The 288358-nt window shown below is 41.4% G+C and overlaps 2 long non-coding RNA genes across 2 annotated transcripts; one reads left to right on the top strand and one right to left on the bottom strand.

Annotated features, from left to right (window-relative positions):
* Nucleotides 1-14584: 14584 nt before the first annotated feature.
* LOC122465744 lies at nucleotides 14585-55979 on the top strand. Its single transcript, XR_006290774.1, has 4 exons — nucleotides 14585-14636; nucleotides 29819-29916; nucleotides 42179-42270; nucleotides 55261-55979. It is a non-coding gene; the product is annotated as an uncharacterized LOC122465744 (long non-coding RNA).
* A 36456-nt stretch (nucleotides 55980-92435) lies between these two features.
* On the bottom strand, nucleotides 92436-268879 carry LOC119565999. The gene is made up of 4 exons (XR_005225002.2): nucleotides 267759-268879; nucleotides 160048-160133; nucleotides 140606-140757; nucleotides 92436-93864 (listed from the first exon to the last, which is right to left on the bottom strand). It is a non-coding gene; the product is annotated as an uncharacterized LOC119565999 (long non-coding RNA).
* Between the last annotated feature and the right edge of the window lie 19479 nt (nucleotides 268880-288358).

Here is a 288358-nt window from a genome sequence, read left to right as displayed (position 1 = left end):
ATCTTATTGACTTCTTTGGGAGTCTTTCCATGACTTCAGTAGGCTTTGTGTCAAGTCCTAAAGAAACATAGGCAAAATTTTCAGAAGTGCTTCAATGACTTAGGAGGCTCTGTCCCATTTTCAAAAGTGACATAGGAACCTAAATCCAGTGACATCCTATCAAACTTAGGTTCCTAAGGGCATGAGTCACTTTTAAAAATGGGACTCCGGCTTTTACATCATTTAGATGCTTTTGGAAATTTTTCTCTTAAATTTCAGTTAAGCCAAGCACATAAGCACATACTTAACTCTAAGAATGACAGTTGTCACATTTCTATGCAGCAAGGTCCCCCTTCAACAAGGCAGTTAATCTCATGCCTTATTTTAACTACAAGAGTATTCCCCCTGGATTATTCACATGCTTAAAGATGGGCACCTGCTTAAATAACTGCTGAACTGAGGCCTTAATCTGTTCAATGGATACTTGAAAATAATAAATACATTTGTAGAAACTAGGATCAACTTGCAAGTAGAGAAAATGGATATAATTCAAATTGTTGTAATAACAAACAGCTTTTCCAGGCGATTTATTAAATCTGGGTCATAACCTATGGGTATAGGCATTTTCTTGGTAAGTCTTAGACATAGGCATAAGTTAAGGTAGTAGAACAGTGAGCCTACAGACTTCAGGCATGTAAAACAGTAGCTTAGCTAAACAAGGCAGATGGCCATACAGCCTTAGCATACACATTTAACCAGGAGTAACCCCACACCCTAAGAGAATGCAGTAATGACTAAACTGCTAACAGGTTGCCACAGGATTCTAGTTTATATCGGCTTGGGATATTTTAAGTTAGGAACATCCGCAGATGTCTGGCCATAAGAGTGCCATGGTAACTAGCTGACATTTATTCTAATAAGCTTGAGGTAAAGGGCCTAGTAACTTATGAGAGAAGGGCACCCTAACATTAGTACAGTGAGGGAATACAAATAAGGAAAAGAGGAGAAACCCCTACTGAATATGGCATTAGACATAGTGGCATCAGCCTAACACATTATAAAAGTTGTATCCCGGCCTGTGCGCTTTGGGAGTGAGAGCTGTAGCCAGGATGATGACCACTGGCAATAGTGATGAGGAAGGAGATGGTGATGAGGAACTTAATGACTAATATTTCAGGTTGTTCTGCAAGGAATGAGATGTAGATGTTCAGATGTGCATTCTATATCATCTCTGACTACCATGCTGGGGCAGAGTGGTGGTGACTCTGAGAACTGCATTAATACAACTATTAGAAAAATAGAAGGGTTTTCCCAAATGTGAATGTTGCAACCGTGCACATTGGGGTTCCCAACTGAACAGTAATTTTACAAGGCCTGATATTGGGACAAGAACCATCAAACCTCAGGGTATTAACTGGGAATTCTTAAGTAATCAATATAATTGATCACAATCCATAGATCACGTAAAAGGATGATCACAACTCTCCTGACTAGAATAACTAGTAACTAATCCCCCAGAATTATTATTCTGAGTGGTAAAATATTACTTTTAAAATTATTAAATCAAATTAAAATCTTCAGAAATTATCAAATCAAACAATTTTTGCTATCATGAGTGATTATTTCGTTTAAGGAAAAAATATATTTTTTCCAGCAAAAATAAGAGTTTACAATATATATCCCAGTGAACAACTCTTACTGCTTTACAATATTTTAGTACTCAGTTCACTGCATACATATGGAATTATTTTATAAACAAAACTAATGTCAAGGGCCCTTATTCCATTAAAGAAATGGAAATTATTTACCACTTGTGTTTTTCACAGGATTTACACAATAGGAGTACAGTATCACAAATTAGTCATGGGTTTTGCACAGTTTACAGTCCTTAAATTGTCTCCCCATCAGTGGATTTTATGTAACCATATTGTTTCAGAATCTCTATGTTAACACTAACAAGTTACAGACAAATTTTTATTTAAAGCAACTTAAATATTTTGTGTTTTCCCCTAAAACCCATGATAAGCAGTGGGGGTGCTTGTAGGTGGATACAAATCACCCTCACATCTCCCATTTGAGATTCATGACTTCATAAATGTATTTGAGAACAAAATTTGTAGGAAATATAGGAAAATATAGGGAAGCCTTTTAATATGTTTGCCTCACTGACAATAAAGTATAGTATTTATACAAGCCTCTTACTAAGCAATGCAGCTACTTAGAGCTGTGCTTTGAATAAAAGCTGTGGAATTTGTACAATAATTTAGCTCCTTAGATAAATCTTTGTCATTGATTAAACAATGGCATTTTATGACTTATTTCTGGAATAATTTATTTATACTTGTTTTATGTGTACCTGCCCAAAGTTGCTGATTCTATAAAACTGAAAGCTGACTGGATTGTCTTGTCAAATTTGTGCAGTCTTGCATTTTCTTAATTGGATTTGTTCATTTATTGCTAGCGATGATAAAACTTCCTGCGCCAGACACAGTTACTGGTCATTGCAATAGCTTCAAAGTGGCATGTAAGTAACTTTATGCAAGTTTCAAAAGCTGTCTTCCCATACACTGGCCTTTCTATCATTTAGCTATAAAGGTGGCTCTCGTAACAATTAGCAAGGAAATTAGTAAGGAAATTGGTAGCACATTTTCTATTCTTTAAAAAAAAAAACATAATGACTTCTCATAGAGCACAAAAATGGCACAATTTCACTCACACAAATGGATTTCAGCAACATCTACTATCTATAAAATTACATCAAATTAATTACTGCCAGGCTGACATATTCCTGATTCTTAATATTCCTAATAGAAAAGAGTAAAAGCAGAAAGGTGACTTCATATTTAATTAATAATTAAAATATCAAGAAGGCATTCAAAAATGTTTCCGTTTTACAATTGCAATAGAAGGGGGCCAGACAGGGAGAAAGGGAAGGCAAGTTTATAGCATTAGAAAGGTAAGACTACTGATATTAAAATGTGAGTTGTGTGTTTTTATTTGTAGAACAAAAAACCGTTAATTATTATTAAGGTTTTTTTATATAGTGCTTTTATCCAAAGCGCTTTACAATAGTTAGCTAATGGTACAAACAACGTTTGGAAAGATCATTCCGTGGTCCGCCGAGACCCTCAGCAATTTGCAAGTGGCCCAGGGAAAAAAAAGTTTGGGAACCATTGCACTAGGACAACCTCTTAGCCCCCACCACCAATGTCAATTGCAGGACATAGTTAACAGAAGAACTGCTCAAATAATATTAATTGAATAATTTATTAAACAAACTCCATAATATTTTCAGAATACATTATTCAACAAATGCATTTTCTCACTATTTATCCAGATCTAGTTAATGAGGGCTCTCTGCCAACCTCAATGTGTGGATATAATTTAATTTTAACAACACTTAAGTGAGAGAAAAATAGCAGTTAAGGATGCAAAGCCTGATGGCTGCATTTTAAGCCAGATCTGACAGACTGTCTTTACCTGTTTTTTCAGCTGGTAGTACTGGCAACAAGTGGACGCTGGTGATATCCAAAAGGGTACAGGCAAAATTATAAGCAAAGTCATGCTTGATATCTCTTAATGATATCTAGAAAAGTCACACTCTCTTTGCTTCAAAATCAAAGTAGTGAAAGCCTGATCTGTTGATCTTGGGGCTGCTCCTTAACAACCCCAGAAACAAGGATTTGGCAGTGGTGAAGCAGATCATATTCACATTCAAATAAATATTCTCTAAAATAAATTAGAAAAAAGGGAGATCTATTAAGTTTCAGAACACCACTATGAACTCTTTGGCCTGATATTGCAATGAGCTCCATATGGAAGAGCCTTGCATTCCTGCTAAGGTCACTGAAGAGTCCAGTGCCTAGAATGATCACACTTCCGAATATTTCTGGAAATAATTGATGCCACCAAGGTATTCTTCACATTCCTTAGATATATTCTATAACAACATTTTTTAAAATGTGGTACAGTTATCTGCTCGCAATGGCAAAATTGTAAACCTTTTAATGGCAAGTACCATAACACACCAGTGATGTTGGAAGAACTTTGTGTGATGTTTTGGGCCATGTCAGCTGATGTAGCCATAAGACATTTGGCCAGATTCTTTCCTAATGTAACTATATTGCATTCAGTAGCCAAATAGATTCCAGTTCTGATCTCCATAACACCGATGTAAATCTAAAGTAACATCATGGAAATCAGTGTTGTTAGGATATAGATATTCAGGCCTGTCTGTAAAGGCCTATACTCTAAGAATTTAGGTGTATTCTCATCACTTAGCTAGTTATAGAAGTATAACAGAAAGAATCAAAACCACTGTCTGCCAGTGTAAGGGCCTTCTCTTACTGTGACAGTCTGAGGCCCTGTTCTTAGGCTAAGGCCTTTGGCTAAGCAACAGAGGCAGCCATAAGCTGGGAAGCGAACGGTCACATCCTCACATTCCAAACTAGTCACATTGAAATAAGGTGCTTTTGGGCTGTTAGGAATACAATCCTGTCCTGATAATGCCTATCACCTCCAGAGAAAGGGAAGTGCCTAGAAGATGTAAAAGGAAACTTAGTTTGATAGCATCCTGTCTGGCAAGAACTCACTTATCAATAGCTGGGATGTGAAATCCTCACTTGTTTTGTCATTATAGTTCCCACTTTGCTATTGTTTCTATGTATAATCTCTGTGTGGTTCTGTGATTGTTCCTGTCTGCTGCAAAATAATTAATTTTGCTGGTGTAAACTAATTAAGGTGGTGGGATATAATTGGTTAAATAATCATGTTACAATATGTTAGGATTGGTTAGTTAAATTTCAGGAAAATGATTGGTTAAGGTATAGCTAAGCAGAACTCAAGTTTTACTATATAATCTGCAGTCAATCAGGAAGTGAGTGGGTGTGTGTGTGGGGGAAATGGGAACAGGGAATGAGGGTGGGGAAATTGGAATCATGTTTAGCTAAAGGGGGAAATGGGAAGCCTCTGTTGTGTCAGAGCTGGGAAGGGGGACACTAAGGAAGGAAACTGGAATCATGCTTGCTGGAAGTTCACCCCAATAAACATTGAATTGTTTGCACCTTTGGACTTCGGGTATTGTTGCTCTCTGTTCACGCGAGAAGGACCAGGGAAGTAAGTGGGTCGAAGGAATAAGCCCCCTAACAAGTGTTGTTCCTTAAGATTCATAATAATGAAACTGAGATCAGAATCTGACACTTTGCATCCATTTGTTTGGTTTATTTACAGTGACAGATGGGATATTTTAGATAATTAATGAGATATGAAATAGCCAACTCAATTGGGCTTTTATAATCAAAGATTGGACATTTAGGATTAATCAGCACAAATACAGCCTGGCATCCAGACTGCAGCCTGCACGGGTCTGAATTGGTTTACAATTCTATAGGTTTTATAGATCATTTCTTTACATTTTTCTATACTTTATGGTTAGTTGCATAATTAAAGATGTCCAACAATGGCAAATGTCAACCTTATGGTCAATAGTCTCGACAGCATAGGCTCCATTATGCCCTGAATACACTCCAAGTTTCCAACTTAGAAAAAGTCTGGTTATCAGTTAGTTTCTGTGGTAATTTATCACCACCTGCTATTACAACGCTTTGAGCAGGAGATCTCTTCCAAGCCTAATCATCTATGATTCTAGGATTACTTCTTTTGTGTTTTTATCATATAACATGTCTTTACCAATCATTTCATTTTGCCCTCTATGGTAGGGACATTTCATTACTTATTATTCAAATAGCATGTTCAGTAATATTTACCCAACAAGCGTGTATCCTCTTAAAAACAACCCTTGCAGCTGTAAAAATAGGTAATGACCCTGACATTATTTCCATTTCTTTTAGGCTTCCTACATAAGCTTAATATACTCAAAACCAAATATACCTTTTGATTTCCTTGACATAATCATAAGGGATGCTGGGAACCCTAAGCCCATATGATAACAACTTAGCCTGCTGACATTCAGACACTAGAGTGACAAGCACAGTATAAATATTTAGATAGGATGGTTAGATGAACTGATACATAGATAGGTGGATTACTACACATTGATACCAATTGTTGTCCTCTGAATTGTAATATTTTTGACATTACATACTGTTTTGGTTGGTCTCTGTGAGTGACAGAAGCAGTTCTGAGCTACGTATGAATCCTTCCAGAGACTTAAACATTTGAAGAAACCTTTTCTGAAGTTTGCACATCTTCTAAAAAGAATTGCATCTTAGGTAACAACATAGCATTTTTTCCCATTTTCTCTCTAACCGCCTATACATTCCGTTGAAAAGAACTTCTAAAACTAACTATAATACCACCATCTGATGACTCCCAATGATATTACATAAATAACTGGCACAAATGTTCATTAAAGAGTAGAATAGTGTCTTTCTACCACACCCTTTCATATTTATCTTCATACCAGACCTCATGGATTTTTAACTAAACCAACAGCTGCTGAAACTCTGTAAGAGTTTGAGAATATTTCAAGGTGAAATTCATGTTCGCATGAATACCTCATTGAAGTAAAGATTTTCACAGTGATGATTAATGTAACACTACTGTACTCTATGACCAAAGGGTAATATATGGTCATTTCTCGTCTCTGAGGTAACTGTTATTGAATAACAGTGTTTTGAGAAGTCAGTTCTTAAATCAAATTGTTTATGCTTTAAATCAGTAAAATAATTCTAACGTTCTAATTTGCCTTTAGGAATCATGCAGTAAATGAAAGGAAGTATGGTATGTTTTCTGAAAAGCGATTGGCTTTTCTTCTGCTTTGGAACAGGCATGATAGAAAGATTCTAGCTAAGATGAAAACATTCAGCAACAGATATTGCTGACATAAAAAGGAAAGTTATCTATTCATTGTTACTAGCAGAAAGTGCTTTAACCCCCCAATAGACTTACCTGAAGTATATAAGGGAAAAGGAACAAAGTCTAAACTCCATGATCTAGTAGAATGAAATTAAAAGATGGGGGTGGGGAGAATCACAAAAATGTAAACAGCTTAAACAGACAAGTCAATCAGTATCCTAAATACTTTCTTGCCTTTATCAGCTACATCCCATCACTATGAACCTTACTCTGCTTTTTGTTTCTAACATAGTGATTAATATTACATTGTTTCTGAATGGATTGCTGCAGTTTGGTACAGGTGCTGTTTCTCTTATTTTGCTGGATGACTATCTAGTGATAGAAAGCAGGTACTGGTTGCTAGTTTCTATATCTGCCTCGCTCTGGGTATTTATATAAACTTTTGTTTATAGGTTAGAATAAAAAAAAAAATGTAAGAGTTACCAAGAGCTGTTAGGGAAGGCTATATATGCAGGTTGGCCTATTTTCTAGTTGTAAAATGAATGCCTCTGTTTTTCTTGTCATGCCTTGAGTGCTGAACTCCTACAGTTAGTTTTATTTTTAAAACTACAGAATGTTTAATTTAATGGAGTCAGAAGTTTCTTACATTAGAACCTGAAGACACAGCATACATAAACAGCATGACTAAATACTGAGAAAAGTAAGATGAAAGGCAATAGCTACTAAGAGAGCTGTACAAGAAGTTTTGCAAGTCAGGCAAAAATCTGAAGCAGTACAGTTCCAACCTTACTCCTAAAACAGCAGACACTGGAAATGGTCCAAATTTCCTCTGAGCCTAGGTTTTGCTTTTAATGCAAACTTAATAGCAATGTGTGTCATGGCCCTTGGGCCTCAAACCAAGCTTTACAGGAACAGCTACACTTCAACCTCCCAGTTGGCAACCTGCTGACAACTGCTGACCCATCATCCATGACCCCAAGCCATAGTTTGAGGCTCCACCACGGCATCCTATTGATGGAGTCCCAGAGCTGCCTATTTGCCCACTGACCCTACTTACGCCAGCAACAGGAAGCTGTCTGAACAACTGGGATCCACCCTACTCTGGACAGCATACCATGTGCCTCCTACTCCCATTGCCCTGGCTTGGCAAACGACCTCTGACTTGGGTTCTGGTCTCCAGTTTGTGTCCTACCACAGACCCCCTGGTATCCTGACCTGGCTTGACTGGTTACTGATCCCAAGTTTGTTTCCTGCCTCTGATCTCCCAGTATCCTGACTCAGCTGACTGTCAACTCCTGACTATGGACTCTGACCACCAGGTCTTTCTGCCCATATCCCAGCCTTGACAACATAAAAACAAAGTTTTCTCCCAAGCTTGGCTGTTCCTAAAGGGTTTTTTGCAGGATCTCTGTATCTCTAGTATACTTTGCCTATAATGTATGTAGCTGGGAGAAAAGATGCCTGGCTGGACTATCACCACTGCCCTGCAGCTATTCGAAGTTCCCAGAACAATCCCATGGGATGGTTGCAGCTAAATGTACATTGTATAAGCCTATTAGGCCATCATAAACCACTCAGCCTAATGATGGGGCTGCTCCCAGAATGCAGGGAGGCATAAAGAAGGTGTAAAGCTATATGTGTCCCCCACATCCACCTGTCTGAGTCATCATCAACCCATGTAATGCTCTTGGCTTGCAAAGCTAAAATGGGCACAAATGGGTGAATTAAATTTTGAAAGCAATCCCCAAAATACAGAGTTGTGTCAGCAACATTGGTGCATCAGCAGAAATAAGCAACTGATAAAAATATTTTACTGGCAGTATAAATCAGCACTGATGCAGTGATGGACGTCATTTTAAGAAAATGCTCCATAGATTAAGACAAACTAGTTGAAGCATAGGCCAATATGGGGCATTACCTATTTGTAAGTTAGGATGAGGTCTTTTTTTTTTTTAACATTAAGTTATTTAATTGCAAATTGATTCAGTAAGACCGCAAGTGCAGTCGAGCTGTATTTCTCTGACTTTTAGCTCTGCTGCAGGCAAGTAAACCCATTCTGGATTTGTCCTCATGTAAAAAGTCAAAACATCTTTGAAATACATTTTTTGTGGTGGGGACCTCTTCTTCCAATTGTGGGTAAATTACCTCGCACCCAGATTGTGCTCTATAAATAGTATTAAACCGTCTCTCATTTAAATAGGTTGCTTCCTGAATGTTACTTTATTTTGGAATTTTGATTAAAATCATCATTTATCAACATTACAACCTGTAGGCAAAATATGTTCTTCAATTTAAAATGTTATTCTTTGCCTGACTTAAACATTGTCAATATTAATATTTTCCTGTAGGGTCTCTGCTAGGGAGGTATGCTGAATGTTGATGAGGGTTTGTTAAGAGAATATCAGTGTGTGCATGTGTGGGGATGGGGCACTGAACTGTGTTTCTGGACATTGGTCCAACTTGTATTGATTTCTATTAATGTTTTGTATATGTATGAATACCCATTGCTCAATGAGTATTATGCTACAATCTTTGTGCCCAGCCTACCGAGAATGTGAGCCTATTTCAGCCCCCAGGGACCTCGAGTGGCTGTTTAGCTCAAGCTGTGGGGACATCTGGTGAAATCCTCTCCCTGTTAACATCGATGGTCCTTTCCCTATTAACATCAAGAGGAGCGTTGACATTGACTTCAGTGGGCCAAAATTTTACTCTCAGACATTTAATTCTGGAGGTCTCCAGTTCAGATCCCAGATGGGTACATTTTTAATATAACTAAATAAAATATTCCTAAGGAGTTTAAATCTGCCTCTTTCTACTGAAAATTTGGCAAAAGGACCCACAGGAAAAAAGGCAAACATTTCGAACAGGCCAATCTCTGGCTGAGCCAAACTTTTGTTCCTATTATTCACTGACAACGGGGGTTTTTTTTCCCCGCACTTACTTTTAGATCTCAGGATCCTTGATGGTTTTCCTTTTAGCCTCTTAGTTTTATTTTATTTCTGTGGTCTTTGCTCTAAATGAATTTGTTCTCCATCATAAGCACAAATGAGGCTTTTATATCATTGCCACTACTGTTTTTCTATCCATTTTATATAAAAATTCAAATTTTTATTTAAACAAGCCTTTCAACTTAAAGTTGTTGGGTTTTTTTAAAGCTTTGAATATTCTTTTAAACCAGCTATTTTAAGCAAACTAAAATTCTCCCCAACTGTTCCTCAGCCAGATCTTGATTATTTTAACGGTCATCAGTGCTAAGTCATTTTTAATTAGCACAAGATGCTCAATGCCAAAAGTAAACACATGTCAACTTTTTACAAAAAGGCTGAATAAATTGCTGCACATGGGGCATTCAGAGATTACACTTATTATACATGTATTATCATGATAGAATCTATAACAAATGTCTACATAGCAAATGCAAGGGGCTGTTGGCTTATGACATTCACTTAGAAAATGAGAAGGATTAGTTGGACAGATTTTCTCATCACTAATTTAGCAAAGATTGCTCACCCTTAAAAGCATACTACAGGGTTTTTACTTTTAATTAAGTTTTAACTGCTGTTTATGGAAATTCTCCTCTAAATCAGTATCAAACATATCCTAAAGCCATTCCTACATACAGCTAATTCATGCTGTGCTTGACAATACTGCTGCTAAAGCAATGTCAGCAAAATAGCTGATTATAGTTTGCACATTTGCAGATTTGGTTGAGGCTCATTTGCAAGTTCTGATTAAACTGCATTTATTGTAATGGATTGTAATGCTAATCAGAATTAGCTAGGTGCTAAAACATGAACAAAAGTGATCATAGAATGAGTTTTAAGAAGATCAGTATAAAAGTATAAATGGGACTAACCTGCAGTCTATTAAGATTAGCAGTAGAGCAAAACAAACTACTGTTCAAAGAATTTTTAAGTTTGAGATTTCATTTTCTATGACTCTGAGGAAGAACTCAATAGAGGTTTCAAAGGCAGGACTTTGTGTTTTAATTAAAACTATACATGGCTCCAAGGTAAACATTTGTACATCTGTACCCTTTATGCTTAAATCATAGGACTTTATGCTGTATTCCAACATAAATCAGAAGCTGTGTCCTTCATAGAACTCATTCTTCTCATCACTATGCCAAAGCAATTGCATGCAAGGTTCTCAACATTAGCAACAACCACCACCATTTAGTTCAAAAAGTAAATAGCATTAAACAAACAAATCAGATTGCTGTGGTACACTTGATTTGGTTAGGAAAAGTACTATAGGTCTATTAGTTATTTTACAAATCAGTACATTCAAGACTAGTGTTGTTTAGGCAGTGATTAATCTGATCTCCTTTCATTATTGAGCCACGTTGGTTTGAAAAAATGTCAGGCATTGTATCTCAGAGTGTATTGCTGTCTGGAAGCCCGCAAGTAGAATAAAACAGAATTTACTTTTATTTTGCACCGCTTAAGTAACAGTATCTCAACGTGCTTTAAGTGAGTTAAATACTGGGAGTGAAATCTTGGACCAATTAAAATCAATAGCAAAACTCTTACTGACCACAATGGGAGCAGGATTTCACCCTGGATATCTAATCACTACATTGGAAAATGGCAGTGATTAATGTACTGAGTGATAGCTTACACACAGGGCTGCAGGGACTAGGGGTGCTGGGAGTGCAGCTAGAAGTGGTTTCCATCATATACACGGTTTACAGTTTTGTTCAATGGCCTTCAGCACCCTCACTGTACAAACTGTTCCAACGCCACCACTTACACGTGACTTTGACATTAGAACTTGACATTGCCTTCACATTCACTCATTATGTGACCTTGCAGGCCACGTATTGGTGGGATATCACAACAGGCACGATCCCCAGAATAATGACTCAGACACAAATTCAGTAAGCACATGAACCACATCCATTTACAGCAGGGAGAGGGTAAAGACTAGATGCAGTGCCCCTTCCAGCTGCTAGAGTTAGTTTTCCTGAGTCTCTTTCCACACTCCCAGAGGCAGGAAGTACAGATACTGCTCTGAACCTCCTGAGTCAGGGGTCCTTTCCCTCTGGGAGGTTTCAAACCCTTTGGGGCTGTCTGTGGGTGTGAACACAGGAACCCTCACTCATCCAGCCAACACAGTGACATTGTTACAATACCTTGCAAGATACACACACTCACTGTTGCCCGCTAGGTTTCCATACCTGCCAACTAGTCTGTCAGGGCAAGGATTGTCCATGGTATTTAAAAACAGCCCCAAGTGTTTGCAACTCCAGCCAGAGTGCCAGGCAGCTGAGACAACCCAATAACAAAATATAAAAATTGGCCTCTGGACATTAGAAGCTTCCGTGTAGCACAAAAGGGGGGATTACAGCTGCCTCAGCTGCTGTGAATGGGAGAATCTGAGGAGTAATCCAAAGACTGGGAGAGATACAAAACAGCTAATCTTGCCTGTCCTGAAGCATGGTAAAGCAGCTAAGCAGGGAGCAGTGGCTCAGCAGTGTGAGGAAGGGAAAGTGCTCAGTGGGAGATTGGTTGATGTTGAGACCAGAAGGGCTGCTGTGTGAAGACAGGAAAAGGAAGGGAGGGAGGACATTTTCCTTCACCTAAACCAGGTGCAGGCTTGTTCCCTTCCTCCCCACTGCTGCCCTTCTGGCTTCAGTTCACCCACCGGCTCTCCCATTCCTTCTAAGCTACCAAAGGACTGGAGGATAGCTAATGTGACACCAATTTTTAAAAAGAGCTCCAGAGGAGATCCCAGCAATTACAGGCCGGTAAGCCTGACTTCAGTACTGGGCAAACTGGTTGAAATTATAGTAAAGAACAAAATTGTCAGACACATAGATGAACATAATTTGGTGGGGAAAAGTCAACATGGTTTTTGTAAAGGGAAAGCATGCCTCACCAATCTACTAAAATTCTTTGAGGGGGTCAACAAATATGTGGACAAGGGTCATCCAGTGGATATAGTATACTTGGATTTTCAGAAAGCCTTTGACAAGGTCCCTCAACAAAGGTTCTTAAGCAAATAAGCTGCCATGGGATAAGAGAGAAAGTCTTCTTATGGATTGGTAAATGGTTAAAATATAGGAAACAAAGGGTAGGGATAAATGGTCAGTTTTCAAAATGGAGAGAGTGGTAAATAGTGGTGTCCCCAGAGGTCTGTACGGGGACCAGTCCTATTCAACATATTCATAAATGATCTGGAAAACAGTGAGGTGGCAAAATTTGCAGATTACACAAAATTACTCAAGATAGCTAAGTCTCAAGTAAACTGCGAAGAACTACAAAAGGATCTCACAAAACTGGGTGACTGGGCAACAAAATTGCTGATGAAATTCAATGCTGATAAATGCAAGTATTGCACATTGGAAAACATAATCCCAACTATACAGATAAAATGATGGGATCTAAATTAGCTGTTACCACTCAGGAAAGAGATCTTGGAATCATTGTGGATAGTTCTCTAAAAACATCCATTCAATATGCAGCTGCAGTAAAAAAAAGCAAACAGAATGTTGGGAATCATTGAGAAAGGGATAGATAATAAGAGATAAAATATCATATTGCCTCTACCTAAATCCATGGTACACCCACACCTTGAATACTGCACGCAGATGTGGTTGCCATGTGAGAAAAGGGCAACAAAAATGATTAGGGATATGGAACAGCTTCCATATGAGGAGAGATTAGTAAGACTGGGACTTTTTAGCTTGGAAAAGAGATGACTAAGGTGGGATATGATAGAGGTCTATAAAGTCATGACTGGTGTGGAGAAAGTAAATAAGGAAGTGTCATTAACTTCTTCTCATAACACAAGAACCGGAGGTCACTAAATGAAATTAATGGCCAGCAGGTTTAAAACAAAGAAAGGAAGTATTTTTTCACAAAACGCACAGTCAACCTGTGGAACTCTTTGCCAGAGGATGTTGTGAAGGCCAAGACTATAACAGGGTTCAAAAAAGAACTAGATAAGTTCATGGAGCACAGGTCCAACAATGGCTATTAGTCTGGTCTTGTTAGCTTCCACTGATTGTTCAACTGGTCTTCTCCTCCCCAGCTTCCCCTTGTTTTTAGGAACCTCTTCCATAGTCCTCCTGTTCACCTCTCCCCATATAGCGAAGGGGTTACCAACTATAGTCATATCCCTCCTTCTTCCCCCCTTCATTAGCTTCCCACTCTCACCATTATCTGGATTCCAGCAGAAGGTTCCCTCCAACTTCTGGTTATCACCTTCCTACCTATCCTGGTGAAAAGAATCCAGCCATTACATTGCTGACCTGTTGCTAAGTGTGAGCAATGAGGTGTGACTAAGGGAGAGATAGGTGGGGTGACCTGTTAGGCTCATGCACCATAGGGTACCAGTCTCTGCACTAAGGCAGAATGATGGAGGCACTGGTGACCCAAGATCATGTGAGAAAGGGAGCACAAAAGACACAGACATTGGGGGACAGAAAATACAGAAGGACACAGCAGCAAAAGGGACAAGGACAAATAAAGATGTAATTAAGAGTGACTTATGGAGATAGTCATAAGAAGGGCAAAGGGGGACATAAGTGGAGATATTCTGAATCAAGGAGACAAAGAGGGGTCAAATGCTACAAACTATCCCTAGAAAAATGAGAGGGCGTGTCATAAATATAAAGGGAAGGGTAAACCCCTTTAAAATCCCTCCTGGCCAGAGAAAAAACCCTTTCACCTGTAAAGAGTTAAGAAGCTAGGATAACCTCCCTGGCACCTGACCAAAATGACCAATGAGGAGACAAGATACTTTCAAAAGCTAGGGGGAGGGAGAAACAAAGCCTCTCTCTCTGTCTGTGTGATGCTTTTGTCGGGGACAGAACAGGAATGGAGTCTTAGAATTTAGTAAGTAATCTATCTAGATATGCGTTAGATTCTGATTCCTTTGAATGGCTGAGAAAATAAGCTGTGCTGAATGGAATGGATATTCCTGCTTTTTGTGTCTTTTTGTAACTTAAGGTTTTGCCTAGAGGGATTCTCTCTGTTTTGAATCTAATTACCAAACCTTCCCAGAAAGGGGGGGAGTAATGTTTGGGAGGGGGAGAGACCTTTCTAAATGGACTCTTTCCTAATAATAATACCGGTTAGATGTTTGGTGGTGGCAGCGAAAGTCCAAGGGCAAAAGGTAAAATAGTTTGTACCTTGGGGAAGTTTTAACCTAAGCTGGTAAAAGTAAGCTTAGGAGGTTTTCATACAGGTCCCTACATCTGTACTGTAGAGTTCAGAGTGGGGAAGGAACCTTGACATGGTGGCAGAGCGGTGGGATTAACTTGAAATCATTTTGAGATCAATTTGAGATTTTTTGAACCAGAAGCACAGATTTAAAAAGGATTTTTTTTTCCTTTGGCCAAAAGCAGTTAGAGTTCTTTTTTCTCTGCTTTGGGGCCAGAGCAAAGACAAAAGTGAATTGTCTTTTGTGAGCTGGAGTTTTCTGTACCTAAAGGCAGGGTACTTAACCTCCTGGAGGGAAATTCACAAGTCTTCACAGACCTGAAGTTGTTTTTTACCTAAGAGCAACTAGAGAGGTTTTCTGCCTATTTGCGTGGAGACAAAGGTGTTGGGGGGGAGGGTTGGGTTTGTTTTTGTTTGTTTGTTTTTTTGGGGGGAGGGTTAGGATTTTTCTGTAGGCTGACAATCACTATCAGAGAATATAGGTATCATATTACAGCACAGCAAAATTTTACAAGCCAAGTTTTTTTTTGTTTGTTTGTTATTTCTAACTCTCGGTGTAAACTTAGTTAAAAAGAGAGATGCAAAGATGACAGAAACCAAGACACAATACAAATTGGAGTTAGCCAGACTGGAGGCAGAGAAAGAGGCAGAAAAAGCCCTAGAAGCTGCCCACAGGAGAGAAATGGAGGCAGCGAAAGAGGCAGAACAAAACCAAGAGGCTGCCCACAGGACAGCTATGGAGGCAAGGGCCAAAGAACTGGAGGAGAAGGAAAAAGAGAGGAAGCATGTGGAGGAGGAGAAGGAAAAAGAGAGGAAGCATGCACTGGAGATGGAGAAGGCAAGGGCTCAGCAGAATATACCAACAAACCCTAGCAATCCTTCTCCAGGTACCACTTCCCATCCCAGAAAGTTCCCCACCTATAAGGCAGGCGATGATACCAAGGCCTTCCTAGAAAACTTCGAAAGGGCCTGCCTTGTGTACAGCATCTCTACAGACCAATACATGGTAGAGGTGAGACCGCAGCTCAGTGGACCCTTAGCTGAGGTGGCAGCTGAAATGCCAAGGTGAGAGTCAGAATGGGGCTAACACCCGAGCATTCCCATCAGCGGTTCAGAGCCCTAACTTGGAAACCAGACGCGTCATTTGCCCGACATGCCTACCACATTGTAAAACATTGGGATGCCTGGATATCAGGAGCAAGTGTTAAATCTCCAGAAGATTTGCCCTTCCTAATGCAAATGGAGCAGTACTTAGAGGGTGTTCCTGAGGAAACAGAAAGATACATTCTAGATGAGAAGCCCAAAGCTGTAATCGAGGCGGGGGAGATTGAAGCCAAATGGGTGGAGGTGGCAGAAAAGAAAAAAACTGGTCACAGTTAGAGCGGATACCAGAAGGGACAACCTTAGACCACACCCTACTACCGGGGGCAGCCCAAGGCCCCACCTACCCCCCCAAGGAACCCTCCAGCCACCTTATCGTTCCGCCACACCGTTCTCCAGCAACCACCACCACCGAAGTGACCCGTCAGCTGGATGATGTTTTAAATGTAACGAGCCGGGGCATGTAAAGGCCAACTGCCCCAAGAACCACAACTGATTACAGTTCATTGCACTGGAATCACACCAGAGGTCCTCAGGCCCAGATACCTCCCAGATACCCTCGGATCGGAGAGAAACTGTGAGTGTGGGCGGGAACAAGGTCACCGCATGGAGGGACACCGGAGCACAAGTGTCAGCTATCCATGCTTCCTTAGTGGACCCCAATTTAATCGACCCAGAGATCCAAGTGACGATTCAACCCTTCAAGTCCAACTCTTTCAATTTGCCTACAGCCAAGTTGCCTGTCCAGTACAAGGGCTGGTCAGGAACGTGGACTTTTGCAGTCTATGATGATTATCCCATCCCCATGCTGTTGGGGGAAGACTTGGCCAATCGTGTGAAGCCAGCCAAGAGGGTGGGAATGGTCACCCGTAGCCAGGCTAAACAAGCCGTCACGCCTAGCTCTGTTCCAGAAACTTCTACCAGGACCCGGTCAGAGGTGATGGACCCGGACACTAGGACAATGTCTGCAACAGCAGTAGTGGATCCAGTCCCAGAGACCCAGACAGAGCCAGAGCCGGAACCGGCAGAACAACTAGCACCAGACCCATTGCCAGCACTGAATTCAGTACTTGCAACCCCAACACCAGAGGGCCCCACCAAACCTGAACTGGCAGCAACCAATAACCCTACACAAGAGGCTCAGCTGGAGCCTGAACCCTAACATAGTGCCCCAGCGGAGAGCGGTTCACAGTCAACGGAAACACCCCCATCCTCTACATCGTTTCCAGAGGGACCAAGCCTAGGTCCACAATCCAATGAGGAACTGATGTCTCCAGCATCAAGGGAACAGTTCCAGACCGAACAGGAAGCAGATGAAAGCCTCCAGAGAGCTTGGACAGCGGCCCGGAGCAACCCACCGCCTCTCAGCTCTTCTAATCGATCCAGGTTTGTTGTAGAAAGAGGACTTTTATAGAAGGAAACTCTTTCTGGTGGACACCAGGAAGACTGGCATCCTCAGAGACAGTTAGCAGTTCCAACTAAGTATGGGGTCAAGCTCTTGAGCTTAGCCCATGATCATCCTAGTGGCCATGCTGGGGTGAACAGGACCAAAGACCGTTTGGGGAGGTTGTTCCACTGAGAGGGAATGGGCAAGGACGTCTCTACCTATGTCCGGTCTTGTGAGGTATGCCAAAAAGTGGAAAAACCCAAGACCAGGTAAAACCCTTCTCCAGCCACTCCCCATCATTGAAGTTCAATTTCAGCGAGTAGCTGTGGATATTCTGGGTCCCCTTTTCCAGAGGAAAGCAGTACATACTGACTTTCATGGATTTTGCCACCCGATGGCCGGAAGGAGTAGCTCTAAGCAACACCAGGGCTAAAAGTGCGTGCCAGGCACTAGCAGACATTTTTACCAGGCTAGGTTGGCCCTCCGACATCCTCACAGATGCAGGAACTAATTTCCTGGCAGGAACAATGGAAAGCCTTTGGGAAACTCATGGGGTAAATCACTTGATTGCCACTCCTTACCACCATCAAACAAATGGCATGGTGGAGAAGTTTAATGGAACTTTGGGGGCCATGATACATAAATTCGTAAATGAGCACCCCCATGATTGGGACCTACTGTTGCAGCAGTTGCTCTTTGCCTACAGAGCTGAACCACATCCCAGTTTAGGGTTTTCCCCATTTGAACTTGTATATGGCCGTGAGGTTAAGGGGCTGTTACAGTTGGTGAAGCAGCAATGGGAGGGATTTACACCTTCTCCAGGAACTAACATTCTGGACTCTATAACCAACCTACAAAACACCCTCCGAACCTCTCTAGTCTTTGCTAAAGAAAACCTACGGGATGCTCAAAAAGAGCAAAAAGCCTGGTATGATAAACATGCCAGAGAGCGTTCCTTCAAAGTAGGGGACCAGGTCATGGACTTAAAGGCGCTCCAGGCCCATAGAATGGAAGCATCATGGGAAGGGCCATTCGCGGTCCAGGAGCACCTGGGAACTGTTAATTATCTCATAGCATTCCCCACCTCTGACGAAAGCCTAAGGTATACCATATTAATTCTCTAAAGCCATTTTATTCCAGAGAATTAAAGGTTTGTCAGTTTACAGCCCAGGGAGGAGATGACGCTGAGTGGCCTGAAGGTGTCTACTACGAAGGGAAAAGTGCTGGTGGCGTGGAAGAGGTGAACCTCTCCATGACCCTTGGGCATATGCAGTGACAGCAGACACAGGAGCTGTGCACTAGCTACGCGCCGACGTTCTCAGCCACCCCAGGACTGACTGAACAGGCATACCACTCCATTGACACAGATAATGCTCACCCAATTAAAGTCCAACCTTACCGTGTGTCTCCTCAAGCTAAAACTGCTATAAAATGGGAGATCCAGAATATGTTACAGATGGGTGTAATCCGCCCCTCTGGCAGTGCATGGGCATCTCCAGTGGTTCTAGTTCCCAAACCAGATGGAGAGATACGTTTTTGCATGGACTACAGCAAGCTAAATACTGTAACTCGCCCCGACAACTATCCAACACCATGCACGGATGAACTATTGGAGAAACTGGGATGGGCCCAGTTCATCTCTACCTTGGACTTAACCAAGGAGTACTGGCAGGTACCGCTAGATGAATCCGCCAAGGAAAGGTCAGCCTTCACCACCCATCTCGGGCTGTATGAATTTAATGTACTCCCTTTCGGTCTGCGGAATGCACCTGTCACCTTCCAAAGACTTGTAGATGGTCTCCTAGTGGGATTAGGAGAATATGCAGTCCCCTACCTTGACAATGTGGCCATATTTTCAGTTCCTGGGCGGAACATCTGCAAAAAGTCTTCGAGCGCATAAGGGAAGCAGGACTAACTGTTAAGGCTAAGAAGTGTCAAATAGGCCTAAACAGAGTGACTTACCTTGGACACCAGGTGGGTCAAGGAACTATCAACCCGCTACAGGCCAAAGTGGATGCTATCCAAAAGTGGCCAGTCCCAAAGTCAAAGAAACAGGTTCAATCCTTCTTAGGCTTGGCCAGTTACTACAGACGATTTGTACCCCAATACAGCCAAATCGCCGCCCCACTGATAGACCTAACCAAAAAGAAACAGCCAAATGCCATTCAGTGGACCGAAGAGTGTCAGAAGGCCTTTAACCAGCTTAAAGCGACACTCATGTCTGACCCTGCGTCCAAGCGTGGTGTGGGAGCAGTTTTAATGCAGGAAGGACCGGATCAAGAATTCCACCCTGTAGTGTTTCTCAGCAAGAAGCTGTCTGAGAGGGAAAGCAACTGGTCAGTCAGTGAAAAAGAATGTTACGCCATTGTCTACGCTCTGGAAAAGCTACGCCCATATGTTTGGGGACGGCGTTTCCACCTGCAAACCGACCATGCTGCGCTACAGCAGCTTCATACCGCCACAGGAAATAACAAAGAACTTATTCGGTGGAGTTTAGCTCTCTAAGATTTTTATTTCAACATCCAACACATCTCAGGAGCTTCTAACAAAGTGGCTGATGCACTCTCCCATGAAAGTTTCACAGAATCAACTGGTTAAAATCATCCTTGAGATGTGGAAAATATTGTTAGTCTTTATATACTTGGTAGTATATTTAGAGGTGCATGTGTCTTATTAACTCTGTTTTCCCCTAAAGCGTTTCACTCTATCTGGCCTGCTTTTTGTGTCTTTTTGTAACTTAAGGTTTTGCCTAGAGAGATCCTCTATGTTTTGAATCTAATTACCCTGTAAGGTATTTACCATCCTGATTTTACAGAGGTGATCCTTTTTACTTTTTCTTCTATTAAAATTCTTCTTTTAAAAAGCAATGTTTTTTCTTTGTTCTTAAGATCCAAGGGTTTGGGTCTGTGGTCACCTATGCAAATTGGTGAGGATTTTTACCAAACCTTCCCAGAAAGGGGGGTGTAACATTTGGGAGGATTTGGGCGGTAAAGACGTTTCCAAACGGACTCTTTCCTAGTAATATACCGGTTAGACATTTGGGGGTGGCAGCAATAAAGTCCAAGGGCAAAAGGTAAAATAGTTTGTACCTTGGGGAAGTTTTAACCTAAGCTGCTAAAAGTAAGCTTAGGAGGTTTTCATGCAGGTCCCCACATCTGTACCCTAGAGTTCAGAGTGGGGAAGGAACCTTGACAGGGTGGTAGACATATCCTGAAGAAACCATATGTCACAGAAATCCTGTGACACCACCTTGAGGGCAGGTAAATCAGGCTGTTAGGTCTTCTCCAAGAAAACAACTGCAGGAAGGGGAGCCAGATGGAAGAGGAGACTGGTTAGCGAGAGCATTGTGGGCGTAGGGTTATTTGTGTAATAAGATCTGACAGTGTATTGAGAAATGTTTATTTGTAGAAACCACTGCAAAGATGCTTTTTTAAATTTTGTATACAAAAAAACCCAAGAACCTAAATGGTTCATCTGACACAACAAGGCATTAGAACTCATTTATAAGTCAACAGGAGCTCTATGTGCATAAGAAATGAAGAACGGGGCCCAAAAAGACAGTTTGGTAGGAAATCCATTATCCACCCTGGGAGAGAGATCTAATCTAGAGATGACTATATGAGTCTAAAGCAAAGCGCACCCAAAAAAACCCACCCCCTGCACTTTCTCAATCCCAATCTTTTTTTCCCACTTTGTGACTCAGACCTCTAGCCCTTTTCATGTTTTCATCACAAGTTGAAAATTCCCTGAAATTTCACTATCTTCTTGTAATTTTTCAGTGTTCCTACTCATACTCATAAAACATTAAGATAAGGGAAGAAGAATACAACATCTGTGACTTGGCAAAAAGAAGTACACAATAAAAACTGTAAAGTCTTTGCTTAAACCTTTAGGCAAATTAGACTGACTAATTAGAGGTAATCTTGCTGTGAACAAGAAGGAAAGTATCAAATCCCTGAATTAAAATAGTTCATTGATTACATAGTAAAAAATAATGTAAAATTCTATACACCATATTCACATAGCTCTGAAATGGAAAATAAATATATTTTCCAAAACCTATTGGTATTGCAATTTCACTTGTCATAATAATTTCATGGCACGCCATAGCATTCTTTTCTATATATAAATTCCTGAATAACACTGAAACAAGGGATTACAGTTCATAGAAAAACAATCCATTTCTTCACCCCCACCCAAATCAGTTTGGGGTTCACGCTGAGAGAAAATAGCTTTTCTTCTTTAGTCCAAGAAAACATATAATATTGTAGGTTAAACAAAATGACCTTTGTGATACAGCATGGCCAGAAGGCAGCAGGAGAGTGATATAGGAGAGATATGTAAGTCCCAGGATGAGGAGAAGCCTTATTCCCTATAGAGGGAAGAAAGGTTTCTATAGATTAATTAAAAGCACCTGAAGCCAATTAGAGCACCTGAAACTAGTCACCTGATAAAAACCCCCTGCTTCAATCAGCCAGGAAAAGGAGTTGGAGCAGAGTGCAGTTTGGAGGAGTTGAAGTAGAGGAGAGTTTGGAGAAGTGCTGTGGCTGGTTAGAAGACCAAGACCCTAGGTAAATAGACACCCGGCTTGTGCGGTTCGCACCAGTTCGCTAGAACTGGTTTTTAAATTTAGAAGCCCTTTTAGAACCGGTTGTTCCACGAGGGACAACCGGTTCTAAAAGGGCTTCTAAATTTAACCGGCCAAAAGTGGTGCCTTAGGCGCCGACTCCACGGGTGCTCCAGCCCTGGAGCACCTAAGGGGAAAATTTGGTGGGTGCAGAGCCCCCACCGGCAGCTCCCCAACCCACCCCCGGCCCCAGCTCGCCTCCGTCTCGTCCCCTGAATGCGCCGCCCTGCTCTGCTTCTCCACCCCATCCCAGGCTTCCCATGAATCAGCTTTTCACTCGGGAAGCCGGGGCAGGCTGAGAAGCAAGCGGTGGCTTCCCGCTCAGGCCCAGGGAGGCGGAGGTGAGCTGGGGCGGGGGGGGCGCAAGGAGGGCCACCCGCGCCGCAGCAGGTAACCCGGGGGGGGGGCGTGCAGGGGAACCGCTCCCCACCCCAGCTCACCTCCACCACCCTCGGCCTGAGAGGGAAGCCGCGGCCTGCTTCTCTGCCCTCCCCAGCTTCCCACTGGACAGCTGATTCGCGGGAAGCTGCGGGGGGGGCGCGGAGAAGCAGAGCGGGGCAGTGGGTTCAGGGGAGGAGGCGGAGCAGAGGTGAGCTGGGGCAGGGCGTGGGGAGCTGCCTATGGATGCTCTGCACCCACCAATTTTCCCTGTGGGTGCTCCAGCCCCGGAGCACCCAGGGAGTCGGCACCTAAGGCGCCACTTTTGATGTGATCAGTGGGGGAGCAGCTGCTCCCCTGAGCCTAGGAGCCAGAGGGACCTGCCGGATGCTTCCTGGGAGCTGCCCCAGGTAAGCACTGCCGGGACTCCCCACCTCGCCCCCCGGCATGTGCCTCTGGCTCTTAGGGGAGGGGTGGGGTGGGGTGGGCACCCACTACGGTGGCCCACGAGATCCTCCTGCCCTGTTCTGGGGGCAGTCAGGGGACAGGGGAGGGGGGTGGATGGGGCAGGGGTCCTGGGAGGGGGCGTCAAGGAATGCAGGGGGGTTGGATGGGGCAGAAGTCCCGGGGGGCAGGGTGGGCAACGACCCCCTCGTGGGGTGAGGAGGGAACCCGTTAAGATTTTGGCAGCTCATCACTGGTTGAAACTATTAAAGAACAAAATTGTCAGACACATAGATTAACATAATTTGTTGGGGAAGAGTCAACATGGTTTTTGTAAAGGGAAAGTATGCCTCGCCAATCTACTAGAATTCTTTGAGGGGGTCAACAAGCATGTGGGGACCCAGTGGACATAGTGTACTTAGATTTTCAGAAAGCCTTTGACAAGGTCCCTCACCAAAGGCTCTTAAGCACAGTAAACTGTCATGGGATAAGAGAATGTCCTCTCATGGATTGGTAAATGGTTAAAATATAGGAAACAAAGGGTAGGGATAAATGGGCAGTTTTCAGAATGGAGAGATGTAAATAGCGGTTTCCACCATGGGTCTCTACTGGGACCAGTCCTATTCAACATATTCATAAATGATCTGGAAAAGGGATTGACATAAATATAAAGGGAAGGGTAAACAACTTTAAAATCCCTCCTGGCCAGAGGAAAAATCCTCTCACCTGTAAAGCGTTAAGAAGCTAAAGGTAACCTCGCTGGCACCTGTCCAAAATGACCAATGAGGAGACAAGATACTTTCAAAAGCTGGGAAGAGGGAGAGAAACAAAGGGCCTGTGTCTGTCTGTATGCTGCTTTTGCCGGGGATAGAACAGGAATGGAGTCTTAGAACTTTTAGTAAGTAATCTAGCTAGGTATGTGTTAGATTATGATTTCTTTAAATGGCTGAGAAAAGAACTGTGCTGAATAGAATGACTATTCCTGTCTGTGTACCTTTTTTGTAACTTAAGGTTTTGCCTAGAGGGATTCTCTATGTTTTGAATCTAAATACCTTGTAAGGTATTTACCATCCTGATTTTACAGAGGTGATCCTTTTTACTTTTTCTTCTATTAAAATGCTTCTTTTAAGAAACTTTTTTTTTCCATTGTTCTTAAGATCCAAGGGTTTGGGTCTGGTCACCTCTGCAAATTGGTGAGGATTTTTATCAAACCTTCCCCAGGAAAGGGGGTGCAAGGGTTGGGAGGATTTGGGGGGGGAAGACGTTTCCAGATGGACTCTTTCCTAGTAATATACTGGTTAGATGTTTGGTGGTGGCAGCAATAAAGTCCAAGGGCAAAAGGTAAAATAGTTTGTACCTTGGGGAAGTTTTAACCTAAGCTGCTAAAAGTAAGCTTAGGAGGTTTTCATGCAGGTCCCCACATCTGTACCCTAAAGTTCAGAGTGGGGAAGGAACCTTGACAGGGATAAACTGTGGTAAAATTTGCAGATGATACAAAACTGCTCATGATAGTTAAGTTCTAAACAGACTGTGAAGCGCTATAAAAGGATCTCACAAAACTGGGTCACTGGGCAACAAAATGGCTGATGAAATACAATGTTGACAAATGCAAAGTAATGCACATTGGAAAATATAATCCCAACTATACAATAAAATGATGGGGTTTAAATTAGCTGTTACTAGTCAAGAAAGGGATCTTGGAGTCATCATAGACAGTTCTCTGAAAACATCCACTCAATGTGCAGCGGCAGTCAAAAAAGCGAACAGAATGTTGGGAATCATTAAGAAAGGGATAGCTAAGAAGAGAGAAAATAGCATATTGCTGCTATATAAATCCATGGTATGCCCACACCCATGGTATGCATGCAGATGTAGTCGCCCCATCTCAAAAAATATATATTGGAATTGGAAAAGGTTCAGAAAAGGGCAACAAAAATTATTAGGGGTAAGGAACAGCTTCAATATGAGGAGTAATTAATAGGAGGGGGACTTTTCAGCTTCGAAAAGAGACAACTAAGGGGGGGATATAACAGAGGTCCATAAAATCAGACTGGTGTGGAGAAAGTAAATAAGGAAGTGCTATTTACTCCTTCTCATAACACAAGAACTAGAGGTCACCAAATGAAACTAATAGGCAGCAGGTTTAAAACAAACAAAAGGAAGTATTTTTTTTACAAAACGTACAGTCAACCTGTGGAATTCCTTGCCAGAGGATGTTGTGAAGGCCAGACTATAACAGGGTTCAAAAAAGAACTACATAAGTTCATGGAGGATAGGTCCATCAATGGCTATTAATCAGGATGGGCAGGGATGGTATGCCTAGCCTCTGTTTGCAAGAAGCTGGGAACAGGCGACAGGGGATAGATCACTTGATGATTACCTGTTCTGTTCATTCCCTCTTGGGCACCTGGCATTGGCCACTGTCAGAAGACAGGATACTGGGCTAGATGGACCTTTGGTCTAACCCAGTATGGCTGTTCTTATGAGAATCCCTCTTCTGTACACCCCAAACTTCCTGTGGTTGACTGGCTAGCAAACCATTATGTATGTCAGTGCCAGAGGGTAAGGCTGGAAACTAGGAGAGTAAGAGACAGAAAACAGTGCATAGTGACAAGTGATTTCAAATCTGACCCAAAGCCCAGTGAAGTCAGTAGAAACATTGACTCTATATGTATAAGGCACTTTATTAGGAATATAAGAGGATCAAGCGATTGTCATGGTATAAATGAATATCCTTAAACAAAATGTTTAAATAACTTAGTATGTGCTTGTCATAAATATAAAGGGAAGGGTAAACCTCTTTAAAATCCCTCCTGGCCAGAGGAAAAATCCTCTTATCTTAAAGGATTAAGAAGCTAAAGGTAACCTCGCTGGCACCTGACCAAAATGACCAATGAGGAGACAAGATACTTTCAAAAGCTGGGAGGAGGGAGAGAAACAAAGGGTCTGTGTCTGTCTGTATGCTGCTTTTGCCGGGGATAGAACAGGAATGGAGTCTTAGAACTTTTAGTAAGTAATCTAGCTAGGTATGTGTTAGATTATGATTTCTTTAAATGGCTGAGAAAAGAACTGTGCTGAATAGAATGACTATTCCTCTGTGTGTCTTTTTTGTAACTTAAGGTTTTGCCTAGAAGGATTCTCTATGTTTTGAATCTAATTACCCTGTAAGGTATCTACCATCCTAATTTTACAGAGATGATTCCTTTACTTCTATTAAAAGTCTTCTTGTAAGAAAACTGAATGCTTTTTCATTGTTCTCAGATCCAAGGGTTTGGGTCTGTGGTCACCTATGCAAATTGGTGAGGATTTTTTACCAAACCTTCCCCAGGAAGTGGGGTGCAAGGGTTGGGAGGATTTTGGGGGGGAAAGATGTGTCCAAACTATGTTTCCCAGTAAACCCAGTTAAAGTTTGGGGGTGGCAGTGGATCCAGGGGCAAAGGATAAAATTAATTTGTACCTTGGGGAAGTTTTAACCTAAGCTGGTGAAAGTAAGCTTAGGAGGTTTTCATGCAGGTCCCCACATTTGTACCCTAGAGTTCAGAGTGGGGAAGGAACCTTGACAGTGCTCAATAAATATAGACTAAAGCATGTGCTTAAAGTTAAGTATCTGCTTAAGTGCTTTACTGATTAGGAGAATTTATTTTTCAGACCTGCTCCCATTGAAGTCAATAGGATTTTTGCTATTAATGTAAGTGAAACATATTTGGGATTTATGGTTTTAAGGAGTGTTGTCTTCCAAGAAGCTGGGAAACTACAGGATACTTAAAATAGGACCACAGACCCAAGATCCCTTGGCCTCCTAATGGTTTTTTTCTCCCTGCCTGCCCCTGGGACCAGGACTCAGATTTCTAATTAGGGGGAAACTGGCTATTTCAATTCACAGACTGCAATGGTTCACCAACAATTACATTTTGCTATTGCAAAATGATTCATACAGAATTAGAACTGGATAAAGGCCAAGAGTTTGCTTGAGTATGAAATATTCACAGATCTCTAGTCACAACTTCCAACTCTTGATTTACATACTATAGCTTTAAAAATCTGTGATATCTTCTGTCAGGCTCAGGTCACAGAGACTTTTTTCATAGTTACAGTAGATCAGTTCCATAAACTGATTTTGAAGAGGAATCTCATGTGCCATCTCTCTGCTCATCTAGTTTTAGGTTTGCCAAAATGCCACCTCTTAATCTGGACCCTCCTATCTGCATCACCCATGTTTTCTCCCTCATGCATGATTTGTTTTTCTATGTATAGTCATTGGCTGACTTCTTGGAGACATTGGTGTAATTTCTGTAATCACTTGGGCTGGATCCTGTGCCCACTGAAGTAAATGTTAAAAATCCCATTGATATCAATGGTTCAAGATTAGACCCTTAATCTATTAGGGGCTTGATCCTACATACTGCAGATTTGGAATGTTGGATGCATGCGAGAGTGCTAGGTCAAAGGATGAGCAGGAATGGGATGGCCAAATGTTTGCTATTGTTGAAAGAATGTGCCATATATGTCCATGGTATAACCCTGTTCACTTCAGTGAAATTACACCAGAGATTAGTTTGGCCCTTAATTTTTGAATTTCCTGACATTGTCTGGTTTAAACTGTGCAATTTTAATGTTGCATGTATTTGTTTAATATTAGATCTGAGGGTTGATACTATTTTGGCAGAGAACATACATCTATTGTCATAGCTTGACAAAATCCATAAGAGGTTAGCACAACTTCCTTTATCTAACGATTTTAGCAGTCACGGCTGTAACCTATGAAGGACCTTGCCTTGACTTAGTCTGTCATGCTTGTCATGTCAAGGACGTCATGAGAAACATTGGCTTTCCAATGAGTTATCAGTGCATGGCTGGTTTCACTGTGTCTTCTCTGACAAGTTTGTTAAACATGTCTAACTGTACTTATGTTTTCCATTCTATATACAACTAAAATGTGTCATTTTCTCAGAATAAATCAAATTATGTATAGTATTTGCATATATCTAATTCGACATGGAATTCTTCTAGGCATGGCAAGTGCACTGGATGAGAATATACAGTGTAAAATAATTACCTACAATTCTGTGGAGTTGTCTTTTATATTTCATATACAAGGTTATTATTCATGAACATTATCATGGCACCTAGGAGCTCCAATCATCGGCATGTTTAATTTCCCAGGATTCTATTAATTATAACATAAATATATCAAAAAAATTAATTTGCCAACAAATTAATGAAATCTTCTTGTAAACTATTAGTTACTTATTTTAAATTCCGTTTTTTAGCTCTTAAATGACATTTTGATTAAAAATGTGACCTGGGACTGTGGACTGTTTGTTTTTGTTTTTGTTTTTAAATGCTAAGATCACCACTTTTACTTTTTTCCTCTGACCAAATTGACTTTCTATACAATTTACCATGACAAAAAATTAGCCCTTATGTGTCTTGCCATAACATCTCAATTAAAATAGATTTCTTTTCAGAGTTGGAAGAAAAGAAATACAAAGATTTAGGTTGAGCATGTACATCCAGGAAGATGCAATGACTTTCTGAAGCATCTTGGATACAATACACGTTGAGAGTTTTGCAACCTCTTAAAAATCCATTTACACTTCTAAATGGATTATAAAGTACTACAAGCAGCACTTTTTAAAGTGCATTTGATTCTATATATATATATATATATATATATATATATAAGCATATTAGCAAATTGGCATATTGGCTTTGATCAGTTATTCAAACTCTGTTACACCTGAGTTTGAAATTGATCTTGGCATAACAAATTAAATTGGTAACGCATTAAATAGAATTGTCCTAGTTTAGTTCTACTGTTTATCTAGCTCTGAATACTACATTCTGTAAATGCATGGTCATCTTTGTTGCTCATTGCTGCTAAGACTTATTACCAAACAACAGAAACTGAAGTGGTTTTAGATAGATACTGCTGATTGAACCAAAATCAGGTAAATCTGTGAGCCTTAAGGAGCTGAATTATTGCTAGCATTCTGGTTGTGCACTGCTGTGTTATGCAACAGCTCCAGGCAAATTCCCTTGTGATTTCTAATATGCTTTCACATCAAGATGGTTTTCCATTACTTCATTTCTGTAATAACACATGTTCATAGCTGCAGGCTAATATTAAAGAAAGAAATTGACCTGAGGAGCTTCAAGTTAAGTATGTTGCCCAGTGGGCTTGTAGGAGGTGAGAATGAAGTATGGTTTCGGGTTCTGAAGAAGGTCATTTCTTTTTAATGGATTTTTATACTGAATGATTTTCTTATTACATGTAAAAGTTTCTGTAGCCACTATACACTTTGTGTCCCAAAGCTGAAAGATTAAGAAAAAGTATAACTAATAAATATGATTCATAGTTCACACCACAGTAACCAACATCATGTTGGTTGGTCCTCCTCATCTTGTGAGCCCACCTCTGTTCCCACCATAGGTCACAATACCTAGTATTGCTTGCAAATAAGCAGCAGCCAGGGTCTATGGGAGGACTGGAGAGAGAGGGGAAGAGCAGTCATGCCCTGTTGTGCCCACTTCTACTGACAACAGCAGTGTGACAATCAGCAGCAGGAGCCACAACAGTGGTGGATGAAAAGAGAGACACAGGTACACATCTAAGTTCAGCCTTTTGTCCTCAAGTACAGCACCCTACATTGCTCAAAACAAGAAGCGTACTTCACTCCAAGACAGACTGTGAACTCTATAGTCAAACTGGTGAGCAGTTATTCACAATCCACTGGCAGGTTGTTGTGACTAAGTGGAAGGTGATCACAATATGGCAATTAATATTCAAATACAAATTCAAAACTTCAAACAATAATACAATTTCACTATTATAGCCAAGCTATAATGAGCATCTATTCTACAGTTATGTACCTTCATTAATATTTGACTTACTGTCTCTTCCTGTCTTCTTGAAAGTGTGCTGAAGAAGAAAGTCCAAGTGATCATCTCTGAAATAATCCCACTAGCAAAGGAAGACAGAAGGCAAAAGATTCTGGAAGTGAACCACTGGCTAGGTAAGTGATGTTGGGTGGAGGTGTCAAGGTTCCTCCCCCACTCTGAACGCTAGGGTACAGATGTGGGGACCTGCATGAAAACCTCCTAAGCTTATCTTTACCAGCTTAGGTCAAAAACTTCCCCAAGGTACAAAATATTCCACCCTTTGTCCTTGGATTGGCTGCTACTACCACCAAACAAATACTGGTTACTGGGGAATAGCTGTTTGGAAACGTCTTTCCCCCCAAAATACTTCCCAAAACCTTGCACCCCACCTCCTGGACAAGGTTTGGTAAAAAGCCTCACCAATTTGCCTAGGTGACTACAGACCCAGACCCTTGGATCTTAAGAACAATGAACAATCCTCCCAACACTTGCACCCCCCCCCCCTTTCCTGGGAAATGTTGGATAAAGAGCCTCACCAATTTGCATAGGTGACCACAGACCCAAACCCGTGGATCAGAGAACAATGAAAAAGCATTCAGTTTTCTTACTAGAAGACTTCTAATAGAAATAGAAGTAAATAGAAGTAAAGAAATCCCCTCTGTAAAATCAGGATGGTAGATACCTTACAGGGTAATTAGATTCAAAACATAGAGAATCCCTCTAGGCAAAACCTTAAGTTACAAAAAAGATACACAGACAGAAATAGTTATTCTATTCAGCACAGTTCTTTTCTCAGCCATTTAAAGAAATCATAATCTAACACATGCCTAGCTAGATTACTTACTAAAAGTTCTAAGACTCCATTCCTGGTCTATCCCAGGCAAAAACAGCATATAGACAGACAGAGCCCCTTTGTTTCTCTCCCTCCTCCCAGCTTTTGCAAGTATCTTGTCTCCTCATTGGTCATTTTGGTCAGGTGCCAGCGAGGTTACCTTTAGCTTCTTAACCCTTTACAGGTGAGAGGAGTTTTCCTCTGGCCAGGAGGGATTTTAAAGGGGTTTACCCTTCCCTTTATATTTATGACACGCCCCCCAAATCTCAGCTAGGGTGAAGCACTGGCTGGGATTTCTTCCTGGAGCTCTAGGAAAAACAGAGTTAATAAGACACATGCATCTCTAAATATACTACCAAGTACATAAAGACTAACAATATTTTCCACATCTCAAGGACGATTTTAACCAGTTGATTCTGGGAAACTTTCATGGGAGAGTGCATCAGCCACTTTGTTAGAAGCTCCTGAGATGTGTTGGATGTCGAAATAAAAATCTTGGAGAGCTAAACGCCACCGAAGAAGTTTTTTGTTATTTTCTTTGACGGTGTGAAGCCACTTCAGTGCAGCATGGTCGGTTTGCAGGTGGAAACGCCGTCCCCAAACATAGGGGCGTAGCTTTTCCAGAGCGTAGACAATGGCGTAACATTCTTTTTCACTGACTGACCAGTTGCTTTCCCTCTCAGACAATTTTTTGCTGAGAAACACTACAGGGTGGAATTCTTCATCAGGTCCTTTCTGCATTAAAACTGCTCACACACCATGCTCGGACGCATCTGTGGTTACTAGGAACGGTTTGTCAAAGTCTGGGGCCCTTAGTACGGGGTCAGACATGAGTGTCGCTTTAAGCTTGTTAAAGGCCTTCTGACACTTTTCGGTCCACTGAACAGCATTTGGCTGTTTCTTTTTGGTTAGGTCTGTCAGTGGGGCGGCAATTTGGCTGTATTGCAGTACAAATCGTCTGTAATAACCGGCCAAGCCTAAGAAGGATTGAACATGTTTCTTTGACTTTGGGACAGGCCACTTTTGGATAGCATCCACTTTGGCCTGTAGGGGGCTGATAGTTCCTTGACCACCTGGTGTCCAAGGTAAGTCACTCTGTTTAAGCCTATTTGACACTTCTTAGCCTTAACAGTTAGTCCTGCCTCCCTTATGCGCTCAAGGACTTTTTGTAGATGTTCCAGGTGGTCTGCCCAGGAATCCGAAAATATGGCCACATCGTCAAGGTAGGCGACTGCATATTCTCCTAATCCCGCTAGGAGACCATCTACAAGTCTTTGGAAGGTGGCGGGTGCATTTCGCAGCCCGAAAGGGAGTACATTAAATTCATACAGCCTGAGATGTGTGGTGAAGGCTGACCTTTCCTTGGCAGATTCATCTAGCGGTACCTGCCAGTACCCCTTGCTTAAGACCAAGGTAGAGATGAACTGGGCCCGTCCCAGTTTCTCTAATAGTTCATCTGTGCGTGGCATTGGATAGTTGTCTGGGCGAGTTACAGCATTTAGCTTACAGTAGTCCACGCAAAACCGTATTTCCCCATCTGGTTTGAGAACTAAAATCACTGGAGATGCCCATGCACTTCCAGAGGGGTGGATTACACCCATCTGTAACATATCCTGGATCTCCCGTTCTATAGCAGTTTTAGCTTGAGGAGACACCTGGTAAGGTTGGACTTTAATTGGGTGAGCACTACCTGTGTCAATGGAGTGGTATGCCCGTTCAGTCAGTCCTGGGGTGGCTGAGAACGTTGGCGCGTAGCTAGGGCACAGCTCCTGGATCTGCTGTCACTGCATATGCCCAAGGGTCATGGAGAGGTTCACCTCTTCCACACCACCAGCACATTTCCCTTCGTAGTAGACACCTTCAGGCCACTCAGTGTCATCTCCTCCCTGGGGTGTAAACTGACAAACCTTTAATTCTCTGGAATAAAAGGGCTTTAGAGAATTAATATGGTACACCTTAGGCTTTCAGTTGGAGGTGGGGAATGCTATGAGATAATTAACAGCTCCCAGGCGCTCCTGGACCGTGAATGGCCCTTCCCACGATGCTTCCATTTTATGGGCCTGGAGCGCCTTTAAGACCATGACCTGGTCCCCTACTTTGAAGGAACGCTCTCTGGCATGTTTATCATACCAGGTTTTTTGCTCTTTTTGAGCATCCTGTAAGTTTTCTTTAGCAAAGGCTAAAGAGGTTCGGAGGGTGTTTTGTAGGTTGGTTACAAAGTCCAGAATGTTAGTTCCTGAAGAAGGTGTAAACCCTTCCCATTGCTGTTTTACCAACTGTGATGGCCCCTTAACCTCACGGCCATATACAAGTTCAAATGGGGAAAACCCTAAACTGGGGTGTGGTACAGCTCTGTAGGCAAAGAGCAACTGCTGCAACACTAGGTCCCAATCATTGGAGTGCTCATTTACGAATTTACGTATCATGGCCCCCAAAGTTCCATTAAACTTCTCCACAATGCCATTTGTTTGATGGTGGTAAGGAGTGGCAACCAAGTGATTAACCCCATGAGCTTCCCAAAGGTTTTCCATAGTTCCTGCCAGGAAATTAGTCCCTTCATCTGTGAGGATGTCTGAGGGCCAACCTACCCTGGCAAAAATGTCTGCTAGTGCCTGGCACGCACTTTTAGCCCTGGTGTTGCTTAGAACTACTGCTTCCAGCCATCGGGTGGCAAAATCCATGGAAATCAGTATGTACTGCTTCCCTCTGGGTGTCTTTTTTGGAAAAGAACCCAGAATATCCACAGCTACTCGCTGAAATGGAACCTCAATGATGGGGAGTGGCTGGAGAGGGGCTTTGACCTGGTCTTGGGGTTTCCCCACTCTTTAGCATACCTCACAAGACCGGACATAGGTAGAAACATCCTTGCCCATTCCCTCCCAGTGGAATGACCCCCCCAAACAGTCTTTGGTCCTGTTCACCCCAGCATGGCAACTAGGATGATCGTGGGCTAAGCTCAAGAGCTTGGCCCGGTATTTAGTTGGAACTACCAACTGTCTCTGAGGATGCCAGTCTTCCTGGTGTCCACCAGAAAGAGTTTCCTTCTATAAAAGTCCTCTTTCTACAACAAACCTGGATCGATTAGAAGAGCTGAGAGGCGGTGGGTTGCTCCGTGCCGCCGTCCAAGCTCTCTGGAGGCTTTCATCTGCTTCCTGTTCGGTCTGGAACTGTTCCCTTGATGCTGGAGACATCAGTTCCTCATTGGATTGTGGACCTATGCTTGGTCCCTCTGGAAGCAATGTAGGGGATGGGGCTGTTTCCGTTGACTGTGAACTGCTCTCCGCTGGGACACTATGTTGGGATTCAGGCTCCGGCTGAGCCTCTTGTGTAGGGTTATGGGCTGCTGCCAGTTCAGGTTCGGTGGGGCCCTCTAGTGCTGAGGTTGCAAGTACTGGATTCAGTGCTGGCAATGGGTCTGGTGTTGGTTGTTTGGCTGGTTCCGGTTCTGGGACTGGTTCCGTCTGGGTCTCTGGGACTGGATCCACTACTGCTGTTGCAGACATTGGCCTGGGGTCCGGGTCCATCACCTCTGACCGGGTCCTGATAGAAGTTTCCGGAACAGAGCTAGGCCTTACGGCTTGTTTAGCCTGGCTACGGGTGACTATTCCCACCCTCTTGGCCCGCTTCACATGATTGGCCAAGTCTTCCCCCAACAGCATGGGGATGGGATAATCATCATAGACTGCAAAAGTCCACATTCCTGACCAGCCCTGGTACTGGACAGGCAACTCGGCTGTAGGCAAATTGAAAGAGTTGGACTTGAAGGGTTGAATTGTCACTTGGATCTCTGGGTCGATTAAATTGGGGTCCACTAAGGAAGCATGGATAGCTGACACTTGTGCTCCGGCGTCCCTCCACACGGTGACCTTCTTCCCGCCCACACTCAGTTTCCCTCCGCTCCAAGGGTATCTGGGAGGTATCTGGGCCTGCGGACCTCTGGTGTGATTCCAGTGCAATGAACTGTAATCTGTTGGGGTTCTTGGGGCAGTTGGCCTTTACATGCCCCAGCTCGTTACATTTAAAACATCATCCAGCTGACGGGTCACTGGGGCGAGGTAGGTTGCTGGAGAATGGGGTGGTGGGACGACAAGGTGTCTGGAGGGTTCTTTGGGAGGTAGGTGGGGCCTTGGGCAGCCCCCGGGCATAGGGTGTGGTCTGGGGTTGTCCCTTCTGGTCTCCGCTCCAACTGCGACCAGTTTTCTTCTTCTCTGCCACCTCCACCCATCTGGCTCCAATCTCTCCTGCCTCGATTACAGCTTTGGGCTTCCCATCTAGGATGTATATTTCTATTTCCTCAGGAACCCCCTCTAAGAATTGTTCCATTTGCATTAGGAAGGGCAAATTTACTGGAGATTCAACACTTGCTCCTGATATCCAGGCATCCCAATGTTTCACAATGTGGTAGGCATGTCGGGTAAATGACACATCTGGTTTCCACCTTAGGGCTATGAACCTCCGACGAGACTGCTCAGATGTTATCCCCATTCTGACTCTCGCCTTGGATTTAAACAGTTCATACTTGTTCATGTGTTCTTTAGGCATTTCAGCTGCCACCTCAGCTAAGGGTCCACCGAGCTGCGGCCTCAGCTCTACCATGTATTGGTCAGTAGAGATGTTGTACCCAAGGCAGGCCCTTTCGAAGTTTTCTCAGAAGGCCTCAGTATCATCACCTGCCTTGTAGGTGGGGAACTTTCTGGGATGGGAAGTGGTACCTGGAGAAGGATTGCTAGGGTTTGTTGGTATATTCTGCTGAGCCTTTATCTTCTCCATCTCCTCCACATGCTTCCTCTCTTTTTCCTTCTCCTCCAGTTCTTTGGCCCTTGCCTCCATAGCTCTCCTGTGAGCAGCCGCTTGGTGTTGTTCTGCCTCTTTCGCTGCCTCCCTTTCTTTTTCCTTCTCCTCCTTCTTCAGCCGCATGAGTTCTATCTGTCTTTCATGTTCCCTTTGTTTTTCCTCAGCCTGAAATCTGGCTAATTCCAGCTTTTGTCGAGCCGTGGATTTTGTCATTCTAACCTCTCTGTTTTTAACTAACTTTACACCCGAGGTTTAGAAATAAACAAACAAAACTTGGCTGTAAAATTTTGCTGTGCTGGAATAGAATACCTATTCTCTGATAGTGATTGTCAGCCTACAGAAAAAGAAAATTCCCTTGTCTCTGCTCTGGGCCCAAATCAAAGCAGAAAACCTCCAACTACTTGGAAACATGCTTACCAGCAGCCTAAAAGAAAAAAAATTCCTTTTCAAACCGGTGCTCCTTGTAAAAAAATCAAAATCCTAAAAAAAAAAAAACCCTGCCACTTTTGTCTCCAGTTAAATGGGTAGAACACCCCCACGCCCCCCCGTTTACTTTTAGGGGAAAAAAAAACTCTGGGTTTGAAGACTGTGAATTTCCCTGCAGGAGTTAAGTACCCTGCCTCCAGGCAAAGAAAACCTGCAATTCACAAAGATAATCCCCTTTTGTCTCAGCTCTGGCCTTAAAGCAGAGAAAAAACAAGCTGCTTTCCAGCAGTCCCAAAGGAAAAAAAAATGTCCTTTTTAAAATCTGTATTTCTAGTTCAAAAGATCTCAAATTGATCTCAAAATGATTTCCGGTTAATCCCACCACTCTGCCACCATGTCAAGGTTCCTCCCCCACTCTGAACGCTAGGGTACAGATGTGGGGACCTGCATGAAAACCTCCTAAGCTTATCTTTACCAGCTTAGGTCAAAAACTTCCCCAAGGTACAAAATATTCCACCCTTTGTCCTTGGATTGGCCGCTACCACCACCAAACAAATACTGGTTACTGGGGAAGAGCTGTTTGGAAACGTCTTTCCCCCCCAAAATACTTCCCAAAACCTTGCACCCCACCTCCTGGACAAGGTTTGGTAAAAAGCCTCACCAATTTGCCTAGGTGACTACAGACCCAGACCTTTGGATCTTAAGAACAATGAACAATCCTCCCAACACTTGCACCCCCCCTTTCCTGGGAAATGTTGGATAAAGAGCCTCACCAATTTGCATAGGTGACCACAGACCCAAACCCGTGGATCAGAGAACAATGAAAAAGCATTCAGTTTTCTTACTAGAAGACTTCTAATAGAAATAGAAGTAAATAGAAGTAAAGAAATCCCCTCTGTAAAATCAGGATGGTAGATACCTTACAGGGTAATTAGATTCAAAACATAGAGAATCCCTCTAGGCAAAACCTTAAGTTACAAAAAAGATACACGGACAGAAATAGTTATTCTATTCAGCACAATTCTTTTCTCAGCCATTTAAAGAAATCATAATCTAACACATACCTAGCTAGATTACTTACTAAAAGTTCTAAGACTCCATTCCTGGTCTATCCCTGGCAAAAGCAGCATACAGACAGACAGAGCCCCTTTGTTTCTCTCCCTCCTCCCAGCTTTTGCAAGTACCTTGTCTCCTCATTGGTCATTTTGGTCAGGTGCCAGCGAGGTTACCTTTAGCTTCTTAACCCTTTACAGGTGAGAGGAGTTTTCCTCTGGCCAGGAGGGATTTTAAAGGGGTTTACCCTTCCCTTTATATTTATGACAGGAGGTTTTGTGTAACTTTAGTCCATCTTCTGTGGGAAGGGGGGCTATATAGTTTGGGTGGCCTCACCTTAGTAGAAGGGGAACCAATATCCTCAGGGACAGGCTGTCTAGAGTAGTCAGAAGTGTGCTCAACGAAAAGGGAGGGTAAAAAAAGTGAAGATATGTGCACTGACCACAATCAAGATATTTAGTACAAAACTAACCAAGAAACCTAAGGCCTTGAAGAAAATAAACTCTTTAATTGCTCATACCCAGGTTCCTAGCATTGTTGTAACAAACAAGCGGAACTGGAATTGCTCATTTATGACCATGAATTCAATCTAGTTGGTATTACTGAAACCTGGTGGGATGATTCCAATGACAGGAAAGTTAAAATCAATGGCTATAACCTATTTAGGAAGGTCAAGTGAGCAGAAGGCAAGTGGGAGTGGTACTCTAGTCAAAAATGGCATTCTGTGTTTCTAAGTCACCGATTAACTCAGAAGAAAATAATCTTGAATGCTTATGAGTGTATGTCTTAACAGATAAATCCCAAAATGCAGTATTAGTAGGTGTCTGCTACAGATCACCAAATCACCGTAGGGAACAGAACAACCAGCTCTATATACACCAGTTTATAATGTGTAGGAAGAAAAGCTGCGTGATCATGGGGTGACATATGCTGGAAATATGCAGTGTTGTTTTAACTGCGTTGGTCCCCGGACATTAGAGAGACAAGGTGGGTGAGAGAATATATTTTATTGGACCAACTTCTGTGTGTAAGAGAGCTTGTCTCTCTAACATGCTGGAAACCTCATTCTGCCAGTAATAAAACATCCTTGGAATTTCTAAATATTATACATGACCATTTCCTAACTCAAAAGTGTTGCATCCAATGTGGTAGAATTCTATATTAGAACTCATCTTGACAGATAAACAGGAACTGATCACAGAACTAAAAATTCGTGGTAATTTAGCTTGAAGTGATCGTGGCTTGATCCAATTTATAATGTGCAAACAAAATAAAGACCAGGCCAGTGATATTTATACATGGTGCTTTTAAAGTGCTAATTTCTCAAAGCTAAAAACAATTATGAGCCAAATCAGCTAGAAGGAAATACTGAATCAGAAAATGTGAACAACAATTGGAAATTGTTTAAAAACACTTTACTAGATGCCAAAAATCCATAATCCCATGACTGAGGGAGAAGGCTGTATTGGTTAAAAAATTGACCTGGTTTAGATGGGAAGTGATAGCAACTATAAACAAATTTCAAAAATAATATGTAAAAATGGAGAAAAGAGGAGTTGAAAGTAATTAATATAAATCAGAAGCTGAGAATTCAGCTAAGAGGGGCTCAGCTGCGCCTCACTACAAACAACAAGAGAGTTTAAGCATATTAGGAACAAAAAGATTCCTAACAATGGTATTGGTCCATTAATGGTGGCATAATCAATAATAATGAAGAAAAGGCAGAAGTGTTCAATAAATATTTCCATTCTGTATTTGGGGGGGACAACTATGTTGTAGTCTAGAATCTAGAAAATTGATAAGGGAAGGAAAGGGACACACCGGGCTATCTATAGCCAATGTGACAGGGTGCAGGGTAAGGAGTGCTTAACCAGCCCCCGCCACACTAGCCCCAATTAAGGGGAGTAGATTGGAGCTAGCTGAATAGGCCTGTGCCTGCCTGCAGCTAGCAACAGCTGCCAGCCTAATTAGCCAGGAGCTATAAAAGGGCTGGGAGGGAGGGAGGAAGGAAGGAAGCTGAGGCTGGAGAAAGGGAAAGGCCAGAGGCAGAGAAGGGCGGGTAGCTCTGGTCTGCTACTTGTAAAGCCTGGTTGTGAAACAAACCTGTATATAGAGAGTAAGGTGGTGGGGGGAAATAGCTACAAATAAAGTGCACTGGTGATTGCATCAGCTTGAGGCATCCCTGACTGGTTTGTGAAGGCAGCAGAGGCAGAGTAAGAGGGGCCCAGCTGCACCTCACTACAAACAGTGAGGTTTTTTAAGCATATTAGGAACAAAAAGTTTCCTAACAATGGTATTGGTCCATTAATGGTGGCGTTATCAATAATAATGCAGAAAAGGCAGAAGTGTTCAATAAATATTTTGTTCTGTATTTGGGGGGGAAAAAACGATGTAGTCTAGAATCATAGGACTAGAAGGGACATTGAGAAGTCACCTATCCAGTCCCCTGCACTCATGGCAGGACTAAGTATTCTCTAGACCATTCCTGACAGGTTTTTATCTAACCCGCTCTTTTCAATCTCCAATGATGGAGATTCCGCAACCTCCCTAGGCAACTTATTCCAGTGCTTAACCACCCTGACAGTTAGGAAGTTTTTCCTAATGTCCAGCCTAAACTTCTCTTGCTGCAATTTAAGCCCATTGCTTCTTATCCTATCCTCAGAGGTTAAGAACAACATTTTTTCTCCCTCCTACTTGTAATAACCTTTTATGTACTTGAAAACTGTTATGTCTCCTCTCAGTCTTCTCTTTTCCAGACAAAACAAACCACGTTTTTCAATCTTCCCTTATAACTCATGTTTTCTAGACCTTTAATCATTTTTTGTTGCTCTTCTCTGGACTTTCTCCAATTTGTTCACATCTTTTCTGAAATGTGGTGCCCAGAACTGTACACAATACTCCAGCTGACATCTAATCAGCGTGGAGTAGAGCGGAAGAATTACTTTTCATGTGTTGCTTACAACACTCCTGCTAATACATCCCAGAATGATGTTTGCTTTTCCTGCAACAGTGTTACACTGTTGACTCATATTTAGCTTGTGGGATGGGATGATCAGGGTAGTGACAGGCCTGTCAGTCTGGCATTGATCCCAGATAAGATAATGGAGCAACCTATAAGGGACTTTATTAATCAAGAATTAAAGAAGAGTAAAATAATTAATGCAAATCAATACTGTTTTATGGCAAATAGATCCTGTCAAACTAACTTAACTTCTTTAGATAAGATTACAAATTTGATTGGTAAAGGCAATAGTGTTGATGTCATATACTTAGACTACTATAAGATATTTGACATGGTGCCACATGACGTTTTGATTAAAAAACTAAAAGATATAATGTTAACATGGTGCACATTAAATGGATTAAAAGCTGGCTAACTCAAAGGTCTCAAAATGTAATTGTAAATGGAGAATAATCATGGAGCAGTGTGTTTCTAGTGGGGTCCGGCAGGGATAGGTTCTTGGCACTACACCAGGGATCGGTAACCTTTGGCATGCGGCCCCCCAGGGTAAGCCCCCGGCAGTCCGGGCTGGTTTGTTTACCTGCCGCGTCCACAGGTTCGGCTGATTGCGGCTCCCACTGGCTACAGTTCACCGCTCCAGGCCAATAGGGGCTGCGGGAACTGGAGCGGGCCAAGGGATGTGGTGGCCGAGGGATTGTGGTGATAAATTACCTAAAATCATCACTGATAATGTTTGCAGATGACACAAACACTGGAAGAGTAGTAAATAATGAAGAGGACAGATCACTGATTCAGAGTAATCTGGATTTCTTGGTAAACTGGGTGCAAGTTTTTAATTTTAATACGGCTAGCTGTAAACCTGTACATCTAGGAACAAAGAACATACGCCATACTTACAGGATGGGACTTGGAAGCAGTGACTCTGAAAAAGATTAGCGGATTGTAGTAGATAATCTGCTGGACATAAATTCCCAAAAATACAAATACAATACTCGGATGTATAAACAGAGTCAAGTAGAAGTGGAAAGGTTATTTTACCCCTGTATTTGGCACTGATATAACTGCTTCTGGGATATTATGTCCCATTGCTGGTGTCCACACTTCAAGAAGTATGTTGGTCAATTGGAGAGCATTCAGAGAAGAGCCATAAGCATGCATTGTAACAATAGGCTCAAGGGGCTCAATATATTTAATTTAACAAAGAGAAGGTTAACTATAGTCTATAAGCATCTATGTGGGGAACAGATACTTAATAATAAGCTCTTCAGTTTAGCAGAAAAAGGTATAACTCAGTCCAATTACTGGAAGTTGAAGCTACACAAATTCAGGCTGAATAAGTCATACTTTTTTAACAGAATAATTAACCATTGGAACAATTTACCAATGTTAATGGTGGATTCTCTATCACTGACAATTTTTAAATCAAAAGTAAATGGTTTTTCTACAAGATCTGTTCTAGGAATTTATTTGGAGGAAGTTCTATGACCTGTGTTATACAGGAGGTCAGACCAGATGATCAAAATGGTCCCTCCTGGCCTTGGAATCTATGAATCTGTTAATCAATTCCCAGGTACTGACATCTAGTGTCTGCATTTATAGGACTTATTTTATTACTGGTTTCAGAGTAGCAGCCGTGTTAGTCTGTATTCGCAAAAAGAAACGGAGTACTAGTGCCACTAGTACTCCTTTTATTTTATTACTGTGCTTCACTTGTAAGACATTCGCATCAAAATATTTTTCCTTCCAACATTAGGAAGTAAAAGTCAATTTTAAAATCAGAAAATGAGAGTGACTGCATCTTTCTATAGTTAATCATTACCCAAGCCAGCTGTTTGTAAGTGCACATTACCATGGCAAATAAGCAGCTCTCAATTTAATGTATTAAATTCTATTTCATGCTGAAATTAGGGATTCAGAAAACCTTAACAAGGCTTTGAATTTCACAAAATCTTTAGATTTTTGGGGGGGGGTGGGAAGGGTTGAGGAATTTTTTTAGCACTTCCAAAACTGATTTATCAATGTTAGTTTATTGCCCCTTTTAAACAGGAACAATTCAGTTGTGTTTCAGAGTAGGAGCCATGTTAGTCTGTATCCACAAAAAGAAAAGGAGTACTTGTGGCACCTTAGAGACTAACCAATTTATTTGAGCATAAGCTTTCGTGAGCTACAGCTCACTTTATGAAGTGTGCTGTAGCTCACGAAAGCTTATGCTCAAATAATTCAGTTGTGGTGACTGGTCACTAATTACTATTTTGAATTAATGGTCAATGTCTACGGATGCTGTTTTGCGTTATTTTGAATGTTCATTTGTTCTTCTTTTCACTTACAGTCTCTCATTGCCATTTTAGCCACTGATTTTTATATCCCTGGAATGCCAGTAGCTTCCTCTCCCTGCCTGCAGTTTCTGCTCTTGGATAGTAGGTAAGTGTTTTGTTTTTTTTGTTAATTCCTTCCTTCATTCCTCCCTCCTATTTCATTTTCCCCTCTTTTTCTCACCCCCAAACTCTCCTCACCTACATGTACTCTGGATGGTTATATTTAAACATCAACAGACTGATTTTACTATAGGTCTTTGGAATGTACGTGCTGTCTAAAATTAGTAGACACAAAATAGTTGTAAATTTCACTTCAGATTAGATCCCAGGGAGAACATATAGGAGTGCTCTGACATAGCACTGAATCAGCAGAGCATATCAACTCCGCATTAATGCAGACCAACCTAGTGGAAACACTGCAGCATTGAAAGGCTGCCTTTTGCAAACCTTAATTAATACTTTACTCTTTATGTTTGGTCTTGTGTTGAGATTTTCTTTAGGCAGATTAAATGAAATTGTTACAGAAAGCATTTTTAAAGGAATCCCTTATTCAGTAAACATAGCAACACAGAGGAACTCAGGCCAAATTCTGATATGTATATGTGTTTAAATTCACAGTCTGAGTGACTAAAAGGGTTGGTTTGTAGGGTGGCCTGTCTGGGCATTAAAGGCATTTTCAATACTGTGGGGGGTTGTCCATATGCCAAGTTAGTCCATGGAAAGCCAGGGTGTGAATCTACTGCACACCAGCTTGCTCTGTTGTAACATCTCACATGGACACTGCTATGGTACAGTGAAAGTCCTGATGTGCAACTTGGCTTACTGTGCCTTCAAGTAATAGTACAATAAACCATACTCTGGCACTTGCACTGTGCTGTAGCAGTATCATTACTTTGCAGCAAGCTGATGTGCCGTAGATTCACTCACTGGCTTGCAGCGCAGCAACTTGTGATGTAGACAAGCCCTTCATCTTGCTCAAGTCCCCTGAGTGCTGTATACTACTCAAAAAAGGGCTAGGTTTTGATTAGGAGCTGGGTGTCTTCCAGGACTTTTTAAAAAGCGTTCAGGGTGATTTCAGAGGGACATCACAACAAGGTTACTCTGAAATAGGTGTGCTTCATGAATGACTAAATCAGAAGGCACAAATAGAAAGCACCTCTCTGGCCACCACACTACACACCTGCTCATGGTTGACCCAACAGCACACAAAGGAGGACATATGTGGTCCCAACTCAGACAGATAGGTTGATATTCACACAGTAACAGTTTAGAAACCAAAGATAGGGTAAACACAAGGGAGGGAGAAGAGTTCTTTAAATTAAGGGCCAATGCTGGCACAAGAACGAATGGATGTAAATCGTCCATCAACAAATTTTGGCTTGAAATTAGATGAAGGTTTTTAACCAGCAGAGGAATAAAGTTCTGGAACAGTCTTCCAAGCAGAACAGTGGAAGCAAAAAACTTAACTTGTTTCAAGACTGATCTTGATAAATTTATGGAGGGGATGGTATGACGAGCTTATCTACAATGGCATATAACCCATCCACTGCTGCTATTTGCAAATATCTCTAGCAGCCAGAGATGGGACACTAGATGGGGAGGGCTCAGAGTTACTACAGAGAATTTTTTTTCACAGATGTCTGGCTGGTAGTCTCACCCACATGCTAAGTGTCTAACTGATCACCATATTCAGGACCAGGAAGGAATTTCTGCCCAGGTCAGATTGGCAGAGGTTCGGGGGTGGCTTTGCCTTCCTCAGCAGCATGGGGCATCTGCTGATTTGAATGAGACTAAAAGGTAGATTCTCAGTAACTTGAAGTCTTTAAATCAAGATTTGAAAACTACAGTAACTCAGCCAGAGATTATGGATCTCTACAGGAGTGGGTGAGGGAGGTTTTATGGCCTAAGAGGTCAGACCAGATGATCATGATGGTTCCTTCTGGCCTTAAAGTCTGAGAGAGAGATTTTCACTTCGTTTCAAAATAAATTAGAAGCAAAGTGAAGCTCTCTTTCTACAAAGGGTGATGCACTCATTTTATGTTGGAGTGAGGAAATCTATACAAAAGTGAGTGCACAAAGTTTATAGAAAACCTTTGAAAAACCAATATAAATTAGTATAGTTTAGACAAGTAAAGTTGAAAAGAAACAAAAATATTAGAATTAAAACTATACAGAAATAGTGCAAAAAGATGATAAAGGGATTGGTAGGGACATAAGGGGGAAAAAACTAATTAGATACAGTGCACAGATTATCACTAAAAACTGTTTCACACATACTTGAATATGTAATATGGGAAAACTGCTCACCAGTGCATTTCAATAATCCCAGATATTAAAAGTCCCAGGTATCTGGAAAACATAAGGAGAAAATCTATGAGAAATAAGATAAGAAATTATCAAGTATATGAACAATGCAAAGGTGAATAATAAGCAGTACAATAATGCATTAATGAAAAGTATAGATAACATAAAGGAAAAAGCATTAACATTTTAAAGATGATTGTACAGTTGCTTTTGATAAAAGCTGCTTTTGATAGCAATCTTGTCTTGTGGTGTCTTTATATGAAACTCTAGACTAAAATATGAAGATCTGATTAATACCAGTGACTGCTACATTATAATGAATTTCATATCTCTAGTTATTTGCTTCCGCAAACTAATATGCTTGCAACCTTTTAAATCTAATCAATATATCAGACATATATTAGACAAAAATCCAGATACTACAAACAATTCAAAGTAGCTCAGAGCTAAAAATAAAATGCTAAACTTCCATAGTAAACATAAACAGGAAGTTGATGTAGCCATCATGCCTTATAATACACAATGAGAAAGCATTTGATTTAAACAATACTGTAAAATGTATTTTCAGTTGTAAAGAATTCTCTGAAATGTATACACCTTTCAGGCTGAAATTTTCCATGGTTAGTCTCTGCCCAAAGGTAATTATTTCTGAGGGTTTATTTGTTTTTGTTTTTTTAAAAAAAAAAACCTCAAAGTTTAATCAAAACAGGTTCCATCATTTTTTAACATGAGGAACATGAATTTTAAATAAAACCATTTTCTCTGTATAAAAACAACTGAGCAGCTTCTTTTGACCAGCTTAATGCCAAAATGGTTGTGGGTAAAAAACTGAAATGTGGTCTTGCTGAGGAGGACTCTGGTGAAAATTTATTTTTGATTTGAAAACTGCATCCTAACACATTTTTGTGCAAAGTTCTTGTGCTAACCATGTCAAGTGTACAGCTAAGGAAAACCATGCTCTGTCTATATGTTTGCAAAACCGATAGTCTACTCCCTTTTACTCTCTATTTCCTGCACCTTATAAGATAGCTACTCTCCTCTCTCTTTGCAGAAGAGAACCCTTTCCCTGCAAACTTTAGGAGTTGGACAATTTTGACTTTGTACCTTAACATAGTGTTTTGACAGAATAAGCTGAAAGTGAGAAAAGTGTTTCCATGAAATTTCACAATACATTTTTACCACTAAATACAATTTCATGTCTCCCCCCCCCAACTTAATTTTTCTGCAAATTCAATTAAATTTTTATTTTTCACATAAAAAGTTTAGTTTTCAAATGGTCAATTTTCAAACCCGTCACGTTCCCATTTTTGTTCAGAGGAGCTCAATTTCAAGTTGATAGTGTGTGAAAACTCCCATTTCAAGTATTCTCACACCACTATTATGAGTCAGTGCTGTTATAAACTATTTATTTTTCCCCCCAAACCTGGCTCACATGTATATGGATAATGAGAAATAGTGGATCTTCCTATGGGCCACTCCTAACAATCTATTTCACAGAAAACCTCTACATGGAAGGGGAAGAATAGGTAATGTACAGTCAGCTACACTGGCTTTTACATTACCCATGGCTTCCCCTATGTCACAGTAATTCCTGGCTGCCTCATACAGCAGCTTTCTAATTGCTTTGTGCTGGACCTGGCACAATAAGCTTGCACAGAGAGAACAAAGTTTTAGTAGTTACATTGCTGTGAGTAGCATCCATCTCCTGAAGTCAAGCCATTAAGAGTGGAATTCTCAAATGTATATATGGTTGCAAACCGTATGGTTGGGTTGTGCACCCCAAAGAGAGCTTAGTGTATGGTTACTTAAAATAACATAATTCAAGATAGTGGAAAGCACTTGTTTGGAGGCAGTTTAGGCAGTCAGACTACCTGTGTAAGCTGGCAACCTTCCTCACCAGCCTGAGGAATTATCAGCCACACCTAAAGAGTTATAGCCCTTCCCTCTAGGTTCCATTTATTGTCCAAATGATCACAAACTCACAAAAAGAAAACAAAACTTCCATCTGGGGCTTTCTATCCAGCTACAACTGCCATGGCTTCTCACTAGGAATCTCACTATTCCAGGGACTGCTGCAGGAGACGGTCCTCCTCCCTTTTCCTGCAGCTCTTTATAGGGAACATCTCAGCTGCAACTGATTAGAGAACATGGCTGGCTGTCTTTAGGCCTCTGGGGCAGCCCCCCCGTTACTATCTGAAATATGTTTGTACCACCAAACAGATCCAGGTGCCTTTGAACATAAAGTTCTAAATTTCTGTTAAGCTCCATTGTTTGGAAAAAATCTGTCTATCTGACCTCATGTGAATGTGTTGATCAATGTCTTTAGTATCTCCTACTTTGATGATAGTACTGCTAGCAGCAGGATGCCAGGCTAAAGTACAATAATTCATTGTCACAATAAATTAATTTTATATATAAATGGTACAAATGTTTCTCTTTAGTTGATTAGATAAAAAGGAAATGGGCACTTTACCAGTCTTTGTAAGATATGATTAAAAAAGAGGATCAAAGATCTTCAGAGAACAGCTGTGTTATCACACAAGCTCCATAACCTCTACATAAGGAACTCTCCTTGTCAGGGACCACAGATCTTGAAAACTGGTCTACAGGGCTTTTAAGAACTAGATAGTCCCAACCTGCCACCCACTGACCTACTAACCTCTGATATGGCGATCAGCTAAACCCTGAGCATATGGGCAAGATTCATCAGCCAGATACTACAGAAAATTCTTTCCTGGGTAACTCAGATCCCACCCCATCTAATATACCATCACAGGCCATTGGGCCTATTTACCATGAATATTTAATTACCAAAACCATGTTATACCATCTCCTCCATAAACTTATCGAGTTTAATCTTAAAGCCAGATAGATCTTTTGAACATGAAAGCAGTATGAAAAAATAGACACTGCCCCTTTAAATTTCTCTTCTCCGCTAGCTGCAGTTACAAATAACAGGAGGCTCTAGGCCTCCAGAGTTTCCCTGGGAGCAGCAACAGCAGGTCACAGTAGCAGGAATCATGAGGCACTTGGATAAGTTAGATTTGTGTTTCTCTATGGTTCTTTTATGCTCAATGCCCGTTTGTTTTGTACCCGAACCCCTCTGGGGAACATTTGGAAAGCTTAATAAAAGCAAAGATGAGATTTATTCACTTTTTCACAGAGCTCAGATTCTTCCTTTTCTTCTCTCTCCCCACCCTCTGAGCATCCCGGAGCCAAGACTACAGAAACCACCTAAAAACAAACTTACAAATGCAAACTGGCGTAGCTATCATCACCTAGCTAGATTCCACAGTAGGTTTAATAATTTGCATCCCTTTGCCCATTAAACATGGTGTGTGTAGGGATGCAGTTCTTCAGCGAAATAAATGATTTTGTGTAGGGTGCAAACCAATACCTTATTTGTCTACTATTTGTTTGAGGTCCCAACTGTGCACCGCTGCAAGTTGGTGCAGAGTTGGGACATCATCCAAAAGAGCCAGTCAAGAGTTCAGCTTTGGACAATCAATATCCCCAACTATATTTCAATTTGCAATTAATTATGTAATGGGCTTCCCCAACCCCAATAGCTGGGTTCCAGGTGGATTGGGTTAGAGAGAGGTTGAGGGAAAAGAAATGGAAATCTGTTGGGGTGTTCTTTTGGAAAACGGGGGTGCCTGCTGCCAACTTTAGGGGAGGCAGCTGTTGCAATAAGAAGGTTGCTCTTCATAGTAATCATGTGCTGTTCTTACACGTCCTACTTGTGAAGGATGAACTCACATATTTATTTGAGTCAATTTCTTCTGTGCCAGAGTGCTAGCAAGGCATTTGGGATCTCTGCCTCCCTGCTCTGTCAAGCTGTGTCCCTACTCCCATCCCACATCTAGGGAGAATAATCATGTGTATAAGACATACATTAGTAACAGTGATGGTAATTAATCATTGGTACAACTTATTGAGGCTCCTGCTGGATTTTCCATCACTGGCAATTTTTAAATCAAGATTGGATTTTTTTTTAAATATATGCTCTAGTTCAAAAGGAATTATTAGGGGAAGTTATGTGGTCTGTATTACACAGGAGGTCAAACTAGATGATCACGATGTTCTCTTCTGGCCTTGAATCTGTTTAAAGTTTGCTAAAATACACAACCTTAAAATTTGCTTTCCACAAGCTCCTTGTCAAGCTGAATCATTTAGTTCTTGGAAATCAAACACAAAATTGATGCAAACATGGCTGAGGTGCATTAATTTTTAATTTGATTGATAACTTACCAGCTGTAACAAGTATTACAATTCTTGCATTTTTTCCAGTGCAATTGCTATATTTTGGAGAAAGAGCACGATGATACAAGAAAGAAAAAGATATGATGAATTTTAATCATTCAGAAGTTCTATCTGTTTAAGGTAGCCTTTCTATAACTATGTGTTCTGTTGGATTAATACTTTGCTGTAACTGGACAATTGAGTTGTATCTGGTGAGTAGAGCCAATGGAAGTTGCATCATTGTGATGATTATGAGGGGAAAAATTATTACTCATTATGCCAATTTAATTAAGTGTAAGCAACGATCCTCCTATGTAGTGCGATTCACAAACTTTTCCCAAGTGAAAGCAAAACCTTAAAGATGGCTTTGTGCCCCCTCCCCCGGGTTTGTTTGTTTTTTTTTTCCTATTTGGGATGCTGCAAAAATCTTTGCAATTTGTCCCACTAGGGATAAATTCATTGTGGATTCAGAGTCACTACTTTGCTCTCCTTGGCCCTGATTCTGAAGGTACTCGACATATAGGTGAAGCAGCTATTCAAATTCATAGATTCCAAGGCCAGCAGGGTCCATTATGATAATCTAGTCCGACCTCCTGCATAACACAGGCCATAGAACGTCCCCAAAATAATTCCTAGAGCAGATCTTTTAGAAAAACATCCAATCTTGATTTAAAAATTGGGCCCTTCCATTTAACATAGTGCATCAAAAATGAGGAATGTGAACAAAGTTCATGTGAAATGAAAATCTGCCCTTAAAAAGTAATATTGTACACAAACTTTTTGTGTAGTTTCAACAAGCTTTTTCCCTTGACCTTCCTGGCTTCATCAAAAAGAGGAACTCTACTTTATCTGCCAGAGGCATTTCTTGCAGTATATCCTGTCCACATTCTGGAGGTTTCACCATAAATCCTGATATGAAATTAATAGCCTGCTGAGGTTTGAAGGTGTATCTTAACTTTTGAATGCTTGCCAAAATGACCCTATAAAATTTTGAGGTTTACCCTCAAAATTCAACACGCTTCTCAACTCCATCAGCACTATTATGAAGCTATTTGCTGTAATTCATGTTTCATCTTCTACTACCTCATAGCACCTATCTTAGAACAATAGTGATCAAACAAAGTGACCATTTGTTTTCCTATTCCAGAGGTCTAGGTTAAATTGTATAATCCTCTCAGAAGCTGTAAGGATTGACTATTTTCTCAAATGTAATTCTGGTTAATTATTACACATAACCCAAGTATTTCACTGGCTTGCAGATTACTGTTCCATGAGATGTTCTCTGTTGTGGTACTACTTGAAGTTGTGCATTTGTATTGTCTATTAACTATCTTTAATTTTCTAGCAATTGTAAGTTGGAGGAAATATGCAAGCATATAGACTATATCTGTGTCAATTTTTGCAAGGGAAAGTTGAGATCCATCAGTTTGGGAGAGAAAATATGGACAAGATATTGAAGAAAGGGTTTGATTAAGATAATGAAGTAACAGGTATGGATCTGGAAGAGAACTAAAGGAGTTAGAGGAAAATACATGCTCTGATTCAGGATGTGTTTGTACTATTTAAAAAAGCAATAAAATATGTACGACTACTTAGATATAGGAACTACTGCAATCCTATTGAGACTCAGAATATGCTTATAGTACAAAAAAGAAACTATGACAGAAATGATAGTACAAAACATTAAAGAGACAAAGAAGATGATGAAGCCAATCACAAATGCTCTAAAATCTCATTGGGAAAGTTATACTGAAAATAAGTAGAGGATTCTTCTGGAAGTGAATAGAGGCAATTAAAGGATTATTTTAATACTCAAAGTGGAAGAGATCACTGAGGGACCATGAAGAGATGGTGAAATTACAGTTTTTCTTGTGTCTTGTTTCTAATTTAGTGCTTGTCCTCAGTATTCACCAGGAAAATTACAAGTGAAATGTAAGAATGGAACACAGTTTTCAAAGACTGAAAAACAGAGAGCACCAGTCACCAGCAGTAGGAACCTTTCTGTTGCTATTACCACAACAGGCTGACACGGTCTCAGGGTAGATTAAATCGTTCAGGTGTCAGAGAATTTAATAGCTCTAATAAAAAAGATTTAACAAGTCCTTGGTGGGAGAGAGCAGATATAGAGAAATTAGTTACAGGTCATAATCTCACTATCTGGGACAGCGTATAGTTAAGAGCCAAAGAATTACTCAGGCCAGGTCCTTATATAACTTAACTATGGTTCTTAAATCGGAAAGCCTAATGTCCAATAATAGTACTACAGAGCCAAGTGTTTCAAGGTAAACAGAGTTCTGAGTGTGGCAGTTGTTTCACAATTTATTTGTTGAAAATTTTATATAGATTACTGAGGGATGAGGTTTTCAGAACCAGTCACAATCACTTTAATGTTGTTAGACAAACTATCCAGGAAAGGAGCGCACATTCTTTGCTGCCATTCCAGGGCTAGATGGATCATTCTTTTTGCCCTACCAGCTCTGTAGAAATCCTCAGGCTTCACCTTGTCCCAGCCCATAGCTGGAATAAGGATTTGGCTCTAAAAGCATATGCTTGGAGTAACTCACATATACCGTAACTGCTCAAGCTACACTCTAAAAATCTAAAGCAAAATAGGAAACTTTTCTAAATTAAGTGAATATATGGAAGAACCTTGCTAGAAAAGGAAAATATTGACTTGTGTGACCTGTATGAGGGGAAAAAAAGAAATTTTCTGATGCTTCAATGTGAAGATGGATAGGCATCCTTTTATTTTATTTCCTGATTATTTAGAATTATATACATGCTAATAAACAGTGCCTACCCATATTGTTTAAGCACCCTTGCTATAACTTTTTAAAACATCACAAATAATAATCTAAGCATGGCAATACACTTAATTTTAACCTACCACCAAATAAGCCAGGCAATTTAAGAACTTTTCCTCCTCTAACAATTCCCCATCCTTACACTAGTCCCCTGCCTCTCTCTCTCCATTTTCAAATTCCTTGGTGAAAAAACAAGCTTTGTAGTGTGACCTGAAGACCATCAGAAATGGAGTATTTGAAACCATATGGAGAAAAAATTCTAAAGCCATGTGACCCTCAAAGAGAACATCCCACCTTCATCTTGAATGACTTCATAGTGTAGCATGAGGCAAGAAGCACTCTCTTATCCGGTAAATTATAAGCCATTTAGAGCTTTTTAGGTCAAAACCAATCCCTAAAACCTCACTCAGAAACCCATAGGCAGATTTGTTATGCTGTAGGACAGCTTCTTCCTCTTCTGGATTATTTCAGTGGGTTTTGCAGCTGTAATGCTCAGGTAACAGTCCACACTCAATATGCAGGTAGCTTTTTCACAGAGCATATCATGATCCCTAGTCATAAGTTGGCAGGTTTGTTCTATAGTTTCCCGCCCCCACAACGCTTTATTTAATCATTATGCTGCATGGTCTAGCCACTCGTTAAAATTTTTCAAAACTGTTTTCCTTTTCTTCCCGACAGAAATATTAGTGTCCAAGAGAAGAACACATGGTCCATTGTGTTTTACAAATACCCAAATTCTTCTTATTTTAACTATTGACTACAAAACAACATTGGTCAAACTGCTCATCAAGGAAAGTGAAACTATCCATATTCATACTGTGCCTCAGTGTAGACAATAAATGAAACATAACTCATTCATCTGATTATATCTTCTACCACATTATCCCTAAAAAGCAGCAATTCTTCAGCCATAACTCCTATAAGAACCCAGGAGAAAATATAAAAGATGAAATATATTAACTTTAAAGGAAAGTAAAGGTGAGAGAGACAACTTTCTCATTAGCATACAAAACAGACCACAGTATTGAAAAGGCTGAATGATGCTGTAAGATACAGTATGTTTAGGCTGGCTCTAGGACTAAGAAAAATTTACAGAGGCCTATTCCATTTTAAAAGGTGTGGGAGGAGAAGGTATTTGAATTATCATGTGATCAGGCTTGAATAGTACATTGAATAGTAAATAGAATAGTAAATTTAAAAAGCTGTAGATGATCCAATGTATTTTGGTGAGCTTTCCAAATAAAAACTAGATAAGCAATAACTGTTCATCATCTGCATTTGTGAGTGGTTCATAAACAGCAGTTATATCTACTCTAATGAATGTTCATTGTTCTTTTGTTAGCAAAAACACATTGGTGGTATACTACATCATCAAAGTGATGGGGCTTTGATGATACATTACAGCAATCTGTCACCAGGGAGACAGTACTTTGATAATGTGTTACATTAACTACATCATCCAAAGTACCATCATTGTGAAGATAAAGTGCAGTGCCAGCTGGCAGAAAGCATGATGCAGTTAGGTTTACTTTTAGATAAACTTCAGAAATGCATTCTTTCTTTAAGAAAAGAGGGTACATGAGTGAGTATGTTAACCAACTGTCTTCTATATCACTGTATTTTGAAAGATCTGCTTTTTAATTAGAAATAATGATTCCAGAAAGGTTTAATGCAGTGAGGAAAAAGTAAAGTACAGAAAGCCAGATCCCCAGTTATGGTTAAGCTGTGTTAAACTGTGCGGAAGAGGGTAGGAGGAAGGGGAAAAGCTCTAAGAGTATGTCTACACAATACACTAAGCCCAGCTCTGTGTGACAAGTGTTTGCAGACTAGGTGTTTGCAGGCCTGCAGTTGAGCATCCACACTGCATGAGAATCCAGGCCTCATAACTGTGTGGGCACAGCAATACTGCACTGTGCAGAGCTGAGACAGCACATCAACCTCTGTGGGCATGCACCATTGTATCCCAGGATTCCTAGCACCCTCACCAGCTGAAACCACCGTAGGGTTTGGCTCATGGTGGGTTGTGGGCGAACTTGTCCGTCCATGCTGCAGGAGTTGATCAGAAAGGCTTTGGGTGGTTTTAGTCCAACAACACATCCAGCTGAGTCATTTTGTGTCTGCACACTCCCAACACTTGGCACCATCAACATGGATCCCAACAAGTGGAATAATTTCTTCACCTTATGCTCTCAGTCCTATTTTGGGACATAAGCAGAGCATCTGCAAGATGCTCGTGGATATTTCTGAAGCAGTTTTTGAGCTGCAAAAGGAACCTCTAAGAGGGGGATACTGATGTGCCAGCTGTGACCAAGTTGATGTTGCTCTTGCCTGATGGCTTAGCCTCAGGCTCCTCCCCCTCCCTATGTAGGCTAGCACTTCTGGAGCAGGGCCGCAAGCACAGACTGCTGGGACCACATCATCATGTGGACCTGGGATGACCAACAGAGAATCTAGATGTTTCTCATGAAGCAGCAGACATTCCTGGAGGTTTGTGATCAGCTTGCTCCTACCCTCCTGCCTCAGGCCAATTACATGAGGGAGGCTATGCTAGTCCAGAAATGGGTCGCTACAGACATCTGGAACCTGGCTACCCCAGATTGCTACAGGTCTGTAGCTAGACAATTTGGAGTTGGTAAATCAACTGTTGAGGTTGTTGTGGTGGAGGATTGTGAGGCAATTAGGACTGTGAGGTACCCAAAGGTGACGGGCACTAGAAATGTTCCTGAAACAATTGCTGGCTTTGAGGGAATGGGCTTTGCAAACTGCATTGATGGATTGTTGCCTGCTGCAAGGATCACATGAGTATGTGAACCACAAAGGGTACTACTCCATTGTTATGCAGTCCCTGGTTGACCACAGGGGCAGATTCATAGACACAAACATGGAATGCACTGACAGGATGAATGATGCTAGGGTGTTCCAGAGATTGTAACTTTACCTTCAAGGACAAGCTGGACATTATTCCCACTGAATTATACTGCTATAAATGGAGCCATTGATCCCACTGTTGTTCTAGGGAACCCAAGCCAGTGCTGTGTTTGAATTGAAGTGATTGTTAACTCCAGTTACAGTAATAAGCTGTGCTTTAGTATCTTTAAAGGAGCAATGACCTTATTACTCCCCCAAATGGTCCAGGAGAGGGCTAGACATTTCAGGGCAGACAGTTTGTGGGAATTTGGAGTCACTTGGCTAGTAATAACCATGACTAGAGACCAGAGTGTGGTTGTTATGTAACAAGCAGACTTCTGGAGTTGCTGAACCAGAGCTGCTCAACACAGAGACACTCAGGGCATGCTTGTCTGCAGGCTGAGAGCATCCAGAGAGAGCTACAGCATCAAAGCATTTTAAGACAGTCAGGGTTACAGGACAAGTGGTGACACAATCTCTCACTGGTCAGGGTTGAACCCACACACAGATGGCAGTCCTCTGCTGGTCTGGAACAGAAGTTCTTGCTTCTTACTCGGGATCTCTAGAATATTAATGTTCTCCGGAACTTGCACTGCCTGACAGTATTGAAAAACCACAAGTAGTGACTAGACCACTGATAAGGCAGAAATCATTTCAATTGAATTTTGTATGTTTATCTTACAACGATGGGTGATGGCTTTCAGCACTGCTCCAAAGGACGTCTGAAGTGGCCAGTGTTTTTTCTGATTTTGAATTAAAGAAGCCCTCTGATAAAGCAGAATTTTTTTTTTTTTTTACAAAGGTCAGATCATAATGTGCTCTTTCTTTCTCCTTTCAAGGCACTTGCACATCTTCAGGGGAAATGCATGTAATCAGAAGCAAGGGGGGTAGGAAGACCCACCTCCAGCAGGCAAGGATAATGAGAGTCTGAGAAGAGCTAATGGGAGAGCTTTTAGATAAAACAAATCAGCAGATGGAGTTTCAGAAAGACCAAATTGATTACCAAAAGGATAAGTATTTCTGCAGTGTGGAAAGAGACAGAGGTTGCACAGCATGACGAAAGATTGGAGGACAGATTAATAGAGCATATCCACAGGTTGAGGGACGAAGACAGCGCAGCACAAGTTGATGTTCGAGCTATTACTTGCACTCATGGCTACCAGACTGCAGCCTCCAGCTCCTGCTCCTACCCCGACTCCCCTCCATGCTGTCATGCCCTGCAGACTATACATCCTTTGCACATTTCAGAGGTTGACTGGACCATGTCCCAGGCAATGAACAGTAGCACATGGAACTGACAAATGTACCCTGTGCATTCATCCACTCCAATCCAATCAAGGCCTACACATGCAAAATGCACCAGAAAGGCCAAGGAGAACAGAAGGACAGGGAAACCCAAGAATAGCTGGGCATGTAATTTAGGAACATTCATCTTTCACTGTTTTGTCACTGAGTTTGTTTACTGTGCTGTATGTTTTGATGATAGTTGGTCTGCCTTTCTGCTTCTTACACTGGCATGTAAATACTGTGTAAAATAAAGTGTTGAATCTGGACATAATGCTACAGTAGGAAGTTTTATTATCTGTAATGTTAAAAGTGGCACAAACAGTTATGAATGTTATATGCCCATTCTGAATAACTGTCATAATAAACATTTACAAACTGTCATCAGAGCAATCTATAAACTGAGAGTTGAAATACATTGGCAGTATTGATAAAATGCATAACATCGCCAGACATTTAATGCTGTGGGGCTGTAGGTCTTTAGCACTAAGGCCAGTGGTCAGTAGTGATGGCTCAGTGCATTACAGTGGTGTGAAAGCTAGGAATACTGTCTAGGGACTCACCAAGCCTGGGTTCAGTACTGTGGTCCTGACATCACCCAGCACTCCGGGGATACCCAGGAACCAGGCTTATCTGGATGGGCTCTGTGAAAGGCCCTGATCTTTTGGGGAATGTGCATGTAATGGACTGGTTCCCAGGACCACTTCTCTGCCCAATATCTTCCCACTTCATGTCTGGGAGTCTAGGTTTTCATGGACAAGGTACTCTCTTCTTGGACTTGGACTGGCAGAGGGGGAAGTTGTTTTCACTTGGAAAAGGGATTGTCAGAGAAAGGTTTAAGGAGGGAGACATGGAATACAGGGTGCACATTAAGGCATATGACATGGAGTATATTCACCCAAACAGAATCTCAGCTCCAGGTTTTAAATCGATTGGGCAGTCATATTCCTGGTGGTGAAGGGAGTGGGGGAGGGGACATGTGAATACATTTTGTTCTCTGAATACCTCTGAAAATTCTTGATACTTTTCAGGGACAGCGATGTCAAACCTAGCATCAGAAAAGCCCACTTATTGCTTGAGCACCTCTCCCTGTTTCTGGACCCCAGGCAAGGCGTCCAACCTGAGTTTCCAGGGATTTGAGTTTGGAAGTCTGGAGGCAGATGTCCCGGCAGAACTCAGAGTTAAAATGTCACAGTGTCCTGCCACCCCCAAATATGCAGGTCATGTTTTGCTGGCCTACAGCCATTGGGCCATAGCAGGAAATAAAGCCTGCACTGGTTCATGAAACCTTGAAGCTTGCTACGGGTCCCTTCATAGTGCTCTAGTAGAAGTACCATGGGTTTGGGCTCATAAGGTGATGTGGGACACAGGACCTGGGAAGGCATGTCCATTTGAAGTTCTGTGATCTGTTCCCAAAGGGCAGAGTTTTCCACCCAAAGCTCATCCATTGAGTCTGGTAAGGCTTGGTTTTCCACCTGTACACAGAAGATCCTCTCCTGGGGGCTCAGTGTCACCTGGGGCACCCGGGATGTGAACAAATTTACAAATAATGGTTGTACATATCTGTTAATTCCATATAATCCCATTTGCACTCTCCATCCCACTAACATCTCAGTTGTACCCAGATTGAACCTCAGCCAGCTACCTCTCATCCAAGCCACAGTCTTTAGCAGACACTGGCTTTTTGTATCAACTGCACCAAGGGGATCAGCCAAAGGAGAGATACACAACTCAGTAGCTGTCTAGGTTCCCATATGTCCCCTATCACCATGACACCTGTGAATTCAAATTGTCTTCATACTTCAGACACTATCACCTATGCCTCCTTATTAACCCTCCAAGCAAAAAAGAGGGGGAACAGAGTAGAACCTTGCAGTGCCTTACTTCAAAGGACACTCTGCAGGTGGATGAACACACACTTAAAATCATGCTCTAATTCCTGTGACATGAAAAGGAGCAAATACACTGCAAAGTGGTTTATCCACTCCTGTTAGGTACCACAACCTCATCACTGACACTTTATGGTCAACCAGATCAAATGCTCCTGACAGATGGAACAAAATCAGCATAAAAGTTTTCATCTTCCAGAGCCAGAAGTAGATCATCCAGCACCACTGTTCCAATTTCTGTTCCATACCGAGGTCTAAACCCAAACTAACCACGTTACGGAAATCTGAAAATGGCAAATATTTCCACACTCTTCTCTGTAAACTTCCCCAAAGTACACTGTATATTTTATCTCAGTATACTTATCTCAGAAGCATATTGATCTTTTTGAGGGTGCCAAAGTCAAAAAACTGTTACTTGAGTAGGGGTCTTTTAGAGAATAGTTGGCATTATATGCCTGACACAGAAAGACACTGACTATCTCCACCAACTGTATGCACATTACCTCCTTGCTGACTTTTACCAGTGTCACTGTGCCTCAGTGGGTCACAGCTGACAATACCAAATTCAGAATAGACTGTTGAGAAATAGGGCAGACTCACCCCAAACTGGTGGTTATTCTATCATTAGATTATACCAAGTCAGTAATAAAAGTGAACTTCTGTATCATCACACTGGTTAACAAGTCATCAAAATGCAGTCTCCCTAGGCATTCCAGCCCTTTGCTTACCACCCAGTCACTGGAATTTATGATGAGTGGTACTGAAAACCAGTTTCATCAGAATTAGGGTCTTTCTAATCCCAAGGGATCAGCCACTTAGGTCAATATGTAACTCAGATCTTACCCAATAATCACGCTGATGCCAATCCTTGAGTAACTAAAAACTAAATATTTAATAATAGAAGAAAAGAAGGAGTTATATATGGTTAATAGATCATATACATACAAATTATTACAAAGTCATTTATCAGATTTGTAGCAGTGATGGAATAAACTGTGAGTTTGCAATTATCTCACTGCAATCACCCAAACAGATTGGCAGTCATCAGTCTTTGTTTAGAACTTCCTTGTTAGAAATCCAGTCCAGAGAAATGAAGCAGGAAATGAAGACTAAATGGAGATTATCTCAATTGCCTTTTTATATCCTCTGCCATGTGCACTGAAATTTACTGTCCCAAACAAAGCTCACAGCCTCTGTCTGTGGAAAGTTACTGGCGCAAGATGGAATCCAGTGTCACATGAGCATATCACATGTCCTCACATGGCTTGCTGACTCACAGTGGGTAGCCATTGGCCCCCTGGTACTGGGGCATCTGAAGGAAGACCTAACTGGGCAGGATGAGTTTCTTCTATGGCCCATTGATAGAGTGAAATGTCCTTAATTGGCCATCAACACATAGCTTGATGTAAATCCTATCTGGTGGGTGTCACTCAGGAATACAACACATGTGTAAGATACAAGTGCATAGCCAATATTCATAACTTTAGATCTATGTATCATCTTTGTATTTAACTGGGATAATCATATTTGATAGATCACAACTTTTCTATTGAAACCTTACATAATACACTTTGTACAAGCTTTGTTGCAATTGTATAAGGGTGGTCATACCAATGATATGAATGGTCATATTCAATCATACAGCATAACAACCAGCCAACAGGGACACGAGTTCAATGGACAGGTAGTTAATTGAAATGCCCCCAACATCTCTGGAACCCAAATGAGCATCACTGGTCTCGTCCATGACAAAGAAGGAAACACTAAATACAAAAATAGACAACCCCCGCCCCCTCCCAGTACTTTTCTTATCCCCTTCTCAAAACATCTTCCCTTTCTGCCACTAAAACCAGATGACTCTTCAGTGGAACATGGGGAGGAAACCCCATGAAGCTCAGGCTCTAAAGAACACTCTCACCTTACTCCTTAAAATCGCTCCCAGAAATCACAGATTCAGAAATTCCAAGGCCAAAAGAGACCATTTCATCATCTAGTCTGCCCTCCTGTATAACACAGGTCATAGAACGTCCGCAAAATAATTCCTAGGGTATATCTTTTAGAAAAACATCATTTTTATTTAAAAATGGTCAGTAATGGAGAATCTATCATGACCTTTAGTAAATTGTTCCAATAACTAATTATCCTCCCTGCCAAACAATGTCTGACTTATTCCAATCTCAATTTGTCTAGCTTTAATTTCCAGTCGTTGGATTGTGTTATACCTTTCTCTGCTAGACTGAAGAGCACCCTGTTAAATATTTGTTTCCCATGTAGGTACTGTGACAGACCCAGACCAGTGGGGTACAGGAGTCTGGTCCTATTGGGATCCAGGAAGTGGGCGGGCAAAGCTCGCCCACCGCTAAAGGATCCCCCCCCAGCCTAAGGGGGAGATCCACAGGACCTGGAGGCCAAAAAATTATGGGGGACAACTAATGAAAAACAGGGACGGGAGTGCGGTCAAAGGGTCAAAAGAAGGGAACCGGACGGGGACACCGAGCAGAGAACCCCAGACAGCGCCCACCGCTCCTCAAAGGCGTCAAGGGAGTCGGTGGACGCCGCCCAGAGGAACTCTGCCTGGAGGCGTGAACGGACGGAGGATCGGAAATAGGCCCCGCAGTCGCAGGAGACTCCATCGGCCAACCTCCTCAACCTGGTTTTATAGATGGCCACTTTAGCCAGGGCCAGGAGGAGGTTGACCAGGAGGTCCCGCGACTTAGTGGGGCCACGGACAGGGAGTGCGTAGATAAGAAGGTGAGGAGAAAAGTGCAACCAAAACTTTAATAAAATATAGGTGAGGAGCCGGAATAGGGGCTGCAACCTGGCGCACTCCAGATAGACGTGCGCCAGGGTTTCCCTCACGCCGCAAAAGGGGCAGGTGTCCGGGATTGGGGTAAACCGCGCCAAGTACACACCCGTGCTCACGGCCCTGTGGAGGAGCCGCCAACTGATATCCCCGGCGGGCCGCGGGACTAAGGTGGAATAGAGGCTGGCCCACCGGGGCTCCTCATCCTCTAGAGGTGGCAGGAGGTCCCGCCACTTTGTGTCAGGGCGGGACGCGAGGGTGAGGACATGAAGGGTGTGGAGCACGAGCGTGTAGAGATGTTGTTTTGGCGCGGTCTGGAACCGGACCGGCTGCAGCTCGTGCAGCCGGCTCACGGTGAAGGGGCGGGGGGGTCGGTCGGGTCCACGGGGCAGGGGCCCGATGAAAAGGTCCGGAGGGCCTGGGGTGGAGGGTGGGCGGGGCGCGCCCTCTCGCAGGACCCGGTCGAGGTAAACCCGAGCAGCGGGCGGCAAAGCGGCCCTCACCTCCTGAAGTACGCGCAGGGCAGTACGAGGTCTGGAGAGCCCCATGCGCTGAGCGAGCGTCAGGGGATCCAGCCAGTCTCCCCGGTCATAGTCCAGGAGGTCTCCGACTTTGGTGACTTCTGCCAGGACCAACCTCTGGCGCACCGAGGGGGACTCCGCCGCCTGCACACGGAGGTAGGGGTTATGTAGCAGGGGCTCCGCGAGGAGATCTTCCCCCACGGAGGCCGCCACGGACCTGGTCGCTGCAAACAGTTTCCAGGTCCGGAGGAGGTCCTGGTAGAAGACCGGCAGCCCGGAGAGGTCTCGCGGAAGACCCCTCGGATGGAGATAAAGGAGCTGCCGGTCACATCGGAGCCCTCGGAGGCGGCGCAGGAAGGCGTACAGGAGTCTGGTAGAAGGCAAATATACGGGCCACTGGATGAATAGTTTTCTGTTCCCTGCGTTACCAGAGCAGGGGCTTCACTAGAGCAATCAGGAACCTGCTAGAACTAATTAGGACAGGCAAGCTAATTAAGACACCTGGAGCCAATTAAGAACATACCAGAATCAATTATGGCAGGCAGACTAATCAGGACACTTGGTTTTAAAAGGACCCCTCCTGACAGTTAGTGGAGGGTGTGTAAGGAGCAGGGAATGAGAAGGCATGCTGCTGGAGGACTGAGGTGTACAAGTGTGATCAGGCTTCAGGAGGAAGATCCTGTAGTGACGATAAAGAAGGTGCTGAGGGGAGGCCATGGGGAAGTAGCCCAGGGAGTTGTAGCTGTAGCTGTCACGCAGCTGATATAGGAGATGTAAACAGCTGCTATCCACAGGGCCCTGGGCTGAAACCCAGTGTAGAGGGTGGGCCTGGGTTCCCCGCAACTTCTGATTCAACACAGGAGGAGTTGACCTGGTCTTTGAGCAACACGAGAAGGGAAGGTCTAATTTGGTAAGGGATCTGGCCTGTCCCTGACCCACTAGGAGGGACAACAGAGACTGTTCTCCATTTTCCCCATGCTGATCAGTGATGAGGTTAGCTGAGTGAATGGTAGGTTTGAGCCTCTAGCAGAAGTGGCCAAACTGAGGGCTGCCATGAACCTCTGAGGTGAGCAAATCCACCAAAAAGTGCAGGACCCACCAAGGCAGTGGAGGAACTTTGTCACAGTACTTATAAACTGTAATCCAGTCATCTCTTAACCTTCTCTGTTAAGATAAATAGATTGATCTCACTGAATCTATTACTAATGGGCATGTTTTCTAATCCTTTAATCATTACCATGGCTCTTCTCTGAACCCTCTCCAATTGGTCAATACCCTTCTTGAAATGTGGACACAAGAACTGGATACAGTATCCCAGCAGCAGTTACATCAGTGCCAAATACAGAGATAAATAACCTCTCCACTCCTATTTGAGATTCTTCTCTTCATGCATCCAAGTATAGCATTGCACTGGGAGCTCATATTCAGCTGATTCTCCACCACAATCCCCAAATCTTTTTCAGAGTCACTGCTTCCCAGAATAGAGTCCCCCATCCTGTAACTATGGCCTAAATTCTTTGTTCTTACATGTACATATTTACGTTTAGCTGTATTAAAACATGTTTGCTTGCACCCAGATTACCAAGTGATCCAGATCACTCTGTATCAGTGACCTGTCCTCTTCGTTATTTACCACTCCATCAAATTTTGTATTATCTGCAAACTTTATCAGTGATTATTTTATGTTTTCTTCCAGGTCATTGATAAAAATGTTAAATAGCATAGAGCCAAAACCCGACCCCTGTGGGACCCCACTAGAAACACATCCACGCAATGATTGCCTGTTTATAATTGCATGTTGAGACCTATCAGTTAGCCAGCCTTTAATCCATTGAATGTGTGCCATAGTAATTTTATGTATGCAGTGTTTTTGTAGCCATATTGGTCCCAAGATATAAGGGAGACAAGGTGGGAGAGGCAAGTGTATGAGGTAATATTGTTTATTGGACAAACTTCTATTGGCGAGAGAGACAAGCTTTTGAGCTCATACAGAATTGTTCTTCAGACCTAAAGAAGACCTCTGTGTAAATTTGAAAGCTTGACTCTCTCACCAACAGAATTTGGTCTAATAAACAATATTACTTCATACACTTTGCCTCTATAGTAACTTTTGTCTAGTTCTCTAATCAAAATATCATGTAGCAAAGAGTCAAACGTCTTATAGATTTCTAAGTATATTACCTCAGCCCTATTACCTTTCCCACCAAATTGTAATACCATAAAAAAAGATATCAAGTTAATTTCTGTAAACCCACTTAGATTGGCATTACTCTCCTTTAGTTCTTTACTAATAATCAAGTCCCATATCAGCCATTCCCTTATCTTGCCTGGGGTCAACGTTAGACTGCAAGTCCTATAATTATCTAAGTCATCCAATTTATTCTTTTTAAATATTGGTACAACATTAGATTTCTTCCAGTCTTCTGGAACTTTCCCAGCATTCCAAGACTTATTGAAAATCAGCATTAATGGTTCAGTGAGCTCTTCAGACAGCTCTTCTAAAACTCTTGGATGCTAAAACTCTTCTAAAACTCTTGGATCCGGACCTGCTGATTTTAAAATATCTATCTTAGTAGCTGCTGTTTAACATCCTCCCAAGATGCTAGTGAAATGGAAATCATCATTATATGTGACATGACTGAATCATCTGTTTTTCCCCAAACACAATACAAAAGTATTTACTGAACAATTGTACCTTTGTGGATTATGGATAATTCTACCATTTTCATCTAGTAATGGACCAATACCGTTAGGATTCTTTTTGTTCCTAATATACCTTTAAAACCTATTTTCTAACTCTGCTAGGCATAGATTTTTTTTTCTTTTTACCTCTCTGTTTCCTATCAATTTTCTATGACTTTTCTAGCTTCTGATTTATATTCATTCTTATTGACTTCCCCTTTCTTCCATTTGTTTTTATATATATATTTAATTTTTATAGCTGCCTTCTCTTCTCCTCTAAACCAGCTCAGATTTTTTAAGCAGTATGGCCTTCTTCCTCAGTCCTGGGACTGTGGCTTTTTGAGGCATCTAGTAAAGTTTTCTTAAACAATTCCCAATTATAATCAACTCATGATCACTTGTACCTAAGTAATTGTTAATTTTTATATCTGTGATCAGTTTCTCTCTTTGTCAAGATAAGATCTAATATAGAATCCGACAGTATTGGATGCAACACTTTTTGAGTTAGGAAACTGTCATCTATAATATTTAGAAATTCCAAGGATGCTTTGGTACTGGCAGCATAAGACCTCCAGTATGTGTTACTCAAATTGAAGTCCTCCCATGATTATAAAGCTTTTTTTCCTACACATTAGAGAAAGCTGCTTAAGGAGGTGGTCACCCTGTCTGTTAATGTGATTTGGCGGCCTGTAGCAGACACTAAGACATCATCTCCTGCTTTATCTGTTAGAACATTGACCCATAAGAATGCAAGATCATTTTCTTCTAAGCTGTCAGTGACTAAAACCGATAATGCCATTTCTGACAGAGTGCTACTCCCCCTGCCACCTTTTGCCCACTCAGTCCTTCCTAAATAGGTTATAACCATTGATTTTAACATTTCAGTCATTGGAATCATCCTATCAGGTTTCAGTAATACCAACTAGATCAAGTTTTTGCTAATAAATGAACAATTCCTCTTGTTTGTTACTTGGGCTTCTATTATTAGAGTATAGGCAATTAAAGAACGTATTAGCTTCATGTTCTTTGGTTCCTTGAATAATGTTGTTCTCAGTATCTTGATTTTGTGCTAACTGTGTGCTTCTCCCTCTTTATTAGTTTAACACCTTCCTGACTTCTCTAGCCAACCTGTCTCCAAGGAGATAGCTTCCCCTTCTACTGAAGTGTAGGCCATCCAAACTATGTAGTCCTGTCTCCCCATAAAAGGTGGACCATGTTCCACAAAACCAAAGCCCTGCACCCTATTCAGCTTAACTAGCTAGTGGTTCACTTCCAGAATCTTCTGCCTTCTGTCTTCTTCTGCTCCTGGGACAGGAAGGATCTCTGAGAAGATTCTTTGAACATTATTCTTTAACATGCTTTCAACTTCTCTGAATTAGCTTTCAACTTCTCTGAATTAATCTATTATCTTTGAGATATCCCTCGATCAGCATCATTAGTGCCAATATGAACTATCACCATATGATCCTTGCCTATTGAATTCAGAAGCAAACCCAATCTTACAATGATCTCTCTGGCTCTGGGAAGAGAGGACACTGTCCTGTTGTCAGTTGGTCCCTTGCAGAATTCTGAGTATTGCGTGCTCAACAAGGATTGCCCATCTCCTCTTTGTGGGCAAGCTTAAATTTCTTACAGGTTTGGCCAAGCTGCCATCTCTCTGTTCCCTTAGACCAGCTGGATCTTGAAAGTTGTCTTCCACAGTGAGGACCTGGCATTGATTGGAAACTACTAGATATGTGGAATTCCTCCTGGTCCTCTTCTCTCTGGTGGCCACAACCTACCCATCCTTATTTATCTGTAGCTTTGTAGAAAGCAACTGTGAACTCTTGCCTCCAGTGGTTATGAACTTCCTCTCTCCAACTCCTTAGTGGGCAGTTCCTTTCTTCCTTGGACAAGGGGCACCTATGTTTTCCAAACCTTGCTGACCAGGATCTCCTCACCCTCTCTGATTATCCTAGCATCTCTACTTTCTTACACTTATTTACTTTCTTGACACTAGTCATGATTTTATGGACCTCTATCATATTCCCTCCTTAATCATCTCTTTTCAAAGTTGGAACCTCCCAGTCTTATTAATCTCTCCTCATATGAACTTGTTCCAGACCCCTTATGTTTCTTGGTTGTTTTTTTTCCCTGTGCCTTTTCCAAATTCCAATACCTCTTTTTCAAGATGCGGGCATACCATGGATGTATATGAAGATAGATAATAAAACAGGAAATATTATACTATCCCTTTCCTAAAAATTCCCAATATTCTGTTAGTTTTTTGACGGCTGCTGTATATTGGATGGATGTTTTCAGAAAACTATCCACAATGATTCTAAGATTTCTTTCTTAGATGGTAGCAGTTGATTTGAACCCTATTATTTTGTATAATTGGGATTATATTTTCCAATATGCATTATTTTGCATTTATCAACATTGATTTTCATCTGCCATTTTCTTGCTCAGTCACCCGGTTTTGTAAATTCCCTTTGTAACTCTTTGCAGTCTGCTTTGAATTTTACTATAAGTAGTTTTGTATCATCTGTAAATTTTGCCATCTCATTGTTTACTGTTTTTTCCAGATCATTTATAAATGTGGTTAACAGTACTGAAACCAGTACAGATCCCTGGACACCACTATTTACCTCTCTATTCTAAACACTGACCATTTATTTATTACAAAACCTCCTTTAATAACTCTCTCAATCTGGGACAGTTCCTCAGATTAACTGTGATCACCCAGTGGAATCATTGATTGTCTAGCAGGCTTCCTGCTTCTAATGTACTTTTTAAAAAAGCGTAAACTGATAGTTATTGAACCAGGTGTGTAGAACATAAAACAAGCCTACCAATGAAAGTACTCAATTGTCCTGTTTAAGCCCTTAACAGACCAAAGTAATAGCAAAAAAAAAATCCCAAAACCTAAAAGTAGCCTCTGAGGGAGAGGAAGTTCCAAAAAAGCTTTGGAAAGTCTAAATTCCAGTATTGGGGTACAGATTTAATCAAAGTCCCAGCCAAAGTAAACCTTACTGTGGGCAACAACTTGGAACAATCCCTACAGAAATGCTGTACAAAAGTACAATTGGCACATACTGGAGGGCAAGAGGAAAGAATGGATCAAGAAATGGGATACTCTGAATTGAAACTAAGTGAACTACTAGAGAAAAGCATTTTGGAAATTGTTAAACAAATAAAAGATATCCGTTCAGTATTGTCCTGAGGAGAAGTGTGTACATAGAAGCCTGGGGAATATTGGGAAAACAATAGGGAGATATCTTGGAACAAAGTTGAAACGGTAATTGGCCAGAAACACTTAATTGGGTATTGAGTTTTACTCCTATATTAACTAATCATTCCAAGATACTTGGGAGGTGCAAGTGCATTCATGTATATATGCCAGTTCACCCTTGTCCTTTCCGGTATAGCTAATGGAGAGGTACAAGAAGCGTATCCGGTAATATATGCAAGCACCTGGGGAAATGAAATAGGGCACTATAAAATAGTGCCAAAAGAAAATGAATTGTGGTGGATACCTGGAGAGGAATGGAAACAAATAAATAGGAGCCCAGTGGGAATGGGGCACCTTAATTAGAAAAGGAAATTAAAGTTTACAATGAAAAATAAAAGGGTAATGTGACATAGAACAAACAAGCAGACTTGTAGTAACTGTAAAAGCTGCACTTGCTCAAAAATAGAAAATTATTTTAAAAGCTGCAGAAAACATAAGATCTAAAATGTGTGTTTGGTATAATGTTGTATGTCAAATAACAGAATGGAATGAAATTGAATGGGCATGAAATTGAATGGGCAATGTTGTTTTGGATTTGTGGAACCGCACTATTAGTACTTTTGTGCTTCTGTATTGGATATCAAATATGTAAGTAGTATTAAAAAAAAGACAAGCTTTGCAGAAAACTTTTAAGATTAAATTGTCAGATTATGCTTGATATCTTATGTGAAACGTACCTACAGCTCCCTCCCCAGACATCCTAGCTATTGCAATATCTAAATACAGAAAATCTAAACATCAATCATCCTCCACGCTGCTTTTCCCAAATCCAACCAAGAGTAACCTTCAAAAGGTGTCAGGCCATGGTGGAAAGGTGGCCATAGCAATCACAGAAGCAGGTTCTGAGTGTGGAAGTTGGGTCCTACTCAGTGTTCTCATACACATGGAGAGAGATGGTGTCTCGCCTCTAGAGGTACCAGGCTGTGGTAGAAAAGCTATGGAAAGTGAGATTTCATATATAGCCTGTAAGTTCTTTTTCCCCCAGGAAGTGCTAGGCCATGGTAGAAATGAGGCAGTTGCAGTTGCGGGATCTAAGCAGGGGTGTGATGTCATATTGTAATACCAACAGACCCCGATCATCGATGGGAGGGATAGAACCTGGGATCTCTGGAACTAAATGCATGAGCCTCTACTGCATGAGCTAAAAGCCATATGGCCATTAGCTAAGGTTGTAGAGCAAACTCATTAATCTCTAAGTGGTCTCAGTGCCACTAGAAGGTACAGAGCACTACACCCAGGAGGTTTGTGGGTTACTATATCACATACTTTAAAACATTCAAGAGATAACAAAATCCATGGAGAATGTTATTTGAACATATGCGTTAAACGAATTATGATGGCAAATCAACAATGATATAAAAGATGGGCACTAAAAATAATTCAATTCAGTTGGCTGATATCCTCAATCTTAAACTGTGATCAGATGAATAAAAAATCATGATAGAATAGGATGAAAAATTAGAAAACCTGTCTGGAAAAAAAAAGTCCCTTTAGGTTTTTCTCCCAGGTGGTGGGAGTCCCTGGCCATGCGCAGTTCTCTACATTGTGTGGCTTATGTTCAGGCCCCAGTTTTAGTCCTTGCAAGGGGACCCCACCCTCTGGAGGCCTTATTATGTCTCTTCCAATGGGGGATCAAAAGGAAAACAAATGTTCCAGTGCAGCCAAGAATAATTTCTTCCAAGAGCCAACTAAAAAGGGAAAAGGCAAAACAGTACCTTCTTTCTTTGGGGCTGTCTGCACAGTGATTTTCTAGGAGTCCTTCTGGTAGGGTAGCTGAATCGTCTTCATACTGTCAGGCTTACCCTGGCAGTTTGCTGCATTCCCTGTAGAATTGAGGGTGGAGAACTCCTTGATGGGAGCACCTCCTGTGGTTTCATGAGTCACTCTAGCCATTTCCTGCTCAGGCTGATCTCTCCCCCCTAGCTGACTGCAGTTTCCTCCTTTTTAAAGTCCTCCTCCCTACCATACGTGATGGACAGGGCCGGAGAGGTGGGCTGATCCCACTCATAGAGCACCTCTGGCGCCTTCCTCATCAGTGCCCTATGCACACTGCCATACTGTCAATGCAGCAAAGCAGGGAAATCTGTCTGGAATGTTCATTCACAACACTGAGCAAATCATGAGTTGGTTAATGCATCAATAAATAACTTCAAAGACCAACAGTTATCTCTTTAATACTGTGGAAGGATCGTTATATTATTGTCTCTTTATAACTTAAGAGTGCCCAATGCATTCCAAATGACAAACACAGCAGCCTGCTCATATCAGGTTTTGTTCTGGATGTCACAGCTTAGCACCTGGTTTAAATTTATATGTAAAAATGTTGTGATCTATAGACTTTTTACTGTTCTGCTTGAGAATTCAATTTGAATAATAGTCACTTACAAATTCATAGGTCCTTCTGCATCACTAAAAGTTAAACATCATTCAGCTTCTTCAATTAACTGAAGTGACACTAAGATCTTTGCAAACAAAATGGCAGTGATAGAAATACTTTAGAAAGGAAATGTATAGACATACTGTAACATGTGGTTTCAGATGCACTGTGATTATAGTCATCTGCTACAATTTCAGCACTAACTATGCAAAACAAAAACCTCCAGCATAATAAATACACGACAGGAAGGAATGAAGATAAATTACATTCTCAAACTGCATTTATTGCAAATGTATTTTGCAGCAGGTAAGAGCTTTGGTTCATGTCAGGAGCAAAAAGTATCAAGCCCTGATTTGAGGATGCTTTTTCCTGAGCCTATAACTGCATAATCCTTATTTACTAAAATAGAAACTGATTCTGCAACCCTTAGTTCCACTGATTTCAATGAGATTGCTCACAACAATAAGGACTTCTCAGGCAAGTAAGGATTGAAAAATTGGGCCCATGTTTTGTATAGATTTGCATGATCATGTTGGGACAACTCCTGGAATCTTGACTTGGGAGTTTTGATTGAGTCCTGGAATTAGTTGTTTGTTTTGAAACTAATATCAAGGCGAAATGATGCTATATTGTATCCATTGTTGACCAGCCAGTTTGTGCAGGTCCAAATAACAAATTTCATTGTGCAGAGGGAGATGTGCAATCTTTCTTTCTCCCCTCAGCTCATAGGAGGATTCCAAGTTTATTCCAAATTATGCAACTTCTGTTGAAACCCTTCAACCATGATTACAATGTACTATATAACTGTTACTGGACAAATGCTGCACAGTCTAGTTTTGAAACTTTTAATGGGCTGTCAGGGTTCCCTCTCCACTCTGAACTCTGGGGTACAGATGTGGGGACCTGCATGAAAGGCCCCCTAAATTTATATTCTACCAGCATAGATTAAAAACTTCCCCAAGCCACAAATTCCTTTCCTTGTCCTTGGACGGTATTGCTGCCACCACCAAGTGATTTAAACAAAAAATCAGGGATGGGTCTACTCTGCCCCTCCCTTTGGGGAAGTGGTGGGGTAGATCCTGGGTTGCCCTTAAATTCAAAAAGTAATCTTGGGCGTAAAAAGTTTGGAGACCGCTGCTGTAAAAGAAGCCTATGGCTAAGTTCGTGCAACTGAAAACAGCGCAGTTACCTTTGGGGATGTAATCAACTTTATGGGTCTGATAACTGAACATTTCAATATTATTTTTAAAGAGGCATGGTAAACCAAAATACACATTGCACAACAGTTGGCCATCTTGCTGTCGTTTACATATGATACGGAGTACAACCAGGATGTAAAAAACATTGCCACAGATTGCTTCTCTGACTTATCCTTTTCCAGTAACTGCTTACAGCAGGATGATGGTATGATTGTATTGGAAAGAGAAGCCTTAGAGCTGTGGCAGCAGATCAATTCAAAGTATCTTTTAAGATATATCCTGTGATAGAAAAAATATAAAATTACCTAAGAAGAAAACAGATAAACAATTATCCAGATGTTTTTCAATTTCTTTCACACATGTGACTTCAATGGAGTTATAGCAATTTACACCAGCAAAGGATATGGCCCAGTATATGACATGCAGTATTCATAGTTTAATTATACCTCTGACGAAACCACTCAAGTAACTTCAATTTTCTTTAAAAATGTCTTAACAAAACAAAGACTCAATTTTTACTAGAGATATGAAGGATTCAGAAGTTTAGTGTACTATAAAATTCTGTTACTTGTCAGATGCACAATAAACATGTGGTGCCATTATAGCCAATTCCTTTACCTGATTCTGCATAGGCACAGGTTTCCTACAGTATCAACAGCACTTTTGAAATAACACAAGTGCCGATATACTATTACTGTAATCAATTATATCAATCCAGTGGCTCGAGATGCCCCCTATTTTCCCCAAGGTTACCGCCAGAAGGGTAATCATATTCTTGTTAATAATTGTCAGGAAGGAAGTCTGAGGGAAAAAGTCTCCAACAATGGACTTCAGTTTATAACTGTGGGATCTGAAGAATTTTTGAAGAAGAGAACTATTAAGCACAGACATTCTTCCTATTATTTTCACCAGGCCAATTGGGAGAGACATCATTTTAATTGAGTTTTGAATGACTGTTTGCAAACTGCTGACCAAGGAGAGCCCTGGAAATCATTTGCCAGAGATTTCTTAAAGAGCTACTGCATAAATCAAGAAAACAAAAACAGAATAAAAACAATAATTATCACATGGGAGGAATATGCAGACAAGGTTAAATGTTGATGTTTTCCAGAAGGCTACATCGGATAAAAAGACATAAAACAGTTCAGCAAAGCAGCATGACAAAATCAAGATGAAAACAAGCGGGAACATGGGAGGGTACCATAATGTCAAATATCCAGAACTGCAGCATGGCTCTTTGTCAGAAGAATATGAAAACACAGACCATTCAGGAATAATCTCAGCACAGTCAAATTGTATTAACCCTCTTTTGGTGGGAGGCGGAGGGGCCAGGTACCAGATGGGAAAATATGGAATGTTGCACATCTTGTTCTTTCTTCTCAGTAAGGGTGAAATTCACCCTTGTGCAGACTCCCAATCAAAACTGCTTATGCTGGTCCTGTTCTGTGGCTAGGTCTTCAGTCTTTAAGGCTGTGAATCAGGCATTTTTCACAAACATAAATTTACTTTTTGAGGAGGAGGAAAGAGGGGGATAAGAAACCACCATGTCTTCCATCTGCAGACTGAGGAGCAGACATTTAAGTACACTTTTCAAAAGTGCCTAAGGGAGTTAGGCACCCAACTTCCATTGGTTCTTCTGAAAAGCCTACCCTTTGTAAATACATAATTATTTTGTTAGAATATGAAACCTTATTTTCTTTGATATTGCAATTAAACTAGACCTTTTACAAAGAGGATGACAGCATTATATTTTTAAAAGCCTGCTTAGTTCACACAACCTTAATCTGAAGCAATTTTCCAGTTAAAGGAGCCCTTGCATATCTTTCATTTAGATCAAAGAAATTGTCTAATTGTCCTTCTGGGTCATATTAGGCAATGCTTAAATAACCTATTCAGCATGAATTCCTACTGCATAAGCAAACTACTGATGCAATGATTGATTTCTGCATTCAGATGCTGATACAGCTCAGTTATTTGAGTACTGTTGCTTAAAATGCTCATTAAGGAAGATGGTTTAATAATGTTAAAGTTAATTCTTGAATGATTTATTCAAAAATAATGAAAATGTATAACAATAGAACTGCTTCAATAAAGAAAACATGTTCACAAATGAATTTTTCAAAGTGACAATATTGTTTGGCTAAATTGCAATGAATAGTTCCGCAAGTTCTACTGTTCATAAGGTAGAAAGCGGCATTTTAAGAAAGCAGTTAAGAAATGAAAAGGGATGTTAATGAATATAATATTGATCTAAAGAATACCATTTTAGCAATGACATGAAAGCAAGAGAATGAAATGGCTGTAACTAAACTCAGTGTAGGGACAAATTATGGTTGGCCTGTTACCCAGGGTTTTCAGAACCCACAGCAGGGGCAACTATTTCACTACAGATGGTGTCAGGTTTATATCAGCAAGAATACAGCAATTCTGTCTGATCAAGGATTAAATGCAAGTGAGCATGCTCTTGTGTAACACTGCAGTTTATTAGATTTAAGCACACCCAGGCATAAGCAATAGGTTTAGAACATCCCAGATATTTACCTACCATCTGGAACCGTATTGAGTAATTAACAGCAGATTCACAGTGGCCAGTTGCTCACTCATTGGGGAGAAAAGGGTGTCAGGAAAAACGTCTCTCAAGATGGCTTCAGAGGACGGCTCCAAAGTACATCCTATTAGTTAATCTTTTGTAGCTGACTTCTACAAAACGCATAGGTCATAATGACCCCTACTGGATCATCACTTTTCATAACGTTCAATAAACTTCTAACATCAGAGGCATCCAGACTCAAGGTTTTCCAACCACCAAGGTTTTCAGTCTCATGTGTTTACTTGTCTGCAGCTAGATTTTTGACCTTGCTTCTGAAAGCCTGTCTCCAAATTAACCCTTAACTATGTGGTGTTCTATTTCATTAATTCATAGTGTCTGAGTGCACATAATATGGTTGCAATTAGCTTAAATTAGGACAAATCCAGGACAACAGGTCCTGTGAAAATGTGCTGGTGGGATGTGAGGATCCTTACCCATGTGCTTGTGCACCAATGCAAGAAGCAGCCCTAATGCAGCTACTAACGCTCCCTGAGAACAAGAGGATTCTGTTAGCACAGCCAAAAGTGCTGCGTATCCCAAAAGAGGTGCATGTCTGCAGTTTGGATCATTGGCAGGGAGCTGGTGTAACGCTGACAAATGCCGGTCATTGTCGGGCAGGATCAAACCTGGGACTCCTGAAGCTTAGTGCATGAGTCTCTACTGCATGAGCTAAAACCCAACTGCCTGTTAGCTAAGGCTGTAGAGCAAATTCATTCCTCTCTTTTTCTCTTTAAGTGGTCTCAGTGCCACTAGATGGGACAGAAGACAACACTCAGGAGGTGTGTGGGTTACATACTTCTCCCTAGCTGAGGAAGCACCCCTGAGCTTCAGAGACTTCCCAGTTGATATCCCAGATGAGCCCCCAACTTGTAATACCGACAGACCCCGGTCATTGGCAGGTGGGATCGAACCTGGTCTTTCTGAAGCTAAATGCATGAGCCTCTCCTGCATAAGCTAAAAGCCAACTGGCTGTTAGCTAAGGCTGTATAGCTGACTCAATCTCTCTCTCTCTCTCTCTGTCTAAGTGGTCTCGGTGCCACTAGATGGGACAGAACATCACACCCAGAAGATGTGTAGGTTACATTGGCACCTTCTCCACTCGCTAGCATGGGAAATGCAATACAGGGTGGAACTGATGCTACATCTTTTATTCAGCTGTAAAAAGTGCAGCTACCAAGCACTCGCTTCTAGAGCTCCCAGAGGCTGTAACCTTAGATAAGCATACTGCCTCATTACGTCACCTCTCAGGCTCTCCTCACCATCACCCAAGTACCCATAACTTATCCCCTAGTAAATGACAGTAACCTAAATAATTTCAGATATAAAAAATTGCAGTCATTTAGGAAACAAAGGCCTGATTCAAAGTCCACTGAAGCTAGTGGGAAGACTTCCAGTGATTCCAGTGGACTTTGGATCAGGGTCCAACAGCATATTTTAACAGGTGTCAAACACATTTTGCTCGATTTTATTCTGCCTATTCAGAAAAGCTTAGTGCTCATCTGATGTATGCTTCAGTTGTATCTTTTGTTGTTCACAGACATACTGCAGCTATATTTTATTGTAATATGTTGCTTTCAAGGTTACGGTAACTTTAAATACTGCTGAGAAAATCAAATGGCTATATCACCCTTGGAAATAGTTTTTTTAAGTCAGTGAGAAGCAGATAAAGAATGTTACAGCTTGGTAAAATGGAGACTATTATTTACAGACAAAATCTTTGTTAAGATAGAATTTAGCATGAGGATATATTGTTCTTTATAAAGTGTCATTGCTGATGTTTTAGTTAAAAGGAAAACACACACAAACAAATGCTAGTAAATCAGGGGATTTAACTGAGATTCCAGCACCAACCTTAACTCAGATATTCACCAGCTTTCTGGCTTCAAAGAAAGTCTGAAGACCTCACCAGCTAACATATGCAACTAGAGTTATATTTTTGAAATTATATGCCCATAAAGGCTATGATGAACACTTTTGCAAAGTCTTATAATTCAAAACCAGTTTCTACAATTAACCTCAAATTTAACATACATGCAAATTCTTCTCAGGGGTGAGACAACATACAAGGAATATTCTGTAGAAAAGAGGTTCAACCTGAACTTAATTTTGGCAACTATATTAAAACCTTAACTGTGAACGAAATAATGTGACTCTATAATAAGTTAATTGATTTGTCTTGGTTACTTAGCTGAGCATATCTGATTTGGGGAATATTGTTTTATGGATCTATATGGATCCAACCATGAGAGGTGCTGAGTTATCCAAATTCCCAGCATTCAGTATCTTGCAGGATCAGGCCTATAGTGAACAAGCAGATGCAATGTCCAAATTGATTTAGTAGCGATTGGACGTTTAACATAGTGAATGCCAGTGAAAATAAGGTAGGATCTGAGGCTAAAACAGAGAAAGAACAAGTTAAAAATCAGGCATTGGCACCCTGACAGCAGGATTGTCTGGCTATGTAGACTCCCTCCTCAGGCCCTACGCTATCAGCACTTCCAGCTATCTTCGAGACACCACTGACTTCCCGAGGAAACTACAATCCATCAGTGATCTTCCTGAAAACACCATCCTGGCCACTATGGATGTAGAAGCCCTCTACACCAACATTCCACACAAAGATGGACTACAAGCCATCAAGAACACTATCCCCGATAATGTCACGGCTAACCTGGTGGCTGAACTTTGTGACTTTGTCCTCACCCATAACTATTTCACATTTGGGGACAATGTATACCTTCACATCAGGGGCATTGCTATGGGTACCTGCATGGCCCCACAGTATGCCAACATTTTTATGGCTGACTTAGAACAACGCTTCCTCAGCTCTCATCCCCTAATGCCCCTACTCTACTTGCGCTACATTGATGACATCTTCATCATCTGGACCCATGGAAAAGAAGCCCTTGAGGAATTCCACCATGATTTCAACAATTTCCATCCCACCACCAACCTCAGCCTGGACCAGTCCACACAAGAGATCCACTTCCTGGACACTACGGTGCTAATAAGCGATGGTCACATAAACACTACCCTATACCGGAAACCAAATGACCTCTATGCCTACCTACATGCCTCCAGCTTTCATCCAGACCACACCACACGATCCATTGTCTACAGCCAAGCTCTACAATACAACCGCATTTGTTCCAACCCCTCAGACAGAGACATACACCTACAAGATCTCTATCAAGCATTCTTACAACTACAATACCCACCTGCTGAAGTGAAGAAACAGATTGTCAGAGCCAGAAGAGTACCCAGAAATCACCTACTACAGGGCAGGCCCAACAAAGAAAATAACAGAACGCCACTAGCCATCACCTTCAGCCCCCAACTAAAACCTCTCCAACGCATCATCAGGGATCTACAACCTATCCTGAAGGACAACCCATCACTCACAGATCTTGGGAGACAGGCCAGTCCTTGCTTACAGACAGCCCCCCAACCTGAAGCAAATACTCACCAGCAACCACATACCACACAACAAAACCACTGACCCAGGAACCTATCCTTGCAACAAAGCCGATTGCCAGTTGTGTCCACGTGTTTATTCAGGGGACACCATCATAGGGCCTAATGACATCAGCCACGCTATCAGAAGCTCATTCACCTGCACATCTACCAATGTGATATATGCCATCATGTGCCAGCAATGCCCCTCTGCCATGTACATTGGCCAAACCGGACAGTCTCTGCGTAAAAGAATGAATGGACATAAATCAGACATCAAGAATTATAACATTCAAAAACCAGTCAGAGAACACTTCAATCTCTTTGGTCACTCAATTACAGACCTAAAAGTGGCAATTCTTCAACAAAAAAACTTCAAAAACAGACTCCAACGAGAGACTGCTGAATTGGAATTAATTTGCAAACTGGATACAATTAACTTCGGCTTGAATAAAGACTGGGAGTGGATGTGTCACTACACAAAGTAAAACTATTTCCCCATGTTTATTCCCCCCCACCCCACACTGTTCCTCAGACATTCTTGTCAACTGCTGGAAATGGCTCACCTTGATTATCACTACAAAAGGTTCCCCCCCACACACTCTCCTGCTGGTAATAGCTCACCTTACCTGATCACTCTTGTTACAGTGTGTATGGTAACACCCATTGTTTCATGTTCTCTGTGTATATAAATCTCCCCAGTTTCAGCCAGCTGCAGAACGATCTAAGTCTCAGGCTGCACGTCAGAGTCTAAACTATATTCAAGAATCCACTGTATTTTCCACTGCATGCATCCGATGAAGTGAGCTGTAGCTCACGAAAGCTTATGCTCAAATAAATTTGTTAGTCTCTAAGGTGCCACAAGTACTCCTTTTCTTTTTGTGGATACAGACTAACATGGCTGCTATTCTGAAACCTATCAGTTACAGGGCACTGGAACACTTTTTGCAGTGGGGGTGCTGAAATCCTGTGGTCCCCAAACTTTTTGCTTCACACCCCCCTTACCCCTGTCCATGCCCCTCTCCACAGAGCTGGGGCCAGGACTGGGCCATGGCTCCAGGAGGGTGGTGGGACATGAACAGGGGTAAGGGGGCTGAGGCTGGAACCAGGAGCGTGGGTCCTGCAGCCAGGACCCTGGGCACAGAGCTGGGAGCAGAGCCCCGGTGTGGGTCCTGCAGCCGGAACCCCACATGTGAGGCCGGGAGCAGAGCCTGGAGTGCAGGTCCTGCAACCAGGAGCGGGGCTGGCGGCAGCCAGGACCCCAGTGCTCGGCCGGGAGCACTGGTACCCTGGGCGTTGGTTTGGCAGCCAGGACCAAGCACAAAACCGGGGGGTGCCTGTAGTTCCTGCACCTGTGCTCTGTTAGATATCTTCAAGTCACCAGAGCCTGATGAAACACATTCTAGAATACTCAAGAAGCTAAGGAAATAATTGAGCCATTAGCGATTATCTTCAAAAAATCATGGAACACAGGAGAGATCCTAGTGGACTGGAAAAGGGCAAATATAGTGCCAATCATTAAAAAGGGCAGTGAGGACAACCTGGGGAATTACAGACCAGTTAGTTTAACTTCAGTATCCTGAAAAATAATGGAGCAAATAATTAAGCAATCAATTTACAAACACCTATAAGATAATAAGGTGATAAGTAACAATCAGCATGGATTAGTCAAGAACAAATCATATCAAACCAATCTAATAGCTTTCTTTCTAACAAGCCTGGTGGATGGGGGGGGGTAAGCAGTAGATGTGGTATATCTTGACTTTAGCAGGCTTTTGATACTGTCTCACATGACCTTCTCATAAACAAAACTAGGGAAATACAACCTAAATGGAGCTACTATAAGGTGGGAGCATAACTGGTTGGAAAACCATTCCCAGAGAGTAGTTATCAGTAGTTCTCAGTCAAGCTAGAAGGGCATAACGAGTGGCTCCTGCAGGGATTGGTCCTGGATCCAGTTCTGTTCAATATCTTCATCAGTGATTTAGATAATGGCATAGAGAGGACGCTTACAAAGTTTGTGGACAATACCAAGCTGGGAAGGGTTGCACGTGCTTTGGAGGATAGGATTAAAATTCAAAATGAACAAACTGAACAAACTGGAGAAATGGTCTGAAGTACATAGAAGGTTGTTACAAGTAGAAGGGAGAAAAAATGTTCTTGTTAACCTCTGAAGATAGGATAAGAAGCAATGGGCTTAAATTGCAGCAAGTCAGGTTTAGGTTGGATTTTAGAAAAAACTTCCTAACTGTCAGGGTAGTTAAGCACCTTGATTTCCAGTGCCCTCTCACCTGCGCCTGCCGCAGGCCAAAACCCTCTGCAGCTGCTGATGTCAACGCCATGATCCTGAAAGAATGAGTACCAAATTTACCCAGCCAAGACCACAGTAGTGCAAGCTTTTCCCAGTACCATGCTGAATTGATATCTTGTCAGGAAGCTGCCATCACCACAACCAGCCCAGCTGCTGGCCCCAGATTTTTAGTGAGGTTCTTATTGCCTTTACAGGGCACAAGCATTCATCTGCCCATTTCTTCAATAGCATATAAGCCCCTCTTCTCTTCTGGTCTGTTTTTGAGTACCTTAAGCACAGAGAAACTACTCCTGCAGATAGTTGCACTTCTGTTTTGTTTAACACACACTGGGATCTGTCTGCAGCTGCCATAGGCACCAGCTCATTTACTCTCAAACTGCCAGAGAAGTCAACAACAAATGCTGCCTTAAATAAAGTGGCTTCCTACCCATGGCTGGAGCCCCAGGCAGAGCCTTTGATAACTCTGACAGGGTTTCCAGTGTTATGGGTAACCCGTCATCCCTCCAGTGCCCACCCCTCCTGGGCTACCCTTCTAAGAGTTTCCTTACTATGAAATGCCCACATGGGTCTGGGAATCCCACCAACCTACTCCAGGAGGACAGACCTCCTAGCTGCAGTGGGTAGGCGGACTCTGCGGACTCTGCGGTAGGCGGACTCTGCGGTGGGTCAAAGGCACCACATGTTGTGCAACCTGGAGTGTGGGTATGAGCCACCCAAAATGAAGCCCTTCCTGGGCCCTAAATTCTGCAAACTCTGAATGGCTGGCCTTATAGGCCCTCAAAGTCTACAGGTCAACCAAGTCCCTGACTAGTCCCTCTACTGTCATGAGCCAAGGTCCCACCATTGTTGGGGCATTGCCCACGGATCTCTGCTGGCCAACAGGGTGAGTTGCCAAAATCTGTTGTCCTGATATCAGGAGAGCATCAGTAACACCATTATCTGCTGCTGGGACATGTGCTGCATAAAAAATGATAAGTTTCAGGCAATGTAAAACCAAGGCCCTCACCAGCCTCATTACACAACTTACTGGGTTTTTACAATATGGATCATGGGTTGGTTGCCATACCACAAATTGATTTTCTTGTTCTCAAAGTTTTCTCCCCAACTAATGACTGCCACCAGTATAGGAAAAACTCGATGAAGGTTGATATCCCCTGTAATAAACACCCCGAGCCACACATCTTTCTGGCCACCTCTTTGCACACCACTCACCTTGAAAGTAAACCCCAAAACCTACACCTCCTAAGGCATCAGCTTTTACCTGCCACTCAGTGTTGAGCTACCAGTCTGAACACCGTATCGAAACTCATCTAACTCTTCCAAGAATCTTTCCCACACTTCTAAGTCTTCCTTCAATCTAATAAAGTGATGCCGTTTCCACATTCCAGAAGAGGCAGACACCAGATAAGCATAAAATGCCTGAATAGGAGCCACTATCCAGCTAGCAACCAAATTTAAATGCTCCATGACCACCTGTAGTTTCCTCAGAGTAATTTTCTTTGCCCCTTTGAGAGCGCCTATCAGTTTCCTGACCAATTCCAACTTCTCCGTAGGTAACCGAGAACTGGACTCAGTTTGGGGTTTCAATGCCCTGATATGTTAAACTGTCGGCAAGGCCTTCTGTTTTTCTGTGGCAAGGGGGACCCCAAGACACTTGGCTGGCTTCTGAAATGCCTGAAGCATATGCTCACAGTTGCCTGACCCTAATTTTCCTGCACATAAGATGACATCAAGATTGTGCATAAGACTGTCCTGTATCATGCAGTGCACTAACACCCACTCCTATATGGAGCTGCATCTTCTGAAAGAGGCACATAATACCAAGTACCCCATTGGCATGGCTTTATCAAAATAGTGATGGCCTTCAAACTGAAATCCAATCAAGTTACTGTCCCCAGGATGCACTGGAAGCAATCGGAAAGACTTGATGTAGCATTTTGCCAACATTGCCCCAGGGCCACACTCCCTAGCCATGGCTACCTCAGCATAAAATGATGAGTATCTCACTGAACACAGCTGGGCATCATATAATCAGTTTCCAAAGAGCTCTGGGGGTAGGACAGGTGATGGATAAGCCTATATTCTCCCTTTGCCTTCTTCAGTACCACACTAAGGGGATATAAGACGAAATCTGGCATTGCAATATATGCAATGTCCCTGCTGCCACCTCCACGGTGATCTCTACCCTTTCAATATGCTCAAAGCATTTAACAGACTTCAAGTTCTCTGCCCAAGATAGCATCTCACACCCTTGTACAGGATTTGAAAACAGGCCAAAAATCTGTTCCATAAATAAACTATGTTTTCTTTGTTGAGGGTAGTCCAATAACAAATTCCATAACCCTGTATCTTAATTGGAGATACTTCAAAGGAAGGAGATTCCACCACCTCCCTGGGTAACGCATTCCAGTGCTTCACCACCCTCCTAGTGAAAAAGTTTTTCCTAATATCCAACCTAAACCTTCCCCACTGCAACTTGAGACCATTACTCCTTGTTCTGTCATCTGCTACCACTGAGAACAGTGTAGATCCAGCCTCTTTGGAACCCCCTTTCAGGTAGTTGAAAGCAGCTATCAAATCCCCCCCTCATACTTCTCTTCCAGAGACTAAACAATCCCAGTTCCCTCAGCCTCTCCTCATAACTTATGTGTTCCAGTCCCCTAATCATTTTTGTTGCCCTCCGCTGGACGTTTTCCAATTTTTTCATATCCTTCTTGTAGTGTGGGGCCCAAAACTGGACACAGTTCTCCAGGTGAGGCCTCACCAATGTCGAATAGAGGGGAATGATCACGTCTCTCGATCTGCTGGCAATGCCCCTACTTATACATCCCAAAGTGCCATTGGCCTTCTTGGCAACAAGGGCACACTGCTGACTCATATCCAGCTTCTGGTCCACTGTAACCCCTAGGTCTTTTTCTGCAGAACTGCTGCCTAGCCATTCGGTCCCTAGTCTGTAACGGTGCACTGGATTCTTCCGTCCTAAGTGCAGGACTCTGCACTTGTCCTTGTTGAACCTCATCAGATTTCTTTTGGCCCAATCCTCTAATTTGACTAGGTCCCTCTGTATCCTATCCCTACCCTCCTGCGTATCTACCTCTCCTCCCAGTTTAGTGTCATCTGCAAACTTGCTGAGGGTGCAATCCACGCCATCCTCCAGATCATTAATGAAGATATTGAACAAAAGTGGCCCCAGGACCGACCCTTGGGCCACTCCGCTTGATACTGGATGCCAACTAGCCATGGAGTCATTGATCACTACCCGTTGAGCCCGACAATCTGGCCAGCTTTCTATCCACCTTACAGTCCATTCATCTAGCCCATATTTCTTTAACTTGCTGGCAAGAATACTGTGGGAGACCGTGTCAAAAGCTTTGCTAAAGTCAAGGAATAACACGTCCACTGCTTTCCTCTCATCCATAGAGCCAGTTATCTCATCATAGAAGGCAATTAGATTAGTCAGGCATGACTTGCCCTTGGTGAATCCATGCTGACTGTTCCTGATCACTTTCCTCTCCTCTAAGTCTTCAGCACTGATTCCTTGAGGACCTGCTCCATGATTTTTCCAGGGACTGAGGTGAGGCTGACTGGCCTGTAGTTCCCCGGATCCTCCTTCTTCCCTTTTTTAAAGATGGGCACTACATTAACCTTTTTCCAGTCATCTGGGACCTCCTTTTCAAAGATAATGGCCAATGTCTCTGCAATTACATCCGCCAACTCCTTTAGCACTCTCGGATGCAGCACATCCAGCCCCATGGACTTGTGCTCATCCAGCTTTTCTAAATAGTCCTGAACCACTTCTTTCTCCAAGAGGGCTGGTCACCTCCTCCCCATGCTGTGCTGCCCAGTGCAGTACTCTGAGAGCTGACCTTGTTCGTGAAGACAGAGGCAAAAAAAGCAGTGAGTGCATTAGCTTTTTCCACATCCTCTGTCACCAGGTTGCCTCCCTCATTCAGTAAGGGGCCCGCACTTTCCTTGACTTTCTTCTTGTTGCTAACATACCTGAAGAAACCCTTCTTGTTACTCTTAACATCTCTTGCTAGCTGCAACCCCAAGTGTGATTTGGCCTTCCTGATTTCACTCCCGCATGCCAGAACAATATTTTTATACTTTTCGCTGCTCATTTGTCCAATCTTCCACTTCTTGTAAGCTTCTTTTTTGTGTTTAAGCTCAGCAAGGATTTCACTGTTAAGCCAAGCTGGTTGCCTGCCATATTTACTATTCTTTCTATGCATCGGGATGGTTTGTCCCTGTAACCTCAATAAGGATTCTTTAAAATACAGCCAGCACTCCTGGACTCCTTTCCCCCTCATGTTATTCTCCCGGGGGATCCTGCCATCAGTTCTCTGAGGGAGTCCAAGTCTGCTTTTCTGAAGTCCAAGGTTCATATTCTGCTGGTCTCCTTTCTTCCTTGTGTCAGAATCCTGAACTTGACCATCTCATGGTCACTGCCTCCCAGGTTCCCATCCACTTTAGCTTCCCCTAGTAATACTTCCCGGTTTGTGAGCAGCAGGTCAAGAAGAGCTCTGCCCCTAGTTGGTTCCTCCAGCAGTTGCACCAGGAAATTGTCCCTACGCTTTCCAAAAACTTCCTGGATTGTCTGTGCACCGCTGTATTGCTCTCTCAGCAGATATCAGGGTGATTGAAGTCTCCTATGAGAACCAGGGCCTGCGATCTCGTAACTTCCGTTAGTTCCGGAAGAAAGCCTCATCCACGTCATCCCCCTGGTCTGGTGGCCTATAGCAGACTCCCACCATGACATCACCCTTGTTGCTCACACTTCTAAACTTAATCCAGAGACTCAGGTTTTTCTGCAGTTTCATACCGGAGCTCTGAGCAGTCATACTGCTCTCTTACATACAATGCAACTGCCTCACCTTTTTTGCCCTGCTTGTCCTTCCTGAACAGTTTATATCCATCCATGACAGTACTCCAGTCATGTGAGTTATCCCACCAAGTCTCTGTTATTCCAGTCACATCATAATTCCTTGACTGTGCCAGGACTTCCAGTTCTCCCTGCTTGTTTCCCAGGCTTCTTGCATTTGTGTATAGGCACTTGAGATAACTCGCTGATCATCCTTCTTTCTCAGTATGAGGCAGGAGCCCTCCCCTCTCACGCTGTCCTGCTCATGCTTCCTCCCGGTATCCCACGTCCCCACTTACCTCAGGGCTTTGGTCTCCTTCCCCTGCTGAACCTAGTTTAAAGCCCTCCTCACTAGGTTAGCCAGCCTGCTTGTGAAGATGCTCTTCCCTCTCTTCGTTAGGTGGAGCCCATCTCTGCCTAGTATTCCTCCTTCTTGGAACACCATCCCATGGTCAAAGAATCCAAAGCCTTCTCTCCGACACCACCTGCGTAGCCATTTGTTGACTTCCACGATTCCGCGATCTCTACCCAGGCCTTTTCCTTCCACGGGGAGGAGGATGGACGAGACCACTACTTGTGCCTCAAACTCCTTTATCATTCTTCCCAGAGCCACGTAGTCTGCAGTGATCCGCTCAAGGTCATTCTTGGCAGTATCATTGGTGCCCACGTGGAGAAGCAGGAAGGGGTAGCAACCCGAGGGCTTGATGAGTCTCGGCAGTCTCTCCGTCACATCATGAATCCTAGCTCCTGGCAAGCAGCAGACTTCTTAGTTTTCCCAGTCAGGGCGGCAGATAGATGACTCAGTCCCCCTGAGGAGAGAGTCCCCGACCACCACCACCCGCTTCCTTCTCTTGGGAGCAGTGGTCGTGGAACCCCCATCCCTAGGACAGTGCATCTCATGCCTTCCAATCGGCGGAGTCTCCTTCTGTTCCCTTCCCTCAGATGTATCATCTAGTCCGCTCTCCGCATTAGTACCTGTGGAGAGAACATGAAAACGGTTGCTTACTGTATCTGCGTTGCTGGTACATGGACTCTCCCCTTTCTTCTTCTGGGGGTCACATGCTGCCAAATTTCTTCACCGTCCTTCTGTCCCCTTATCAGCTTTCCTCTAAGTCTTGAGGACTGCTGTTGGTGCTGCTGGAAGGGAGCCAAAAAGATGCTCTGCATGGCCCCTGTGCTGGGCTAAATCCTGGGACCTTGGAAATGCTGGCCAGTCAGCACCCCTTTTCCCCAGCTGGCTGATGGGTGCCAGAGACTCCTGGGGGAGGAGCTACCTAGTATCCCTTGGCGAGTGTCTCTTTCCCTTGCTACTGGCACTGTCCCCCTTTCACCACTAGCCCCATCAAGTTTCTCCACAAGTTTTGAGGCATTTCACTGACTTGTGTCTGTGCAAAGAAGGTGTAAACCTCTACTAGTTTGATTAGATAGCATTTTGCACCCACTTTGTACTGGTTTAAATGATTCCACAAGGTGCAAGGTAGCGAAGAATTGAGACCCATAGGTATTGACCTTCCTTTCTTTTTATCTCCTAAAGGAAGTCCCATGGAAAATCCAGCAGCAGCAAATGTGTTAAAATTAAGGAGTAAATAGTGACTTTCAACTAGCTGATTGCATAAATACAAATTATTCTACACATTATGTCCAATGCACTGCATCAAGCATTGGGCCCTGGTGACTGAGTTTCTGAGATCCTAAAGGAACTTTGCCTAAGAAAGAACTGAATAAGGATTTTGGAAGTGGACTGAATGGGCTAAATTCAGCTCTGGCCCATGAGCTTACACCAGGGCCCATTATGTTTGAGTATTGAGTTTAAAAAAAAATCAGCCCAACAAATACAACTAAGTAGCATGTTCTTTTGGAAGGTGAAAAATGTATAAAGGCAGGTTACATATAGATCTTAAACTGAAAGATGTATTACAACCATGTGTCTAACTTTCCCTTTTCTGCATTCTAGCAGCCAGCATTCAACCCTCTTTCTGAAAGAAACAATGAGTAAAGATAATCTTACAAAAAGAAAAAAAATATTACTTTGTCCATCATGCTTGTCCCATTTCTTTCTCTTATCTTAGCACTCCTGCCTTCTCCTTGTAGCCATTTATTATTTCTTTGTTTGAAACTCATCTAGTCCTCGATTAAACTTTTTTTTGCATTCAATAGACCATTTAGGTATTTTGTAACAAATGTTTTTTGCTCATTGCATAACATAGGATAGATTAAGCTCTCTATTTCCTCCTAGAATCATCTGTTTTGAATTCCAACTTATTATGACCTGGTCTTTATGAAGAATATGCCTAGATCAGTTCTGTTTTCGCACTGAATCACAATACTACCATGCTCAAGTTTTAGAGAAAGAAGACACCCTACTAGCATTCCTTATACAGAATTAAAAATGACAGGAAACATCTTTGCAATCACAGTAGCAAGTACTTGACCATTATCCACGTCTGGATTTTTCACATACACCTATTCAGTAGACTGGACGGACTGTTTCAGTGTGACAGTTCTGGGCAAAATGTCATACCCATTCTGGATAAGTTTTGACCTCAGTGCATTTCTGGAGTGACCGACAAAGCTTCAGGCTACTACCCTTGATTGGTACAACCAATCAGAATTGGAACCCACATCAGAGCTATCTCTTTTGGGCAACAAATCTGTCCCACGCTGATGTGTCAACAGAAGAGGTTTTAGAAGAAACTAATAAATTAAACAATAATAAGTCACCAAGACCAGATAGTATTCACTCCAGAGTTCTGAAGAAACTCACATATGAAATTGCAGAATTCCTAATTGTAATTTGTAGCCTATTGCTGAAACAAGCCTCTGTACCAGATGGCTGGAAGGTAATTAATTTAACACTGATCTTGAAAAAGGGCTCCACAGGCGATCCTGCCAATTGCATGCTGGACAAGGTCCCTCACCAAAGGCTCTTAAGGAAATTAAGTAGTCATGGGATAACAGGGAAGGTCCTATCAATCAATAACTGGTTAAAAGATAGGAAACAAAGGGTAGGAATACATGGTCAGTTTTCACAACAGAGAAAGGTAAACAGTGGGGGTCCCCCAAGAATCTGTATCGAAAACTACGCCTTTCAACATATTCATTAATGATCTGAAAAAGAGAGTGAACAGTGAAGTGGCAAAGTTTGCAGATGATACAAATTTATTCATGACAGTTAAGTCCAAAGCTGACTGTGAGAAGTTACAGGAGAATTTCACAAAACTGGGTGACAAAATAACACATGAAATTCAACACTGATAAGTGTAAAGTGATGCATATTGAAAAAAAGTAATCCCAACTATACATACAAAATGATGGATTCTAACTTAGCTGTTACCACTCAAGAAAGAGATCTTGGAGTCACTCTAGATAGTTCTCTGTAAACATCAGCTCAATAAATAGCAGCAGTCAAAAAGGCTAACAGAATATTTGGAACTATAAGGAAAGGGAGAGAAAATAAGACATGAAATATCACAATGCCATTATATAAATCCATAGTGAATTCTGTGTCCAGTTCTGGTCTCTCCATCTCAAAAGGGATATACTGGAACAGGAAAAGGTTCAGAGAAGGTCAACAAAGATAATCAAGTGTATAGAACTGCTTCCATAAAAGAAAAGACTAAAAAGATTAGGTCTTGTCAGCTTAGAAAAGAGACAGCTAAGGGGGCATATGATAGAAGTTTAAAAAATTATGCATGGTGTAGAAGAAAAGCATTATTTACTCTTTTCCATAATACAAAAACCAGGGGTCACCCTAATAAATTAATAGGGATCAGGTTTAATACAAAGAAGAAGTATTTTTTTTAATATAACACACAATTAACCTGTGGAACTCATTGCAATGGGGTGCTATAATGACCCAAAGTATAACTGGGTTCAAACAAAAATTAGATAAATTCATGGAGGATAATTCCATGAATAGCTAATTGCCAAAATGGTCAAGGATGCAACCCCATGCCTGGGTTGACTCTAAACCTCAGACTGCCAGAAGAGGAAGAGGAAGGAGAGGAAGACGGGTGGATCACGCCAACTGCCCTGTGCTGTAGACTCCTCCTGAAGCTCTGATACTGGGCAACGTTGGGCTCAACGGATCATTGGTCTGACCCAGCATGGCTGTTTTTATATTCTCAACTATGGTTGGTGGAAATTGTTATTACTTGTGTACAGGATAGCAGGGTACCTGCTTCTCTCAAAGATAGACCATTGCTCACAAAACTCTCTCAATATTGATGATCTTACAAACTATTGCCCATTTGTAAGTAAGGGTTTTGAAAAGGAGATGGTGAGGCAACTGTGATGTCCTCAGATTTTCTTAATCCCTTTCAAACTGATTTTAGACCTATGCATTGGCTCAAAGGAAGTATCCAACTGTCCTCACAGCCAGTGTGATCCTTGGCTACTGTTGCAACTGGGCACAATTTAGAGCAGGGCTGAGGCTATCCTAATTTGTGGCAGGGGCTGAATTTCAACAAGGATCGGGAAAGCACAAAGGCAACATACATCTGTTTTTGCTTATCTCATTTAATACTGCACTTGGTGCCACTGGGTCAGACACAATTCAGGCCAATGGATTTATACCAATCTAAAACCAGTATGTGTGAGAACAGAATCAATCCCATGGTTCATGTCCTCAGACACTTGCAATCAAAGGCCTCAATCCTAAAGAAAGTACTGAAGTCAACAGGCTGTTCAGTGAGTTAAATCCTGACCCCCTGGAGTGAAATCCGTGCCAGGATTTCATTCAGAGTGCATAAAGTTAAGGCTTTGAACGATCAAGACCCAAAACCACACATTTTAAAGTTTACTTTTAACATTCATGAAATATTATTTATGGAGCACATTTGCTTATAATTACTCCATTTTTAGCCTGAACAGATAAATTCTTTGCTTTCCAAAAGGATGCATGTTAAAATGCTATTATGGAGATTTTTTTAGAATTAAACATTCTGCACATTACAAGTATTTTCTTCTTTGCCTGCTATGAATAATTGTATTCTTACCACTTAATTATCCTCCACATTGCTGAACCTAACGAAAACATTTCAAGAAATTGTTGAAGCAAATTAAATATTACTTTCATGAAACTTTGCCTGTATAGAGAACTTGGTATGAATTTAGACATAATGTAGACTTTGTTTGAACTCTATGGTGCCTATATACAATATCAGTGGAATCGTGGAGGACTTTCTTGGTTAGTATTATTTTGCTATAGAGAGAGCAGAATCATGTCAGGAAAATCCCAAATATCTCTCATAATATGTGTTAGAAATGAGACAGCAACATTTTATTGACAAACTCACCAAATGGACACAATTTTTTTTAATAATTCCTGGGTGATATACTTTTTCTGCAAAGAAACAAAATGTGTAAGTCAAACCTACAAAAATAAGGAAATCAAAGAGTAAGGTTGACTCTCCCTTTTGCATTATTCTTGTTCTGTCTAAGCTTGTTGCAGAATTTGCCATTTATAATATTGCACATGTGTTAAAAACTCTGCAGTACTGAGATAAAATGTGGTAAGTCAACATCTGAATAAAGGGGCCTATTCTAGTGGCCTCAGTGTAGGTGAAAGAGATTGATTCTCAAGTTCTGTTTTGTTTCTAAACTTGAACTAAATGGTAGTGAGTAGAACTGGGTGAAATTTTTCAAATACGTTGGGAAGTGCATTCTCTACTCTGTCACAAGCTGCTGCAGCTGTGTTCCCCCTGTGCTTCAGGAGGGGCCATGTTACTGGTGGGAAGCATCTTCACACCATCACTACCATTGCTCACAATTTAGCCCATATATACCAGCTGAGAATTTGGCCCAGAAAGAGTTAAATATTGTCATCTTTAATTGTTTTTTCTCTTGCTGATTTTTGTGTTACTCTTATGTAACACTTCAAATTTTGAATGTTTTAATGTCCTGTGCTTTTGCTTTATTTTTGTTTCTCAGAAAGGAAAATCGTGTACACCTCTTCGGGGCAAATTATCAAAGCTAAATGGTGGCTTAGATGCTTCGTTCAAGTTCGTGTCACTGGGAGTCTTTTGCATGAATCCCATAATGCTACTTTGAAAATAATCCTCTATGAGAGTCAGATACAGTGTACAATATACTAGGGCGGTTGATTAATCACAGTTAACTCACGCAAATAACTAAAAAAAAATAATTGCCATTAAAAACATTAATCACAATTAATTGCACTGTTAAGCAATAGAATACCAATTGAAATTTATTAAATATTTTGGATGTTTTTTTACATTTTCAAATAGATCGATTTCAATTACAACACAGAATACAAAATGTATAGTGCTTACTTTATATTATTTTTATTACAAATATTTGCACTGTAAAAATGATAAAAGAAATAGTATTTTTCAATTCACGTCATACAAGTACTGTAGTGCAATCTCTTTATCATAAAAGTGCAACTTACAAATGTTGGGTTTTTTTGTTACATAACTGCACTCAAAAACAAAACCATGGAAAATTTTAGATCCTACAAGTCCACTCAGTCCTACTTCTTGTTCAGCCAATCACTAAGAGAAACAAGTTTGTTTACATTTATGGACGATAATGCTGCCCACTTCTTAATTACAATGTTACCTGAAAAAGTAAGAACAGGCATTCGCATGGCACTGTTGTAACTGGCATCACAAGATATTTATGTGCTAGATGTGCTAAAGATTCATATGGACAAGATGTGGAGCATGCTTTCAGAAGTCTTAAAAGAGCAACACTCTGATGTGGAAACTACAGAACCTGAACCACCAAAAAAGAAAATCAGTCTTCTGCAGGTGGCATCTGACTCAGATGATGAAAATGAACATGTTTTGGTCCACACTACTGTGGGTCGTTATCAAGCAGAACCCGTCATCAGCACTGATGCATGTCCTCTGGAATGGTGGTTGAGGCATGAAGGGACATATGACTCGTTAGCACAGCTGGCATGTAAATATCTTGTGATAGCGGCTACAACAGTGCCATGCAAACACCTATTCTCATTTTCAGGTGACACTGTAAACAAGAAGCAGGCAGCATTATCTTCTGCAAATGTAAACAAACTTGTTTGTCTGAGCGATTGGCTGAATAAGAAGTAGGACTGAGTGGACTTGTAGGCTCTAAAGTTTTACATTGTTTTGTTTTTGAGTGCAGTTATGTAACAAAAAAACTACATTTGTAAGTTGCACTTTTATGATAAAGTGTATGTAAGGGGTTTTTGTACATAATTTTACATTTGTAAGTTCAACTTTCATGATAAAGTGATTGCACTACAGTACTTGTATTAGGTGAATTGAAAAATACTATTTCTTTTGTTTTTTACAGTGCAAATATTTGTAATAAAAAATAAATTTAAAGTGAGAACTATACACTTTGTATTCTTAGAATTGAAATCAATATATTTGAAAATGTAGAAAACATCCAAAAAATTGAAATAAATGGTATTCTATTATTAACAGTGTAATTAATCGAGATTAATTTTTTAATTGCATGACTAATCACAATTATTTTTTAATTGCTTGATAGCCCTAGTATATACTAAACAAGGCCACAATCCTACAAATACTTACAAGAGTAATATTATGCATGTGAGTAGTGCCATTGAATTCAATGGGTTTACTTGCATGAATAAATGTTACTCATATGCCTACCTGTTTGCAGGACTGGGGCCTAAGTATTTCTATGCTTTTAAATACACAGTTGTTTATTTTCTTTTAAAATTCAAATGAACTTAAATGTTCCTTTGGAGACATTACAGTTTACATTTCTGTGACTGGTAGTAACCAAAACCCACATTTCAAGCAGGCTGCAGTTCTGACTTAAAAAGCACGGAACAACGAGACTGGATTTGTTGCAGTTTTTCCAGAAAACTGTACACCTGGCATTTGGGAGCTTACAAGAGCTTTCAACACACATTTGGATGATGAATGATATATTTAAGATAGTGTATGGAATTTAGAGCCTTGTTAATCTTTTATAAAGCTTATCTTTCTGCAATAAAGGATGTCTTTTTAAAACTAAAATAATTTTTGTTCTGAGTGGTAACAAGCCCACACTGAGCACTGATTGAAAGCAGGCAAGTCATGAATTATTTATTTACCTCCAATTTATTCCATTTTTAAATACCTCTTAAATTATCATCTTGGTTTCCTTCCAAGAATACCTTGGGATGAGAGGTTGGCTTAAAATTGAATAAAATAAAAAAAAAGCTAGCAGGACTTCATAAATGAACTCAAGCAAGCACTTCTGGGGATAGATATTCCCTTTGTGAGCAGCCAGTCTCCTCCTCTTCCCTCCCCCCCCCCGCAGCACTGGAGACTAGGAGAGCAAGTATTCTTTTAACAGCCAGAAAGCTGATGGCAAGTAGTGTCCATCAGACAGGAACCATTTCCCCCACTCATAACAATCAAGATAGAAGCCTACTAGTCAGAGATGGGAAAGACTTATTAGATCCATTGAGTGCATCCCTGTGCAAATCCCAATAGAGGACATAACAGATATAAACAGATATTACACTTGATAATAGCTAAAAGGCCAAGAATCCCAATTTTTATCTAACAGGTAAAAAGTTAAGACGATGGCTTTTAGATGAAGTTTATATCACAGTGCGATCTGAAGGTAAAGTCTTTTATTTGTCAGATGCACTAAATTATTCATTCCTGTTGAGCTAGCAAAGGAAATTCAGTGCTATGGACTCTCTCTTGCTCCTGCAATATAACACAGCAGCAACATCTACAGGTCTGAAATTTCTAAGACAATAGAATTTTTTTCCAGATATGCATTATTTTGTTTTATGAAAAATTTTCTCCATGATTTCAATAATTAACAACAGTATTGTGCATTTTAGTGACATTTAACTGTCTAGTATATACATCTTTATAACTATTTTTTAAATCACAAACTGACCTAAAATGCTTCAGTATTATTCAATACTTTGGCATATTCTATTTGGGTCAAAAGCATAAATGTGAAGGTAATTCCCGCATGTAATATCCTCTCCATTTAATTCACAGACACTAAAGTAACTGAAAAATTCTCTCATTTTTATTAAATATAGATTGTCAGACACTCAGCTGGTGTGAATCAGCATAACTTGATTGATTGATTTCAATGCAGCTATGCCCATTTACACCAACTGCACACACCAAATGCTTTCATTACAATATAACGAACTGTAGGCCTGGCTTGACATAAGTAACTTGCCTCATTTCTTAGTGGGTATAATTGGGAAGGCGAATGGAAGTTTAAATTGTAAATAGGGCCATGAAAAACAGTATGCTGGAGTCAGGATATCTGTGCTAACTAAAATAAGCAGCAACACCCTGATGTTAAGGACTATGGACAAGACAAACCTGGAAGGTAAAGATCAGGTTCCATATGAACGGCACATGGACAGAGCACGCTGTACAGGGACTGGCAGCTACAAAGAAACCAAACCAATCCAAAAATGCGTGATCTAATGTATAGCAAATGCTATGTAATGTGTATAAGTATATAAAGGAAGAGGTTGTCTCTGTAACTTTGGATATATGATACACCCTATACCCTCCTCCTCTGCTTGAGTTGGATCAACTCAGTTTAGCTTTGCTGTATGCCAAATAAAGGAACCTGAATGATGAAATCCAGAGTCAAACTGCATGTTTTGGATCCCAGAGAACTGGATGAAGTGTTGTCCCAGAACTGGAAAAGGTGTCCTGGATAAGTCGAGTGGAAAAGGTCTCAGAAGGAATCCCAACACTAATCTTCTAGCCCCCCAATTGAGCAAACAAGCAAAAAGGACAGCTTATATAAGTAAATCTATACAGGACTAGGACCTAGATGGGAAGACTACAGTGTGGATTTAAAACTAGAATTTTTAACTCGATGCGCCAAATTATTTGCAGGACTAGGGCCTAGATGAGAAGACTACAGTGTGGATTTAAGACTAGAATTTTTAACTCAATGGGCCAAATTATTCCAGCAATATTTATTATTATTATTACCAATTATTCTCACAGGTGCAACCCTTTTACTGTACTTTGGTTGTGTACCTTAACTGAAAGCACAATTTGGCTCCAAGTCTTTAAATCTTTGTTTGATGTTCTGTTGACAAACTTCGCCGTGCTCCTCTTTATCATTTCTGAGTGGGCAAACAGTACTGGGCCTTTTTTCCTCAGATTTCTCATGTGCTGCTTCAGTTCTTCATTCTGTTTTATTCACCTCAATAGGCATACCAGCTACCCCTTAAATAAAGCACAGATATGTATAGTTGAGCTAAGTCAAAACTTTCAAACTTCCCTTCAGAAATAAGGACCTCCAGCTAGCCTGCTTACCTGCTAACCTAATCCCCACCCCACCCACAGGCAGGCTAATGAGTGCAGGTGGGCTCCATTTGAGTCTCCTGATTGGCCCAATCACCCCATTGCCTGAGGGGATCAACAGACCTGCTCTTAAGACCAGCAGCAGCATGCTGGCTGTTCAAAGCATTTGTTTGTGACTGTGCTAGCTCCTGCCTTATTCCAGCCCTGCTCTTACCTTCCCTGACTCCTGCTCTGGCTACTACACCTGATTGACCACATCCTGGTCCCTAATACTTTCATACCTAAAACTAGATGCCTAAATATATATTTGGGCACCAAATAAAAAGTGTCCTGAAATTCAAAATTGTTAAGATATGGATATGAAGTTAGGTCAGCCAAACAACCTTAGGTCTGCTCAGTAGTGACACGATGAAAAAAATCAGTTATCTTGTATAGAACCAAAAAACATTAAAATGACTTAACCATAATCATATGATTTATTGCTTAGTGTCACTATGACCTGAGTTAAGGTTGTTTGGGTTCATTAACACATTTGACTCCTTTTAAGTTTATCCTTAACTCTGAATTTCCTGCATTGATATTGTTTGTTTTTGGGATACTTACAACATCCCTGTAACAAATTTTACCCTAAATTACTGATACATTCACCATTAACATATTTTTGTCTGGAAATATATGCAATGTGTGTGTGTCTGTACATACATAATCTTTCCCCACATTTGTATAATGTGCACATTTTTGAATGCAAATATCTTATCAAGGCATTTATCTACTATAACAATATATACATATATTACATGCTATAATGACTGTATATTTCAAGTTAGTAATTTGAAAGTATGAGCATGGCAACAGGAAGAAATTCTCACTGGAGCAACTCAGAAAAACTGATTTTTTTATATTTATTTTCAATCCTCCTTTTTATTATACGGGTATTAAGTACAGTAAGTGTTAAATTTTCAAATTCTATCTATGTTCTTATCTTGGTGCCCATCACCTGTAGATAAAAGAAAATACTAGATTAGAGTTAATCCTTCTGTTTATTTGTTTTTAACTAAGCAAAAGTTAGGTCAAGGAGATAAAATTTTCAGTTAGCATGGAATGTGCTGAGATAAGTAACTTCTCTTGTGTACCACAGAATTCCATCTCCTGTGAACCTTTTCTCCTGCATTCGTAAGCCGCCCTTTGTTGGTCATTTACCAGTGGACTGCAGTTGTCAGTGGAAGTCACAGATGCAGAGGCTATGTTTCAGGTAGCTAGGGCCACTTCCATGGAGGGCTCTGATATCAGGATCTGAACTATTTAGTTGGTGGAGAGCCCAGTGCAGACAGTGCAACACTTAGGTGAATGGTTCATGATACCTGTGCTGTCAAGGAGACAGGTTACTGCATTTTGAATGAGTTGGAGCTTTTACAATGTATGTGGCTTCATTCTCGATATGAGTTGCAGTGATTAAGGTTGGAGGTCACAAATGTGTGGATCATCCTAGCTAGGGCTAATGTCTGATAAAGCACAAATCTTCTGGTCAGCCCTGCATGCTACATTCAATTACAGTCTGTTATTTAAAATAACATCCCTGTCAGAGTCAGTTTAATCTCTGCTCAAATGTATCAATGCTATCCTGAGGAGTTGATCCTTCTTTGGGAGTTAAGGGAGTTCAGCACCAGGCAGGATTAGGCTTCTATGAAACCACTTAATTCCATGGGGGGAGGGAAGGGGAAATCAAGATTAAGGAACAAGGAAACATCCAAGAAGTCAGTCAGTTACTCAAAAAATCTGTTTTAGCGAGGCTGATATATAAAACATTGATGCTGTGCAGCTAAACGAAGGAGGAACTGTAAAGGAAAAACAACAAAATCCATCCTTAACTATTCCTTTTAACTTCTCATGTAACAGAGTGAAACTGTGTAACTTTCAAATGGCATTCAGTGGAAAAGAACACAAAGTATAAATTACTAGGAACAGATACAGGCACTCAGAAAGACAAAGATCAGAATTGACTGGCTGTTGACCAGGAGTTGAGCATCTGCTGCGACTATTATCTGTGTTCATTTGCAGCCTGAATTTTTAATGTTTATCCATTTTTTAACTTATCTGCTTTTCTTCCTGCTGTTGGAAGCTTCATAAAAGATGGAAGATCTTGAGAGGATTAATTTTCTTTGAATTACATTCAGCTGAGAAGTCACAGCAGTGTCAGTTTCTCACATCTTGCAAGATATTTACCTTCCTGACACTCAGCTCACTCACTCACTCTCTTCCCCGCTGCCTTCTTCTTCAGGAAGTGTTGCACCCAGCCACTGTGCTGAATATTTAAAGCAGAAAACTTTTTTGATAATTCAAGCATCATTACACTCCTGTGAGCTGTTCTCTACAAGACATTTGATTGTTCTGGGTTTTTTAAATTTACACCCTCCCCCCCAGGATTTTCAAGTCTTCTTGAAGGGAAACCTTTCTTACTAGCCTGGATTATTACATCAACTAACTGCTATGGTCTATTTCCAAACAAAAAAGACTCAAGCTTCAGTTTGATAGAGTTGTTTTCTAATAGACTAAAGGAGGAAGCAGTATATAAGCCAAAATACTTTGTTCAGAAAGTCTTTGCCTAAATCCCAGTAACAATTCTTGAACTAATCCCAAATAAAATACAAGACCATGATCATGAATTTCAGAAGTGACCAGTGATTTTGGGGACCTCCATTTTTCAGTGCCTGATCTGAGACAGTTTATGATTTTCAGAGAGTACTGAGCACCCACCTTTGGATAACAAGGCCCCTTTAAAATGTCTCATATTGGGTACCCAAAAAACTGAGTTTCCCCAAATCACCTATTGCTTTTGAAAGGCTTGCCCCCCAAAATCTATTGCTTTAAGGATTCTTATATTTAATTTTCTTAATATTAATGGTGTCACAGTACTAAATACACTCTGAATATCTGTGTCCTTTATTTTCAGCTTTTTATTTGCTTAACAAAATATTTCTCTAGCATACTATCACTGATGCTTTATTTAATGTTAAATTTAAAAACCCAGGATGGCAAAAATGCATCTCCAAAAACATGGTGAAGAAAAATATTTTCTGCCACGGCAAGTTTCATCGTGTCTTCATTGCACATGACTGCAAAAGCGCATCTGATCAAAAAAATCTTTATTCCCATCCATACTATATATGCTAAGTACTTCTGCACATCGGCAATGAAGTAAGGCAAGAAAATATTATGTATTCCTCATGTGCCATCAATTTCACTCTCAGCAGGGAATATTTCTGTTGATGTTCAGAAAGAATTAAACTACACAGCAACAGCAAGCAAAAATAAGAAATTAACCAGATTTAAATGCATTCCAATAGTTTTCTAGCAATTAAAAAATATCCATCCCAGAATGTAATAATGAGTACAAAATATTGTTGCCACTCACTAAACATGAAACGTAATAAGATATTCATTTTATTATATTATTTGCATTAAAATTACTCCATGTATTCTTATGGCAGGGGGTCCTTTTACACGGTTATAAATTTGGATTTGTTGGATAGAAAGATGTTTTCACACCCATTTATTATTCATATTACAATAGCCAGCCAAAGGCTCCAATCAGGATTGAGGTCCCATTGCATTAGGCACAGTAGCCATAAAAAGAAAGTCCCTGTTTGGAAGATCTGGCAAATTGATTTAAGACAAAATGCAATAAGGAGGTGTAAAACTGATGGAAGGAACGGAGGAGGGAGGGCAAGAGTAAAAGTGGCAGGGCCATGCTGGTTATATAGACTAGATATGTATAGGGGGAGACAGGTCTGAATCAAATGTTGGGGATTTTTTAGTTTAAGATATGTATAAACAAAATGTTAGTTATTGCTATAAGGCTCTCACTCTATAGGACACCGTCTCCCCATAAGCCCAGCTAACTCAGGCAAGAGTTCACCTCACTAAGCGCTGCCCCGGTCTCGAACAGAGAGAATCCCGGTTTGGAGCAGTTAGCTGATACATACAAGTTCCACAGGCTCTGTAGCCTCTCAGATAACAAATGCTTCTTCCCAGCTCTCCCTCTAGGTCCATAAAACACACCAGGGTGACAAAACATTATCCTAATGGAGGGCTTCCCTAGTACATAAAGCTGGAATATCTCTGACCTGTATCTAAAGTGGTACAGAGATTGTGACCCAACCCTCACAGCAGACACATCTCTTGGTCCATGTTACTGAGTCCACAAGGCTATCTTCACCTCCTATATTTATAACCTTTCTCCCCTTGCACCCTGATTGTCCCAGCTCTTAGAGGGTGACTAGGTGTCACCTGCCAGGTTGGTTGCCAACAATGAAAACTTCCTGTACAGCCTCAGAAAGCTACTTAGCATGTCTGATAATGGCCACACCCCTGTCCTGGATGTTTCTGGGTCCTTCTAGCTGAGTTGCTGAGCCCTGCTCTCTGCATGTGTGTAGAAACACAAAGTATACAACTAAGATCCATGTCTTCTCCCCAGGAGAAACTAAGACAAATGCTGGAGTATAAAGCAGGTGGGCTCCATAAACTGAAGTGTTAAATACCTCAGAGAGGTGTTAGTGTATAACCTTGCAGAGAGGTTAAGGTTACCTGTTAGGGTTGTCAACCCCCAGGATTGGCCTGGAGTCTCCAGGAATTAAAGATTAATCTTTAATTAAAGATCATGTCATGTGATAAAATCTCCAGGAATACATCCAACCAAAATTGGCAACCCTATGTTAGTCTTATTTAAAGACCATGGATGTCAATGGAAGATCTCCTATGGTTGTCAGTGAGTTTTGGATCAAGCCCAATCTTAGTTAAAGAGCGGGAATAAAATTCAGAAGTCCTGACTCCAAAGTCCATGAGATAACTCCTAGAGCTCCCTGACTAAGTTAAATAACTGACAATTTTACATTTCTATTTTTTTTTACTGCCACATAGGAATGTTACTCTTCTGACCTTGCAAAAAATCTTGTCTCCCACCCCATCCCCTGTTAATTTTTTGGTTTAATGGTTCAGGACATTGAGTTTGTTCTATCAAGAGTCTATTCCTTGAATAATTCTTATTGAGTTTCACTGTGGCTACATCTACACTGCCTACCATTTGCAGCGATATGTAGGATATGTGTAACGACATGCCGCAGTGGAAAACAGCCTGCATTCACACTGCAGTGTGTAGCTGCACATCAGTGAATGGCTCTGGCACAAGGGAAGCAGCAGTGAAGGAAGGGAGGGAGCTATGGAATACTATACCACTAAAACAGCAGCATAGATGGGGAAGGTACTGCTTGGACAAGTAGAGAACAGAGTAGAGTGCATATCCAGGGTTCAGGTCTGTCTTTACTTGCCTAAGCAGAGCATCACCGTCTACACTGTTCATTATACACATGCTTGGGAAGCATGTAGAGAATGTATTCCACACACAACCAAAAGGAGTGTGCAGTGTAGATATACCTTATATACTGTCATTGTTACTGCTCTGGTTGAATTCACCTTTGTGGATGGTCATCCAACTGCAGTGGGATCCCCCTCACAAAAGACTGGTGTCCATTCAAATAGTGTGATAAGAGCAGGTTGTGACAGTCATAGCACAGTCAGTAAAAAAATCTATCAATCTTAGCAGTTCTTGTATACATTTAAATGTAATTGAACTACAAACTAACTCAGTTAAGTTATTCCTGCTTAATGAAACCAGGGAACATTTACCAGACTAAGTTCTGAGAACTAACAGATATCACTGCTTTTCTGTAGGATTAAATTTAAATAAAATGAATAGTTAAATCTATTTTTAAGAAGTAATAAAATGTAACTAGAACTGGTATAGACAAAATTGCTCATTTACTTTTAATAGTTTCAGCAAAAGCAGATTATCCATAGTTAACGATATTTGTAGCATTCTAATTGATTTGATGTTTTAAAATAGAAAGAATAAATAGTAAAATTAAGAAGTAATGCGTTTCCATGTTAATATACACATTCTATTTCCAGTCTCAATTCACTCGTACAGAAGGCCCACCCATGTGAGCTCCATGAGTTTGATTCCCCTTGTCTCTGCTCCCTCCCTGCTTGCCTGAAACTGCAGAGACTCATTCTTCTAAACTTCTTCCCCCATGAAAAACCACTGGGATTTTCCCCATAAGGACCTTGCCACCTCACTGCGAAGAGAGTCCTTACATAGAAATTGCCCTCCTAGTCCTGAGGAAACAAAATCAGGGCAGAAAGCAGCAACCACTCCACCTTCCTTGGCAGAGTTTAGCCCAGTAACACAATCAGCAGTTCTAAAAGCACAGGTGGATAGCTGTGTCACCCCCATTAAACAGAACCTTGACACAGTTGGTTAGTAAAAGAACAGCAGCACTTGGCCACAGACTTAGTAGTGACTACGATCATGAACGCAATCTGCAAGCTACCCTATAGTATGTAATCGTTCAATAAATTGTCAAAAAAGAGCATCTTAAAGTCAATGATTGTGCCATCCCGTCCTCAACTTTCCCGTCCCTGCCCACATTGTTGTAAAAGTGTGTGATGTTTAGATGTTGCTTGTAATTATTAGACTTGGGAGCACTGGCTGTTGGGAGTCTGAAAGGACAGGAAACAGGAAGGAGGGGGAAGGAGTTGAGAGGCTGGGAGAAAGTTACAGAGGGTGCAGCAGCAGCTTGGTAAAGAGGTTTCCACTTTGAAAATATAGTCCTGTTGAAGCTTGTTAGTACCTTGCCTGGTTGATACAACAAAGTGGTGGCTAGCAAATTCCAGCAACATCTGTTTTCACTCCATTTTGTATACCTTCCATAATCAGTTTCACACAGAGAATTATGTGATGAAGACAACTCTAGTGGCACTAGTAGACGTTTGCATGGCCAGGAATGGAAGACAAATATCTATGCTTGTAAAGTACTTTTTTTTCCTGTAACCATGCTTATAATTCTGGTTCTGTCAACAGTCTTCAACACTGTCAACGACAAGGGGATATTTACAGTACAGCAATAAGCTTGCTTTCCCCAATCCTTTCAAACATATGATGGAAGATTATGCTAGGCTACTGCTCTTCCTTTCAGAGAACACTTAAATAGCCATAAGGATATTTCCATACAGCATAACTTGGCATAAATTTGGCACCTTTGGCATAAATTTTATCAATTTCACTCCATAGCAGTTCACATGAACATTTTGTTGGCATGTGAGAGTTTGCACGTCTCATTTAAACTATGTGTTGAACTGTGATTTGGGGGGTTTAAAGAAACCCAAAATCTCAACGAGAAACACAGTAGAAACCATCAAGTTTCACCTGTTCATGTCAAAACTATGTCAAAATGTGAAATTACTGAAACCATAAACTCAGTCCAGATCATTCAGTTCTGTGTCAAGTTTCATTTGAAAGGTATTGTGACAGGGTCGGGCCAGATGGCTATAGGAAAGTAATTTTTTTTTTAAGTAAAAGATGCTTTTATTTGCATAACACACTTACAAAGTAAAAACAGCAGCATATGCAATGTGTAACACAGCAACCAATCACAATTGTTTTCTCATTAGCTTCGGGGAGGGAAGTGTTCAAGCTTGCCTGGGCCCAGAGCGGGGGACTTCCTTGACTCTCGTGGTCTTCCACCCTTCCGAGTTACCTGGTGGCCCAGAGCGGGGGGCTTCATCGACTCTCGTGGTCTTCCACCCTCTCGAGTTACCTGGCGCCAAGCCCGAGTGTCACCAACAATTCCCTCCTCTGAAAGCACCCAACAAGAGGGACAGGCTGTGGGGTGGACAATCCGGGGGGGGGGGGCACGTGCACCCACGTGTGAAAGGACCCCTTTAAGGTGGTGGTGTCCGCAGCAGCAATGGCTGGGGCTGGGGTCCCTTACTCTCTCCCCCAGTCAAAGGGTCAGACAAAGGGACCTGGACGGGGACACCGAGCAGAGAACCTCGGACAGCGCCCACCGCTCCTCAAAAGCATCAAGGGACATCGGTGGACCAGAGGAACTCCGCCCGGATACGTGAACGGACCGAGGATCGGAAAACGGCCCCACAGTCACAGGAAACTCCATCGGCCAACCTCCTCTCTCTGGTTTTATAGATGGCCGTGTCAGCCAGGGCTAGGAGGAGGTTAACTAGGAGATCCCACGACTTTGTGAGGCCACAGATGGGGAGTGCATAAATAAAAAGGTGAGGGGAAAAATGCAACCAAAAACGTAATAGGAGATTTGTGAGGAGATGGAACAGGGGCTGCAGCCTGGCACACTCCAAATATACGTGCGCAAGGGTCTCCCTCACTCCACAAAAGGGACAAGTATCTGGGACGGGGGTGAACCGTGCCAAGTTAAGTGCCCGTGCTCACAGTTCCATGAAGGAGCCGCCAACTGATGTCCCCGACGGGCCTCGGAACCAAGGTGGAATATAGGCTGGTCCACCGGCGCTGCTCACCCTCCAAAGGTGGCAGAAGGTCTCGCCACTTTGTGTTGGGGCAGGACAGTAGGGTGAGGGCGTGAAGGATGTGGAGCGCGAGCATGTATAGATGTTTCCTTGGCGCGGTTTGGAAGTGTACCGGCTGCAGTTCATGCAGCCAGCTCGCAGTGAAGGGGTGAGGGGGTCTGCGGGGCAGGGGTCCAATTAAAAGGTCCAGCAGGCCTGGGGTAGAGGGTGGGCGGGGCGTGCCCTCAAGCAGGACCCAGTCAAGGAAAGCTCGAGCACGGGCGGCAAAGCGGCCTTCACCTCCTGAAGTACGCGCTGGGGGGTGCGAGGTCTGGAGAGCCCCATGTGCCGGGCGAGCATCAGGGGATCCAGCCAGTCTCCCCGGTCATAGTCCAGGAGGTCTCCGACTCTCGTGACTTCTGCCAGGATCAAGCTCTGGCGCACCGAGTGGGACTCCGCCACCTGCACACGGAGCTGGGGGTTGTGTAGCAGGGGCTCCGCGAGGAGATCTACCCCCTCGGTGGCCGCCATGGACCTGGTCGTTAAAAACAGTTTCCAAGTCTGGAGGAGGTCCTGGTAGAAGACCTGCAGCCCCGAGAGGTCTCGCAGAAGACGTCCCGGACGGAGATAAAAGAGCTGCTGGTCATATCGGAGCCCTCGGATGTGGCGCAGGATGGCGTGCGCCAGTGTGCTCCACGCCGAACTGCCTGCACCATAGAGGAGCCTCTGTAGGGCCTGGAGGCGGAAGACAAGGACCTGAGTGTGTAGACACTTCAGGCCCTGTCCTCCTTCCTTCAGGGGTAGATGAAGAACCCCTACAGGGGCCCAGTGCGTTCCTGACCAAAAGAACCCCAGAATCGATGTCCGGAGGTTGGTCAGGAAACTCGGGGCCGGGACCAGGGTGTTGAGCTGGTACCAGAGCGTGGACAGGACTAGTTGATTAAGCACCAGCACTCTCCCTCGGAGGGAGAGATATTGGAATAGTCCCGTCCATTTCCGGAGCCGCTCTATCACCCTGCCCTCTAAATTTTCCCAGTTTTCCAGCGGAGAGGAATGCATGGCAGAAAGGTAAACGCCGAGGTAAAGCAGAGGACCCGCACTCCACCGGATGGTCTGAAGCGCGGGTGGGAGGGACCTCGCCTGCCGGCAGTCTCCTACCGCCAAGCCAGAGCCTTTGACCCAGTTGACCCGGGCGGAGGAGGCTGCCGAATAGATGGCCTGGCAAGCCTCCACCCGCACCAAGTTGCCAGGGTTCTGGATCACGAGGAGCACGTCATCAGTGTACGCCGACAGGACCAGCTGCAGCTCCGGCTCCCACAGCACCAACCCTGTCAACCTCCTACGGAGGAGACAGAGGAAGGGCTCGATCGCCAGAGCGTACAGCTGGCCTGAGAGGGGGCACCCCTGCTGTACTCCTTGCCCGAAGCTGACTGGTTCGGTCAGGGTCCAGTTGAGCTTAACCAGACACTCTGCGGAAGTGTACAGCACCCAGAGAAAACGCACAAACTGGGGTCCAAAGCCAAACGCCTGCAGAGTGCTCAGGAGGTACCCGTGGTCCACCCTATCGAACGCCTTCTCCTGATCTAGGGACAGGAGGGCGAACGACAGACCGTCTCTACGCCCGAGTTCCAAAAGGTCCCAAACCAGAAATAGGTTATCAAAGATACTGCGGTCTGGGACAGTGTAGGTCTGGTCTGGGTGGATCACTTCCACCAGCACAGACCCTAGCCGCAGCGAGATTGCTTTCGCTATGATTTTGTAGTCCGTGCTGAGGAGCGAGACTGGACGCCAATTTCGTAAATCACGGAGGTCCCCCTTCTTCGGCAATAAGGTGAGCACAGCTCGCCTGCACGAAAGAGGGAGGACCCCGCTCTGCAGAGACTCAGCCCAAACGGTGACTAGGTCTGGGCCGAGGATGTCCCAAAACATGCGGTAGAACTCCACGGTCAGCCCGTCCATGCCTGGAGACTTATTAGTGGCCATACGATGGAGGGCTTCCGAGAACTCGGCCAGAGTGAGAGGCAACTCTAGCCGGTCTCGGTCGCTCGCGCTGACCGTAGGGAGCTCCTCCCAAAGCACTCTGCAAGCGCTAGGGTCGGTCGGATCCAGGGACAAAAGACTTGCATGGAAGGTGTGGGCCCTCCCGCACATCTCCTCCGGTTCCGTGAGGGGGGTGCCGTCTTCTGCCAGGAGGCAGGTGATGTGTTTCTTGGCCCCCAGGGCATAGAAGAAGCAGGAGCCGCAATCCATCTCCTGAAGGAGGTGGATGCGGGATTGAACAAAGGCACCCCGGGCCCAATGGTCCTCAAGGGCCCGGAGCTCCTCCCACTTCTCCTGGCACGCTCCGCAGAGGAGCGGGTCTTCGGGGCTAGCGGCCAGACGCCTCTCCAGCTCTAAGACCTCCCATTCCAACTGCTCTATCGCCGCATTTCTCCATCGGCTGGTGCCCCGGGTGTAGTCGCAGCAGAAAAGCCTGGTGCGCACCTTCCCCAGGTCCCACCATTGCCGCGCCGAGGGAAAGGCATGCCACTGCCCTTGCCAGGCCAGCCAGAATTCCCGGAAGGACATCACGAAGCCCTCATCCTCCAACAGGCTGTTGTTAAAATGCCAGTAGGTAGGCCCCGGCCACTCCGCACAGAGGGAGGCTGTCACGGTGGCTAGGTGATGGTCAGAAAATGGGGCCAGCTGAATGCTGGAGGAGTGGGCTTGTGAGAGATGGAAGCGTGATAAATAAATGCAGTCCAACTGGGAGTGGCTCGACCGATGGGCTTCCACCCGGACAAAGATGAACGTGGAACTGTCATCCGGGTGGTGGTCACGCCAGATGTCCACTAGGGAGAGATGTTCAACTATCTCCCGGAGGGTGTCCGCGGTGGCCGGGCTCTGCTCGGTCCCCAAGCGGTCTCGCTCCTCGAGGGTGGTATTAAAATCCCCTCCCAGGACCAGGCACTCGTGAGAATCTAAGGTGCCAAGAAAAGCGGACGCCTGCTGATAGAATTGCAGCCGCTCCGGGCCCGATGTCGGGGCATAGACGTTAATGAGGTTAACCACGAGCCCCTCTATACGGATCCAGAGATGCAGCAGGCGTCCCAGTACGGCCTCAGTGACCCCTAGCACCTCGGGTCGTAGGTCGGGGGAGAACAGGGTCGCCACTCCAGCCTTCCGAATCGTGGAATGGCTAAAGTAGACCCTGTCCCTCCACTCCAGCCGCCAGCTGTCTTCGGCGGTCGAATCCGTATGGGTCTCCTGCAGGAAAATCACAGAGTACCCTCCCTCCCGAAGGAAGGAGAGCACCTGGGACCTGCGGAGAGCCATCCTACAACCCCGGGTGTTCAACGTTGCGATGGTGAGAGGTGTCATGTCACTCAGAACAAAATACCAGAATTAGAAATATATATATCAGCTTTCATCCACTGACTGGAATTCCCTATCTACTGATGCTTCAAAAGCAGTCAAAACTAACTTCGTCCTCCCACCATTCTTGGGTTTATGTATCCTGGGCTGGTGGAAGATATCCTAATTACATAAACAAAATTACAGGTTTTTATTTTGGAAACACTATTCTTTTCCTAAATGTCTTGCTTCTTCTCATAAATGATTCAGGTTGTGCTTTTGATCAGATACAGTATCACTTTTAGTTTTATTTAGAAAATTGATTTAGAGGTGAGAATTCATTCATCCATATCACCACAATTGAACAAACCATGTCAATAATAGCACATTTACTGAAAAGCTAACCTCAACTGGATTTGAATCCGCATTCTTTTAAAGTCAGACACTTTATTGATTAGACTACAATGAATCTTTAATTACCAAGTAACAAGAACTTTCAGGTATTTAGTTAGCCACCAGATGGAGCCCAGGTAGTCCCTGAATACAGTAGAAGCATATGAAAATTAAGAGTGAAAAATGAGTACAAATTTTATGGAAAGGCTACAGAATAGATTTTTGTAGATCATGGCAGGCTCCATATGCAAATATAATATGTGCAAATATAATTTCATGGAAATAGACTACATTTACCATACGTTATTCAGCTTCAGAAAACAAAAGTCTTTTTCCACTTGTGTGTGTGTGTGTATTCCTGCATACATAGAACGCCCATTACAAATATTTTTGTTTGCAATGTGAGATTCTGTATAAAACCACAATACATATTTGTAACATCCCAATCATATATACACAGAAGATTTCCCCACATATAGATAGATTTCTTCTTCAGTTAAATGCCCATTTTTTTGTACAAGACATTAGGACAAACACTTCACCTTTACACAGGTCTTTAAATGTATGGTCAAGTACTTTCACCCTGTAATCGTCACACCTCAGTTGTAAGGTTTGTATTCCAATTGTTACTTTACAAAAAGCAAAACTGACGCAGACAGCTTTGAAGCAACTTGCTTACAGCACACGCCACAAATCCACTGCAGAGCTACGAGTTGAATTCAGGAGATCCTGACCCCAGTACTGTGCTCATTCCTCTAGGCAACTCTGTCACAGTTCAGGACAACTGCACATGTATTGCCCCTCTGTGGTCCAACAAGAGCACCCACTTTTAGGCTTCCGGCTCCCATATGTCACCTTTCTGTGGCAGAGACCTGAATCTCTCTCCCTCCTAACCAGGGTTTTTCCAGGCTGCATAGGTCCCTGACCACACAGTTCCCCAGCAAGCCAGACTGCCTAACTGGGCCTGTGTCTGCATTTTGCTTTCTCCTCAGAGACTATAAACAGCATACTTGCCCCCAGTTATGAGTTACCACACAGATGTTTCTAAGCATGATTTATATTGTACCTTGGAGAAAGAACATCTTTTCCCCTTTGATAAAAGAAGAGGCAAATGAGATGTCAAAACTGTCCAATGGGTTGGTTTGAGTCAGAGAATCCCAGAAATGAACAAATCCAAACTTCAGGGCATTTCAGATCAATTTGCTATTGAACTTTCTTTCTATAATAAGAACAACCAAAACCCTGGCTCTGACTATCCTTGGTTTGGCCCATCTCTTTTGTCAGTGCTCTGTCCCCTCCAGAGGGTTCCTAAACCCTTTTGGTCTAAGAATTTCAGTGTGGAGTTTAAGATCCTGATGACACTGGAAGGCAAGGCAGTAAGAAAAAGATTTAATAAAACCTTCAGAGTTTCTTGAAGAGAACCTTTCTAAACGTATTTGATTCAATGGGCTTATGGTCAGGTCCTAAATGAGAACATTCCTGCTGCATGCACTGTGTAAAGAGCACTTACAAGTGGAAGAGTCAAAAGCATCCGTGAAAGACAATCATGGAGAAACAAAGCAGCCCAGTACAAGGCAGCCACAGGCTGCAGCTACACAGAGAAGTAGGAATTTTGTTACCTCATTTGCATACATAGTTCCTGTTCACAATAAAGTGTTTATCTTAATACTGGCCTGCTCATCACAAAGATACTGGTCTACAATTAAAACTTAGGCTGACATAGCTATGGCTTTCAGGGTTGTGAAAAATTAGGGTGACCATGTCATAAATATAAAGGGAAGGGTAAACACCTTTAAATCCCTCCTGGCCAGAGGAAAAACCGTTTCACCTGTAAAGGGTTAAGAAGCTAGGATAACCTCGCAGGCACCTGACCAAAATGACCAATGAGAAGACAAGATACTTTCAGAGCTGGAGGGGGGGAGAAACAAATGTTCTCTCTGTCTGTGTGATGCTTTTGCCAGGAACAGAAAAGGAACGGAATCTTAGAGATTAGTAAGTAATCTAGCTAGATATGCGTTAGATTCTGTTTTGTTTAAATGGCTGAGAAAAGAACTGTGCTGAATAGAGTGACTATTCCTGTCTGTGTACCTTTTTTGTAACTTAAGGTTTTGCCTAGAGGGATTCTGTATGTTTTGAATCTGATTACCCTGTAAGGTATTTACTATCCTGATTTTACAGATGTGATTCTTTCACTTTTTTTCTTCAATTAAAATTCTTCTTTTAAGAACCTGATTGCTTTTTCATTGTTCTTAAGATCAAAGGGTTTGGGTCTGTGTTCACCTATGCAAATTGGTGAGGATTTTTATCAAGCCTTCCCCAGGAAAGGGGGTGTAGGGTTTGGGAGGATTTTTTTTGTGGGGGGGGGTGTGAGACGTTTCCAAGCGGGCTCTTTCCCGGTTATATATTTGTTAGACGCTTGATGGTGGCAGCAATAAAGTCCAAGGGCAAAAGGTAAAATAGTTTGTACCTTGGGGAAGTTTTAACCTAAGCTGGTAAAAATAAGCTTAGGGGGTTTTCATGCAGGTCCCCACATCTGTACCCTAGAGTTCAGAGTGGGGAAGGAACCTTGACCTGGTGGCAGTGGTGGGATTAACTTGAAATAATTTTGAGATCAATTTGAGATTTTTTTGAACCAGAAGCACAGATTTTAAAAGGATTTTTTTTCCTTTGGGCTGCTAAAAAGCAGGTTTTCAGCTGAAAGCAGTTAGAGGGGTTTTTTTTCCTCTGCTTTGGGGCCAGAGCAGAGACAAAAGGGAATTGTCTTTTGTGAGCTGGAGTTTTCTCTACCTAAAGGCAGGATAGTTAACCTCCTGCAGGGAAATTCACAGACCTGAAGAAGTTTTTTTTTACCTAAGAGCAACTAGAGGGGTTTTCTGTCTATTTGCCTGGAGACAAAGGTGTTAGGTTTTGGGGGTTTTTTAAGGATTTTTCTGTAGGCTGACAATCACTATCCGAGAATATAGGTATCATATTACAGCACAGCAAAATTTTACAAGCCAAGTTTTTTGTTTTGTTTTGTTTTATTTCTAACTCTCAGGTGTAAAGTTAGTTAAAAACAAAAAGGCAAACATAACAGAGTCCCAGGCAAAAACAGCCAAAGAGGCTGCCCACAGAAAAAAACTGAAGGCAGCAAGAAAGACAAAAAAAAAACCAAGAGGCTGCCCACAGGAAAGCTAATGAGGCAGAGAAAGGGACAAAAAACTGGAGGAGAAGGAAAAAGAGAAAAAGCATGCCATCATGGAGCCGTCATGGATGTACCACCTGCTGATTGAGCTGATTGATGGTCATCTCAATTGTAAATTCAGCATGATGAAGCAACTTCCATAAACTTGTACTGAACCAGAGACCTATAAAAATTGGGTCCAGGGACTGTGTTCTTTGAGTCTGGTTCTACGACCAACCTCCAGGAGCATCGGATGTGCATCTGACAACGACTTGGCTCCACTCTCGTGTCCAGGCCACCTGGCCAATGACTTGGCACGAGCAACATCTAGTCTGGTAACTATAACAACCTTTATGTAGAACCTCTGTGTGAATGTCTGTGTGTGTGAATGGATCTATATAGAAATTGCATATAGGAATATTTTGTTGTATTTACAGTAAACGTGGCAATTTGCCTTGTCCCTCTTACAAGAGCCTGAGCCCCAACATAGTGCACCACCGGAGAGTGGTTCACAGTCAACGGAAACAGACCTATCCCCTACTTCGCTTCCAGAGGGACCAAGCCTAGGTCCACAATCCAATGAGGAACTGATGTCTCCAGCATCAAGGGAACACTTCCAGATCAAACAGGAAGCAGATGAAAGCCTCCAGAGAGCTTGGACAGCAGCACGGAGCAACCCACCGCCTCTCAGCTCTTCTAATCGATCCAGGTTTGTTGTAGAAAGAGGACTTTTATACAAGGAAACTCTTTCTGGTGGACACCAGGAAGACTGGCATCCTCAGAGACAGTTAGTAGTTCCAACTAAGTACCGGGTCAAGCTCTTGAGCTTAGCCCACGATCATCCTAGTGGCCATGCTGGGGTGAACAGGACCAAAGACCGGTTGGAGGGGTCACTCCACTGGGAGGGAATGAGCAAGGATGTCTCTACCTATGTCCAGTCTTCTGAGGTATGCCAAAGAGTGGGAAAACCCCAAGACCAGGTCAAAACCCCTCTCCAGCCACTCCCCATCATTGAGGTTCCATTTCAGCGAGTAGCTGTGGATATTCTGGGTCCTTTTCTGAAAAAGACACCCAGAGGGAAGCAGTACATACTGACTTTCATGGATTTTGCCACCCGATGGCCGGAAGCAGTAGCTCTAAGCAACACCAGGGCTAAAAGTGCGTGCGAGGCACTAGCAGACATTTTTTCCAGGGTAGGCTGGCCCTCTGACATCCTCACAGATGCAGGAACTAATTTCCTGGCAGGAACTATGGAAAGCCTTTGGGAAGCTCCTGGGGTAAATCACTTGGTTTCCACCCATTACCATCATCAAAGAAATGACATGGTGGAGAACTTTAATGGAATTTTGGGGGCCATGATACATAAATTTGTAAATGGGACCTAGTGTTGCAGCAGTTGCTCTTTGTCTACACAGCTGTACCACATCCCAGTTTAGGGTTTTCATCATTTGAACTTGTATATGGCCGCGAGGTTAAGGGGCCATCACAGTTGGTAAAACAGCAATGGGAGGGGTTTACACCTTCTCCAGGAACTAACATTCTGGACTTTGTAACCAACCTACAAAACACCCTCCGAACCTCTCTAGTCCTTGCTAAAGAAAACCTACAGGATGCTCAAAAAGAGCAAAAAGCCTGGTATGATAAACATGCCAGAAAGTGTTCCTTCAAAGTCGGGGACCAGGTCATGGTCTTAAAGGCGCTCCAGGCCCATAAAATGGAAGCGTCGTGGGAAGGGCCATTCATGATCCAGGAGCGCCTGGGAGCTGTTAATTATCTCGTAGCATTCCCCACGTCAAACCAAAAGCCTAAAGTGTACCATATTAATTCTCTAAAGCCCTTTTATTCCAGAGAATTAAATGTTTGTCAGTTTACAGCCCAGGGAGGAGATGACACTGACCGGCCTGAAGGTGTCCACTATGAAGGGAAAAGTGCTGGTGGCGTGGAAGAGGTGAACTTCTCTATGACCCTTGGGCGTATGCAGTGACAGCAGATCAAGAAGCTGTGCATTAGCTACGCGCCGACGTTCTCAGCCACCCCAGGACTGACTGAACAGGCATACCACTCCATTGACACAGGTAATGCTCACCCAATTGAAGTCCAACCTTACCGGGTGTCTCCTGAAGCAAAAACTGCTATAGAACGGGAGATCCAAGATATGTTACAGATGGGTGTAATCCGCCCCTCTGGCAGTGCATGGGCATCTCCAGTGGTTCTAGTTCCCAAACCAGATGGGGAGATATGTTTTTGCGTGGACTACGGTAAGCTAAATGCTCTAACTCACCCAGACAACTATCCAATGCCACACACAGATGAACTATTAGAGAAACTGGGATGGGCCCAGTTCATCTCTACCTTGGACTTAACCAAGGGGTACTGGCAGGTACCGCTAGATGAATCTGCCAAGGAAAGGTCAGCCTTCACTACACGTCAGGCTGTATGAATTTAATGTACTCCCTTTCAGACTGCGGAATGCACCCGCCACCTTCCAAAGACTTGTAGATGGTCTCCTAGTGGGATTAGGAGAATATGCAGTCGCCTACCTTGACAATGTGGCCATATTTTCGGATTCCTGGGCAGAACACCTGGAACGTCTGCAAAAAGTCTTCGAGAGCATAAGGGAGGCTGGACTAACTGTTAAGGCTAAGAAGTGTCAAATAGGCCTAAACAGAGTGACTTACCTTGGACACCAGGTGGGTCAAGGAACTATCAACCCCCTACAGGCCAAAGTGGATGCTATCCAAAAGTGGCCTGTCCCAAAGTCAAAGAAACAGGTCCAATCCTTCTTAGGCTTGGCCGGTTATTACACGTGATTTGTACTGCAATACAGCCAAATTGCCGCCCCACTGACAGACCTAACCAAAAAGAAACAGCCAAATGCCTTTCAGTGGACCGAAGAGTGTCAGAAGGTCTTTAACCAGCTTAAAGCGACACTCATGTCTGACCCTGTACTAAGGGCCCCAGACTTTGACAAACCATTCCTAGTAACCACAGATGCGTCCGTGCGTGGTGTGGGAACAGTTTTAATGCAGGAAGGACCGGATCAAGAATTCCACCCTGTAGTGTTTCTCAGCAAGAAGCTGTCTGAGAGGGAAAGCAACTGGTCAGTCAGTGAAAAAGAATGTTACGCCATTGTCTACGCTCTGGAAAAGCTATGCCCATGTGTTTGGGGATGGTGTTTCCTCCTGCAAACAGACCATGCTGCACTACAGTGGCTTCATACCACCACAGGAAATAACAAAGAACTTATTCGGTGGAGTTTAGCTCTATAAGACTTTGATTTCGACATCCAACATATCTCAGGAGCTTCTAACAAAGTGGCTGATGCACTCTCCCATGAAAGTTTCGCAGAATCAACTGGTTAAAATCATCCTTCAGATGTGGAAAATATTGTTAGTCTTTATATACTTGGTAGTGTATTTAGAGGTGCATGTGTCTTATTAACTCTGTTTCCCCTAGAGCATTTCACCCTATCTGTGATTTGGGGGGCGTGTCATAAATATAAAGGGAAGGGTAAACACCTTTAAATCTCTCCTGACCAGAGGAAAAACCCTTTCACCTGTAAAGGGTTAAGAAGCTAGGATAACCTCGCTGGCACCTGACCAAAATGACCAATGAGGAGACAAGATACTTTCAAAGCTGGAGGGGGCAGGGGGAGAAACAAAGGTTCTCCCTCTGTCTGTGTGATGCTTTTGCCAGGAACAGAAAAGGAATGGAGACTTAGAACTTAGTCAGTAATCTAGCTAGATATGTGTTAGATTCTGTTTTGTTTAAATGGCTGATAAAATAGCTGTGCTAAATGGAATGGATATTCCTGTTTTTGTGTCTTTTTGTAACTTAAGGTTTTGCCTAGAGGGATTCTCTATGTTTTGAATTTGATTACCCTGTAAGGTATTTACCATCCTGATTTTACAGAGGTGATTCTTTTACTTTTTTTCTTCAATTAAAATTCTTCTTCTAAGAACCTGATTGTTTTTTCATTGTTCTTAAGATCAAAGGGTTTGGGTCTGTGTTCACCTATGCAAATTGGTGAGGATTTTTATCAAGCCTTCCCCAGGAAAGGGGATGTAGGGTTTGGGAGGATTTGGTGTGTGGGGGGAGGGGAGGGAGATGTTTCCAAGCGGGCTCTTTCCCGGTTATATATTTATTAGACGCTTGGTGGTGGCAGCAATAAAGTCCAAGGGCAAAAGGTAAAATAGTCTGTACCTTGGGGAGGTTTTAACCTAAGCTGGTAAAAATAAGCTTAGGGGGTTTTCATGCAGGTCCTCACATCTGTACCCTAGAGTTCAGAGTGGGGAAGGAATCTTGACAGGCCAGATGTCCCAATTTTATAGATATAGTCCCAATATTTAGGGCTTTGTCTTATATAGGCGCCCATTTTCTTCCCACCCCGTCCTGATTTTTTACACTTGCTTTCTGGTTACCCTATGAAAAATCCACTTCTCTGAATGCAGTAGCTATTCCAGCCTAACCCCCAGTATTGACTCAGCTAGGTTGACAGAAGAATTCTGCCATCAACCTAGATACTATTGGAGAGATGGCATAACCATGGCAATGGAAAAAACTGTTCATTTGCTTTTGGCTCCAGTGGTGGGCAACCTGCAGGCCGTGGGCCACATGCAGCCCATCAGGGTAATCTGCTGGTGGGCCACGAGATAGTTTGTTTACACTGACAGTCCACAGGCACAGCTGCCCGCAGCTCCCAGTGGTCTACACTATGGGGTTATTCTGGTGTACCTATGTGCCATATCTATGCCACCATAGTGTAGACAAGGCCTTAGCAAACAGAAGGTAATATGGGGAAGCAATCTGAATATCTTTCACTTTTCTCCTTTTAATCATATTCATCTCTATAGATTCTGTTAACAAGATTGTGACTATAAACAGATTTTACAGCCAATTATTATTAAAGTGTTGCAATTAGTGTCTTTTAATGCACACAGTTTCATTTGTGAAATAGGATTTTAAGTAATATGCCATCTGTTCTCCTTTATAATTGTTGCATTGATTATGTATTTTTAATGGTGATCCTAATTTAGATCACACTTTATCATGAGAAAACAGATATGGGGATAATTTGTTTTTATCATAATTTTACTTAGTAAGTATGCAATATTTTCTAGCTATTGCAATTTTGGTTCAGTAAATAGTATATTGTTCCAGTGTGTGTTCTTGTACTTATAAGGGCTCTGTACTGGTGTAATTCTATATAAACAGGCTAGAGGCAAAGCTAAATCATTTTAACAGCTTTATTTTGAAAATGAGGAAAAATCTTTGGACCTCCAGTTCTAATGTCCACACATACTCATACACTAAAAATATGTGTCCATGTCTGAAAAGGACACTAGAGATGGTATATCAGCTGTTCATGACATTTGGCCAGATTATCTTTTTTTACAGGTGATAGGTCACTACAGTGGCATACAGGACCTGTAATCCGGCCTCAAATGCCCAGCAAAGAATTCCCCTGATGCAAGAAAAATCCCTGCCTACAGACATATGCACCTATGTCTGCACTTACACATTGAAAAAGGAATGATGCAGCTATGCTATGCTACGCTACACCTGTTCTCCACTGGCATGGGGTTGCTTAAGGAAAAGAGCTGATCAAAGAATGGGAACGCTGATCAGGAAAAATATGTACATGTTTTCATCAGAAATTTTTAAAATTTGAAAATTTTCAGTCAGTCCTATTAAGGGCCTTATGTCAGTGGCACAGCTTAGAGCTACTGTCATGCCTCGAGTCAGTCCTCAGAATCAGAGAGTAATAACCATGTCTTCTGTGGCCAAAATATACCCTTCTCCTGAACTGAGCAGAGCTCTGTTACAGGAGAGATTTTGGTCCATTATGCTCTATATTTTGGGCAAGATTTAAGACAGGTGCAAGACTCAGTGCCTGAAAGACCACTCAGATATCAGTGAAACACATACCATTTTCCCCATATAAACTAGGACATACTGAAAATAACAGCTCAAATATAAACTAAGGTTCACAAGATATTTACAGCAGGTAATAAAGGGAAGTCACCTTCTAGCATATGGCTAGAATCAAACAGACATAGGTGCTAGGACTATATTATTTTTTCCAGTTGGATGAGACAACACAAATAAAATATATCTGATATCTCTGCAAAACCACCTGAAAATTACTTCTATTGAGCATGGTTGTCTTTCTTGATCACATGAATTGGCTGAGCCAGTCAGAAAGAGGAAAAATACCAAGTGACTGCCATATGAGTTACCTTTACAGGTGAACTCTAGTGTCACCATTACAAGTTTTAATCTACTTGCACTCAAGAGCTTTCTGAGGTAAGCATAGGGAAACTCATAGGTTTCTCAGCTATCACTGTATGGTAAGTGTGGGTAAATGTTAAGTTTTAATGTCAGCTCGGGAAGCTCAAACTTAAAATTCACTATGAACAGCAGCATGCCAAAGTTAATTGATATCCAGACAACTGGAAACAATTTGCATAAAACTCCATAGTGAGTTTATTGGCACAAATGTAATACAATCATAATTCAACCTCAAATCAAGGTTGATTCTGAGTACATTTGTCATTCTAGTTGAACATTTGTAACCCAGCTAAAACTATTTTTTTTTACAAAATAAAAGTGTGAGACAGAGAGAGATTGATTGATTAAAGGAGATAAATATATGGGGGGGGGGGTATGTCTATGATTGTGGTTTTTCAAATCTGTTTTATAATAACCTAATAATTTTTTGTATTCCTTAATGTGTTGAATCCTTTTTTCTATGGACTTTATCCAAGCAAAAAAACTAGAGGAATGTTTACAATAAATATGAAATGGAACACTTGGCTTTCCAGATGCTACTGTAATTTGACTCCTTTAGCATTACAGTTTCAGGGTAACTGCACCTGCAGTCCACCCTAGAGTCCTGGCTCCTCAAGCATTACATCTCACCAGGCATGTCTCTCTCCTGCCTGACCAAGGGTTTTCCAGGCTGCACAGTTCCTTGCCTACACTGTGATATTCCCAGCAAGTCAGACTGCCTAACAGGCCAGTGTGTACTTTGCTTTCTCTCTGGAGGCTATGCCCCGTGTATTGCCAGAAGCTTTAAGTTGCCACACAGCTCCTTATTAGCAAGCACATTTATTTTTAAGGTGAAAGCATTACAGAGAAAACATTTCAGAACAACAAAAGAACCTACACACATGCAAAAAATATTACCAGAGGGCACCCCAGCTCCAACCTTGGCCTCGGGTAGAGGTCAGGCCTCAACTAGATTTTCCCCTGCTGTTACAAGTTCATAACTGCCTCAGATTCAAAACCAGAACCCAGACTTGGTAGATCAGCCTGTTTCTTTATAGAGCTCGGACCTTTGATCTTGTCTCCAGGAACAGGTAATCAGCAGACAGTGATCCACTCAGGGTGTGGCTTCAAAAGGATGGGTTTTTGCATAACCAGAGGTGGGGGAATTTGTATTAACCACTCCCTAGTTATCCCCCAGGAATTCCACTTAACATTTATTCTCCCAAAAGTCCATTATTGTCTGGCACATTTTCAATGGAGTTTCAGGCCTCACCTCACATCTCCCCTCCTAGAGAGGTTTCATGAAGTTCGAGCCCATAATAATGTACAAACATTGCATTTAATACAAAGACACCAAAGATACTTTAAAATAATTCAGTATGGTCTCTTCAGGATATGCAGGAAATTGCCTGTCACATATAGTACCTGTACTTTTCTTCAAGCTTCTAATTTTCTTTCCTATTCTAAATTACTGTTATTAATTATTTGTATTACAGTTAAGCCTTGAAGCCCTGACCAAGACTGAGGCTCCATTATGCTTAGCATGGTAAAAACACATATTCCAGTCCCATCATATCCCAGAGATTCATCTGAAAAAAAATTCACATGAAAATATTAAGCGGGGATGTTGCGGTTCAGATACAAGACAGCACAAAGCTTTAAGCAAGCAAGCAGGCTGGTCTGCCAATGGACTGCTCCTGTCAGCTTTCCACCCTCTCCTTTATTCTTTCTCTCCCCCGCGCATTACATTCTCCAACAGATAAAAGGAATACACTGGCTTTGTTTAACATTCTTATTTACCAATTTCTATCTACCGCATTCCTTGCTCTCAGGCCTTGAGCCCAGTCCTGGGAGGCTTCCCACAGTTCATGTCATCTGGGCGAGATTCCAAGGTTCATGCCCTTGAGAGGAGCCGTGCGTGCACAGCTCCTACACAACACTCCGGGTGTGCCCTGAATGTTGCCAAGTGCATGAACCTTGTATGAATCCTACAGGGGGAGGTTCCTGAGTACAGAACACAGAACTTTCACAAGCACTGGGTCTAGACTATGGAATTCACTGCTTGTGGGAGAAGAATGATTATTAACCTCACCATCAGATGCAACACTCCCCATTTTAACATCCCTTTTCCACAGTATCATCTTCATACAGACACCTCAGCCTCCCCAAAACTACAAACCAATCAAGGTACTTTCTCTATAACTTGGTTAGGTTGTGGAAGAGAAAGAGAGCTTATTGTTACCACTAAGGCTGCTTAAAGAGTTGCATGGGTATAGACTGAAATCTCGTTTATAACATATTGGCTCTGCTGCAGGTATTGTCTGGCAAGGCAAATCAATTTAAGCTGACTTAGTAGTATTTTTATGTACAGATACTTGGGAGGCACTAGGGAAGCCATGTAAGTCCTTAGTTAGAAAGATCTAATTTACAACGCAATCTTGGAACTGTTTGAAAAAAAATCATTGTGGTATCCCATTCTGGTTCCTTCATAGCCTAACTCTTCTTTAAGGGCCAAATAATTCTTACCTTACCCAGGAATCAAGTGGCATAGGTAAGCAAGAAGGTTTTATTTATTACAAATCACTATAGGCACAGTTGTGACTCTGGCTATGGGAAGTAAGAGGGTATTAGTCCCCTGTGCAGGCTACCCACAATGCCACTAGATATAAAGAGATGGAAACAGCATCCACTCTGCCTCACATGCAGGGAGTGGGCAAGCCAGAGGTGAAAAATAGGAAAGGCTTTGGCTTCCTCCCTCCACCCAAAGCAACAGTCAACAGAACTGGCTTGGAGGGAAAAGTAATCTGAGCCCCGTATAGAGTGGGTGTGTATTACTTCTCCTCACAACACAGTTTCGTTTATGGTCTGCCACTGGGACACTGCAATTATACACTTCTTCAGGATTTGTGGTGAAGTTTGAGCCCTAAGGAACCCTGAGATTACTGAGAACAGTGGGACTATTCACCCAAGAAGGTGAGCAAGATTAGGCCCTAAGAGGGTTCCCTGTTATTTCATTAACTACTTATCCATCTCTTATTCCTATAGCTGCATTTTATTTCCTTTTTCCTCAGGTATGTTGTCTTGACAAACTCTTACCCATACGCTTGTGTGTGTTTCCCAACATAGCTAAAAAAAAGGTTGGTTATATCTACAAATTAATAACAGTGTGTGAGTTGCTATTAATTGTATATTTAGGTAGTCAGTCATCCTTGAATTTTCTTAGATTGATCTCAATTTCATATGGTGTCACTTTGAACATGCACAGACCACACGCTTTTATCTCTGTGACAAAATTTACATTATTTGCTTTTTGCAAAACAAAATGTCATAGAATCATAGAATATCAGGGTTGGAAGGGACCTCAGGAGGTCATCTAGTCCAACCCCCTGCTCAAAGCAGGACCGATCCCCGACTAAATCATCCCAGCCAAGGCTTTGTCAAGCCTGACCTTAAAAACTTCTAGGAAGGAGATTCCACCACCTCCCTAGGTAACGCATTCCAGTGTGCTTCACCACCCTCCTAGTGAAAAAGTTTTTCCTAATATCCAACCTAAATCTCCCCCACTGCAACTTGAGACCATTACTCCTTGTTCTGTCATCTGCTACCACTGAGAACAGTCTAGAGCCATCCTCTTTGGAACTCCCTTTCAGGTAGTTGAAAGCAGCTATCAAATCCCCCCTCATTCTTCTCTTCCATAGACTAAACATCCCCAGTTCCCTCAGCCTCTCCTCATAACTCATGTGTTCCAGTCCCCTAATCATTTTTGTTGCCCTCCGCTGGACTCGTTCCAATTTTTCCACATCCTTCTTGGAGTGTGGGGCCCAAAACTGGACACAATACTCCAGATGAGGCCTCGCCAATATCGAATAGAGGGGAATGATCACGTCCCTCGATCTGCTGGCAATGCCCCTACTTATACATCCCAAAATGCCATTGGCCTTCTTGGCAACAAGGGCACACTGTTGACTCATATCCAACTTCTTGTCCACTGTAACCCCTAGGTCCTTTTCTGCAGAACTGCTGCCGAGCCATTCGGTCCCTAGTCTGTAACGGTGCACTGGATTCTTCCGTCCTAAGTGCAGGACTCTGCACTTGTCCTTGTTGAACCTCATCAGATTTCTTTTGGCCCAATCCTCCAATTTGTCTAGGTCCCTCTATATCCTACCCCTACCCTCCAGCGTATCTACCACTCCTCCCAGTTTAGTGTCATCTGCAAACTTGCTGAGGGTGCAATCCACACCATCCTCCAGATCATTTATGAAGATATTGAACAAAACCGGCCCCAGGACCGACCCCTGGGGCACTCCACTTGATACGGGCTGCCAACTAGACATGGAGCCATTGATCACTACCCGTTGAGCCCAACAATCTAGCCAGATTTCTATCCACCTTATAGTCCATTCATCCAGCCCATACTTCTTTAACTTGCTGGCAAGAATACTGTGGGAGACAGTGTCAAAAGCTTTGCTAAAGTCAAGGAACAACACGTCCACTGCTTTCCCTTCATCCACAGAGCCAGTTATCTTGTCACAGAAGGCAATTAGATTAGTCAGGCATGACTTGCCCTTGGTGAATCCATGCTGACTGTTCCTGATCACTTTCCTCTCCTCTAAGTGCTTCAGAATTGATTCCTTGAGGACCTGCTCCATGATTTTTCCAGGGACTGAGGTGAGGCTGACTGGCCGGTAGTTCCCAGGATCCTTCTTCTTCCCTTTTTTAAAGATGGGCACTACATTAGCCTTTTTCCAGTCATCTGGGACCTCCCCCGGTCACCATGAGTTTTCAAAGATAATGGCCAACGGCTCTGCAATCACATCCGCCAACTCCTTTAGCACTCTCGGATGCAAGGCATCCGGCCCCATGGACTTGTGCTCGTCCAGCTTTTCTAAATTGTCCTGAACCACTTCTTTCTCCACAGAGGGCTGGTCACCTTCTCCCCGTGCTGTGCTGCCCAGTGCAGTAGTCTGGGAGCTGACCTTGTTCGTGAAGACAGGAAAAAAAAGCAGTGAGTACATTAGCATTTTCCATATCCTCTGTCACTAGGTTGCCTCCCTCATTCAGTAAGGGGCCCACACTTTCCTTGACTTTCTTCTTGTTGCTAACATACATGAAGAAACCCTTCTTGTTACTCTTAACATCTCTTGCTAGCTGCAACTCCAGGTGTGATTTGGCCTTCCTGATTTCACTCCTGCAAGCCCGAGCAATATTTTTATACTCATCCCTGGTCATTTGTCCAATCTTCCACTTCTTGTAAGCTTCTTTTTTGTATTTAAGATCAGCAAGGATTTCACTGTTAAGCCAAGCTGGTCGCCTGCCATATTTACTATTCTTTCTACACATCGGGATGGTTTGTCCCTGTAACCTCAATAAGGATTCTTTAAAATACAGCCAGCTCTCCTGGACTCCTTTCCCCCTCATGTTATTCTCCCAGGGGATCTTGCCCATCAGTTCCCTGAGGGAGTCAAAGTCTGCTTTTCTGAAGACACCTTTTTTGTCAAGACACCTGAAGTATATACTCACAGAACTAACTGGCATTTTAGTCATTGTTTGCCTGTTTCATGTAGTTCTTAAAGAAAGACCTTTTCCTACACATTCACAAAAAAAGAATTAAATGTACAGTCATATTGAGGGAGTTACATGATATAAAAGGGAAACCAACTTGGAGACTTATAGGGATGTCCCTGTTGAAATTTTAGGAGTCTCTTTTATCCAGTCAGAATGAAATATCATTTAAATGTGTCGAACCTTACAATTAAGCTATAAGGTAGCATTTTCAAAAACACCTAAGTGATGTAGGAGCCCATGCCTCATTTTCAAATGTGATTTAGGAACTTAACAGCTTAAGATTTATTGAAAGTCAATGAGACTTAACAGCCTAAGTCCCTTATGAAAATGGGACTCAGGCCTTGCAATGCTGAGTGGAACATGTTTAAATAACTTTAAAAATCTGGGCCTAAGTTACTTTTCAAAATAGGTTTTCAGTTCCTAACTTTCTTAGGTGCTTTTGAAAACGTCACCCATATTGTTTATATATGCAGTGCAGGAAAAGAAGAATCAGGAGAGCTGTGTGTTGATTTGTGAAGGGAGCCAGGATGTGAAGTGATGTTTATGATTATGACAATGATTATTATTATTACTCTGAAATATTTCAGAGATGTTCAGATGGTATGCTGCTGAACATCATATAAAGATAGATGAAGAAATAGAGAGAGATCTACATGGGGGAATAGAAAGAGGAAAAGCTCAATCTTCTACAAGTTGATACTAATTATATAGACATAGCCCCTACTATCTACATTGAGGACATATGGATCAGTTTCCATTGAAAAGTTATCATTTGCCTACAGTTATCACCAGTGATATCTTTAATATTACGATTGCCCTCTGTATGTAAAATATGAAACAATAGTGTTAATACCAATACTAATGTGAAAGGAATAGCTTATATGGAAATACAACCCCTGTACAAAATTTAAGATTTTCGTTTAGGTTTCACCTTGATAGGCTTTAAAATAGGAACCCTACTAGTTAGACGTGATGTGCAGGCAGAACATCACCATCTGCCTGCTTTACTGCAGTCCCAGCTCACAGAAGACACTGAGAATGGAAGAGCTTGAGAACCCTGTTGTAATAATTTACCCTAACTGTGAGTTCAACTGTAAAACATATGTTAAGTTCATCAGATACTGAAATAACCTATAACTACAATTGTTGACAGAAAAAGGTACAAAAGGGAGATTGAATTAGTCCAAACAAAAAGTTACTGCTATAACTGAAGGACTGTGGTAAAATCATTCTTGGTAAACAAGAAAAGCGTGGAACAAGAAATCCGTGAACCAAAATTGGCATATCAGAAACAAGGCCTAATTGGTAGACAAAATAAAGAGGGAAAAGAGACTTTGGTGAGAAAAATTGGCTACTGGAGCCATCTTTGCCATCATGACTGACACCCCAATTGTCTTCTGGAACCCCAAGCCTTTGTCATCCTGACCCTGAGAAATGTCCTGACCAGACCGGACCTTAGAGGGGGACCCAGATGACATCCTACCTCCACTGATCCCAGCTGAAGCCCACCCACCATCTGGAAAATGGGACTGTATTTTAACAGCAGCAGCAGCAGCAGCATCTCAACTCAATTAACATCTTCTCTTTTCCTCAGAAAGGACAATTATCATCTTAGATACCATCAAGAGGCTGTCAAACAAGGATGTTTTTCTCTAAAAACTCTCTCCAGCTAAAGGGAACAAGGGATGCTGTTAAAATGAAAGCCTTATTTAATGTTATATTTCAAATACTTTCTCCTTCTTTGTCTTTAATAAAAGGTTATAAGAATTTTTAATGGTGTTCTAGCCATAGTACTAAGCAGGCTGAGATCTCTGTATACCAAACTCTGAACCTTGTTTAACACTATTTAATATTGGGTCATGACTGGTTTATATTAACATCTTTGGCATCTAAGTTCCAGCTATATTAATACAACAATGCCGTTATCTTAAGTATCTGATTGTTCTTGTCTTTCTTTTTTGTCTTTTGCTATGCATTCATAAGGGGGGGTTCTAACCTCTGTTATTTTTAGCATGTGGAAGTGAAAGTGAAAGTGTGTGCATGAGTGTGAGTACTTACACAGTCCACATGGGGAAGGCAATTGATAGAAAAGTACTCCACATTTAAACAGTCCTAAATATTATCTCAAAGGTATTAATTAAAATTTGTTCTATGTCTAAAAGTCACGAGTGACTTCAGATTGTCATCTGTAATTACTGGTCAATAAGACTTGTTGAATTTCTGCTGATCAAGAGTGTTCTATTAAGGTATGTATTATAGTATCTCTGTTGGAGAGAGGGGAAAGGGTTAGCCACCACATAAGAAATGGATTCTAAAAAGGAAGCTTTATAATTGGTCCAAGGTTATGGTTCAGACATATAGTAATTTGACTTTAGTATTAAGATATTTAACCATTCAGATTATAGATTTGACTTCGATCAAATTCTTCAGTTGGTATTTATAACCAAAGAGCTAGCCACTTTCCTAGAATTTGTATAAGGATTGATTACCGTATATACTTGATCAGAAGCTGGTTCATTTATGAGCCGACCCCCCAAAGATGGATAAGTAAAAATGGAAAAATTGTATGACCCAAAAAGAAAAGGGAGTACTTGTGGCACCTTAGAGACTAACCAATTTATTTGAGCATAAGCTTTCATGAGCTACAGCTCACTTCATCGGATGCATACTGTGGAAAGTGTAGAAGATCTTTTTATACACACAAAGCATGAAAAAATACCTCCCCCCACCCCACTCTCCTGCTGGTAATAGCTTATCTAAAGTGATCACTCTCCTTACAATGTGTATGATAATCAAATTGAGCCATTTCCAGCACAAATCCAGGTTTTCTCACCCCCCCCCCCCGCCCCACACACACACACACAAACCCACTCTCCTGCTGGTAATAGCTTATCTAAAGTGACCACGCTCCTTACAATGTGTATGATAATCAAGGTGGTCCATTTCCAGTACAAATCCAGGGTTTAACAAGAACGTCTGAGGAAGGGGGGGGTAGGAAAAAACAAGGGGAAATAGGTTACCTTGCATAATGACTTAGCCACTCCCAGTCTCTATTCAAGCCTAAGTTAATTGTATCCAACTTGCAAATGAATTCCAATTCAACAGTTTCTCGCTGGAGTCTGGATTTGAAGTTTTTTAGTTGTAATATCGCAACTTTCATGTCTGTAATCACATGACCAGAGAGATTGAAGTGTTCTCCGACTGGTTTATGAATGTTATAATTCTTGACATCTGATTTGTGTCCATTTATTCTTTTACGTAGAGACTGTCCAGTTTGACCAATGTACATGGCAGAGGGCATTGCTGGCACATGATGGCATATATCACATTGCTGGATGTGCAGGTGCTCGTTTTCGTTGAGAAAGCCTGGATTTGTGCTGGAAATGGCACAACTTGATTATCATACACATTGTAAGGAGAGTGATCACTTTAGATAAGCTATTACCAGCAGGAGAGTGGGGTGGGGGGAGGTATTTTTTCATGCTTTGTGTGTATAAAAAGATCTTCTACACTTTCCACAGTATGCATCCAATAAAGTGAGCTGTAGCTCATGAAAGCTTGTGCTCAAATAAATTGGTTAGTCTCTAAGGTGCCACAAGTCCTCCTTTTCTTTTTGCGAATACAGACTAACACGGCTGTTACTCTGAAACCTGTCTTTATGACCCATTCAGAAGCCGGCCCTATAATTCAGGGGTCGGCAAACTTTGGCTCCCAGGCCATTAGGATAAGCCGCTGGCGGGCCGAAATGGTTTGTTTACCTCGACCATCCACAGACACAGAGGTAAACCTAAGTAAACAAAGTGTCCCAGCATGCCAGCTGCTTCCCCTGACGGGCTGGGACAGCAACTGGTGGGGAAATTTGGGGGCGGGGGGAAGCTGGGGGTCAGGGAAGTAACCCCAGTGACCACCCCCACATGACCCCACACCTAGCCCGGGGTCCCCCACACTCTCCCCATCCCATCCCTTCCCACCTTATCTGGGGAGGGCCAGGGGAGGATGTCTCTGGCCTGGCTGGAGCTGCTCTGGCAGGCTGGGCAGCGCGGCCGCAGCCTGCTCCGGCGGGCTAGACCGGGTGGCAGAGCTGCAGCATGTTCCAGCAGGCTAGGCCCAGTGGCACGGCTGCAGCGTGCTCTGGCGGGCCGGGCAGTGCAGCCACAGCCTGCTCTGGGAGGCGGGGCCGAATGGCACGGCTGCAGCCTGCCAGCCCCAGAGCTGCATCTGCTTCGAGGCTGGGGGCAGAGCAGCATGGCCAGAAGCGAAGAGACTCTGGCCTTGCCTCTTCCCTTCTGGCTCTGCTGGCTGTGCTGCCTCTCCTTGCTCCCTCTGTTGGGGGGTGGGGAGGGGCTGTGTCCCACGTCTCCCTCTTTATACCTGTTCATAAGTCGACCCCCTGCTCTGGTGCTTCCCTTTTTAACTAAAAAAATTCAGCTTATGAACGAGAATATTTGGTACTTCTCATATTACCTCGATGATTTAACTAATAGGATGATTTAATACTGAATCTAACTTGTCTGATTTGGTTTTGATTTGGTTTTGAGTTGACAGCTGTAATGGTTTGTTAGTTTAGATTAATATTATAGTAAATTAGCTTTGGTACTATGTTTTCTTGATTTTATTTTGTCTGTGTTTTAATAAAACTTATAAAAAGAGACTGAGTCACATTTATTTCAAGAAGCAATGGGAGTCCAGAACCTTTGAGGATCTGGGTGGATACCAGCCAGTCAAATAAAAGCCTGACTAGCAACTCCTAAATAATCTTTGATTCTCACATTAAGATGCAATAATTATGGATAAATGTTTTTTTTTTTCCAACAGCAGACACTGCAGATAAAGGAAGGAGAAGCAAACGTGGGACTGAGAACTGAAGTTGAGTATGTAACTTGTTAGCTCCAGGAGAAAGAGATCTTTGTTCTCTATCTTTTTAGGGAATTAGTATATTTAACTCCCTCCACGTCCTCCCTAGAAGAAATGTATTTTCAGGAAGAATTTGAAAGAGGAGGAAGCAAAAGCAGAGTAGGTCACATCAGTGAGATGGTTAAAGAAGGAAGGGGGCTCCGGAATGAAAGTATGCAGACAAGTGCATAGGAAGGCAATGAAGGGTGCAGTTAACTGTGTGGGTTGTGTATAAGATACGTATTCATTTTTTAAGATGTGCCTGTCAGTTTTAATTAAAAAGCATCACAGATTCGTGAATAGTCAGGTGAATCCTGTGAATTTTTTAAAGTCTTCAAACCTTTTGTGAAGTGAAGGAAAAGTTAAAGAGTGAAGCATAAATAAAAGAAATGTGTTTTTGCTAACTACTCTCCAACTACAAAAATGATTCCCTGCCTTCCCACACTTTAGAAATGCAGCCTACTCCATCTCCTAAATCCTTTAAAATGATATTTTATGATATGTGACAAAATACTAAGTCTGAAGATTGAACACAATTAGCAAGTCTCATTTAATAAAATGATGAATTTTCTGGTGGTCCTCACCTCAAATTGAATCTCTCCATTTGCATCCTGAGGAGGAAACTTCAATGGATAAGGTAGGAATGCATTCTTGCTGGTGACAGATGAAATGTGAATAATACTACAGTACTAGATAATCCTGTAAACAATACAGCTTTCAACAAAATAGAATGACAGCAATAGTCACAGATGCATCAGATGTTATCTTTGTTCTCCCTCGTTAGCATCGCTTCCACAATAAACAAGACATCTCTGACTGATTCTGCATTCTGAAACTACTTGAAGAATAAAAAAAAAAAATCCCGCTTCAAGGATCATAAATTTACAGGAAACATATAACAAGAGGAAATTACACCCTGAGGATTTCATATTGCTGAATTTTAAACCCAGAAGTCTGTGTTTCATTATTGCCCTATGGATTTTTTTATTTTTATTTTTATTTTTATTTTTTTTTGCATCCTAAAATTAGTTTAGTGATGTAAAAATATGTCCATATTTATTCAAATTAACAGGTGGCTTTTTTGGTTTCCAAAATGAGACATTCAATATATTAACTAGAAAATCACAAATTATATGAATATGAGTACTTATCAATATTCAAGATATAAAAAGTAAATTATTGTTAACTCAAAATGAAGAGTGGCCAAACTCCAGACTTGTTTTTGACCATATAGTTCCACAACAATTCCAAGGTATTTAGTAAGATCAATATTGCTGTTGCTTTTGAAAATGTTCACTAATTAAAGGGCCAGATTATGCCACTTGTTCTCATAATGAGTAGCACTTTACGCCTCAAGCAAGCTCAGGTATGTCAATGGGCCTGCTCACAGAATAAAATGACTTACTGTAAGTAAGGTTATCAGAATCTGGCCCAAAGAGAGTACTCCATTTATTGTTGTTCATATTATGGTGTGTTTTGCCACTAGACAACCGTCTTAAAGAAGATCTATTTCTCAGTGAGAAGAAGTTCCCTCTTCCTAAAAAGTTTGTCTTAGATAAATTATGTCTCCTTTACCTCTCTCAATAGCATGCATCAGGATTAACTTCATTGTAACACCAGTGTAAATGACACAGAATCACAGAAAAGTTTTGGCATTGGGGAGTAGGCAGTATCCATTTAGTGTCCAGTGTGCATGTCTGCCATGCTGAAGTATGTACTCACCTCCAGAAATAGGAGTCATGCAAGGTTATTCTCTCCATCGTTGGAGCAGGATCGGAACTGGGAGGTAGACTGTGACTCTCTGAAACATCTACTCCTAAGTGACTTGCTCAAGACAGCACAGGAAATCAGTGGCAGAGAAAGGGTTAGTATTAGGGAGGACTAGTTCTTTTGTTCACAACATGGCAACACATCTCTCAAGGTTTCCCCTTCTCTAATTGAGATATTAGAGACATAACTGATGCTTCTCTGTTATTCTCAGTTGGAATGCCATTTTTCAGGCATTATTATTTATATAAATAGTAATTAATCAAACTAGACGGCAAACATAATAAATCCCCTCCCACTTCTTCCCTGAATCTCCTAGATTGCTGAAAATGTAACATTCATTCTTGAATTCACATGTTCAAAGACTAAGCATGCAAGGCTGAAATCCAAAGGGAGCAGTTACTAGAGAGAGGAGGTAAAGTAGGTAAAGGGAGCAGTTACTAGAGAGAGGAGGTAAAGTAGTTACTAAAAGTTTATTTAAATTAGTGCTTCAATGCAACCTACTATTTAATGGGCCAGAAGTTATACTTTAGTACCCCCTAAATTGCACAGGATCAACGAGCTAGTTGTTGTACTGCTCTTTTTGTCAATACAGTTGACATTATTATATACCATTTTTAAGGCTCATCTCCTTTTACAAATCAATATCAGCAGCCAATTTAAACTTGTCAATATAACAGCCTTTTCAGTGGTTCATTGATTACTCTGGTAATACTGTGCCGGTATGTGTTCTTCAGAAGTAGCAGACATTTGCTATACCCTCTTCATGTTATAAAAAACAAAACTAAACTACTTTTCCTCAACTCTGAAGAGAAAAAAATTATGTATCCTTTTCAATATAAAGCTGGTCTGCTTTCAAAGTGTGATTTTCATTGTAAAAATAAGAATTTTTATATCATTTTACATGTCTTTTTTTATAACAAGACCATTTGCAAAGGCTAGACTAAGACAGACTTTTCTGAAACTCCAGTTGATTCAAAATCATTGCAATGTTTCCGATTCTAATGATTTTCCACCAAGGAAATTGCTCATAGAGTTAGAAAATTTGCTTTTAAAGTGTCTTAGCTGCTTTTCTGAGAAGCTGGAATATTGTTTGCTTGTCAAACCACTTGAAAAGCTGGACAATACCATTAGACATGGCATTGAAAATGATGGATGGATTATCCTCACCTGCTGCTTTGTTGTTTGGGAAAGATATTTTAGTAATACATCCCTCTTCCATCATTTCTAATGAATTGCCAGTATAAAATCTGCAAAAGTATTTAACCAAAAAAGCAGCACAAATTACAGCAACTAATGTGAATACAAAGATACATTGCACATTCACTTTATTGGTAAACAATTCTATTTTACTTCAGTTCAATGTCACCTTTCAAATAGGAGACATATCTCCTTATTAAGGGGATGATGAACATCCACAATTCAGAGACCATTTCTGACTAACTATTCATATTTTTATTGTTGTTTGTTTCTTTTGCTCCCTGCTTCTTCTTTCCTGTTCACTTCTCCTCTTCTATTCTTAGCCATGAGCAATTAACATTTCACGATTTTCATGTACTCTCAGAACTTCATTTATTTTATTCTCCTGATTTCTTATCTGTTGAGAAAGAAAGAAAGAAAGAAAGAAAGAAAGAAAGAAAGAAAGAAAGAAAGAAAGAAAGAAAGAAAGAAAGAAAGAAAGAAAGAAAGAAAGAAAGAAAGAAAGAAAGACTCTTACAAAAGCTGTACTTTTAACATCCTGTTTTTCTTATCATTTCATGTAGTGGGTCTATTCTCCCGCTATGTTTCATCTTACCCTTTCATCCATCCCTTCAGTTACATACATGTTTGGTATGGTACTGGATAAATGTTAAACTTAATTGATAATAGTAAAAACTCAATGATGGAATCATGAAAGAAAAAAATATAATTTATTAATTTGGCTTACATTAAATCTTGATGTCATCAGGGATGAAGAATTATACAGGATCAGTGAAAAATAGTTATAAATATTCATATCAATTACTAATTATTTGCATGTATCCAGGTCCATTTTTCATGGCACTTTATGATTTACTGAGCTATATTAGAGAAAGGTAAACTAACATCCAGAGAAGTTATGGCTCAAATTTTCAAAAGTGGCCTCTAAGTTTGAGTGCCTCCATTTTGTGTGCCTAGCTTTACATCCTTGGAATCTACTTTTTATCACCACTTAATCTCCCGAGAACTGGCCACTCTCTCAAAGGCTTTGAAGCAATGCATCCAGTTGGAGGAATATTCATGGATGGGTTTAGTATCCTTCCCTCTTCTTCCAAGAGGAGGAGTCTTGGGTGCGGTGGAGGAAGTTCCTCACCCATGTAGCAGAAATGGCATTGCCAGACACATGGCTTCTTTCTTTCACTTTGTCATGCTTTGAAGCATTCTTGATGATGCCCCAGAATGCACAGCATGCTTGGGAAATCCTAAAATCTGTTAATTTTGGAGATACCCAGATATTGGATACCTCTACAAGGGATAAGGTTTGTGATCGCAGTTAACAAGAAATAAGACAACTGCTTATTTTTAATGAACATCACCCCACAAAGTTCTATTTGTGATACAAAAATCAAAATGTTTATCCTTTGCATGATTAGTCATGAAATGCAGGACAAAGTGTGCCCTGTATTTAAAAATGTCCCTTAAAATTAGGAACACATAGTCATCCTAGACGTTAAGGGAGTTGAGACTCAACTCAAAGTTTGATTCAAAAGCTGAATAAAGATCTGAGTCAGTTCCTATTTGAACTGATTCTTGGATTCTCTGCTCTTTACACAATTGACTGTAATGGCCCCATTAGTGAGGACATGGTCTACTGGGCCAAAGAAGGCTTTGTAATGGAACAATTATTATATCTACATCATCAACCGACAATACTGTAATGGGTCTTTTGAAGTCATATCTGTAATGAAAATCTGGCTGCTAAGTAGCCTTATGAACTCTTTAGAATAGATTTGTGCATAATTCTTTGTCCTCCCCCAATTACCAAAAGGTAGCAGTGTACATTATGGACTAGTGGCCTGTAAAATATTATTCATAAAAGAATGAAGATACTGAGTTGCATTACAGTATTATAGAAAAGTGAATTTTTGCCCTCCTACAACACTGGCAGAACCAATTTAAAGTATAGTTAGTGTAAAACATACTTAGGAGCTAAGAGACTGTTTTTTCCTAGATATCAATATATAACTGTCACAAACCAGAGCTTGTAATGATAGCATGGGCATAGTCCTTAAGAACAATGTAGTATCCCTGGGAGGCATTGCTGTATCTCTATAATTCTCGTACAATTTCTCTGTAAGCTACAGTATATTCTTACAGTATATTCATACAAAATACGCATTGGCTTTGTGATATTAACCAGGCACATACATCAACAAACAAGAAGTTTCATGTCCTAATTTTAGGCCAAATCCCACTTGTCATACTCACACGAGTAGTGCATTGACTTAGTGGCACTACTTCATGAGTAGAGCAAGAAGGGTTTTGACTCTTTATTGCTGCTTTGAATCTGTCTTGTGAGCAAGGGGCTTCAGAGAGTTTGAAATCAAGAAAAATATACTAGACAATAGGGCATATTTATGACAGCATGTTTTAACATTCGTCCCTTCAGACTCAGATTGAATGCCTACTTTTGTCATTGAGAACGGCAGGAGAATATATTCTTAATGGAATATCCTGTAAACTGCTAGCAATATTTAATTATTCTGAGCACCTTTAGCTCCCCGACCATGTTGTTGAGATGGCGGTGCTCAGCACACTGCAGAAGGTGCTCAGCATCTGACAGGATCAGACCCTGTGTTAATTAGAGCAAGACATTTATTTTTACCTTCATGAGGAAGTTTCTTATATGAGGAGGAATTCAGTGCATAATTTAAAAGGACTGATTTGAGCAATTTGATTCAGAGGAACTGAATGAACTTTTGTCAGCATTTCCATTAGTTAAAGAAACATTTATTCTGAGGTACAGCAACATTAGGCGGTTACTAAAATGTGCAAGAAAAATTAAGGAATGCTTTCATCTAGTAACATTCTTCCATGAGAAACTAAGTGATTGTTCTCACATCATTACTGGTAATGACAGGAATATGTTCATTGCAAAGCCAGAGTTCTTCCCTGGCGTATTAAATCAAGGCAGAATTACTGTGCTGTAGTTATTTCAGAGATTTCTCTCTTGCTCAAAGACATAAAAGACAATGTTTTGGAGAAAAAGCACTTCCACAGAGTTGTTTAAATAAACACGAGAAAGACAGTATTATATTATTATTGAGAACAAAACCATGGGAGATGGAGTGTTGGGAGGTGAAATGGCCCATCAGAGGATCTTATTCTTACATAATGGTTCACAAAGGAAGAACTTTGAGAACAACTGCCTAAGGCCCTGAACCAGAAAAGTACTTAAAAACATTCCATTGAAGCCAGTGAGAATACTATTATTTATATTACAGTAATGTCCAACCAAGTTTGAAGCCCCATTGTAGACACTGTACACACAACCGTTAGGCTTTCTCTACACTGGAAACTGAATGACAAAACTTTTGTCGTTCAGGGGTGTGAAAAAAGAGGGTTTTGCCAACCAAAAGTGCTGGTGTGAACAGCACTTTGTCGGCAGGAGCGCTCTCTTGCAGACAAAGCTAACGCCGCTCGTTGGGGGTGGAAGCTTTTTGTCGGTGGGAGAGCTCTCTTCTACCAACAAACAGCAGCTACACTGCGCGCCTTTTAGTGGCATGGCTGTAGCAGCACAGCTGTGTAGCTAAAAGGTGCGTAGTTTAGACAAAGCCTTAAAGACAGTCCCTGCACCAAAGAGCTTACATTCTTAAGAGACCACGAGAAGCAGAGACATAGAAAGGTGAAGTGACCTGACCAAGATCACACATTAATAGCAGAGCCAGGATTAAATCCTGACACCCAGTTTAGTGACCTATCCATTAGCCAAGCAAAACACGCATTGAAGTGCTTTGCTGGATCAGGGCCTAAAATGAATACAATTGTGCTTTAGTAATGCATTACGTATATGGGGGAAGATCCTCAGCTTATGTAAACTATCATAGCATCACAGACTTCAAATAATAGCTTCACTGATTGAAGTCAATAGAGCTGTGACAATTTACAGCAGCTGAGAACCTGATCTGTGAACTTTGTGTGTAAATACATATTTATGCAATCTTTTTTACATTTAAAAATATATAATCTTCCTGATGTCTGCTAAGCACTATTGTTGTTTTTTGAGTGGATTGGACTGAAAAGACATTAGGAAAGAAACACCGCTGTGTCTGATTTTAAAATTTTCTAATCAAAGTCACCATCTCTCAGTAAGGTGAAGAGTCATCACTCGGACTGCTGTACATTTAAATGGTTCTGTGGGCTGTGCAGTAGTTTAGTTACAAGAGGGTGGAAGAAAAGCTCTTTTCGTTCAGTGTTCGAAAAATCAAGTCAGGAGAGATAAGGTGATTAGCCTGGATTTTGAATGATGTCAAAGCTAAAAGCAGAAATTCAACTATTTTTGAAGTGGTGACCCCATCAGTATGCATCATTGTTAGTAGCACAGGTAACAGGATTTGTAAAACCACTGCAGATCATTGTTGTGGTATGAGTAGGAGAGATTCAAAGTGGTTATATAATTCATCTGGTTGGTACTTTCAATGTCATTGGCTCTGCTTTAGTGCTGTCTTGATGTTTTTGGACAGCGAGTTTTTTTGTTTTGTTTTCTAAAGATCGAAAGCTCCCTGGGCATGGGATAGTCTGTTTTTTTTCCCATTGCTATTCCGCATGGTCTGGAGCACATAAGCAGTGCTTAACAAATTGTAAATAGAAAGTTATTAATTTTAATCAATAATACTTCATCTAGCCTTTCAAAAGGGAAATAGAAAAGCTCTTAAAGATAAAAATGGACCCGCATTGACACAAAAATCTTTAAACTACATTTTGCACTAAAAATAGCATAGAATGTGGTAACCAGAGTTCCCTTTCAGACCCTGTTTCTGAACTCACTGAGGACACTTTGTGTACATGCTGTTACTTACTACAAAATGTTCTCCAAGAGTAATATTGGAGCAACAGTCTTTTCTAACATTGTGATGTCATATCATAGAATCTAGTCTTAGGGGTTAGTATTACCAGAAACAAGTCCAAATAACTTCACCTAAGGACTTCGTTGTGAGGTTTCTGATGCTAACTTCAGAGAGAGAGAGAGGGGGAAAGGAGACTGGGAGGGGGAAAACTGACTTTAAATTAGAGTTGAAATATCACAAACAAGAGTCTTCAATAACTAGTAGTTACAGTCCTATTCCAAAACAGATTGCTGAAAAGATAACCAAAGAACTTCTTAATTAAAATCTTATTGATGTACTATATCTACAGAGATAATGAAATACATCATCAAGTTTTGCACACAAAAGCATATTTATCTTGCCAAGGAAATAATTGAGAAAAAGCACTCTGTGGTTCAGCCTTAATGTAAACATTTTTTTGTCAATTGGGTTTCTATTGTCAAAATGAAGCACCAAATAACTGCGGAGTTTTGTTTTTTTTTAACTGACCAGGCTACAAATTATAGTACAGTAAAATATATGTGCCTTTCCCTCAATCAATTAATTCTAAAAGAGAAACAAAGTTGAATTAGGATGTTGTGTGGTCGCTGACATTTTATTTACTACTCATATTTAACAGCAGAAGTTGCTTGGTTTCTCACCATATTTTAAGCAACCATTGAACTACTAAATGTACTATTCTATTTTTAACATACATTTCTGACACAGACATACATTCCAGCAATCATAGTTCTGCAAAGAGTAACTTCCACAACAAAGCTACTCCAGACTTATAATAATTGAATACTGACAATCATTACTTGGGCTTTCACTTGCAACACTGGACCAGAGAAAGGTCCAGTGAAAGGGAGAATTTTATGGAACTCATCCACATTCTTCAAGTTAATTTTAAAAAATAGTAGAAAAGAAGAAAGTGTGATTCAATGGAGAATTGGAAAAATGTTAAATCCTCATAGTATTCACAGGTTGTGGGAATACAATGGTTTTAGGAAATCTGGAACATAATTACAATCCTATTGACTTCACAAGGTTTGCAGTTGCTCCATTTTAACTGGATGAACATCAACATGCAATGCACAAAACATCTTAATATGCCTATGTAATGGGGTGTTCACCCCACACCAGCCTAGAAGGGTGTAATGAAACTGAGGAGAGGCCAATTAACTGGATAGGCCACAGCTGAGGACAATTAGCTGGCCTATGTAAACCCTGAATAATGACAGAACTCAACTGGGAAGGAACAGGAGGGACTAGTATAAACCCAGGAAGCTGGCACTAGAATGGGGTTGTAGTGAAGGATCCTGTAGCCACTTTCTGGACAGTGGAGGCGGAAAGAAGGGAAACTAGACAGAGGGTGTAGGAAAAGGCTCAGGGAAAGGGTGGCAAGTTTTAAGATGGCACAGACTTTGTCTGCTGATTAAAGGGTTCCTGAGCTGGATCCCAGAGTAGAGTGTGGGACTGGGTTCCCCTAGCTGTCACTGGGGAAGAGACATGGTTTGAGCCATGAAAGAGGAAAAGACTTTGATACCCCACAAGGGGAACACACACACTGACCTGGCCAGAGGACAAAGCCATGAAGACAGAGCACCCTGAGTCAGAGAGTTAGAGAGAGAGAGCAGGAGCAGGGCATATAGCAAGCAGCAGAAAGGGGTGACAGACCTGGAAAAAGCTAATCCCCAGAGCGGCCAGGAGGAGGTGCTCCAGTGGTGAGTAGAGCACCTTGTGACAGCCTGAAACATATGTAACACTGGTGACTTAAACCTGGTGTAAAAATATCTAGCTGGGGAGAAGATTTCTGATAAGCCATAGACAAAGGTATAACAAGATCCAATGGCTGGAAGCTGAAGCTTAACAAATTCATATTAAAAAAAAAATGGGGCAGGTCCTCAAGGAATCAATTCTGAAGCACTTAGAGGAGAGGAAAGTGATCAGGAACAGTCAGCATGGATTCACGAAGGGCAAGTCATGCCTGACTAATCTAATTGCCTTCTATGACGAGATAACTGGCTCTGTGGATGAGGGAAAAGCAGTGGATGTGTTATTCCTTGACTTTAGCAAAGCTTTGTATACGGTCTCCTACAGTACTCTTGCCGGCAAGTTAAAGAAGTATGGGCTGGATGAATGGACTATAAGGTGGACAGAAAGCTGGCTAGATCTTTGGGCTCAACGGGTAGTGATCAACGGCTCCATGGCTAGTTGGCAGCTGGTATCAAGCGGAGTGCCCTAAGGGCTGGTCCTGGGGCCGGTTTTGGACACTAAACTGGGAGGAGTGGTAGATACGCTGGAGGGTAGGGACAGGATACAGAGAGACCTAGACAAATTAGAGGATGTGTCCAAAAGAGATCTGATGAGGTTCCATGCACCGCTACAGACTAGGGACCGAATGGCTAGGCAGCAGTTCTGCAGAAAAGGACCTAGGGGTTACGGTGGATGAGAAGCTGGATATGAGCCAACAGTGTGCCCTTGTTGCCAAGAAGGCTAACGACACTTTGGGATGTATAAGTAGAAGCACTGTCAGCAGATCGAGGGACATGATCATTCCCCTCTATTCAGCATTGGTGAGGCCTCATCTGGAGTACTGTGTCCAGTTTTGGGCCCCACACTACAAGAAGGATGTGGAAAAATTGGAAAGCGTCCAGCGGAGGGCAACAAAAATTATTAGGGGACTGGAACACATGACTTATGAGGAGAGGGTGAGGGAACTGGGATTGTTTAGTCTGCAGAAGAGAAGAATGAGGGGGGATTTGATAGCTGCTTTCAACTACCTGAAAGGGGGTTCCAAAGAGGATGGCTCTAGACTGTTCTCAGTGGTAGCGGATGACAGAACAAGGAGTAATGGTCTCAAGTTGCAGTGGGGGAGGTTTAAGTTGGATATTAGGAAAAACTTTTTCACTAGGAGGGTGGTAAAGCACACTGGAATGCGTTACCTAGGGAGGTGGTGGAATCTCCTTCCTTAGAGGTTTTGAAGGTCAGGCTTGAAAAAGCGGTGGCTGGGATGATTTAGTTGGGAATTGGTCCTGCTTTGAGCAGGGGGTTGGACTAGATGACCTCCTGAGGTCCCTTCCAACCCTGATATTCTATGATTCTATGAAAAGGAATCTTTTTTTTTTTTTTTTTTTTTTTACAGTGGGGGTATTTATCCACTGGAACAACTTACCAAGGAATGTGGTGGATTTTCCATCTCTTGAAGTCTTTCAATCAAGCCTGGATGTATTTCTAAAAAATATGTTCTAGCTCACACAGGCTTTATAGTAGTGGTGGGCAACCATCAGGGTAATCTGATTGCAGGCCGCGAGACATTTTGTTGATGTTGACAATCCGCAGGCACGACTCCCCCGCAGCTCCCAGTGGCCACGGTTCACCGTTCCTGGCCAATGGGAGCTGCAGGAATCTAGAAACCACTTAGGAAAATTCTGCAGCTCTGTGGCAAGAGATCAGACTAGATGATCATAATGGTCTCGCCTCACCTTAGAATCTATGAATCCAAAACCAAGTGACTACATAATCAAATAATTTCATTTTCACCATGTGTGACTTGTATGCACTACATATACTTTTTTAAAATCCAGGGCCTCTTCTGCTCTGCGAATAACTTCTCCATTTAAGTCAATAGTGATATTCCAGGTTTACAATGGTGCAACTGAGAGCAGAATTTGGCTTCTTGTCTTTAATGTCAATAAAACACTGCATTAGCCTGAAATCAGTTTTCTAATAAGGGGAAAAAATCAACAAGATAATGATATAATTATAATAAACTTACTTGTTGTCTAATAGCTGTTTGTCATCATTATTCAATATACAAATTTTGATAAGATCAAGAATAACTTATTTTGTGAAGACACACAATGGGTGCGTAGCCTGCATGGTATTACGTCTGTCTAATGTGAAAAATGTATGGTTATGTGACAGTATGTAAGTAAATTTAGTTTAGTATTTTACGGCCTGATTTATAGATGTCAAAGGGAACTCAAGTACTACTAGTTTTAATTTTAGTGATCACCAGGGCTTCATAGACCACAATTACTTTTGATATGTTAATGGTCATGCTTTACAATAAGAAATGCTGGATGCTCGATACAATGCAGTTTGCTCATTTAAATATGCAGCTGGTAATTTCATTACAAAATAATTTTCAAGACAAAGGAGGAGACAGATAAAGAGAACTCTCTTAAAAATGAGATAGGGAATCATAGCAAAAGAATCATTAACTAATTTCTTAAGCAAGGAGTTCCTGTCCAATATTGCACTCTGATCAAAGCAATTCCACAACATTCAGGATTTAAGAATATCTACAAGTATACTGTATGTTAAGCTAATGCCTAATGGTAAACTTTAAAAGCATTCTATTTGGAAATATCTCTGCTTTTATTTACTTTCATTTTTCCCTCCTTTATTCTTTATTTAAAAGGACTTTTTTATAATCTTTGTCTCCTAACAGCTTTTTTCATCTGTTTCTGTTGCTTATTCTACACTTGAAATTATATCAAACCTCTTGTGACATCACAATCACAATAATAAACCATCTCTTAAGCACTATTTAGGACAAACAAAAAATTGTTATGCTGAGTGCAGAATAAGCCTCAGGAAATGCTGAACTCTTAATAGACAAAACTTTAAAATAATTCCTCATATTGTAGATGGTTATCAAGATCAGAAAAATACATATTCACACGTAACTATATTAATTGTCAACATTATGGTAGATTTGGCATATAAGCTGATGACTGAATCAGTACGGCAAAAGATTTACCCTCTCAGTCTTTTGATCAAATCCAGAGACAAGTCTAAGCATAAGTAATTCTCGTGAAAAACTGGTGTAATTTACAACATATTCCAATCCCCAACATGTATATTACACCAACTTACATAGTCTTAGACTGACTGAGACACATACCTCTTACGCACACACAATTTTACTCAATCCTCCTTACACATCAGCTCTGAATTTGGATAGTGCATCTAGATATTTGTATAAACTATACCCCTGAGAGAGGAGAGTAGCCACAAAAGCAAGTAACAGAAGTGTATACTGAGATATAAGTGACACCAATGCAAACTCCCTTATGTAATGGTATTGGGGATCACCAGATAGCAAAGATAACCTTTCAAGATCTGGTTAACTGATTGTATCCATTGTTAGATATTCTAAAAGTGCTATTCTCGGTTGTAATGTGGTTCTTATTAGAATCTGAGCAAATCATCTGTAAAATATCTGCTCCTTACCTCAGTCTCTGACTTGGTCATTTCTTCATGGCAAAATTGCCAGTAGATTGAACCCAGACAAACAAACAAAGCCATTGCAAAGTAGCCTATGGGGAAAAAATGATTGGCCAGGTTTATGGAGTTTGCCGGAATCCAGCAGCCTATTACGAACTGGAAAAGGATAAACCTTCTGAGGAGAGGAAGAATTTCAAGCTATTTTTTAAGAATGCCCTGAAATCCAAAGATAAAAAGAAAAATGCTAGTACCTGCTAATTCCTGGTTGGATTATAATACTTATAATATAAATATTTATAATTCTGGTGTAGAAATGACTGCTCAAGAGACAGAGCTGGGGTGTATGATAAGATATTTGAATGTGTCATTCTAAAAGGTAACCCACTGTTTACTGCTATATATTTTACAACAAAGCAGAAGGTCTAACAGGACCCATAAAACAGTTTGTGGCCAAATTCAAGTTGCTGGCTGGAGACTGAATTTGCCAATATGGTTTAAATGATTCGGGGAAGATAGCATTGGGAACAAACTCTTCCAAAATCCATGAAAATCTGGTAACTCAAGTAAGAAAGCTTCTCAAATAAAGCAGTAGACATTGCTTGACCACATAGACCATCACAAGTTCCCCTAAAAACTGTCTAAAGAGGACAGAGAACACAGAGTTGCAGAGCTTCAGGCAAACACAATCACACAATCTGAAGCATGCAGGCAGGCTATAAACCTAAATGGTAGGCGTGAAAAGGAGAGTCTGGGGTAAATGGATATAGGTAAGTATCCAGCAAAAAGCTAGATATGCCATAAACAGGGAAAAGGGCAAATCAGGAATAGCAGCAGCAGCTACTATGTGTTCACACAAGTTATCACTGGAGAGTAATGGCAGCAGGTTAAATTTAAATTACATAACGTCATACAAGTCAATGCAATAACCTCAAAAGTATACAAACAGTTAATGCTCTCATAACCCTGTACAGACACCAACTAAAAATTATTTGGGTTTGGAGGTGATAGTTTGGATGTGCAAAGTATTTGCACTGCAAAGTGCAAGCACAAAGAATTAAAAAGGTCTACAAGTTTTATCCTGTAAGCAAAGGCGCACCAATAGTGCTTGGTCTCAGAGCACGCCTGGATCTTAAATTGATTAAACTAGTAATGACAATCAGAGATATCTGAGTTCTAGTGCCTCTAATACACCCTAAAGTGCATGGCTTATTGGAAAAAACAGAGATGTATTTCATGAATTAGGGTGGGTTCCTGAGGAATACAAGATTTAAATTGGATACTACGATAGGCTTATAGTTCATAATCCATGGAAAATCCTAGTTACACTTTAGACCAATTGGCTAAAGTGACTTTCAGACTGGAAGACTAGAGCATGATTAAAAGTGAATGATCCAAGAAATGGATAAGTCCATGGAAGAAACAGGGCAGAGACTGTGCCGAGATCTATAAGTGTTTAACAAGGTAATTGAGGGAAACCATTACAAGATGCTTCTGTTTGAGGATCTAATGAGTAAATAAGTTGACTTCAGCATATTGGATGCCAGAAATAGGTTCTGGTAGATATAATGGTGATCTTTCTATGTTAAGCTAATCACTCAATATCTCACAAGAAAGATACACTTACTCTTTCACTATTTTTCAGTAATAAATGTTTCAAATGAAAGTGGACATGACATCTGCCAGTCTTCATAATGTGGAAGCAATTGTAAATGAGATCTTGGTGTCCAATCGTGTTCTTCCATGGAAGCTCAAATGCTCAAGCTGTGCTCCAGAGACCTAGAGGGAAAAAGGGTAAAGTTAAAAGTGGCCAAATGCATTATGAGAACTATTGCTCTTAGTGACATTGTTTTTAGTAGAACAGAGAAAGAAGAAGCTAGATTGAAGTGGACTGAGGAAAAAGAACTAGAAGACAGGAATTTAAGAAATCAGTAATAGATGGTTTGCTCAAGGGGCTAGGAGGTAAATATAAGGAGGGATTAATATAGTAGTATGCAAGTCAAACAGGTTCAAGGGAGGGTCTCTGGGATCATGAACATGTGTGTACTTGAATGCTGAGAGAAAGGTCAGGAACAGAGTAAAAGACCAGAGACAGAGCTGAGGTGGGACAAAATGGGGTCAAGGTAGAAGAGCTAAGTAAAGGCAAAGAGTCAGTATGACATGAAGATTAAACCACCCTCACTCTGCTATTAGTTATTTCAGGAAATGTTGAGGGCATGTTGGCAGAGTAATGATAGAACTGGTTGAAAAATGGGATTTTTTTAAATTTTGTAAAATTTTCAATCAGGTCTATTGATAAACCTACTATTTATAGAAGGGGTTCACTCATGAAGAGACAGCTTTACTACCAACACTTAGTCCTGACATGCAGAACTCCCATTTATTCTAGACTTGGACCATTCTATAGCAGACCATGTCAATGGTGTTCAACTGTATAATGATTTTTGTGGTGCCAATGAAACACCTATTGGTGGCTATGATGAGACTATCATACTCACTTTTAATTCTGACCTAAAGCAGGTTTGAGCTATAAGGTTAACTTATATATTCAGTTGTTTAAAACTTGAGATATTTCTGTTAACATATCTGATTCTGAAGCTTTTCAAGTATTACATATATTTGCTATGTACTTATTCAGGCCACATGGGCTAATATATGATGCTTCAGTGTGTTCCCCTCAGTCCTATGATCCTCTAATAGCTCCCGATCTCATCCCTCCTTTCCCCCCCCCCCCACTTCCCATGAACCTTCTCCTTCAACATTTATTTGATTGGCTATTTAGTGTTATGAACAAATAAAGTAAAGCCAGAGATAAAAGATTCAGATTAAGTCCATAAATTTCATCATCTGTACCAGCAACACCTTGTAACTGCAAATTAATATTTTGTGTGTGAGTGTGTGTGTGAGAGAGAGAGAGAAAGAGAGAGAGAGAGAGAGAGATCCTAGTTACTTATCTCCTCTGCCATGGATTACTAACACGAAATAAATCTCACAAATATAACAGAAGTTATTTTTTGTTTATATTTAATGGCTTCTTCTGTTTTCTTTTTCAAGGTCAGTCCTTACTGAAGCTATTGCTCTCTAATCTCCTGACTAAAGAAACTGTCATCAGGTATTTGGTCTAGATACTGTTCATTCAGAAAATCAAACCAACTTTTGTGATCCTGTTCCTTTTGTCCTGTAAAGAGGATAGAAAAGTAACACAGTTGTGTGGTTATTGTTAACTGACAACTAGTATCATAAATACTATCAAACCATTTCTGATTATATACTCGTTATTAGAACTCAGAAGCATACACAACTAGACTTTTTACCATTTTCTAAAATATGTTATACCTATTTTTAGTTCTGTTAAGCAGACTAGGTCCTTAATAATTGTTTTACTTGTTGTATGTTGTTAAGACCTGAGTGTCCAAAGTCATTTTCATGACTTAAAGGAGGAATTAATATAGTATGAGAAATGAACCAAATTCAAAAGGCAAAGATTTTAAAAAATGAAAAGGACTTTGTATTCATTTAAGTACTTCTTGCTGATAATATAAAGGGTGGCAACTATAAACCTAGCTAGACATATCAAAGGTAAGGAAGGCTCATTTTTGGAGGTAAGGAGACCAGTATTGGCTAAAAATGAGGACAAGTGGTCCCATATGGATGGCATGACATTTTGTCCTGCCATTTCCAGTTAGAAACAAATCAGTGTATGAAACTGAAGACAGAATGGATATTTTTCATGTCATTCATCTTAAGTAGGGTAGCCTTTCTGGTTTGCCTAATTGTACTAAAGAACTAATGACAAACTTTCGTAAAATCAACATGACTTGATTTCTTTTCTCAGCAAGTTCTTGAATGTCTGGAAGCAATTTGTGCATAATAGACTAGAGATGCCCATTTCTGTAAATGAGTCCTTTAATGAGCCTTTGTTTCACAAATGACTAACACTTTTATTTTCATCTCCAACACTCTGCAGTAGTTTGTGTATAACCTGGTATGGGCCAAAGGAGAGACCTAGTGTACCTATGCATTTTGATGGTGCAAGCCCCTAGAATTGATAAATAGAAATGATATTTGTTTTGTAAAATTACTTTCCGAAATACCAGATTCAGTAAAGCAAGGTTTTCCAACACGCAGTGATAATGCTGATGTTTGTTTTCAAGGAAAGGCTTATCCTGCTGAGTGATCAGTTTATTCTGCTCTTGCAATTTCCCTTACTCTCTCTGGGAAACAATGAGTGTAATAATAATCCTTTGTTACTTTCCCTCAGTAATAGCTCCACAGATTTTATAATAAATGCTAACCCTAAGTTATACTTTGAAAACATTGGTATTTTTTTACACTATACAGATTTAGATAGATGTTAGTCCTTGGTAGTCCAAAAGAGAAGAAGAATATGATAGCATTCTTCAGTGGAAGGATTAATATTCTTTGCTGTTCTATCTAGGGGAGATGGTGGGAGGTAAAGACCATCAGCAGAAAACAGCTCATTGAATAATTGCTTCAGGCAGCATTTTAAATCAAATCAATTCAGAGAATAATGTCCTGTTCCATTTTTGTAGTCCAGTTGAAACTGGATTTCATGTATTTATATTAGGCAGTCATTTCCACCTGTCAGAACTAATTGAGCTTTTGTTCCCCTCATTATGTATCCCTTTTGAACTTTTCAATTTTGAAAAAAAAATTTATTCTCTAAATCAGTAAAGCAAGAGATAAGGAGTCCTGCGAAGTTATTACTAGGAGTGTGCGCTATGTCTACAATTTGTATTGGTCTCCCTGGTTTTAGGGTTTGTTTTTAATTCTGGCTGTTTGGCATGTCATGGGGAGTTAGTAGAGATATACAAAAGAGATGAGATCAGGTAAGCACATGATGGTGGGACATGATGATAGCCGTCTTGTTTAAACTGCTGTGCTCTTGGACTTCCCATATCCTTTTGAATTCACAAGGGGAATTATCTAGGTCAGAAACAGTATTTTCAGTAGTCATTTAGCCCTTCCCAGGATTCTGTTTGGACCCAATGGTTATCTCCCACTGTTAGGACATATTTCCTCATCTTAAGCATTTGTGATATTTAGAGATACCAGCATCTTACCCATACGGAGCCTCCAGCTAAACACAAACTTAGTATTTTTAAAAAACAACTCCCTGCTGGTACTTTGTATTAATTCTGAGATTGATCAAATATTAATAGTAACATACCAACTCTAGCTTCTGCACATTTCTTTCTTAATCCTCTGAGGTTTTTCTTTTAATCATAGCTTCCTGACTGTTTAATATGCTCAGTTCTTTGAAGAGAAGTGAATGCAAAAACAATACCGTACCATGAACACTGGGAAATACAGCAGTCAGAGATACCAAAGCACTCCGACTGACAGCATTGCCAGGACAGCACAGTTTTTACTTCTAGAACTTCCTTTCTGTCAACCATATGAATGTTGATTTCCCACTATACATCGGTCACTACAGTTAGATGGGCATCTCCCTGCTATACCACAGCTGCTGCTACCTGTTTTCATTTCCTTCCAATAAACAAAATGTCTTTTAGTGTGGAATCTATTTTCCACAAGTCTACTTATCGGCAATCTTAATACTGAAACCAAAAACAAATGAAAATAAGTATTATATATTAATTGGCATGGTTATATGTACGCTGTAAGATCACTTACTCCACTCCCGCTACTATAGAATATTTTGGGCTGGATGAGGCCCCACTGGAATACCAGCTAGTTAATTCCCCAGCAATATGGCAGGATTCTAATGAGCTACAGCACCTATTTCAGTGGGATTGCAGCACTGTAGCTGAGAGGAAAAATTGGCTCTGGTACCTCCACAAAATTATTTTGATAGAAATTTGCCTACAGTTAAAAATATAACTGCCTGTTAGTGTGTGTGGACTGCAGTTGTGGAAGCAGCATGTCAATCTTCAGCCATAGTCTGGTCTTCCATAATCAAAGAGTAATTGTTTGCTTAATTTCTCATAGGCTGCTCCAGAAATTACCTCAATAGCTAGTTTAAATTTGAGCAACAAAGACGACAATTTTAGAATTACTTCATAGTATTATTTATTTTTACTACTGTAGCAACTAAGGACTTCAATCACAGAACAGGAGCCCATTGTACTAGGCACAGAACAAAAAAATAATACAAAGATAGTTTCTTTCCCAGACAACTCACAATTCAGGATTCAGACAATATGCAAAAGGTGACTAAACAATAAAATGAGAGAGAGGAAATGGGAAGATGTCAGAGTAGGTGCATTTTCATAAATTAGTAATCACAGCAATCTAACTTGTAGATGATCACAAGCCTAACCAATGTTTTAAAGTCTATATAACCAAAATGGTAGCCTTTTATCCACATGTGATAGTTTCAAGGTAGCGTTTTCCGAAGTACTCAGCATTGGTCTAACTCTGCTTTCTCTGAAGTCAGTGGTTAAATTCGCATCAACTTCAATTAAAAGAGAGACCAACACCGAGCTGTTTTGAAAATCCAGTCCTTGGAGAATTCTGAAATATTTCATCAGTTTCATCATTAGTTTTATAATCTTTCAAAAGGCAAAAATTAACAGAGATGAGCTTGTTTTATTAGAATATTTTACCAAAGGATGGTTCCACGCCTGAGCAGGTCATTCTGCATAACCAGTCCATTTAAAAGAAATGAAGAAGAAAACCTGACTTTTGAGTTATGAAATGTCTTCACTTACGGTGAAAAACATTTAATAAAATCAGATGAAAAGGTGGATTAGTGAATCACTGTCTTGGGAGGAAGCAAAGCATGAAGCAGACCATGAGGACAGTGAAAATGTAGAAAGATAAGGAAAAATGTTGAAAGCCTGGGTCTCTTCGTATGAGTTGGTGGGTTGTTTCCTTCAAAAATAATCACTTAATTTAATCAATAAACTCAATAAAATGTATTTAATATATAAATCTTATTTAATGTTTACACACAGCACAGGAAAAATATGTAACTACAGGGATATTTCAAATGTATTGCGTGGTTATCCAAGTTCATAATAAAGAGACTTTTATCAAGATTAAATGAGATATTCTAGGATACAAAATGATATCTGGCTTTTTTTTTAAATGTATGAATGATAGCTAAAACTGGCCTTCCTTCCTTTTATGTATACCCTGAGGCACACAAAGGATTAAGAAGAGTCAAGCTGGCCTGGGCTGACAGCATGAAAATTATTTTCTACCCCAAAGTAAAAATATTCAATATGTTACTTTTTGTCTATTATAAAACCTCATTTAGAGAAAAATAAATCACTGAGGCTTGGGTATTACAAAGATATGGTAATCCTGAGGTTAGATGACTACAATATAATAGCCTACCACTCTAGCTGTGAAAATGTACTAGCAGTTGACAAAGTACAACCAAAGGAATAGGAGCCACAGTGACTTAGAAACTATTTTCTGCTCTCTGGGGTTATTTAATAATAAATAAAGCAAACGAAGGAACTTCCACTAAGGAAACATCACTGTCTATGAAAATCTTGACTGTATATTATGGAATTAGCGCTCTTACTTTTGTTGTATAAACACTAAGCGGGGGCGGGGGAGAGAATCAAAGAAAATCAGCTTGCAAGAGAACAGCAGCAGTTCAAGCACTGTGGTACAAGAGTCATGAGGAGTTCAAGGTAGAGGGAAGGTCTCAGCAGTATCTCCTGTCATGGAGGATAACCCAGTTGGCCTCTGACAAAACAGGACAGTGGCAGAGCTGGGCTAGGGCAAAGGGAACAATGGGATGAGATTCAGAATTCAGCCTGTGACTGGTATTTGCATCTGTGCAGTCAGTGTGAGGAGGAAATATGCCTGCCAGCCTGAACTGACCTGTCAGCAGCACGGGGAAGAAGTTTACAGAAATGTGGGATGTTTATTTCAAAATAGAATAGGCATAAGTGCTCGCTCCTTAAAAGAGACGGGGCGGGGAGTGCCACTTTGCAAGAAGGGAAAATTATATGCACATTAATATATCAATGCCATTACAAAGAGATGACAAGATAGACTTAGGTTGTTTCATATTAGTAGATGCTCAGTTCTGAGCAATAATAGAAAAACCGCTTCTAGAGATATTTGAGCAGAGTATGAATGTTAGGTTGAGTGGACTGGCATAACGTTGAGCCTGATCCTCCTCTCATTTAAACTGGCATAAATCCAAAGTAATATCAATGAGGTTAAACCACTGTAGGAGTCTGATCTAAAGCCCAGTTAAATCAGTGGAAGCCTTTCCATTTATAACAATGGGCACTGGATCAGACTCTATCTGAAAGAGAATCAGGCTCATTGCTATTAAGTCATAAGCATAAACAAGATTAAATAAAAGGTGCAGAGGCCAGTTAATCTGGAATTAGGGGAAACTGACAGAATTGCAGTACCTTGGCAACTGTTTTAAAAGCAACGTATACAATTAGAAGTAGACTTCAAGAAAGTATTTGTCTGGGACTGACTGATATTAGATACCCAAGGGTGCATAAGGCAGCACAAGTGAAAAATGTAGTGTTGTGACGGGGAGAAATCTAGCGCTAAAATCTAATGTGAAACTGAAAAATTGTCACTTTAAATGGCTTGGTTTTATGTCAGAGCTGATAACAAAGGTGAGGAGGTGAACCAGCAAAAAGTTTAGACAAAAGCAGGGATGCTGGAACAATTTTTATAGTGGGAGTGCTGAGAGCCATTGGATCAAATCGTAAACCCTCTATATAACGGAAACCACTTCAAGCCAGCGGAATATCTAGTTCCAGCACCTATAGATAAAAGTGGGGAAATAATCATTTGTCAAAATTTTCTATGGAAGAATCTTATTTTGTTAAATATTTTCCATCCAACATTTTTTATGTCAGAGTAAAATATTTTGATTTGTGGACATTAGTTTTCCAATTAAATATTGAAATTTTCCATTGAAAGCAGACACTTTAAAAAAGATTTTGTTAGAACCATTTTTTCTTTGTTTGATAAACAATTGCAATAGAAAAATGTTGACCAGCCTTGGTTTATCACTTAGTTTGTACCTGGTAGGCAATAAAGCAGACACCAAGTTAGAAAATCCCATTCTATCACTTCCAGACTGAGCGTGGGACACAGCCTCTATACTAAAAAAAGTAGAAGACAGAAGTGTGAAGGAAACAGAGGTCAAGAGAGTGAAACATGAGTGATCACAATAGCATATAGTCAGCTTTATGTTTTCAAAACGCTGTATAAACATAATTAGTCCTCGCAATTTGAGGTAGGTAAGTTAGTTTCTCTGTTTTACAGAAGTTAATTGTTTTGTTTTTTTTTCCAAAATCACACAGGACATCCATGACAGAATAGCAGGAGTTTCTACCCCTATGTCTCTTCTTTCATCGAGTACAATAAGCTGCTTCAGACTAACAGAGGAAACAGAATGACCAAACAAGAAATCCCTAGACACCCTGAGGAATTTCTTGAGTCAAGGAAAGAAAAGGAGTACTTGTGGCACCTTAGAGACTAACCAATTTATTTGAGCATAAGCTTTCGTGAGCTACAGCTCACTTCATCGGATGCATAAAGTGGAAAATACAGTGAGGAGATTTATATACACACGGACCATGAAAAAATGGGTGTTTATCATACACATTGTAAGGAGAGCGATCACTTAAGATGAGCTGTTACCAGCAGGAGAGTGGGGTGAGGGGAGAGAAAACCTTTTGAAGTGATAATCAAGGTGGGCCATTTCCAGCACATTTCCAGGAGTTAACAAGAACATCTGAGGAACAGTGTGGGGGTGATGGGGGAGGAATAAACAAGGGGAAATAGTTTTACTTTGTATAATGACTCAACCACCCCCCGTCTCTATTCAAGCTTAAGTTAATTGTATCCAATTTGCAAATTAATTCCAATTCAGCAGTCTCTCGTTGGAGTCTGTTTTTGAAGTTTTTTTGTTGAAGAATCGTCAGACTATACTATACTCTTAGCCCAGCAGAAGAATCTGTCCTATCTCGGGGCCTCTCCTTCTGCCCCTCCACCCCCATGAACATGATACGGTTCTGTGGTGACCTAGAATCCTATTTTCGACGTCTCCGACTCAAGGAATATTTCCAACACACCTCTGAACAACATACTAATCCACAGAGACCTTCCTACCAACACTACAAAAAGAAGGATTCTAGGTGGACTCCTCTTGAAGGTCGAAACAGCAGACTGGACTTGTACATAGAGTGCTTCCACCAACGTGCACGGGCTGAAATTGTGGAAAAGCAGCATCACTTGCCCCATAACCTCAGCCGTGCAGAACACAATGCCATCCACAGCCTCAGAAACAACTCTGACATCATAATCAAAAAGGCTGACAAAGGAGGTGCTGTTGTCATCATGAATAGGTCGGAATACGAACAAGAGGCTGCTCGGCAGCTCTCCACCACCACTTTCTACAAGCCATTACCCTCTGATCCCACTGAGGGTTACCAAAAGCAGCTACAGCATTTGCTCAAGAAACTCCCTGAAAAAGCAAAAGAACAAATCCGCACAGACACACCCCTGGAACCCCGACCTGGGGTATTCTATCTGCTACCCAAGATCCATAAACCTGGAAATCCTGGGCACCCCATCATCTCAGGCATTGGCACCCTAACAGCAGGATTGTCTGGCTATGTAGACTCCCTCCTCAGGCCCTACGCTACCAGCATTCCCAGCTACCTTCGAGACACCACTGACTTCCTGAGGAAACTACAATCCATCGGTGATCTTCCTGATAACACCATCCTGGCCACTATGGATGTAGAAGCCCTCTACACCAACATTCCACACAAAGATGGACTACAAGCCGTCAGAAACACTATCCCCGATAATGTCACGGCAAACCTGGTGGCTGAACTTTGTGATTTTGTCCTCACCCATAACTATTTCACATTTGGGGACAATGTATTCCTCCAAATCAGCGGCACTGCTATGGGTACCCGCATGGCCCCACAGTATGCCAACATTTTTATGGCTGACTTAGAACAATGCTTCCTCAGCTCTTGTCCCCTAATGCCCCTACTCTACTTGCGCTATATTGATGACATCTTCATCATCTGGACCCATGGAAAAGAAGCCCTTGAGGAATTCCACCATGATTTCAACAATTTCCATCCCACCATCAACCTCAGCCTGGACCAGTCCACACAGGAGATCCACTTCCTGGACACGACAGGGCTAATAAGCGATGGTCACATAAACACCACCCTATACCGGAAACCTACTGACCGCTATTCCTACCTACATGCCTCCAGCTTTCACCCAGACCACACCACATGATCCATTGTCTATAGCCAAGCTCTGCGATACAACCGCATTTGCTCCAACCCCTCAGACAGAGACAAACACCTACAAGATCTCTATCAAGCATTCTTACAACTACAATACCCACCTGCTGAAGTGAAGAAACAAATTGACAGAGCCAGAAGAGTACCCAGAAGTCACCTACTACAGGACAGGCCCAACAAAGAAAATAACAGAACGCCACTAGCCGTCACCTTCAGCCCCCAACTAAAACCTCTCCAACGCATTACCAAGGATCTACAACCTATCCTAAAGGACGAGCCATCACTCTCACAAATCTTGGGAGACAGGCCAGTCCTTGCCTACAGACAGCCTCCCAACCTGAAGCAAATACTCACCAGCAACCACACAACAGAACCACTAACCCAGGAACCTATCCTTGCAACAAAGCCTGTTGCCAACTGTGCCCACATATCTATTCAGGGGACACCATCACAGGGCCTAATCACATCAGCCACACTATCAGAGGCTCGTTCACCTACACATCTACCAATGTGATATATGCCCTTATGTGCCAGCAATGCCCCTCTGCCATGTACATTGGTCAAACTGGACAGTCTCTACGTAAAAGAATAAATGGACACAAATCAGATGTCAAGAATTATAACATTCATAAACCAGTCGGAAAACACTTCAATCTCTCTGGTCACTCGATTTCTGACCTAAAAGTGACGATTCTTCAACAAAAAAACTTCAAAAACAGACTCCAACGAGAGACTGCTGAATTGGAATTAATTTGCAAATTGGATACAATTAACTTAGGATAGAGAATGGGGAGTGGTCGAGTCATTATACAAAGTAAAACTATTTCCCCTTGTTTATTCCTCCCCCATCACCCCCACACTGTTCCTCAGATGTTCTTGTTAACTCCTGGAAATGTGCTGGAAATGGCCCACCTTGATTATCACTTCAAAAGGTTTTCTCTCCCCTCACCCCACTCTCCTGCTGGTAACAGCTCATCTTAAGTGATCACTCTCCTTACAATGTGTATGATAAACACCCATTTTTTCATGGTCTGTGTGTATATAAATCTCCCCACTGTATTTTCCACTTTATGCATCCGATGAAGTGAGCTGTAGCTCACGAAAGCTTATGCTCAAATAAATTGGTTAGTCTCTAAGGTGCCACAAGTCCTCCTTTTCTTTTTGTGAATATAGACTAACACGGCTGCTACTTTGAAATTTAGTCAAGAAATAGAAGTTGTCCATAAATTACAAGAAACTCCAGCAAATTTGGCAGAAATTACAATGCTAGGTCCAACAAATTTTGCAGCATGATGGAATGCAATAACACCTCTCACAGCACTAGACAGCTAATGCAGTGATATATTAACACACAAGCCATATGGGCCAACACACAAGACACCAGTGAACGAGAGTAAGTATCAAGAGAAAGGAAACTGAAAAAGGATGCTTCCTTTTCATTTTGGTTGACTCCATCATTCATTTGACTGTGGATCTCAAAACTGGGTGACCGGGCAACAAAATGGCAGATGAAATTCAATGTTGACAGATGCAAAGTAATTGCACATTAGAAAATATAATCCCAACTATACATATAAAATGATGGGGTCTAAATTAGCTGTTACCACTCAAGAAAGATCTTGGAGTCATTGTGGATAGTTCTCTGAAAACATCCACTCAATGTGCAGCAGCCGTCAAAAAAGCGAACAGAATGTTGGGCATCATTAAGGGATAGATAAGAAGACAGAAAATATATTGCCTCTATATAAATCCATGATACCCCCATATCTTGAATACCGTGTGCAGATGTGGTTTCCCCATCTCAAAAAAGATATATGGAATTGGAAAAGGTTCAGAAAAGGGCAACAAAAATTATTAGGGTATGGAGCGGCTGCCGTACGAGGACAGATTAATAAGACTGGCACTTTTCAGCTTGGAAAAGAGACAACTAAGGGGAGATATGATAGAGGTCTATAAAATCATGATTGGTGTGGAAAAAGTAAATAAGGAAGTGTTATTTACTCCTTCTCATAACACAAGAACTAGGGGCCACCAAATGAAATTAATAGTCAACAGATTTAAAACAAACAAAAGGAAGTATTTTTTCCCACACAATACACAGTTAACCTGTGGAACTCCTTGGCAGAGGATGTTGTGAAGGCCAAGACTATAACAGGGTTCAAAAAAGAACCATAAATGCATGGAGCATAGGTCCATCAATGGCTATTAGCCAGGATTCACAGGGATGGTATCCCTAGCCTCTGTTTGCCAAAAGCTGGGACTAGGCGACAGGGGATGGATCACTTGATGGTTACCTGTTCTGCTCATTCCCTCTGGGGCATCTGGCACTGGCCACTGTCAGAAGACAGGATACTGGGCTAAATGGACCTTTGGTCTGACCCAGTATGGCTGTTCTTATGAGCCACTGCATGATTCCCCGATTCCCAGGACACTATGTTCAATGTGTTCTTAAAGATTTGCCTGTTTACCCACTTCAGACCTGGTATAATATGTAGCATTGATGAAGACAGATTTTTACTTCTTGTCCTTGGCGGAAATAGGATGCCAGGAAGGGGGGGAGGAGTAACACATATGGTGTCAGCCCAAAAAACCAAAATCATAATCCATCATTGAGCTGGAACAGAATGCAGTCTACCAATTAAAGAAAGATTTTAGCTAAACTGAAATTAATTGGAATTAAGGGTGAAGGATCAGTCAACTTTAATTAAAGATTATGTGCCAAATCCTCTTCTTCACTACCCAGCGAAAATACATTTATGTCACTGGGATTATACTAGTGTAGTTTAGAGCAGAATTTGGGCCATTATTTTGTATCATCAAAATGTAGATTCTTCAAATTATGAAAGGCTTTAGTCTCCTTTTAATGCATATTACAATGCTCATAAAAATGCAAAGGATTTATGTGGGATAAAGAGTACTTCTGGGTATACAGATATTTTAAACTCTTGACCTTGAAGGTCCTTTTAAAAGTAATTATTTGTTTTAGCCATAATTAGAGAGCACAGATAAGCCCAAACTGTTTAACAGGATCTTAAAAATAATGTATAACTGGAAAGCCTTTTTACTATAAAGGTAGGAAGATTTGTTTTATTTTATCTGGTATTATTTATTTTCTGTGTTTGTTTACTTGCTTGTAAAAGTTCAGACACAATATGGGGGTTAAAAGTTTAATTGTAGGAGCTGTGAAATGAAATGACTTCGAATAGATTTTGTTGCTTAAAATAATCTGAGTGCGAGCATTTTCTTTAGGCCCTGATCTTCCAATATGATGCATGGGGGATGGGGTGGGGGGCACACCCTGTGTCCATGCAGAGCCTTTTTGATTTCTGACAGAGTCCAAATGGGTGCAGAGATCCAGCCTTGAACACCACATTGCAGGACAAAACCTTCACTGACACAGGGCCCAATCCAGCTCCCACTGATGTTTAGAATGCTTGTGGGATTGAGTCTTAAATACGCGATGGTAGTTCTTCCAGGAAGCAGGAGTTGTGGGTTTTGCAGAGCATAGCCTCCTCCTAACAAATGTGATTACAGAAACCCAAAATGATTGTTTTAAACTTTTTTTTAAATATTTTTTCTTCATGAAAGCAAGAAAGAATATAACCAGAGAGAGAGAGAGAGAGAGGTTTCGATCACTTAGATTTGATTATACAACATGTTTGTGTTACAGAATCTTTCCCTAAGGAAGTAATGATCATTCAGAAATAATCAAAAGTAGCTTTGCCTAGATCAATCCTTGTAACAGTGTAAATCGCTGTCCTTAGAATCAATAAAATGTGTTAATTACACCTCAGGTTAACATTACATAAATTACAGTTTGACAGCTAAGCCACATATAACATTGGTCTCTGACAAATAAGATAGCCACTCTTAGCAATACAGGCACTATCCTATTATCATTGTAAATTCAATGAGATTTCTGACTGATAAGGTGAGTACAGCTATCTATAATGTTGGTTTTGATATTGAACTAACCCTCCAATAATAGTCAACTGTATAGCTACATTTCCAGTTACTATAATCGTTTATTGCATTTTATTTTGATGTATCAACTGCATCTTCCATGTATAAATGATTAGCTGTATATTTCTATGATTCAGATTTCAGTGGTTGTCTGAAGGCCAAAAGAGGAGGAAAGATTCTTTCAGGATGTGGCCCCCATCAAGTATGGGTTGTAACTGTTTGATGATGTCCCATATGGGTTTGAGTGGGGGGTGGTAGGGGACAGCTAAGGGTGTGTGATCAATAGGGTTTTTTCTCCCTGTATTGAAGCAGGTTCTCCTGGATATTTGGGTGGCCCATTCCATGATGTGATCTACTTCTATGGTGGAGTGTCCTTGTTAAGTGAGAGTGGTTTTAAGTATATTTAGGTGTCTCTCCGGGACTTTCTCTTCAGAGCAAATTCTGTGGTATCTGAGTACCTGGATGTAGGTAACAGATTTCTTACTGCATCTGGGGTGGCTGCTGGACCTGTGGAGTAAGTGGGGAGATCTGTGGGGTGGGGGGGTTTCTATACAGTCATTTATAGGGTTCCATTGCTGAAGCTGATCCCTGTGACTGGGAAGTTGATGCAGGAGTGTTCCAGAGTGTTTCATGGATGGGTGATGGAATCAGGACTTGCAGCAGAGCCAGTCTCTGGGCAGCCTAACAAATGCAGCTGGCCTAAAGTATGCTCCCTGATTGGCACCACTGCCTGATTGGTTGGAAGAATCAACAGATCAGTTCTTAAGCCCAGCAGCTGCAGCACCAATTCAGTGACTATTCAAATAATTTGCCTTTGGCTGTGATAGCTGCTGCGCTTGCTTGCTCTTACCCTGTTCCTGCTTTGGACCGAATCTTGCCCCTGCCTTACTCCAGGACCTGAGGCTCGCTCCAATTCTTCACTTCTGACTTCAACTCTGATCCTTGGCTCTGGCATCTGGCCTCTGACTGCTGTTCTGACCATGGACTGTAATTCCCGACTCCCAATTCCTGCTTTAGACCTGATTTCCACTAACCACTGGGCATAAGCCTCCCATGGCCTGGTCACTGACAGTACAAGGGGAATTGCAAACTTTTCAGCTCTTGCAGTCTTCTGAACTGTTGTACTGTAGGCGTTGGCACTGCAATCAATGAGCCAGATGGTGATGTTCTGCTGGCACACCATTTCGTAGTAGTAGTCATTGTTCAGGCACAAGAAGATGGGTCAAAGGCAGGAAAGGCCTGTTCTTTGATGCTGTGACTTCCTTTCCCTAAGGTGAATGGTCTTGGAGACCCTGGAATGTCTGTCTTCCCTCAGGTGGATTGTTGATCCAAAAAGAGAAGCTTTTCAGCTTTACCCTTGATTCTTATGGTTTATGAATTTCACCTGTTCCACCTTGCACCTTCCTCCAAGGACTTTGGACAAATCAGGCATGAGGACTATCTTGGAGCCACATAACTCAGTCAATCAATTAGGTCATCGTTAGCGAGTATCAGTTTAGAAAACTAGATCATTAGTGAGCTGAAAAAGTGTTATTTAAATCATCAATTTTAATATATTCAGTATTTTCCATGTGCCTAACCCCAGCCCCCAAAATAAAAAATCCAGACACATAAGGCCCACTCCTGAAGCACCAGCGCAGTCTTATTGGTCCTATGGGTCTCTTACAGGAGTGGGCGGGTGAGGTTCTGTCACCTGCAATTTGCAGGAGGTCAGACTACATGATCATGATGGTCCCTTCTTAAAGTCTAAGTGTTTTAAAAGACATTATGTCACCAGTTAATGGGAAAATCAATATAAAACCACCTATAAAAATAGCTAATGGGAAAACCCTAGCACAACAAAGCCAGTAGCTCAAACATTTATCCATCAGCAAAATAAAAATTCAAACTTACGATACATTTAATTATCTCTACCTTCTCCTCTGCCAGTCTAAAGACCAATGATTTTATTCTTGCAAACAAGGCAATTACAGCAACATTCCTCTGTTGCAACAGGGCAATAGGTCAGATAATTATCTTCTGAAATCTAAGCCTCGATAGAGGAAAAGTTACACTGAAGTTCATCAAGAGGAAACCCATTTGAAATATAAAATTTGAAATATTAGAAAAAGCCTGTATGCTAATATGAGCTATTATCACAAGGGGAGGGCAAAAGTGTTTCCTTTCACCTTGTCCTTAGCCTAAAGCAAAAAAACATAATTTAATCGTTACTCTTGTGTTACCTGTTAGTTCTCTTACATTGTCTATATTTTAAAACTAATCCAATATTGTAACTCAAGTAGCTCTGGCTCCTTTTCCCAATTTTCCTCCTCAATACCTAATCCTGGATATTCCCCCTTCTGAATCCATCTCCCTACCCTGAGGGATTGTCTCAATTCTGAAAAATTTGAGGGTGATGTTCATGTCCAAGCACAGAGGGACCGGAGCAAGGCATCAGACGAGCCCTTCACAGCTGGGGAAACCACATTTGAGGTCTGTGCACTCCCTGCATGTCAGTTTTGAAAAGGCCAAGAAAGACACCCAGACTGGAAAGGAAACACTGGATCCCCAAATGTGCAGATTCAATGGTCCAAACCCTCTGCATAGGTCTGCAAATGGGCAGTGGCTATTCATCTAATCCATTAAATAAAAAATTGACCAGCTCTAGACTGAAATAGCAGGTGTGCAAGGGCTGTATTGAAGCCACCATCCCTTGCCTTTGAAGGGATAAATTCCATCCTCCTACCCACAACACCTATGACTGTTCCTCCACAAGAAACAAGTCCATACAATAATTAGTGCAACAGTAACTAATATATGAAAAGAGCCCACTGTCAGAGATTTCTCATAATGACCTGATTTGTTCTCAGGGAAATATTTCTTGGAAAATATTCTTGTATGTACATAGTCCAAAGAACCAGCTTATAACATAAAACATTACGTCCCATTTATAAATTGCTGATGGACTATCATCTGTGTCTTGCTCTAGTCTGTGTCAAAAGCATAAAATGAGATTTTTGTGGTGAGCAGACCTCAGGGTATTTTAGGTTTTGTTTTTATTTTTGAACTCCACATTTACTTTTGTTTCATAGTCCCTTTGTCTGATGCCCTGCTAGCTGTTCTCAAATGTCTGGTACCTGCTTCCCTGGTTTCTCTTGTCATGCCATCATTTATCTATTGCCCAAAGACTCAGGCTTTCCAATAGCAAGCATTTGAAGAATCTCTGCTAAATAAAGTCTTTCTAGATTCAAATACTTTTGTAAATAAATCCATACTGACATTATTCCATAAATTGTTGGAAAGAATGATTTCACCATCAATTTTCCATCATTTAAAATCTCAAGTATTGATTGTAAGTTAAACAAGGGTCAGACAATGACTCTCTGCTTCTGGTCTGAGGAATGTTGCTTTCTGATGTTTCCTGTAATTTTTACCAGCTTTTTGACATTCAATTATCACAGTATAAAGAACTGGTGGCCATGCTCGTAGTGCTTTAGTATCAATGGACCACAGGATTTCAATGTGCATAACCCAGTGTATTTTGTATACAACTCGGTTCCACAAGATCACATTCTTCCTCATTTCACTCTACCTTTTAAGTACTATATAGCAACTCAGATATTTATTGTCACTGTCTGAGTGAGAAAATAAGCCAGTTTTTAGCTCGTTGATTTTATTTAAGTAAAGCTGTAGTGGACTGGCGTTCAAAGTTGTGTACTCTGAATCCATGGTGCTACAGCAAGCACTGCTTTATCCTAGAGCGTGTCCCAGAATAATAGTACTCTGGAAGGGTTTAGAGGTCCTCACTGAGCACAAAAGTCAGGGAGGTTAGGTCTTGCCTAATTCTCCTGCAAGTGTAAGGTGAGGTATAGGAACATAGGAGTGGAATGGACCTCCTGGGCCATAAAATCTAGTCCCCTGCTATTACCTGAAACCTCATCATATAACCCCATTAATAAATTTATCAAACTTCACCTAAAAATTAGTTAAAGTTGTTTGCCCTCTCTACTCCTACTCAGAGTTGATTCTACAACTTCACTCTTCTGATGGCTGGAAGCCTCCTTCCGATTTCCAGCCTGAATTTATTCATTGGCCAGTTTTTACCCATTTGTTCTTTTGCCAATATTGTCATTTAGCTTAAATAGCTTTTCTCCTTCCCTGGGTTTTACTCCCCTGATGTATTTTATAGAGACCAATCGTATCCCCTCTCAGTATTTTTTTTTTAAAAGACTAAACAATCCAAATTTTTAGTCTCTCATAAAATAAGCTCTTAATTCCACTCCTCACCCTAGTAAGCCCTTCTCTGTACCTGTTCCAGCTTGAATTCCTTTCTTGAACATCGATGACCAGAGATATACACAGTATTCCAAATGAGGTCTTAGCAGCGCTCTGTACCATGGTAGTAATACTACCCCTCTCTCTACTGGAAATACCTCACCTGATACACCTGACGCAGTCATCTTGCAATCAACCACTACAACTTTCTCCTCTTCCTCTGTCACTTCCAGCTGATACACCCTCAGCATATGAGAGACTAATAAGAATTTCTAACAGTGCATGACCATGCAGTTTCTTATTACATTTCATCTCATTTCTAGTACTCTAATCCTCAGTGTCATCCAATTCTTCCTGTATAACGTTCCAAACCTCCTGTGTATTGACAAGGACTCCCAACTTTGTCTCATTAGCAAATTTAATTAGCACACTACTACTTTTTGTACCAGTGTCATGACCATACTGAATGAAAATATTAAAACCAATCAGGCCCAAGACTGAGCCTTGAGGAACTCCACTAGTAATCTCCCTCCAGCCTGATAGATCTCCTTTCAGCACAATCTGTTGTTTGTCTCCCCTTTAGCCAGTTCCTTAGCCACTTAACAATTCTTGTACTGATTCCCTAGCTGTCTTTTCCAGATCATCTAGTAATTTCCCATGTGATACCATGTCAAATGCTTTACTGAAGCCCAGATAGACAAGAGAAATGCAGTAGGTTTAATCTAAGAAACCAGCTATTTTATCTAAGAAAGATATCATGTTAGTCTGGCACAATCCTCCTTTGGTAAATCTATGTTGCATTTTATCCCAGTTTCCATTTACTTCCATGTTTCTATTTTTTCCTTTAAAATTTGTTCTAATTCTCTGCATGTTATTGTGTTTGGACTAATGGGTCTGTAGTTGTCTGTATCATTTTTACCCCCTCTTATTATCGGTATTACATTTGCTATTCCCTAGTCCACTGCTGATTTGATAGATTAAAAATCCTTGCTACTGGACCTGCAATTTCATGTGCCAGTTCTTTCATTATTCTGTGATGGAGATTATCTCATTGTGATGTTTTGGGGTTCAACCCAGACCAGTGAGAGGTTGTGTCCCCACCTGTCCTCTACCCTGGGTGTCTTAAATGCTCTGCTGCTATGACTCACAGCCCAGACAAGCATGCACTTCCCTGAGCATTTGCATGCTGTGCAGCCCTGGTTCAGCACTGTGACCCCAGCAGCCTGCCTACAACACAACACACTACCCTGGTCTCCACCACCCTTGGATGCTATTTGCAAGGTGACCCCAACACACTGCCAGGCTTGAATTTCCCCCAAACCATCTGGAACACTCAGAAGTAATAAGATTTCTTGCTTCTTTAAAGGACAAAAGCACAACTTATTTCTTTAACTAGAGTTAACAATTGTTTCAATTCAAGCACAGCATTGGGTTGGTTTAGATCAAAAGTAAAACAAGTTTATTAACAAAAAGAGGTTTTAACTGAGTTCAAGTATATGGGATAAAGACAAAAATGAATAAAGGCAAGTAAAAGTAAAATACCATTTCTAGTAGCTAAGACTTAACTTACAGTCTAGGTTCAAGATGCATGTCTTACCAATCCCTTCATCTTTGCAGCCATGGCTTACATCCATCAGTCAAGACCTTCCGCAGAAGTACAAGGTGCTGGTTTCTCTTGTCTTCCTAGGGGCAGAGAACTCTTAAGCTATCTTCCATCTTTCTTTATAGTCCATTAAACCTTTGAAAAGTGTCTCTCAAAGTTCATTGACCCGGCTTCAAGAGACTGGATGACTTCATACTGTTCTTCCCTTCAGGTGGACTTCCCATCCCACTGTAGATTTGTATGTAAATGGAGCTTCCATGGTTTTGATTCTATATTGCTTATTTTATATTGGAGACATAGATAGCTGTCTTCCTCCTATCTGGGAGAAAACCTGTATCTCCCGTTTGATCACAGATTTTAAAGCATAATATCCACAAGTATCCATAATTCCTCATATAGAATTAATACATACATATATACACACACAATGATATTAATTACCAGGATGTCACTGGCTTTCATAAGACATTACTTGATATAATTTTATAATACAGTAATATTGAATACAATCAGTCGATTCAATTGCTTATCATTTGAGGTTCAGACCCCCCTCAAGAGGATCTCTTCCCTACTCACTAGGTTGCCTGCTTTGTTTACTTTTTATGTAAATATACTTTGTCTCTCCCTGATGACCAGGCTGGTCAAGCAAAGCCAAAAAAAATGTTTCTTTGTCTCGGGGAGACTGCATTTATGCATTGCTCACTGAAAACATTTTAAGAACACAATTCAAAAACATATCCATATTACCCATCTTTAATGAGTGAGTGAGTGAGTTAATTAATTAATGAGTGAGTGAGTTATTACTTTTTCAGTCATAGAATCATAGAAATGTAGAACTGGAAGGGACCTTGATAAGTCATTTAGTCCAGTCCCCTACATTGAGGCAGAACTAAGTATTATCTAGACCAGTGGTTCTCAACCTATTTACCGTTGTGGGCCACATATGCAGCTCTCTATGTGTTATGTGGGCCGCATCCACATTATATATAGATATAGATATACACACACACACACACACACACACACCTGTATAACCCTGAGGATGTCACATGGGCTGCAGCTGTGTGCTGATTGGGCCTCAAGCGGCCTGCAGGTTGAGAAACACTCATCTAGACCATCCCTGCCAGGTATTTGTCTAACTTGTTCTTAAAAACCTCCAATGACAGAGATTCCATAACCTCCCTAACTAATTTGTTCCATTGCTTAAGTACCTTTACAGTTAGGAAGTTTTTCCTAATGTCAAACCTTGCTTCAATTTAAGCCCATTACATCTTGTCCTGTCCTCAATGGTTAAGGAAAAATGTATCATCCTCCTATTTATAACAACCTTTTGCATACTTGAAGACTATTATCATGTGTCTTTCCCTCCCCCACCCGTCTTCTCTTCTCCAGACTAAAAAAAAAAACACATTTCCCCCCAATATTTCCTCATAAATTAGAGGTCTAGACCTCCAATTATTTCCTAGAAGTTTAGCCCTCTAATCATTTTTATTGTTCTCCTCTGGACTTTCTCCAATTTGTCCACATCTTTCCCAAAGTGTGGAGCCCAGAACTGGACACAATACTCCAGCTGAGGTATTATCAGTCCTGAGTAGAGTGGAAGAGTTACTTCTCGTGTCTTGCTTACAACACTCATGCTAATCCACCCCAGAATAAAGTTTGCTTATTTTTCAACAGTATTACATTGACTCATTTAGTTTGTGATCTACTGTAATGCCCAGATCCTTTTCTGAAGTTCTCCTTCCAAGGCAGTCATTTCTAATTTTGTATTGTTAAACTGACTATTGCTTTTTAAGTGTAGTACTTTGCATTTGTCATTTAATTTCTTAAATATTCTAGGATGTATTTAGTCAGGCCCTGCCAATTTGAAGACAACCAACTTGTCTAAGTAATTCCTAACTTGTTCTTTCCCTATTTTAACCTCAGATCTTACCCCATTTACACCAACATTCACTATGTTAGTTGTCAGATCACTGCTAACCATTGTGGTAAAAACTGAAACACAAAAGGCATTTAACATTTCTGTGTTTTGTTGCTTTCTTTCCCTCCTGATTAACAGGCCTACCCTGTCCTTGGTCTTCCTCTTGCTTCTACTATATTACCCTTTATGTCCCTAGCTAGTTTAATCTCATGGTGTGCCGTTCTAATTTTGTCCTTACATACTTGGGGTTTGTGTTTTTGGTGGTGGTGGTGGGGTATTCATCCTTAATAATTTGACCTAATTTACTCCCTTTGTATGACTGAGTTTCAGATCACTGAAGATCTCCTGGTTAAGCCAGGGTGATCTATTACCATACTTCCTATCTGTATTATGCATTGGGTTAGCTTGCCTTTAATAATGTCTCAAAAAAAACCACCACCTCTCCTGAACCCTTTTTCCCCCCTTAGACTTGCTTCCCAGGGATTTTACCTCCAATTCTGAGTTTTCCAAAGTTTACCTTCTTGAAGTCCACTGACTGTATTCTACTGTTTTCCTTCCTACCATTCCTTAGGATTATGAATCAATCATTACATGATCACTTTCACTCAAGCTAACTTCCACCTTCACATTCCCAACCAGTTCCTCAAAGTTGTCTCCATGTATTCAAAGAATTTGTTGGATAATCTGTGCCCTGCTGTATTATTTTCCCAGCAGATGCTTGGGTAGTTGAAGTCCCGCATCACTACCAAGTCCTGTACTTTGGATGATATTGTTAATTTTACAAAAGCCTCATGCACCTCTTCTTCCTCATTAGGTGGTCTATACAAGGCCATCACCTATCATGACATAACCCTTGTTTTTTACTCCTTTTATCATTACCCAGAGACTGTCAACATGTTTGACTCCCACTTCTATCTCAACCTCAGTGCAAATGTATACATCTTGGATATACAAGGCAACACCTCCTACCTTTTTTTTCCTCAAGCCTATCCTTCCACACCAATATAATATATTACATGCCATATTTTAGGTATATCTCATGACAATGAGTTAGGTAAAGTGAGTATGTCAGGCCTGACAACAGTTGTTCACACAGAATAGTGAACCACCAATGGGACTCTGTGTCACACCAGTCTCCCTGAATTGATCACATTAAGGTATTTGAGTTTTGCTTTTACCTCAGCTGTGGTAATTTCCATTTCTATAAACTCATTCCCATTAGCCATCCTGCCTTGTTTCCCCATGTTCTACATCATCTTTATTGAAAGCAGAGGCAAAGTATTCATTTAATTATGAGCCATACTTAGACTAATCTCTAAAATATCTTCACTGTATAGTGACCCCACTTCTTTTCCTGTTCTCTCTTTATTTATATGGCTAAAGAATATTTTACTACTTGTTTTAATTTCCTTTGTAAAATCTAACTCACCTTAACTTTTTTTTTTTTTGGCAAGTCTCACTTTATCACTTCATCTTCTGAATTCTACAATGTAACTGTCTTTGCTGATCAGTCCCTTCTTCCATACCATTTGTTTCCAATCTATAGCAGAGAAGTTAAAGTCTCCAATAATGATACAATTCCCAGTACTATTTATCTCTCTAATAAGAAAAAGAGCTCTAGTCAGACCAAAATCCAACCCTGGAGGCCTATAGCAGATCCTTAACACTACTCCATTAGAACCTCTTTTACAATCCTTCCCCAGCATGATTTTGACCCAAACCAATTCTGTTTTATCCATGTTAGAGTGTAAAGAAATAGAAAATATCAAATTATTTATATAGAACACTACCTCATAACTTTTACCTTTATTTCAATTTCTCCTGAACAATGCATTCCCTTCACTACCTATGTTTAAGTCATGATTGCTATTCCACCATATTTCTGTTATCCCTGTAATACCCAGTTTCAAATCCTGCACCATTAGTTCTAGCTCCTCCATATTTAGTACACAAATAGGTCAGTTGCTTCTCTCTGACCTCACAGTTTCCTAGCTAGATTAGGCATACTGCTTTTGCTGTCAATAATCGTACCCTCTAGTGTTCCTTCATCCCTTATTATATCCTCTTACCTGATTTTCCTCCTCCTATGTATTAAAACTAGTTGTGGAGATTACACAAATCTATCCCAACCTTTTCCTACCATTTCCTAATGTAAAGCTTTTCTTACCAAACAAGTCTGTCTTGATCCCAGAAGGTTAATACCCCAGGTACTCAGATGGAGTCTATCAGTTGTGAAGAGTCTTCTTTCTGTGAATGTCTCCCAGTGGCCAAGCATCCCAAAAACTTTCCTTGTACCACCAATCCTTGATTCATATGTTGCTCTTCATCACTATGTCACACCTTCACACTTATTCTCTAGAGGTTAGAAGAATTCCATTGAAGAGGTAGCTCTACAAACAACTACTGAGTGGGGTACCAAGTATAGAAACATTAGTTATCTTGTAGTTTGAGCTGTATCCTCTTTTTTCTGTACATACTGGTGCCCCTTATTCTGATACTGGTATCTAACTTTGACAGCAGCATCACCCCTCTGCCAGGCAAGAACAGATGGACAGGGACTTGCAGGCCAGCTTCATGCTAGATGAGAAATCAATGTATAGTTTGGTTATATACTAAGTAATTTATGTTATTTACATATAAACCAGTCCTGAAATAAAGGTGGCCAATTAGAATGCAGGCAATCCCTGTTTTCAGGCATCACAGTCCAACTCCACTACCCAGTTTCTAGAGAGCAACTTAGTCTGAAGTATTAACTCAGGCACTTGGCTTGTCCACCCCTGGAACCAACACTGAACACAGCACTAGATTTCAGTGGCTCTTGCTTCTGAACGTTAAATTCACATTGTTCCCTATTGCATCATGTCTTTAGCTGCCCACATACAGAGATTAACTGCAAAGTTCTCTCTCTCCTTCCCCCTCTCGACAAACAGCCTGAGTGCTTAATCAGCAGAAAGATGCAATTCCAAAATCATACCTCACTTTCTGCTAGGCTGCAGAGTCTTTAGAGTCCATTGTGAAAAATGTGCTGATGTTCAGTGCAAAAAAGTTTTACAGCACCATGGATACCCAATAAATAGTCTTCCCATTACATCCTAGTTTATGCACTATCCATTTCATCTCAAAAAGCAGTCAAAGTTCACAGAAAATCATGAGAATTTCACATTTGAGTCTCTTATTGACCCTATGCTGCAGAGCGATGTAAATATCTACTGCATATATTACATGAACTGCTGCAACTCAGAGTTGTATAGTAGCATTACTTTTACAAAAGAGACATTTTAATTGACATTTCTGTAATATTACAGCCAAGAAAATAAGAATATTAAGTTTGCCAAATCAAGAACTCTGAAATTAGGAAATGCTGAAATTATTACCCATGCAACCTTAATGCATAGATTTTAGTTGGAACTTTCAGTCTGCACACATGGAGAGGGCAGGGCAATTGAGCTAAAAGGGCCTAGAAACATTCAGAAGTAGGGTGTGGAAGTTGCTGGACATGCTCAGTAAGTATTTTTGAAGCTGTATAGGAAGTTTTCATTGTGGACAATCAACCAAGCAGGTCACCCTCCAAAAGCTGAGCCAATCAGTGCTTGGGAGAGGGGAAGAGGTGGTCAAAAATACTGGAACTACAGACAGGTCTGTGGACTTAGTAGCTGATTGACACAGGATCCAGAGATGTCTGCCATGAGGGCTGGGTCCCAGTCCCTGTATCACTTTGGATACAGGTGAGTGCTATTCCAGCTTTACTTCGGGGGAAGCCCATTATTAGGAAAATACTTGGTCTACCGCAGTGTATTTTATGGGCCTAGAGGAATAGCAGTTGTCACCTGTAGAGGCTACAGAGTATGTGAACTTTCAGTTAGCTTTCAGCTAACTGTTCTGAACTGGGATTCTGTCTGTTAGAACGGGCACTTAGTGAGAGCAGGGTTTGTGAACTCTTGCTTGCCTTTGCTGAATTTATGGGGGAATAACAGTGCTCTGTAGAGCGAGAGCCTTGTAGAAATCCAGAGAATGGATATTTTATATGCTTATCCCAATCCCTGTACCACTTGGATACAGGCTACAAATTTCTCTTTCACCACCAACTAAGACTAGTCAGCTATTTACCCAAGGGCAAGAATGCTGCAAGCTGTGGAAATCCCCAGATTGTTTGCTGACAGGTCTCTGAAATGTTTGGAAAAGAACGGAGAGGCTGCTGTTCTTCTCAAGCTCTACAGAGTTCAGGTGACACACACTACATATTATGGACACTCTATAAACATTGAGAAGTCATCTCAGAGAAGATCAGAGGGTGATATGTTTGTGTGCATACAAAAGTATAGAAGTGTAGATATCATGGTGAAACTTCTCTGAAGATATGTGACAGCAACACTGATGGTGGAGGGGACTCTGTATAAGGACCACCAGTAGATTTACTGCCTAACAGCCGTTTTAAAGTTGTAAATAATATTTGCAAGACTATGGATAATGTTTCATACCATTTACAATATTTGTGTACATTAAAAATGTTTGTTCGTACTAAAACTGTTTGGTTCTTTCTGTCCTTGATGTTGACTGACATCTATTGATTTTACATCCAATAGCCCTGAGGTTTATCTCTGTCTGACACTATCTGAAAGACAATACTGACCTGTGCTTCCACAAAGAGGGAAGCTGAGTTGTAGGAAGAGGGAGTGTAATAATGTTTATAATATTTTTATTATATTTTACAAAATTTTATAATAAAATATTGCTTCAGCATCCTCCTGCCAAGCTACACTTGTTGTAGTATCCTAATTCCATTAATGTTTGTGAAGAATTATCTTCACAACACCCTGATGAAGTGAGGCAGTATTATCTTCATTGTACATATGGGGAACTGAGGCACAAAATTAAAGTCAATTGTCAAAAGTATCAACAAATTTTGGGTGCCCAATTTAAGATACTCTGATTTTTCAGAGTAGGTAGCATTTTATAGCACTTTATAAGCTCAGGGCACAGCTCCTATTGACCTCAGCTGAAGTTGAGAGTGGCCAGCACCTGCAAATGAGAACACAAGTGACTTACGTTGGGCAACCAGAAAATGGGGTATACAAAGGGGCCACCTGTGAAAAGTTTGATTTAAGTGACTTGCCCATCATGATATAGGAACTCTGTGGCAACGAAGGGATAGATCCAGTTAGCCAGGGTAGAATTCAACTGCCTTAACCATGAAACCATCCTCTCTCTTTCTCCAGTTCACTGCCTGATTCATCACACACCCTCCAACTTCTGCAACCAATGAGGCAAGGTTCCCACAAACAATCCTCCTTCACTACACAACCCCAATTCATTCCCAGAGCACAGTCTGTCCTGTGCACTGAATGAGGCAAGGGTCCTATGGAAAAAATAAGAAATCATGTAATTTAAGAATATTTCATAATGCAGATATGCAAGGGGGCAAATTAAGGTTGACTTAAGTGCTTCATTTAGCAGCCTTAACATTCTTTTATTGTAGTGGGGGGGGGTTTAATGAAATTTTCTACTTTAAAGAAATTGAAAAAAAAAAACCTTTCATTATGGGGAACAAAACTGACTCCTCACATGGGATATTAGCAGAGTTGTAAGTTCTAGATCTATGGACCACTACCATGGTAACCTTAGAGTATGTGGTAGCAATCAAAGCTCTTATTTTCTAATGGATGGTGTCATAAATATAAAGGGAAGGGTAAACCCCTTTAAAATCCCTCCTGGCCAGAGGAAAAAATCCTCTCACCTGTAAAGGGTTAAGAAGCATAAGGTAACCTCGCTGGCACCTGACCAAAATGACCAATGAGGAGACAAGATACTTTCAAAAGCTGGGAGGAGGGAGAAAAACAAGGGGTCTGTGTCTGTCTGTGTGATGCTTTTGCCGGGGACAGAACAGGAATGGAGTCTTAGAATTTAGTAAGTAATCTAGCTAGGTATGTGTTAGATTATGATTTCTTTAAATGGCTGAGAAAATAGCTGTGCTGAATAGAATGAATATTTCTGTCTGTGTGTCTTTTTTGTAACTTAAGGTTTTGCATAGAGGGATTCTCTATGTTTTGAATCTAATTACCCTGTAAGGTATTCACCATCCTGATTTTACAGAGGTGATTCTTTTTTACTTCTATTAAAAGTCTTCTTGTAAGGAAACTGAATTTTTTTTCATTGTTCTTAAGATCCAAGGGTTTGGGTCTGTAGTCACTATGCAAATTGGTGAGGATTTTTACCAAACCTTCCCCAGGAAGTGGGGTGCAAGGGTTGGGAGGATTTTGGGGGGAAAGACGTTTCCAAACTATGTTTTTTCAGAAACCCAGATAAAGTTTGGTGGTGGCAGTGGAAGTCCAAGGGTAAAATAGTTTTTACCTTGGGGAAGTTTTAACCTAAGCTGGTAAAAGTAAGCTTAGGAGGTTTTCATGGAGGTCCCCACATCTGTACCCTAGAGTTCAGAGTGGGGAAGGAACCTTGACATGGTGGCAGAGTGGTGGGATTAACCTGAAATCCTTCTGAGATCAATTTGAGATTTTTTTGAACCAGAAAAACAGATTTTAAAAAGGAAATATTTTTTTTCCTTTGGGGCTGCTGGAAAGGAGGTCCAACTGAAAGCAGCTAGTTTTTTCTCTGCTTTGGGGCCAGAACAGAGACAAAAGGGGATAATCTTTGTGAATTGCAGGTTTTCTTTGCCTGGAGGCAGAGTAATTAACCTCCTGCAGGGAAATTCACAGTCTTCACAAACCTGAGGTTTTTTTTCCCCTAAAAGTAAATGCGTGGGGGGGGGTGTTCTACCCATTTGCCTGGAGACAAAAGTGGCAGGGGTTGGTTGTGTTTTTTTTAGGATTTTGATTTTTTTTTTTTTTTTTTTTTTACAAGGAGCACACATTTGAAAAGGAAATTTTTTTCCTTTGGGCTGCTGGAAAGCAGGTTTCCAAATGGCTGGAGGTTTTTTCCTTTGATTTGGGGCCAGAGCAGAGACAAAAGGGAATTGTCTTTTTCTGTGGGCTGACAATCACTATCAGAGAATAGGTTTCAGAGTAAAAGCCATGTTAGTCTGTATCTGAAAAAAGAAAAGGAGTACTTGTGGCACCTTAGAGACTAACCAATTTATTTGAGCATAAGCTTTCGTGAGCTACAGCTCACTTCATCGGATGCATCCGATGAAGTGAGCTGTAGGTCACAAAAGCTTATGCTCAAATAAATTGGTTAGTCTCTAAGGTGCCACAAGTACTCCTTTTCTTTTATCAGAGAATAGGTATCCTATTCCAGCACAACAAAATTTTACAATCCAAGTTTTGTTTTGTTTTTTTCTAAACCTCGGGTGTAAAGTTAGTTAAAAACAGAGAGGTTAGGATGACAGACTCCATCGCTCAACAAAAGCTGGAATTAGCCAGATTTCAGGCTGATGAAAAACAAAAGGAACATGAAAAACAGATAGAACTCATGCGGCTGGAGAAGGAGGTACAGGAGGCTGCCCACAGGAGGGAAATGGAGGCAAGGAAGCACGTGGAGGAGGAGAAGGAAAAAGAGAGGAAGCATGAACTGGTGATGGAGAAGGTAAAGGCTCAGCAGAATATACCAACAAACCCTAGCAATCCATCTCCAGGTACCACTTCCCATTCCAGAAAGTTCCCCACCTACAAGGCAGGCGATGATACTGAGGCCTTCTTAGAAAACTTAGAAAGGGCCTGCCTTGGGTACAGCATCTCTACCGACCAATACATGGTAGAGCTGAGGCCGCAGCTCAGTGGACCCTTAGCTGAGATGGCAGCTGAAATGCCTAAAGAACACATGAACAAGTATGAACTGTTTAAATCCAAGGCGAGAGTCAGAATGGGGATAACACCCGAGCATTCTCGTCGGAGGTTCAGAGCCCTAAGTTGAAAACCAGACGTGTCATTTACCCGACATGCCTACCACATTGTGAAACATTGGGATGCCTGGATATCAGGAGCAAGTGTTGAATCTCCAGTAAATTTGCCCTTCCTATGCAAATGGAACAATTCTTAGAGGGTGTTCCTGACGAAATAGAAAGATACATCCTAGATGGGAAGCCCAAAACTGTAATCGAGGCAGGAGAAATTGGAGCCAGATGGGTAGAGGTGGCAGAGAAGAAGAAAACTGGTCGCAGTTGGAGCGGAGACCAGAAGGGACAACCCCAGACCACACCCTATGACCGGGGGCCGCCCAAGGCCCCAGCTACCTCCCAAAGAACCCTCCAGACACCTTATCGTCCCACCACCCCGTTCTCCAGCAACCCGCCTCACCCCAGTGACCCGTCAGCAGGACGATGTTTTAAATGTAACGAGCTGGGGCATGTAAAGCCCAACTGCCCCAAGAACCCCAACAGATTACAGTTCATTGCACCAGAATCTCACCAGAGATCCGCAGGCCCAGATACCTCCCAGATACCCTTGGAGCAGAGGGAAACTGTGAGTGTGGGCGGGAAGAAGGTTACCGCGTGGAGGGACACCGGAGCACAAGTGTCAGCTATCCATGCTTCCTTAGTGGACCCCAATTTAATCAACCCAGAGATCCAAGTGACGATTCAACCCTTCAAGTCCAACTCTTTCAATTTGCCTACAGCCAAGTTGCCTGTCTAGTACCAGGGCTGGTCAGGAACATGGACTTTTGCAGTCTATGATGATTCTCCCATCCCCATGCTGTTGGGGGAAGACTTGGCCAATCATGTGAAGCGGGCCAAGAGGGTGGGAATGGTCACCCGCAGCCAGGCTAAACAAGCCGTCACGCCTAGCTCTGTTCCGGAAACTTCTATAAGGACCCGGTCAGAGGTGATGGACCCAGACCCCAGGCTAATGTCTGCAACAGCAGTAGTGGATCCAGTCCCAGAAACCCAGACGGAACCAGTCCCAGAACCGGAACCAACGGAACAACCAGCACCAGAGCCATTGCCAGCACTGAATCCAGTACTTGCAACCTCTACACCAGAGGGCCCCACCGAACCTGAACTGGCAGCAGCCCATAACCCTACACAAGAGGCTCAGCTGGAGCCTGAACCCCAACATAGCGTCCCAGCGGAGAGCAGTTCACAGTCAACGGAAACAGCCCCATCCCCTACATTGCTTCCAGAGGGACCAAGCATAGGTCCACAATCCAATGAGGAACTGATGTCTCCAGCATCAAGGGAACAGTTCCAGATCAAACAGGAAGCAGATGAAAGCCTCCAGAGAGCTTGGACGGCGGCACGGAGCAACCCACCAGCTCTCAGCTCTTCTAATCGATCCAGGTTTGTTTTAGAAAAAGGACTTTTATACAAGGAAACGCTTTTTGGTGGACACCAGGAAGACTGGCATCCTCAGAGACAGTTGGTAGTTCCAACTAAATATCGGGCCAACCTCTTGAGCTTAGCCCACGATCATCCTAGTTGCCATGCTGGGGTGAACAGGACCAAAGACCGTTTTGGGGGGGTCATTCCACTGGGAGGGAATGGGCAAGGATGTTTCTACCTATGTCCAGTCTTGTGAGGTATGCCAAAGAGTGGGGAAACCCCAAGACCAGGTCAAAGCCCCTCTCCAGCCACTCCCCATCATTGAGGTTCCATTTCAGCGAGTAGCTGTGGATATTCTGGGTCCTTTTCCGAAAAAGACACCCAGAGGAAAGCAGTACATACTGACTTTCATGGATTTTGCCACCTGATGGCCGGAAACAGTAGCTCTCAGCAACACCAGGGCTAAAAGTGTGTGCCAAGCACTAGCAGACATTTTTGCCAGGGTAGGTTGGCCCTCCGACATCCTCACAGATGCAGGAACTAATTTCCTGGCAGGAACTATGGAAAGCCTTTGGGAAGCTCATGGGGTAAATCACTTGGTTGCCACTCCTTACCACCATCAAACAAATGGCATGGTGGAGAAGTTTAATAGAACTTTGGGGGCCATGATACGTAAATTCATAAATGAGAACTCCAATGATTGGGACCTAGTGTTGCAGCAGTTGCTCTTTGCCTACAGAGCTGTACCACACCCAAGTTTAGGGTTTTCCCCATTTGAACTTGTATATGGCCGTGAGGTTAAGGGGCCATTACAGTTGGTGAAGCAGCAATGGGAGGGATTTACACCTTCTCCAGGAACTAACATTCTGGACTTTGTAACCAACCTACAAAACACCCTCCGAACCTCTTTAGCCCTTGCTAAAGAAAACTTAAAGGATGTTCAAAAAGAGCAAAAAGCCTGGTATGATAAACATGCCAGAGAGCGTTCCTTCAAAGTCGGGGACCAGGTCATGGTCTTAAAGGCGCTCCAGACCCATAAAATGGAACATCATGGGAAGGGCCATTCACGGTCCAGGAGCACCTGGGAGCTGTTAATTATCTCATAGCATTCCCCACCTCCAACCGAAAGCCTAAGGTGTACCATATTAATTCTCTAAAGCCCTTTTATTCCAGAGAATTAAAGGTTTGTCAGTTTACAGCCCAGGGAGGAGACGACGCTGAGTGGCCTGAAGGTGTCCACTACGAAGGGAAAAGTGCTGGTGGTGTGGAAGAGGTGAACCTCTCCATGACCCTTGGGCGTATGCAGCGACAGCAGATCAAGGAGCTGTGCGCTAGCTAAGCGCCAACGTTCTCAGCCACCCCAGGACTGACTGAACGGGAATACCACTCCATTGACACAGGTAATGCTCACCCAATTAAAGTCCAACCTTACCGGGTGTCTCCTCAAGCTAAAACTGCTATAGAATGGGAGATCCAGGATATGTTCCAGATGGGTGTAATCCGCCCCTCTGGAAGTGCATGGGTATCTCCAGTGGTTCTAGTTCCCAAACCAGATGGGGAGATACGTTTTTGCGTGGACTACCGTAAGCTAAATGCTGTAACTCGCCCAGACAACTATCCAATGCAATGCACAGATGAACTATTAGAGAAACTGGGATGGGCCCAGTTCATCTCTACCTTGGACTTAACCAAGGGGGTACTGGCAGGTACCGCTAGATGAATCCGCCAAGGAAAGGTCAGCCTTCACCACACATCTCAGGCTGTATGAATTTAATGTACTCCCTTTCGGGCTGCAAAATGCACCCGCCACCTTCCAAAGACTTGTAGATGGTCTCCTAGCGGGATCAGGAGAATATGCAGTCGCCTAACTTGACGATGTGGCCATATTTTCGGATTCCTGGGCAGAACACCTGGAACATCTGCAAAAAGTCTTTGAGCGCATAAGGGAGGCAGGACGAACTGTTAAGGCTAAGAAGTGTCAAATAGGCCTAAACAGAGTGACTTACCTTGGACACCAGGTGGGTCAAGGAACTATCAGCCCCCTACAGGCCAAAGTGGATGCTATCCAAAAGTGGCCTGTCCCAAAGTCAAAGAAACAGGTCTCTACTGAGCATGTGCAAATTGAGATGATTTAAAAACTCACAAGTTGGCCACATTTGGAAAACTTTTCACAGGGAAAGCAAAAGGCACATTCCTGATACAAGGACAATCCCCCTTCCCAATTTAAAGTGCCTGCTCCAAAGCACGGAAGTGCTAACGCTTCTCAATGAAACAACTGCAAGGGTGTTTATTTTAACATGTGCAAAACATTTTTTCCAAATCTGTCTTGGACATGGCTGAACCTTTTTAGTTGAAACTTTACAAGAAAAATAATAAGCCTAAAACTCAAACGTAGCATGGACAATTTCAGCCCAAATGGATTAAGTTTGGCAGAGCTATAAGCAACTGAAAATAGGGTCTTATCTGGGAAAAGTGTAAGGCAACCTTAACTGCTGCAGATAGCGATGCCTGTCATTATGTCTTACTTTTACCATGTAGTATTTAGTGCAGCTGCTTCTCATTTAGAGTTGGGCAAATACCTTACAAATATAAAGGCTCTTTTTTCTGTAGCAACACACGCAGCTCTAACTGAAGTCAATCGGAAGTGTGAATGCTTAGCACCTGCAGGGAAAAAAATCAGCTGTTTATTCACTTCAATTGCATATGTGCCTCTTCTGCTCTCAAAGTAAATATTCTAGCAAATGAATTAAGTGGCATAGATGTTTGCAGAAACAGAGTATTTTAAGTTTCAGAGTAGCAGCCGTGTTAGTCTGTACACGCAAAAAGAAAAGGAGGACTTGTGGCACCTTAGAGACTAACAAATTTATTTGAGCACAAGCTTTCGTGACTTATGCTCAAATAAATTTGTTAGTCTCTAACGTGCCAAGAGTATTTTAATACTCAGAGAAAATTTTGATTTCAAATATGAGGTTTTCTATTCAAAAACTAACTTCAAGCCTTATACTTATCCTGTCAGGGAACAGAAAATACCACATGACCTATGTATCTAACCAAAACTAACTCTCACCGCTTAAATATTGAACCCTTGCAATTAACTGTTCACGTAAAGACCTGCAGACCAAGTGTGATCCCAGGAATAATTTTCAATGAGGAATACATTTCAGAAAATCATAAGATATTCACAGAGAATTCAAGAGAGAGGCTAAATATGTTAAATAAATTGTTCACTGCAAGTGATTTGCACAGCAGTTACAACAATGGAATTTTACTATAAGAACATGTGAAGAGGGGGCCTGAGAGCATGAAGAGCTGTTAGTAAAGTGCCTGTATGGGGAGCTGGCTGACAGTTTTACTAACTATAAGCAAACTGGGCACTGAGCCACATTTCAAAATGGAAGAGGAAATCAGACACAGACAGCTCCAGAGAGGAGGAAGAAGTAGAGCAATGAGAGGGGACTATCGGCCTGATTCAACTCCCATCAAATTCAATGGAGAGACTCCGGTTGACTTGCATGGGACTTGGATTGTGCTCCAGACTACCTAAGTGAAACAAGCACATGTGACTTGTAATTTCCTAAGGATAACCCTTTCCAGAATCCTGACCAGGACACTGGAACAATTAAAGACAAGATCACTCCCAGAGAATCCATCCCAACTTTTACACCGAGAACAGAGCATGCTGGGACTCTGAAATTAGTCAGTGCTGCTAGTCTAAGTTATCATCCCCAATACCATAGTATATGAGCATCGCACAATATTTAATGTGTTTCTCCTAACACACATCCCTGCGAGGTAGAGATGCATTATCCCCATTTTACAGATGGTACAGAGAGAGTAAGTGCCATATACAAGGTCACACAAAGTCTGTGGCCAAGCAGGGAACTGAATCCCCATCTCAAATCCCTGGTTAACACCATACCACTGGACCTCCCATACTGTGTAAATGCCCATATAAAGCAGACATGATCAAAGCTCAAAATGTGTGTACCTCAATGTTAAACGTAGCTACCTAAGTGGGAACTCCCCATTAACCTGGGACACAGCATGTGTATTGGGAACTTCTTTATAGTCAGCAATGTAACCTTTCGTTCATGCTGATTAACTCAGTGCTATCAAACATCCCTGAAAATAATAAGAATGATGTTGGCATAAGCACAGGGTGTTTTGTTTAGTGGGCATTTTGTCCAGAAAGCTATAAAATAGCTAAAATGAGGTCCTATGAAAGAACAAACCTCCCCAGCCATTACTATCAAGGAAGCATAAGTGGAACTGAAATGTGTAATATTGAATGTTGCTAGGTTATTGCGCGGAAGAAATAATGAGAATACCAGGCAACGTGCATACACAATGCTATCTAAAAAAAATAGAAAGTATTTCAGGTTACTTTAAATACCAACAAAATTTCTTCCCTCTTTATTGCTACCAGTTTTCAAAACAATTTGTATGGTAATTAAGCTATTTTTGGCCAACAGGTTATCAACATGCCTTTGAAACTTTGAGAACTGCATGTTTTCCTCAAGCTCTAATGCAAAAAACCTGAACCAATTTATCTAGAATTCTGGAAAGAAAATCATTTTAAAAATAAATATCTAGATTGATAGCCTGTGAATTTAGCTTATTACAATGTTAAAAGACCAAAGGCCAGATCCTTAATGGATGACTTGGTGGAGCTACAGTTCCTGCAGAGGACCTGACCAAGACTCTAAAAATAGAGTAGAACATAATGGAATCACAGAAAACCTGAGATGCAAAAGACCTACTTGGTATGTCAAGTTTACATTTCCATCCTTATACCTGTACAGTATTGTTCCCTACAGCATATTTTCTAGTGCTTGTAAAAATACTGTGCATACTTTCAGTATGCCAGCAGTAATCAATACTTTTATAATCCTTAATCAAGTTATTTTAATTTCTCTATAGGAATACCGATGAAGGAGAGAACTTCACATAAAAGGGAAAATTAACACAGAAGTGTGTTGCAGAGAATGAAACAAAGAGTCACCTCTGCTATTTGCTCCATATTACAGTTTACATGCAAATACTTTGCATTTCCAAAGATAAAATCATACTGAAATTAAATACAGTTAAGGAAACATGTTACCTCTCTACTATAAACGCAGAGGAAGAAAATGTAAAAGCATTCCGACTCCCTCTGTTGGAACAGATTTTTTTACTGTGTAAAAGGGCTGTTATAATGACAAGGCTCTCTTCTCACCAGATTCTCAGTTAGATGGGAGAATATCACTCTAAAAATCACTCTCTGCTTTGCCCTAATAAAAGAAAATATGAAAACAAGTTTTATTAGAGGGACATCTACTGGCCAACTTGTCAGAAGAACGCTTTAAAAGTGAAGAAGAGTTAAACAGTAAAACCAGAAATGTTGAAAACTACTGTACATGAGACAATAGCTACATATTAAAGTGAAAAAACAGAGTACATCAGAAAAATTAACTGCCAGTAGTTTACAGCAGCTACTGTATGCCATTTGTACTGCTTTCATTGTCAAATCTATATAGTTTCGTAACTTGTATACTTCATAAAAAAGGTTTAAAAGAGCTGTGCTCTCCTAGTGCTTTTCCAAGCTGACTGCAATTTTAGACAATTTTCTCTGGGTGAATGCTTATCTCCAAACCACTGGAATGGTGATGTTGATATCTGCAAGCTGCAATTATCAAATGTGAATTTATGTAATTCTTGCTAGCAAAATAACTTGAGATATTAAGGAATCTGACAAACGCCCTATGGATATTCTGAAATTATCGACGGTGTACAAGTCTCTTGAGGTAAGATTCTCCCCTCTAACCTCTGCTCAGTGCTTTATTCGGTGTGCAGTCCTATTTATTACAATGAGATTGCTTGCGTATTAAAGGTACTACAGTGAAAGAATCGGCCCTTAGACCGTTAAGTCCTCGAAAGTACAAACAACTTCAAGAGAGGAATAAATAGCAGGGAAAGTTGAACTCTTAATAATGAAGATCTTGCTTTCATGCAAATGTCTAGCAACAAATGAGAAAAAGAAACAGAAAATTACAGAGAAACATAATGGACTTTAAAGAGCATAGTTTTTCAAGTTTTTCATGAGATGTGAGTGAGACTTTTAAGCTCTTCTTTTCCCTGTGATGACCATCTTATACCTTATTGGACAAGCAAGCAAGAAAAACAGTAATTCATTAAAGAATAAATTAACAAATCAATATACCAATCCACAATAAGATAGAAACACAGGCTAGGATTAAAAGGGATCTCCTGAAACACCAAGTCCCATCCTCTGCTGTCACACACAATCCTCCCATATTATCCTCTTCAGCAATTTATCAAAAAAAATAGTTAGGTTGTTTGCCCCTATTATTCAGATTGCAACACTGTTCCAGTATCTAACCTCTCTTCTAATTTCCAGCCTAAATTTATTCATGACCAATTTATACCCATTTGTTCTTGTGCCAGAATTGTCCTTTAGCTTAAATAGCTCTTCTCCCCCCATAGAGTCTCCTTCCATAATGCATTAATAGAAAGTAATCATATCCTCTCTCAGCTTTCATTTGGCTAGACTAAACAAGCCAAACTCTTTCAATCTCCTCTTATAAGAAAGGCTCTTCATTTCCCATATGATCCTATAACCCTTCTCTGTACCTGTACCAGTTTCAATTCCTCTTGCTTGAACATGGGTGACCAGAATTGTAGCAGTATTTCAAACAAGGTTTTATCAGTGCCTTGTACAATAACATTAATACAGTGTTACCTAGTGGAAATACCTCATTTGATACATCGGCCTTTTCATAGCCACATCATGTTGGTGGTTCAGACATTCTACAAATCAACTAATACCCCCAGGTCTTTCTGGTCGTCCTCTATCAACTCCAACAGATGCACCGTCAGCAAATAGTAGGAATTCTTTTTATTAGTTTCTAAGTCCATGACCTTGCATTTTGTACTATTAAATTTCATTTCATTTCTATTACTCCAGTCCTCAAAGTTATCACACTCTTCTTGTATAATATTCTGATCCTCCATGTATTGACAATGCCTCCCAACTTTGTCCCATCAGCAGTTTTCATTAACACACTCCTACTTTTTGTACTAAAGTGATTAATGACAATATTAAAATTAAATCAGTCCCAAGACTGAGCCCTGAGGAATTCCAGTAAGAACCTCCCTCCAGCCTGATAGTTCTCTTTTTCCTCTTAGCCAGTTCCTAGCACACCTTACAATTCTTGTAATAATCTCCATCTTTTCCAGCTCAGCTAATAATTTCCCATGTGGTACCATGTCAAATACTTGACTGAAGTCCAGATAGAATAACTCTACCACATATCCCTTGTATGATAAATCATTTATCTTATCAAAGAAAGATATTCGGTTAGTCTGGCACGATCTACTGTTGGTAAACCCAGGTTGCATTTTATCCCATTTTCCATGTCTTCATTTTTCCCTTCAAAATTTGTTCTAAATCTCTGCATACTACTGTTGGATCTGTAGTCATCTGGATCATTCCCCCCCCCCCCGTTTCTTAAATATAGGTACTGCTGTAGGACTGGAGAATAGCAAATATATCATTGCTGATTTGATAGATTTAATAACTATCCTTGCTACCAGGATATCAGTTAAGGAAATCGAGGCTCAGGTGATCTTCAGTGGGATTCTGCCTGTTCCTAGAGAAGGGCAACAAAGGTGTGACAAGATTATGATGCTCAACAGATGGCTCAGGCACTGGTGTGATAAGGAGGGATAAATACCACAGAGGGAGAAGAATTATTTAAGCTCAGTACCAATGTGGACACAAGAACAAATGGATATAAACTGGCCACCAGGAAGTTTGGACTTGAAATTAGATGAAGGTTTCTAACCATCAGAGAAGTGAAGTTCTGGAACAGCCTTCCAAGGGAAGCAGTGGGGGGAAAAGATATATCTGGCTTCAAGACTAAGCTTGATAAGTTTATGGAAGGGATGATATGATGGGATAGGCTAATTTTGGCAATTAATTGATCTTCAACTATTAGCGGTAGATATGCCCAATGGCCTGTGATAGGATGTTAGATGGGGTGGGATCTGAGTTAATACAGAGAATTCTTTCCTGGGTGTCTGGCTCGTGAGTCTTGCCCACATGCTCAGGGTCTAGCTGATTGCCATATTTGAGGTCAGGAAGGAATTTTCCTCCAGGGCAGATTGGCAGAGGTCCTGGGGGGTTTTCGCCTTCCTCTGCAGCATGGGGCATGGGTCACTTGTTGGAGGATTCTCTGCATCTCGAAGTCTTTAAACCATGATTTGAGGACTTCAGTAGCTCAGACTAAGTTAGGGGTTTGTTACAGGAGTGGGTGGGTGAGATTCTGTGACCTGCATTGTGCAGGAGGTCAGACTACATGATCATAATGGTCCCTTCTGACCTTAAAGTCAATGATTCTATGATTCTACCAGATCTGCAATTTCATAAGCCAGTTCTTTCATTATTCCTGTGGGGAAACTATCTGGACCCCCGACTTGAGCTCATTAAACTCTGCACTTCACTTTCACCTCAAATGTGGTAACTTCCATTTCTAGACACTTAGTCCCATTATCCATCCTGCCTGGTCCTCCACGTTATGTTATCATTCTTATTGAAAATTGAAGCAAAGTATTCATTTAGTTTTGGGGACATAATTAAGCTATTCTTAATACCTATCCCATGATCACTGGATAGTTACCCCCACTTCCTTTCTTGTTCTCTTATTTGTATGTCTAAAGAACTTTTTATTCTCTCTTTTACTTTCCTTTGGAAAGTCTAATTCAACTTGACTTTTTTTGCAAACCTTACTTTATCCTTTCATTTTCTCACCTTCAAGACAGTTTTCTTTGCTGATCAATCCATCTTCCATTCCTTGTAGGCTCTCTGCTTGCTCTTAATATCCTTTTTAAAGTGGTTATTCATCTAGTTAGATATGGACCCCTTCCCTACAAGTTCTTTCCCCTTCCAGGGATGCAAATTCCAGATAGTTTTTGCACCTTTAAGATAAAGAAATTCCAAGCCTTCTCCACATTTGAGTCACTGAGCTCTTCAATCCAGTAATCTTCACTAACTAGTTCCCTTAGTTTCTCAAAGTCTGTCCTTTTGAAATAAGAAATCTTAGTTATTGACCTGTTTTTGATTATTTTTCCACTTAACCTGAACCAACTCGTGATCTCTCAATCCAATGTTATTTTCTACAACCATCTCTTCTGTTGGAAAGATTGGTAATCTTTCACAGTGAGTAAATGGAAAAGCAAAAATATCATTATGGTATAGGAAAGGATAAAATGATTTTCCTGATTTTGTGGGTCAGTTCTTTTGATGGCATTTCTATCATCAGATATATATGCATGCATGATGCTGAAAAAGTCCAATTATCTAGTCAGACACAAGATGCTCTGGTTGTAAGTGCACTATTGAAGAGAGGTGTACTGCAAAGTGAAAAGTAACTCCCATTTTAAGAAATACCACCCTTTAGATATGCAATTATTTTGGTATCTAGTATGAATGATAATACTTTATTGAGAGAACAAATTAGCACGAGGAATTTGTGTAATCAGAGGATCACATACTAAATGGCATGAGACAGAGACTGCAAAAGAAAGCCATTACACTGCATTATTTTGTTCCAAACAAACCTGTTAAACTGAGAAAAGGAATCATTTGCCACAATCTTGAAGCTTATCTGAGTCTAAATAGACTCATGCAAGAGAAGAGCCACCAAAATATTTTACTAGCTTGGTCTAAACACACAGTGTGCTTATCTGGATTTGATACGTTCAAGTGTATCAAATGTATAGAGCAGAACAGTCACAAAAGCAATTGGATCCTCATCAAATACCAGAAAAAACTCTGGAGCTTGCATCAACCAACCTTTCTTAATTATTTTTATTCAAATTGGTTCAGTTTCTTTCAAACATTCATGTTTTATAAGGGGGGGAGAAGAAGGATGACCATTTTTATGATCTTCCAAAGCCCCAAAACCTTTGTTGATTTTATCTGTTTTTTTTTCTTTTTTTACCAGTTAGGGCATGTGCACACAGCCCAGGTCAACAGACTTGGGTGAGTGGGGCTCCCAATAGTGCTCTAAAAATAGTTCTACAAACAGTGCTTTGAAGTTGGAGCTCGGGCTGGAGCTTGGGCTCTAAAGTCCATCCCCCTTGCAAGCTACAACTTCAAAGTGCTGTCGATACATCTACTTTTAAAGTACTAGCAGAAGAACCCTACAACTGGTGACTGCAGGGTCTGAGGCAGGTGACACTTCCTCATCATCACCAGGGGCCCAAGGAGGATTGCCACCAGGAAGTACTGAGAGGCTAAGCCTTGCAGGAAGTCTCACTCTGAGGGGCATAAGCAGCAGCCCTCTGTGATTCCCCGATTGGCTGATACTCTCCATATAAATCAGGAAGCTATTTCTGGGAGACGTCTGGGCAATACAGACTTCTGGAGTGCGTCTGCGTCAGACCCTGCTCATCACAACTCACCTGGATCCCATACCCTTGAAGATCAGGGTCGGGAGCTAGGCTGAGGTTCGTTTGCTGTTTTTGGCTTAGGACAATTGCTGACCCTATTGCAAGACCCCAGCCCAGTCTGACTCAGATTCTTACCTTGCTCTCAAGTTGGCAACAGACTCTGACTCTGCAGTTTTGACCTGACCTGGCCCGGCCCCAGACTGATCTTCAACTCTTCAGGCCAGGTACTGAGCACCTCACTCGATGCCAACAGGCTGCTCACAACTCAGCCCAGACAGCTAGCATAACCCCACTAGCTCAAGTCTGTCAACCAGGCTGGGAGGCTCACTCCAAAATGCTGCACAGACAAACCCTTATAGAGCTGGTTGAAATCGCCCCCCCCCCCCAATTCAAATTTAAATGTTCAAGCCAGTCAACGTTTTCAGAAAAAACAGCTCTAATTATCTATCATTTATATTCTGATATAGCCGGAAGACCTAAACCAGGCTGAGGTCCCATTATGCAAGGCTTTCACAAACATAGTAAAGGACACCCCCTTCCCCAGCCAGCTTACAATCTTAAAAAAAGACACATGGATGAAACAAACCAGGTGGTGGATGGGAAGCAGGCGTATAATGCAACAGATATAGGATGTTGCACAGAGTAACTGTGTGCACTTTTTTTAAGTCAGGTACCAAGAACAAGAACCATCTTTCTTCCTAGGACATAGAATTCCCGATCAAGTATGTTCCTGTATAGCCTGCAATAAACACAAATACAGAATGCGAAGCTTTTCTAAAGCACTGGGGCTATGAGCATGTTAAACTGTGTCCAAAGTATGCAAGCTCAAATGGACTTTTCGAAGATGCTGTAAGGAAGGAACCCAACCCCACTGCATTTCAATGGTATATAAGGTGCTTTACACCTCTAAGATTTTTTGAAAATCCCAAACTAAAAGAAAGAAAATGGCATAAAGGGAATGCCACAATTGCTGCTCATAAATATTCCAAGATTTCTCAGATGCCACAACTATCTCATGGATGTTGTAAGCAACTGGAAGATGTCTTAAAGGAGTCCAGTAGACTCCAAGTAACAGCTGATATATCACCATTTACAATGGGCTATAACTATAGGGATACGACATCATGTGAAAATGTAGCATTTGATGTAAAAAGGTGACAAGATAAACCAGGTCCTCTGTGATACGCTTAAAGCAGTTCTTTCAGTAACTATCAAACAACAAGACCTTTCCAACAGAAACAGGACATCCCTCTGTTGTGTTTCGTCCTGCAGAGTTTGTGATCTCTTGTTGACTTGGCAATCTTAACCTGTGGCTCCGTATACAAATAGACTTACATTGTAAGATGCACAATACACAATGATTAGCAGGGAGATTTGTATCTCCTACCCAACCTGAACAGAACCTATTTATTACATTCTGGTGACCTGTCTTAACAGAAATACCTTAAGAACATAATTTTTAGAATAAATACCTAAAACTCCTTAATTTTCTCTGTACATACATCTCACAATAATTAGAATGGGCGGTGTATTACTGACTGTTGGTAGAGCTCTAACATGCCACCTTTTGGTATGCTATTATGTAGACTTCAGACCCAGGGGATCACTATAAGCTTCTATGAACCCCAGATCATGCCTGTTACTGTTTTACATCACATGGTATGTGCTTTCTGCAGCACATAGGCCTCCAGTTGAGGTCCTGTCATGGAATACACTCACTGCTGGAGCACCTCCTTATGGCTGCATCTATAGATCAGCTCCACTCAGGTTCAATGCACCTTTCTTCACCTGTGGTCTCTCATTCTCTGAAACTTGGGGTACTCCTTCATGATTTAGCCCTCCAGCCAAGTCACTATAGTCTTCCCCTTTCAAGGTATTAAAGTCCCCTTGGACGACCATCCTAGCCATCTTTTGCTACTGTCTGGTCTGTGCCACTTCTCCAGTGGCTGGTAGGGGAATCTGAGCCTGCCCATTGCTCTGGGTTCCAGCCTAGGAACCCTACAATCAGCAGCCAAGGTCTGCACTGACCCCAACCGTAGCTGCTGTTTCCCTGAGCTGCTCCTATTTAGTCTCTCTCAAGCTCTCTCTTCACCTTCCTCTGGGTATGCCCTTCCCACAGGGCCAGGGCTTCTATTCCCCTCTTTCCCTCTCTACAGCTAGAGAGTTACTGAAGGACTCCATTCTGCAGCCACCTTCTGCTGCCAAGTTGCTGGCTTTATCATAGCCCCACCTGTTCCTTCTCAGCTGGGCTCTATTCCCAATCAGGGGTTGCTTATCCAGCCCATCAAGTTAACTGGCCCCCTTCTCAGCCTCATTAACCCTTTCATGGCTGGTATGGAGTGAACAGGTCCCCTATTCAAATACTGACTAGACCAAACCCTACATAGTGATCGATCACAGTACAAGTTGATGTGACTATAAACCAACAAGATTTACATAACGTATTTAAAGGGTACCAACCATCAGGCACAAATCAGTTTAATTCAAAGCCACTCTGAAATCACGTAATCATCAGCTTTTATATCAATAAAAGCTGCCAGAAACCACTAAAAAAAGCCACAAAACAAAGAAAACAAAAAATTCTTTCTAAGCTATAATGATCCTCTCGGTCGCAGAGTGTATTCTTGAATTATCCATTTAGGGCCCAAACCTGCAAACACTCAGGTGTGAGTAGTCCCATAGAAAATAGGACTTCACAGGGACAATTAAGAATGATGGTTTATTTAGATGTTCATTTTTTTCACATTCAATACATTGAAATCAAGCTGTAAATCAATTTAACCTTGTTTTGTTTTCCATGTGCCCTTTGCAAAGACAATTCCCACATAAAATTCATGCTTTTATTTTGTTTCTTTAAAAAAATTGTTCTGACCTTTCAATGATCCTTTCAAATGCATCTTCTACTACTTCCTGTCAAAACCTTTACACACACAGACTCCCAATAGTTTGTCCCTGAATAGATTTTACTTGTTAACTTGTGAAGAAGGGATGTCTCTAAAAATGGGGTCAAGAGTGAGAAATTTCAGAAAGGGCCAAGCTTGTCTCTACCTTGGCAGTTCATGATTTATTGAATTTCTGAATAAGCTGTATGAGTTTGAAAACAGCAGCTGCATTTAACTTACTCAGCATGAGACCGAGTCAGTTACACTGGACACGGCTTTAACAAGGAAAGAGAAAATTGGCACAATCTCAGGTTTAAAAAAATGCTAACATTATAAAAAGCAAATACACCCTGGACAACTCATTGTGAACAGATTTCTTCACTTTTTCCATGAATAAAGATTACTGACTGTTGGGAAGTAAGATAGTGTTTTTGAAAGTGACATGAAACTGTAATAGCCTGATTTAAACAAATTATACACTCTGTCAACTTACAAACTTGTAAAGAGGTGAACACAAAGACAGCACTGTCATGCTCTCTGGTGAGAACACCAACCCGAGGGCAGACTGTTAAGCAACAGGGCACAAACCCCAAACTGGTTGTGAGTCCTATACTTCAATTTCATCAACCGAGTAACAAATAGAAACTCTTCAGGCATTATAAACAGTCATGGAGTCACAGACAATCCTCTTGGGCAATCAAATCTATCTTGCTATCCAGACAACTTGACTTTGTGATAAATGGTCACTTTACACCAAAGATCACAAAATATTCAGGTTACTCCCAGTCCCAAAGGGCCAGTCACTTACCCCAGGTCAGTTTGCATCTCAGATCTCACAAAGACAACACTTGTAATCAATCCCATAGTAAACTAAGGATTTAATAACTAGGAAAAAGAAAAAAAAGTTATTTACAAGCTTAAAGCAGGTAAGCATACACACACAAATGAATTACAGTCAGGTTTCAAAAGGTAATAATTTCTATATTACGCAGACTGTCTATCCTTTAGGGCTAACCCAAGCTATACAGTTGGGGACTCCTTGCTTATGCTTAGAAATCCTCACCCCACAGATTTCAAGCAGCTAAGGAATAAGAAGTTCTCCTTAACATGCATTTTTATTCCCTTCTCCCTGTGTTCAAGTTGCCAAGGGACAAAAGCCTAGGCACATACCCTCTTCAGGACTTTTGGGGAAGCTATCAACAAAGTCTGTGTTCCACGATGGCTCCCTTGGATTCAAGAGTCCTTCCTGATGGGCAGAAGATAACACATTGTGTGGTAAATGTGTATTTCACACGTGGTAATGCTTCTCCCCTGACTGTGGGGGATTTACAGTCTTAGCAAACATTTTTATTGTTACAGAGCAAATATTTCAACATTACCTTATAACATGGGATATAGATGATATAAGTAGGAATAATACATGCAGCATCTTATAAACACATCATTACAAGTCTAATACCTATTTTAAACTATACTAACACCCAGGCAAGCCAGACTGGTTTCCAGCTATGCCTTCGTCACTGTTCAGTGAGGCCTGGGATCTTGGCTTGAACTGGCACCTGGGTCTGTCAGCATCACAAGCACACCACCTCTTTCTCAAGGAGCTATTCTTCAGGTTTGGGAAGCTTCTGAGCAACTTTGAGGCATTCAGTGCTTCATAGGATTGGACGCATAGAAAGCCTTCACCCACAACTGAAGTACAGCCACAACTAACTAGATATTGCAACTATTTAAGAGTGTACAGTAATAATATGCATACAGTCCACTCCCTTTGACTTCAGTTAAGCTGAAAACACATACTGTACCAGAGGGAAGATTCTGGACACAAGACAGGGAGCAGAGAACCCTATGAAACAGTTTAGAAAAAAATAAATAAAAGCCAGGGGGTATTAGATAAGCCAAAAATTGTTTATTCAGACTTGAATTTGGCCAATGTGGGGCTAAAATAATTCCATTTTGAAAAATGTCATGAGATATTTAAAAGATAGAAGGTAGATGAGGTAATAGCTTTTATTGGACCAATTTCTGTTGATCGAACGGACAACCTTTTGAGCTTCACAGAGCCCTTTTTCAGCATATATTACACCTACTGCTTTCCCCCTATCTAGACTAGTAACCCTGTCAAAGAAGGAAATTAGGTTGGGTTGGCATGATTTGCTCTTAATAAACCCATGCTGACTATTCCTTATGATCCTATTACCTTCCAAGTGATTACTAACTGATTATTTAATAAATCGTTCCAGTATCTTTCTAAGTAATGAACTTAGGCTGACTGGTCTAATTCCCCAGGTCCGCTTCGTTCTGCTTTCTAAAGATAAGTACTATGTTTGCATCCTCCATGAGTTCTTGACGATAAGTGCTAACAGTTCTGAGATTACTAACAGTTCCTTAAGTACCCTAGGGTTAATTTCCTCAGGCCCTGCTGACTATATCTAACTTATCTACATGTTCTTTATCCTGTTCTTCCCAATTGTTGTTAATATTGACCAGATACTCAGCACACTATCAACCTTTTCAGTTAGTACTAAAGCAAAATAGGCATTAAACACCTCAGCTTTCTTGATGTAATTAGTTATTAGCTCTCCTTTACCACTAGGTAGAGGACCTACACTTTCCTGCATCTGTCTCTTGCTCCGAATGTATTTAAAGAATCTTCTATTTGCCTTTTATGTTCTTCATAGGTGTATTTCATTTTGTGTATTAGCCTTTCTGATTTCGTTCTTACATGCTTGTGCTACTCTTTTGTATTCAGCCTTAGCAGTTTGTCCGTGTTTTCACTTTTTGAAGGATTCCTTTTGATTTTTAGGTCATTAAAGAACTCCTGATGGAGCCATAACTATTCATCCTATCTTTCTTTCCCATTGGGAAAGTTGGGCCTAGTAGTTGTGACTTTAAAATTGTCTCCTTGAGAAACTGCCAGCTCTCCTAAACTCCTTTTTGCCTTCGATTTTTTTTCCCATTACACCTTACATACCAGTTCTCTGAGTTTGCTAAAGCCTGCTTCTTTGAATTCTATTGTCCTTATTCTGCTGCTCTCACTCCTTCCTTTTCTTAGAAACATGAAATCTGTCATTTCATTATCACTTTCACCCAAATTGCCTTCTGCTTGCAGATTTGCTTACAATTCCTTCCTTTTGATCAGAATCAAGTCTAAAATGGCTGTCCCCCAGGTTACTTCCTTTACTTTCTGAAACAAGAAGTTTGTCCCCAATACATTCCCGAAATTTTGTGTTTTTCTGTATTACTTTTCCAACAGATGTCTAGGTAGTTAAAGTTCCCCATTATGACCAGGTCCTACGTTTTGGATATTTCTGTTATTTGTTCTAGAAATGCCTCATCCACCTCCTCTTCCTGATTTGGTGCTTTCTGATAGACCTCTACCATGACATCACCCCTATTATTTACATCTTTTTTCTTTACCCAGAAGCTCTCAACTGGTCTCTCTCTCACCTCCTTCTAGCCCTCAGAACAAATGTATATATTCTTGATGTATAATGCAACAGCTCCTCCCTGGTTACCCTGCTTGTCATTCCTGAACAAGCTATACCTCTCTATATCAGTATTCCAATAATGAGATTTATCCTACCATGTCTCTATGATGCCAATTAAATCATAATTTAGCTTCTGTGCTAATACTTTCAGTTCTTCCTGTTTATTCCCCCAATCATTTCCCTCTTTTTGCTCCTATGACCCTACTGTAATTTTTCATATCCCCCCAAATCTAACCCTCTCTTAAGTTCGTCTTTTTAATACTTATCTGTAGGCTGTCACCTGCTGCCTTTGAACCTAGTTTAAAGCCCTCCTTGCTAAATTGGTGAGTCAGTGTGCAAAGGTGCTCTTCCCCTTCTTGTTCAAGTAGACCACACTTCTTCCCAACAGACTTTCTTCCAAGAACAGCATCCCACAATCAAGGAAGCCAAAGCCCTCCCGTTGACCCCATCTGCAGTGTCATGCATTCATCTTCAGGATGCATGTATCCCCACCTGGGCCCTTACCCTCAACTGGGACGATGGATGAGAACACATTCTGAGCCCTTCACTCTCACTCTGAGTGCCCTGTAGTCACAGCTCACCTGCTCATGGTCAGACCTGGCAGTATCATTAGTGCCTATGTGGATGAGCAGCGTAGGGTAGTGGTCAGAGGCACAGATGAACCTCGGCAACCTTTTCATAATGTCTCAGATGCCAAATCCAGGCAGGCAGCACAGTTCCTGACGTCATGCAGTTCAGCAGATGGATGCCTCTGTTCCCTTCAGAAGGGAGTCCCTGGCCACCAGCACTCTACATCTCCTCCTCTCATGTGTGGTGACCATGAGCCTCCCAGTTTTGGGGTCTGCTCCTCACCTCCTGTTACGAGTACAGTGTACTGGTTCTTCACCTTGGTGGACAGGGGGCCTAGAGGGATGGAGCATAGTCTACTGCCCACGTTGACCAACAGCCAATATCCTCCTTGCAGAGCGTCCAGTTCTCCTTCCTCCTCTGGTGCTGATGTAGTCATCTGCAGTCAACCCAGATGTCTCCATGTGTGTCCTGTCCACAAAGTCCTCACACTCCTGGATGCTACACAGATGAGCCACCTCCTCCTGCAGCTCTCTTACCTACTTCCTGAGGGATTCCACCAATAGACACCTGTTCACCTGGGGGTTCCCCATGCTGGCTTTCATCAGCAGGGATATGCAGGCAAAATTTCCTGCAAAATCAAGACCGGGGCCTGGGTGGAAGGCTTCAGGGTCAGGGTGCCTGTCTGGCGTGGGATCTCACAAAACTACTGGGTGACTGGGCAACAAAATGGCAGATGAAATTCAATGGTGATAAATGCAAAGTAATGCACTGGAAAACATAATCCCAACTACACACATAAAATGATGGGGTCTAAATTAACTGTTACCACTCAAGAGAGAGATCTTGGTGTCACTGTGGACAGTTCTCTGAAAACATCCTCTCAATGTGCAGTGGCAATTGAAAAAGTGGACAGAATGTTGGGAATCATTAAGAAAGGGAAAGAGAATAAGACAGAAAATAGCATATTGCCTCTACATAAATCCATGGTACGCCCACATCTTGAATACTGCATGCAGATGTGGTCGCCCCATCTCAGAAAGATAGATATATTGGAATTGGAAAAGGTTCAGAAAAGGGCAACAAAAATTATTAAGAGGTAGGGAATGACTTCTGTATGAGGCGTGCTTAATAAGATTGGGACTTTTCAACTTGAAAAAGAGACAACTAACGGGGGGTATAATAGATGTCTATATAATCATGACTGATGTGGAGAAAGCAAATAAGGAAGTGTTATTTACTCCTCATAACACAAGAACTAGGGGTCACCAAATGAAATGAATAGGCAGCAGGTTTAAAACAAACAAAAGGCAGTATTTCTTCACACAATGCACAGTCAACCTCTGGAATTCTTTGCCAGAGGATGTTGTGAAGACCGAGACTATAACAGGGTTCAAAAAAAGAACTCAATTAATGGAGGCTAGATCCATCAATGGCTATTAGCCAGGGTGGGCAGAGATCGTGTCCTTAGCATCACTGTTTGCCAGAAGCTGGGAATGGGTGACAGGAGATGGATCACTTGATTACCTGTTCTGTTCATTCCCTCTGGGGCACCTGGCATTGGCCACTATCAGAAGACAGGATGCTAGGCTACATGGACCTTTGGTCTGACCGAGTATGGCCGTTCTTATGTTCCTTTGTCTCACCAGCCACAAGCCTTACCAGCCAATGAAAGGCTGTGTGCTTTTTAAAATCCATGCCCCACACATAGCTGGAATGGATGACTCAACCCTCTCACTCAGTGACTTCTATCCAATCACAAGCTGCACTGCTCTCACTTTAAAAGGACCCCTTGATAGAAAACAGGCACTAACACATCTAAATGCAGGACAACCTAGCCCAGACAGTCAGCAACCAAGCCCAGATTCCAAAACACAGCTTCCAGCCCAGAGCCTTAACAAACTTGATGGCAAGTTCCCAGCACAATACAACACAGCAAAGAAAGTGCTCCTCTTTTGCCCCAGAAGTTAATCAATAGCAATAAGACAGATCTGCCCCAGAGATACTCAGCAGCTGCTGTGGGGGATGCTGTTGGGGGGGGGGGCTTCTGCAGGTGGGGGGCGCAACCGGGGCCGTCCGCACTGGGGACTGCTGCCAGGGGCCCCCCGAGCAGTGACCGGTGTGGACGGGCCCCAGGGCCACTCTGGCAGCAGCCAGTGTGGCTGTCCACAGGGCCAGCTGCTTGTGCAGCCCTGGGGTCAGCCACACTAACTGGCCGCTGCAGAAGTCATGGAGGTCACAGAATCCATGACTTCTGCGACCTCCGTGACAGACATGGAGCCCTAATTATTAACAGGTCCCACTGCTTAGTTTCTGAGATCAGATGCGATCACGACCTTCACTGACATGAAGGCTACTCAGTAGACATTATATGTGGACATCAAGTTCACACTAAAATTAATTTCAATAAGAGAAATGGCTGTTTATGTAAATGCACAGGGTTCACTAATACTAATAATATTTCTATTTCAGGTATCTGAACTATGCGCCTTTTGCCATTGGCAGGGCTTTTGAAAAAACTTTCCTGTTGGTTAGGGTTCATGTACAAAGCGCAAAGTACATTTACAGTGCTTAGAAACAAACCACAGACATGTTTCACAGTATGTTTCAGAGAAACAGACACTGTTGGAAGGAGCATAAGAAGTTCCTCAAGCAGAAGTCTCTAGCAGAAATTAGGCAGATTTTCAGTATTTGGTTGTTGTTTAGGGCACTGATTCAGCAAAGCACATAATCAGGGGGTGGAACAGGGATGGGTTTAAGTACGTGCTTATGGTTAATTAGAATGTATGCAACGTTAGTGCTGATATATTAGAAATGTGCAAAAAAATCTGAAATTAAAGTTGAACATCTCAAAAATCAAGATTCTCATTTTGTTTTTAAAATGGTCTAGTTTTGGAGGGGAAAACCAAAATTTCAAGACTTTTATTTAAAGTCAAAAATAGGTCCAATTTTGAGTGAAAACATCAATACATAAACATAAAATATCTTTCAGATGGAAAATCAGATTGCCTGGAAAGCAATTTTGCAGAAATATGAAAAAAGTAAGTTTCCAGACTGTGAAACAGATGAGAATATAAATTATTAAAATAATTATTTGGAATTCACAACTACACACTAGCTGCACCACACTGACATCATTCCCTGATGCCAACACACACAGAATAGCTACAATATTTTCACTCGAGTCTTTTTCCCCCCACAGATTAACTGCACTGTATGAATTATTGAAAACACCTACATAAAACGTGGAATGCTGCCAGACATAGTTGTTACCTCTGTCTAAGTTGCCTCCCCGTACAGTTTGAGCAGCTGCCACTCACCTAACCTATATTTAGTCAATAGAGTAGTAGGTATCCAAAGCAAAGTGAACTGTTGTAACTTCACAGCTGGCCAAAACATGCAAGATGGCATCCCCTGAGCGACTTGAGAAATGCAGAGACAACCTTAGTGTCAATAAAAAGAAAACTTTCCATCTAGCACCATAATTCCCTATAAGCTATCTCCTTTCACATGTGAAAGCCAGAATTAGCAAGAGCACTGGAATTGTTGTCCCACTTCATCCGCTCCCTCTCACCTTCACTCCGTCTCTGGCAGCATTCTCATCACCTCCAAGAGGTGAGGACAAAATCATTTCCTTCAGAATCAGGAGCAACAGCAGGATCCTCTCTGTGGACCTGAGCCTGTCTCAGAAATCTATTTCCTGATTGTTTTCCCTCCCTGTTAGATATGGTCAATTATTAAAAATACAACTGTGGGCAGCAGCTGTCTGAAGTTTGCAAATAGAACTGCTCGCATGAAAGGTGGACAGTTGTAAGAAGGTTGCTCTCCTAGCCTCCACCTACTTCCCTGATCTATTACTATGTTTAAAGAGGCTAATGGCTGCCAGCAAGTGAATCTTGGATTCAAAGACCATCACAGACCTCAATATAGCCAATAGTTGCATCAAGAACTCTCAGTCTCACAGACGCAAGTATCAAGCCCCTTTATATAGTAAAAACAGCTGCAGACAATGGTGAGACAGCCCAAGGCACTAGGCACATGGTAAGTCAGAGCTAAGCTATGGGGACTGAGAAATTTCATTAGTTGCAAATACAGAGGCTAGCAGAATGGTTACTAGCTAGTAGAATGGCTGTGAGAGTTGGTGAGAGAACGCCAGAAGGAATTATGAACATGACTCAGGGGTTGTACAGAGAGAGTGCTTCTTGGGCGCACAGCTTGCTGGAGTGGCAGACTTAGGGATTTCTAAGCAAGCATACTGCTTGCTGTTTCTTTTTAATGTGTTCAGGGAAACAGGACTTTGTGCACATTTTTGTAATTAAACAATGTTAAACCAAAAATATACCTATTCACATCACTGATTCCTCATCTATTAAAACAATCCTGCAAAGCCCTGAATTTTGGTTGTTTGGACCAAAGGGGCATAATTATTTATTTGTATTACAGTAGTGCCTATGGAAACCAATTGAGATTGTGGCCCCATTGGGCCAGGTATTGTGCATATAGGAAAAGAATCTCCTCTACAAAGAAATTATACTCTAAATAGACATGACAGATCTGGCCAGGAAACAAACTTCTAGGTCCATGAAAAACTGAGTTTTTCAAAATAAATTTCATCCCACATTGGGACAAAAATCCGAAGTTTTCATAGGCCTGGAATATTTTGTTTCAGAATCATCAAAATGCTCTTCCTACCAAAACATTTTGGTGCTTCCGAATCAAAACATGCTCTCTGGGAACCCTGGCTATGCAGCAGGGATACCAAGGGGCCAGGAACTGGGGAAGCAGGTAGGTGAGCAAGAGATCTGCTTGGTTTTCATTTAAATTTTGTCAAAATAGACACCTTATTGCACAATGTTATTATTGAGATGAACTGGCATTTCCTGACAGAAAAAGCATTCCACTACAAGACAGGCAAGGACCATTTTATATATTGGGAATTGAGGCCCAGAGTGAATAAGTGCCCAAGGTCACACAGGAAGTTTGTGGCTGAGCAGGGAGCTGAACGCTGATTTCCTGAACCTTATTCCTAAGTCTACTGCCTTAACCAGAAAAACATCCTTTCTCCTTGATAATGGTTTCTATTTAGGAATAAAACAAAAAGCTGGAAAGCTGCAGGGGTTGATAAGATCCCTTCTGAGTTTTTCAAGAATGTGGGGAGATGGGGACGGGGATGGCCGGTGGCACTTTTTACCACCATGCATAGAACTGGAGAAGGGCCAACAAGCTGACAACAAGCAACAGTGGTTGCCTTACTGAAGCCTGGAAAACTCCCAGAGGATGCAGCCAGCTACCACCCCATCTCTCTCCTCTCAACCACCAGCAAGTTCCTGGAACGGGTGCTGCTCCACCATCTCTCTGACATTATTGAAGACATCCTCTCAGCAGAGCAAGCAGGATTTCACCCAGAGAGGAACTTCTGTGACCAGGTAGCTTCACTGACCAACCATGAGGCTCACCCAAAGTATCTCAGAGTTACACTGGACCAGAGTTCAACCTTTTGACAACACCCTGAGAACACCTATGATAAGGTCAGGTCTCGTGTCGCGCTTATCAAGAAACTGGCCGGAACATCATGGGACTCGAGTCCTTGGACCCTATGAACCACAAGAATTACCTTGGTATATTCAACAGCTGAATACTGTGTGCCAGGTCTCTTAGCAGTTACACTAAACTCCTTGATACTCAACTGAATAACACCATGCACAGAGTGTCAGGGACATTCAAACTGACTCCAGTTGACTGGCTCCTGGTCCTGTCACACATCCAGCCTCTATATATTAGAAGAGCTGCCCAGACATCTTGCTTTCTCACCATGTCAATGCAAACACAAGGAACCCATTGCATGATAACTTGCAGAACCCGCCAAACACAAGATTAAAATCCCACACTGTCTCTGGAACCACATCAAGACCCTTACACTCAACTTCAACACTGAGGTTCAGTGGAGAGCCACATGGAGTGTTTTGACTGCTCAAAACAAACAACTCATCACTGACCCCCCCAAGGAACCACTGGGTTTTGATTTATGACGGAAAGACTGGTGCAGATTGAATTGCATCACTCTCAGTCTTATAAGCTGCACACAATCCTTTTCAAGGGGATAAGGCAATATGCCACGTTTATTGAGAGTACAATTTAAGCATTAAAATCAGCATATGCTTCCATTCACACACACACACACACACACACACTGCCCCCAAAGGTTCTGCAGCTGGATGTTATAGTTACCAGTCCTTAGCACTGCTCTGTCAGTTTCAGTGGCCAGCTGAAACTACACAGGAGGGAGGGGGAGCTGGGGCCTCTTCCCTTGGGCAGAGACCTGCATGTCTGTCCCTCCTGACCAGGGTTTTTCCAGAACTGCACAATCCCCTGCCTATACTGTGATATCCCCAGCAAACCAGACTGCTTTCTCTCAGAAGGCTATACACAGAATAATTGCCTGGAGTTGTAAGTTACCACACAGGTTCTTTATAAGCAAACATATCTTTTCTTAAGGTGAAAGCATTATAGAGAAAGTATAATAAATAATAATAATAATAATAATAAAAACCTACATTCATGCTAAAAGCTAAGAGATCACCCCCAACTCCAAACTCATGCTCTGGTGGGTGTCAGTCCTCCAAAATCCACAACTGTTTTTTCTCTGTAGTATAACTGTCTCAAATTCAGAACAACCATGAATAATTCAATCTTTCCTTTACACAGCTTTGGCCTTTGATTTTGGCCTCATGTAACAGGTGATCCTCAGACAATGGGTCATTCCTCAATGCATACTGGCAAAAGGCTGGGTTTTTTGCATAATTAAAGATAAGGGGAGGTGAACACAAATTCTCCCTAGGTATTCCTTAGGAAAACCACTTAGCACATTTTGTTCCAAGAGTCCATTCTTGTCTACCATATTGTTCCAATATAGTCCACATTGTTCCATATGTGACCCTGGTCTCACATAGGTCACATCTCCCACCCTTTAGATGTAACCTACAATCCTGGCTCACAATAATACATAAACCATTCATATAATATAACGGACACCAAAGATACTTAAACTTAATTCAATAAGGTTTCTCAAGGATACTGCAGAAAACAGCTATAAAATAAGTGCATAAATTAAGATGAACCAAAAGATAATTGATAACAATTTGTATGCAACCAGGAATCCTTTCAGTGCAAAATAGCGATATTTGGTTTCATTGCCCCCAAAACTTTTTTAGGATCAGGGAAAAGTGAGGCAAAGAACAAAGATTTCTAAATCCAACAAGTGATCTGATCTGACCATGTTCTTGCTCTTTTCTATTCATTAGCAAGATGGGGGTGGAAGATCTCCATAATCTACAGAATTTTTACCAATGCCATCACCTGCAACTGCCTCACATATAGTACAGCCCTTCTCTGGAGACCTCTCAATGCCCTATCTTGAGGCAAAGGGAGAGGAAGTGAAGAAAGAGCCAGCAGGCATTACCCTCTCCTCCAAGGCTAGGGAAGACGAGTAGTAACAGAAGTAGAGAAACAGACAGATTTATATGGAAGGAGAAGGAAGGGTAAAATATTCAGTTAAGCTGAATGCTAGACAAATACCCAGGGCAGACAGAGCTTAATTTTCAGACATCAACCAAATATAGAAGAGAACGGAGTTTGTCCCCTCAAAGATGCTTAATAAAAATGTACTAATCTGGTCATGGACAATGGGTGAATGGAAAGAAATTAAAAAGTTTGAGAAAATGAAATTTAGTTTGCACTCTATGAAAAAAAATTGTGGATTTCCTCGCAACAGTCGAAGAAAAGATAAATTCTAGGAAACAAGAGTTTATTCACATCTAACTTCACTGTTGGCTGAAGTGTATTGTTCTACTGTTGCTTGGAATGTCTCAATTAGATTTTCTGCATATGCTCAAATATAAATAGACAAGAAAATAGATGAATATTTGAGCAAATGGGAAAAAAAAGTCTCCAGGCAAGTCAGCCTAGGCTATAAAAATAAAACAAAGTATCTGTATGCTGACTTTCCAAACAAAATCAGTAACTCTCTGTAAGCCACATTTTTCAGCGGCTACAAAGAAACATGCCATGGCAGGGGTCTCTGGTTCAAGCGAATTATTTTGTATACATTATGAAAGATACATATGGTTCTCTCTTGATGTTTTGAGCCTCTAGGGAAGGAAGTTCCACTATAAATATAGAGATGTTCAGATGCTCACGGAAATTAAAAATGTACTTCATTGCTTCCAATAGTCAGAACACCATTTTATGCTGTATGTTCCCTTTCTGCAAAAATAGCACATCATCTAGATATGAAAAAGGGGCCCTGTTATGTTCAGGAAATTGCTAATTGGTCATTCTTATTATGTAGCATTAAGGTTACATAATAAGTAAAGGAACATTGTGAGTAGCAGAGGTAGCTTGTGTACTAACATAATAGAAAATTGTTTTATAATGCTTAATACATCTTTCCCTGGAAAATTAGTCTAATATTTTTAACAGAACTACATTAATTTCTGGAGTGGCATTATTACTTAACTATGTGTGACTATGATTTATATATGAGGAGAGCTGGTTACACAGTAAAAGCAAAACAAACTAAGCCTGATTTTTGACTATTTTCATAAATAAAAGCACCAAGTCCTATAAGTAGACTGAAAATTTGTCAAAAGTTTGCTTTTCAGTATTTGCTATTCCCTTCACTCTTCTTCTCCTGTTTAGAAGTTTCTGCTCACTGAAAGGATGAATGATATAACAGCACATTACTCAGGTATCCAATCACAACACAGATAATGAACAGAAAAACCAAACAGTTCATGGACAATCCATAGGCAGAAAATTATTCTTCTAAACTGTTCAACCGATACAAATACATTCACAGGAATCAGGGTCAGTTCAATCAATCATTAAAAGGAGTACATTTGTAATCAATATTATTCGTAGCAAGTTGAACCATAACCTCCTCTAATACTACCTGTAACAAATTATGTGTGTATGTCTGTATGCACATGTGTATGTATACACACACATACATATACATAAACATTTTGAACACTACACTTCTGTATGATTAAATGTTTATTGATTTTCATAAAGAAACAATGAAAAGTTCAAAAAAAGGAAAAGGCTTGCAGCATGTGCGTTTCCAAAAAACACACACTTCACAGGATCTCCAAAAAAATTATGAAATTATGCCGTTTTACAACTCGTGAAAGCTGCAAGACCAGAAAATACAAAACTAAACAATACTACCTAGACATAACATGCTATGGTGGTATTAAGAGCAATAAAATAGGAGAAGACATACATGAATAGGAAGAGGAGGCAAGGAGAGGACCAGGATTAGTGGAGGAGGGGCTTGGTGGAATTGATGTTTGGGGGGGTAGGAGGGGAGAGATAAAAAAAGAGGAGAGGATTAGGTGGAATGGAGGTCTGGCATTCCTTGAGCCATCTCAACATTTTTATCCAAATGTATCTAGAAACGGTATCCAAATTTCTTCAAAATTCTTATAACTGCTCTTTACGGTGAGAAGCTATTTTTAATTTGGCTGCTAACACAGACAGTTCCAAACACCACTGCTCTATTCTGAGCATAAGCCTTCTCTTCCATTTTTGTAAAATCATGTGCTTGGTTTGTACTGGACACCACAGAGGTTGCGCAATGTAAAGGCCTTATCCTCTGATGTTTGTTAGCACTGTAACGTGCTACAGGACTGTCCAACAGCCAGGCAGCTGTGGAAAGAGGTGAACGCAAGAGTTAAAATAGCATTCTGTTATTTACCTGCTAAGCTGGGGTTAAATCCACCACAAAGACTGTCTCTTAGGGCTGCAGTGATCACCAAACACTACACTTCTACAAACATCAGGCCAGATTGGATACCCTTACTGACATTGTTTTATGCCTTTTTCAGCAAATAGACCCACTGAAACCAATGGGACAACTTGTGGAACCCAGTGCTACTTTGCGCAGGGAATGTGTCAGCATTATAAATCAATAGGAAACTAATTGTATAAAACCAAAGCCAGTGATCTTTCTATGTTGCACTCATTAACACAATAAATCACTACATTTGAAAGGTCTTTACTTGACTGTTGCCGCTGGTTACAAAGAGTACTTGCTTGGTCTTTTCATCTTTCACACCAGCTGTCTTTTTCTTATGGTGCAGTGTCCATATCATTTGCTAATGGTATAATTATTTATTGTATGTGGTGATATTCAGCTGAGTGCTTCTCATTTTTTCTGGAATCTTCAAGATAATTATCCTGTTTCTTTCAAAAACATGTCCACTATGCAGTTGTATTATATGGGAGCATTTTTCTCTTTGACCAGAATTTGGTTTTCCTTTTTTCCTCCTTGTCACATTCAGAAAGGGAAAGCTTCATTGTTACTTTATAATAGCTTTCCTGTCATCTTTATTAATAGGGACAATTGTTTCGTTTAAATAATCCAGTTGCAAATGACAATATTGTTTTCATATATCTACTCATTAGTGGGTTGTCTATTCCAGAGTAGCCTCTCAGGTAACTTTCTACCTGCAGATACAGTCAAAGAAGGATCCTGTTTATCTTCTGCTTTCTTGAGCATATCTGACATTTTGAACAGAAGATTCTGCTAACCCTTTTGACATGAGAGATTTTGGCATCTATGTATCATGCTCAAATTCCAAGTGTTTTGGGGAGGCTTTAAATTTTGTACCATTGTCTGAGGTTTCCAAGTTTTGCAGAGAGATTTCAAATAATAAATCACTGTCTCAGTCAGTCCTGTAGAAGACAACTCAAAACAGCCACACTCAGCTACCACCACAACGTAAAAAGTATTTACCTCCTAAGTAAAAATGGTTAATCTGTATATTTTGTGAAGGTCTTTCTGTTTATAGTCTTTTATTGAGGACTATGGCTCCTTTGGCTATCGTGACCAACATATTTGACACCATGAACAGATCACAGCTATGTCAGCAAACTGTGCTTATACAAGGCTAGTAAAGGATTCCTCACACTCTGCTTTTGCATTATTGCATACTTCAATCTTCTTTATGAACCTGACAAAACATTTCTTTCCTCATATTGTCTGGAAGCACTCATTTTCCATTTTAACTATTAAACCAACAAATGTTAATTCATCATGAAGATATCAATGATGAATCAGGGATAAAGCACCTGCCTTTATCTTTGGCCATTCCCCTAGTATCCTCCCTTGTAGTTCTGCATCCTTAGGTTTCTGTATCAACTTCTATATTTAGTGAGTAGAGAATGTTTGACTTTCATTAACCACCTGCATTTATGCTTCTATGTCATATTCCATACTAGCGTCCTTGTCTGCTAAACATGTCCTATATGCGACAAATACTGCTGGAAGATTTCTAGCTGTAAATTTTCAGTCTGATTTATTGCTCAAAGCAAAAGCAATTTTGGTGTACCACCATCCCACAATAAAGCAGTATCCTGTCTACTTTGCATCGGTCAGGTTTACTAGTTTGTTTTGATCAAAATAATGCATCATAAAAACTATCAGATTATCCCACAGCCATTCAGCCCTTAGTAACTCCTTAAGAACCTGATTCTGCATTTCTTATCCATCCAAAACTTCAGCTGATTTTAGTTTGAATTTTGGGAGGTCAAGTAAATCAGGATCAGTTTATGCAGTTATTGTGGGCACTTGTGTCAAGAATTTGTAAATGTGCATAACCATTCCTGTGAATTTTTGAGATTTCACACCAATCCCTAATTGAGTATTTTCCACTGATGATTTAAAAATGGCATTAATATCCCAGATATTTTAGCTCTAATGTTGCTGTGTGTCATTTTCCAATTTTTTTTAACTCTCTAGCTTTCTCCCAAACCAGAATAAGTGGTAAAAAAGCATTTTCCTTTAAACATCTTGATTACCTTAGTACATTAGAGATGTCAAAAGATAAACCACAGAAAACAGTTTCTGCCAAACAGGGGCATGCACAAGAGGGGCAAGCAGGTGCACAGCCCCCCCCGCAACAAACAGAAGAGGCACAGAGCCCCTCCAAAAGCAGTGAAATTTAAATTCCTGCATAAACCCCTGCTGCCAAATGACATGTACAGAGAACTGTTCTTGCCCAGGGATTTTTGACAAAGTTTACTAGATGTGTCCAGAACAGTGGCTCTAAATATTTCACTAAGGCTTCTACTTTCCCTTCCACAATGAAGAGCTGAAAATGCTCTCTTGTAACTTTAAGTTCTAGGATCTAAGCATATTCAGAGAATTATTCAGTTTTTCTACTCCCACCAATTATATAGCCATGTGGTCCACTGCATTTTTCTACTGTTAAATTCATAATACATACAAGATCATACAGTGAAAATTAATTACCTACTATATTATCCTTATTTCTGATCACCCAAAAGACAGTTTTGGGAGTGGGGGGGAAGGAGAAGGAAGTATGTGTAGACTCAGGATATTCTTTCCTAGTCTATTTTACTCACAATGTGTTATCGTTCCCATTCTGACCTGAAAAAATATAGCAAAATCAGTAGCAAAGATTCTGAGATTGTACCAGGTTTAGAGTTCCAGTTCCAGCATAATTGTATCAGCATTTTTAGCCAGCAGCAGCTCCCATTTACCAAGAACATAACAGTCCTGATTCTCTTCTCACACACTTGTAAATCAGGAATAATTCCACTGAAATCAATGGAGTTACACTGATGGCGTAAGTGACAGGAAAATCAGGCCCACTCCCTCTTGCTATTGAACAAATTCCATAGCCCTGAGCCACACCTGGTAAGAGATGGGAACACCAACAGCAGGGACGGAATGGGGGGTGGAGGGGGGAAGCACAGAAACAGGACAAAGAAGGAAAGGAACAAAAATGGGAGCTAAACAGAGGGGAAGCAAAGACTAGAAGAAATAGTGAAAAGGAAAGAGGAATGAGAGACAAAGGTGTGTGTGAAAAAACAAGAGGGGGGCAGTTATACCTATGGGTTGGGGCAGGGGGTCAAAGACAAGGTGAGAAGTGTCAGGTTCTCTGAGTGACTGGGATTGCTGGGGCTGCAGGTTATGTGTCATCCCAGGACAAGGCAGGGTCTGCTGCAAAGAGCCATTCCTCCACTCTTCACCCTGAAAATCCTGGCTACTGCCCTGCCTGTCAATATAATGTATCTAATGCTGGAGTGTTATAAACTTACATTTTAAAAGTCTTATGTTATCTAGTGTATGCTTACTTTTATTTAGAGCCTATATTTAACATGGTTCGATTGATCTACTCCAGCCTGGTCAGAATTTAGATGTACAAGAACCATTTTAGTCCACAGCTAAAATACAGGAGTCAAAGGCTGAAGTCTTGACTCTGTTTTAGCTCATTCTGTACTCAGGCAAAACTCACATTGTTTTCAACTTATCTTAAATTCTGTCCCCATAAACAACACTTTCACTATATGGTCTAACTACAAATGAATCATAATTGGGATCAACCTTCAGCTTGATACCTTTCAGAAACATCAACCCAAAAAAAAAATCAAAAGCAGCAACTCCTCTGTCAAAAATAAATCAAGAAAACAGATTTACTTGTTGATATAAACCAAAGATAAATTTTTGGTTTTTAACTTCAACTGATACATACTGCAAAATATTATACTGTACAGATACTCCAATAAAGCTGCATCAGACCCAGATTTGACATAGTCTGTTGGTGGCAAGGACAATAGTAAATTGTTTTATCACCTTGAGCAGCCAGCACTACATATTGCTATGACATGCTCTCATGCACTTATGCTTTTTCATATTCAGACACTGTATATCTATCCTTTGAAGTACCTTATTCAATTCATCATCCAACTTCATATTCACAGTTTTAAAAACACCTTAGGCAAAAGGTGTCCTTTCAGTTGATCTATTTATTGTGGCAGTACCAGGACATTTTCTATGCATAATCCATTACTTTAGGGCTAAGAAAATAGTACAAAGAAAAAAAGATTGTACAACATTCACTGAGATACTCATAAACCCATCTAACTGCATCACAAGCAACCTTTATGTGCTTCAAAAGACAACTGTAAATTCTCCAAAGCCTCAGCACTGTTGCACATTTTTAAATGACTTATTTCATAAAGTGAGAGGAATGTTACCTCTAACATCACTGAGCAGCATCTGAAGAGTACCTGCTAAGCACATGGTCACAACTATTTTGTGCAGATAGTTGGTTTGACTAATATGCTGACTACAGCTATTCTTTTTGCATGCACTAGCTTAATAATTATACACAGCAAGTATTCCAGTACATACAGTAGCCTTATGGTTTATCCTTCATTACACAAACCAAGATGAAAGAAAAAGGAAACTGGGACACACATTTTCTGGACTCCCTAGACTCTTACTTTAAATAAAGTAAACAAGACCTTGAAAAATATTGTCTTGGGATGTCAAAAACTTTGGGAGGTATATACTTAATTAAAAGTTAACGCTGCACATGAACTGTGAAGTCAGTCATGAAGTGTTTTTGTCAATGAACTGCTTTTTTGAAAGACAGCAGCAAACACTCCTGCCAAAATTCAGAAAGGGCTTTATAATCTAATACATACTCAAATACGAACCATAAAAGCAATTTCAAATTGTCCCTCAAAACAATTTTTCTTGATTGCTCAGTAAGAGTTTTGGGTCAGAGTTGTTCTTGTGAATGACTGCTCTGTTTCTTATAATTATCTCTAACCCAGCTAGTCTGCATTTAGCATCAGTCCTTTAGTAAGTGCACTAAACGTGCAAAATTCACGACTCTCTGAAGCACTTGCAGTTTTTCACATTACGAGTAGCGCTGGGCAAAATACACAAACATTTGTCAACAAAACAGAAGCACTGATCCAAACAAACATTCTACATTTTTCAATAAATATTTGAGCAAATTCCCCTTGCCTTCATGCTACAATCTGAAATATTGTGATAAATTCACACGCGTGAATTTACAAACCTGCTTTTGGGAGCTTTCCTGAAGAGATTGGGTGGTCTAGTGGACCAAGTACAGAGGTAGGAGCCAGCCAGCAGCTCTTGTCCCAGTTGCCACTGTAAGGATAAGGTCTTGTCCTGTAGCCATCCATATTGTAAGGCCTGAAGCCTAAGGCCTTTGTCTGCAGCCACATTAGAAGGCAGCAGCCATTAGCTGAGAAGGAGGAAGTCACATCCTCACATTCCAGCTAAATTACATTAAAATAATGTAATATCAGACTGTTAAGGAGACCCCGTCCTAATGGCACCCACTATCACCAGATAAAGAAACAGATCTTAAGATGGTTAAAGAAAACTTTGTTTGATAGCATTCTGTCTGGCAAGAAATCACTTATCAATAGTAGTGGTTGTGAAATCCTCATTTCTTTATTGTTTTGTCATTATGGTCCCCACTTCCCTATTGTTTGTCTCTGACTGGTTCTTTGATTGTTTCTGTCTGTTACACAATTAATTTTGCTAGGTGTAAATTAATTAAGGTGGTGGGATATGATTGGTTAGAGAATTTTGTTAGGACTGGTTAGTAAAATCAAGTGCTCCAACCACTAGGCCATCTGGTCCTCCAAGCCCCCTGTTACAATACTACATGAAAGAGACAGAATAAGTGAGAATACATATTTAATCATTGTACAGACCTCAGAGTTCATTTCTAGCTATCAAAAAACTTGGTTGCACGGAGCAGAGGCACAAAATTCAGAGTACTACTATATTTCCACCTGTTCTGTAGTTAACACCTCTTCAGTCCCTATTTGAATTTGGCAGCCTTTGAATCATGCTCGAAGTCAACCCTGGGCCACGGAGAGGGGAGAGGAAGGGAAGTGGCCGGACCCTCCTCTGGCAAGGGTCGCCCTGCCCACCTCCTCTGGCGGTCGGCCCCTCCCGTGAGGGTCACCCTGTCCGCCTTCCCCCGGGGAGCCCAAGGAGAGAAGCACCACCCTGCGCCCCGCAGCGCGGGTGGTTTTCCTTCCTGCCGGAGGGCCCCGCCTTTGAGCGGAGGGTTGAGAGAAGAAACAAAGTCCTATTCCATTATTCCTAGCTGGAGTATTCCGGCGACCAGCCTGCTCTGAACACTCTAATTTTTTCAAAGTAAAAGCTTCAGACCCCCAGGACACTCGGTTAAGAGCATCAAGGGAGCGCTGAGAGGCAGGGGCTGGGACAGGCGGTAGCTCGCCTCGCGGAGGACCACCAGCTCAATCCCAAGATCCAACTACGAGCTTTTTAACTGCAGCAACTTTAATATATGCTATTGGAGCTGGAATTACCGTGGCTGCTGGCACCAGACTTGCCCTCCAATGGATCCTCGTTAAAGGCTTTAAAGTATACTCATTCCAATTACAGGGCCTCAAAAGAGTCCTGTATTGTTATTTTTCATCACTACCTCCCCGGGTTGGGAGTGCGTAATTTGCGCGCCTGCTGCCTTCCTTGGATGTGGTAGCCGTTTCTCAGGCTCCCTCTCCGGAATCGAACCCTGATTCCTCGTTACCTGTGGTCACCATGGTAGGCACAGGAAGTACCATCGAAAGTTGATAGGGCAGACATTCGAATGCATCGTCGCCGCCACAGGGGCGTGCGATCAGCCCAAGGTTATCTAGAGTCACCATTTGACTGACAAATGGCTCCCAACCTAGTCCACTTATAATGCAAGAATCCTTATAAGGATATTCAAGAGATGTAGAGTATTTCATTTTTATGATGTAAAATGATACTATAGTGATAGGGATATTAGAAATACCAGGTGAGTTTATTTTGTAATTATAATCTAAAAGAAGCAGATAGTTGAAGACAGCCTTATTTAAAGATCAATCTAAATCCCACGGTCATAAATATAAAGGGAAGGGTAAACACCTTTAAATCCCTCCTGGCCAGAGGAAAAACCCTTTCACCTGTAAAGGGTTAAGAAGCTAGGATAACCTTGCTGGCACCTGACCAAAATGACCAATGAGGAGACAAGATACTTTCAAAGCTGGAGGGGAGAGAAACAAAGGTTCTCTCTGTCTGTGTGTTGCTTTTGCTGGGACCAGAGCAGGAATGCAGGTCAGAACTCCTGTAAAGGGCTAATAAGCAATCCAGTTAGATATGCATTAGATTCTCTTTTGTTTAAATGGCTGATAAAATAAGTTGTGCTAAATGGAATGTATATTCCTGTTTTTGTAACTTAAGGTTTTACCTAGAGGGATTCTCTGTGTTTTGAATCTGATTACCTTGTAAGGTATTTACCATCCTGATTTTACAGAGGGGATTCTTTTACTTTTTCTTCAATTAAAATTCTTCTTTTAAGAACCTGATTGCTTTTTCATTGTTCTTAAGATCCAAGGGTTTGGGTCTGTGTTCACCTATGCAAATTGGTGAGGATTTTTATCAAGCCTTCCCCAGGAAAGGGGGTGTAGGGTTTGGGAGGATTTGGGGGGGAAAGACGTTTCCACGCAGGCTCTTTCCCTGTTATATATTTGTTAGACGCTTGGTGGTGGCAGCAATAAAGTCCAAGGGCAAAAGGTAAAATAGTTTGTACCTTGGGGAAGTTTTAACCTAAGCTGGTAAAAATAAGCTTAGGGGGTTTTTCATGCAGGTCCCCACATCTGTACCTTAGAGTTCAGAGTGGAGAAGGAACCTTGACACCCACAGAAGTCACTGGAAGTCTTTCTTCGTTCCTTTAATTTTACTAAAGAACTTCAACTATAAAAAATTCTGTTTGGAGTATGTATTGTGTTTAAGAGCAGAGCACATGCTAGGAAGAGCTGGCTGGAAGCAGTCTAGAGTCAGCTTCGCCAGATACACAGCTGGGAGCACAAAGCTCTCCTTTGTCTTATGTATCTGTTTTATTTCTAATAAAATCTTACTTCTAAGAGTCTATTCTGAGCCTCCTTCTTATGACTCCACAAGACAGCACATAGTATCAGGAGTAGAAGTGAGGACAGAGAAAAGAAGACTGTGGTGAATAAGTTTCAGAGTAACAGCTGTGTTAATCTGTATTTGCAAAAAGGAAAGGAGTACTTGTGGCACCTTAGAGACGAACCAATTTATTTGAGCATAAGCTTTCGTGCATACTGTGGAAAGTACAGAAGATCTTTTTATACACACAAACCATGAAAAAAATGGTGTTTACCACTACAAAAGGTTTTCTCTCCCCCCACCCCACTCTCCTGCTGGTAATAGCTTATCTAAAGTGATCACTCTCCTTACAAAGTGTATGATAATCAAGGTGGGCCATTTCCAGCACAAATTCAGGTTTTCTGCCCCCCACACCCCCACCCCTACCCTCACAAACCCACTCTCCTGTTGGTAATAGCTATCTAAAGTGATCACTCTCCTTACAATGTGTATGATAATCAAGGTGGGCCATTTCCAGCACAAATCCAGCGTTTAACAAGAACGTCTGAGGAAGGGGGGATGGGGGTAGGAAAAAACAAGGGGAAATAGGTTACCTTGCATAATAAACCAGTCATAAACCAGTCGGAGAACACTTCAATCTCTCTGGTCACGCGATTACAGACATGAAAGTTGCGATATTACAACAGAAAAACTTCAAAACCAGACTCCAGCGGGAGACTGCTGAATTGGAATTCATTTGCAAATTGGATACAATTAACTTAGGCTTGAATAGAGACTGGGAGTGGCTAAGTCATTATGCAAGGTAACCTATTTCCCCTTGTTTTTTCCTACTCCCCACCCCCTTCCTCAGACGTTCTTGTTAAACCCTGGATTTGTGCTGGAAATGGCCCACCTTGATTATCATACACATTGTAAGGAGAGTGATCACTTTAGATAAGCTACTACCAACAGTAGAGTGGGTTTGTTTGTGTGGGAAAAAAAAGGGGGGGGGGGGAAGAAACCTGGATTTGTGCTGGAAATGGCCCAACTTGATTATCATACACATTGTAAGGAGAGTGATCACTTTAGATAAGCTATTACCAGCAGGAGAGTGGGGTGGGGGGAGAGAAAACCTTTTGTAGTGGTAAACACCCATTTTTTCATCGTTTGTGTGTATAAAAAGATCTGTACTTTCCACAGTATGCATCCGATGAAGTGAGCTGTAGCTCACAAAAGCTTATGCTCAAATAAATTGGTTAGTCTCTAAGGTGCCACAAGTACGCCTTTTCTTTTTGTGGTGAATAAGTCATCTTGGAGACGGAGCAACTAAAAGCCGCAAGGGGGTGTGTGTGTGTGTACACACACACACACACACACACACACCAGCAGCTGGCTTTCGTGAGAAAGAAGGTAACAATTTTCTTAAATGTTGCAGTGGATTTATTTAATAGCATGCAAATATTGCAAATTATGAAACAATTTTGCAGAAATTTGAAGAGTATTGCATACCTTAAATACATATTTGAAAAAGAGTACATTTGAATGGTATAAATTTAACCCTAGAAGACAAAAGGAAGGAGAATCCTTTGAAAAATTCCTAAAAGTGCAAAAGCTAAAATGAGCCAAACCTGCAACCATGGACAGTTAGAGTCAATTATAAGGGATCAAATTGTAATTGAAATCAGAGATTGAAAGCTACAAAAGAGACAATTGGAAGATATGGATCTCACTTTGGATAAAACAGTAAGACTGTTCAGCAGCAGAAATCACTCTGAACAGAATAAAAATAATGGAAGGAAAACAAGTCACTGCCACTTTCTACAGAGTGACAAAAAAGAGAAAAATGGCAAGCAGTAAGTCAGTGCAAAACAAAAACCACAGACAAGCATGAAAAAAGTAAAGCTCAGCTTCAAAGTTTGCACAAGACTTTGATACAAACACAGACCTCATCAATGTCCAGTTCTGGAAAGCACTGTAATATTTGTAAGAAATACAATCATTTTGCCAACATCTGCAACCAGGATCAATTACAGAACAAAAAGCAAAGCATGCGTGCTAATTCAGTAATCCAGGTAAAGAGCACAGAGCAACACAGAAGAGGAGTTCTATCTAGGAATTGTATCTGAAGAGGAGGAGACAGATGAATGGACAATTTATTTGGAGACTGATTGGACTCCTATAACCTATGAATTAGACACTGGTGCTCAGGTAAATGTTGTTTCAGATATTATCAAAAAGTTTAAGAAAGAACAGGGAAAATGGTGAGCAAACAGGTTAAACTGAACGCTTATAATGGAGAACTCATTTCCACTCAAGGTACATGTGTACTAGAAGTGAAGGTAAACGATCAAAAAGAATTAATAAACTATGCAATAGTTAAGAAAATAAAGCACCTATTTTGGGTGTAAAAACCATGCCAAGACCAAAGAGTGCATGTGGTACCAGGGATAAGGGACACAGGCATAGAGGAACAGTATCAGAATGTTTTTGAGAGTACAGGAAAACTAGCACCTGAACATAGAATTGAACTAACAGTCAAATTGTCCTGTCATTCATGTCCCTAGAACTATTCCTCTAAGTATGGGAATAAAAGCTCAAAGAACTGGATCATTTAGTAAAAGACATTAGAAGAACAACCTACAGAATGGGTGAACTTAATAATAATAGTAGAAAAATAGGATGGAACACTGAGATTACACCTAGATCCTAAGGAGTTTAACAAATATATCAAAAGGGAACACTTACAGTTACCTAACAAGGAAAACATTTTGGGGGATATGGCTGGTGCAAGTATTTTACTAATTTAAATGAATCATCTGGATTCTGGCAGAATGCCTTAGTAGAGAGGAGCTCCAAATTATTTACTTTTATTACTCCATATGGAAGATATTTCTTTCTCAGATTACCATTTGGTCTAAAGTCTGCTCCAGAAGTCTTCCATAGAACGGTGCAGTAAATTATTTGAGGGAATTGAAGGCACAAAACTGCATATAAATGATACTCTCATCTGGGGCAGCATAATAAGGGAACATAATTACAGGTTAAAGACAGCACTGGATAGGCCTAGAGCTGTAGGTCTACACCTAAAGATAGATAGATATAAACTTGGGCTTAGAGAAATTACCTACATGGGAGAAAGGTTAACTAAATGAGGGGTATGTATTGATCCTAGCAGAACACACGCTATAACTGTGAGGCTGGCAAAGGAGCTAACCTGCGTATGGCCCGTAACAACTTAACAAAAGGCATTGTAATCATAATCAGGACATTTCACTTGTATATGAATATCAAAAAGGTGTAGGTAGACCAGCAATCATTAACCCATTCATTTGTACTAATAGGAGTTAAGGGAGATGCTAAATGTGTTTGATAAATTTCTAACAGGATATAGGTACACAATGTAACCAAAGTAGCTTGTAGATGCTAAGTTCCTTTCATGATCAGGCCTCATCCTACCATCTCTAGTTTGCTGAACTTTAAACAGGGACAGTTTAAGACATATGACTGAGATGTTCCAAGTAGTTACTTGGAATACCCTGGAAAATGCATGGAAAGACTAACAAACCTACATAGAATCATAGAATATCAGGGTTGGAAGGGACCGCAGGAGGTCATCTAGTCCAACCCCCTGCTCAAAGCAGGACCAATCCCCAATCAAATCATCTAAGATGCCCTTTGGATTCTGACCTGTTGGCATGACTCCAGAGAGACTTTTGTGCAAACCAGCAAACTCATCATCAATGCTACAAATCTGATATAAGGACTTTGCAATTATTTGTAATGTATATGGTCTTTTAACAATTCAATAACTCTCTTTTTCTGTTTATTATTAATAAAACCTATTATTATTAATAAAAACAAATGACTCAGAGCCCCTGTCCTAAGGTATTTTGACAGCAGGAGACAGACCAAATTGTCCACGGATGCCTCCAAAGAAGGCATAGCGGCAACATTCCTACAAAAATATGATGATCATTCCAGACCGACGGTATAAACATCCAGGGTTCTTACAAAAACAGAATGCCACTAAACCCAAATTGAAAACAAAACTTTAGCCCTAGTGTATGGTTGTAAAAAAAAAACTCCATGTGTTCATTTATGGAAGACCAATTGTTGCAGAAACAGACCATAAGTCTCTGATATCAATTGCAAAGAAGGGGCAAATTGTTACAAATTGACATGCTCACAAGAACACATGAAGGACACTTGGGAATTGAGAAATGTAAATGCAGAGCCAGAGAGATACTGTATTGGCCACAAATGAGATAGAGAAAACTATTAAAATGTGTGAAACATGTCAAAAATACCAAAGTAAACAGAAAAAAGAACAGGTTTCAGAGTAACAGCCGTGTTAGTCTGTATTCGCAAAAAGAAAAGGGGTACTTGTGGCACCTTAGAGACTAACCAATTTATTTGAGCATGAGCTTTCGTGAGCTGTAGCTGTGAGCTGTAGCTCACGAAAGCTCATGCTCAAATAAATTGGTTAGTGTCTAAGGTGCCACAAGTACTCCTTTTCTTTTTGAGAAAAAAGAACCTGTGCTGATAAACAATGAACAGTTAAGGCCATGGTCTCAAGTTGGTATAGATTTATTTACATATGCAGGTAAAGATATGTTTTGATTTTGGATTATTATTCTCATTATCCAGAAGTTGTTTTAGAAAATACCACATCGAAACAAGTGATAATGCACATGAAATCCATACTTTCCATGCATGGAATCCCTGAAGTTATCACTTTTGATAATGGTCTGCAGTTTGAAAATTTGCTAGAGAGAGTGTGGGTTTAAGCATGTAACTTTGAGTATCAGGTATCCTCAATCATAGAAGATTAGGGTTGAAAGAGACCTCAGGAGGTCATCTAGTCCAACCCCCTGCTCAAAGCAGGACCAAGCCCAACTAAATCATCCCAGCCAGAGCTTTGTCAAGCCGGGCCTTAAAGACCGCTAAGGATAAAGATTCCATCACCTCCCTAGGTAACACATTCCAGTGCTTCACCACCCTCCTAGTGAAATAGTGGGGGAGGTCTAGGTTGGATATTAGGAAAAACCGCAACTTGAGACCAATGCTCCTTGTTCTGTCATCTGCCACCACTGAGAACAGCTTAGCTCCATCATCTTTGGACGCCCCCTTCAGGTAGTTGAAGGCTGCTATCAAATCCCCCCTCACTTTTCTGCAGACTAAATAAGCCCAGTTCCCTCAGCCTCTCCTCATAAATCATGTGCCCTAGCTCCCTAATCATTTTTGTTGCCCTCCACTGGACTGTCTCTCCAATTTGCCCACATCCTTTCTGTAGTAGGGGGCCCCAAAAACTGGACACAATACTCCAGATGTGGCCTCACAAGTGCCGAATAGAGGGGAATAATCACTTCCCTCAATCTGCTGGCAATGTTCTTATTAATGCAGCCCAATATGCTGTTAACCTTCTTGGCACTGGCAACAAGGGCACACTGTTGACCCATATTGTTCAATATCTTCATAAATGATCTGGAGGATGGTGTGGATTGCACCCTCAGCAAATTTGCGGATGATACTAAACTAGGAGGAGTGGTAGATATGCTGGAGGGCAGGGATAGGATACAGAGGGACCTAGACAAATTGGAGGATTGGGCCAAAAGAAATCTGATGAGGTTCAATAAGGATAAGTGCAGGGTCCTGCACTTAGGACAGAAGAACCCAATGCACTGCTACAGACTAGGGATCGAATGGCTAGGCAGCAGTTCTGCGGAAAAGTACCTAGGGGTGACAGTGGACGAGAAGCTGGGTATGAGTCAGCAGTGTGCCCTTGTTGCCAAGAAGGCCAATGGCATTTTGGGATGTATAAGTAGGGGCATAGTGAGCAGATCGAGGGACGTGATCGTCCCCCTCTATTCGACATTGGTGAGGCCTCATCTGGAGTACTGTGTCCAGTTTTGGGCCCCACACTACAAGAAGGATGTGGATAAATTGGAGAGAGTCCAGCGAAGGGCAACAAAAATGATCAGGGGTCTGGAACACATGACTTATGAGGAGAGGCTGAGGGAACTGGGATTGTTTAGTCTGCAGAAGAGAAGAATGAGGGGGGATTTGATAGCTACTTTCAACTACCTGAGAGGTGGTTCCAGAGAGGATGGTTCTAGACTATTCTCAGTGGTAGAAGAGGACAGGACAAGGAGTAATGGTCTCAAGTTGCAGTGGGGGAGGTTTAGGTTGGATATTAGGAAAAACTTTTTCACCAAGAGGGTGGTGAAACACTGGAATGTGTTACCTAGGGAGGTGGTAGAATCTCCTTCCTTAGAAGTTTTTAAGGTCAGGCTTGACAAAGCCCTGGCTGGGATGATTTAATTGGGGATTGGTCCTGCTTTGAGCAGGGGGTTTGACTAGATGACCTCCTGAGGTCCCTTCCAACCCTGATATTCTATGATTCTATGATATCCAGCTTCTCGTCCACTGTAACCCCTAGGTCTTTTTCTGCAGAACTGCCGCTTAGCCAGTTGGTCCCCAGCCTGTAGCAATGCATGGGATTCTTCCATCCTAAGTGCAGGACTCTGAACTTGTTCTTGTTGAATATCAGATTTCTTTTGGCCCAATCCTCCAATTTGTCTAGGTCACTCTGGACCCTATCCCTACCCTCCAATGTATCTACCTCTCCCCGCAGCTTAGTGTCATCTGCAAACTTGCGGAGGGTACAATCCATCCCATCATCCAGATCATTAATGGAGATGCTGAACAAAACCAGCCCCAGGACTGACCCCTGGGGCACTACGTTTCATACCAGCTGCCAAGTAGATATTGAGCCATCGATCACTACCCATTGAGAGCCCGATGATCTAGCCAGCTTTCTAGCCACCTTACAGTCCATTCATCCAATCCATATTTCTTTAACTTGCTGGCAAAAATACTGTAGGAGACCATATCAAAAGCTTTGCTAAAGTCAAGAGAGATCACGTCCACTGCTTTCCCCACATCCACAGAGCCAGTTATCTCATCATAGAAGGCAATCAGGTTGGTCAGGCATGATTTGCCCTTGGTGACTCCATGTTGACTGTTCCTGATCACATTCCTCTCCTCCAATGGATTCCTTGAGGACCTGCTCCATGATTTTTCCAGGGACTGAGGTGAGACTGACCGGTCTGTAGTTCCCCAGATTCTCCTTCTTCCCTTTTTTAAAGATGCGCACTATATTTTCCTTTTCCCGATCATGTGGGACCTTCCCCAATCGCCACGAGTTTTCAAAGATAATGGCCAATGGCTCTGCAATCACATCAGCCAACTCCCTCTGCACCCTAGGATGCATTGCATCCAGACCCATGGACTTGTGCATGTCCAGCTTTTCTAAATAGTCCTTAACATATTCTTTCACCACTGAGGGCTGCTCACCTCCTCCTCACTGGCCCCGCCCCAATTCGATCCCACTCCCCCAAGTCCACACCCCACCTCTTTACCACCTCCTCCCACGAGCATCCCACGTCCCCACTCCTCCCCGAAAGTCCTAAGCACCGCCAAACAGCTGTTAGGCAGCAGGCAGGAAGCACTGGGAGCAGGAGGAGCGGGGACGCGACACACTCAGGGGAAGAGGGGCTAGAGGGAGTTTGGCTGCTGGTGGGTGCGGAGCACCCACTAATTTTTCCCCATGGGTGCTCCAGCCCCGCAGCACCCACGAAGTCAGCACCTATGCCCAGGGCAGCAGTGCACAGGTGGGCTCAGGCTTCAGTCCCCTGTCCTGGGAATCATGTAGTAATTTTTATTCTCAGAAGGGAGTCACGGTGCAATGAAGTTTGAGAACCCCTGAGGTAGCACACGGACTGAAGTGGTGCCTTGTAGACCTAATAGGCTGCACAGAGCACCTGAAAGACTGCTAAAAATGCTGTGTATGTTATGTTATGATATGTGTAGAGAAACATTAGGTATCTATGTTAAATTGTTAAGGACCCCTTTCGCTGGAAAGGGAAGATATTTGGAGTATGTACTGTGCCTTTAAGAGCAGACCACATGCTAGGAAGAACCAGCTGGAAGCAGTCGAGATTGAGCCCTGGTCTACACTATGGGGTTAGGTCAAATTTAGCCGTGTTAGGTCGATTTTATAATGAATGCGTCTACACAACCAACCCCATTCTGTCAACTTAAAGGGCTCTTAAAATCGAGGCGAGGAGAGTAGCACTAAAAATCGACCTTGCTGGGTCAAATTTGGGGTTGTGCAAACACAATCCGACAGTATTGGCCTTCGGGCGCTATCCCAGAGTGCTCCAATGTGACCGCTCTGGACAGCACTTTCAACTCCAATGCACTAGCCAGGTACACAGGAAAAGCCCTGGGAAATTTTGAATTTCATTTCCTGTTTGGTCAGCATGGCGAGCTCAGCAGCACAGGTGACCATACAGTCCCCCCAGAATCACAAACGAGCTCCAGCATGGAGCGAACGGGAGACACTGGATCTGATTGGTGTATGGGGAGAAGAATCTGTGCAGGCTGAACTCCAATCAAAAAGAAGAAATGCTAATATATATGCCAAAATCACACAGGACATGGTGGAGAGAGGCTACAACAGGGACACACAGCAGTGCCGTGTGAAAGTTAAGGAGCTCAGGCAAGCCTACCAAAAGACAAAGGAGGCAAACAGTTGCTCAGGGTCAGAGCCCCATACCTGCCACTTCTATGATCAGCTGCATGGCAATCTAGGAGGGACACTACCACTACCCCACCACTGTCCATGGACACCTGCAACGGGGGAGTCTCACGCAACAGGGAGGAGGAGGAGAAGACGAATGCGCAGCAGGCAAGCAGTGAAACCATTCTCCCCGGCAGCCAGGACCTTTTCATCACCCTGGAGCCAATACCTCCCAAGGCGGGATCCCGGACCCTGAAGCCGGAGAAGGCACCTCTTGTGAGTGTACATTTGTAACAACAGTACAGGGTTTAAAAGCAATAGTGTTTAATGTTTGATTTGCCCTGAAGAATTGGGATGCATTCGCGGCCAGTACAGCTACTGGAAAAGTCTGTTAACGTGTCTGAGGATGGAGCAGGTATCCTCCTGGGACATATCCATGAAGTTCTCCTGGAGGTACTCTGAAAGCCTTTGCAGAAGGTTTCTGACGAGGGCTGCCTTATTTCGTCCTCCACGGTAGGATACTTTACCCCACCAAGCCAGTCGAAGTAGTCTGGAACCATTGCAGCACAAAGCATGGCAGCAAATGGTCCTGGGTTTTGGTGGCATTCAAGCAACATTCGGTCTTTATCTTTCTGTGTTAGCCTCAGGAGAGTGATATCATTCATGGTCACCTGGTTGAAACAGGGGAATTTTTGTAAGGGAACAGTAAAAGGACCCCGTTCATGCTGAGCTGTTTGCGCTTGGCTAAAAGGGATCATCCCAGAGAATAGCCACATGGTGGGGTGGGGGGAGGTGTGTGCTGCGGATCCACCCGAAAACCGCAGCCCCTCCTTTTAAATGTGAAACCCAACCAGCATTGCTTGCTATGGGAAAGGATGGCGCTGCAGTTTGAAACCATTCCCACATGTTATGAAGGTGTAAGAAGCCAACACCTCGTACCCTTTGGCTTACTATGGCTACCTGGAAACCGAATTCTGTTGCACAGCTGTGTGTGATGTATCACCATACTGGCAGGCGCTCAATATAAAAGGCAAAATGCGACCTTGTACCTAAAGCACATGTGCTGTCTCCTGTGAATTGCTTGATTCACTGTGAAAGAGTCTCCCTTTTGTTCTCAGAAATGTATCATCTTAAATTTTACTCTCCCTTTTTATCCCCCCTCAGGTGCAAATGTTTCTATGCTCCCCCTCTCATCTCTGCCCGTGAGGTTAGTGCAGATTAGAAGGCAAAAAAAACCTCACTTACGATGACATGTTTTCTGAGTTCATGCAGTCCTCCCACACTGACAGGGCACAGCTTAATGTATGGAGGCATTCAGTGGCAGAGGCCAGGAAAGCATTAAATAAGCGCTATGAGAAGAGGCAGGAGGTGATGCTGAGGCTTATGGGGGAGCAAATGGACATGATGAGGCATCTGGTGGAGCTGCAGGAAAGCCAACAAAAGCACAGACCACTGCTGCATCCACTATATAACCACCTGCCCTCCTCCCCAAGTTCCATATCCTCCTCACCCAGATGCCCAAGAACCCAAGGGGAGGCTCTGGGCACCAAGCCACTCCAATCCAGAGGATGGCCCAAGCAACAGAAGGCTGTCATTCAAACAGTTTTGATTTGATAAGCAATGTAGTCTTGTCCTTCCCTCCTCCCCCACTCCACCCCACCCCACCCAGGCTACCTTGTCAGTTATCTTTTTTTTTTTAATTAATAAAGAAAGAATGCATGGTTTCAAAACAATAGTGACTTTATTTCTTTTGCCAGCTGTGATCAAAGGGGGGAGTTTGGTTGGCTTACAGGGAATTAAAATCAACAAAGGGGGGGGGGGGTTTGCATCAAGGAGAAACACACACAACTGTCACACCGTAGCCTGGCCAGTCATGAAACTGGTTTTCAAAGTCTCTCTGATGTGCAGCGTGCCTAGCTGTGCTCTTCTGATTGCCTTAGTGTCTGGCTGCTCAAAATCAGCCACTAGGAGATTTCTCAAGCTCCCACCCCACCATAAATACCTTCCCCTTACTCCCACAGATATTATGGAGCAAGCAGTAATAACAGTGGGAATATTGGTTTTGCTGAGGTCTAACCTAGTCTGCAAACAGCACCAGTGAGCTTTTAAATGTCCAAAGGCGCATTCTACCACCATTCTGCACTTGCTCAGCTACAGTTGAACTGCTCCTGACTACTGTCCATGAGCCATGGGAGCAAGGGGTAGGCTGGGTCCCCAAGGATAACTATTGGCATTTCAACATCCCCAATGGTAATTTTCTGGTCTGGGAAGTAAGTCCCTTCTTGCAGCTGCTCGAACAGCCCAGAGTTCCTAAAGATGTGAGCATCATGCACCTTTCCCGGCCATCCCACGTTGATGTCAGTGAAACGTCTCTTATGATCCACCAGTGCTTGCAGCACCCTTGAGAAGTACCCCTTTCTTGTACTGGCTGCCAAGGTGGTCCAGTGCCAAGATGGGGATATGCGTTCTGTCTATTGCCCCACCACAGTTAGGGAAACCCATTGCAACAAAGCCATCCACTATGACCTGCACATTTCCCAGAGTCACTGCCCTTGATAGCAGAACGTCAGTGATTGCATTGGCTACTTGGATCACAGCAGCCCCCACAGTAGACTTGCCCACTCCAAACTGATTCCCGACTGACCAGTAGCAGTCAGGCATTGCAAGCTTCCACAGGGCGATTGCCACTCGCTTCTCAACTGTCAGGGCAGCTCTCATCTTGGTATTCCTGCGCTTCAGGGTGGGCGAAAGCAACTCACAAAGTTCCAGGAAAGTGGCCTTATGCATGCGAAAGTTTTGCAGCCACTGAGAATCATCCCATACCTGTAACACTATGCAGTCCCACCAGTCTGTGCTTGTTTGCTGGACCCAGAATCGGTGTTCCACTGTATCAACCAGCCCCACTGCCACCATGATGTCCCAATTGCCACCTCCCGTGCTTTCAGGAACGTCTGTGTCTATGTCCTCCTCCCAATCATCCTCGTGCTGGCGTCTTAGCCAGGTTCTGCACATACTGCAGGATAACGCGCAAGGTGTTTACAATGCTCACAACAGCAGCAGTGAGCTGAGCTGAGCGGGCTCCACGCTTGCCATGCTATGGCGTCTGCATAGTTAACCCAGGAAAAAAGGCGCGAAATGATTGTCTGCCATTGCTTTCACAGAGGAAGGGAAGGAGGGGAGACTGACAGTATATACCCAAAAACCGCCTGCGATGATGTTTTTGCCCCATCAGGCATTGGGAGCTTAATCCAGAATTCCAATGGGCAGCAGAGACTGTGGGATAGCTACCCACAGTGCACCGCTCCGTGAGTCGATGCTAGCCACGGTATTGAGGACTCACTCTGCCGACTTAATGCTCTTAGTGAGGACATATACAAATCGACTGTATAAAATTGCTTTCTAAAGATCGACTTCTATATAATCAACCTAATTTCATAGTGTAGAGATCAGATTCACCAGATACACAGCTAAGAACACATGGCTCACAGTTGTCTTACATAACTATTCTAGTTCTAATTAAGCCTTACTTCCAAGATTGTGCCTTCTTCCTATGGATCCACAAGAACACAATTCCCACAATTCTTTATTTTCCAAAACAATTTAGTTTAAACTTATAACTTGACTAAGAAAATAATTTAAGTGGAATTTCAGAATCCTCCTTACTGAAATCTCAGTGTTTGAGGAAAGTGACAAAGTCTTACATGATTCTGATAGTATAAGGAATTATTTTTCCTGTGGGGAATAATGTTATACTACAAACTATTCTTCTGTGTCACACAGTACATGAAATTGGAAATAAGTGTGAACGTACTAAAGTAGTGATAAACCTTGTTGTCTAACAGTGAGATTCATGAAGCTGCACTCCAAAATCCTCTGGTTTAAACCTAACAACCCTATAATCAGTTTCTAAGCAACCTGCAATCAGGTTTTCTGCCTTGTATCAGCTCTTTGCAACACTTTCAATGTTTTTCATCAAATATTTTAGTTTTACTGACAGCATGCAGAGCCACAGAAAAAGTTTCACCTACTTTCTGAAGCTTTGGCTGTGTGCGCCTTGGCAGTACATTCTTACCTACAAGTTATAAACTAAATCCTACAATATTTTAATGTAACTTAGTCTATACAAAGGATTTATAGTGTGAAAGAATCAATGTTATATTAAAAATCTTGACAAAATTCATTAATATGTTCCTAGGAGTTCTTATTATAAACTGCATCATCAATTTTCAAGTGTTGCTATCCAACAGTGGGAATGCACAAATAATTTACTAAGATGAAATTTTGAACTACCTTTCCTTTCACTTTAAAAAACAGAGGCAAGCTTTAGGTACAATAAGCTGTATGCCCAACACAGAGATGGTAAAGGAGGAAAATGATGGGGAAATGGCTCAAGGAGCATTAGTACTGAGATCTTTTTTCCTATTATTCATGCTCTGTCTTTGCTTGCTTTTAAGCAGTCTGCTAAGGGAAATTTACATTACAGGTGCATGAGACCACAGCAGCACACAAGGTAATAGAATTCAGGAAGTGGTTCACTGCAGGTTGAGAACAAGGAGGAGCATACATTCCACACACAGATGGCAAGGCAAAAGCAGAGATTGGTGAAGAGCCTGAGTTGCCAAATCCCAGACAGATTTATGACCCTGGAAGAACATTTCAAATTTGTTTCCCCCACTTTCCTGCTTTCCCCATTTAAACCTTCCTATCCCCCCCATTCCTCATGATTGGGATGTTGCACACCAGCCTGCTCCTTTACTTAATCATTTAAAATATCACCCCTCCTCACTTTGTCTGAAAGCAAGTACAGAATTAAAAGCCAAGCATTAACAATAGGATTAGTAAAAACTGACAGGGGAATCTGAGACAGTGGGACACATACTTCAGGTAGCCATTTTCCAGGCCTGAAGACTTGTCCTGGCACTTGATACGATGAGAGCATGGCATGTGTTCATGTTCCTTGGCCTTTGTACGGATGGCAGATTTCTCTCTCTCCTCATCCCAGTACAACCCTCCGCAAGCCTCAAGTCAGACAAATAAAACAGGCAATTAATTCACAAGGAGAGACTTGTCCCATCATATACTATATGTTAAAAATATTAAATTATCCTCTCTGCAGTTCTCTTAGTAGGCACTTAACTTTTTAGTAGAACCAACAAGACGTTGGATCGCCACAGGTGAAAAGAAGAATCCATGCATCAGAATTTCTCTCTAATATTCTGCCTTCATTGCCCAGGGGAAAGGAGACTCAGATAATTTAAAATTTTAGTAGCTATTTAAAAGAAAGTATCCAGTGGGAAACGGTCTCAGGTGGGCACGTATATCCTGAACAAAAGCACAATTCCTTCTCCACAGAATCATCAAATAAATTATTACAAACAAGAAGGTTTAAAGTATTGCAGAGAACAAGGATGCAGCTCCTGCCATCGTATCTTTACTCCACTGTCACATACTATCCATCCTGGAAAGCGGAGTTGTTATGGATGAAAATGAGTTTATGAGCTAACTTCTCACATTACTGCTGCAAGATACTTGTACTTTAACAAATAAGATATAACACAAACTGCAGCCAGTGGAATGAGGTAGAAGTTGTGGTGAATGAAAGCAACTCAGACATGCAGTGGCACTCACGCAAGTGCTGGCCAACGTGTGAGGTAGATACATATTCCAGAGAACATGGACAAAAGGAACTTGTTGATGCTTAGCTAACATGCTGTCCGAATCTACAATTGGTGAAGGATGTCTCTAAGGTTGTGCTGACTTCTGGAATAGTATAGTCAAAACAAAAACTAGTTACACTTTTTGTCCTGTTTACTGCAGGGCCTGTGCAAGCCAAGCAAAAAGTCTTCAAAACATGTCAAAGATAATAAATAAGCAAAAATGCAAAGAAGTGACGAAACTCTCAACCCTAGCATATATACAAGCAGAGTGCAGCTCAGATTTTAAGGCAGTCTGACCACTGCTGACTTCCAGAGTGGTTCATAAGTAAAGAAACAATTCTGAAGAGCTTAACATGAATAAAATGCATAGTTACATAAAATATATGAGATATATAATTCAGCTTTCTAAATATAAGGTACTATACTTATTCACGTATTCTTATTTTGATTACATACCATCTCCTTTTTAAGCACACTTACAGCTACAACAACAAATTCCATGATTTGATTAATACACTCTGCTTGTGAGCTGACTGCATCTATTTACTATTAGTTAGCAAAAACAATTTATATTTCTGGGTAACAAGTCTGTTTGCAGGAGCTGTTTTCCTCAATATATTCTGTTTACAAGAGTCAGTTCCACAAACCTCAATAAAGTCCATTCCTTATTGTATACCTGTTCCTAAAGCATTTGCTAATGAATATATGACCAATACTGATGGAAGTAAATTGGTTTCAGGTAATCTATCCAGGTAAGAACAAGTATTTGGTGAAAAATTATTACACACAAGTATATGCACACATATTTAGTGCAATATTATACACTGATAGCTCCATAAGTGGTTACAACTTTATACATAGGTGTGATGGGTTCCGTTACAGAGATCCCCCTGGCACGGTCACCTGATGTGATGAAATTACCTCTGAGTCCATTTTCCCTGCAGCTGGGACTCCGGAACCCTGCCTTCTTGAGCCAGACATGCTAGCCTGCTGCAACACAGACTCAGGGTCTGGGCCACACCCCCAAAGCTGCAGACTTTAACCAAAAACAGCTCAGCAGGTTACCTTTCCAGCACCAGACACCCAGTTTCCAGTGGAATCCAAACCCCAAATAAATCCATTTTACTCTGTATAAAGCTTATACAGGGTAAACTCATAAATTGTCCACCCTCTATAACACTGATAGAGAGAGATGCACAGCTGTGTGCTCCCCCAGGTATTAATCACTTACTCTGGGTTTACTAATAAACAAATGTGATTTTATTAAGCATAAAAAGTAGGATTTAAGTAGTTCCAAGTAATAACAGACAGAACAATGTAAGTTACCAAGCAAAATAAAGCAAAAACAAGCAAGTCTAAGCCTAATACATTAAGAAACTGATACAGGTAATATCTCACCCTCAGAGATGTTCAAATAACCTTCTTTCACAGGAATACACTCCTTCCTAGTCTGGGCCCAATCCTTTCCCCTGGTACCGTCCTTGTTAATTCCAGCTCAGGTGGTAACTAAGGTATTTCTCATGACTGGCCACCCTTTTTCCTGCTCCACCCCCTTTTATAGCTTAGGCACAAGGCAGGAATCTTTTGTCTCTCTGGGTCTCCACCCCTCCTTCTAAATGGACAAGTACCAGATTTAAGATGGATTCCAGCATAATGTGACATGGTCACGTGCCCTGAGACCCCAGCCTCCATTCTTCCTGGGCGCGCCCACACGTACACAGGAAGGTTTACAAGTAAACAGAGCTATTTACAGTTCATTGATTCTGAAGCACCCTTTACGGCTTCCACTTAATATGTTTACATTAGTAATACAAGTTTATATCTTATTCCTCTAACTCCAGATATAGAAATAATACATTCAAACAAATAGGATGAGCGCACTTAGTAGATTACAAGCTTTCTAATGACACCATACAAGGGATATTTAGCGTAAAGCATATTCCAGTTATGTCATATTCATAAGCCTATTTCCATAAAGCATATGGAGTGCAACATCACAATAGATATTTGGAGAACAACTGTACTCAGGTCCATAAGCAAATGTTATTTAATATAGGTGAAATTCTCAAAAGCAGTACATGACCCATGTAGCTGAACCATATTGAGTTTGCATATAGGCCTGAAGATGAGAAACTGCATCTGCAATCTGCAGAAACTGGTGGGCTATTACTGCATAGGTACTAGTGCAGGGAATGGGGACATTGGTGGTCACAAATTGCTATACTCCGTGCATGAGGGAGGAAGAATAGGGAATCCACAGAGTTTACAGACCCACCTGCCACAACTGAAATGCCTCCATGGTCCCACTGAGTGGGCTACTGCAGAGCTGAGCAGTGTAGCACACAAGTAGCTTCAGAGTTAGTCTGTGCAACCCTTTGACAGTTGTTTCACTGAATTATGCCTTTTCCACTCACTCCAGCATTTCACCTTATTATGAAGCCACCACAGTTGAGCTTGCAATCAGAGGTCCACTATAAGTCCTGTTTGGAACAGGAAAATGGGTATGGCCTGTAAACTGCAAAAGTTTCTCTGATTCAGAGAATTCTTCAAACTATTTCAGAAACAAACTGGTCAGAATTCTGGAGATCAATGTATTACCAATTCTAACTTTTCTTTGAGTCCCTCTGAATAATATTTCTTCACACACACTTCGTTATATTTAGCTGTAAACTAATTCATAGGCTAGACTTGAAAAGGAAATGGGTTGTAATTAAGCAAAGTTAACTATTGTATCTAAATTTAATAGATACTTAGTAATGACCTTAGTCATGGTAAGGTTACTCTTTTGTAGGGGCAAGTCTCTTCACTATGCTTCACACACCTCCCCAAGATCTTTTGAGGAAATTAGACTATGATTGCCTTTTCTCACATCAGGTATAGTGTTGCATAATTGTTCCTTTTTTACCAGCCTAGGTTGTCAGTTTCCTTGCCTCGTTATTTGTTTAGATGTAAAACCCAGGTCTCAAGCTACACAAAATGGTAAAATCCTTTCAACGGCACCTTTTATCTTTCAGTGCTTCCGCAGATAATGCCTATACACTGTTACTTTTTCTGTATTGTTGACAGTATTTTTCCCCCACTGTGGCAGGACTGTGGCAGGCCCTGCTATAATAAACATTGCAAAACAGTTTTCATGCCCAATTAGGCTGAATTTTTTCATACTTAGGGCCAAATCCTCAGCTGGTGTAAATCAACATAGCTCCATAAAAGTAAGTGGAGATATGCTGAATTACAACATCTGAGAATCTGGTGGATGGCTATTTTTGAATAAAAATGTTCAACGTCCCTTCAGCCCATTAGTTCAGCAAGGGATGAAAGGAACATGTTTTCCCATTTTAAATTATAACTATACATTTCACAGAGCTACAGCAAAAAAACAATAAAAAAACCCAGCTGCAGTTTGAAATTTAGCACGGCTATTTCACCTCATGCAACCTCAAAGGCAAATTTGTCTGAACTGGTGGGGGAAAGGAGCAGTGGTTCTTTAAGGGGTGTCTTATATCCCACAATTCAGAGGTTGTTCTGCAAGGGATGGTGAGAGTATATGGGTTTGCATTCTGTAGTACCTCTATCTACCTGATTTGACGTGTTTGTGACTATGCTAAATATAGAAAAGTTCCTATAGTGTGAGTGTTGCAGCTGTGCACATCGAGGTTCCCAACTATATAATAATTTGAATAATACTGGGCCTGATCTTGGGACATGAACCTGTCACCTGAAAGTGATAAGGTGGGGTGGGTTTTTCTACCTTCCCCACAGCAACTCAGGAACTCTGTTACATAGGTCAGGAAATTAGGTTTAAATTATTGCAACTTCGCAGGTGTCCAGGGCAAGTACTCATTCCCTAGAGGGTCCCGTTCCCTGATAAAAACTGGATTAGAAGTGCAGGTGGGGAAGGCATCCCCTAAAGATGCTGGGGAATGGGATAGGAACTTCTAATGTCTAGTACCACAAGGAGGAACCAGTCGTGTAGGGCTGACCAGGTGGAAACAATCAAGGAATGAATCATGACCTGTACTTAATTATTGCTTGATAGTTCACAGATGAGTTAAAATAATAAAGTTGCAACCTAATTAAATCACATCCCTTGCATCTTGTTTTCTTCCCTGGTGTATCCAGGACAAAGAACTCACCAGGAGTAGTGCCTTTGTTTGCTATGAAAGAGCTGTACCTAACATACAAAGTCATTTTGTTAGGTCTACCAGTGAGCACTTTAGTAGGTCTGCACACATGCACAGAGCATTTTCAGGTTGCAGCAGACAACTTTCACACTTGCTGGCTCAAAGAACTGACACTTGATAAGCCAGCCATCACCTCTAGTTTGCAAGGGGATTCATCTACATTGCAGACTTTCACTCCTGCAAATTGTCTATTGACTTTAAATTAAAAGTGTACATGTGCAAATCCCTTTGTATGACTGGGGCCCAAGTTTGTAAAATGTGCAAGATAAACATCTACAGAAAAAGGAACTTAGAAGCTCTTGTGGAAAAGTCAAAGAATGTTGTAAGTTGTGCAAGCTAATTATCTCTTGTTATCTTCTTCATAAGAGAATACAGGAAATTAAATGCAAACTTCTAGTGTAGTGGAAAGGCTGTGAAAGCAAGCACTCAAAAAATCCAGACTCCCATGGACTTCAGGGCACTGAGGATCAGGCCTATATTAACCAGCAAGAACTTCTGGTTGGCAGTGATTGAGTGCACTATGCCAGCATGAATTCCTGAAATCCTAATACCTAGTGGTGTTCTATTTTAATGAAAATACAGCTAAATACTTCAGACTCCTGAAGAGTTCATGGCTTGATTCCAACCTTGCATTCAATCCACTATGCCCATGATGGCACATCACAAGCACACACTGCACAAGTCTTGTTCACATTTCTTCAAAATATGAAAAAAAATACATAAATGCAACAATTTCAAAGGAGTCTTTGAAAATCAGGCATATTTTCTGCCTTTGTTTTTGCACCTAGTTCTACTCATTAATTCCTTTTAGACCTTTTCATGAAAAGAATGGGCAACGTGACAAGGGAGGGAGTCACTTTTACAGCAAACACCATTTTCATGGACTATAGCAACATCATAAAGGTTATTGAGGAGAAATAGTCCATAAAAAGCTTTGAAGGGGGGATGATGAAAGGGAGCCAGGTATGCAGGGTTGAGAATTTTTGGCCCCAGTGAGCTTCAAGGAACATGGGGAACTATCTTCTGATCCTTCAGCAAACCTGTACAGGCAGACTAAATGCCTACATGGTGCCTGACTTCAGAGAGGTTCCTCACAGGTGCCAGGGATTGCCCATGCAGAGCTCATTGCTGGTTCAGGGCCCTGGAGCAGATCTTTAGCTAGCATAAGTTGTCCTAGCTTCATTAACACCTTACACAAGTTGAAGATCTGCCCCTTACTGAGTACATCTGTTGCTTATAGTTCCCAAGTTACAGGATGTATTCATGCAGCTGTCTGCCTGCCACTTCATATAAAGCATAGTACGAAAATAACCTTCAAATATTGGGGTTCATTTTCTATGTTTACGGTTTTCATTTCTCTCTATCAACAGTGCATTTGTTACAGAACTAACTGAAAAATTTCCCTTATCCACTCTACTTCTTAACAGGCTGGCTTTTTATATATATAAATAAATCTCTGAAGAGCCAGAGAAAATCTGAAGTGTTTGCTCTGATTAAGATCTCGCTGAGATGCCATTTGCTCCCTAATGCCAGGCATTTTTCATAAGTGGAGGCATTATTTTAAATGGTCAAGAGCACAACAGGATTTTTTTAAAGATTGCACTAAAGTATCAAGTGAAAAATTAGAATTTTAAATCAAATCACAGATAATTCTGTATCTATGCCCTAAGTACAATTTGGTGCTGTTAAAAAAAAAAATGGGAAAATGTATTTCTTGAGAGGTTGACATGAGTTCCCTCAGAGGTATTTCTGCTAAAAAAAAAAAAGAAAAAGGGGGTGGGGGGGAGTGATTAGATGCCACTTAAAAAGAGCTTTGTGTTACACTCAAACTAATAAATGTATCTATGTCAAGTAGAATACCTTTAATCTATTTAGTCTGGTGCAAAGATCACAGTGAATATCTGGTGATTCATAATTTCCCCTTGTACATCAAGTTTTGAAAGTGGTATGCCTACAAATCTGATTGCAGAAAGAAAAGAGGAATTGCTGTGGTGTAGGATTATGCAAATGGTAGTAAATATAAAGGACGAGAGTCTGGCTACATTTTATGAGCATTTGTGCCACTGTGTATACACATACACCGCTTGTTATATCCATAAGAAACTACACTCGGAACATTAAGGCTGCAAGAGAGTCACAAAATGCCAACTTTAAAGTGACATGGTTAATCTGAAAAAATCACATTTCGGTTTGAAAATGTTGTGCCTGGAAGCGTGACAAATGATGCTAAAAATCAATGTAGCTTTAAATGGGGCCTACCAATGGTATGTAAAGGAAGGATAGGTAGAGTCAGGTTCCAGACAACACAAATGAGCATGTAGATTTTATAAAAAAAAATTTCTGAGTAGAGGAAACATAGGTCTTCGTAGAACTGTTTGGAAAAACAAATTTTTAAATCTCAGAATTTCTTGTGGAATGGAAATTCGTTTTCATTCTGAATTGAAACAAAGAGTCTAAATTTTGAAAATTTAGAGTGGAACAGAAATTCAAAGAAAATGTTGATTTGATAACATCAAAATGTTTTATATTGTACCTCTACCTATCTTACTTTCCCTTATAAAGAGTGTTGAGATATCTTTAATAATAAAAAAGCAATATTTCCATTGCTAAAATCCAAAATATGTAGAGCATTATATTTAAGGAACATATTGCTTTTATTATTAAAGATACCTGAACATTCTTCATGAGGGAAAGACTATCAAAAAATGTTGGCATAATGACGGATTAAAAAGTGAGACATTTTTCTATATTGTGGCAAAATACCTTGTTCGCCTCAGTAGGCTCCGTCCTTTTTAGCCTTGGAGACTCAGGTTTGGGGCAAGGCGAATCCTTATAGGTGGCACAGGGTCCTGCTACTCCTCTCCTCAGTCAGTCCCTTGTGCTTGTTTTCCTTCCCTTCTGGGGAGCGAGTGCAGCCTCCCTACTGGGAAGGTCTGGTGTCTTGCTGCAAACAGCCTACTGGCAACTTCCCTGCTCCCCTCACTCTCCCCCTCCTACCACCCAGGGGAGGGTTTAAAAAGGTCCCAAGTAGTTGGAGTCAGCTGAACCCCTTTTCCAGCTGAACCTTATTGCCCCCTGGTTCTCTCTCCTCAGTGGATAGGGAGGGGCCTTTTAATCCCCTGGGATTAATTACCACCCCCCTTTTGTAGCTATTTGTCCTGGGTTTACCACAATATATAAAGGTTTGAATATTAGTGTGAAAAATATTTTTATAAAAAATTTTGGCTACCTATTAAGTTCCATAAAAAATTTCAGTTAAATCAATATGTTCCTATTGAACATTTTGATTTTGCCAAACAATTTTTTCCAGTGGAAAACTCTCCAACCAAAAAATGTCAGCAAACTCTAGTTCTATAACATCAAAAAATTCAAGTTCTGTTCCCTGCTCTGTCATAATACTATAAGTTACTAGGACAAGTAACTTAATTAATTCTCTCTGGTCATGTAGATAACATAGGGTCTAAATTCTATGCAGAGTTATTCTGGTGTAAATTGGTCAGAAAATACAACAGAACCTCAGTTACGAACACCTCGGGAATGGAGGGTGTCCATAACTCTAAACAAAACATTATTGTGGTTCTTTCAAAAGTTTACCACTGAATATTGACTTAATACAGTTTTGAAACTTTACTATGCAGAAGAAAAATGCTGATTTTAACCATCTTAATTTAAATGAAACAAGCACAGAAAGAGTTTCCTTACTATGTCAAATCGTTTTTTTAAACGTTCCCTTTCTTTTTTAGTAGTTTAACATTTAACACAGTACTGCACTGTATTTGCTTTTGGTGGGGGGGAAGGGTCTCTGCTGCTGCCTGATTACGTACTTACGGTTCCAAATTAGGTGTGTGGACAGTTTGTAACTCTGAGGTTCTGTAATAAGTGTAAAGGACAAGATCACCTAAAGGTTTGATGATAAATGTGTGAATGTGTAGGAATGGCAAATGCAAAATCTCCCACCACTACTTCTCCCAAAACCTTTGCATTGCATGACATAATTGTCACTCCACATTCTGTGTTGGAGTGTAAAATCACAACTGCAGCTCCACCTAAAGAAAAGGTGTTGGATGAACAGGTTGCAAAGAGCAACTAGGTAAAAAGTGAGCATGTCTTGCATTCTACCCCTTTGTGTTGCATCTTTTAACATTGAGTTATTGTACACAGTGGGGATTTAGATAAGACAAGTTTCTCCAGCCATTGAAGCAGGGTAACATGAACTTCGCATGTAGCGTAGGTCCTGTGTCAAACACTCCAATGGGAGATACTTTAGTGATAGTATTCCTCAGAGAGCTGGCCACGAATCACTTCATATGGTATAGCCGCTGCAGAAAGCCTGGCATGTGTTGTTGAAAAGGCCATTGATGGACATGAACACAAAAGTGCTGAAAATATAAACACAACCCCACTGATGATAATTACCAGGTATAGTATATTGTCATAGCCCCTTTGCTTAATATGCCCTTCTCCAATGGCAGTCTGTGGGCACCAAGAGCAATGGGCCCATTGGTATATCCAAGCAGTGCCACCATCCCTACAGTGAGATAGTTTTGCTGCTCCTTTGCAAGCGGGGAACTTCGCTGTGCAAATTAGCAATATTTGTGCATACCTTCTGTTGGATTGCAGCAAATAGAATACATGCTAGAACAAAAATATGCCAGAAGAAAAACAGTTTCTTCCCCCATTACCCAGACTTTAGTGAAGTTACTCAAAAGCAGGAGGAGAAAATGTAATGAACTCAACAAATCTTTCACTAAAATGAAATCTTTTTAATCTTAGTGCTGTTCAATAATATACCAAGCAAATCGTTTTTCCATGTTCCTTTATGATGGATTTGTTATTTTTCTCATTTGTTCACTTTTCTTTAGACGTGTTGACAATGGAAAGAAAATACATAAGAAGGTGGTTGCTGAAGGAATGGAAAGAAAAGAAGAGCAAGAGGAACAGAGTGAAGAAAGAAATATTCATAGTTATTTGTATTACAGTAGTGACTTGAGACCCCAACCAAGATCAGGGCCCATTAGGGTTTTTCATATAAGCCCTGAAAACCTTATAACCTTATATAAGACAAGAAACAAAGGGTGAAAGAAAGGAAGTATTTTCTCCATTTTACGGATAAGAAACTACAGTCATACCATTATTTCAACTGACATGCCAGGGAAATGTTTTATACCTCTCTCCCAGTTGCGAAATTGCCTCTGTTCTTCACACAGGCTATATCTGCCCTAGGCCCAGGATGATCATGATTCAGCCCAGGGCCAATTATAGCTTTTTCCATGCAGAGAAATTTCACTACTTTAAGCAATATCTCAGGACCCAACAGGGATCACCAAGGAACATGATACTGGGAAACCACAATAAGACTTGTGACTTGGGCGCTTCTGAAAATCTCACCAATAAAATTTAGATCTGAATACAGATATAGATTTATAAAATGAATATTGTGGCATCTCAAACAAGTGACAAGAACTTTTCTATCACACCATCACATATACCCTATATAGAGACTTTCATTTGACAGTGGCAGTTAGCTGTATGATTGTTGTAGAGTACACATCCTACAATGCAAGTATAAAGTGAGTAATTCTGATTAGCAAAGAATCATAGAATCATAGAATATCAGGGTTGGAAGGGACCTCAGGAGGTCATCTAGTCCAACCCCCTGCTCAAAGCAGGACCAATCCCCAATTAAATCATCCCAGCCAGGGCTTTGTCAAGCCTGACCTTAAAAACTTCTAAGGAAGGAGATTCTACCACCTCCCTAGGTAACGCATTCCAGTGTTTCACCACCCTCATAGTGAAAAAGTTTTTCCTAATATCCAACCTAAACCTCCCCCACTGCAACTTGAGACCATTACTCCTTGTCCTGTCCTCTTCTACCACTGAGAATAGTCTAGAACCATCCTCTCTGGAACCACCTCTCAGGTAGTTGAAAGCAGCAATCAAATCCCCCCTCATTCTTCTCTTCTGCAGACTAAACAATCCCAGTTCCCTCAGCCTCTCCTCATAACTCATGTGTTCCAGACCCCTGATCATTTTTGTTGCCCTTCGCTGGACTCTCTCCAATTTATCCACATCCTTCTTGTAGTGTGGGGCCCAAAACTGGACACAGTACTCCAGATGAGGGCTCACCAATGTCGAATAGAGGGGGACGATCACGTCCCTCGATCTGCTCGCTATGCCCCTACTTATACATCCCAAAATGCCATTGGCCTTCTTGGCAACAAGGGCACACTGCTGACTCATATCCAGCTTCTCGTCCACTGTCACCCCTAGGTCCTTTTCCGCAGAACTGCTGCCTAGCCATTCGGTCCCTAGTCTGTAGCGGTGCATTGGGTTCTTCCGTCCTAAGTGCAGGACCCTGCACTTATCCTTATTGAACCTCATCAGATTTCTTTTGGCCTAATCCTCCAATTTGTCTAGGTCCCTCTGTATCCTATCCCTGCCCTCCAGCGTATCTACCACTCCTCCTAGTTTAGTATCATCCGCAAATTTGCTGAGAGTGCAATCCACACCATCCTCCAGATCATTTATGAAGATATTGAACAAAACCGGCCCCAGGACCAGCCTCTAGGGCACTCCACTTGACACCGGCTGCCAACTAGACCTGGAGCCACTGATCACTACCCGTTGAGCCCAACAATCTAGCCAACTTTCTACCCACCTTATAGTGCATTCATCCAGCCCATACTTCTTTAACTTGCTGACAAGAATACTGTGGGAGACCGTGTCAAAAGCTTTGCTAAAGTCAAGAAACAACACATCCACTGCTTTCCCTTCATCCACAGAACCAGTAATCTCATCATAGAAGGTGATTAGATTAGTCAGGCATGACCTTCCCTTGGTGAATCCATGCTGACTGTTCCTGATCACTTTCCTCTCATGTAAGTGCTTCAGGATTGATTCCTTGAGGACGTGCTCCATGATTTTTCCGGGGACTGAGGTGAGGCTGACTGGCTTGAAGATCAGCTTGGAATAAGCATTCCAGTAGCAGCTAAAATATTCTGTAGCAAAAGTGTGAAAATGCATTCTTCTCATGACCTGAGAGAATAGAAGTGTATCATTTTAGGCAAGTTAGCACTGCTAATACTAACAGGTTTCCACCATCCAAGACGGGTGGGCAAACTTTTTGGCCCGAGGGCCACATCTTCAAATAGAAATTGTATGGCGGGCCATGAATGCTCACAAAATTGGGGGTGGAGTGTGGGAGGGGGTGAGGGCTCTGGTTGGGGTTGCAAGCTCCAGGGTCAGGCCAGAAATGAGGAGTTCAGGGTGTGGGAGGGGGCTCCAGGCTGGGGAGTGGGGTGTGTTGAGGGCTTCAGCTGGGAGGTGAGGGCTCTGGGGTGGAGCTGGGGATGAGGAGTTTGGGGTGTAGAGGGTGCTCTGGGCTGGAACCGAGGGGTTCGGAGGGAAGGGTGGGGATCAGGGCTAGGGCAGGGGTGCAGGAAGGGGTGCAGACTCCGACTGGGGGTGTGGGCGCTGCGGTGGGTGGAAGTTTGGAGGATGGTAGTGGGATCAGGGCTGGGGCATGGGGAGAGGCTCAGGGGTGCAGGTTCCCAGCAGCACTTATCTCAAGCGGCTCCCAGAAACAGCAGCATGTCCCTTCTCTGGCTCCTATGCGGAGGTGCAGTGCACACTGCCCTGTCCGCTGGCACCGTCCCTGCAACTCCCACTGGAGTGCCGGAGGGGCCCATGCCGCTGTTTCTGGGAGCTGCGTGGAGCGGTCCCTGACCCTGCTCCCCAGCTGGAGCGGGGCAAGCCCCAGACCCCACTCCCCAGCGGGAGCTCGGGAGCCAGCTTAAAATGGCTCACAAGCTGTAGTTTGCCCACCCCGATCTAAGAATCAGATGGCAAATTCCTCAAGTAACAGCCTTTACTACCTTTCCTATTATATCAAATCAGAAAGCTATTCTCAGATGGATTTCAGAGAGTGGAGAGGAATGTGATACACACAAAAGAAATTGTGATTAAGAGAAGGTGGTAGAATTAATTTTGCTCAGGAAATAGATATTTCTTTCTGCAAACCTTTCAGACAATTTTTTTCTACCTTTTAGCACACAGCAGTGTACCACCATTGCTTTCCCCCTAATTATCCTCAGAAAAGTTCACAAGAAGTCAGAGCTTTGATTGAAGTAAGTCAGAGCAGAATACGGTCCTTATGCCCAGCCAAAATTTCCTACACTAGAGAAAGAAAAACCCCTTTCCCAACAACTCCAGTCTTAACTCAGCCATTATGTATGTGTGGGTGGCTGAGTGGGGTTTGAGAAAGATAATATATCCTAATTACTTTAGTTGACTAAATTTTGAAAATTGCACCGCTATTCCAGTAATCCTAATAAAGGAATATAGCATTCTTTGTTTTGTACTTTATTGAATGCAAATATAAATCATCTCATTAGTAAAATTGTTGTACAGCATATTTTATCCTCTCAAAGTTAATTCTCAATCCGTATCTCTAACTATAAGTACTGTGTGAGGTAAGAAACACAGACTTTGCTGGTTTTAAAATTAGATTGTCAATGACTGAGAATCAATATGAAAATTAGAAAGTCTCTTTGCTCAATAATCCACATTCTTTTGCCAGAAGTTTGCAGGCCAACAAATGTCTCAGATTGGATTTTGCTTAAATTGGATCTATTAAATTGGATTCTAAGGCAAGGCAATCCAAAAAGACACATACCTTAATTGGTTTACACTGGATCATCTTCATTTCAGTTGCTTAAAGCTGAATTTTTTTTTAAGAGGAAACCTTAGATGTATGGTAATTGCATTCTGCTGTCACTTAAAATGTAAGCTAATTGGATAATGTAACACATTTAACAACTTTTTTAGAAGTTGACATTTGCACAAATTAAACACTATTTTAAGATTCATAATAGATGTCTGTATCAAAGTTCACAGTAGCTTTTCAAGTGTTTTAAATCAAAGGATATTTATTATCGTAGCTGTAACTAGCAAGCTCTCGACCTTTTTGAAAGTTATATTTCCCCAAAACCACTGGTACTTATGGACCTAGGGAGTGCTTTGTTATAGCCAATAAAAAATATTAAAGTGGGGCCACTATAAATAAGCAAAAAATTGAAAATAATAATATGCCAATTAAAAGCATTTCAGGAGGATGCAAAGATGTCATTGATGGGAAGGATGGGACATAGCAAGGGTAAGGAGTATTACGAAGTTAAGAAAATACAAACACTCAGAGCAGATAAAAGAAAAACCTCCCAACATTGGCCCAACATTGTTGTTTGATAATGTATTCAGTAATTTCTCCCCAAATGGTTCTTATAGCAAACAGTTTGTGCAGTATATTTAAGATGTCTAGTGCTTTTATTATTATTTTGTGGTCTGAAGGAAACATGCATAGATTTGGGAGTCGAGTGGATCTGGATTTGTATTTAGGCTGTGCCCTGACTCACTGTGTGACTTAGACAAGTCACTGCATTTTACAGATGGGAAAACAAACAAAGTTGAAGTTAACATTATTCACCCGCCTCCTTCACAGGCATGTTGTTAATGTTAATACAAATACTTTAAATATATGAAGCATTATAAAAACCACTAAATATTATTACCCAATTATATGGTAAGACTCAAGGAGCTCAATCTATTTTGCTTAACAAAGAGAAGGTTAAGAGATGTCTTCCTTACAGTCTCTAAATACCTAGAAGGGGAATAAATATTTAATAATGGATTCTTCAGTCTTGCAGAGAAATGTATAACACTCCAATGGCTGGAAGTTCAAGCCAGACAAATCCAGACTGGAAATAAAGCATACATTTTTAATGGTGAGAATAGTTAACCCTTGGAACAATTTACCAAGGATTGTGGCGGATTCTTTATCACTGACAGTTTTCTAAAAGATCTGGTCTAGGACTTATTTTGGGGAAGTTCTATGGCCTGTGTTATACAGGGGGTCGGACTAGATGATCACAGTGGTCCCTTCTGGCCTTGCAATCTATGAATATTTCCAATTCCGGTCTTAATCATCATTCCCTTTATGAAAAGGATCTAACCTGTTGGAAGCTATTTTAGATTTCCTAGAAACATTCTGTAGAAGGCTTCTCCATGTTTTCCATTAGGAAAATCAGTGCCTACATACAGTACACAGGAACATCCTGTCTGCCTACAATATGTGCTTGTTATTTAAAATCCCAGCTGCAGTGAATGTTCTGAATAAATGTTGGAGGAGTTAGCGTAAGTACTGTCATGAAATGGCTAGTATGCATGGACATGGAATCAGAACTTCTCAGCTATGTGTCAACCTCTATACTTCAAACAACTAAATGATATTTATGGGGGTCTCTGCACTACAGATATATTCTCTGTCTGCTTCTTAGACTCAGTAACTGGGCTAGGCACTAAACAGATGAATAAGGGAAGACTTCCAGATACCTTTCCCCCATCAGACCTAAGTAGAAGGGATAAAAAGAGAAGCATTTGTTTTGCAGCTGATCTTCAAAACATCCCTTCTCCAGCCTGCGCATGTCCTTCTCTCTTCAAAGCTAAACTCCATCTCACAGGGGGTATGCACTCACCCTCTCAGACCCTGCCTGAGACCTTGGGCCAGACCAGTTCTGTTGCCAACAGAGCACTGATGGCTGCAGAACCAAGTGCAGGATTAGTCTTTTAGAGCAAGAGGATCTGAATTATCTTTGCGGCCACAGTGAAGTTCTGAGTAATAGCGGTGAACAGCAGAGTGCAAATTTTAAGTCACTTTTATAATTTCATCTAATAGTTATATCCAAGAGAGGCGATAATTGTTTTCAGAAACAGAGGTGGGTTACAATTACCATCTAATAAGCTGATAGTGTTTAGTGAACTTTTTCTGCTCTACTTTCATGAGACCAGAATTGCTACCTTTCAACACAGAGAGAAAGTTTAGAGGAAGCAGCTGAAGAAGTTGGTTGCAATGAATATGGAGTATCAGTGTTTTCCAATACTATTAAGACTTCAGTAGTCGCAGTCGAAAAAGAATAAGAATTATGTCCATAATGCTTGGCTCTTGTGAATAGAGCTGTACAGCTTTTGAGCAGACAATGGGACAGATCCTCAGCTGGTGTAAATGTCATACCTCAACAGCAGAGCTATGACAATTTACACCAGCCGGCGATCTGTCCCCCTGTCCTTACGACACAAGCAGCAAATGAACGCTATTGGTTTCCTCTCTCACTAATGTTCCATACTCAACTCATTGCCTCTCACACTCAGCATCACTTACCAGGGCAAAACAACACCAATCCATACAACTGTCGAAGTTCCGAGTTTTATGGGTATTTTTGCATACACAACTTTGTAGAGTATTTAATCCCCTTAAACTGACTCATCCATAGTGTGTGTTATTTTAAGCCTTCTGTTTAGTGATGCTATCCTCACTTCCTGACTGAGGGCTGGACCTGCCTGGGGACTTAGTGATCATGTCTAGTACAGGATACAGCAGGTGCAGACAGCAGGATGCCAGCTGATATACTAAACACATAAATGAATTCTCCTCTCAAACTCACCGCCCTGATCCAAAGTTCCAGCAAGGCTCCCTCTCAAATTAGGGATGCCATCTGGCCAATATGGGCAACAGTTCAAAAGTGGGAGGTGGGAGCTGCTGCCACCAATGATGCTCTAAACGTATTCCTCTGTTGTAGAAAGTAAAGCTAGGACCTTCATTATTATTATTATTATTATTTATTAATAACTGGGTCACATACTAGACCATGTTAGAACTCAAAGGACCAAGTTCTAAGCATATACCACACTAACATACGTAAAGGTGTATATTCGTGGATACAGTATGTTCATACACAATCATATATTGGAGACAAATTATGAAATGCAAAAAATTTCAAAACCAGAGCATTCTCAACAAAACACAAATTAGTGGCCACAAGTGAGAGAAAGATAATTCCTCAAGTTATCAAGAGTCATGGTAAACTTTTAAAGCAACAGCAGCAAAGAAAATTATGGTATAATCCTGAGGGAAAGCAGAGAGACTGCAGAGATAGCATCACGCCAGTGCTTAATTTGTAATGGAAGAGGTGCCAGGGCTCAAGCACTTTCTTTTCTTTTCTTTTTTAACATTCATAACAGACGTGGCAAGCCCAGAAGTGCCAGGGCTTTGAACTGCCAATCCTAGAGGTGCCAAGGCTCAAGCCTGACAAGTTAAGCACTGCATCATGCTATGTAACAATTTGTCACCAGATCAGGAATTGACAAACTGCCACAAAGGATAAAACCCCAAACCCAGGATGAAGCCCCAACCCAGTTAGACTTTACCTACCTCTGACAAATACCAGAGGAAACTCTTTTTACATTTTGGCACCTTTGAATTGCTTGTCATGCCAAACATGCCATGCAGAATCATAACACATGTAAAAAACTTTTCACTTTGCTCTTTTAAGGTCTGATCCTGCAAACACAAGATCAACTTTATGCACATGTTCAGTGGGACCACTCCAACATGTAAATTACTCACATGCATAAGTATCTGCAACATTGATCCCTTATTTGGAACAAATACTGGAATCTTATTACAGTAAGAAACAGGAAAATGTATAGATGCTTTAGTGGCTCTCTAGACCCTAAACACAGAGTTGGCTGGAGAGCAGACTCACCACCTGGGGAAAGAAAAAATAAAAGTCACTTCACATCCCTTTCCACAGGGCTGGCTTGATTTCCAAAAACAAACTGAAAAACAGAACAAATCATTTCAGACTACAGGGACTAGCTACCAGCCTTTCCAGCTGAGAGGAAAGCAGATACACGCATTGGGGTAGGGTGACCATATTTCCCTATGCTGAATACGGGATACCTTGTAAAATTGCTCGTATTCAACAGCAATCTATCAGAACTATGCAGTACCCTCCCCGCCAACGTGCTATAAAACTCCAGAGCCCAGCGGCCTCAGAGGTCCGGGGGGCAGCCTCAGGCATAGGCGTAGTTTGACTTCTATTTTTGGGGGGCAGGGGCCAGCAGGGCTCAAGCCATCTCCACATGGTGGGTCAGGGGAGGGAGTGCTACCTTCACCCCTGACTTGCTGCAGAAGGCCACCCAGCCTGTCTTGGTTGTGACGGGAGGGAGGCACAACCAAAAATTATAACTCAAAGGTGGGCGGGGGTTCAGCTCAAAAAGTTTGAAAACAGCTCAGGGTGCAGGGAAGAGGGTAGCTGGGGGCTGTGTGGGAGCAGAAGGTAGCTCAGGGTGCAGGGAGGGGGGTAGCTGGGGGATGTGTGCAGGCATGGGGTAGCTCAGGGTGCAGGGAGGGGGTAGCTAGGGGCTGTGTATGGGAAGGGGGTAGCTCAGGGTGAAGTGAGGGGGTAGTTAGGGGCTGTGTGTGGGCATGGGGTAGCTCAGGGTGCAGTCCCTGTTCCGAGGGCTCTGTCAGCCCCATCCTGATGGCTCTTACTGGCTGCATGAGAAAAGGGGGCTGGGAGCTGAGGAGCAGCCAGCAGGAGAGAAATCATAGAATCATAGAATATCAGGGTTGGAAGGGACCTCAGGAGGTCATCTAGTCCAACCCCCTGCTCAAAGCAGGACCGATCCCCGACTAAATCATCCTAGCCAGGGCTTTGTCAAGCCTGACCTTAAAAACTTCTAGGGAAGGAGATTACACCACCTCCCTAGGTAACGCATTCCAGTGTTTCACCACCCTCATAGTGAAAAAGTTTTTCCTAACATCCAACCTAAATCTCCCCCACTGCAACTTGAGACCATTACTCCTTGTTCTGTCATCTGCTACCACTGAGAACAGTCTAGAGCCATCCTCTTTGGAACCCCCTTTCAGGTAGTTGAAAGCAGCTATCAAATCCCCCCTCATTCTTCTCTTCCATAGACTAAACATCCCCAGTTCCCTCAGCCTCTCCTCATAACTCCTGTGTTCCAGTCCCCTAATCATTTTTGTTGCCCTCCACTGGACTCGTTCCAATTTTTCCACATCCTTCTTGTAGTGTGGGGCCCAAAACTGGACACAGTACTCCAGATGAGGCCTCACCAATGTCGAATAGAGGGGAACAATCACATCCCTCAGTCTGCTGGCAATGCCCCTACTTATACATCCCAAAATGCCAATGGCCTTCTTGGCAACAAGGGCACACTGTTGACTCATATCCAACTTCTCGTCCACTGTAACCCCTAGGTCCTTTTCTGCAGAACTGCTGCCGAGCCATTCGGTCCCTAGTCTGTAGCGGTGCATTGGATTCTTCCGTCCTAAGTGCAGGACTCTGCACTTGTCCTTGTTGAACCTTATCAGATTTCTTTTGGCCCAGTCCTCCAATTTGTCTAGGTCCCTCTGTAACCTATCCCTACCCTCCAGCGTATCTACCTCTCCTTCCAGTTTAGTGTCATCTGCAAACTTGCTGAGGGTGCAATCCACACCATCCTCCAGATCATTTATGAAGATATTGAACAAAACCGGCCCCAGGACCGACCCCTGGGGCACTCCACTTGATACCGGCTGCCAACTAGACATGGAGCCATTGATCACTACCCGTTGAGCCCGACAATCTAGCCAGCTTTCTATCCACCTTACAGTCCATTCATCCAGCCCATACTTCTTTAAGGAGAGGAGGGAACACCATGGCTGTCTGCTCCATGGCACCAGCCAGAGGAGCAGTTGCCCCGCACTGCCCCGCTCCAGCTTTCCGCCTCTGAACTGGCCAGAGGGCAGAGAGAGAGAAGGAGGTGTGGAGGGTGTGGAACTGCCCCCGGGATACCCCTTCATGTGCACTGCACTTTGGGGTGGTAACATTCCTGGTGCCCCCCAACTCTGCCCATGGGTTCAGGGGGCTTCTCCCCCTTGGAGAACACCAAGGATCCAAGATTCAGCCCCGCAGCTCCTGCCTTCAGCCTCACAGAGGTTGCCAGGGCTCGGGCATTCAGCCCCATGGCTCCGGCTTCAGCCCCATGGCGGGTGCTAGGAATCAAGGCTTCAGTCCTCCTCCCCCCACGGCTCCAGATTCAGCTCTGCGGCAGGTGCTGGGAATCGGGGGCTTCAGCCTCCCCGCGGCTCTAGCTTCAGCCCTGCGGCGGGCACCAGGGATGGGGGCTTCAGTCCCAAGTCTCCAGCTTCAGCCCCACAGAGGGTGCTGGGAATCGGGACTGCAGCCACACGGGGCACTGGGGCTCAGGCTCTGGGTTTCAGCATGGGCACCCAGTGACCCCCCGAAAGCGTTTGCAGACCCCAGTTGAGAATTCCTGCTTAAGGTTTCACATAGCGAGGGGTGACACACACCCCTAGCCCTTCACACATGTGGCTGCCTCTTGTCCTACCTGAGGTGTCATCTTCCTGCCTTTCCACCTGGCCTGAGACCACCATGTGCTCTCACTAATGAGCCACCGCCTGCCCACACTCACTCACCAGCCACAAACAAGACACGGCTGGAGCTGCGCTGACTGACCACTGACAGACCAGCAGGGGGAGCAGAAAATACGGGACAATTTTCCCGCTTTTTAAAAAAAAGGCGGGACACCTGCAATAGGGCTTAAAAACGAGATGGATGGTCACCCTATTTTGGGGGAGCCTTCTTTGCCCAAGCTTCCTGTGTCTTTAGAATCTTGGCCAGATCAGTCACGTGGCAGGCAGGAATCCAATCATCCCTTATATGCTGGAGCACCATTATAAATTGTTACACATGCAATGAGAAAGCCATTCATTCATGGCTCCTTAGCCATTCTTCTCCTCAAAGTAGCCAGTTCTGGTGCTTGTAAGGGAGTTGTATTAACTCAACAGTTGTGATATGACTGATGAGGCACTGCAGTGGCCTCAAGTACAAAGGGAATCCCTACTAGCTCACATGTACTGTAGAGATTATGCATATACATTATAAGTTAGTTACCTGGTGAGCCCAAAATTTAAGAATACCATCACTTGTTATTTCTTAATTGCTGGATCAAGTCCCCAGAAGATTTCTTTAAAACTTTTGCATAACAAAGAAAAATCCATGCACTACTGTGTATTAACTGGTTTCAGAGTAGCAGCCGTGTTAGTCTGTATTCGCAAAAAGAAAAGGAGTACTTGTGGCACCTTAGAGACTAACCAATTTATTTATTTGAGCATAAGCTTTTGTGAGTTAGAGCTCACTTCATCGGATGCATTCCACTAATTCCATTATGTAGTTCAATGCTATTACAGAGGGTAAGCCTTTTTCCTCTGTCCTTCTTCTGCAAAGAGAGAACAGTACCATTGTTCTGACCCAATGTCAAACCAAAGTGTCTGTGTACTAAAGGACACAAGGCGACTGTCCTTAAATCAGAAAGTCACTTCAGTTGCTGGATCTAATGTTGCTTTTGCCAACTCGAAATATTTCAAGAAAAGTTTCAAGAAACAATGGTGGCCAGGGAAACCATGACGGACAATATACTGGGTTCAGATAATCTCAGACCAAGAAAGCCTATTGGAAAAAAATGCTATAAAAAAAAAGAGCTAGATTATTGGATGATCCCTGATATATGTGCATGCCATGGCGGGATGATACCACATAATTAAATGTATGAGCACTCTAAAGATTAAATAGTTTAACATCTGCCTCACAGAGTGAGTATCAAACATTAACCCAAACATTAGATGCTTTGGAGTATTAGTATGAAATCATGATGTTGTAAACCAAGACATTTCAAAAAACACTTTTCAGTCGTCTGAAAGACCTGTGTCACTTCTGCTTTCTGGGACAAATTCAGCTCTGATGTAAGAGTGCTCATCTCCTTTGATTTCAGTGACATTTCTCTCACTTCTGCCATAGATGAATTTGGCCCAATGTCTTTCCTACATCATCTAATAATGAGATACCTCAATTATCCACCCTATCAAAAGAAGATTTTTCCTTTCTTCTGAACAAGTGACAAATGTTTCACAAACCAGTCATTATAATCTGAGAATAAACATTAGCTGAGAATAAACTTCACAATAGATCCTCTGATGTATCTGGGTGATTGAACCATTTCAGAGGCAATTAAACACTTAAAGTGTTAATTTAGTAAAACATATCTAGAGTAATAAACAGTGTATTGAGCACGAACAAATACAACCCACTGCTCCATCTACAGAGACAACTGTGGCATATAGAAAGGTCAACAAATTTATGAAACCATCCACCTTGTTTTTCCCCATGTCAGTATCCAAGACAGATCTCAGTTCAGAAAAGAGACTGATTGGTGACTATTTCTGTATACTGTACATCGCGCACATTTAGTGAGAGAAACTTTATGATCACAAAATCACAGAATAAGAAAGACTGAAATGCAGACCAGTTCCATTAGCTGTAATGATTTTGTTAAGACCATGGCTTTGTGTAAAATACTAAGAAGCTTAAGATATATCCATCAATTCAATCACCATATTAATAAAACAGAGGAAACCTGGGGAAGAAATATTTAGGATCCTCTGTAAGAATAAATCAAACAGGAATGGAGACAGGCATATTGGAAAGGTTCCCAAATAATTTCAATATAATCAGATTCTGGCAAGTAAATTAACTTTCCCCAAAACAGGTGTTTGTGCTCAAAGAAAGGACCAATTACATGATCTGTTCCATTTGAGAGCAGAAAACTATTGTTTGGCAGCTTTGCACAGGGTCCACAACTAGGCTGTGGAAGCCACATGTATGTGCACCACTATCCACAGTAATCCTACATCATTGTGCCCTTTGTGATTCCTGTTGCAGAAGCCCTGCAGAGTGGGGTAACCAGGCTGCAGAGGATCCCGGACCACATCTTCCACACACAACAACTGCCCATTTCCCCCAGGCCCTCCTGCCTCACTGAGACACATTCTCCAGGTTTTCTGACATCCATATGTGTGAAAAGAGAGACGGAATTTGGTTCAATATTTTATTGCCTCTATGATGTGGTCAGCAGAGGTTCACATAAAATCAAAATTTAAGTTGCACAAGATTCTGTTCTTAAGAACAGAACAGATCAGATATTTCTATTGTATTATTAATAGCCTAAATCCTAATAAGACTAGTTCTTCTCCAGCAAAACAATCAATGAAATCAATAGGTGTTATGCTGGTGTAAAGACTTCAGGACCTGGCTTATTTTATTATATTCTGTATCCCTTTTTTTTTTTTTTACTATCTGAAAGCATAATAGAGTATATTGACCCTAAACATTCCCATTTTACTGTTACTTATTTTAAGAACATTATGGACAAAAAAAATTGTTATTAAACTGACCCTTTCTACTTTTATATCTATTAGGGAGCTGTTTAATAACTATGAATATTTGTAACAACAATATGTTGCACTTTTATAGGAACCTCTATTCAAAGATTCCAAAGCATCCTCTGTATTATGTTTTCTTTAAAAGTTTGAATTTGTTGTAAACAACCAGGACAAGTCACTCATACAGAGCCAGCTGGATCACTTGGTAAGCTGGGTGCAATCAAATATATCCTTTAATACAGCCAAATGCAAAGTTGTACAGTTGGGAACAAAAGACATGTATAATATGCTAACAGGATGGTAGAATATATCATGGAAAGCAGCAACTCTGAAAAGAATATAATAGTGGTCGCCATAGATAACTAGCTTCTACTGCAATCAACTGGCTAAAAGGGCAAAAGCAAGCAGGGCAATGTTGATTAGTAGAGTGGTGGTTTTACTTAGGTATACAGTATTGGTGAGACTATTACTGAAATACCATGTCCAGTTCACACTTTTAAAAGAACGTTGACAAATTGGAGAGGATTCAAAGAACTGCAAGACCTGGCTTTATGCCAACAGGGATTTGCCCTTTATCAGAGTAATTTTCGGTTTACCATTTGTGGTCAGAATCCACTTACATTCACTGTCCACAGCCAGATAGCAACAGAGATTCTGCCCTGCTATCATCTGAAGTCTCTAAATCAAGTGGGATGTCTTTCTGAAAGATATGTTCTAATTCAACCAGAAGTTATTGAACTTAATGAAGATAGTATTGCACCAAATTCTATGACCTGCATCTTCATCGCATGAAATTCTATGATCTGACCTATGCAGGAGGTCAGATTAGTGATTATAATGGTACCTCCCAGCCTGAAAATCTATGTATATTTGTACCTATTAAGTATTTAGTTTTCTTTAAATTTGATTTTCCATAAACTATTTGTGATAACTTTTATGCATGTTAGAAGTCCTTCTGTTGCTTTCTGTGTACTATGCCATAGACTTCAATAACTCAGCTTTTCCCATACCTGCACAGGTGTGAAATTTGTGGTGAGTTAGATGGGCACAAGAATCATTCTCTAACTTCTCAACTCCTGAGCCTGGCACAATGACCATCTTTGTGATCCCTGAGTACAAAGACTGCTTCAGGCAACTTCTGGAACCAACTTCCCCAGTGGTGGCAGCAATGGGCCATTTCCCCATCCAAAATCAGCCACCAGATGTAGCCCCATGTCAGGGCCCTGGGATACTTCTGAATATCAGGCCATGCTGTATCAAGCAGCTACAGCTCCCACTCACTTCAGCTGGAGTCCTGGCTGCTCACCACCTGTTAAAACAGATCCCCTATTAGAGCTGTGCAATTAATTCATTTTTCAGTTCACTGGCAGTTATCAAAAATTAGAAGTAAAAGACCTAGGATTTGAACCTGCATCTGCCATATTCTAGGCACATCTGCTAACCACTAAACTATTGGATCTATATGCATGAAAGCACCTCCACAGTTTTGCGAATGGTGCCCAAGTTTCCTTGCAACTCTAGCCTGAAAAACAAACATTTTGTTTCAGAAATGTTGAATGGCTCATGTTGACAATTAAAAAAACAAAAAACGTTTGTATCAAAACATGCCAAAATCAACACACAATGTGTTGAGTGTTTTGGTCAGCCCAAATCTGCATATTTTGCTAAAAGAAGTTTCAGACAAAAAAAATTAGCACAGCTGTAGTCCCTACATCTGTCCTACGTGTGGCCCGACACTCCCAAGAGTTCCCCCTCCTAATGGCTGTGACATAACACCAAATGTGAGCTATAAATTTTCATTTTAAAACTATTTCTATCCTTTGCATTTCCAAACAGCCTTTATCCTTTAAATCAATGAATCCTGCCTTGTTTGTTTCTCTCCCTGCACAGCAAATAATATAGCACCAGAGGATTCAACTTAATTGGGTGATAACTTTGAAGTCTAAAGATGTTTCCAAAACAGAAATTCTGCACTCTCATCAATTAAAGGTAATTACAGTCCAGAGTCATGGTTAATATTCTGCAAGCAGCATTCCATTCTTAGCACTATTTTTCACCCCCTTTTAACTTGGACAAGATTGCTTTCAGGCTGAAATTTCTCATACATAGTCTCAGCCTAAAGGGTTCATTGAAAGTTTTAAGAAAATTGAACAAGATACCAATGAGTGATAAGGCTATGGAAAATGTACACATTTCTGGTTTGTTAAAATCATTCTTATAACTCAGAGATAGCTTGTTTGAGTTCCTACTTGACATGCATTTCTTTTCATGGAATATTTAACTGCAGATGACGGTGGAAAGATCTGGACTGAAAATGATATAGTTAAAGTTAATCTGCTCCCAACTGTACATTCAGAGCAAGGGAACTGAGATTCAGTCTTTCATGCCTACAGTATCTAGTTATCATTCAGTGTGTGTACATACACACATACACACCCTCTCTCTCTTTCTCTCTCTAACTAGTTTAGACAGCTTAAAACATGGAACCAGAAGGATTTCAGCATTTTAAAATCTAAAGGTACTCCATAGTTTCCCCAGACGTGCACTATGAGCTTGTAGATCTTATATCAAGTTAGGAAAAGGGGAATTTCATAAGTTCTAACATTGGGAGCTCCCTTAAGGCATTAGGGAAAAGGATGTTGCAAGCACAAATATGTGCATCAGCATGGGCCACTTGGGAATGTAACCTGCGGAGAAATTAAAGAGTCCTTTTATATGCGGCTGAGATCAATGGGACCCAATGGAGTGGTTATTACTTCATCTGGTATCTCACTCACCTTATGCTCAACAAACTCAAATCCTTAGATCCACAGCTAGACAGGGATGAGAACAATGTGGCCCTCAGTGAAGCTCTAAAATGGATATTCAGTGGAAAGAGGGAACACAAGATGTACCCTGAAGTTCCTGATAAAAGGAAGGGAAAATCATGACCTTTTATGGTTGGAAAGCACTTGTAAGAGGAGCTAAAGGGAAGTGGAATGGGGATCCCCCAGGTTCATAGTTATCCAAGACTTTTGGGTGCCTGTGTAAACCATACCTATACTGAGAGGCAGAGTGGCCTAATGACTAGGGCACTACATAGGACTCAGGAGAGCCAAGTTCTACTCTTGGCTTTGCCACAGGCCTCCTAGGTGAGCTTAAGCAAATCACTTCACTGCTCTGGACGTACCTTGGTTTCCCCATCTGTAAGATGGGGACAATACTGACTTCCTTTGTAAAGTACTTCGAGATCTTCTGATGAAAAGTGCTGTATAAAAGCTAGGAATTATTATTAACTGAGAATTTTTTGACATTCTCACATTTCTAATTACAAGTTGTAGTAGAGGTTTGCAAGGGAAGAATGAAGGTTGTGTGCACACCTTAAATGAGAACTAGGGTTACAATACATGGAGGGTTACTAAATCACAATAAAATGTAAGAGCACAGTCCTATAGTCATCACATACAAATTTCTCCTGGACTTCAGTGGGAGTTGTATACACGTAAAAGGACTGCAAGGACTGAGCCCTAAAAAAGTTATTTCCATATTTGCATCATTACCTGTCTTTTTACTATATAAATGTAGAAATATATATGACATTCATTATGGATTCAGTTCTTAACTATTTCATGTTTTCTTCTTGGCCTCACAAAAATACCTGCAAAGTCTGTTCCACTGAATTCTGCATGCTTGAGTAGACCTAGGTGAACAGTGACAGAATATTCTCAGAGTGTTCACTGAGGCCAGACTAATGCCCTTTTGAGCTTGCTTTCCAAAAACATTCAAGCAAACCAGTTTTGTACATACAGGACCCAGTTCACACCATGAGCAGAGGCTTATGCACCACTTAAGACCTGTTTTGAAGTCTTAAATGGGACTTGTTTAGTGCATAAGCCTTGTGTGGGCCCTAGAAAGCAAAGTTTACACTCACACATTCCAGCATTCACTGAAAGTGGTAAAAAGAAAAGGAGGACTTGTGGCACCTTAGAGACTAACAAATTTATTTGAGCATAAGCTTTTGTGAGCTACAGCTCACTTTATCAGATGCATGCATGAGCTGTAGCTCACGAAAGCTTATGCTCAAATAAATTTGTTAGTCTCTAAGGTGCCACAAGTCCTCCTTTTGTTTTTGCGGATACAGACTAACACGGCTGCTACTCTGAAAACTGAAAGTGATGTATTTCATATGGGTTAGAACACTACTTTGCAAGCATAGGGAGCAGAGTTCTCAAAACTCTGAAGCAGAGCACTGTTACAAAGGCAATTATAAGCCACGCAAGTATCTGCCCTTACACTTTGCCAGTATGACTGCCCACATTCCCTTTTGCTTTGTGTCAGTGACCATGGGGATGAGAGAGAATTAGAGAACATTAAGTGCAGAGAACTTTATATATTTTATATAGTAACATCGTCTGATGCTTCCAGTGTTCCCAAATATTTAATCACCCACTGGCAAGGTTCCTTCCCCACTCTGAACTCTAGGGTACAGATGTGGGGACCTGCATGAAAAACCCCCTGAGCTTATTTTTACCAGCTTAGGTTAAAACTTCCCCAAGGTACAAACTATTTTACCTTTTGTCCCTGTACCTTATTGCTGCCGCCACCGAGCGTCTAACAAAAACAACAGGGAAAGAGTCCACTTGGAGCTTCCCCCAAAATCCCCCCAAGCCCTACACCCCCTTTCCTGGGGAAGACTTGATAAAAATCCTCACCAATTTGCAGAAGCCTATAACTTCTGGTTGAGCTACAGCTTATCTGTAGAAAGATATCCAGTCTTGATTTAAAGACTTGAAGTGACAGAGAATCCACCACATCCCTAGGTAAGTTGTTGTGATGGTTAATAACTCTCACTATTAAAAGAGCATCTTATTTTTAGCCTGAAAGTCTAGCTTCGTCTTCCAGCCATTGGCTCTTGTTATGCCTTTATCTTCTAAATGAAAAAGCTCTCTACTATCAGAAATCTGTCCCCTAGGAAAGTACTTGTAGACTGTGATCCAGTCACCTCTGAAACTTTTCTTTCTTAAACTAACTAGATTCATTTTCTTTAGACTGAGATGCACAGACCTAGATATGCACAATGCTTAACAAACATGTTAAAAATGAGAAGTTCCCTGCACCTGAGGAGCTTGCCATTTTAATTAGGCAGATGAAACCAAAGAATGAACAGACTGATGTAGCTAAAGGAAGAGAGAAGAAAAAGAAAACAAAAGAAAAAAAGGTAAGGATTCTTGGGAGACCATCATTTTCCCACAGAACTCAGATCCTTCATTTAAATTTTTGTACTAAGTTCATCTTATTTATTTTTTAAATAAAGACTGGGCGGCAAGTGTAGGTAGTAACTAAGCAGAAATTAGTGATCATGCAAAGAACCAAAATCAGTGTGTTTTAAGGAGGAATATTAAGGAGGATGCTTAACTTCAAGCAAAGAGGCGGCTATTCCAGGTATAGTGACAGCTGTGAAAGAAGGCACTATCCCAATCTAAAGAGGTGGAGACAAAGGAAGCATTAAGTAGAGCATACTAGAGACTGCACAGAGCATGAGGGGGAAGCAGGAGGAAACAAGAGCCAAAATGTAGGCAAGGGACAGACATGAAGATCTGTGAAGATGAGGACAAGTATCTCATATTTCACAGATATATGGAATTATTCACTACACAGTGGAATAGCTTTGCCTGATATATTAGAAATAATCAGGCTTAAAACAATGGACTCAGCTATAACCAATATCCAATATTTGCTATCCCAACACATTAAATATTTATTGCAGATGGGGGATAATAAATTCATAACATTTACATTGCATAAAATATCTTTCAAAAAGTCTCCCATTTTACGGAGCAGCAGAAAAAATATTCTGCCCCAATTACTATATTAGAGGCTATATTTACATCTGATATTTTTGAAGATGGCAGGTGCTTTCTTCTCTCAGTTCCATTAAATTCCTTTGTGATGCATTACACTGCTAGATGGAGAGGAAAACAGGCCATCTGCACCAACTTATTAACTAGAAATGCAGTTTCATTATTGGCTAAAGTAAGTTGTTAAATATTTTTCTTTTCTTCCTCACAAGAATCTTTGAGAGTAATGGAGGCTGTCAGTGGAGATAACAGGACAGTACTTGCTTTTGGCAACAAACTGGGAAGATGAGATTGTCAAAAGAAATACATGAAAAAGCTTACTAGCACCCATTCTCCACAATAATATTGTTGTACATCCCAAAACCTATGTATAGCATGTACAATAGTAATTAAGGGACAGATTCCAGCACCTTTACTCATGTTGAGTAGCACCTTAATTGACAAGTAGTCCTACTGATTTCTTACCTTAAGAATGGCCTGTTATATTTTAACAGGTCTACTCACAAAGGTACTACTCAGCATGAATGAGAGTGGCAGAAACTGATACTGCACATGCAATGTTATTTAAATATGCTAAATACCAATCCCAGATGCCAGCATAAATATAGAGACTAATTTCCTGGGACTGTTTAACTAATAAATCTTCATTTAGACAACTGAAATATATAACTTGTTTTGTGTCTCATGAAAGCTTGAGAGCTCCTTGCTTCCCAGCAGCAGTAGACAACATGACCTAATTCCCACGTGGTATAATTGAACAAAGCTCCACTAAAGCCATTGAGGTATGCTAATTTTCACCAGCTGAAGATCTGGTCCCAGGTGTTTACAGAATATAGAACAACATTTAAAATTAGAGAGATGAGTGAGGTAATATTCTGGGATCAACACAGCTACGACAACACTGCATACTATATTTAAAAGTGACTGGTCAAGACAATGTCATGGCCCACAATTCTTGAACCCCGGACCAAGGGTGTCATCCCACTCTAACCATCCATCCAACAGCTTGCTGGCATCAGCTAGAACTGGGACTCCTTCAAGTCCAGCTCAGACAGGGATCTCCACCACTGGGCCCCTATTGGTGAAACACTGGCGCTCCTGATTGCCTGCTTCCACTACTTAAACTGCAGGAAGGAACAGGAAGTTATCTGTAGAACTGAGCTCCACCCTGCTTAGGACTACTCACCCAGTGCTAACAGCCCTTGTCTCCAGGTCTTGACCTCCTTATTTCCTGATATCTGACTTTTAGTTCCTTACCTTGGGATTCTGAACCCCAGTTGGTGTGAGAAACTACCTCCCACACACTATAAGCCTAGCTGCCCACATTCCAGCCCTGACAGACACTAGAAAACAATTACGGGTTAATATTCATACACCAGTTTCAAAGTATTCTTCATTAATAAAGTAGGAAATAACCTCTGGCAGGGGCTTAGGTGACCTAAGGGGTCTTTGTCATCTCTAATTTCAATAACTCTATATTTACTTGTGCCATGCTCAATACACTAAGTATACATTACTTCTATCCATTCTCAAAAATAAGTTGTAATTAACGTGCCACTGTTCTTGAGTTTCTCATTTCAGTAAAAATGTGTTCATATCAAAGACATACATGATAAACTCAAATTTGCACACTCATGCAGAAGTGATTAGAACCACAAGAATTATTCTTTTGTAAATATGCTCTATTGGTTTTCATTCATGCAAAAAAGAGCTTATAAACCATTTTTCAATATATTCAGTCCCAAGATGTCAAAGATCAAAGGGTTGTTAAAATATATTAAATTAAAGCTCCAAGAGTGAAACTATTAGAACATTATTTGTGCATGCAGAGTATCAGGGAATTAAGAAAAACATTATTTTCTTTTAAGTGCCATATATAGTTTATTCCTCATTTACAATAATTGGGTAATTTTTATAGCACCATTATAGAAACTCCAATTGACCAACACTTGTGTAGGTCAAATTATTACTAAACTGTAATGGTACATCAAATAGGCATTTTAAGAAAAATCATTATTATGCTAACCAAAAACCTTTTGTGTTGTATTGATTTCAAAGTGCACATTTAGCAATATAATTCTGCTGATCTGCTCAGTTACACTGGCATTCCAGATGAAAGTGTGTTTGGATACTGAAGTCCAATACAACTTCTCTCATAAAAATCAATGTTGAAAATTCACAGGAAAGAGTGTTAGTTTAAAAAATTATTAAAGTATAGTTCTACTCTGAAGAGTGATTGTAAACCTGGAATAGTCGGACATTGTGTTCATTGATTTAATAGAATCCATATGAAACGTTCTTAGTTTATTAATGAAAACTATTTTTTCCCTAATTTCCAGCCCTTGCAAACTTTATCCAGGGATCTGATGATCATGCTGCGGTCTTTCCTTATCATGTATCACCACCTCCAACAAGGTACTGCAGGGCAAATTAGACTCTCAGTTAAGCTTGAAAGTTTAACTTAGATAGTTAGACTTTAAAACAAACTGGCAGCCTTGATGCAGTAGGTAAAGCAAGAGATAGCAAAATTACTGTGATAGACATGAATAATCCTACTTTTGTGTGGCATCATTAAAATAATTTGCTCATCAGCCAAAAAAAAAAGTGTAGCCACCTTAAGGCCAAGCATTTTAATAAAAAATGTCATCCTGACAGTATTTGTATTCACAATTATATGGTGTCTTTGTTTCCTTCCTGTCTATGCAATGGCTCTCATATTGGAGGCCTCTCCTCTACAGAGTCCCCCACAATTCAGTCCTTAGGTCTTACTATCCTCTATAGGTTTCTGCTTACTTTGTCTCTGATTCTAACATAACTACCAAATTCATATGGATGATATGCAGCTCTATTTCTTGATTTACCTTCTCTGCTTGTTTTGATAAAAACCGAGCTACTAAATGAGATGATTTTCCTTGGAAACTCCTTCCCATAGTGAGAGAGACTGTGGAGGCAGGCAGCACCTCAGGTGAAGGTCACATCTTACAATGGCAGTAACTGAAGTCTGCGACTGCAACCACCACCTCATCTCCCCATTCTTTATCTATGTTGGGTATTATAAGTAACAGCACACTAAGCACCACCGTGGTCTGTACTGCCTGCCAACTCTTACCTCCCTAAAAGAGTGAGCTGTATGTTGCATAGCCCCTGCACCTCCAATGGGCCCTGTTTATTATTCTACACCCCTCAGCCACAGCTTTGATAAAATATATGCATTAGAACCATTTATCTGCATTTTTTTACCTTCTAGGCATATTTCCCAACAAGCCAAATTGGTAACATACAGCCAGTCCTTCACTGAATTAAGATGCTGCCCTCTGTGGCTATAGCCATGGCTCAGCATGTATCTGCTTGGCATGTATTGGAGGGGGACTCAGGCTATAAGACACATGATGAATGGCTTCTATTTAAGAACTTTTGCCTAGCTGAGTCATGCTTAGTCTGACCTGACTAAGATTCCTCAACAACTCCAGCACCCCGGGAGCATCTGAAAATATTCCCTGGCTACACCACTGCAATTCAAGCCCTTTTCTGGGCACGCAAATGACTATTTGTACCTATGTAACTTTTACACAATGTTGGGGTTTGGTGTGTACTGAGATGTGGGGCATTTTACATCGCTTGCTCATCCAAGATCAGTTTAACCCTCAGGTTTTGCAGAGTAGCCAATAGCTGAGAAAAATAGTGCCAATCCACATGAAAAATGTGGGTGTGATGGGACAAGTCTGTAAGTCAGGTTCCAAAACCCACCCAAGAAAATTATAAAGTGTTGTACACCCCTTCACAAGATGTTGTGGCAGAGAACTCTATCTGTAAGCATAGGTACTACAGCTTTAGTTGTTCATAGGTCATATCTGACAAATATAAGAAACTAATAATATTATACTATATTTTTCCCCTTAACTTGTACTGTAGGGTCAAAACTGTAAAAAGCAATGTATAGTACTGTTATATCAGCTAGATAACAGTAAGTCAAAGTAGTACGAAAGCAGTAAAATTCTGGGCAGAGTGCCCATCTGAACGTAAGCAAGGGGAAAGACAGATTTCATTTAAAGGACTGAAAGAAGTATCCTTGCTCAAAACAGAGACACCGTAAGTTACAATCTTTCAGAATTTAACCCTTCCCTGGGGTTTGGTTGTGTGTTCAGAATGATTTCAAAGTGAAACAAAAGGCAGCTGAGGGAAAAGGATTTTAAATAAGAATTGCTTAGTCCAACGCTTGGTCCTCTCTCGTTCCCTAAACAGCCAATCCCATCTCCCAGGTGAATCAACAAGCCACCTGTGACAGTGAATCAGCAAGACACATCTTACATTTTCCAACAGGAGCACCACCTGATAACAGGGTGGGTTTTTCAGATACAGACAGCTTGTTGCAGAGAGGAATCTAAAAATGGCAGTACACTGAATCCTCCTGAGAAGAAAAGAAAAAGACTAAGTTGGAAACACAACACGACTGTGTTTATACCAATGTTGTCCTCCGGTGTGAAAGAATACATTTTTTCCCTTGCTTATAAGATTTATGGTGGTTATTTTTTGGTCTGAACTGAATACTAGAAATAATTCAGTAGTATTTGATAAATGATTCATTAGAAATCTTATGGATACATCAGAACAAACCAGCCATTTTCATGAGCTCTTTCTTGAATCTCAAAAGAAATAGTCTTGGGTAGGATATTCTCTTTTTTTTTTTTTTTTAATTTCAGAGTTACATTTAAAAAGAAAAAATCAAATGCAGTCACCAAACAAATAAGAAAGCACACACAGCTAAAGTTTCCAGGTTACCACCACTGTAAAATATACTGTAAGAACATTAGGCCGATATTAAAATGCTGTAGTTCTACTCCTTATCAAAACACCAAGAAGCCCTTGCAGAATGCTAAATGAGAGGGGTCTGGGGGGAATTCCCAGCCCTCTTGAGGTATGCCAACTAAAGACCTGACTTTCAATCAATCTTTTATATTGAAATTTACCTCATTGCACACTACACTCGCAGCCAGATGTGTGTCCCTGGAGCATCCAACACTGACTCGGACTTCAGGCCCCTAAGGACTTTGTCTAGACATTGTAGACCCCTGGCTTGTACACCATTTTATGCTACGTTTACATTGTCCAAGTCAGAGATAAAGGGGTTGGGGTTGGGGAGTGTGGAGAACATTCTTCTCAACACCTCAAAAGGCAAAGAATTTGATTCACAAGTGGAATGCCTAAGTGTCTATGAAAGTCTGAATGAAGAAAGGTAAGCACAAAATATGCAAGATTTGTATGAAGTTGAGATCACAGACGATGTCTAAATATCCACCAGAGGAAAGTGTCTAAGCCTCAAGTTGTGTGGGAACGGGGAGACAAATACAATTTGAGCTTAACCATATTTTTATTGGCCCCAAAAATACAAAACCAAAGAAACAGGTGAGTGAAATCAAGGCTAATTGAAATATAAATCTGTACATCATGAGTGTACTGACTGGTTAATGTTTGTAAGGCACTTTGAAGATGAGAAGTGCTGTTTCAGTGCAAGCTATTACTTGAAGTGGAAGTCTTTACCTTCCTGAGAATTTAGATGACCCAGTGGTAGCATATAAAACTAGAAATAGCAAAGGACTCTGAAAGACCACTGATCTGAAAAAACAGTCTTCTTGAGCAGTGCACAGCTATTTTAGTGAAAGGGATGTCATTCCAGTTGAGGAGAAATTAATCAGTCAAACACCATTCAAGGAGCAGTGACATGTGAATGTTGATGTGAACAGAGGATAAACTAACAGAAAACAAGGCTTTAAATAAAAAAAGGAACCAGTGCTTTTTTAAAAAAGTTTTATGGATATCAGAAAAGACTAGAAAAATAACTAGATTTAGGTAATTAAAGGATAGATTTGTAAAGCAGTTCATGTTGATGGATTTTCCAATCCAGCACATTTATTTTGCATTATAGAAGCACCTTGAGCCCCCACAATGATTAGAGGCCCATTGCAAACTGTACCAACACAAGGGCTGTGTCTTCAGTGGCTTCACTAGGAAAAAATGGTGCGTTCTTAACAAGTTAGAATCCTAGTGAAGACAAAGGAGTTTACAGTTTTCACAGAAATGCTACTATGCATTAAAAGGTTCATTTTTGACCTATAGCTGTGCACAAAGTCTGCATGCAAACAAGCCCTTAGCATCAGTTCCCTAGTTTTTGTCTTGGCTTCTCTTCTTCAGCGCTCATGATATCTGGCAGATGGGTATCTTTTCATTTTAAGCTGTTTAATGTAAGGTCAGTAATAAATAAGGTTACCTCCATCCTACAATTTGATCACAGCTGAGGCCCTGACTTCACATTTATTACACAGACCTGATGGGCAGACACTTGCCATGTTGTCTCCTGTTATGTATTAAGTTCAGCAAAGGAGTACCATATCTATATTCAGCTTGTTTCTTATGTAGGTGCACTGGCATATGGAAGCTCCCTATTCCACTTCCCTATAAACACTCACCCAGAGGCTGCCAAATTTTTGTCTTCAGAAAGAACTAGCTAAAAGTGGAAGACCAATTCTCTCCCTCAGTAACAGTACAGGTAGAGAATATCAAAAGTCACTAACCAGTATAGAATATAACAATGAAGACTTGTGTCCTTCAATATTACACCAGTAACTTAAACTATACTGGAAAGTGACCCATATTAGAAGTTTGGTTATCAACCTTCCAAAAAAAGTAAAGTGTGTGTGTTTTTGGGGTGGGGGCGGGGAAAGGGGGAAGAGGGAGGTAAGGAATTTTTCATAACCATGGCATTTTTTCCTTCTTTACTGAAGGGCTTTCAAACAACAGAGTCCACATTTCATGGTGATTGTGCCATTCAGACACTTAGGATACTGCCACAGCTAGAAAGATGGGAAATCAGAGTTATATTATATTTATATATAAATTTTCTCTTCATTCTACATGATGGAATTTGATTTTTAAATTTTTAAAAATCTTCGACAATACACACAAAAACTGTGTTAAAGATCAGCATCAAGATTGCAAACACTCAAAAGTTAGAATATGTCAAAATAAAAGGTAGCTTGTGCAACCTTAGTTTGGCTGCCTTGTGTGTACACATTATGATATAGTATTAAATTACATGATCACATACTATGTCCCGCCCTCCTCCCCCCACCCTCCCGGACTCCTGCCTCATTTGGTTCACAGGATGGACCTGCTCTGGGGTTGTGTACCAAAGGCTACTGTTGTCTGTAGGACCCCCTTCCTCATTAGTGGCAGACATTGGAAGATACGTAGTGAATGAGGCAGAGAATCACAGGAAGATAAAGGATGGTCTCATGGTTATGCAGCTTCATATTGCCTTGGAGAATTGGATTCTATCCCTGCCTCTGCCACAGAGTTCTTGTGTAATCCTAGACAACTGACTTAAATCAAACTTTTCAAAGGTGGTCACTAATGGTTGTAGGTTGGGCTGACAAGAATTCAGCTGCAGGATGTGGTCAGAGAAGTAACTGCAGCTTAGAGCAGGGGTGGGCAAACTTTTTGGCCCGAGGGACACATCGGGATGCGAAACTGCATGGAGGGCCGGATAGGGAAGGCTGTGCCTCCCCAAACAGCCTGGCCCCTACCCCCTATCTGCCCCTCCCACTTCCCATCCCCTGCCTGTCCCCTCGAAACCCCCGACCCATCCAATCCCCCCTGCTCCCTGTCCCCTGACCGCCGTAGCCAAACCTCTGCCCTATCCCACCGCCTCCTGTTCCCCGTCTCCTGACCGCCCCCTCCCCGAACCTCCGCTCCATCCAACCACCCCCTGTTCCCTGACTGCCCCCCGGGACTCCCTGCCCCTTATCCAGCCCCCCAGCCCGCTTACCATGTCGCTCAGAGCAGCATGTCTGGCCATCGCGCCACCTGGCCAGAGCCAGACGCGCTGCCCTGCATAAGCAGGCAGCCCCGCTGCCCAGAGCACTGCCCACACAGCGGCGTACCTGCGGGGGTTGGGGGACATCAGGAGAGGCACTGGGGGCTAACCTCCCGGGCCAGGAGCCCAGGGGCCGGGCAGGCCGGATGTGGACCGCGGGCCGTAGTTTGCCCACCTCTGGCTTAGAGACTGTAAGAGAAATTGTTTTCTGGCTGATCTTAACAGGTCCATGCAAGCGCAGGAGGACATCCTTATCCGGGGTTCTCAAACTTGGGGGTCGGGACCCCTCAGGGGGTCACAAGGTTATTACATGGGGGGGTCATGAGCTGTCAGCCTCCACCCCAAACCCCACTTTGCATCCAGCATTTATAATGGTGTTAAATATATTTTTTAAAAGTGTTTTTAATTTATAAGGGGGGGTCCCTCTCAAAGGTTTGCTGTGTGAAAGGGGTCACCAGTACAAAAGTTTGAGAACTACTGTCCTTATCCCAGGAGTAGGCAGCGTGCCAAAATCACTTGGCACATCACCAACATAAACTGAGTAAGGCAAGCTTTATGCTAACCACAGTTTGTGAATTTGGCAGTAATGGAAGACAGCGCAGCAAAGCTGTGGTTACATGAAATGCAGACCATGATTCATGCAAAAGGAACCTATTAGCCAATGACAGTAATGATTGTTTGTCTAACAGACACACGGATCTTTGTTGATTGTCAAATAGCTGTAAATATAAGTTGTACTCTTTTGGTAGCTTGTTGGAGTTCTGTTGGACAGGTTACCCCACTCTGACTCTGATCAGCAGAGCTCCAGTGTTTTGTAACCTCACTTCTTCAATAAAGAACTTGCCAAGTTTATTACTTGCCAAGACTTCATAGTCTGTCTTGGATCAAGTATCAGGGGGTAGCCATGTTAGTCTGTATCCACAAAAAAAAAAAAAACAAGGAGTCCGGTGGCATCTTAAAGACTAACAGATTTATTTGAGCATAAGCTTTCGTGGGTAAAAAGAATCTGAAGAAGTGAGATATTTACCCACAAAAGCTTATGCTCAAATAAATCTGTTAGTCTTTAAGGTGCCACCGGACTCCTTGTTGTCTTGGATCAGGCGGTAGCAGGTGGAAACCCTTGGGAAATACTATCACTTAGGGTCACTATACAGCCTTGCCTTCCTAACAACGGTGTGTTCCTTATTTTCTGGTGACACTTTCTCAGGGCACCCAGGGCAGAGAGTCACCTTGTTGCCACCTGCCTCCAGCAGAAGGAATCTTTCCTCTGCCACATGGGTGTTAGCTCCCTAACACAACCACTCTCCTCTGGGTTATGCCAGCCATGCAGGTCAATAATAGAAGCACTGCAGTCCTTAAGTCCCCTCAAAGTATCCCTCTGTGGTGTCCAGCCCCTGATCACTGGATACCCACAGAAATCCCAGATCCTGTTCTCATAAGAACAGTATACCTCAGTTTCCCAGTTTTTCCTTAGACCACCACTCCTATCACACACACAGCACTTGCATTCAATTATAGTAAAACAAAATTTATTTAAGAATAGAGATTCAAATGGAAACAAAAAGAAAAGGAGTACTTGTGGTACCTTAGAGACTAACCAATTTATTTGAGCATAAGCTTTCGTGAGCTACAGCTCACTTCATCTGATGCATAAAAGTGGAAAATGCAGTGAGGATGTTTTTATACACACAGACCATGACAAAATGGGTGTTTATCACTTCAAAAGGTTTTCTCCCCCCCACCCCACTCTCCTGCTGGTAATAGCTTATCTGAAGTGATCACTCTCCTTACAATGTGTATGATAATCAAGGTGGGCCATTTCTAGCACAACTAACACGGCTGCTACTCTGAAACCTGTCAAATGGAAACAAGTGAGAGTAAAGAAAAATGGTTGCATACAAAATAAAAGCCATAAAATGCAAACTATAGCCTATGCTTACTAATAGTTACTTTTCTTATCTAAGGAAGTAGATTCTCACCCCAAAGTTCAGTCTTTTGCAGTGCTTGCTAGCCCCAAGGATCTAGGGCCCAGACTTTCATGAATCATCCCTGCTCATCAAGGTACCTCCTCAGTGAATGGTTCCAGTGTCTTTCTCCAACCTGTGATATACCGAATCAGTCTTTTGTCTTTATTCACAGACAGGGTGATCCCCTCACTATCACATAATTCCTTCCAAGTGGTTTCAATATTTATAGTTTGTCTTTGATTGTTTTCCATTGACTTTTCTGCGTTGGTGAACAGGTGGACAATTGAGCAATACATGACACAATCAGCTAGCCTAGGAGAGGTGACAACTCCCTCCCGCTGTACTGAGCCACCACTGAGACACATTCCTTGAGGACTCACTTTCCCTTCAAGGCCATAAAGGCATAATTTTCAGTATACAGAGTAGCAGCCGTGTAATTGGTTAGTCTCTAAGGTGCCACAAGTACTCCTTTTCTATTTTCAATATAGCTACTCATGCATACATCTCACAATGATTAGGGGAGAGGGATAGCTCAGTGGTTTGAGCACTGGCCTGCTAAACCCAGGGTTGTGAGTTCAATCCTTGAGGGGGCCATTTAGGGATCTGGGACAAAAATTGGGGATTGGTCTTGCTTTGAGTAGGCGGATGGACTACATGACCTCCTGAGGTCCCTTCCAACCATGATATTCTATGAGTATTGATAAGTTACAATTTTTCAGTAGAAACCTCACATGCTGCCCTACATACCATGGTAGCAATGTATTAGATGTCATGAGTTTGTCAGCTCTGAGCCAGGCATTGCTTGGAAAGATCAGTAAACCCTTTCCCAGTTGGCAACAAGCCACCTCTGGGTCACAGATACCTTGGGGTCTGATTTGCAGAGGTGGTGAGCACTCAGAGCTGCAACTGAAGTCAAGGGGAGATGTGCTTTGAACACAGTGCTATATAATGCTAAGCACCCTGAAAAGTCAGGTCCTGCGTGTCTCAAATTGGGCACCCAAAATTAGTGGATATGCTGATGATGGGGGGGGGCATTGTTGTTTTTTATCATAGCATCTGGGAGCCCCAATCATGGACCAAAACCCTATGGTGCGAGGCACAGTGCTGACACAGAACAAAAAGACGGTTCTTGCCCCTAAAGAGCTTACAATATAAGTATCAGACAAGAGGCAATGGGCTGATGCAGACAGACAGCAGTACAAGGAAACAGTGAGACAATATTGCTGAGCATGAGGCGCAGTGGTTTCAGCAGACCACCAGCCTAACCATAATCTAAACCTCGGACTGCCAGAAGCCGAGACTGGACCATTCAATAAATTGCCCTGTTCTGTTCACTCCCTCTGGGGCCCCTGGCATTGGCCACTGCTGGAAGACAGGATACTGGGCTAGATAGACAATTGGTCTGAACCAGTATGGCCATTCTTACACAGTGTCTTTCTCATAACGAGTAGCACAAAATGCTTCAGCCTTTTACAGTCTAAACAATATGTACACATACTAGTGATATTGTGCAGGTTACATGATGTCATGGAGGTAGCAACTGAAAATACAGTAGAGCACAGAGACGAAATTTGGAGTAGAATGAGCACAGCAAAACAGACTCAGAAATTTGGATTCGATTGCCTTATGAGAGGGTAAGGAACAAAAGAAACTAAAATCCCGTTTCAGAAGATTTTTAACCTTGCAACTAACAATTCTGCATCAAGGTGAAGATTTGCACACAACAAAACAATAACCAATTAATTCCATTTCTCTCCTTGGGGTAAGCAGATTTTGAGCAAAACAGAAGTCCAACTTCACACATTTCAAAAAGCAGTCCAGCTTTAAGGGAATTTAAGATATACAGCAAACAATTCTGTTTCAAGTAACAATCAAATCACAGGAGCAAACAATCCTGCCGTGCTTTTACTCGGTGTAAAACTAAACTGAGCAAATAATCTCTCTTAATGTAAAACAGACCACCATTGACTTTAAGCGCCTAATCCAAAGCTTTTTGAAGAACTGGATAAAAAAATAACAATTTAAATAAAAGTTGATGAGCTAGATTCTGAATTTAGGAAGTAATGCTATGGCCATTTTGGCTTTGAGCTTAGAGTGAGAGATTTTTCTACGCCTGGATTTTGTCAGAATATCTAGTACTCTTTGGGTACTGTACAAATAGCTTAATTATGTTGGATCAAACAGAGCAAATGGAAACTAAAATTTTTGCATGTCAGTCTGTTCCCACTTTAACTGTCAACTTCAACCTCACAGTGTGTAACTGACAAGATACTATTGGGAGTCTGATAAAACAAAATGGTTACAAGTCACACATTTAGTGATATACCTCAAGGCTCTAGGTGGAAACTTGGAGCCCAGTCCTGCATGCACTGAAGTCAACAGGAGTTTACTCTTGACTTCACTTGGCATAGGTACAGGCCCTTAGAAAGTAATTTATATCCTCTGAGGGGAAAGTGTTTTTTAAGAACACAGTATGAAATCTCTTTTTGGAGCTAACATTTACAGAAGCTTTCCTCTCTAAGATCCCAAGTGAGGCAGTTAGATGTTTCCTCTTTCTTTAGGATAGTAAGGTGACTATAAAAGAGAATTATTAAAACCCTAACTTGTTTGAGAAAGCAAAAGTGACTGCTACAGCTATTATTTGGGGGCAAGGACAGCCTGATGTTTTCTGAGAGAACATTTCCCCAGTCCCCTTCCCAGAGACAGGTGAAACTGACATGAATGATGCATGGTAACAGTTAGGGGCTTATTCCTTCACCCGCTTACTTCCCTGGTCCTTCTTGCATGAACAGAGAACAGCAATACCCGAAGTCCAAAGGTGCAAACAATTCGATGTTTATTGGGGTGAAGTTCCAGCAAGCATGATTCCAGTTTCCTTCCTTAGTGTCCCCCTTCCCAGCTCTGACACCACAGAGCCTTATCTGTGTCCCTGTTCCCATTCCCCTGCCTCAGCAAAACATTATTCCAATTTCTCCACCCCCATTCCCTGTTCCCATCCTCCCCCCCAGCAAAACATGATTCCAATTTCCCCACCCCATTCCCTGTTCCCATTCCCCCCTTACTTCCTGATTGACTGCAAACTACATAGTAAAACTTGAGTTCTGCTTAGCTATACCTTAACCAATGATTTTACTGAAATTTAACTAACCAATCCTAACATATTGTAACATGATTATTTAACCAATTATATCCCACCACCTTAATTAGTTTACACCCAGCAAAATTAATTATACAGCAGACAGAAACAATCACAGAACCACACAGAGATTATACAGATAAACAATAGGGAAATGGGGACTACAATGATAGAACAACACAGAAATGAGCATTTCAAATCCCAGCTATTGATAAGTGAGTTCTTGTCAGACAGGATGCTATCAAACTAAGTTTCCTTTTACATCCTCTAGGTTCTTCCCTTTCTCTGGAGGTGATAGGCATTATCAGGACAGGATTGAATTCCTAACAGCCCAATATCACCTTATTTCAATGTGAGGATGTGACCATTCCCTTCCCAGCTTATGGCTGCCTTTGCAGCTTATCCAAAGACCTTAGCCTAAGAACAGGGCCTCAGACTGTCACAGTAAGAGAAGGCCCTTACACCGGCAGACAGTGATTTTGATTCTCTCTTTTATACCTCTATAACTAGCTAAGTGATAAGAATATATCTAAATTCTTAGAGTACAGGCCTTTACAGACAGGCCTGAATATCTATAAACTAACAAGAAAAGGAGTACTAGCGGCACCGTAGAGACTAACTCACATCCGATGAAGTGAGCTGTAGCTCACGAAAGCTTATGCTCAAACCTCTTACAATTTCACGTATGCAGTGTTGTTGTAGCCATATAGGTCCCAGGATAATTAGAGGGGTACGGTGGGTGAGGTAATATCTATTATTGGACCAGCTTCTGTTGGAGAGAGAGACGAGCTTTTGAGCTTACACAGAGCTCTTCTTCAGGTCTAGAAAACTTACTCAGAGCATCACTGCTAAATGCAAGGTCGAACAAATTGTCTAGCATAAGTGGTTAATAAGTGGTTCATATATTTCATCAACATTGCCAAATCCATTCATTTCATCCTCGGCCATAGCAATCGCTCATTCAACTGCAAACACTTTGTCCAAACCATGGAAACAGCCCTGGGTACCAGGATGGCTCCTCAATATGCAAACCTCTTCTTGGGTAACCTTGAAGAATTTCTGGACAAATGCACCATAAAAATCAGTGGTATACCTTAGATACATTGATGATATTTTCCTCCTCTAGACAGATGACGTAAACTCCCTCATGGGATTTCCACCACCCATCTATTAAACTCTCTGTGGAGCACTCCCACACCAGCATCCTGGACACCACAATCAGCTTCAACAATGGAGCCTTACAGACAACTATAAAAAAGAAACCCACAGATCACCTCACCTACCTTCACAGATCCAGGAACCACCCCAAGAAATCTGTTGTCTACAGCCAGGCACTCAGATACCACATAATATGCTCAAAGGAGAAAGTCCAGGATATACACCTAAAACAAATTAAAACCACCTTCACCAAACAAGGACACTCCACCAGAGAAATGGATCACACCATGAAATGGGCCACCCAAATACCCCAACAGAACTTGCTTCAATATAGAAATAAGATTGCTTTTGACTGCACACCCCTCACTTGTCACATACCAGCCCACACCAAAACCCATACAAGGTATTATCAAACAATTATAACCCATTCTCAATGGGGACCACATCCTGAAACAAAGCTTTCCTAAACCCCCTCTTCTGCCCATTAAACAACCCCCCAACATATCCAAGCTCACAATCAGAAGCAAATTCCCCACAGACCAGGACATACCAACTACAAGTGGCACCAGACCCTGCCAGAACAATGTATGCAAAACCTGTAAACATATCTCCGCTGCTATGGTGATCAACACCCTGGCCCCCAACACACCTTTCAAGATCCATGGATCCTACACATGCCTATCACAACATGTGTACCACATTCAGTGCACTAAATGCCCCAGCAACAACCACGTGGGTGAAACGAGATAATCACTATACTCTCAAAGGAATTTGCACAGAAAAATGATAAAAGACAAGCACCATATCATGTGTCGATGAAAACTTCTCACAAAGCGATCACTCTATCTGACCTCTCTATCCCCATCCTCAAAAGAAACCTGCACAACACTTTCTGAAAACAAGCCTGGGAGCTTAAATTCATAACTTTGTTAGACACTAAGACTCATGGAGTGAATAGAGAAACTGGATTTATGTCTTTCTGTAACAATCTATAGCACACTAACCACCCCATCCCAGGTTTTCCCCCATCTATATCTGGAGACGTGTTAATAGGTCACTTCACCTTGAATGATTCCTTGAAATGTGTTAACTACATATGCTAAACAACCTGTTCCACCATGTAATAGATGTGACACTGACATTTCCCAGACCTAAAGAAGAGCTCTATGTAAGCTCAAAAACTTGTCTCTCACCGATAAAAGTTGGTCCAATAAAAGATATTACCTCACTCACTGTTTCACGTATCAGTTAACAAGAAATCAAGACTATTTAAAGCACCTATATTTGGATTATGGCTAGCACATGAAGATCACATTTACACCACCAACATTTTAGCTTATTACTATGATATCCCAGCTCTTTGAATAAAAGTCACATTTATGCCTCATTAAATAAAGTCTATAACTACTGCCAACTACCAAGATACCATCAACATTTATATAATCTGCATCTGGTGCATAATTACAGGGATTTATAGAGAAGGACTCATTTAAAATTGTGCATTTATATTTTCAGCTCCCTCATGAGAAGGTGAAAAGTAGACACTCTTATCTGCATATAATTTGTAGGTAAAAAAAAAATGTGCTAAAATCCTGCTTACTTTCGACCCTGGAATACAAGGAATTCTTCCACCCATTTTATCTCTTCATAGGCCCCAGGCACAATCTGAAGCCTCAGGTTCCCAGTGCCTGACCTTTCAAGGGATTCTAGGGAGTCTTTCTATTGACTGCCATTGGATTTGGCTCAGAACCATGTTTAGCAAGGACTGGAGGGGATGAGAGCATTAACAGCTGTGCTAGACACCACAGTCCTGGAAAGAGGACAGATTAGAACCCACTCCTGTCCTATTCTGCACACCAGCAGGCAAAACTGGGCAAGTGCAAGAAAGGAAGACAATACACAGCAGCATCCTGTACAAAGGATGTAGTAAAAACTGCCATTGTGCATTATATAATAAGCATTATTCATTACAGTTTTATTACAAAATTAATTAAACTATCAGATTTTTAAAATGTGAAGAAATCCAAAGATGGAGATTGTCAACTGCAATGTTCAGTTATCCTTTTGTTGGTACATTTAATTAGACCTATTAGTAACCTACACTGATAAACTAATGATACCCATTCAGCTGAACAGAAATATTATTGAACAGCAATGGTTCTGCAAGGAAATAGAAAGATACAGAAGGGGGACAAATATGTTCTCGTTCAATTTATGCACAATATCTACTTTGTACTCTGATGCGTGAACATTTTAAGTGTATCTAATGGTGCATGCACACACATGCCAGCATGAAGTGTCTGTATAAGTAATAAAAATATAAAATCTGGCCCAATACTGGTCTTACTGAAGTCAAGGATAAGAGTCCATGGGACAAGCTTTGGCTCTGCATATATAATACAGTGAATTTCTAACAGCAGAATACTCTGAGGCAAGTATACACAATTAAAAACTATGGTATAAATCAAGGGGGGAAAACATGAAGAAAATAAGGCAGAAAATCAGCACTACTGCCAGTGATGTGAAAACATAGGCCATTATATTCTCCCCTATCTTTTTTAAATCCTTCCCAGAATATGAATGCTTCAAAAACCATCACAATATCAGGTTGTGAATGCACATCTTGGTTATGCCTGGCATAGCATTCACAGAGGCTATGTCTACACTACAGTTTATGTCAGCAAAACTTATATCACTCAGAGGGGTGAATAAACCACCCCCTGAGCAACATAAATTACACCGACATAAGCGACAGTGTTGACTACGTTGGCAGGAGAGCTTCTCCTGCTGCAGTTCGCAGGGGCTATAGTAGTTAAGTGGACAAGAGAGCTCCATCCCATTGCTCTGAGAGGGCTACATTAGAGAGCTTACAGTGGCGCAGCTGCAGCAGAGTGTGTGTGTAAGGCTACACGCAAACTGATCAAGCTCTCTTGCATAATATTAGATGTTTGGGAGATTTCTCAGTGCTACCAATTACACAGAACAATGAAGCAGAGGGTTTCCTATTTAACTGCAAAGAGCATACGGAGTTTACAGGTCAACTGACTCATTAACAACATGGAGGCCTTTCCTTAGGTTTTTGCAAAAGCCTCCCCCCCAAAAAATAAATTAAAAAGTGTGTTTATGTAGCACCACAAGAGCTTCAAAGGAATTTCTCATTTACACACTCATAGACAAGCTTCCCAAACCTAAAATATTGTTGTTTCACATGAGCTGTTCATCGTAAATAGACTTGGCAGAATTAAAAAAAAATGGAAATGTTGACATTGAAATTATTTTTTCTATTTTTATCAATTTAAATTTTCAGAGTTGTGCAAAATTATGGGTCTTAAGCATTTCTGTATTTCAATTTTCACAGTTGTGGGAAATTATGGTGGGGTATCAATTATTCAGTGACAGTAGACACTGAGATTCAAAACGTTAAAGCCTTATAACCATTAAAAACACAAAATTGTCCACATCATTGTCAAAATATACAATGTAAATAGTGTGAAATCAAACTAATATGCTCTCAGGCAGCATTTTTCTTATTTTGTCTATCTGTAAATTTCAGTTATCTATGGAAATAGTTTGTGCATGTATGGTGAAATCAACGTTTACTGGCATTTACTAATAAAATCTCATCTGTCCAACCCTAATTGTAAGGCGTTGCTTCTTGACCAGTGTTATTTTTCTTATCTGGGGAGGATATAAACAAAACAAAAACAAAAAAACCCACACACTGGACATTTAACATTTGAAATAGTATTCAGTTACAGCTGCCAGGCATCACTTTGGGCAATATTTAAATATTCTGCTTAGCAGCTGTTTTGTTTTGTTTTGAAATATAACTTTTCAAGTCAGAGCCAGACTAAAAAGTGACTGGGTCTAAAAAGGAAAGACTATTCACTGAACAGGCTTTTTCTCCTCCAGACTTTTACTCGTTCTAAATTTTTTTTTAGATCTGTAAGAAAATGTTAGCCTTTCTGCACAGCTTCCCATACCTATAGCAGAGTTAATGAGTGTTCTTTGCTTGAAGATATCTTTTCAAATGGCAGCCACCCAACCGGTGGGGGAAGGGAGGGAGAAAAATCACCAGTGAAACTTTAAGTAGAAGAAATCAACCCATTCACAGCATAAGGATGGGTTCAGGATTTCAGGAAAGGTTATTTAGAAATTGCAGGGGAAGCTAGACACCATTACCTAATTTCTATTAATAGTTATTTGCCAACTGTAATTTTCAGTAATCTCTCAGATGTATGCCATTCGAAGAATAATTATATTATTGAGTACGGCACAGTAGTAGCAAGTGAGATCTTTAATTTAGCATTGGATAAATAACCTTAATCCTTGTTGTAAAAGCAGTCAGTTAAGTGAAGGACAAGGAGTAAAATCTTCAAAAGCTCCTAAATGACTAGGAATGACTAAGTTGCATTTTCATAAGTGATTTAGGGCCACTGACTTTAAATGAGACTTCAGCCCCTAGGTGCCTACATCACTTTGAACATGTGATTTAGGCTCTTAAATCATTTAAGATCAGATTTTAAAGGTATTTAGAGATCTAAAGATGCAAATAGACATCTAGTGGGATTCTCAGCATCTTTAGGTACCTAAATATCTTTTAAAATCTAGCCCTTAGCACTTTTGAAAATTTTACCCATATTTTAATTAATATTAAAGACTCATGAACTCAGTGACTTACATTTGCCACGTGTAGCGTCTTTTATCCAAAATTATCCCAAAGCAATTTAAAACTGATGTTACAAGCAGTATACAGGGACCACTTCACGCAGTACAGATATGCAGCCACCTCAGGAGTAATACAACACCAGTTGAAAAGTACACAGCATCCTAAAGAACAGGAAGTGAGGGATACTTTATCAAATTAAAACTGGATGGAGGTGTTATTTGATCAGCAGAAAAATAACTTCCTTACCTGGAAGGTGGCCAGGATATTGGTGTTGATGACACTGCTACATTTGTGCAGCCTTCTTTAGCGACCAGAAGCATGCAAAATCCCAATTTAATATACTGAGCTAAATATCAGCTATTCCAGCAGCACATTCCCCCCTTAATAAATAATTATAAATAATGGTGCAAGTGCTGACAATGTGCACCATGTCACTGCCCATGGTTCAATACGGACTCAGACGGAAGAGTTTCCACATATAGACTCACCGAACACCTATTTACTTGGAAAAGATTAATGACTAACTGGCAGAACTGCTGGCCCAAAGAGAAGTCATGAGCTATTAACTCCTGTCGGTGATTCATTCCCCTGGAAATGCTCCAGACAAAAAATAAATTCTAAAAAAAAAAAAAAAATTAGGTGTTATTTGCTTTGAAATTAGCAAAAAATGTTGAGTTTTTCCTGTGAAGCTGCTGTTGTTTCACAGCTTGTCAGAAATAGTTATACCAGTATAACTATTGACTACAACTATTTCTTGTGCACATAAGCCCCTTCCGATTTCCTCATTAACCAGGACCTTAAGAGTTAGGTTTTTGTACTCTCCACTCTGAGTCTTCCTTTAAGAGCTATGGATAAGTTTCAGGGCCTCTTTGTTTGGAGTCAAGATCCGATTAAATGGGCTGTAGTCCACAAAAGCTTATGCTCAAATAAATTTGTTAGTCTCTAAGGTGCCACAAGTACTCCTGTTCTTTTTGCGGATACAGACTAACACGGCTGCTACTCTGAAACCTCTCATGAGTAAGTTATACATTTCATCCATTTAAAATGGATTTTGGTTCTTTTTCACTAATAACTTCTCTAATCCTGCAAAATATATCTTCCCTACATGCCACTTCCCAGTACTAACCGGCTTTCTATACTGTGAAAGTCATTACACTAAGAGATTTCCTACTACGTGGCAGCAAGAATGAGCTTTTGCTGTGCAAATTACTTGCCTCTTTCCTCACTTCTAATCCCTCTCAAAATAAAGACGACTCCTTCCCTCACACTAGATACGCCACGATTTTCAATGAGCACAGAAACATTCCTACCTACCCACCATCTAGCAACTCAGCCTCTCACTTCCTGCTTACATCTTCTCAGCTGCTAACCCCCGTCTCAACTCAGAGCTACTCTTGCTTCCATCCCAGTTCCTTCCTAACTCTGGCCACAACACAGTATGAACAGCCTCCACCTGCCTTCACATTAAAGAAGCAGTCAGAAACCAGCAGATGTCAAATTGACAATACAATATGCAGACCATCTATTAGCCAAAATGGTCAGGGATGCAACCCCTTGCTCTGGGTGTCCCTAAACCTCTGACTTCCAGAAGCTGGGACTGGATGACAGGAGATGGATCACTCAATAAATTGCCCTCTGTTCATTTCCTCTGCATCATCTGGCACTAGCTGCTCTCAAAAGACAGGATACTGGGCTAGATGAACCGTTGGTCTGACCTTGTTTTAATTGTTCCCTGTTTTTACCAATTTCTAAGAGCAACACCAAGACACTTCGATAAGGTCTTTTGAAGCAGTCCAGATCCAAAATTCCTCTTTTTACTCTGCTGATGGTAAACCTGAGTCCAGTGAAGAGGTTCCACGCAAGATGCTAAACACTACTCAAGTCTGAAGCTTGAGTGACTGTGAATGTTGCACCAAATGTGTTAGTCTAGTCCGGTTCTAGGTTTCTCCTATATTCCCATCACTTAACAATCCTGATATGTTGGACTCCGGTACAAAAATCACCTTGGCTATGACTTTGTTCATATAATTAATTAACAAGCTCTGCACAGGAAAGAATCCCAAGCTTTTCAGATAAAAAAGACAATACTTCATTTTATGAAGTTGCACCTCGAAGATCAAAAAAATAAACCCTCATTTATGAGTACAGCATTATTATTTATCAGTTTTATGGTGAGTTCTTTTGCCTAATTTATTAAGTTATTGCAGCACTATGTCTGATCTAAAAGAAATAAAGTAATCTGATTTTTAAAATGAGGTCCAAAATGTAAATCTTCTTTTGAATCTGTATTTTCATATGCAATTACTACGGTCGTGGTGATTGTACACAAATATACAGCAGGTGTAAAGCTATGCACGAACAGGAGCAGCAGACAAGGGAGTTTTGCGAGGGATTCTTCAGGTGGTGAAGAAGGGGCAGCTACATGACTCTTGGGGTGAGTTTGTCGTCTGTCTGTTGTGTGCTTGCTGCTTGACAGTAGTATATAGTGTGGTTGTTGGTGAGGGGCATGTGCTGAGCCTGGGGGCCTGCTAGACAAGCCTGAGAATTTCTTAATGAGATTTTGATCCCTAATCCCTTTAAAATCCATTAACCATTAACTAGGGGGTGAGGCTTGTCAGGAAGAACAGGTAGTTTAAGAAAGCCAGCTTGTAAGTGACCAGAGGAGCTTTGCAAAGGACTTTAAGAGAGGAAGTGTGAGAACCAGATACACTAACATTCTCTAAAGTTAAGCCAATAAACACCCCCCAAAAAAACCCCAAAAGCTCCAGAAGTGAAAAGAATGCAGGCAGAAGTCCAGCAGCAGAGTGAGGACTATCCAGTTTATTGCACTGAATGCAGCATGTATTATTACCTGCCTTGTGGGCAGGTGGCATATGTGTGCATTCAGTATAAGGAACTCCTGGCCCTCAGAGCCCGAGTGCAGGCTCTTGAGACCAGAGTGGCTGAACTGAAGGAGCTAATGGAGACAGAGGTGCACAGGGACATTCAGGGACACAGCAGAGTGGTCCCACTCCCGGTCTGACAGTTTCTGTGCTGTTGAGGAGAATGAAAGTCTTGGGGAAGGAAAACTTTAAACTGGAGTAGAGGGAAACAATTCCATAGTTGGGCCCCTCCTCTCACACTGAGGATACCTCTCTAGGGGAGGGAAACCCAGTTATTAGGAAGAGACAGGGAAGAAGAAGAAGAAATAATAATAAATAATAATAATAGCTGGGTTTCTGATGACCAGGTGAACCACATGATGAATTGCCTGCCTGGTGCAAAAGCTGCAGATCTCTCAACATCTAGACAGACTTCTGGGTAGTGCTGGGGAGAAGCTGGTGGTGGTGGTACATATAGGTACCAACAACAGAGAAAGGTAGGAGAGAGGTAAAGAGGCCAAATATAGGCTGCTGGTAAGAGATTAAGAAGTCCAGGACCTCCATGGTAGCATTCTCTGAAAAGCTTCCAGTTCCACAAGCAAGGCAGTCAGACAGGCAGAACTGCAGGGTCTCAATGTGTGTGCGAGATGATGGTGTAGGGACAGGGATTTTAGGTTTAATCGGGAACTGGGGAACCTTTTGGGAATGGAGGAGCTTATGCAGGAAGGATAGGACAAACCAAAATGGAACCAGATTGTCAGCATGTAAAATTAAAAGGGTGGTAGAGGAGTTTTAAACAAAGGGGTGGGGGAAAGTCAACAGGTGTGGAACAGCACATAGTTCAGACAGACATCCCGGAGGGGAGAGTCTATAAATGGGGATTCTCTATATCCTAGAAAAGAGGAGAGAATAGAAATTGATAAAGTACAGGTAGGAACTGAAGCGAAAGGGTCAAATGAAAAAAGTCCCATTCAATTACATCAGATGAAGGCAGACAACTAAAAAGTGACACATTTTTATAAAAAGAAAAGGCGTGCTTGTGGCACCTTAGAGACTAACAAATTTATTTGAGCATAAGCTTTCGTGAACTACCGCTGTTGCTCACGAAAGCTTATGCTGAAATAAATTTGTTAGTCTCTAAGGTGCCACAAGCACGCCTTTTCTTTTTGTGGATACAGACTAACATGGCTGCTACTCTGAAACCTGACATTTTTATAAGTTCTTGTATACAAATGCTAGAAGTCTAAATATTAAGACGGGTGAACTTGAGTGCCTAGTATTCAATGAGGATATCACAGAAAATTGGTGTAATAAGGACACAAACCAGGATAAAAAAATATATAGGAATGACAGAGTAGATAGTGCCACTCCTTCACCAGCACAATGTGTGAAAGAAAGCATAGAGTCAAATATAGTAAAAACCTTAAATGAACCATACTGTACCATAGAATCTCTACGGATAGAAATTCTATCCTTGAATAAGAGTATAACAGTTGGAATATACTATCAATCACCTGGCCGTGATAGTGATTGTGAAATTCTCAGGGAGATTAGAGAGGCTACAAAAACAGAACACTCAATAATGGGGGATTTCAACTATCCCCATATTGACTGGGTAACATGTCAACTCAGGATGGGATGCAGAGATAAGTTTTCTAGACACCAATAATGGCTGCTTCTTGGAGCAGCTAGTGCTGGAACCCACAAGGGGAGAACAATTCTTGATTTAGTCCTAAGGGGAATATAAGCAAGGGTCCAAGTGGTGTATATCTCTGAAATGCTCAGTAATAGTGACCATAATGAAACTGTAGAACTACCAACTACGGTAAATAACCTATCACTTAAATCAACCTCTGTACCAAATAACTGGAGAACAGCTAATGTAACACCAATTTTTTTCTAAAAAGGCTCAAGAGGCAATCCTGGCAACTACAGGCGATTCAGTGGATATTGTGTACTTGGACTTTCAGAAAACTTTGTCAAAGTCCCCCAAAGGCTCTTATGGAAAGTAAGCAGTCATGGGATAAGAGGGAAGGTGCTCTCTTGGATCAGTAATTAGTTAAAAGATAGGAAACAAATGTTAGGAATAAATGGTCAGTTTTCAGAATGGAGAGAGGTAAACAGCAGTATCCCCTGGGATCTATACTGTGGTTCAACAAATTCATACAAGATCTGGAAAGGGGGTAAACAGTGAGGTGGCAAAATTTGCATATAATACAAATTTATTCAAGATAGTTAAGTCCAAAGCAGACTGCGAAAAGTTTTGAAGCAGGGCTTTGGAGCACAGCCTGGAACTGGAGCGCAGAGCAGCTCCGGAGCAGTGGAGCTGCAGGTTTTTGCCTCGAGCTGGAGCGGATCCGGAGCACAGCTCCAAAGCCCTGTTTCGAAGGGATCTCACAAAACCATGGGAATGGGTAATGAAAGGGCAGATGAAATTCAATGCTGATAGATGCAAAGTAATGCACATTAGAAAACATAATCCCAACTGTACATACAAAATGAAGGGGCCTAAATTATCTGTGACCATTCAAGACAGATCTTGGCATCATTGTGGATAGCCCTTTGAAAATATCCACTCAATGTGCAGCCGTCAAAAAAAGCTAACAGAACATTTGGAACTATTAGAAAAAGATACAGAGAAGGGCAACAAACCTGATTAAGGATATGAGGACTGATTAAAAAGTCTGGGACTATGCAGCTTGGAAATTAGATGACTAAGGGGGGGGGATATGCTAGAGGTCTATAAAATCATGAATGATGTGGAGAAAGTGAATAAGGAAGTGTTATTTACCCTTTCACATAGCACAAGAACAGTGGGTCACCCAACAAAATTAATAGGCAGGAAGTTTAAAATAAACAAAAGAAAGTACTTCTTCGAACAATGCACAGTCAACCTGGAACTCATTGCCAGGGGTTATTGTGAAGACCAAAACTAGAACAGGGTTCAAAAAAGAATTAGATAAGCTCATGGAGGAAAAATCCATTAATTACTATTAGCCAATATGGTCAGGAATGCAACCCTATGCTCCGGGCGTCCTTAAGCTTCTGGTTGCCAAATGCTGGGGCAGGATGATGGGATGGATCACTTGGAATTGCCATGTTCTGTTCATTCCCTTTGAAGCATCTGGCATTGGCCACAGTCGGAAAACAGGAAACTGGGCTAAATGGATCACTGGTCTGACCCAGTATGGCCACTCTTACGTTCTTAATGCAAGAACCAGCAACAACCTTCTGGGTTTTCAAAATTTGCCCACTCTTTTTTATATCACTAGTACCACAGGTTTCCACAGAAGTACTAGCAGCTATAGCCCAGTGAAGAAGCAATGCCAGCCGTGTATCTGGCCCCATATTTTATTCTTCTTGTATGCCTTGTGAAGTGCTGAGCACATTTTTTGATGGCATTTAAATGCCATCAAAAAAGTAGTTTGACGGCAGTTAAGCTCTGGGGTCAATTCTTACTTCATCTACCTTATCCGAATCTTTTTGCTCATCCCTAGTGAAAACAGAAGGCTTTTTGATTTAATTCTTTCATTACCTTAAAAACTTTCTGCCTGGGGTAAAAGCCACGTGGTTCTAGGATCTCCTGCTGCTATGTTTAATCTGAGAGAACTCCCAGCCTTAGAGAGCACACAGTTCACTGCCTACCCTTTTTTGTTGAACTCTCCTGCACAGCCTGAATTATTACAGGCCTCGTATTAATATACTTTGTAAAAATCAAAGCTGACCAGAAGAGTTTTTTAAAACCACCTCTCAGAGGCCTTATCACGCTTCCAGCTGCCTTGTCCATTTGAAATGTCTACTGGTTTCACTGGGTAACCTTTCAGATGCCACTAATAGATTTCTTTTGCATCTCTTTTAGCTTCGGCTGAAGTGAAATAATATAAAATGACATTTTGCCCTTGAATGATTCTGATGAATACCACTTGTTGCATGTAGATACTTTCTCAAAGTAAAAAATTGTAGAGTTTAGGTTAAAGCCCATGGGGCTGCTACAGGGAAGCCCCAGCTTATTTTTAGGGCACTGCCAGATCTGGCACTTCTAGACTTAGCTCAGTGCTTTGATTAAAGGAGATTACACTTTTCGGAGCATGGCTGTTGCTTGTGTTCTCCCATCCTTCCAGTCCCATTTTACTGAGAAAAAAATGGTAGATTGGCTCTATTTCCCTTTCCTTACCTTGTTTTTAATGGAAGTGGGGTACTTGGTTTATTTTGCTGGGTGTTTATGGGAGGGGGAGGCTCTCTCCCAAACCAGCCAAACAAAAAACAGATATGCCCTGTGACATCCTATTTGAGCACTCTCCCTTATGCAGTGCAAAACCTCACTTTCCTGTTAGCTTCTGTTTTGCAGCCTGAACACTAAAATCTCCACAGCAGACAACTGTGTTTGCATCAGCTCCCTCGGGGGGGGGGGGGGTCTCTCTCTCTCTCCCCCCTTCTCTGCTGGATCCAAATGCTCCATAGCGGCAATGCAGATCTTCCTGACCAAGAAAAAAAAGTAATTAGACAAAGGGAAAAAAGTTCACCTAGAAACAGACTGCTGTTGCATTTTGCTTCCGGTACAGCTGGAATCAGCCTGCTAGAGACAGGGAGGTTGGCAACTAAGGGCAGAACACAGGAGGAATTTTCTGCCATTGCTGCCTAGCTGTTGCAGAAACAAAGCAGTGAGGGGAAAGCATGCAGCCATCTTAGCTGGCCATGTGCAAGCAGAAAGCTTCAGCATGCATGCACTTTAGCATACATTGAGACTCTTCAGCAGGCAGAGGGAGGCCAAATGCAGCCCAAAGGAGAATTTTGCATTGTGCAGTAGAAGCACACAGCCAGCAGAGGGAGATCAAGCACCGACAGTGCACGATAAAAAAAACTTCCCTGTAGCAAAGCAGATGTCCAAAAGCTGCAAAGTCCAACAGAAGAGCAGAGAAATGGCAACTTTTGTGGGCACTGTTGGTCAGTTCAACAAAAATTGCAAATTGCAAGTGGTGTATCTTGAACGTTTTGCACAATTTGTAGCTTGCAGCTCCATTCCAGACAGACAAAGTTTCAACCTTGCTGACAGTAATAGGTCCAAAGGTATACAGACTGCTGCATGAGCTATTGTCTCCAACTCTGCCTGGACTGCCACATATGCTGCAATTAGTGCAGCAATCCAGGAACATTTTTCTCCTTCCCCATCAATGATATCGGTTCCATCAATGACATCAGGGAAGCAGAGTCAGCAGCACAGTTCATTGCTGCTCTAAGGACGCGGGCAGAGCATTGTCAGTTTAGACAAACATTAAGTGATTCCTCCATGACCGGTTTGTTTCTGGATTATGCTGTAACCAGATCTGGGAAAAGTTACTGACTGTATCAGTGCTCTCATTCAAAAAGGCTGTTGAGATAGCATTTGCCATGGACACCACAGAGAAGGATTCTATGGAAATTAGTGTGAACTGAGAAGTTCACCTCCTCAATCCGTGAGAGGGGACCACTGGAATGTAAAGAATTTCTGTGTAGCCACTGTGCACAAACTACGTATCTTGAGATAACCTGGTGTGCTCAGCAATCTATTTGCAGAAAGTGCTAGAGTAAAAGACACATTGCTGTAACCCGTCACACAGTTCCACAGAGCAACTGTCCATCAAAGATGACACCTATGAAGATGACTCTAAGAAAGGACAGAAGTCAGAAATTCATGATGTGGAAAAAGACAAAAGCTCTAGTGACACTGAGGGTAAGAGATGGCATCTGGGTTACATCCTTGATTGAAGCAGTTCGTACAAGACTGAAGCTTGATACTGGAGCTGTTGTCTCACTAATCTCTATGTCTACTTATCACCAGACATTGTCACAAATTCCTCTGGATGAAAATCCCATGGTTTTGAAGACTTACACCAGAGAAAAAGTTATCCCCAAAAGGATGAGTCCAGAGCAATGAGATGGACAACCAGCATTTTACCATCAGATGAGATCTTGGGCAGATGAGCAACTTGTCAGTGAAGGTCACTGTTAAGTCTGACAGCCAGCCAAAAATATTGCAAGCTCAAAACATAAAGCACAACTCTGTGGCCTCTGATAGTTGCTGCTTTGGACCATTTTGTGAACATCAGAGTTTTGTCACCAGATTCACACAATGAGTGGGCAACACCCATCATACCTGTGATCAAGAAGGATGGCTCAGTCCAAATTTGTGGAGATTTCAAGGTGACACTGAATCCAGTGTGATGCACAGACCAGTATCCACTACCTCATATTGAAGATTTGTTTGACACTCTTAATGTAGGACACTGTTCCAGTAAATTGAATTTTCTCAGTGCATACCTACATTCTTGTTACAGGAAAGGATCAAAAGGATCATCTTTGAAATTTGGATGCTGTCTTGAAACATTTGGAAGACCATGGACAGAGTACATTGAGACAAATGTGAGTTTTTCAAACCTTTGGTTAAATACCTTGGACATGTAATTGATGCTATAGGCTTAAGGAAATTGCCAGAGAAAGAGAAGATGGTTCTTCAAGTGCCCCCACCAGAGAACCTTTCACAGGTATGTTCATTATTAGACTGTTTAACTACTGTGGTCAATTTGTGCCTAATCTGGCAGCAGTCCCAAGCACAGAAAAAATGGAACTGAACTAAAGAGTGTGATTGTGCATTTAAGGAAGCAAAGAAACTGTTAATATCAACCAAAGTTTTTATACACTTTGATGTCTCATTATCATTGCAATTGGCTTATGATGCTTCACCATATGGAGTGGATGCAGTTCTTTTCCACATTTTTCCCGATGATTTGGAGAAATCAGTTGCCTTCACTTCACACGACAAGTACCAGAGTCCAGGAATGTTCCAGCAAGACTTTGTTCCTCTAGTCAAACCTCCTTCGGTTACCACTCCTAATTTTGACGAGTTGGTGGAAGAAACTTTGGTACCAGATCAGTTGATTCCTTACCCCCAACTCTTCCTGTTGCTTAGGACACTGACGCACCATCGCCACCACATTATCCCAAGACAGTGCAAAAACCTGTGGTGTGCCTGGACTTAAGTTGTTGAGTTAGTGAGTTACTATTCCAAGGAAGAATATTCCCTTGCAATTTAAGAGTCTGCAGTAGCACACCTGCAACTTTTAGTAAGGTAATAATGTTTCATATTAGCTATATAAAATATAATGTATATATATAAATAGAAAGGTTTTTTTTAAAAGTAGGATGGAGGACTGTGATGTCCTGTCCCTTTTAATGGTTGAGCGCTGCCCCTCGTCAGTGAAAAGCCTCACTTTGTTAGTTTGTGTTATAACCTGAACAATAGTCTCCACAGCAGATAGAAGGAGCTGATGGAAATACAGCTATCTCTGTATCTCCTTCTCTGCTGGATCCAAATATAGCAAACCTCACATGTAACAATCATCTCTACTTCCTGTACCCTCTTCGCTACTCCCACTCCTCTTCAACTCTACTCTGCACACACCCTAAACCACAAGGCATCTTCCAAAACTTTTCAAAGACAAGCTCTACCTTACAAAGCTTTCCCAGTTACTAAAACATATCACACAGACAGGATCCAGACTGCAAAAACATGGCAAAAAGCAAGTGAAACTTACCCTGGGACCTTCGCTCTCTAACCACCTCTGCTCTTTAAAAGAACCAAAAAAAGTGAACTTCTCCCAAGTTTTCTTGTGGATTCAGTTTTTATAAGCTGCAAATCTTTACTAGGGGTTATATTGTGATGCCTGTGCTCAGACTCAGAAACACCTTATTCCATGAGTGGGGTCACTGACTTCTATGAAACTGCTCACGGGGTAAAGTGAGGTACTAAGCATATCAGCCCTAAATTAGTACTGCTTTACTCATGCACAGTTCAACTGTTAAGGCCAGAATAGACTAAAAATGAAGACCTGCAGAAGAAAGGACTGTGATGGTAGTTGGAACAAAACAATTCACTAAGTCAGCTCTGTCAGAAGTGAAAGGGATTGAAAGGAGTCCATTGATTTAGTCTTCAAAACAGTCTGGCATTTCTGAGAGAAGTATGGGTTGTGTGTGCCCGCTGCTTATGTGCAGAAAAGAACAAAAAACTAAATGTGGTTCACTGATCAACAGGTGTCCATCTTCCTCTGGCGCACGCTGCATTGTGAAACTCAAAGCATTCGTGATCTAACCACTTCTTTAAACAGGGATTTTAGTAGGAGAACTATAGAGCTCAGTGTTTCAAATGGGGAAAGTATTTTAAAGGACTTTTGGGAGAAATGAAAATCTGTAACAGAAGATAGAGCAAGGATTCCCCCTAATGGAGAAACTGTAGACTTCAATTTAAAAAAAAAAACAAAAAAACACCAATACAATAGAAGTCATATTGCCAGTGCGATTCTGTACCCTCCAAGTTGGTTAGCACTCTCCCTGATGTTATTAGCATGGCTCCAATTAAGGGTCTGATTTCGATACCCTTACTCTTAATGAATATACCTTATACCACAAGTAACGCCACTGAAGTCAATAGAACCATTCATGCAGTACAGTACTACTCAGGGTGAGTAAAGGTATCAAAACCTGATCCCAAGTGAATGGAGACACAGGATGGGTGCTCTTTGGAGGTGCAGACCAGGATTTTGAAATCTGAAACTTCAGCTATTCATGAGCTTTCTACAATAAGCAAATTCCCGGACTGTGACAAGAACTGTATTCTGTCTGTTCAGTCAGCAGCTACTGAAAATAGCAAGTCAAGAATTATTATGGTTAGAAGTGAACTGAGTACAGACTCAATATAGGATTTGGTAAGAGAATCTACATCAGCAGTAAATTGAAAGAAAAGTATCATAAAAGGGAAGAATTTACCATTTGGGGTCTTAAGGCCAGATCCCCTAACTCTGGTTGTGTAACACTGCTGAAGTCAGTGGAACTACCTATGGAGGAAGGTCCTACTCAACATGAGTAAGGGTATCAGAATCTGACACTCAAACAACACAGATTTCCAAGAAGAACCAAACTATATCTGCTCCCTCTTGCAGATCCCCATGGTTCTGTGGCTCCAATAAAATAATCTGACTGGCAAACTGGAACTGAGATCACATCTACACAGTTTACTTTAAAAAACATTAAAATGTAATACTAGGATCCCCCTTAGAGCAAATGCACCAGTCTGAGAGTCTGTATCTATAGCTGCTGTTTTTAACTTTGCTCTTCGCAACTTAATTAACAATCTAGAGGAAAGCAGAGAATTGAGAGATTTCAATCAAGCTGTCACAGATTATTCTTCTCTGTTATGTTAAGACTGTTTGCTCCCAGAATAAAGAATGCCTTAGATATAGTGGTGACAGGCCATTTACTGATTTACCATGGAACACTGCTTGGTACAGTATTTCATAACAAGTTTTTAACTACATAAACTTTATTGGAAACTATACCTAGCGAACAGTACCTAATACTTCCATCTTATCTCATGACAACATGGTAAAAAATTGTATTGCCATCATACACACAGGCTACGTAGAATTTTAAAAGTACTGCATTTATAGGTCTCACAGTACTTGTTTTTTCGAAGGGGTATGAAAAGTATCAGATATATAGGTAGAGCCCTACCAAATTTATGTTCCATTTTGGTCATTGTCATGGTCATAAGATTTTTAAAAATCATAAATTTGTGAAATTTCAGATTTTAATAGCTAAAATCATGAGTGTCGTAATTTTAGGGGTCCTGACCCATAAAGGAGTTGTGGGGAGTTTGCAAGGTTATTGTAGGGGGGGTTGTGGTAGTGCTACCCTTACTTCTACACTACTGCTGGCGGCAGGGCTGCTTTCGTAGCTGGGCAGCTGGAGCGTGGCAGCTGCTGGCCGGGAGCCCAGCTCTGAAGGCAGAGTTGATGCCAGCAGCAGCACAGAAGTAAGGAGGGCATGGTATGGTATTGCCTCCCTTACTTATGTTCTGCTGCCTCTAGAGCTGGGCCCTCAGTCAGCAGCTGCCTCTATCCGGCTGCCCAGCTCTGAAGGCAGCAACACAGAAGTAAGGGTGGTGTGGTATGGTTTGGCCACTCTTACTTCTGCGCTGCCGCTGGCAGGGTGCTGCCTTCAGAGCTGGGTGCCTGGCTAACAGCCATCGCTCTCCAGATGCCCAGATCTGAAGGCAGCGCCCTTTTGGGTCAGGCCCCTCAATTTGAGAAACACTGGTTTCCCCTGTGAAATCTGTACAGTATAGGGTAAAAGCACACAAAACCAGATTTCACTGTCTGGGACCTGTTTTTCATGGCCATGAATTTGGGAGGGCCCTAGATACAGGGGTGTTTGTGAGATCAAGGATAATTTTACAGACTTGTCATTCTAAAAAATATTGTTGGTACTGAAGATACTTTGGTTTTGGTTCATGGTGGTCTTTTACCTAGTATGTCCACTATTCTCACCTGAAAAGCAACACTTCCAGAAAAGACATCAGAGTAGCAAAAATGCTGACTGATTGGTGAGAGTGAAGTGCAGATCCCATCTATAGGCTTAATAGCTATTTTAAAAATTGTATCTAATAACTTCCTGGAAAAAGGAGCCAAAATTCTTGACAGAAAATACAGGCGACTACCAGTGCATATGTGTGGTCAATGTAAAAGCATGGCTATGAGCAGATTTTGTCTGTTCTTTATGTTAGTCAGCAGATTTTTTTTCCTTGCATTTTAGATGTGTCCTGGAATAATTCTGATACAGTTAAAGTTTTATCTTGGGATAGGAAATATTGTAGACTAAAGGGATGTTTTAGAGATTTTGCAACTTTAAAAGAGCTCCTCCATTAATAGAGAAATGGGGGAGGGAGGTAAGTTTGAGCTAATCAGCTGATCATAAAATGAAAGTTATATCATACCACCCAAAGATAGCTTGTGTTGCATACATAACATGATGTATGTATGTATTATAGGCACCTTAATCTTCTTGATGTGTATTTGCTGATACAACTCTAGATCCTACTGATTATTTAAAGTACCACTTGCCCTGAATATCATCTTTTCAGTTGGAAATTCCTCGTAACAGACATGGCAAGAAGATGGAGTCCCTTACATCTAGAAGATTATTATTTGTATTACATGAGTGTCTATGGGCCCCAACCAGGATTGGGACCCCATCGTGGTAGGTACTGTACAGACATATAGCAAGACATGGTGCCTGCCCTCAGAAAAGTTCACAGTGTAAACAAGATAGTGTAAACTTTAATCAGAGGTCCACAAAGCAAAACCCTGACCTCAATGAAGTCATAAGAACATAACATCATAACATAAGAATAGCCATACTGGGTCAGACCAAAGGTCAATCCAGCCCAGTATCCTGTCTGCTGACAGTGGCCAGTGCCAGGTGCCCCAGAGGGAGTGTACCTAACAGGTAATGATCAAGTGATCTCTCTCCTTCCATCCATCTCCACCCTCTGACAAACAAAGGCTAGTCAATGACAAAACTCCTATCATGTCAATGGAGCCAGGATTTTAGCCATTCAGCCCTTGGGAAATGGAATTTAGTAATTACACATAGCCATTTTGTTTCAGTCATTGTGAGTGAATAAATAAAAGAATGCACCTTTGCTAATGAAATTGTTATATTAAAAGGGTGGTGATGAGCTATTTGGTCTATGTACAGAGCATGAGAGTTAATGGTTTCATTTTTTTTAAATACAGAAGATTTTGATTGCCTTCAGTAGGAGGGTAATCTCCTCTTATAAAGACAGTTAATGTAATTAGCCAAATGGGTACACTTTTCTGGTGGTGGAGGTTTATTATTAGAGATAAAGGAACAGGTAAAAGCCTGGTGCTAATACAAAGCACTGGGTCAGTAGTTTTTACGCCTAAAGATATTCCTTATATTGCGGGAAATTAGGGGGAGGTTTCCCATTTCTTCCCTCTCTCCCCCCCTTTAATTTTAAAATAAAGATAATGTAATTTTTCCCAGTCTCCTTAATGAGAAATTCCAGTTTCTCACAACTGGCAGCAAGACAACATTGCCAGCCATACTGCCTCCCAAGAGACTAAAGCTACTTCAGGGAGTACATATAAAGGCAGGTGGAAAAAATGTGATAGCACAGAGCCAAGTAACATGCCTAGACCGCTACCTCACAGCTGGAATACCAATTGTTATGCTCATTGCTGAAAGCAGCTAGAAAGGCTATTACTGAATACTTAGCACAACTAATGGACTAGGAGGGGAAGGGAATTGAGTGAACGTGAGGAGTAAATGGGAACCTGTGCCCTCCTGACTTCAGCTTTTTGCTGAAATATGCAGTTTTGCAAGATGGGAAGTCTAGCAATAGTTAACTATTGCTATGTGAAATACAGCTGGTTAACTGACAGGCTGAAAAACTCCATACTTAGATTCTGCTATGTAATACTAACAAATTGGGTATAAAAGAGGAAGAAATCTGAGCTCGATGGACACTTGAACACCTCTCAATTTCCCCTGCAGATGGAAGGCTGGCCACTGGACATCTACAGAAATCCACTCAAGACCTCCCCAAGAGCCTGGATAAATATTAATCTAGGTTTAATTTGGGGTGCTCTACTAACTTGTTGCAGAGATGTGTAACTGCTGGAAACTAAAGTAGACGCTTTGACTGAAAGCACTTTTGTTTGCCTGCTTGCATCAACTATCTCTTGACTGGACAGGCTGTCCCCCCATTGATTTATTTCCTGCCACTTCCTTGCAAAGAGTAAAGTTACTATGAGCTTTGAGTTCAGCAAAACCCCAGGTAACAGCTGCATATGGGCCCACTGTGTAGTACAGGAACCATGGCATAAACACACCCTCCCAATTACCGATCTTTAATACCATTTAACTCCAGAACTAGCAGGCAACAGCAGCAAATGAATTCCTGTAATTGTCCTCCCTAACTGCCTGTGTAGAATGTTATACTTTGGCTCCTCTGTTTCCCCATCCATGTATAGAAATCACTGGAGCCTGCAAGGCCTCACAAACAGGTGGAGCTGGGATTCATCACAGCCCCAAAGGAAGGTAATAGGCAGAAGGTAGCCAGGGCATATATGTAGGGAAAGCACTTGATGGGCCCCATGTTTGTCACTTCACATCAGTGGTTTAACAAGGCTCCAGTGCAAGAATAGGGTAGGAGCCCCCTTCCTGATTCTGAAATCTGTCTCCTTTCAGCTCCCCCACAGCCCCTAGCTCCTCTCCAGCCCCTCCAGCCTCATTCCAGCCTCCCCACTCCTCTATACCCCAACCTCCTGCCTAGCTCCCCCACAGCATCAATCCAGCCCTACTTTCCCCCAACTCCTACCCAGCTTCCCTCCAATTCCTTCACATCCCACCTACATACCCTTAGCTCACCTCACTCCCCTCCAGTTCTGATCCAGCCCCTACAGCTTTCTGTCAGTCCAGCCCCCCACACATACACAAGCCCTGTTTCAGACTCCCACAAGCCCTCTCCAGCTCAACTCCACTCCTTCCCTCTCCCGATCCCCTCAGCTCAGATCCAGATACCCCCCACAATGTCTGTTCCAAACCCCTTTCCCTACTCTGATCCATCTACCCAGTTCCACCCACTTCTGCTCCAACCCTCCACCTCCCAGCTCCAATCTAGCTCCTCCAGCACTGTGTTTTCCCCCATACCTTCTCCTAGGCATCCTCGCTGGCTGCTTTCACGTACCCAAGGTTGCCACAGAGAACCCCCACTATCCCAACCATCACCCTGCCATGGGAGGCCATCTGGCCCCACAATTCCCCAGCAGCCCCTTTGGTTAGGCCCCCATAATCTCATGGCCCCCAGAACAACTGCACCACTGTAGTTATGCCAGCACTTCACATACAACACCAAGGGACATCCCTGCATGCAGAAGTTATTATTTGCCTCATTCCTAGAGCACCGAATAAGAGATAACGTTTAGGTGATCAGATAAGCAAGTATGAAAAATTAGGACAGGCCGTAAGGGGGTAATAGGTGCCCATATAAGACAAAGCTCCAAATATCAGGATTGTCCTTATAAAATCGGGACATCTGGTCACCCTAGATAACGTGTCTGCTCCAAATGGGCTTTTCTCAGATTACTACAAAGCATGACAATTCCCCTGATATCATGGGACTGGCACATAAATTGTATATCTCATGAGGAAGAGAAGCAAAGAACCATTGGCTTTTACTACAGGCCAGTTTTGCTTTAAGAAATCCATTCCAAGTACCTCACAGAGGTTCCAGTAAACTGAAATACATTTAAAGTCACTTCTCTAAGCAGAAGTATCATACCTGGTCCAATATCTGCAATTTAAAAGATTGCTCGATGTTCTCTCTCAGATGGGCCTCCTCACCGAGGGGTCATGGATTTGTATCTCTTTGTTTAGAAGAGGCCTTCGATATGGGGGCCTGGACCTACATGACAGAAGTGCTGACAACATTTGTTTCCATTGTACATTTCTAAGTTGGATCTCTGCACACGCACCTCTGCCAGAATAGTTGCACGTGCTGCTCTCTCTGAAGTATTCCATTTGTACAGAGGCTGCAGGCAAAGCTGTCTTTTGTCTCCCCTTCTGTTCACTTTGGCGGTAGGGCCCTTCAGAAATCTTCTGTCTAATTAACAGTTTCAGATTATTTAAATTGGCTCGGTTAAAAAACCTGTTACTTTAGGTATTACCACAGCCTTTATTCCCTTTTCAAGGTGTACGATTAGTATCTCAAAGTCACTGATGACATCATAAGGTGAGATGAAGCTAACGCAAGTGCCTCACTTTAAAAAAAAAGGAGATTTGTCTCATTTAAATATCATCCCATGTCGCCTGCATATCTTTATCAAAATAATGGTTTTCCCTAGAATTTTATGCATTTTACAAATGCTGCCTTTCTGTGTTTCCTACCGGGATATTTCTTCTGTAAATAAATTCTGTCTATCAAATGCAATGCACAACAAAAGAATGTAAGCCAAATATACAATTTAATATTTGCCTTTGTATAGAGGCAGAATAGCTTTTTCAGATTTGTTATAATACAAAGAATGGATCTCTGAACACTGGTTTCAGAATGTTTACACATGGAAGAGAAAACAGGCCATCACTCTTCACTGAATTTTTAGTAGGTAAGTGTAAACTTAGGTTGTCTTATATTTTATTTTTTGGTACAGACTACTTTATGGAATAAGGCATGACGAAAGTGTTGCTGTTATTAAGATCAGCCTTCTGGTGTTAAACAACATCGCTATGCCGACACATTGGAATGATACAATAATATTTTTGGCTTCTGATGCTGAGTATATCTGCCAAATCCTCCAGTGTAGTGCAACCTCTTTAAAGCAGGCAACTGGGGGAATCTGGCTATAGTATTAGTAGAGCAGCCACAGAGTGTCACGCCCCTGGCTTGACTCGTACCCCATGGCTACCTCCCATGTCATGGTATTATTTCTGCTCCTTGATCGTTGACTTAACCCTTCTGAACTACTTCTGAATCCACCCAACAAAACTTTATTTTATCATAAAACAAATTTTGTTTCCTTCCAAAATAAATATAAGCTGCACACCCAAAATTCACTTTTTCTGGGACCATTTGTTTGAGCTAAACTTCCTCTGTCTTAACACTTAGGAACAAAAACTGATAATTCAGCCTTCTCTTGTTCTTGTAACCTTGTTTCTCATTCAGCAAGCTGTTTGAGAACAGATTTTTTACACTATTTAACCAAATCTGCTATTCATATTCTCTGCTATATGTTTTGCTCATACTTTAAATACATTAATGAAAACAACTGTTCAAGATAAAATACTCCTACCAGAAAGATGTTAAATTCTCCCTCAGGGTTGAGCTGCAAACATTAGCCCCTACAAAAACAACAACTTTTGACTTAATTTGGGAATCTTTTGGTCAGCAGAGGGAGCCCTTTATTCAGCGTGAACAAATTCCATTTCACTCATCTTATTTACTTTTAACCTTGATGTTTGAGTTAGAATCAATTCTAAGGTCAAGGCCAGCAAGCAGAAAGGATATCAGAAGAAATGTTTTCTCTCTCTTTTGCCAGGAGGATAGGGCCATTTAATTGTCAGGAACGTTTTCTTCCAATGAGAAGAAAAATGTTAATCCAGCCTTATCTTTCCTCATTTCAGTGTTGGTTTGCAAAGTCCTTGAATGTTTTCAACAAGAGGTAGGTAAGATTTGGCCACAGAAAGCAGGGTTTTCTTTCCAGGACATGATACAGCATGTGTTGTGATAATGGCTATTTTCCTCCCCCTAACTCTTTGCACTGTTGCCTCTGTGTACATTTGCCATCAGTATTGAGGGAGCCATTGTTCATTGTAAGAAAATATAAAAGAACATCATTATAAGTTCAGATTTCTACAGTGGCTTTCTGATCAATGCAGAAGGGCGGTTGGAAAAGAAACATTTTCCAGGAGAATATATTGCACAGAAAGAGAATGCCAGATACTGAAAGAGACTGAAAAAAACCCTACCTACCAGTAGGCAAGACAAAGGGTGCAGGTCGAGGCCTTTTCTTTGAAAGCACTGATTAATGTGAGGTCCTGTTACCTGCTATAATCATTGTTTTGTTCAGAGTGAAAGGTTTCCTACATTCCTAATTTGTCTTAGGGATAGTAAAAGAAAAAAAAAACTGCCTGCCTGGGTCTGAGGGTGAGACGGCTTCATTTTGCCTTTAGTTCAAAGTGATGGATACAAAGGATGCAGGTTGTCGTACAAATGCTAACTGAGTGATTCACTGGAAAAGTAGCCCGAGGCTCTCATCACTTAACCACTTATCTTGATGAGTGGGGTGAGCTTGGGTTGTTTCTTAAATAAAATGTTTCTGTAGCAAAATTGGCAACAATTGTTAAAACTAGATGGAGAGAAAAAATATGTATTTATACATGTATACCTGCTCACATATTTAAATAGAGAGGAATTAGATGTTTGTACAGCTCAGTGTGCATGTAATTTTTGCACTAAGAAATGTAAAACATGTTCGCACCAAAAGAAATTCCCTCCTTTCCAGGACTTGACAACCCCTGGATAATGGCCCCAATCCTGTTGCCACTGAAATCTATAACAAAAGTCCCACTGAAGTCAAAAGTACAGGATCAAGCCCAATAATTCTCATAGACTTTAAGACCAGAAGGATCCATCACAATCATCTAGTGTGACCTCCTGCATATTACAGGCCACAGAACCTCACCCACCCACTCCTGTAATAGTCCCATAACCTCAGGCTGAGTTACTGAAGATGAAGGCATGTTGCAGAGGTAGGCAAAAAACTCCCGGGTCTCTGCCAACCTGATGGGGGGAGAAATTCCTTCTCAACCCCCAATGTGACAATCAGTTGAACCCTGAGCATGTGGGCAAGACTGATCAGCCAGACACCTGGGAAAGAATTATCTGTAGTAACTCAGAGCCCTCCCCATCGAGTGCCACATCTCCAGCTATTGGGGATATTTGCTACTAACAGATTAGCTATATGCCATTGTCTACAATCTCATCATGCCATCCCCTCCATAAATTTATCAAGCTCAGTCATTAATGGCTGTAAAATTCAGCATTCAGACACCACAAAGAAAAGCCTAAATAGACTGATATGATTAGACAAATGCACGCAAACCTCATTGAATGCAGCAGGAGCTGCATGTGCTTATCTGAAAGCAGAATTTTTCCCTCAGTGTTTTGATGGCAAAGTACATGGCTAATGACATAACTGATCTCCCAGGCTACCCCACAGTAGGAAGGGTTGTAGCCCTTATGTAGAGAGAAGGGGGCAAGAAGCCTCCAACTCCCTTCCCCCAGTTCTCCCTCCCTTCGCAAGGGCCAGGGCCAGTCACAGTGAAAGTACAAAGTGAGAATAGCATACAGCATTTTGACACGTGAACTGGCAAAAATAGAATTAGAGAACTGAAAAAAATAATTAGATGCAGAATCAAGCAAATGTAACTTCATTCTTTAGAGTTTACTTTCTCTTCTGGGGAAGAGTTCTATTTTTTTTTTTTATTAATGCAAGCATTCTCATATTTTTACGCTCCTCCTAGCAGCCAGTAGTATGAACCATACAAGAAATGAGCTCCATGTTCTGCAGAGTGGAATTATGAATATTGATT

Source organism: Chelonia mydas, chromosome 4, assembly GCF_015237465.2.
Source record: "Chelonia mydas isolate rCheMyd1 chromosome 4, rCheMyd1.pri.v2, whole genome shotgun sequence".
Classification (NCBI taxonomy): Eukaryota; Metazoa; Chordata; order Testudines; family Cheloniidae; genus Chelonia; species Chelonia mydas.
The sequence above is the reverse complement of the archived record's forward strand: the minus strand, read 5'-3'. Positions and strand labels throughout refer to the sequence as shown.